The sequence below is a fragment of the Mauremys reevesii genome, linkage group 10 (genome assembly GCF_016161935.1).
Source record: "Mauremys reevesii isolate NIE-2019 linkage group 10, ASM1616193v1, whole genome shotgun sequence".
In the NCBI taxonomy this organism is placed as follows: Eukaryota; Metazoa; Chordata; order Testudines; family Geoemydidae; genus Mauremys; species Mauremys reevesii.
In genome coordinates this window covers 38,026,942-38,299,297 of record NC_052632.1, presented here as the reverse complement: position 1 = coordinate 38,299,297, position 272,356 = coordinate 38,026,942, and the positions used below count along the sequence as shown (strand labels likewise).

The 272,356-nt window shown below is 48.0% G+C and overlaps 7 protein-coding genes across 42 annotated transcripts; 3 read left to right on the top strand and 4 right to left on the bottom strand.

Moving 5' to 3' along the window:
- Positions 1 to 2,114: 2,114 nt before the first annotated feature.
- Positions 2,115 to 28,956, bottom strand: SCAMP2 (secretory carrier membrane protein 2). Of its 2 annotated transcripts, XM_039491098.1 has the most exons (10): positions 28,714 to 28,956; positions 19,718 to 19,798; positions 18,209 to 18,298; positions 17,629 to 17,763; positions 15,233 to 15,350; positions 10,621 to 10,749; positions 9,445 to 9,604; positions 8,624 to 8,725; positions 4,467 to 4,584; positions 2,115 to 2,502 (listed from the first exon to the last, which is right to left on the bottom strand). In XM_039491098.1, the coding sequence occupies exons 1-10, from the start codon at positions 28,768 to 28,770 to the stop codon at positions 2,356 to 2,358; spliced, it is 1,137 nt and encodes a 378-aa protein (XP_039347032.1). In that variant the 5' UTR covers positions 28,771 to 28,956; the 3' UTR covers positions 2,115 to 2,355. The 2 variants fall into 2 exon arrangements, with proteins under 2 accessions (XP_039347032.1, XP_039347033.1); XM_039491099.1 differs by lacking the exon at positions 17,629 to 17,763 and having other exon boundaries at positions 28,714 to 28,949.
- A 1,007-nt stretch (positions 28,957 to 29,963) lies between these two features.
- MPI (mannose phosphate isomerase) lies at positions 29,964 to 48,125 on the top strand. The gene is made up of 8 exons (XM_039491096.1): positions 29,964 to 30,233; positions 33,047 to 33,174; positions 33,899 to 34,099; positions 36,081 to 36,222; positions 37,087 to 37,269; positions 40,589 to 40,762; positions 42,893 to 43,101; positions 44,696 to 48,125. Exons 1-8 carry the CDS (start codon positions 29,996 to 29,998, stop codon positions 44,912 to 44,914), a joined length of 1,494 nt encoding a protein of 497 aa, XP_039347030.1. The 5' UTR covers positions 29,964 to 29,995; the 3' UTR covers positions 44,915 to 48,125.
- A 2,731-nt stretch (positions 48,126 to 50,856) lies between these two features.
- Positions 50,857 to 61,235, bottom strand: FAM219B (family with sequence similarity 219 member B). 2 transcript variants are annotated; one of them, XM_039493180.1, is made up of 6 exons: positions 61,104 to 61,235; positions 57,876 to 57,975; positions 55,908 to 55,998; positions 54,254 to 54,331; positions 53,529 to 53,577; positions 50,857 to 52,613 (listed from the first exon to the last, which is right to left on the bottom strand). In XM_039493180.1, the coding sequence occupies exons 1-6, from the start codon at positions 61,173 to 61,175 to the stop codon at positions 52,455 to 52,457; spliced, it is 549 nt and encodes a 182-aa protein (XP_039349114.1). In that variant the 5' UTR covers positions 61,176 to 61,235; the 3' UTR covers positions 50,857 to 52,454. The 2 variants fall into 2 exon arrangements, with proteins under 2 accessions (XP_039349114.1, XP_039349115.1); XM_039493181.1 differs by having other exon boundaries at positions 50,857 to 52,610.
- A 10,844-nt stretch (positions 61,236 to 72,079) lies between these two features.
- Positions 72,080 to 85,317, bottom strand: LOC120374085 (cytochrome c oxidase subunit 5A, mitochondrial). Its single transcript, XM_039493294.1, has 5 exons — positions 85,064 to 85,317; positions 78,086 to 78,202; positions 75,943 to 76,064; positions 74,253 to 74,375; positions 72,080 to 72,245 (listed from the first exon to the last, which is right to left on the bottom strand). Exons 1-4 carry the CDS (start codon positions 85,155 to 85,157, stop codon positions 74,262 to 74,264), a joined length of 447 nt encoding a protein of 148 aa, XP_039349228.1. The 5' UTR covers positions 85,158 to 85,317; the 3' UTR covers positions 72,080 to 72,245; positions 74,253 to 74,261.
- Positions 85,318 to 117,983: 32,666 nt separating this feature from the next.
- On the bottom strand, positions 117,984 to 148,089 carry RPP25 (ribonuclease P and MRP subunit p25). Of its 11 annotated transcripts, XM_039490312.1 has the most exons (6): positions 147,952 to 148,080; positions 141,107 to 141,239; positions 140,131 to 140,215; positions 135,978 to 136,128; positions 134,097 to 134,797; positions 117,984 to 119,038 (listed from the first exon to the last, which is right to left on the bottom strand). In XM_039490312.1, the coding sequence occupies exon 6, from the start codon at positions 119,024 to 119,026 to the stop codon at positions 118,367 to 118,369; it is 660 nt and encodes a 219-aa protein (XP_039346246.1). In that variant the 5' UTR covers positions 119,027 to 119,038; positions 134,097 to 134,797; positions 135,978 to 136,128; positions 140,131 to 140,215; positions 141,107 to 141,239; positions 147,952 to 148,080; the 3' UTR covers positions 117,984 to 118,366. The 11 variants fall into 11 exon arrangements, 9 of the variants coding, with proteins under 9 accessions (XP_039346246.1, XP_039346247.1, XP_039346250.1 ...); XM_039490313.1 differs by lacking the exons at positions 140,131 to 140,215; positions 141,107 to 141,239; positions 147,952 to 148,080 and adding an exon at positions 138,379 to 138,702; XM_039490316.1 differs by lacking the exons at positions 135,978 to 136,128; positions 140,131 to 140,215; positions 141,107 to 141,239 and having other exon boundaries at positions 134,097 to 134,301; positions 147,952 to 148,023.
- A 506-nt stretch (positions 148,090 to 148,595) lies between these two features.
- SCAMP5 (secretory carrier membrane protein 5) lies at positions 148,596 to 170,912 on the top strand. Its single transcript, XM_039490778.1, has 7 exons — positions 148,596 to 148,712; positions 158,692 to 158,758; positions 159,200 to 159,328; positions 163,168 to 163,324; positions 166,186 to 166,287; positions 166,978 to 167,095; positions 168,640 to 170,912. Exons 2-7 carry the CDS (start codon positions 158,752 to 158,754, stop codon positions 168,832 to 168,834), a joined length of 708 nt encoding a protein of 235 aa, XP_039346712.1. The 5' UTR covers positions 148,596 to 148,712; positions 158,692 to 158,751; the 3' UTR covers positions 168,835 to 170,912.
- An 11,398-nt stretch (positions 170,913 to 182,310) lies between these two features.
- Positions 182,311 to 230,910, top strand: PPCDC (phosphopantothenoylcysteine decarboxylase). Of its 24 annotated transcripts, none has more exons than XM_039490784.1 (10): positions 182,797 to 183,129; positions 183,989 to 184,046; positions 188,689 to 188,789; positions 192,548 to 192,593; positions 195,281 to 195,457; positions 209,500 to 209,595; positions 219,166 to 219,294; positions 223,755 to 223,923; positions 229,210 to 229,304; positions 230,354 to 230,910. In XM_039490784.1, exons 5-9 carry the CDS (start codon positions 195,305 to 195,307, stop codon positions 229,293 to 229,295), a joined length of 633 nt encoding a protein of 210 aa, XP_039346718.1. In that variant the 5' UTR covers positions 182,797 to 183,129; positions 183,989 to 184,046; positions 188,689 to 188,789; positions 192,548 to 192,593; positions 195,281 to 195,304; the 3' UTR covers positions 229,296 to 229,304; positions 230,354 to 230,910. The 24 variants fall into 24 exon arrangements, with proteins under 24 accessions (XP_039346730.1, XP_039346716.1, XP_039346736.1 ...); XM_039490787.1 differs by having other exon boundaries at positions 192,489 to 192,593; XM_039490786.1 differs by lacking the exons at positions 182,797 to 183,129; positions 183,989 to 184,046 and adding an exon at positions 182,628 to 182,699.
- Positions 230,911 to 272,356: the final 41,446 nt, after the last annotated feature.

Sequence of the window (272,356 nt, the reverse complement as noted above, 5' to 3'; positions counted from 1 at the left end):
CACAAAAGTGTGACTTGACATATACATTTTTACACGAAAAGATTAAAGAGGGAAATACATCAGAAAGTGGGGATTTTAAAGTCTAATTTTTCCATCATCATGTACATTCAAAAGAGTGAGAGGCTAGAGGGAACCTCACCAGGTGCACTGGATCAGCTCAAACAGACCTGGTCTGCCGTTACGCTGGAAGGGGGGTGGTTAACGACAACCCAGTCTCTATTTCCATATCTCACACACCATAGAAACTAACCCCTCCTTTGTTTACATGAAGGTATCAAGCACTTTGCTCCTCCCAGTTTTTCCCCTGCCCTTCATCTTCCTCAGAGCCCACAACCCAAACGGACTTGGCCCTGATCTAATAGAGATTAATTAACTATGTTTTGATTGGTTAACCAGATCAAATATGGATGTAAGCAAACCCCCAAGGGTCCCAATTCCACAGTAGACTCCCCCACTCTGCCCCAACTCCACTCAATCCCTCTGCAGAAAGGGCAAAATTCTCAACAGACCGGGTGCCACGGGCGCCAATGACAGCGACAGAAGGGAGCAAACATCTCAGGGTGCTGGAGGCTGGCGTTTTTCTCCTTTCTAGACGGACTGAATAATGACTTCGAACACACTTCAGACTAGGAGCTGCCAGCTGCACTCAGCAAGCCCTGAAGAGTTTCTGTAGCCTCTGAAGAGAGCAGCATCAAGGCTGAGTCTGGGGAGGAGTTTCCGCATTGCATAGCCACACCGATGCTGCGATCGGTTATAAGCAATTTGCACATGATCACACCATCATCATCACACGTTTACTCCCTTTCCCAGAGATCCTGGATTTCTTCAGTGCACAGGAGCGCTCCTGCTTTCTCTCCCCTAATCCCTTTTCAACCTGCTGGTGGAGAAGTGACTCTCCCCACACTTTTTCCGGTTAGAAAAGGGGCTTGTGAGACCAGGATACTAAAGATTCAACACCCAACAAGATGCGGGGAAGAGAGAAAGCAGCTGGTGAAGAGTGGGTACTTTTTTCACTGCAAAAGTCACAAATCTAAAGAAAGTGCAGATTCTCCGCGCCCCGTCTCAAGGGCTCTCAGGAGTGCACCTCAGGAACTAACCAGTTGCTCAAGTTCAAACACAGGAAATTCTGTCACCAAAAACCAGACAAATGGACTCAAAATCCAGCAACACACGATCCCCAGCAAAACAGATGTGTGATCTTAAGGGAGGCAGAGTAGGGGGGTGGTTATCTCCTGAGCAGAGGCATGCAATCCAGATAAGGGGGTGTTGCTGGACGCACGTGCCACCGAGAGGGTTTTGCGCAGATACGGCTTTCAAAAAGGAACATGCTGCAACCAAGACTCCTCTCTCTTGAGAAACCTATGAATTCCCCCTGGAATCCCAAAGCTCCGTGGGACGATCCTCTCAAATGTGGCGAGCAAGCTGGCAGGGAAGAGGAAGGGCCAGCTGCAGGTATATGTAGTGTTCTGAACCTGGCACCCACTCACCAGGGGCTGAACAAGCTGTATAAAGTCTAGAGCGCTTCCTCTCAAATCTGGTTTGCTGGCTCAATTACACCCCCCGCCCCACGTCCTAAACCCCATGGGACACACACCCAACCCTGCGAAGTCCCCCAAGAAGCCGCTGCTCTCTCAAATGTTGCTACAGTGGCTGGTGAGGTACAGAGATTATCCCCTCCCCCGCCCCCCAAGATTTAAGGCTATGGTGAAGGCTGCACTCCATTAATTAACCCTCCATGCATCTCCTACAGGAATAAGATTCCATAATACAATCTTGGGTAGGACCCTCACCCCAAGGTGAGAAATAACAGAAGTGGGCGAGAGATTTGCACCATGATGGGATGGCAAAGAGCAGTTTCCCAACAGTACCCTTTATGCCAAATGTTAACCAGACCCCACGGGAGCCAGGCAGCAAGAGGTCAAGAACTAATTAGCACAGATGTTTCAAACAAAGGGCAGCTTCCGCCCTTATTATTAACACCCACCTCATGTAAGTTACAAAATAAATCCTTCAGAGCAAAGCCCAATGGAAGAGTTGCTAAAAAGTGATGAGATTCCTCTCTCTATCACAGGAGCACGGGCAAGCAGGAGAAGTAGTAAAAAACATCGAACCTGTCCTGGATAAGGAGAGCTATATTTGATTTAAGAGAATATTTCCCTAGCCCCCCACCCCAAAGCAAGGAAAGAAGAACTAGTCGCCAGAAAGGCAGACAAGCTGAAGCTACAGAGACCTCTTCTCATCTTCGCAGCCAGCGTCATGGAGTTAGCACGGTGACCGTGGAAAGTGCATCTTAAGATCAGGTTGTGATGAAAAAGGAAGGGGAAGGGGGCACAGTGGTGGCACCCTTGGGAAGGGCTAGTTTCCCCGGAAAGCACCCTGTGCAGCTGAAGAAGCGGCCCCTGCCGCTGCGTTCTGGAAGTTCCTGTTGGTGAGGATGCCTTGGGAGAACTCTTCCTGAGCCCTTTGGAAACTGGCTCCTGTCCGGCGATACAGAGAGTGCACCTGAGAAAGGAGAGAGAGAATCTGTCAGCCAAAAGACTCTCCCTTTCACCCCACCACCACCTCTCTACGGGATTCTCCAGGACCTCCGGCCGCTGACAGAACCTCAGGACAGCACACAGGAAGCTAGCAAATCCCTCTCCCGCTAGTTCCATAGCTAGCTAGCTTCGCAGGCACGAAGGGATGCCACCAGCAAAAACAGAGGCTGGCAGCTAAATCAATCCAGCATGAGCTGTGGAAGATTGAGGAGGAGAAGCTCCTCACACGTTACAAGTTAGAGCCCTCAACTCAGCAGAGGATGAATAACCAGGGACCACCATGCAACTGAAGGATGGCGTGTAAGCCTGACCCCTGAACACTGTCACACAAGAGACCTGGGTATGATGGTACTTGGTGTCACAGAGGCGGACATCATCCCAGGAGTCATTTAGGACTCAAGGAGGAGGCGACTATGGAATTCACTCGCCCCTTCCACCCCCCACCCCCAAGATTCCCCAGTTGCCTTTGATATCTGGCAAACATTCATCCAGATACTGCAGGAGGAAGGCAGGTGAGGCATGTTTGGAGCAAAGTTGGAACAGCAGGAGGTATATGTGTTTCCCAGACAGCAGGCTGTAGGAGGGAACTGGCTCGTGGCTGCAGGGGGCAGACCATGGTATAGTTTAAATGGGCACCATGTGGTGGTGATGGTTTTGAAGTATTTGGCAGAAGAACGTAAGAATTATTTTCCCAGGTCAGCCCAGTGTCCTGTCTCCAAAACTGGCCAGGACCAGATGCTTCGGGGGAAGGTCCAAGAAGCTTCTTGATGGATAATTATGGAATAACATGCCCATAACTGACGGGCTAGGAAGAAGCTAACAAGTGGCGCATTCCCCGAAGTGGGAAGATTCACAGCCCTTATATATTTTAGTGTAACTGTGGCTGTTTTCACAATCCATGTAAGCGTTTGATCTTTTCAGAAATTCTACTTAGCTCTTGGCCTCATTGAGCTCTTGGGACAGTGAACAGGTCAATTATGCACTGGATAAAAATGTGATCAGAGAGAGAGGAGATTTCTGTTCTCTAGCCCATTCATTGTTTTGTCTATCTACCACATATCCCCTCTTTAGACTAACCAGTCCCTATCTTTTCACTGACTCTGGGTATGGAAGTCTCTTGCATAGCTGTCATCTTTTCCACTCCCCTCCCACTTCGCTGTACAGAGCCAAGCACAGTACCTGCAGGCCAGGCTGGACCATCTACCTCATTCACAGAGTGGCAGGATCCTGCCGATGTTCTTTTCTGCCCTATGCTTTATGCATCAGGGCATCGTTTGCTTTTTTGACTGAGTTCAGGCCTTCAGTGACCCATCCCCAATGAAGACCAAGCTTTCCCAAGTGGTTACAATTAATCTAGAACCCAACAATGTCTAAGACCAATTCACGCGATTCCTGGCAGTTTCACTTCCCTGCATTTGTCAATGCTGAATTTTATCTGCCCTCATCCTGCCCAGTCTCCTACTGTGTCTGGGTCCCTTTGAACTTCCTGACAATCTGTTCTAGTCTCAACCTAAATCGCATCTGCAAATCTTGCCATCTCACTGCTTTCCCCTGCTTTTCTAGATATTAAATGCTGGTCTTGTGGGGGCCCCCCCTCCCTGGTAACCTTTTGCCGTATAGAAAACAGACCACCTAGTCTGTTTTCAGTCTCTTATCTAGTTTCCCATCCACGTGATTACTTATGTTTCCATCACCGCTTCTTGTAAGGGACTTTGTACAAATCCAGGAGGAGGAACAAGAAAACATGCTTTCCAAAAGCTTTTGACGAACTTGCTACTTTCATCCTTCCTTCGACACTAAGCTGGTTATTAACCACAAAACTCTAGAAGAGACTATGATTCAATACCTGGAAATCCTTTGCTACTGGTGGTGAACTGCCCTAGGATGCAGGATTTAAGTTGGAGCTGCTCTTGTCTTTCAGTAACTTACCCGCTTTAGGAGGAAGAGTGAGAGGACAGCAGACAGCGTGAAGAATGCGGCCACCACCATCATGATTATCGACACAGCCCAGTTTTTTTGTGTCTGCTCCAGAGCTGCAATCCAACCACTGTAAGAAAGAGGGCTCATCACATGAAGAGTACCAGGTATACACAGGGACAAGAGAATAGACAAGACTCTGGGAGAGCCCTAGGTTACTCAGGTTATTTGATGACAAGAGGACTAAGGGACCACAGAGGACATGCAGCCAACTGGAGCTGCTACAGGAATATCAGACCACAGGAAAAGTTCCTTACAGAATTTAGTCTCATGCAGGAAGTTACCCATTCTAGATGCTAGGCTAGCTTTGAAAAGGATCACTGAGGTGCCTTCCCATTCCCTTGTACAGTTCCCTCCTCACAGTGCAGTATGGGTATGTCTATACAGCAATGTAAGCCTCGGGTTAGTAGGACTTGAGTCAGCTGACCCGTGTCAGGGAACCCTGGGCTTCAGTGTCTACACTGCATTTTCACCCTAGGTTAAGGATTTTCAGACCCGTGCTCAAACCTAGGGCTCTGGCATCCACACTGCAGTGCATGGACCCGAGTCACAGTAACCCTATCTCAGGGTGCCTAGCCCCCACCCCCTATGTCGACATTCTAGCCCTAGGAAGGTGGTGCATTGTGGGAAAACTCTACTGCCCACCCTGTTTCCTAATTGTGGTGTTGCTATTGATGGGACTCAGTTGCCCATAAGGAGCACAAGTACATCAGCTCATAATTAGCTCCTCTCAGTAGAACGACTGCAGTGTGAGAAGGGTTTATACTGAACTACCATTGAATCTGAGAAGTGGGCTCAAGGCTGAGTCACAGAGGTGGGAAAATCCCCAGGTGCCCCTGTTCTGAGGATAATTAGGACATCAGGCTCCAGGGCTGTCAAACTATTAAACTGAAACTTTGCAATTCTTAACTTTTAAAATGGGCTGTTCAATGAAGGTGTCGTTGATTGGTTTTGTTTTGAAGTTTGAAATAAAATGTAGATTTCAGAGGAAAAACTTGCCTCCCTCGCCCCGCCTGGCGGCTGCTGGCTCTAAAGCAATGAAGTGCATCTCTAGGGCTTGGAATGCAATGTGCTCCAGCAGCCCTGGGGATCCCTTATCCCTGTCCCCGCTGTGCCCAGGAGGCAGGGATAAGGGATCCCTGGGGGGAAGTTTGGGGGCTGGCTCCCACTCACTGCATTCAGTGCATGCAGCCCCTGCACACAGCCCCAGGGAGGGCGGAGCGGCCTGGGAGCAAGGGACAGAGAGCGCAGTGGGACCAAGCAGCTGCCTGCACAGAGGGGAGCGGCAGAGCTCCTGGCTCAGCATGGCTGCGGGGGATGACTCCCAACATCCTGGCAGCTAGGAGCTGCCACCCACTTGTCAGCTTTGCTCCCTGCTCCTGGCAATCTCTGTGCACCAGTGAGGAGCCATAGCAGAATCAAGGAGCACACTCAGCCAGGCAGTAATGGGGCTTCTGATCGCTGCACTGGCTGCCTGCACTGCCACTCCTCTACCGCCGGGAACTCTGGGATATGTCTGGAGGACTTCTGGGACCCAAGTCAAGATGGGGCTGCGTGCACACAGGAAAGCAATAGGGCTCAGACCCTAGGTCCCAGGTTAACATGGGCTCGGACCCACCAGCCCTGCAGGGTCCTGAGACCCTAGGTCCAAGCCCTAAATTAGCACAATTGGTGTGTGGACGCAAAGGGGGTTAGGCTTGAGCCTGGGTTTCCACTGCTGTGTAGACATACCCTAAAAGTAAATGCAATGTAGAACACACACAAATGGTTGCTAGCTGGAGAGGAATGGGCAAAAGCACCATGGACTTGGGAAAGGAGTAGATTTCTAGCCTGGGCTAGTATTTTCATGAGAGTCTTGCAAGGCTGGGAAAATATTTGTGAGGAGTGGAAGAAACAAAGAAAATAGGATGAAGAAGCACAGCGCAAGAGCTGGATAAAAAGCTCCTTAGTAGATGCCAGTTCCTGAGATTAACCCCTAGAGTTCCTTATGGCCATATCCCTGATAAAGTGCAAAGGGCTAGGACTACCAAGACACCTAGCTAGAATCCAGAGTTACCTATTTGGACAAAGGTCCTCCTCTCAGCATTTAATTTCAACTGCTATATAAACTGGATTATCTTTTGCCAAAGGAGACTGAGCAGCAACTGGCGAGAAGGAAATATCTGACGTGTTTCATTAGCGGTGTATTTTCCACTGTGTTTAACTAGCATTAAACACAAATCACACTATTTAGCCACTGATGAAAATACTGTCTGCTTGGGAGCGGCCTTCTCTACAGATCAGTGTGTTCTTGGGAACCAGAGTGCTCGCCCAAGTCAGACTGAAAATGGAGCTCTGACTGTGACTCAAAAGGCAGTGACAGGGTCAAAGAACCAGGAGAGGGAGGGATGACTTTCCCCAGGAGCCATTCTCCAGGCTGTGGGCAAAAACAGACTGTGGCTTCACTGCAGCTATTACCTGAAGGTGCCAACACAACTAAACTCCCAGCTCTGACTTTTTCACATGCATAATGTGAAGAATAGAGTGTGTGTGTGTGTGTGTGTAAAAGAGAGAGAAAAAAAAAAGCTGGAATTAAAAAAACCCACTTCTGTCTCAGTTGAATTTGCAGCCAACACACTAAGAATCATAGAATATCAGGGTTGGAAGGGACCTCAGGAGGTCATCTAGTCCAACCCCCTGCTCAAAGCAGGACCAGTCCCCAACTAAATCATCCCAGCCAGGGCTTTGTCAAGCCTGACCTTAAAAACCTCTAAGGAAGGAGATTCCACCACCTCCCTAGGTAACCCATTCCAGTGCTTCACCACCCTACTAGTGAAAAAGTTTTTCCTAATATCCAACCTAAACCTCCCCCACTGCAACTTGAGACCATTACTCCTTGTTCTGTCATCTTCTACCACTGAGAATAGTCTACATCCATCCTCTTTGGAACCCCCTTTCAGGTAGTTGAAAGCAGCTATAAAATCCCCCCTCATTCTTCTCTTCTCCAGACTAAACAATCCCAGTTCCCTCAGCCTCTCCTCATAAATCATGTGCTCCAGTCCTTCTAATCATTTTTGTTGCTCTCCACTGGACTCTTTCCAATTTTTCCACATCCTTCTTGTAGCGTGGGGCCCAAAAGTGGACACAGTACTTCAGATGTGGCCTCACCAATGTTGAACAGAGGGGAACGATCATGTGCCTCCATCTGCTGGCAATGCCCCTACTTATACAGCTCAAAATGCCGTTAGCCTTCTTGGCAACAAGGGCACACTGTCAACTCATATCCAGCTTTTCATCCATTGTAACCCCTAGGTCTTTTTCTGCAGAACTGCTGCCTAGCCATTAGGTCCCTAGTCTGTAGCAGTGCATGGAATTCTTCCGTCCTAAATGCAGGACTCTGCACTTGTCCTTGTTGAACCTCATCAGATTTCTTTTGACCCAATCTTCTAATTTCTCTAGGTTCCTCTGTATCCTATCCCTACCCTCCAGTGATTCTACCACTCCTCCCAGCTTAGTGTTGTCTGAAAATCTGCTGAGGGTGCAGTCCACACAATCCTCCAGATCATTAATGAAGATACTGAACAAAACTGGCCCCAGGACTGGCCTGTAGTTCCCTCAATCCTCCTTCTTCCCTTTTTTAAAGATGGGCACTACATTAGCCCTTCTCTCATTTTACAGGGGATCAAACCCGCAAACAGATGGATTCTGGTAGCCAGTCTTTAGATTATTCGCACATACGGATCTGTAGAACATCGCCTCCACCAGAGCAGGCTACGTGGCTTTTTAGAGAGTAGCCAGACAAGATCTTCATTGAAGATGTGGCACCAAATAGACACAGAAAGACATTTAGAAATAAAGAGAACAGGAGACAGCACAGTAAGGAGTGGTTGGGAACTGTCAGGCTATATCAGCAGAGGAGATACATGCCTTTGACACGACTAGAATAGGGAGTGTGGCGGAGAAAGCCACCCAGCTGAACTCTGCAGAAGCCGTGTACCAGAACAGAAATGGAAGAGGACAGACAGCTTTAAGAACAAAAAGCACAAAACAGAAACTCTTCAAACAATTGCAGTCCTGTTGAGAAGGTGCCAGTTCAGGGCTGCATTGCACATGCAGTAAGTCATGCTTACCTGTCCCCCCAGCCAGGAATGCCGACTGCCTGGATGATGTAGATTGCAATTTGGCAGAAAAAGACTAAGAAGAACACAAAGAAGCTGAAGGAGCTGTCAGACCTGCAAGGTGAGAGACGGGGTGAGTGAAATCCAGGAATCCCCAGGACAGACGCACGATACAAATCACAAAAGCATTTTGTAAATAAACAGGCAACAATTGCAATGAACCCTTCTCAGGCTGAAGATTGCATGAGGGGTAGGGACTGCGGAACCAAGAGGAAGCCATGCAGCAAGAGAATTATCAAACCCAGTGGCTGCAATATGCACTCACTCATTCCGTATGGTATGTCTGATGGTAAAGCCCCCTTCCTCAATACTTGTTATACAACCAGGCTGCTTTACTGGGCTACTACTGTCAAGAATTCTCTTAACATGAACATAACTAGGACCAAATAATCAGCTGGGGTTTGGACACTGGATAGATGTTCATTGACAGGCATTTCCCAGTTACATTAGAGGTTTCTACTGTATCTAATATGGCACATTTAGCCGCAGTCAGATGATCTTTCACTACATCCATCTCGACAGGTTGTAGATTTTAAGGTGAGAAGGGACCATTAAGATTATCCAGTCTAAGCTCAGAGTGAGCACAAGAAGATCAATCTCTCTTCCACACCACCAGCACATACCCCCAACATCCAGTCTGTAAGGTAGGTTTTGGTCTATCTAATGTACTGAAGACTTGGAAAATCCCCCAAGCGAACACATTATGATCAGATTAAACAGCACTTCCTCCCAGTAATGGCTGTATCCCTATTAAACTGAAAAATGGTACTTGCCTGAAAGCCTTGTAGATGGGTCGATACCAACAGAGGAAAGCACAAGGGGTGAACAAAATAAACCACAGAATTGAGAGACCAAAGTCTACTCCTCTTTGTGGAGTGTCGGTGAACCATGCCAGGCAAGCAAGCAGGTTTAGAAGCAGGGTAACTGAGTGAACTGTTCAGGATGGGAGAAAGAAAGGAAACAGATTAGCAATCTCTAGGAAAACCCACAAAGTGCCAAAGCATCACTGCCCTCTCATGGACCACAGTGCACAACATCGTCGATAGAAACTAGGTAGCACGTGAGCCATAGTTTCAGCATTTCCCTTCCCCGTCGAGGGCCATCTGCATGGAAAGGTGGATCTTACTGTAAGGGTCCATCTGATACTGCTCCTTATCGCTCTAGCCCAGGGGTCGGCAACCTTTCAGAAGTTGTGTGCCGAGTCTTCATTTATTCACTCTGATTTAAGGTTTCGCGTGCCGGTAATGCATTTTAACGTTTTTAGAAGGTCTCTTTCTATAAGTCTATAATATGTAACTAAACTATTGTTGTATGTAAAGTAAATAAGGCTTTTAAAATGTTTAAGAAGCTTCATTTAAAAATTAAATTAAAATGCAGAGCCCCCCGGACCCATGGCCAGGACCCGGGCAGTGTGAGTGCCACTGAAAATCAGCTTGCGTGCCGCTTTCGGCACCTGTGCCATAGGTTGCCTACTCCTGCTCTAGCCTAAAGTCTTAATTCTTCTTAACTGGCTGCTGGGGATGCAATTACAACATCCCACAGGACGACTACTTTAGGTGGACAGGCTGATAAACACCAAGTGGGGAGCACAGCTTGGGTTCCCTGATGCATTAAAGTTAAACACATCCACCATCCTTTCAGATTCATAGATTTTATAGTCCAGAAGGGACCATGATGATTGTATAGTCCTACATAACACAGGCCATAGAATTTCATCTAGAAATACCTGTATTAAGCCCAATAACTTGGGGTTGAACTAGAGACTTTTTTAGCTCTGTCTTTAAAAAACAGAGGACCAGGAGTTTACAGCCACAAAGGATACCTACAGATGACTTCAGCATCAATAGCTACTATGGAAAAGTCAGCATTTGATAGAAAGCCTCCTGAGAAAGAACCATTCCAAATTTTCCTTCCAGCCCAACACTATTTCCCCAGCTGTGCTTACTCACACATCCACAAGTAATACAGCATCTTGCATATTCGCTGGTAATCAGCTGGGATGTCTGCAGAGAAGTCCTGATAGAAACACGGCTTGATTGGACACTTCTTGGGAAAAGGTGGCCAATTGTTCTGTCTCGCTATAAAAGGAAACAAGGAGAGATCCCTCAAGAGAGTTCCCTGGTTCGACAGACTCACTAAAGCACGCTAATTCACAAGCAAGCAGACTAATAGTCAGTATCTATTAAGACTTGACCCTTGGAAGATGATGTAGCAACCAGACCATGGCAAGAAATTTGATTTGAATAGTCTGAGACTTAGAAGTAACTGCATCAGGTGCTTCACTCATGGATGTATAAGCACTGCTAGGAACCAGTGAAATGGGTCAGGTGTTGTTTTAGAGGCCTCTGATACAATGGGGGTTGGGCCGAGACTGTGGAACAAACCCCCCCAGGGACAAAGGACCATCACAAACCTCACCATCTTCCGCTCCAAGTGCGGAGCACACTTCTTGAAACTGCCTTCTTCAACACACATAGCAGGGAGTACACACAACCCCCCCCCCCACTAGAATCTAAACACTACTATACACTACACACACAATTCTTGTCCTTAGCCACACGTGACAGATGTCACCCACTTTGCTTAGTGTGCTACTGGAAGGTACCCAGGTGAGACTATATCAAATTATATTAAAAAACTCCAATAAAAGAACATTAAGGCTGCAAAGTCAAACGTCCGAGTTAGGAATTGTCAGGATTAAGGTTACTTGTTCAACTTTAATTTGGCATTCTTGTGTGTATGCATTACAATAGTCTTTAATTACATGATCGCATACTATTTTTCCCCCTGCCTTGTTCAGTGAATGGGTATTTAATGTTACTTTGTATTGTCCTCATTCAATGTGTGGCTGTCACATTAATTTATCTGCACAACACCCCTGCGAGAAAAGGTGGTGGCATTATTTCCATTTTACAGTATTGAAAATGAGGCAGACAGATTAAGGCCAAAGTTGTCAAAAGTGTCCAATAATTTAAAGCACCTAATGTGAGACACCTAGGGCCTGATTTCCCAGAGTACTTAGCATTAGGGGCGTCATGCGATTAAAAAAAGATTAATCGCACTGTTAAACAATAAGAGAATATCGTTTATTTAAATATTTTTGGATGTTTTCTACATTTTCAAATACATTGATTTCAATTACAACACAATACAAAGTGTACAGTGCTCACTTTATATTTATTTTTAATTACAAATATTTGCACTGTTTAAAAAAATATTTTTCAATTCACCTAATCTAAGTACTGTAGTGCAATCTCTTGATCATGAAAGTTGAGCTTACAAATGTAGAATTATGTACAATAACTACATTAAAAAATTAAAAAATGTAAAACTTTAGAATCTACAAGTCCACTCAGTCCTACTTCAGCCAATCGCTCAGACAAACAAGTTTGGTTTATTTGCAGGAGATAATGCTGCTCGCGTCTTGTTCACAATGTCACCTGAAAGTGAGAACAGGCATTCGCATGGCACTGTTGTAGCTGGCATCGCAACATAATTATGTGCCAGATGCACTAAAGATTCATATGTCCCTTCATGCTTCAACCATTTTTCCAGAATATGTGAGTCCATGCTGATGATGGGTTCTACTCGATAACGATCCAAAGCAGAGCGGACTGATGTATGATCATTTTCATCATCTGAGTCAGATGCCACCAGGAGAAGGTTGATTTTCTTTTTTTTTGTGGTTTGGGTTCTGTAGTTTTCACATCGGAGTGTTGCGCTTTTAAGACATCTGAAAGCATTCTTCACACCTCACCCCCCTCAGATTTTGGAAGGCACTTCAGATTCTTAAACCTTGGGTCGAGTGCTGTATCTATCCTTAGAAATCTCACATTGGTACCTTCTTTAAGTTTTGTCAAATCTGCTGTGAAAGTGTTCTTAAAATGAACACGTGCTGGGTCATCATCTGAGATTGCAATAACATGAAATATATGGCAGAATGCAGGTAAAATAGAACAGGAGACATACAATTCTCCCCCAAGGAGTTCAGTCACAAATTTAATTAACACATTTTTTTTTGACGAGCATCATCAGCAGGGAAGCATGTCCTCTGGAATGGTGGCCAAAGCATGAAGGGGCATATGAATGTTTAGTATATCTGGCACGTAAATACCTTGCAACACCAGTTACAAAAGTGTCATGTGAACACCTGTTCTTACTTTCAGGTGACATTGTAAATAAGAAGCAGTCAGTAGTATCTCCCATAAAAGTAAACAAACTTGTTTGTCTTAGCAATTGGCTGAACAAGAAGTAGGACTGAGTGGACTTGTAGGCTCTAAAGTTTTACATAACTGCACTCAAAAACAAACAAACAAAAAAAATCTACATTTGAAAGTTGCACTTTCACGATAAAGAGTACTACAGTACTTGTATGAGGTGAATTGAAAAGTACTATTTCTTTTATCATTTTTACAGTCCAAATATTTGTAATAAAAAAATAATATAAAGTAAGCACTGTACACTTTGTATTCTGTTCCAGGTTTCTTCTTCAGGGTTTTTTTTTTTTTTTTTGACCAAAACTATTCACTGAATTTGCAAATAGTTTTGGTGCCCTGAAAACTGCAGTTTTCAAGGAATTGACTGCTCACCACAAAAATGTCACCTAGCTCTAAAGTGTCCCCAAAGCACAATTCCAGCTGGTTTCAGTTGCAGTTGTGAATGCTCAACACTTCTGTAAATCTGGCTCTAGGTGTCATGTTGTGCATCCAGAAAGTTGAGGAACACACAATTAGTGGCCAACTGTGAAAAGCTTTTTTTAAGTGACTTGACTAGCATCACACAGGAAATCTGTGGCAGGGGCAGGGATACAATCCATTTCTCCATGGTGGTATTCTATTTCCTTATCAATAGGATCACCTCTCTTCTCCTGTAATCCTCTGCCTCATTCACTATATGTACACAGTGTAGTTGTAGTCGTGTTGGTCCCAGGATATGAGAGAGACGGGGGGGCGGGGGGGGGAGGTGAGGTAGTATGTTTTACTGGACCAACTTCTGTTGGTGAGAGAGAGCTCTGTAGCTCAAAAGCTTGTCTATCTCACCAACAGAAGTTGGTCCAATAAAAGATATTACCTCACCCACCTTGCCTCTATCATTCACTAAACACGTTCCAACTTCTACAACAAATAAGGCAAGTGTCCCACAGACAACGGTCTCCTTCATTACACACAACCCTGCTGCATTCCCAGGGCACCATCCATCCTATACAGTGAAAGGGGCAGAGGTCCCATGGAAAAACTAGTATGTGATTATGTAACTAAAGACTATCAGTGCCTATGCACAAGGGGGCTGAAATATGGTTACACAGGCAACCTTAATTTTGGCATTTCCTAACCTGAGTGCTTGACTCTGCATTTAAAAAAAAACAAAAAAAAAACCTGTTAAAAGATTAAGGCTACAATCTCCTAATTTAAAAAAAACCCGAAAAAAATCCCATTATGCGGAACCATACTGACCACCATCTTGAGTCATCAGCTGGCTTCAGACCTTTAGATCTGCAGAAGGGACCTCTACCACTTGAGCTAACAGTGTAACTGGAAGTAGTAGTAGGCTGTTATCCTCTGTGCGGACCAGCTACCAGAAGGGAATGAGACAGACACTTTGCCAGTGAGTTCTGCAGTTCTTTGTTGACAGCACAGGAACAGAAACTCAGAGCTCCTGGATGTGAAGTCTAGTGGTTATAGACCCTTCTTTCCTTGTGCCCTCTGGCTGCCCTCCTCCTACGCCCTCTCTCTCTCTGGGCTGCAGTATGCTAGGTACAGACAGACTCTTCTGAGGATTTTGCTGCCAAACTAACAAGGGTCTATTGAACACGTGCTGACAGTTTTTTTAGAGGCTGAAAATTGGCCAAATTTCAGTGAATTTTAACGATCCTGCTAAAGCATGGAGCAACAGAGCTTCGTAACAAGACTGCTGCAATAATATTTTAACATGGGTAAAACAAGGAATTTTTCCTGAACCTCATTCTCAGAAATCACTGAATCATTTTAACTAAAACTTTCAAAAAATTTTTAGCCTGAGGCACACACCCAGCACGGACAATTTTAGCCTGAACAGTAAAAGTTTGGCAAAGTTATAAGCAACTGAAAACAGGATCTTATAATGCAAAGTGTCGGGCAACCTTAACTATGGATGGTACCACAAACTCCACCTAGAATAAAACAGCCACCTATAGATGAGTGCCTGAGAACATCGGCATGTGTATGAGACAAATGGGTAAGAGGTGTCACGTGGTCTAATGGAGATAGGTAGCAGTGTCCCCCCACCACCACCATTATAGGAAAAATGAAGCAAGGTCCAATTGGCTGGAGGTTACACACGGCTGGTCTCAAAAATCCCAGCTTTTATTACTCTCCCCCTTGTGGGATGCCTCAGAATTACATTAAAACGGTGTGTGCAAGTTTCCATTGCTGTGACACTCAGATGATTCTCATGCCCCAGCACAACATAATGGGGTCCGACACCCTGCAGAATGCACCAGACAGGGGAACTCTTGTACACTCGGGCTTAGACAGGTGTGACGCACAGAATGGATTCTTAGACAGGGAAAGAAACACTACTCACGGTTAAAGGCTGCTGCATTATTCTGCAACTCTCGCTCCTTCCTCTCCAGCTCCGCTGCTTTCCTCTCCAGCTCCTCCTGCTGCTGAAGGAGTCCAGCCTGGGCTGCTGAGGCTACAGCCTGCATGGAGAGTCACCGAAAAGCAATCAGAACCAAAGAGCCATTCAGTGGGGAGAAGGTCCCTTCCTAAGGGAAGAGGGGATGCACACACACTAATGAACGTTCCAGCAACATTCAGAAGGTTGAGGACATCTCAGAAGCAGAACATTCATGGTTGGTCTGAGATCTCCTTCAGCTTTCTGCCTGCATCGTGGTAGGATGTTAGTAATAGATTTCTACAGAATCCACCAGCAGCTCCCTTCTCATTGCCCAACTCTTCCGTGAGGGTGACTCTGACAAAGAGGGAATCTTCTGGAATATTTGTATGAAGCCTGTGTGCGCCTCAGTTTCCCTCTCTACTTTGCATGGCTACCCAATGAGGGCAAAAGGGTTAACAATGCTGCTGGAACTGCATAGAGGAGACAGGTGTATGTGCCACCTCGCTTCTCTGGGAGGAACAGAGTTGGTAAGGAACTGTTTGAAACCGACTCAGATTAACAAGGGGTCCAGAGAGACAGTTCAAGCTTCAATGACTCATGCATGGCCCTGCCTGAAGAACAAAGACTGGGAGGTGACCAGCAAGGAATACAGCATAGGCTTCTGGTTCTGGCTGCTCTCCTGGGACTGACTATGGAGGTCAGGGAGAGAGAGAGCATCTGAAATGTCGCTCACTACAGCTTGGCTGTGAATCGTACTGGCTTGGCCAGAATGGTTTCAGCTTTAACCTTCATTTCTCTATGCTAACCTAGGGACTTCCAGTGCTGGGTTCCAGCTGACTGAAAAATCCTACTCTGTTCTGAAAATGCTGCTTGGATGTCACTGCAAATACTGGCTTGGGCGCATTAGTCCCTGAAGAGTGGACAAGTCTATACGCGGTCTACTTCAGTTGGACTCGCTGGGCAGAGCTCATGGTGTGAAACAGGAGGGCTGGAGCCCAGACACTCAGTCTAGGAGATGGTGAGGCTGCATGACCAAGCCTCAAGGAAGGAGTGAGATCCTTTGGGGTTCTGCCACGCTAAAGGGGCTGCTCCAAGAGACAGTTTAAAAGCTGGGCACAGAGCAGATCCTGTAGCTCTGAGACTGCACAGCTTCTCTGGCAAGTTATTCTACTTTTCCTCTTCATTTGAGGCCATTACTTTTTGCTGTCCTCACATTAACTACTGAAAATCCCAGCATGCCCAGAGGCTTGTGTGTTCAGGGGCGGCAGATTTGTAGAAATTTTGGTGGTGCCCAGAGCCCGCTCCCCCCAAACTCCACCCCCACCTGCCTAAGGCCCTGGGAGGGTGTTTGGGGGGGGGGGGGGAGAAGGTCTGGGTGCAGGCTCTGGGATGGAGTTTGGTTGCAGGCTCTGGGATGGAGTTTGGTTGCAGGCTCTGGGAAGGAGTTTGGGGGCGGGAGGAGGTGTGTGGGAAAGGCGGACACGCGGAAGGGAGCACCCAGGGGCGGAAGGCGGGGCCGAGGGAGAGACCCGGCCTCAAACATTGTTGAAGCCGGGCCCCGGATCAGGAATATTCCTGGTGCCCAAGCATCACAGGCCCATAGAACTCGCCACCAATGTGTGTGTTAATACACTGGCAGGAGCTTCAGGCCAATACCCTTTTGCAGCTCTAGTTTAGCTGTTCTGCTTTCTTCCTGGGTCTCCTAGAGGCTTTCAGCTCCAGGTTTTGGGTTTAAATTCAGCCCAGCCCAGCTATGACTGAGTCACTTTCCCCTGAAATGCATTCTGTGGTCTCTGAAATGTGCTGCTTGTCAACGAGGGACTGAAGGGAGACAAGCACCCACACCATGACCCCCTTCCCCAGTTGACACTCAGCGGAGAGGGCAAAGGCTGAATGAACCATGAAGACAGTCTCCCCCTTAAAAGGGCATATTGGTGGGGAAAGCTTGCACTGCTGCCCCCTCGCCCCATACACACACCCTATGGATAACTAGAGGGCTTCAGAACTGCTAATCTGGGACTTTTCATCAGCACTAAGATAATTTAAACAAAACCAAACAAGATAAAAACTCCCTCTCCCCAAGAGTCTCTCTCGTTACTCATTTTGGATCCTTTCCAAATTAGCACCAATTTGTTTCAAGAGCAAGGAGCCGCAGTCTGCTCAGGCGGTGAGGGGTAAAGGCAAAGCTAAGAGGTCCTGACAATGAAGGGAAATAGACAGTGGGCTCCTGGGGTTTACGGAGTATGGTGATAACCACTCAGAGTCTAAAGAGCGGGAACCTCCCAAGCTGGGACAGGAGATTTTGGAGGTCCCAGAAAAAAAGGCAGTGAAGCCCCCTCTCTTCTCTGTACTTTGCCTACCTTCCCCTGGATCTCTTTCACCTTGTTGCTATTCTGAGAACTGAAATCTTCTCCTAGCAGCCTCTGTCTCTCTGAATTCTTGCTCGCTGAGATGAACCTGGACGGCTGGTACTTGCTGGCCTGCCTAAGCAGCAGCTGCAACACACAACTGCACTGTGTCCACACTCACAGAGCAGAGTGTGGCTGTTCAGTCCCTGAAACTAAGCTAACACTGTTAACAAGTTATAGGCAGCATTGTGCGAGAAGGCCAAGCAGAACGGGACAAAAAACAGAGTCAGTTTCAGTAGCAGAGGGAAAGACACCGGGGCTTTACATTGTCTACTTCTCGGAATTATTTGCAAGGCTATTAAATATTCCCCATTGCAATGCCAATCAATGTAATAAACACAAATGAGGGCAGCGTTGGTCAGCTGCAGCCTCCCATACCCCACCCAAATGAATCCAATCCCTATAGAAAAGTCTTGTTGAAGGCCTGTAAGACGCATAGAGGCTCATTTGTATTCCAACAGTTTTGCTTAGCGGAAGCCACGGTGTGAGCTCTCCAGACATTCAGCAGAAAGGTGGTGGCTGGGTATATTACCTGTGGAGTGGGTTCCACAGATGGCTGTAGGACAGCGGGTTGTGAAGGGCCAGCAGGCTGCGTCGCTGGAACGGTCTGAGCTCCATTTGTCTAGACAAAGAGTGACACAGCAAATGAGCATTACACACATTGCTTCAATTAGCTCTGGGAACCGCTGAACGCCAAGTGCCTTCAAGTAGGTGTGTGCCAAATTGGAAGGCAGGCCTGGAGTCCCAGGAACACCAGGCACCATCCTGCATAAGCATCTTTATTGTATGTTTCTGAACCATCTGTTAGAACCTCTTTCAAAAGTTTACAACTGAACATTGACTTAATGCAACTTTGAAACTTTACTATGCAGAAGAAAAACGTTGCTTTCCCCCTTTTTTTAGTAGTTTACTTTTACCACAGCACTGTACTGTATTTGCTTTTTTGTGTCTGCTGCTGCCTGATTGCGTACTTCCAGTTCCAAATGAGGTGTGTGGTGCACTGCTCAGTTTGTAACTCTGGTGTTCATAACTCTGAGGTTTTACTGTATGGAGACTGATGCCTCCCAGTTATTATGGGTAACATCACATGCCAGAAAAGAGACCAATGGCGCTTTGATCTACTGTTTAAATAGTGATTATTGGTCTTCTCCAGCTTCCCTGCTTGTCACTCCATACCCCGTACCCACAGCAGTATTGGAGCTGGTCACTGCTGCTCCGAACCACCCAGCTGGCACGGATATCACAGCAGTAATCCCTCTCCCAACAGAGAATCTGATCTTGACTCTCATGTCTAGGGCCCTACCAAATTCATGGCTGTGAAAAATGCATCACGGACTGTGAAATCTGATCTCCCTGTGAAATCTGGCTAGTGTAGAGGAGGGGCAGGGCTGGGGGCTCTTACTGTGCCCTGGATACTAGTCCCAGCCAAGCTGGGGAAGGATGGGACTTCCTCTTCCCCTACAGGGGTCGCTCCCAGGCCAGGTCAGACCTATCTCCGGGAACCTCCCCCAGCTGCAGGTAGCTCTGCAGCTGCTGGCTAGGAGCCCAGCTCTGAAGGCAGAGCCGCCGCCAGCAGCAGCGCAGAAGTAAGGGTGGCAATACCACGACCCCCCTACAATAGTCTTGCAGCACCTTCCTTAGCCCCCTTTTGGGTCAGGATCCCCACAGATACAACACCATGAAGTTTCAGACTTAAACATCTGAAACCATGAAATTTACAATTTAAAAAATCCCATGATCATGAAATTGACCAACATGGACTGTGAATTTGGTATGGCCCTAATTATATCCCTTGGCATGAGACTTTTGTTCTGTTTCACACTTTGGGATTGCTTTGGCCGTGAGAATTCCTGCAGGCAGATCACTGGTGCTCTGCTCTTGGGGTCTCATGATAAGTGCATTGTGCATGTAACACAGTCACTGTCCGGTAGGGACAGATCTATGAATGCCTCATTCATCTTATAGTCCCCTCTATAAAGGGACCCAGCTGTCTGATACAACAGGTATGTAGCTATTTGGTGCAATCACATGAGACACATACCAGCCGGGAGTTCTCAGAGAAGGGATTGAATTCATCCAAGCCGCCTTGGTTAGCATGTGTCAGCTGTGTCACTGAGGGATCCTGAAAGAGAAAGGGGAAAAGGGATTAAGACAAAGGTAGGCGTTAAAGGGAAAAAAAGGCACAGCCTCTAGACAACCAGTTCCACATGTTCCTTACGTTTGTCAAGCTAAACAAAACCAGTGACTGATCAAAGCTTCCGAAAACAATACCATGTCGCAAACACTTAGTGCATCTGGCCACGGGCGCCCCTTCTGCGCCGCGGCGCGGGAAGTGCGCGCATTCCAGTTTTCGCCAGAGGCTCAGCTCCCGCTGCCTTGCGCCTCGTGCCCGCCGGTGTCATGCTCGCGGCGGCGCCGCAGGCCGCCGCGCCGCGAGCCGCGGGAGGGAGGGGGGCGCGGGACCGCGGCCGGCGGCGGGCCCCGGTCCGCTTCCCGCCCGCCCGTGTCCCGCGGCGGCGCGCGCGGCGCCGCGCCGCCCGCCCCGGACCTGCCGCTGCCATGCCGCCGAGCAGCCGAGGGAGCCGCCGCCGGAAGACGGGACCCGGCCGCGTCATGCCTGCGCTGCAGGTTCGCGCCGCCCGGCACACCTCTTGTGTGTGGTGTGGGGGGCCTTTTTTTTTTTATATTTGGCCCTCCCCCAAAAAACTTTGGACACCCCTGACTTAGTGCTTTTTACCTAGTTTACAAATAGTGAAATTGAGGCAGAGAGAGATTAATTTGTCCAAGATCAGTCTTCAGCACAGTTGCAACTAGGACCCAGATTTTCTCTCATCTCTGAACTTTACCCACTAGACCAGTGGTCTCCAAACTTTTTTGATTGTGCACCCCATCAGTAAAAAAATTTTGAGCATGCCCCCTCCCGCTCCCGGCCGAACTGCTGGGGGCAGGGGCGGGGAGAAGCGGCGCTGCTCCGGCGGCGCTCCTCCTGCGGCTCACCCCGAAGGATCCTCGTTTGCGCACCCCACTTTGGAGACCACTGCACTAGACAACTGCTGCCCTGAAGGCTTTTGTAAAGCTGAAGAAACTGACAGTCCATGTTGAGATGACACTGCAGTCTGCCTTCACGTAAGGCTCCAGTGTCCTCAGGATGACAGAGTCTCAATCAAGTGCAGCTGAACAGGTTTTCAGGTAGAAAGGTAAGCTAGGTGACAGACATCAGCTACCACAAACTGCTTTCATGCAGCCCTCTTCTGGACTATCGAACTATCTCCCAAAGCAGCCATTCTGACAAGACAAAAAAGCTATGAAGAATAAGGCTACGGTTTCAGGTTAACTGAACACACTATCATACTTGTAGGTTTAAACCCAGATTTTGGTTGGAGCGTCAGTTTCTCCTTCCTCCACTCAGTGCCAGTCTCCTTTTGGTCCCTTCCCATAATCTTACTGCTATGCAAAACCTGAAGACAACTTTCTTCCTCCCTCTGTTGCACATTATTTAACCCAAGTCTCGTGTGTTGCAGTTTGTATGAAAGCAGGTATATAAAGCCAAGCTGGGCTTTGCTAAAGGTTCTCCCTTTAATAGCCAGACACTGACTGCGGCTGACCCTGAAGCGTTCTTTCTCCCAAAGGTAGAATGAGGTACAGTTGCTTCTCTGTAGAAGCCTTCCCCCCACATGGAACAGCCATGTAATTTTATCTCTGGAGTTCTGCTTAAGCAAGGTGCTTTCTCCTCTCTAGAAACCAGCCTATCAGCACAAGCCATTTTATTTTTGTTGTTAACGGGGTAAAAAGAAATTGCGAGGCTGGGCAGGGGAGGAGGAAGAGCGAATTCACATAGGTAAAGGTTGGTCAAGTTTCCTGTTGGGTAAGCTCCATAACATAGAAGCTGTAAACCCTGGGAAAGCCAGCTGACTTGTCTCAAACATACTGTAGATCGGTCTCTTGCCTTCCAGTACAGCTTTCTGATCAAATGTGTATAAAAAGCTCCGTTTAATGAGTAACTTTAGACATCCCCAGAGATCAGACACTCCCTGCCTAACTGGTTACACAAGTTTATGAATCACTCCAGGATGAAGTCTCAGAAACAGGTACTTAGGCCATGGCTACACTTGCAAATTTGCAGCACTGCAGCAGGGTGTGAAAACACACCCTCTCCAGCGCTGCAAATTGCGGCGCTGCAAAGCGCCAGTGTGGTCAAAGCCCCAGCGCTGGGAGCGCGGCTCCCAGCGCTGTACGTTATTCCCCACAGGGAGGTGGAGTACGGACAGCGCTGGGAGAGCTCTCTCCCAGCGCTGGCGCTTTGACTACACTTAGCGCTTCAAAGTGCAAGTGTAGCCATAGCCTTAGATGCTGAATTGCATTCACCAGGCAGAATAGGGTTGCAGAAACATTCCAGGGAACCTATACCTGTCAGCAATTCTGCAGGCAGGGGATTCCCAGAACCAGGGGCGGCTCTAGGTATTTTGCCGCCCCAAGCACGGCAGGCAGGCTGCCTTCGGCAGCTTGCCTGCGGGAGGTCCCCGGTCCCATGGATTCGGCGGCACACCTGCGGGAGGTCCGCCGAAGCCGCGGGACCAGCAGACCCTCCACAGGAATGCCGCCGAGGGAAACCTGCCTGCCGCCCTCGCGGCGACCGGCAGAGCACCCCCTGCGGCTTGCCGCCCCAAGCACGTCCTTGGCGTGCTGAGGCCTGGAGCCGCCCCTGCCCAGAACAAAGGATGCATGTTCTAGTCATGATCCATAAGGTGAAGCACATGGGGAAGAAAAGCACCAGTTTAATCAAGTGTACTTACAATCTACCTCTAGATTTAACCACAAATGCCCTGGGAGCTGGAGGTGTTGGAGGAAGGAGGGGCCTAAGCCATCAATTTCTGCAGCATTTAGCCTTTTTTAAAATCAAGTTTCAATTCCTCTTCGTTTGTAATCCTATGAAAACCTTCCACACATGAACTCTGACAGTGCTGTCTTCCTGAGTGCATGGACAGGTAGTCCTACCCTCTCTGCCTCTGTTTATGACTTTCCCAAGTAGCAAAGTGAAACTAACGAGCTTTTCACAGTTGCCCATTAATTGTGTGTTCCTCAACTTTCTGGATGCACAACATGAAACACCTAGAGTCAGATTTACTTTAACTTGACCAGTTTTACACACCTTGAAGGCAGTATGCCTTGTCTACACTAGACTTTTTACACTAGACTTTTAAAATGTGTTAGTTAGAACATGGCAGCTACCATGTGCTAACAGCTAACACAAACTAACTATAAGGTCCAACAGATGGCTACCACATCAGGAACAAAGTTTTTAGGAGCGTAGGAAGGTAAGACCGTTCAAAGAACCCGAGCTATCCAGCTGGAAAAAACTTCCTATACCTCAGAATCCCTATCTGGGCAGTAAAAAGTGTTGGGTTTCCTGTCACCCACCCAAGGCTGGAAGGGCTGTAGTGCTGCAAAGAGAACTGAGTTGCCTCAGGATAGATTCAGAGTTGCAGTAAAAAGCTACAGTTCTGATCACTTGCTGCTGCAAAACAGTTTGATTCGATTTTGAGAGAGAGATGACCTTTAATATTATTTTATAGCCTTTAAAAAGTGAATACTTAGTTGTGGTTCCCAGGGCCAGGCAGTTTAATTTGCAGATCAGAGTTGTTTAACAACTATAGATGTGAAGACTTGGCTGATTTAAAATAAATTGCAATGTGTTCGGGTTTTAGGGGAAAAAAAGCTATCAGGCAGAGGATACCACTGAGGGCTCTGGCTCCTATAAGCCTAAAGCACATGGCAGAGTGGAGCATTGTTAAAACCTGTTAAAAGTATGAGATATTTACACCAGGGGTTCCCAAACTGTGGTATCTGAGTTTGATGTTCCATCAATTCACCTGGCAATTTTTTAAGGTGGTATGTGAACCAATAAAGTTTGAGAGCTGCTGATTTAGCAAACACTTTCTAGAAGTCATTGTAAGCTATCCCTAGGTTTCACATCCGAAAGGTGGAATGCTTGGTAGTTCCCAGAAAGTACAAGAAGAATTTGATAATGTCAGTCCATTGAAGCGAGAGTAAGATCTTTTCATTTCCCACATGCTGCTCACGGGAAACGCATGGAAGCAAATGGTCTCACTTTGTTCACAAGAAGCATATTACTAGATTGCTCTGTGAGATGCACTGAGGAGACTCACAGATTTACTTGTTTAGCTTTCCACATATAGTCAATAAAAAAAGGATTTTAGTTCTTTACATTATGCTGCAGTTTGCAAGCCCCAAATGGCCCTGATCTTGAACCAAACTCTTCTAACACAGATTAAAAAGCTTTTAGAGACTAAGTTGCAAAGACTGTGTATTTGTTTTACAGGCAAGCCTCACAAATACATACAAAAAGCTAGTTTTATTACTGTGCTAGCTGATGGATCCAAAAACTTCTGTGGCTGAGCAAGAATTGGAGCACAGCAGGTTTGTGCAGGATGGGAAACTTGTACTCTCTTCTGGTAAGACCTGGAATCTCGGTCAGCTGATTTATTACCTTTGTGATTCTGACAGCTTTAGAAGTTGTGGAGATCAAGGTGGAAGAGCTCACATCTCAACTGGCTGGCTTGAATGTAGAAGTGTTCATGTAGACAGTGCGTAAGTTCAAGTAAAGGCAAAATCCTCATGCTGTTATTGACCATAGCATCAGTCACAATCTTGCACTTGCTATTCTGTATCTCAAAAGATTATCCCACCCTCTTAAGAAATTTCAATTTATTTTGACTATAATTTAAAATGTTATTTTTTATGTCCCGAAGGATGCTGGAGACTTAAAGCTCTTATCTACACCTTTGAGGCAAACATGCGCTACTCTGGAGCTATCTGTCATGTATACTGGGTTGCCAGAACAATTAGCAAAAGTCATTTGGCTGTCATTTTTGTGGAATATACCACAGAAACAGATTTCAGGAGATCAAAACAGGCACATCTGTGAGCGTACAGTGCATTTCATGACTGACCTTCTCAGTACTATGAATTAAATCTCCTACTTATCAAGGAAAAGATACCTTGTTGTTTGAGGGTTTGCAAGAGCTCGGAAGTGCTGTGTGGGAACCAGAGCAATAGACAGTCCTGAACCTGACTCCTGAAGCCCAAAAATGTATCCTTTGGCATGACAAACCCAAAGGGTAAATACACTGCTAGGGCTTCTGGGGCAAAGCTGCAGAAAATTCTGGACTACATGTCCAAAGCTGCTATCGGGCAACCACCACCATCGTATACCTGGTTTCACTTATTTGAATCCACATACTGGCTAGGAGATTAAAAGTATGATAAAGAATTGCCCCATTAACGCAATATATTAATTGTCAAAATGCCAAACTGGACTAGTGCTATTCTGCATAACCATGATCTAGATTTCAAATCAGATGGACAACATCTATAGCTATTGGCAGAGTTGTGGTAGCAGCATTGGCCTCAGGACATTAGACAAATAAGGTGAGTGAGGTAATAACTTCCACTGCACCAACTTCTATTGGATGAAAGAGACAAGCTTTCAGGTTACACAGAACTCTCTTTAGGTCTGAACTCTCTGTAAGAACTCTGGGTAGCTCCAAAGCTTGTCTCTTTCACCAACAGAAGTTGATGCAATACAAGATATTACCTCACCCACCTTGTCTCTCTAATGTCTATAGAAGTTATTTAGCCATTAGAGTTTTCACTTGAAATTGAAATAAATTACATAGGCTCTCATGAGTCCATCAGACTGCTGGTGGCTGGCATTTTCATCTATACTAATGCAACACAAAACTGAACATAAACCCAAGTGAGAAACACTCCCTTTAGAAAACAGAGAACATGAATGAGAAACCCTGACCCAACAGTCCAAAACAGAACATGCAGAATGCAAAGAAATGTCCTTAGACAATGGCAGCAACAACTGTGAAGATATCTGTACCCTTGCTTTAAATCTGTAACAGGAAATCAGGGTGGATGTGGGCTGGGGAAAGTTGTAGGCAGAAGCTACAGACAAGCTTAAGTGATAATGCTATTTTTCTAATTTCAATAAAGCTCTTTGTTCAGTGTTAGAAAAAAGTGACTTAATTCTTTGCTACAGTCACACTACAATATTTTGTTTTAGCTTACTTAATGATACGAGACTTAAAATTAGGATGAGCACATTTTCTTGTCAGACAACCAAATGTGATGCCTCAGCCACCCGTGGACAAGTGATCAGAATCTTTTCCCCCAGCTTGCTCACTACATTAGACACAGCATGTCCAGAAAAGTTTATATATACTAGTCACATGAGACAGAAACCCCCCCCCCACCCACCCTCAAAGAAGCCTCCTAGTGGATGAATAAGAACCCCATTGGAAAAACAGACAATTGAAGCTAATTTTGACTGCAGAGAGAGAGAAGGAATGTAAGAAACTGAAGTTATTCAGCAGGAATGGAAAGCATTCCTCTGGCAGACACCCAGCACACATACACACCTCTGACTTCCTCTCTCACCTGCTTTATGTGGATTATTAAAAAAAAAAAAAAGTAGAAGACTGCCATCCTAGAGTCACCTGGCTCTAGATTACATCTATCTTATTGTTTGAACAATAGGCTAAACTCAAGCACAGCCTGGTTTGGTCAATGATTCTGTGGCAGCATGATGATGCACAAACCAGAATATTTACACGCCCTCAGTATGCAAATGGACAATATCCATATTTCCAAGCCACCAAATTTGCCCAATAAAGGTGATAAAAAAATCACGAGCCACTTCTAGTTCTCAAACATACCCCAGCAAATATTTCTGTTTTCACTTGGGTATACCCAAGATTATTTCTGCTTCCTACTCCCCTTGGCTTTATAATGAAATCAAAATCTTTTGTTATTAAGATTTTAATTACTGCTGGCTCACCAGATTTCAATACCACAAAAGCTGTTCACGAAATAAGAGGATATGCACCAAGATACAGCTTCCTGTTATGCCCTGACACTTTTCTGTCATGTCATAAAGGTAAAGAACTTTATATAGATTTTCTGAAATGTGAAGTGTTAACATTCATCTTCACACCTACAGCCATGTTACTCAGGGTCAACAGACTGTTTTTGGAGCCCTCCACCAACTCCCTAGGTAAATAAATGCAGGTTGCAAAACAGCACACACAGACATCAACTCAGCATAGAAAGATTCCAGGCAACATCCAGCGTGTGTGCAGGGCCCCAAATCACCTCAGAAAGAAGTCCTTTCTCTTAGGCTGCGAAGGCTAAACCTCTGTTAGAGTATGCATTTAACTCTGTATGCTGAGCAGTATTGCCAGAGGAGAAGGACCCCTAGAGCATATGGACATAACCTTGCACAAGTCAACACAGAATGTGAAAAACCACCAGTTGTTATGCCACAGTACAGCAATGCAACTATCTGAGTGGAATATTTAACACATCTACAACTCTGTCCAGACACTTGCAATCCAGTGTTGCTAGAGCTTCCTGTACCACTGTATCACAGTAACTGACACCATGTCATGTACATCCAGAGAGATTTTAATGTCTCATTCACTTGTTAGAATGAGTTCTGCAGAAAGAAAGCGTGCGCCCTTTGAACCAAGAGCATGGTACGCACATTTACCACAAAAATATGCACGTAGACCAGGCAATGCTGGTACATTATGAGCCTCAATACTATGTCTTAATACTGTCCCACGACCGACTCCCATTCACTTGCACACTCATTCAATGGGCCTGATTCTCCTCTCACTCACACTGCTGTGTACGCCCCAACATAGAACTGGTTACACTAAGTGAACAACATGGCACAAGGTATCTACGACAGAGCTTGGCCAGTTACAAACCTTATTTTCACCATATGGTGGGTGACTGCCAGCATAACTGAATGGGAGACAGCAGGCACTGGCTGATACAGCCAACATATTAACCTAATAAGTGGAAATAGCTGCTCAAAAAGATTGGGAACCACAAGCCCTTGCAATACAATGGGACAGTGATCTTTCCTAAAAGGGGCCACAGGACACAGCTGCACTTGAAATACAGTGTCTGTTCTTAATAAAGACTATTTCCCAAGATAAGCTTCAAGAAGGTAAAAGAGGAAGGGCAATCTTGTGGTTAATACATAGGACCTGAGTTCAGTTCTTCCCACAGACTTCCTGCATAACCCTGGGCAAGTTGCTTAACTCTCTGTAAAACAGGAGTAATATTACTACTTTTCTCCCACACTTTGTCTGTCTGGTTTATTTAGATTGTAAACTCTTTGGAACAGAGAACATCTCTTACGTGTATGTAATACCAGAAAGCACAATGGAGGCTCTCCTCTCAGCAGGGGCTAATACAAATAATGCGTTCTCAGATTAATTTAGATCAGTGGTTCTCAAACGTTTTGCCCAGCTGTACTTGTGTATGACGACTAAGGCCTAATCCTGCCATGGTTACAACACCCAGAAAAGCCAATGGGAGCTGCACCTGGAACCACTGGCAAAACAAGGAGCCTGTCAGTGTCCCAGCCAGTGCCTACTTCTCCCAACCCACCGGCCATGCCCTAACCCAGGACTGCGACTTGGAGCAGTGTCCTGCTGGGTTAGGGCTGCAGGAAGGGGGGCTCTGAGTTGCATGGCAGGTGAGGTGCATGGCCCTGCTGGGTGGGTGGGTGAACTAGGCCCCGCAGAGTGTACAGACCGGCGAGGGGAGCGCACAAGCAGCACGCACCAGGCAGATTGTGGGGCTAGGGGAGGGTGGAGCACGGGCTAAGGGGCTCCCGAGGGGGGAGTGGGAGGAATGGAGAGCAGATGGGGCAGATCCGGGACACTGGGGGGCGGAGGCAGAGCAGCTTTGTGCCCCCCTCCCGGACTTGCTGCTGGGTCCCGCCTCCCCCGATACGCGTCGCAGACCTGGGGCTCCCAACGGGCTGGCACAGCCCCACAGGATCGAGCCCCCATCAGTCCCGCCCTCTCGCCCCTGATTGGGCGGCGCGGGTCAAAGCGGCCCCACCATTGGCAGGCGGCCCCTCACTCAGCGCCAGGTCCCGGCCGTGGGGCAGGGGGCGGGGAGCCGCGCGGCTCGGAGGCGCTCTCCTACCTGGAAGGGGTTCACGTCCACCGGGTCGGCGAACGGATTGGTGTCGTAGGCCGACATGGCAGGGTGCAACTCCGTGCCTGCGCCGCCCTCCCCGCTTCCTGCTCCCTGGGAACGGGACACTTCCGGGAGCGAGACTGCGCGTGCGCCCGGCTCACAGTCCGGGACGGGCGTCGACTAGTTTCTGCCAGGTGACAAACAGAGTTTGTGACGTCACGGGCTGGATTAATCCCGGCGCATGCGCCGCGAGGAGGAACAAACGCGACTAGGGTCGCGCTCGCGGGCGGGGCCAGTTGTAACGTTTGTCTGACGCCGCGTCGGAGTGTGCGCGTGCAGTGCCTGAGGGAGGCACGCGGACGGCTAGGGGCGGAGTCTGGCGTTAAATGACAGGCGGGTGTGGTACGGCGGGAGGTTGCTATGGGAAGGGGGTGACACGCCTGCGTGGTTGTGTATACCTGGGGAAGGAGGTTACACACGGGAGGCTGCACACACAATAGGATCCTCCGGTGGAGCGGACTGTGCACAAAGGGGTTTGCACACAGCATCCATAGAGTGGGGAAAGGGCTGCACACGTATTGGGGGGTAGACATGTGCTGGTGTATATAGTGGAGAAGGGGACTGCACGCGAGGGGATTGCACATGTGGGACGGGGTCTGTACACAAGGGGTTGCACACATGCTGGTGTATATGGGGGCCCGTGCACACGGGATTGCATACATGGGGTTGTGTATAGTGGGGGATTGCATATGTGGGGAGAGGGGATGTGCACAGAGCGGGTTGCCCCATACTTGTATATATAGTGGGGAAGGGGTGTGTACATACCGGTTGTTCACATAGAGGTGTATATAATGGGGAGGGGGCTGTGCACACGGGATTGCACACATGGGGGTGTATATAGTGAGGAAGCGTATTGCATATGTGAGGAGAGTGGCTGTGCGCAGAGGGGGTTGCACACGGGGGAGGAGTATAGTAAGGAAGGGGATTGCATACGTGGAGAGAGGGGCTGCGCATACAGGGGGTTGCACACGGGGGAGGGGTATAGTAAGGAAGGGGATTGCATACGTGGAGAGAGGGGCTGCGCATACAGGGGGTTGCACACGGGTGAAGGAACAGTAAAGAAGGGGGTTGCATACGTGGAGAGGGGACTGCGCATACAGGGGGTTGCCCCATGCTAGGGCAGGACGTGTCTGGGGGAAGAGTTGCCCCCCCCCATAGGAATCCGCATGCACAGAGCAGGGACTTCCCCCCACGTACTCACGCGGACCCTGCCCACGCTGGGTGAACAATGGGTCCTGGCGCCACGCCCCCAACTCGAACCCTGACTGGGGGGCCGCGTGAGCCGACGACACCGGGCTCCGCCCCATCCTGCTGCTGGGCTTCAGGCCGGGAACTACCTCTCCCAGCGTGCCCGGGCCGGGAGGGGGCGTGCCCGCCGCTCCATCCCGGATCCCCCCTCTCTCGGCTGGCGGGGCGGTGCAGGCTGGGGAAGAGGGCACCAGGCGGAGCTATGGCGGAGCTGAGAGGTGAGCGGCGGCCGGGGCCGAGCCGGCTCGGGCGGGGATGCCGGGAGGGTGGGTCCCATGGCGTTGGGGAAGGGGCTGCAGGGGTTGTTGGGCTAGAACCGGCCCCCGCTGCTCAGACACCCCCCGCCCCGGGGATGCGCCTTCCTCGCGGCAGTGTCTGGGGTCAGCGGCCGGCTCCCCGCAGAGCGAGGCACATGGCACCTCCTGCTCCGGCAGGGAATCCGCCAGCACAGGCTGCTCCTCGCGGCACAGCCAGGCGTCCCTGGGGCTGGGGCCGGGGCAGGACCGCCCTGAGTTCTGTGGGGGCGGGGCTGGGGCAGGACGCCTGGGTTCTATTCCTGGGTCTCGCATGGAAGGTTTATTGATGGGGGGAAGGGCTGAGAGGCAGGACTCCTGGATTCTCTTGGTGAGTGGGAAGGGAAGGTAGAGGGACTCCTGGGTTCTATGCCTGTCCCTGGAAAGGGAGTGGGGTCTGTTGGTTTGTGGGGAGGGGCTGAGGGTCTGGACTCTTGGGTTCTGTTCTTGAGTGCTGCTGATTTCCACATGTGGTGTTGGTCCAGCATCTCAGTACTTCCGTTTGTGTGTGGAAAATGGGTATAATGGTCCTTGCCCACACCTCCACCAGCCACAAAACTGCCAAGCAAGAGACAAACTGTATGTAGCTTGCTGGTTCAGGCACCCCACTGGAAGGTGGGAGGTCCTGGGTTCAGGCCCCCTGCTCCAATCACTCTTTAATTATTTACCCACAGTGGAACAGCTTGAACAGGAGAGACTGAGGGAGCCCCACAATATATATATGGGGTATATCAGAATAACCCATAGCTCAGTGCTCATAGTGCCGACAGGTGGGAGATGCCTGTTCACATCATTTCTTGTCAGCATCTCCCATTGATAGTTGTAGGCGGCCCCTCGCCTAGCATGCCGACTTTTGTGGATTGCATTCTAAGGCACCTACTTCCACTCATTGTATAGGGGCCCAGTGTCTAAGTTCCTTTGTCGCTCCCACCCTCTTTGTCTATCCAGGCTCTCATGTGGTCCCCATCATTGTAGCATGTGAGAGGTAAAGAAATGTTTGGTTGATTTTTTTTTTTTTGATGAAAGCTTAAGTTCTGCAGGAATCAATGGCTTTGCTTACTCCACCCTCCTCTTCCTTGTCCCTTTCCACTTGTTAGGGAAGTTTCCTGCTTAGCACTGGCAAGTAGAGTTTTCAAGGCCTACCAGGGATGCCATGTCCTGCGTGAGCACTTGATAAGTCCAAGAATGCAGGTTCAGCCAAGCCTGCAAAGTCTGCTTAGGACCCTGAAGATTAAAGATTGTGCCATCAGCAACATGGTGCATGAGGTGGAGTGGAAGCCAGCTCACTTTCCCACAGCTGTATGGGCTGTGCGAATGACAGTAAACACACATTTTTGTCTGGCTCAGCAGGCGTGACTCAAAGATGAGCAGGGGGCAGATCTGGGGTGTGAGGATGCCGTATTTAGCCAGTCACACGTTAAACCACATTGGGGAGGAGGTTTGGCCAGTTTTGGAGCTGGAGGCTCTTGGAGTAGTTGAATGTCTTACGCTGGGGCACAGATTTTTCACCGTCATTTGTTGTTCTAAACTGAAATTGTCTTGTAGTGAAACATACTGGACTTTAGGTAGTGGACATGTGTGGAACTGGACTGTGTGGTGCAAAACCAGAGCATGTAGGTTTGGACTGGATGGTATTGAGGTAACTAAGGCTCTAAAATCATGAATGGTGTGGAGAAAATGAATAGGGAAGTGTTATTTACCACGAACCAGAGGTCAGCCAGTAAAATTAATAGGCAGCAGGTTTAAAACAAACAGAGGGAAACTTCTTCACACAACACACAGTCACCTTGTAGAACTCATTGCCAAGGGATGTTATGAAGGCCAAAAGTATAACTGGGTTAAAAAAAGAATTAGATAAGTTTATGGAGGATTGGTCCACCCATAGTTATTAGCCAAGATGGGCAGGGATGCAACTCCATGCTCTGGCATCCCTAAACCTCTGACTGCCAGAAGCTGGTAATGGGTGACAGTGGGTGGATTGCTCTGTATAACTGTTCTGTTCATTCATTCTCTCTAAAGCATCTGCTACTGGCCGCTTTCGGAAGACAGGATACTGGGCTAGATGGATCAGTACGGCCGTTCTTGTGGTCTTATGATCTGACTTGGAGGAGCTGTAGAACCATGCCATTAGCATGTGCTCGATGATGTGCAAAATGCATCATCACTGCTCCAAGGATTGTGTGCTCTAAATTAGAGACGCAGGACCATTCAGACATATGACAATGAGCCTAGGGGCTACTGTAATACAACTAATTCTGATAATCCATCATTTTCTCTGGTGGATGTTGTTTAAAAGTCTTAATGGAAGAAGTGAGTTTTCAGGAGGGGCAATGGTTGGGTGTATGGGAGAGGAAGATTGTTCTGAGTGTGAGGAAGAGCATAGGAGGAAGCACGAGGATGAGCATGGGAGAAGGATACAGAGAGCAGTTAGGGGTCAGGATAAGTTGTGCAGAGACCTAGAGATGATGAGCTTGAATTTGATGGAGGTGCTGAAAGAGGAATGGGGATGGGATGGTGCATTTATCTGAGCAGCAGCATTTTGGAGGGGGTAGCTTCCCAGAGGAGAGAAGGTTGCAGCAGTGGAGGCAAGTGGTGGGGGGCGGTGTCAAAATATGGGCAGGAATTTTAGCAGGGGGAGCTGAGTGGCCGGGAGTTGGCATTGTCAGGCCATTTTGTGAGCCGGTGATTTTTGCCTGTTGTGTCCTTGGATAACCCTTTGTTTTTGTATGTTCACTTAGTGTTTCCCCTCTCCTGCGTTGTGCAGAAATATGCCTGGGGGAAGATTGGCCTGGACAGCGAAGTGGCCAAGCTGCTGGCTAGCAGTGATCCACTGGCACAGATTGATCCAGACAAGCCATATGCTGAGGTAAGCCCCCAGCTCCCTCCGTCTGCCAGTCTTCTGTGGCACAGGTTTTGCTGAGTTCCCAGAGTCAGGCACTTTCCCTCTCCTATCTCAACCCTCATGACTGAGGCCAAAAGTTGGCTTCTTCCTTTGGAACACTGAAGCTATTACGCGCATGATTAGCATCTACAGTGGCAATGGCAAGTATGCTTTTGATCCTCATGCTTCAGGGCATAAGCAGATCGCCAGCTGGGGTCAGGCAGGAATTTGAATCCCTTTTCCTTTCTCTTCACTGCAATGACTGACAGAATCTGCGAAGGGGTGGGTGGGGATGGGGGACTTTGGCTTTGTTTGAAGCATTGCATATCTGGATTGAGCAGTGATCTGCACCACTATGGCAATTCTTGTGTTTCAAAAGGTACTGAGGAGAAGATCAAGATCAAGCCTGGCAGATCAGACCTCTGTATGCTTTGACCTAGGAGATTAGATTTCCTGGGAGATTAGGAAATAATTATAGGTGGGTGGATGGGAGAGACGCACTTAGAAGCTAAGGGGGATGCTGATATTCAATCTGAACTGTAGCAGGAAGCCAGAGCTGAGAACTCAAGTACAGACAATCCTACCTCCTTTCCCCCTCTCCTTGAACCTGCCTATTTGGCCTGTCTTTTAAGCCGGTTGAGAGCCATGCTGGAGATGCTAATGGCTTTGTCCTGTCCCTTTTTTTCCACCCCACAAATGCCTGTTCCAGCTCTGGATGGGAACCCACCCTAGAGGCGACGCTGTTATTCTGGATAATCGAATTCCCCAGAAGACCTTAGGACAATGGATAGCAGATAATCCTGGATGCCTGGGATCCAAGGTCAAGGAGACCTTCCAGGGCCAGTTGCCTTTCCTATTCAAAGTGCTGTCGGTTAACACAGCCCTGTCCATCCAGGCCCATCCTAACAAGGTAAGAAGCTGTTCTGAACCCCCTCTGAGTGCACTGCTGGGTCCTTGTAGGCAGTCTCTCTGCAGATGTCACTGATGTAAGCTGTGCTGCTGAGTTGGGCCTGCTCTTGTGGCATGACACTCAGGAGTGTACCACGTTCATGGTCCCCTACCCACTGAGTTCTGGAATGGTTGCCATGGTCCTCTACCCACTGAGTTCTGGAATGGTTGCCATGGTCCCCTACCCATTGAGTTCTGGAATGGATGCAGATGCTGCCAGCACCTGGCTGTTGCACTCCATGCCCAGAGGCTGCTAAGTACCTGCCAGAGCATAGCTAAAGACAGACCTTGCTCCAAAGCCAGTGCAGATACAAAAACAAAACCCCCTTTAATTTGCACTCATCCAACCCCCCTGGGATGAGACGCACCTTGTGTCTTACCCAGATGGGTGCCACAAATATGCTGTGGTGGCTGGAGGGGAAGAACACGGCACGACCTTTAGGTCTTGGCAACACGGCAGGGCCCCTTCTCATCAGATCATATTGTATTTTGACCCCAGTGATCTCAATGGCTGTGACTGAGCATGGAGCACATGGCAGAGTAGCTCTGTGTTAGAACAGGTCATTCAGTAAAACGCTTTCACTGCTTCTCCCGAGTTGCCTCCCTCGGTATAGGGACACGCACAGTGTTATGCACAGAAATAAAAATAATGGGAACGTTATTGTCCTCTGCCCCGTCCAGAGTCTACACAACAGGCTGCAGTTGAAGTAGCGCCCATTCAGGTGTAATGGAAGGCCTAGGTGTCTACTTCAGCATCAGTCTTCTTTGAGCTTTTGCCTGTTACAACTGGCCCAGTCAGGCCACCTGAGCAGTTAGTGCCGGTCTGGCATGTAGCACAGTAAGCGTGATCTGGCTCTGGCAGCGCCCCGTGTACGCTGCTGCTTTGTACGACTATGAATTGTAATAGCTTAATGCAGATCAGCCAATGCCTTATGTTTAAAGCCCCTCGTACACAACATGCAACAGTTCTGTTGGTCATAAACTTTTGTTAAAAGCTCTTTGTACAAAACCTAAATGTTGGGCTTGAATCAGCCACTGGGTGTTGTGGCCAGGTCTGATTGCTCGGTTGAGGAGCTGGTTTATTGCTCCATAACAAGAAGAGGGCATTAGGGCAATGAAACGTTCCTTTTTGCGTCATAAGGCTCAGCCCTCAGATGTTTGTTCTCCACCCATTTCTTGGGGAGGAAATAACTCTGAATGAAGCACAGGAGAACTACTACGCTCGTCTTGGGTAGAGCATGGGGCTGGAGCTCTCACTGAGGGGTGTTAAGTGCTCTGATCTCAGCAACTGGTTCCCATCTGATACCAAAAAGCAGCTTTAAATTAGAAACGCAGAAAGAATCATTTGACAGGAAGCCCTCAGCTCAGCAGCAAGTGCCACTGCCTACTGCTGAGACCCCTCTGTTCAGCCTGGTAAGACGTGCACAGTGGAATAAACCCAGGGGACATAAGCCCAGCCCTTGCTACCATGTGCTTGTATCCCAGATCTCCCTGGTGCTGCAGCGTTGCCGTGTCTGCTGGCTGCGCTTGCATTTCCTCAGTGTCCTGTGTTTTTAAATGTGCAGTTGCTGTGCTGAAGTGCCCTGGTGGGGGCCGCAGCAGTGGGCAGAGAAGGGAGGTAGATGGGGGGGAGGGGTTTTAGCTAGTTGAGCATTCGGGCTGAAGCCTAGCCCATAGCTAGCCGTAGCCCCTCTCGGGGAAGCCAGGAGGATGGTGCAGTGAGGGAGCCCAGGGAACGAGAATTCTGACAGGGGTGAGTCACTCTGACTCCTTGGGCAGGACTGACTCTCCTCATTGAATCCATTTGCTGGCGTACCCGCAGCCGGGTGGGATCTCTCCCCCAGGATGCAGCCTGCCAGCGCGTGAGCTGGCGCCGAGGGACCTGGCTGTCGAGGAGGGATCGCCCGGACTCTTGACTTTTTGTCCTCGTCTCCCCTCTCTAGGAGCTGGCGGGGAAGCTTCACGCCCAGTTTCCCGAGCACTATCCAGATGCCAATCACAAGCCAGAGATGGCCATTGCACTGACCCCCTTCCAGGGCATGTGCGGCTTCCGGCCCGTGGAGGAAATTGTGGCCTTTCTCCAGAGTAAGCACCAGGTGGCGCTGCTGGCTGGGGATGTGCTGGGCAGGGCAGGACTGGGGGGCTAAAGAGATCCCAAGTGTGGGGCTGCCGGCTTGAGTGACAACATCCGAGTTGGAGGAAAGAGGAAGGGTCAGATGCTGTGGGGCCGGGGCAGTGGGAGGCTGAGCACTTGTAAGGGTTAATAAGATCCCCTTCAATGTATCCCTGCAGCTGGGCTGGGCATATCATCCTCCAGCCCCTGGCGGTGTCGCTCCAAGCAGAGCCCTGCAGGAAGGAGAAATGCCAACGCATAAGGCCTGGTGCAGTGGTCCCAGAAGCCAAGCTCGAGGCTGCGAGGAGCCCCAGGCTTGCACTCCCCTCTCGCTGGGGCTGCCTGCAGGGGACTGATCACTCTGACCAGTCATGAATATGGGGGCTGCTCCATTGCTGAGTCCCTCGCCCCCAGGGGAAGCTGCCCTCTGCCAGATGTAATGAGCAGCTCATTTGCTGCCCTAGCTTCGTAATGCAGAACATCACCTGGGAAAGGCTCAGCAGAGCAGCTCGGAGACACTAAGCCGGACAGGACCTGGGGCTAGCACCTTCGTGTTGGCAGTTACTTGATCCCTTCTCAGGTGCCTAAAACAGAGACTGAAATGCCTAAGTGGCACCAGAGTGCAAAGATGGGCCCAGGGAACGCAGTGATGGGGCAGGGGCTCTTGGCTTCTATGGCCTGCTCTGCCGCTGCCATGCTCCGTGACCATAAGCCAAATGCTTTGTAGAAGGGGACGTGGTGTTAGCAGCCCATCCCTGTGGGGTAGCTGAGTGGGTGGGTTTGCCCCTGCTATCGTACCCCAGCCCAGGCTCCTGACAGGCGTCTGCTCTTTGCAGAGGTCCCCGAGTTCCGGGCGCTGATTGGCAACGTGGCAGCGGAGCAGCTGGAGCGCAGTGTGTGCAATGACCCCCGAGGCGTGTCTGCCGCGCTGCGGATCTGCTTCACCAGGATGATGAAGAGTGAAAAGAAGGTCTTTGTGGACCAGCTGAATATGCTGGTGAAGAGGATTTCCCAGGAAGGTTTGTTCTGCGTCTGTCTGTGACGTGAAGAGCCCCTCTGGTTGGGTCACTCTGAGTTCAGTCCCCTTCTGGGGTAACAAAGGTCCAAACAAAGTTCTTTCACCTCACTTGGGCTCCTCCTCAGCCCGCCTCCTGGGCTCCCTTTATCCCCCAGTACAGAGACCCAAAGTGCTGACTCCTGGTGTCCTTCCAGCCCTATGCCAGGACTTGCTCCCTAGAGTTCCTTCACCAAACTCAATTCTCTGCCCCTTTGGGAGGCCCGGGTGTTTACCAGGCTGCCACCTGACCTCCAGTGTCCTGCCCTCTAAGGCTGGGAGGCAGCTAACTGTGGCCTAGGCAGGGCTGATTGAACAGGGCTGGCCAGCGCCTGGCCTTTAAAGGGACAGGCCACCCTGGAACAGGAGCTATATGAGATAGAGCCCCTGAGCCTGACCATTTTCCCCACCATACAACCCCTGAGAGGGCGGATCAGCTGAGCGCACCATGGGGGTTGTGGTCCCTGATTGCTTGGGGGCGTTAAAGATCCTAAGTCACTTGTGAGAAGCATGTGTAGCCCTGGCGTCCTGGCTGCTATCAGTCTTGGGTAACTATGCTCTGCCCTGTGATTTTTAGCTGGGTCTGACACCTCTTAACTCCCTGCCCTGGAAAGCTTTGCTGGTGTTCACACACCTGAAGTGGCTGCAGTTCAGCCCCTCCCTCTGTATTTGAACAGGCACCGTGTAAGTTGCCCTGGAGCGATACCACCTGGAAAGGCCTCTGTGAGTTCAGCACTGAACACGATTAACGTTATGGCCTGGGGACAAAGCCAGGGGCTTCAGATCCTGCCCTGTGTATAGTTTATCCAGTAAAAATAAACCGAGTGGAGCAGCCATATGGGCCTGGAAGGCGCATGTGTATTTATACCAAAGAGTAACAAGCGTGGAGAGGATTTTGCCTCCTACCGTCCCTGCACCAGCAGGGCAAAGCTCTGAGCACTCTTGGCTGGAGCTTGTTATATCCCAGCGTGGTCTTTGCCGTCAAGACTGATCTGCTCCTCGAACCAACCCAGCGAGTGTTTGCCCGACAAGCGGTAGGAGAGGAGCGTCAGTCTGTCTGACCTGGCCCACGACTGGGAGCGAGGGCAGACTGTCAAGAAGCAGGGCACAAATCCCGAATTAGCTGCGAGTTCTATACCTAGATTTCACCAACCACCTCACAAGTGGGAACTCGTAAAGCCCTAGAACAGCCTTAACATGGAGTTTCAGACAGTCCCCCGGGGCACTCTGGGTTATCTTGCAAGCCTGCCTTATGCCAAAATTCCCAACAGTATCCAGGTTACTCCCCGTCCTAAAGGACCAGTCACTTGTCCCAGGTCAATTGTACCTTAAATCTCTTACCAGAGGCAATGCTTGTAGCCGTCCTGTGATAAACTAACCAAAGATTTATTAACTAGGGAAAATAAATGAGTTATTTACAAGGTTAAAGCAGGTAAACATACACACACACACACACACACGAGTTACAGTTTTAGGTTTCAAATGGTAACAGATGCGTGCGGTCATATGCAAGCTCTGTATATCCTCTAGGGGTAACCCAAGCCAAGCATAGCTTGCTTATGCTTAGAAATATTGCCCTCTCTGAATTCCAGGCACCATAGTGATGATTCCTCCTCGGCAGGGATTTTTGTGCTCTTCCCCCAGGTTTGAAGCTGTGATGGGATGAGGGCTTGTGCACATCCCCTCTTCACGGGCGTGGGGAGAGCAATCAACAAAACCTTTTGTCGACTGATGTTGCACAGTGGCTTGTCTGGTGTCTAGAGGCCAGGCTGGGGAGAGATGACACCTCTTGTGGTAAACTAGCACTTCACACTTGGTGATGCATCTCTCCTGACTGGGTTTTTTTTACACTTACTTACCCATTACCTTATACGGGGGGTACAGATACTACAAGTAGGATTAATGCAGGCAGCAGCCTACAAGCATTCCATACAATCTAAACACTAACCTCATTCTAGAACTCTAGTATCTGTTTTAACTGTCGTAACCCACAGGGGAGCCAGACTGGTTTCCAGCTCTGCATTTGTCAGTGTGCAATGAGGCCTGGGCCTTGGCATGAGTTGGCCCCCAAGCTTATGCCAGATCTTCATCAGTCTCTTTCCTCCGGGTTGCTGGGGCTCTGTCGGGGAGGCTCCCAGAGCGGAAATACAAAGGAGCCCTTTTATTCCAATGGAAGGGAAGCGTGAGCCAAGCCAAAGAGGCCTCCTTTCTAACGAAGGCGTTTCAGGTCAAGTGAGGCTACCCCAGCCTCTGCTCCAGCAGGAGGGGGGAGGAGGATCATCAGCTCCAAAAGGATACCCCCCCACACACCCCTCAAACAGCCATTCTTGGGTGGGGGAGAATGCCCGTCCTGACCGACTCCCCACTGGAAGAGGAGGGAGGGGTTGAAGTGGAAAATGGGGGGTGGGATATGGAGATGAGTATCTGTCCCTGGAAGCCCACCTTCCTCCTCTCCTTCCCTGGGAGGACTGGGACATGGGAAGGAAAGGATGGACCCGCTGGATGCTGGGGAGAGTGCCTGGGGAGAGCTGGGCGTAAGGCAGGGAGAGGGGTGAGGGTGGCGTGTGTGTGAAATGGGCATATGGGCGGAGGGTTTTGGAAGTGGAGTGAAGGGGTGGGTCCAGGTGGGTGGTGATGTATCATAGCTAGCAGGGTTTGTGTCTGGGGGGGTGGGGAGTAAGCATTTCTTCTATCCAGGAGATGCCCCTGTGGGAGAGAACAGGCCACTGGCAGTCTCTCTCCACTGCCATCGATTGTTGGGTTTAGTGAGACAGGGTGGGGTGGGTGGCCTGTGATCTACTGGAGGTCAGGCTAGGTGATCAGTTCCTTCTGGCCTTATACTCTGACTGTATGATCCTGCTGTCCCCAGGCAGTGGCATGGGAAAAACGCGCCAGCCCACCCATCCCTACCCTAGAGCAGAGCCTGGGAACATTAGACCCTGTGTCTCTGGAAGTGGATGGATCTGGGTGAGGCTCATGTGGCTAATGAGGTCTGACTCGTAATCACACCCAGGCAGGTTGGATCCCTCATTGGCCACCTGTCCTTGCTCGTCCCATCTCTGGGGATCTAGAGGGACTCGGACACGCAGCTGGAACTGCCTAGTCCTGCTCTGGCCTCCTGATGAGGAGGGTTTGGGGGAACCCCAAAGCCGCTGGCACCTGACCCCTGGGCTGGCAGCAGTGGGCTGACCCCACTGGAGGGCTGTAAGCAAAGCAGTGGCTCTCGACGAAGGGACTAAGTTGTGGGGCTGCTGCTAACCTGTCTTTGCTCTTGTCCCCCACAGTTGCTGCGGGGAAGGACACCTCGGGGAGCAGCGGGAAGCTGCTGCTGCAGCTCCACTCACAGTTCCCGGGAGACATCGGCTGCTTTGCCATTTACTTCCTGAACCTGGTGATGCTGCAGCCAGGGGAGTCTATGTTCCTGGGAGCCAACGAGCCTCATGCCTATCTCTATGGAGGTGAGATTGAGTGGCGGCTGGGCAGGTGGGGCGGCGTCTGTGTTCCTGTGCTAAGCCAATGCCATTGAGACGGTTCTGAATAATAGCATTTGTGGTTCTCCTAATTGGTGAATATTGACTCCTATAATGGGTTGGGCACTTTGTAACCCTGGCTACAGTAAAACTGCCACTGCCAATCATCATGATCCATGACTTATGTTGATCTCCAGGTTACACCTTATCTAAAGCACCCTGCCTTGGCCATTGCGGGATATCAAACTAGGTGGCTTGTTGGCTTTTCTGAGCGTGGTCGCCACTAAGTGTCTCCATGGAGGATGGAGTGAAAGGCTGCCGCTCGTATCGATGCATTGTGGAGGGAGGTGTTTCAGGCTTAAGATTGCCACCTGCTCCCTTACCCTGTAGGTGCCCAGCCTGGTGTTGACAGCAGCTGTTTGTGGGGAGGAAGTGTTAGCCGTGTTAGTCTGTATCAGCAAAAACAATGAGGAGTCCTTGTGACATCTTAGAGACTAACATTTATTTGGGCATAAGCTTTCATGGGCTAGAACCCACTGCATCAGGTGCATGGAGTGGAAAATACAGGAGCAGCTATAAATACAGGAAAGGATGGGGGTTGCTTTACCAAGTGTGAGGTCAGTCTAATGAGATAAATCAGTTAACAGTTGGATACCAAGGGAGGAAAAATAACTTTTGAAGTGGTAAGAGAGTGGCCCATTACAGACAGTTGACAAGAAGGTGTGAGTAATAGTAGGGGGAAATTAGTATTGGGGAAATTAAGTTTAGGTTTTGTAATGACCCAACCACTCCCAGTCTTTATTCAGACCTAATCTCATGGTATCCAGTTTGCAAATTAATTCCAGTTCTGCAGCTTCACACTGGAATCTGTTTTTGAAGTTTTTTTGTTGAAGAACTGCCACTTTTAGATCTGTTACTGAGTGACCAGAGAGACTGAAGTGTTCTCCTACTGGGTTTTGAATGTTATGATTCCTGATGTCAGATTTGTGTGAATAGATATGTGGACAGAGTTGGCACCGGGGTTTGTAGCAGGGTTTGGTTCCTGGGTTTGTGTTTTTGTTGTGTGGTGTGTAGTTGCTGGCCAGTCCTTGCCTACAGACAGCCCCCCAACCTGAAGCAAATACTCATCAGCAACCACACACCACACAACAAAAACACCAACCCAGGAACCAAACCCTGCTACAAACCCCGGTGCCAACTCTGTCCACACAGCTATTCAAGGGACACCATCATAGGACCTACCACATCAGCCATGTTCACCTGCACATTGGGCTCATTCACCTGCACATCTGCCAATGTGATATATGCCATCATGTGCCAGCAATGCCCCTCTGCCATGTACATTGGCCAAACCAGACAGTCTCTACGCAAAAGAATAAATGGACACAAATCTGACATCAGGTATCATAACATTCAAAAAACAGTAGGAGAACACTTCAATCTCTCTGGTCACTCAACAACAGACCTAAAAGTGGCAATTCTTCAACAACAAAACTTCAAAAACAGATTCCAGTGTGAAGCTGCAGAACTGGAATTAATTTGCAAACTGGATACCATGAGATTAGGCCTGAATAAAGACTGGGAGTGGTTGGGTCATTACAAAACCTAAACTTAATTTCCCCAATACTGATTTCCCCCCTACTGTTACTCACACCTTCTTGTCAACTGTATGTAATGGGTCACTCTTACCACTTCAAAAGTTATTTTTCCTTCCTTGGTATCCTGCTGTTAATTGATTATCTTGTTAGACTGACCTCACACTTGGTAAAGTAACCCCCATCCTTTCATGTATTTATACCTGCTCCTGTATTTTTTACTTCATGCATCTGATGAAGTGGGTTCTAGCCCACAAAAGCTTATGCTCAAATAAATGTTGGTCTCTAAGGTGCCACAAGGACTCCTCATTGTTTTTTCTCTTACTCAGTGTCTCTGACATGATGGGATGGCACATTTCCCTGAGCCAAGCATCCCTAGTCTTTCCCTCAGTGAAGGACGGAGGCTTTTCCTCCTGCCTGGAGCCTGCTGGAGCTGAAGTCAGATACCTGGCTTCCCCAGAGATGCTCTCTGATCGGGAGGGTCCCACCTTCTTGCACTGACACTGAGCTCCTTGCTCCCCAGACTGCATCGAATGCATGGCATGCTCCGACAACACTGTGCGAGCAGGCCTGACGCCCAAATTCATTGACGTGCTCACCCTGTGTGAAATGCTGAACTACACCCCAGCACCCAGCAGCTCCAAGGTCTTTGCCCCCACGCAGAGCCGCTTGGATCCCTGTGTCTACCTCTACGACCCGCCTGTGCCAGACTTCACTGTCATGAAAATAGAGGTGAGTGGGGACCCCTGGATCAGCAGATTAACGGGGAGGGGAGCCTAGTAGCAGCATCAGACATCTCCTCCAATGGCAGCGAGCAGAGACAGCATCCTTGCCTTTGGCTCTCTAGCAACTTCTCCATTCCCGTCAACGAGCAGCAGTAAGTGGTTTTGCAAAGAACTAGAGCTAAAGCTAAGCCTCCCTTGCCAAAGGCCATGTCACCGTGACATGGGGTGGGAGGGAAGAGACTTCCCAGTCAAGGAGGGGAAAAAAGCACATACGTCAGTTGGGCTGCCCATTAACATCCGACACTTATCCCCTTCCCCCCAGTGCTGTGACCTGGGATGAGATCACTGCATCCCCCTTCCCTCCCACCCCCTGTACTAGAGGTAGCATCACAGGGTCAGCTGAGCTGGGACAAGCCACACTGTGACTCTGAGCCCATAAGGCAATGGGATTAGGGGAGCAATGATACTCAGACCTCAGTGGTTCAGGCCCATTAGCGACCAACATTACCCAAAAGAGCCATAGTAGTAGCTGGCTATAATACTCTATAGTCCTATTTAAACAGTACGATGGGAAATGTTTAGGTTTGTTTTTTTTCCCCGAGAGAGAGAATTATTCTCACAGCAAATAAGTTAATAATTTAATGCAAGTTGATAACTTAATTGGTTAATAACATAGTAAAAGCATCCTGATTGGTTGTTAACTTAGACTGGCTAATAATTAAATCAGTGTTTTAATATCAAGCCCTGCAAAGAGCCCCAGGAGACATGTGAAAGAGCCACTTGCGGCTCCTGAGTATCACTGGCCTGAGCTAGCTGGCTCTGGGACAGGTGATGGAGTGTGTCTGCCCAGCCTGCCCCCTGAAGCCAGAGTATCCCATGTCCTCCAGTGAGCTTTGCTTTCTGTGCCTCTGGGTCCTGCTCCGTTTCACCCTCCCCCGTCCTGCTGCTGCGGCTGGTGTTGGCACGTTTCGTTTCGCTTTGAATGCAGAGTTCGGGGAGATATGCCCACCTCTTTCCTGGGTCACATGTTATCAGCTCTTCTTCCTGGGCCTGAAAGCTGCAGCCAGAGGGGGAAGCCAAGCCCCAGTCTGAGCAGCGCTAGGATGTACTAAACAAAGCAAGCATCTCTCTTTGCTCAGTGCTCGGCATGGTGTCAGAGCTAGAATACCACGCAGAGCTGAGACCTGGGGGTGTTTAGCCAGGCCTCATGCTTGCAGTTGAGGGAGGTGATGATAGGCAGCACTGCTGTTGGGTTTTCCCTCTTCCTGCTGTGTTCTACCATTCACTTGTCTCCCTCCCTCTCCTGGTGCTGTCTCAGCTGCACAGGCATCGTTGGCTGCTCACCTCTCAACAGGGTGGTGGTGAAGGAGCTAGAGACTGACTCCAACACCTGGAGCGGCCATTCTGAGTTATGCTGTGATCTCCGAGGTCTCATGGGGCTTGGGCTGCTGTGAGCAGAGGCAGGCTCCAGAGTTAAGTCACTGTGCCATGGGTCGTCTGAGATACAAGTGCAAGTGCTTCCTGTGTCCTTGAGGAGGCAGAAACTTGGATAGGAATTTGAGCCAGACTTTGTTTCCATGGCAAATGTGTTTCCATTGCAGATTCCCTCCTCTATTAAGCTGTACCTCATCTCAGCCATCGACTCTGCCAGTATCCTGCTGGTGATCCAAGGCACGGCCGTGGGCACCTCCACCGCTGCCATTTCTGAAATGACCCTGCGCCGGGGCTCAGTGCTCTTCATCTCTGCCAACGAGAGTGTCTCCCTGCACCTGTCCTCCCTGGATGGAATGCTGCTCTTCCGAGCCTGCTGCCTCCTCTAGCCTGGGACACTTGGCACCTACCCTGCTGTGACTCCACTTAGAATAGATAGAAACTGGCCTGTGCAAACTAGACTTGCACATGATGGGTTAGCCTGAAACTTGCCCACATACCACTGTGTCCAAACCTAAAGCAGCAGGGTCCCAATCTGTAGAAGCAGCAACTCCAACTCCCATCCCCTGCCTTGCCTCTCTTCAACTCCCAGCATTAAATGAAGTGCTGGGAGGAAGAGTCCATTACCTTCCCCCCTCCCATTATGTAACACTGTAGAGGCAGCTGCTCTCATGTCTGCTCCAAGTGGATACGGAGAGTAGTAGGTGAGTTTCTCTGACATAGTGCATCCTGTAGTGCCAGCAGAGCATTACCTGCACTGTGACATCTGGTCCTTTTTGGTCTCAAGTGGGCCATGGAGTTGTAGCTGGAAGGGGGTGGGGGGACGTGGCTGGGATTTGTATGATGGTAAGATGCATGTATACTATTAAAATAGCTCCGAAAGGGACTCCTCCCACAACGGGAAAGCACAGTACTGCAAGGGAATGCTGGTGAGTTCCTGCTCAACGGATGCTGTGCCCACCTGTCCGGGGGGAAGCTATAGAATAAGATTGTTCTGTTGTTGCAGGAAGCTCTGAGTGCTTTTTCTCCTAGCTCGTCAATTTCCATCCCTAGTGATGCAGTTTCAAGCCCCGTGAACGGTTAGCAGTGGAGCCCTTACCCTATTAGATGGGAGTAGGATATTCCCCAGCCATAAGCAGATCCCTGTGCTGTGCAGGGGAGAGATGCTCAAATGAACTCCGTTGAAAGGTTCCATCTCAAGTGGCCTTGATCATCTTGCTGTCTCTTATGGACACGTATTTGAAATAGGTGCTAGGTGTAATGGAGAACTCATGTGGCTCTCACCCCAATCTGTCCAAAGCATTTCCTGCAGCAGCTAGGCTGACAATTGGGATTGAATCTGTGGCTTGTCAAAGTCTCCTCTGTGCCTGCCACATGCTAGCATTATTGACTCATTTTCATGAACAGCAAGTGCAGCCATAAACCCATCAGCTAGCAAACCCTCTCTCCCTTATGCCCACTTTACTGAGCCCCCTGATCTTTGGCCTAAAGTCCTAGTTTGGAGATGGGTATTAGACACTCTGTAGCTACTCTTCCAAAGGCTACAGCACCTGCCCCATCCAGTTGTTTCTGGGGATGATAGTTATTCCATTGTGTGTATGTGCAAATTAGACATTTCTCCTATGGGTAGAGTGTGGAGGAGAGTCAGGGGTGGAGTAAGGCTGATAGAGGGCCGGACGTGACCAAATGTGTTTTTGGCAATTAGAGAAGGGGTTGGGGGGGTGCAATTCTGAGCTGTACTGGATCAGCCAGACTCTTCATTTGTGCCTTTCTCCACCACTGACAACAGAATTGCCTTGGGCTTAAACTTCCTATCTTCATAACAACAAAAGGAGAGGGGGCTGGGAGACTCCTCCCCTCCAAATTCTGCCCCAGCAAGGCAAATTCCTTAAAGCAAGACAGCAGAGGGGGTGAACTGTGCAGACTGATAAGGGCCTATCCTGCTCTGAAGCAGGCATCTCAGACTAGTTGGATGCAGAGGCTGTGGGGGCTAGGAATTAAGAGCAATGGTCAGCATCAGAACTCCTGAGTTTTATTCCTGCTTCTGCCTCGCTGTAGGATTGTCAGCAAGTCATTTAACTTCTGTACCTCCATCCCCTACCCTGTAAAATGAGACTAACTGATCTACCTCACCAGGGTGTTGAGGCTGCACGGATGAATGTTTGAAGTGCTTGGAGCTCCTTGGCTGGAACGTGCTATATGAGTAAAGTATTATCCTTGCCCGTCACGGGGAAACAGTCTTAGCTGTCCCCCCTCCTCTCAGCCAGACTAATCCCCACTAGCTCTGCTGCACTGGAACTGTGTTTAGATTGCTGGAGCTAGTGCTGAAGGGGGAAGCTTGAAGGGTGGTTAGTTCAGTTTGCTGAACCCAACAGGTTGCTCTTGTTAGATTTCATTCAGTTGGTTAGCCATGACTCCCATGTTCACAGGCTAGTGCTATCAGTTATATAGGGCCAGGCTTTCTACAGCCCATTACTCTGTCCCAGCAAGACTGTGACACTACCTAAGCCTGGTGCTATTTCACTGTGCCTACAGCTATAGATATTGACTGTGTGTTATAGTCTAACAGGAGAGGTCATCCCTACAGGGGCAGTTGTTTGCTATGGTGTGGTTGGCTTAAGCTTGCAGGTGACAGTTGCTGGCATTTTTGGTGGGAAGCAATGTGGTTGCATCATTCCACAAGAGAAGAGATGTGCACCTACTCTTGGTGCTAATGTTAAGGGTAGCTTAGGCTTGATTTGTTCACATTTTAATGGCAGTCCTAATGTGTAGCCTTTGGACTGTCTTTGCCCCCAGTGTGGTGACTAGGTCAGGCAGCAGCATAGTGACATCAGTATTAAAGAATTCACTTTAGTTTTCCAACCCCAGAATGATCTGCTGGGAACACACAGGCTGCAGCAGCCAGGCTCGTGGGGTAATAAACTTCCACGGGTGGAGTTAATCCTTGTTCTTTCACCTGCCTGTTGCTCATTTCAGTCTTTTAACCATGGAGACTTAGCCAGGGCTCTGTCCCTCTTCAGTTCCTTATTCTGGTGAGGAGTGGGGGGTTCATCTGTCACTGAACCTAGATTAATCTGATAAGTACTTCCTCAGGACTTAGTCAGAATTACACAGTATCAAACTCCACTCCAGTGGAATAATTCCCTCTTTGTTTGGCTTTAAAGAAAACCCCCTAATTTGATGTAATATTTTAGGCAATTCCTGTGTTGAGAGGGGAGCACAGTGTTTGTTGTACAATGAACCTGAGCTCTTCATTAACTGGATTCATTCTGGAGCCCCAAGGGTTAAATAGGCGCTGCAGGGGTGGGGAAGGAAAGCTGCAGCAAGACCTGAACCCAAGGAGGAGCCACCTGTAGGCATATAACCTGTATATGAACCAGTTATGAGTGAGACTTTTCTTCCCACACACCTGGCTGTGCTGGTTTGACTTGTGCACCACATGCTGCTCTACCCAGAGCTATAAATCCATTTAGCAGGGTGGCACGGGTGGGGCAGCAGTGACAAAGAACCTTGCAGCATGGTATGTCAACAGCTAGGGTATATTCATGGACTGGAATGTTGTAACAAAGAGGAATAAATAAAGAGTCACTGCAGAAGACAGCCCTAGGCACTGTCTGCACTTTATTTCAAAATGGGTATTAGGAAGATAAATGTGCCTGTGACCCCTGGGGGGAGGAGGGTCCCTCACCCAGGATCAAAGCTCTGAGCACTCCCCCACCCCCTCCTTGCTTCTAGTACTTCATGCAAGTCACAAATAGAATCATAGAATATCAGAGTTGGGAAGGGACCTCAGGAGGTCATCTAGTCCTGCCCCCTGCTCAAAGCAGGACCAATTCCCAACTAAATCATCCCAGCCAGGGATTGGTCAAGCCTGACCTTAAAAACCTCTAAGGAAGGAAATTCCACCACCTCCCTAGGTAACCCATTCCAGTGCTTCACCACCCTCCTAGTAAAAAAGTTTTTTCCTAATATCCAACCTAAACCTCCTGAACTGCAACTTGAGACCATGAGGAGACCTAAGCCTGGCTGAATTCTGCCAGTTCTCTATTAAAAGTCAACCAGCAACTCTTTCAGTTGCACCAAGAAGTGTGGGCAATTGCTCCCAACTACAGCAAAACACACCGCTTGTGTAACACAAGATCAAGTTTATTATAAACAAACACTTCCCTTGACCAGGAATATATAAAACTTTGTCATAGTTCTCTGTAGCAATACTTAAGACGTTAGATTTCTTTAGACGCTGGTTGTCCTCTGCATATCACAGCAGGACTGATTTAAGGCAGCTTTTTAACTTCATGTCAGATAGATCCCCCCCTGTCTTCTGTCCTTGCCCCAAACCCACACACATAATGATCTGCTCACTACTTAACCTAGAGGTTCTGGACTTAAAAACTACATAGCCACAAGTCTCTTGTATTGTCTTGGTAGTTGAACAAGCACCATTAAAGAATGTTAGGCTAGAACAGAGATTAACTTTTAGCTAAAACAGCTCCCTGCAATTGACTGGGGGAGTATTTTCCACAGTAACAGGATCTGTAACAAAGGCCCTGAGATTTAGCAGGAAAGGGCACAGCATCATATTCCAACTCCCTGTTTTAACAAGTGAAAGGCAAGTAGGAAGTTAAGCACAGAACCAAGCAGCCAAACCTTTCAGGCCACTACTAATATGAGTGCACCTGTGCTGATGGGGAAGTAAACCCGCCATATCCTTTTCACTGCTATCTACCAGACATGGACGCAACATATAGCCCTAAGTAAGGCAGCACACTTGGTGTGGCCCACAGCTTTAGAGGTGCGGTGAAATCCAAGCTCATTTATTCAACTGCTGGAATCAGGAAAGTGCCACTAAAAGCAGCCAGAGTCAGCCAACTTCTAGGCCCAGCCCATACAGGTACTTACAGAATAACCCTCTCCTCAAGGAGGAGATGTCAACAGAATGGGTTCAAGTGCACTGGTCTGGGACCATCCAGCTGAAAAAAGGTCACAAGGGGAGGGAACTCAACACACTTCATATATAAATGTAATCAGCTTCAGCCAGCAGAGAGAGGAGCCTCAACAACAGCTGGTGACATGTGCCATCCCAGATTTTAGCATCAAGACATCCAGGGGCGGCTCTAGCAATTGCGCCGCCCCAAGCAGGGCGGCACGCCACGGGGGGGCGCTCTGGCGGTCGCCAGTCCCGCGGCTCCAGTGGACCTCCTGCAGACATGCCTGCGGAGGGTCCGCTGGTCCCGCGGCTCCAGTGGAGCATCTGCAGGCATGCCTGCGGGAGGTCCACCCGAGCCGCAGGACCAGCGGACCCTCCGCAGGCATGCCTGCGGCAGGTCCACCAGAACCGCCAGACGACCGGACCCTCCGCAGGCATGCCTGCGGGAGGTCCACCGGAGCCGCCTGCCGCCCTCCCGGCGGCACGCCGCCCCAAGCATGCGCTTGGCGCGCTGGGGTCTAGAGCCGGCCCTGCAGACATCCTGTCCTTGAGGCCCCTATAACATCCAGGAGTCATTTTGGCACCCAAGCCAGCATCCCCTCTAGGCTGCAGCATTAGTGTCAGACTATGCTCAGTCCCCAAGATCTACATAATGATCAAAAGGCAACAGTAACTTGGAAATTGCTCCCTCCTCTGGCCATGACACCACATTCTGGACAAGAATGCTCAATCACTGCACACAGCTGAATACTAATGAAGACACAGTGTAAAGGACAGGGCTAGGACAGCGGTGGTACAGAGACTACACTCCAGAGCTCAAAGCCTCGCTGCCAGTCAGTGAACGTCTGACTAGCAGAAAAAAATAAATAACATTTAAATATCAACCAAACAGCCCTTCAAGTGCTCCCATAGCATCATAATCTCTACATAAAAAAAATCTACTACTAAGAATTACTGTTCGTGTGCACAGTAAGCCAATGGCAGGGAAGTCACAGTTTTGGCTGCTATTCCTGTTCTGGAGGGCAAAGAATTAACAATGGAATTGAAACTAATGCTGAGCATTGTGGGAGGAGGCTCAGAATCCTCAAGCTATTTTGATGCAGATTGTTTTTTTTTTAAAGAATTAAACTTCCTTCATTTTTAGGGTAAGGACCAAATCTATCTTTATGAATTTTGTCCTTTTAGAGGAAGTCAGTTCATTGTATCATAATGCTCTAGGAGATCACACCAGCACAATGGATATTTCAGAACTGTTTCAACAGACCACCATATTTGGGATTGGCTCACCAAAAAACAAATAAAAACCCCCCACAAAACATGAAGGGAAGCAATCCTGACTGTATGCCATGATGCAGAGATTCATAGTCGACAGCATGAGTAAGAGCAGCACAAGACTCTGTCCTGATCTTGTATTTTTGTAACTTAAAAGTTATCAGTCAAGTTCACACTAAAACTTCTCACTCCTAAGTTCAGACCTTCTATGGCAGAGTAAACCCAGAGTAAAACTACTATGATCTAGTCAGAAGCCCCTAAAACCCACTAATAAACAGAAATTGACATGTCCTACAAGAGTGTTAGCGGGGTTTCTATATAATATGGTGTGCCACTGGTTCAGTCAGACAGAAGCCAGTCACCTGATTAATCACATCAGATGCATGTAATGTAGAGTGCTCAGTAGACAACATGGCAATCTTTAGCAGACAGCCTCTCAAATAAAGCAGCTCAAGACCCTGCCTACACCTGCCTTGACCCTCATCACCTCACCCAGTCACTTCATGGTGCCTGCCCTGGTACTCAAAAGGAGCAGCAAGCTTTGGTTTTGATCACTATGTATAGATTTAGTTCAAAGCAAACCCAGAGCAATTATAGATGCCATTACATCCATTAATCTAACGAGACACTTTTATCAGGCAGCCCTCCTCCTCCATTCACCTCTGCTGTTTCCCAGAGGAATTCCATCTCAGCTGGCCTACCTCAACCTCAGACTTCAAGCCAGGACTCATGAATACACCAAAGAAAATAAATAAATAAATGCAGACAGTTTGTTAGGTCACTTCTACAGAAGTGGGGATTAAAGGCCAGGGCCTGAAGTTGCTTACGAGATACACTCAGAAACTGTAGTGCTGCGGCAGTAATGGTACCATCCAGGATCTCACAGCAGCTCTAACCACCTTGAAAGCCCCATGACAAAGGTTTTGTTGTGGTGGTGGGTTTTTTTAAAAATAAAGGACAGCTAATGCTTTAGTCACTGAATAAAAACAACCAGTTAATGAGATGAACCCCAAAGAATGAAAGCAAATCATTTGAAATCCCACAGGATTAACAAAACGTGTGAGCAAACTGGATCAGAGTATTCAAGAGCCTTTCAAGTAGCTTGTTTTAACATTGGGGAAATAGAAGTTCCTTCCTTCTCTGCTTACCTGCTAGATCCTGAGTTCAGACATGGCAACCACCTGTAAGGACATGGCAACCACCCAAGGCAGCACCAGATCCCGAACCCCAGCCTTGGCAGATGAGGAAAAGGAATGACTGTTTGCAGACTCAAGTGCCTTCATTTGCATTTCTCCAGCTTGTTAGGTTACTGACTTGGGACCTTTGCTGTTCCCCTTTACAAACAGCTTTGGAGTTCTCCTTTAAGAGTGAGAGTACGCACATGTTCTCTCTTCTCCCTCCTCCCCCCGCCAGCATGAAGCATCTTTCCATGCTCCAACACTTTCCACGTTCAGGCAACCTGAACAGCTACACATAATAGCTATATATTATATCACTATATGTAACAAAAAGTAGCTTTGGGATAATCAACTGTTGCTGCTCAACTTGAGCAGATGCCAATAACTGCAGCAGTGGCAGCATCCAGTTCTTCAGTCACTGAGCCCATTTCAGTTTCTGCCAGTGTTCAATGCTGAATGTAGTTGCCTCTATCAGGCATACTAATGTACTAAGAAACACGGTAGAAAGTGCTGGCCCTTGACTTGTAGTGTGCAGCCCCGGTTGAACAGTGCCTACTGGATTGTGCAGGAGAGAGACTCCCCGAAGCAACAGAGACAAGGTGACGAGGCAACAGGTTTTGGGGGAATGAGATCTAGGTCCTCATCGTCCGGGATCTCATCTAGGTGGTACCCGTCCTGCAGAAGCTGACGGCTTAGATCCTGGTTCACCTGCTGAGTGGGCGACAGAAGAGATAAGAACTCCTGAAGAATGTCAGTCAGTTGGGAACACTGAAGCCCTCCACTGCTCCACCTCCAATGAAAAGATGTTCCCTGTACTATGTGATGTCTATCATACCCTCTCCTGGTTGGGGTTGTCATTTGCAAGTTAATTTCACTTGCATTTTTATTACACGCACACCCCCTCAGGAGCCAAGCAATCAAGGTGGTCTGGTTAGAGGGCTGAGAGGGTTGATCTAAACTGAAAGGAACTTTTAAAACTAAGATCAAGTCTTAGCAATAAAAAAAAATACTGATTTAAACTCGAAGAGTCCCAAGTTTCCTGCATTGCCCCTGATCCCCAGCTCTCAGCCAGCAGCTTTCCACAGAGGAAGCAACACCAGCTGAGCAGAGAAGGTGCACACTGGAGGAAAGAGCTTTAATTCTTGGACTGCAGACACTGATGAACACGACACAGATCAGTGTTAGGGTTGCCACTCAAAGTCCTTTACAAAGTTAAGCCTGGGACAAACTGCTTCAGGGTCTGGAAAGAGACAGGGTTTACATATCCGAATAGGAAATGGATAGGAATTTTTAGCAGTATCAAATAAAACTGTGGTTGATTTGTTTTGGGGTTGGGGGAGGAGAATTAAGCATCCCCTTGCAGCTTTGGACACCAGAACAGCATTATGCTATGGCAGTAAAATGGAAAATTTGAAACTGGCCAGTCTAGTTAATTGTCCAAGCTCAGTGAAGTCCACAAACAGCTTTAAGGAGTAAAGTAAATTACACTCCACATACTGAACTCTTTGCCATCAAGTACATGGCAACTGGACAAAGGGGATCGTTGGGTGGGGGCAGAATGAGACTGGATCCATGTGAAATATACAAGGGTGTGAGATACAATAAAACAAAACATTCTGGACTTGCCTCTGCAGAGGAGTAACCGGAGGAACATCTTGACTCCAGCTCCCCATCACTAAGAGAAGAATGCAACAGTCAGGTAAGCAAGAGAATGTGTGAAGCGCATCAACTGCTGCATCAGCTCTCAGTCAGTGGGGTGTGCATGGAGTCTGGTAGAGCATATGACCTCCTCCCCTGCCCAGCAAGCAGATAAGGGTATCTTTGAAGTGAAGGAGTGGAGAATGGCTCTTTACATTTGCACTGCAAATCAGTGTTTCAGCAGGGACCTCAGTGTCCGCATAGTCCTGCTGAAACACTCATTAGCAGTGCAAATATAAAGAGGGTCCTGCATCACCCTCTCCAACAGGTGCCCACATGAGCCTAGATTACGGGTCAGCAAGGCATCAGTCCCACAAAGATAGGAATATAATTTGCAACTCAGGTTGTTAACATGTCCAACTCCCTCGGGGCTGTACTGCTGGCGGCAAGCAGATCAGTCACAAAGGTGGGAAGTCAGCCACTTCCCTTTACTTTACAGCCCCAGGTCAGCTCCCTTAATGTAAGTGGACGTCTCTCCCTTCAAAAAGGAATCTCCATATAAATAGAGGCTGGCATAGCTTAGTCAGTTAGTAACTTGTGTCTTGAACAAAGTGTTGCTATGCAGGGGCTCAGATCCACCAAGCGGGCATCACTCAGTACCAAAGTACACCTACCTCAAAGCACCAAGCCACTGACACACACAAAGCTCTCACCTGTCTGAATCAAGGGACACCAGGTTCTCATCCGCTGTCTGGCTGAGAGCAGCATAGCCCTTGTTAAACTTCACTGACCTGGAGAGAGGTGCACAAATGAGCCTGCAACAGACATCTAGATGGGGAAGTGTGATCACAGATCTGACTGTCTGCCAGGCTAAGAACACAGGACAGGAGGTACACTAGAGTGGACACTAGAGATGTCCTCTCTCACTTTACTGCCTAGGTCAGGGGTAGTCAATAGGTGGATCACAGGCCAAATCTGGACCACCAGATGCTTTTGAACAGACCCCGAAATATTTTTATTTACTTATCATCATTATTATTTTCTCTGGAGTCTAGACCTTGACCAAGAAATTTGGCCCTTGACAAAAAATAATTGACTAACCCTGGCCTAAGTATAGCTAATCTCAAGAAGAAAGACTCTCACAGCCACTATGGGCCATAGCAGCTAGAAATTAACTCCCTCTCCAACTTCAGGTGCTGCAATAAATTTAGCTGATTAATTCCTCAAAGCCAGACTATCACCGAGACCAAGAGGAGAAATACGTATCTTGTTAAAAGGATTTAATGTTTGTGAATGTGCTGGATTGACAGCTCTATGGCAGCATTTCCCAACTGTTGGCAACTCCTCATTCAAAGTCAATAATTTTCATGGCCTGCTTTTTCACTCTTCCTTTTAAAATACATGTATCAATGCTAACAATTATAAGCCTATATAATTTGTGTGTTGTTTTTTAAGAGGCTAACAGAAAGAATAAGGGTGTGCAGGGAGTGGGGGAAGTGACATTTTCTTTGCCTAAGATTGTAATCAACATTTCAATACTTTGTGACCCCTCTGATTTTTGTGATCCCATGAGGGTTGCAACCCAGCAGTTGAGTTGTTCTAGAGAGTGATGTCCTCTGTTTAACCACAGAACAGCTACACCAGGGGTCAGCAACCTTTCAGAAGTGCTGTGCCGAGTCTTCAGGTATTCACTCTAATTTAAGGTTTTGCATGCCAGTAATACATTTTAATGTTTTTAGAAGGTCTCTTTCTATAAGTCTATAATATATAACTAAACTCTTGTTGTATGTAAAGTGAATAAGGTTTTTAAAATGTTTAAGAAGCTTCATTTAGAATTAAATTAAAATGCAGAGCCCCCCGGACTGGTGGCCAGGGCCCAGGCAGTGTGAGTGCCACTGAAAATCAGCTCGTGTGCCGCGTTCGGCGCCCGGGACATAGGTTGCCTACCCGAGTTACACCATAGGCAGCAGCATCACAAGCTTCCTTATGCTGCCCCTTGCCAATGAGCCTCATGCCTGACCAGGAGGGACCACCTCTAGGAGCAAGACGACAGTTCAGGCAGTCATTTGCCTCTTAGCTGAGGCTGTCAACAAGGGGGTGGGGAGAGGAAGGGATGGGCAGCACACAATTAGTGTGAACGGTGATCACTGGTTTGTGATGTGAACTCACACACTGGGAACTGACCAGAGACACTAACTCATTTCACATATACTGCTGACTACACACTACACACCTGAGCTGAATTAGAACAAGTGACCTAGAGGTCAAAGGCCCCATATCCTGCTCCTAATCCTCTGAGCTACCCAGTCTCTCAAATACATGTTTGAAAATACAGCTTGTCAACAGTGAAAAGAAATGGGCTCAAACCTCTTTGCTGCTGGCTTTGGTTGCTGTTGAACGGTTGCCCCCAGGATGCCTTTCCTCCGCAGCACCGCCTTCGCCATTTCTCGATGCTTCTCTGAAACCCAAACAAGGATGCTTACAACCCTGAACCCAACTGACCCATTCTCCTGGGGCAAGTTGTCATAAGTCATCGCTAACAAGAGCGCAGCTGCTTTACAATGCCTTTCACATGCAGTATATGGTACAGAAACTCAATTCTAACATGTCAATTCCTATCACTTTGATTGAAAGAGGCAGTTGATTTTGTTATCCATGTGGTCAGACGCACACTGCGGTGTCTTCCATTTGTTTAATTTAAAAGCCCCCTTGCCCCTGCCAGTCACATATGCTTCAGTGCCGAACAATATTAAACACATGACTTGCTGACTAATGCCAACATTAGACACATCAACTGCCATTAATCTACATGTTTCCCTCAAAAAGATCCCCCACCTCTACAAAAGCCTGTGGAAACAGATTTGCCTTCAGGGCTTAATAGAAGGCCTGAGAAAACATCAGACCGTGGTGGGTGAGTGGTAGTGAAGCAAGATCCAGAGTCAAGAGCCCTCCACCAAGCATTGCCCATCTCCAGTCCCCACATGTTCAAATCTAGGGATGTCAGCAAAAGCACCTCAGCTGACTTCTGTTGCCTGGGCAGTAGACAGGCTCAGCTAGCCAGGACCCAACCTGTGTAAGGTTTTGGCAATCAAAGACAATACCTTGAACTGCAGCCAAAAAAGCAAGCAAACAAGGAGAAGAGTCTAGAGAATTAGTGCAATGAGCTCCCTGCAACTCAAGCTGCCCAGCAATCAGGCATTTACATTCTCCACCATCTACAACTCCTCGGTGCACATGGCAGTTACCTAGCTTGGAAGATACAAAGGACAACCCTAGCAAGATCCACATCAGAAAAATGGTGGCAGTCACTTAGCCAGATGGACACGAAAGGCACTTTTGGCCACAGATGTTTCTGAATTTTTAGATAGCAATTGGGTTCAAAGCCCCGAGATTTGAAAGCCTTACGGACAAACTCAGTAATGGGGCCTAGGCAATCACCATAAGAGTTTCAAAATGCTTCCCCTATATTAAGGGCAGTGTGCTTTGATTTTAGCTTATGTGGATGTCTTGAGTTATTCTGTCCCATTCAAATTATGATCCCTTCCTTAGTAATCCAATGGCAATATTCTATAGGCAGTCATGACAGAATTATGCAATACTACCTGCCTAGAGCAATCCAAGTTGATCATGATAAAAGATAGAAGTTCTCTTTGTTTTAATACAAATGGTTTAATTTGACCAAAACTTCTGGCACTAAACAGAAGATCTAGTTGACCAGTTATTCTAATTAAAGGGAAAGATCTAGGCTTTAACTTCTGATTTAAGGAGAACATTCCTTAGATGGAAAAAATTATTACCAAGCAGTGCAATGCATAACTTGAACTCCCTCAGTGCAAGGTTTACAATGTGAGGGACCCATCAGTCTCTGCAGTGGGCTACTCATTTGCTTCTCTTGTGAGCCATATTTTGAGTTTGGGACTGGGACAGAACCAGACTGAAAGGCCTGGAGACAGAAGGCTTTATTCACAAAACAGGCATGGGACAGGCAGTGCTAGCTTCTGCCATGCAGTCCACCAATGGACTGTCACCCATCCCTAGCACAACCACCTCAAAGGGAGGAAGGCTCCATGACCCATTCAGTCCCTGGCCTCTCTGCTGAAACTGTCAATAACCATAGCAACTGCAGTGATAGAAAACCACAAAATGTTTACTAAACCTGGCTTAATTTTCAGTTCAACTCATTTCACATAGACGGTACAAGTTACAGTCACTACTGACCTGGCCTGAGTTGAACCATTAACCTGGAGGTGAAATGCTTCATTACCCTCCCCTGACCCTCAGATGGGAACTTGCTAGGGAGATGGGGACTCTGTGGCAGCCCAGGCCATTACTTACGCAGCTTGGCATGAATGGAGGAAGCTTTGGTCATGATGTATGGGCCCCTTTTTTCCACTGCATCACTCTCCCTGTTTGTCCTCTTGTTCTCCATCTGGGCCTGCCGGAGAGAAAACAAGCAAGGGCAGAGCAGGTCAGCCAGCATCACTAAGATACAAGGACAGACAGATGCTGTTCAAGGTGTCTGCAGTTACTTTCAGTATTTCGAGGGAACCCATAGCTATAATAACATACTCAACGACAACAGCAACCTCTCGCCACAGCAATTCAAGAGAGCTGAAAGGGGGAAACCTTACTCTCTTCCAGGCCCTGTGCCTGCTGTGAAACTGGAAAGATGGGAGAAGTGTGGGAACAGAGAGAAAGATGGTCCATCCATAAATGAGATTTTTGGGAGAGAACTGGAGATGTTAAATTAAAGACAACTCGTATGGCTGTGATAATAAGCTTCCTTGTAAATCTGTCTTCAACAAAAAATATAGAAAAAGGGATTTCACAATTGCACTGTAGCCAAACCAACCATTCAAAAATCATGAGATTTTTTAAATCTAATGATTTTTAAAGCCAATTTGGGGTTTGGGTTTTTTTAGTCTTTTCAAGCTTATCCCCACCCTGATAAGAAAGCTAAGCTCGTAGATCATTTAAAAAGCAAAAGTAAGATTCTCATGTAATCATATAAGTCCAAGACCAGGGCCTTAAGGAAAAACGCCAAATATTGTGAGATTTTGACAAAAATTGTAAGAGTTCGCAACAAAAAGAAAACTTTGCAAAATAACATATTAAAGGACCCAGTAGGGCCATTCTTATGAATTGACTAATGCAGGGGTTCTCAACCTTTTTCTCTTTGAAGTCCCCCTCGACAGAAACTCCAGGGTCCAGTGCAGGCAGAGGGGCCTCAGGGCAGGGGGCTTGGGCATAGGTGTAGTTTGACTTATATTACGGGTTAGCGGGGGCCAGAAAGGATCAAGCCACCACCACATGGTGGGGTCCAGGGAGGTAGCACCACCTCCACCCCCTGACTCACCTCAGCAGGCCACCCAGCCTGTCTAGGTTTGGGGATGGGGGAAGCACACAACCCAAAAATTACAACTCAAAAGTGGAGGGCTTAGCTCAAAAAGTTTGAAAACAGATTAAGGTGCAGGGAGGACCAATGCCCAGACAGATTTTTGCCCCAGATCCCTAAATGGCCCCCTCAAGGATTGAGCTCACAACCATGGGTTTAGCAGGCCAATGCTCAAACCACTGAGCTATCCCACAGCTAGGGGCTGTGTGCAGATAAGGGGTAGCTCAAGGTGCAGGGAGGGAGTCGCTGGGGCTGTGTGAACACAGAGGGTGGCTGTGGGTGCAGGGAGGCAGGTGGCTAGGGGCTGTTTGCGGGCAGGAGGGTCGCTCAGGGGGCAGGGAGGTGGGTGGCTAGGGGCTGTGTGCGGGCAGGAGGGTCGCTCAGGGTGCAGGGAGGCGGGTGGCTAGGGGCTGTGTGCGGGCATGGGGGTAGCACAAGGTGCAGGGAGGGGGGTGGCTAGGGGCTGCGTGCGGGCAGGGGATAGTTCATGGTGCAGGGAATGTGTAGGTCAGGGTGTATGGAGAGGGGTATTAGGGGCTACATACTGGGAGGACTCCCCGGTGGTCCCTGTTCCCGGAGGGGTCTGCCAGCCACAGAGTCGGGTCTCTTACTGGTTGCCTCTGTGGGAGTAAAGGGGGCTGGGAGCTGAGAAGCAGCTTCAAACCAGGCACCAGCAGGAGAGCAGGGAATGCTCCCACTGCCTGCTCCATGGCATCATCTAGAGAAGCAGCTGCCCCGCACTGCCTGGCTCCGGCTTCCCACCTCCTACTTGACCAAGAGAGAAGATAGTGGGGAGGTGTGGAGCTGCTTCCAGGACTGCCATGCTCATGCGCTGTAGATCTTTTTTGGGGGAAATGCCCTCCATGTCCCCAACTCTGCCCATGGGCTCTGGGCTTTTGCCCCACAGGGAGCACCAGGGCTCGGGGCTCTGGGATTCAGCCCCGCACCTCCTTGCTTCAGCCCCATGAAAGGTGCTGGGAATTGGGGCTTCACCTCTACACCTCCCAGATTCAGCCCCGTGGGGGCACCAGGAATCAGGGCTTCAGCCTCACAGGGGGGGCGCCAGGAATTGAGGCATTAGCTCCACACCTCCCAGCTTCAGCCTGCAGGGGATGCTGTGAATCAGGGCTTCAGCCCATGGGGGTCGCCGGTAATCGGGGCTTCAGCCCCATGCCTCCCAGCTTCAGCCCTGCAAGGGGCACCAGGGATCAGAGCTTCAGCCTGGGGCCCCACAGCCCCTTGAAAGGGCTCACAGATCCCCAGGGAGCCACAGACCCCAGGTTGAGAACCGCTGGACTAATGAATAAAAACATACAGTAACTATGAGTTGTGGCAGGGAGACAACCCTAATTCTTGATGTAACCGTGGTTTTTGATGCTAGCTCCTCAAAACACACACGTGAATATCTTTATGTATGTGAACAGGCTTGGGAGAAACTGATTTTTTAAAATAAATTTTGATGGATAATATTGAGTTATTTTAAAGCATTCCCCTCCCCCAATTTTCCATCTGTTTAAATTTTCACCATTGTTGGAAATCACTGGGGGGAGGTCACACAATTGACAGTAGAGAAAGAGATTAAAAAATTAAAGCTTTATAACAAAAAACATACAACGCAAATATTCTTAAACCAAGCTCGTGTTCTCGAGCAGTGTTTTCCCTACTTTGCCTATGGGTAAGTTTTGTTATTATTGACTGAAATATTTGTAAGTGAATTTGACGTTTACGGGCAAAAGTCTAATCTCTGTAGGCCTAGGCAGAGCCAGACCCCGCTGAGTTGATGGCACTAGCGACCCTGCAAAGAGCCAGTCTCTCCATTAGCGCCCAGCAGCCACGTTCGATCGGGAGAAGCCGAATACCCCGGGGCGCGCAGACACCCCGACGCGGGGACTCGGCGGGATCAGACGCGCTGGCCGAGCCGGACGGACCCCGCCCAAGGGGAGACGCGAGCCCGTGACGCCCACAAGGGACCCACGCGGCTGCCTGTGCGCGGGCCCGGCTCTGCTCGCAGCCGCGGCGCCTCGGGTCAGCGGGGGGAGGAAAGCGGAGCCCCCGCGCGCGGCCACCGGGGAGGGGCCGCCCCGTGGGGTCGGTAAGGGCGGTGGCGGGGGAGCCCGCCGGGCGGACACTTCCCTCAGACCCCCGCGCCCAGGGCCGCGGCTCCTCACCATCCCGGCGCTGGCTCCGGGCTGGGTCCCGGGAGCCCGGCTCGCGCTACCGCCGCCATCCCCCGTCGCCATGGTGGTCGCTGGCGGAGCCCCACCCCCTCATTTGCATACATACGGGTCATGAATAATTAACCAGCCTCCGTCTCACCTGATCGTCCTTGACGTACGGAACCGAAAGCGAGGCTGCCCATTCAATTGCATGGCGTAGTCCCGCCCCCGCCCCTCAAACCAATGTCTATTGGCTGCTGTGGGACAAACAAGCCAATCCCAGATGACCAACCTCTTTCACCCGGAAATAGAGAGGCAACGTCCTCATCACCCCTTCTGGAAGTGGGGGAGGGAAGAGTTCCAGACCATCTTCCTGGTGCTGCTGTCTCTGGTGCGTCTCCCATGCCTGTCCCGGGCTGCGACATGTGCGTTCCTCCGACGAGGCAGCAGGTGGCGCTGCAGGCCCTGGCTGTGGCTGGCTCCCCCCCGCCCCCGCCTCGGGGCTGCACGTGGGGGAGGTGAGGAGGGGCCAGGTAGTTCGCACACGGGGGCGCTACAGGTTGGCTCCTGGCTGCTGCTTGAGGAGCCCCTAACGCAGCCAGGGACTGTTGAGGGCGGGCCACCAGTGGGGTGCCCACCTGTGTGTGTGTAGGGGGCATTCCGCGCGAGGAGCTGCCTGACCCCTTACTGTGTAGGGGGGGTGAACAGGGCGTCAGGGTTCAAGTGGTGGAGGCACCGCAGAGACGGACCAGCAGCCGGTGAACTGCCAGGCTCCTCGCCTCTCAGCTTTTCCTGCCCTGTGCTGCTCTTCACTCCTTATCCAGCTGCCAGTGAGGGCGGGCTGGGACTTGAATTTCTAATGTAAACCACATGCAGAAAAGGTTCTCTATATATGATAAAGTAGCACCAAAAAAAGAAGGGAGGGATCTTTTCATGGTTTCAGAGCCCCATTACACTGCTCCATCCATCTCTACTGGGACCACACTCTCCTGGAGTATAGATACAATTCATCCTTTTTTTGCTCCCTTCTAGCCTTCTCTCAGAACCCCTCAACACTTACATAGAGTAGAAAGCACTGTATCCATTCTGCCCTGCTCTCAGCATAGTACAAATTCTGAACTAGATAGCCTGCTGTCCTGAAGAAATGGGCTTCTTTAAAGAATATAGAAATATATTATGATTCCTGCTGGCTGCCCAAGTTTCCAGAAAGGTGGGGGAAGGAGAGAGGATGTTTGGTTGACTAGAAAAGAGCAGAACTGCAGAAAGCCTACTGAAATCTCAGAGTAGCATAGAAAACAAACCATCATGCCCAAAAGGATTATTACTGCCCCATTGGATAGCAATATTGCATAAATATTTACACAGAGGGCAATTAAGGTCCAGCTACTTAAGGAAGCAACAGATGCTTCAACCCATGAATGTATCATAAAAAGTTTGAGCTGTATTTGAAGAAAGAGACATTATTGGCTAAACAGGCTGGATAAAGATGTCAAGGGATCATGTGACCTCAGTTGTCTTCTCTAGGAAACCTTCTGGTTAAACAGGATTGTGAGAAGTTGTTAGCTGACAATGCTGATTTTGACCAGAGGGGGTCTCCCCCGCTCCTTCATGTCATGCTGGTAGTTCATTAGATTTCTGCAGTAATAAAAGGAAATGGTAATATAAGCATTTTCATATTTTCTTTCCTATGAAAACTGCCATAAACAGACTGAAATGCATTTGTGCCTGGCTGCTAAAAGGGTGGATTTTTATTTAACTAGCCCATGGCTCTGTTTCACAAAAAGTGGTGCTGAATGTTTGGATTATCCAGAGGGCTTCGGATGGTTAAACTTCATAGCAGCAAGCAGATTTACCCATGGTGCAATTTCCAAAGTAAATGCTAACAGAAGTTACACACTCCTATAACCTTAGTCCCAACTATGATACATTTTAAATTAACCTACCAAGATGGACAATCCACAGTGCAGACAATTTTAATCTTAATCCTTTGAGGAAGGCTAGGGATTAGGTGATTTGAAAGAGGGCTGCTAAATTGAAGGGAAGTCAATAGGTGCAACATACAAACCATTGTACACCTGAGAGATCCTGAGACAGGCTAGGGTAGGATCTGTTTGTATATTATTACTTTGTATTTTTTTAACATCCTCTGCAACAAATGCTTTCCCAGAACATAAATTACATCTTACTTTTAGTCCTGTTACTGTGTATCCCATTCCTCCCAGGCCCCACAATTTCTGATTTATAAAGCATTAATAAATGCCACACTTGTAAAACTGTGTCTTACACATAAGGATTTAATCTCTCTGAGAATCTGTGTATTACAGACAGAACTTCTAGATCCCATTAGCTGGACTGACAGGAGAGTGTTTGAAATAGCTCCTATACATACTTAATCCCTTATCTCACTGCAAGACCGGCCAGGAAGCTTGTGCCATGGTTATAGTCTCAGCTTTTAAAAGCCACTCAACACTGAACAGTTGTGGTTTTGAGGGGTCTGGGGCACATATTTTCTGATTTTTCAGCTTGGTCACTTCCCAAATAACAACAGGCCTAGTTGTCTTAGCCCACCTTCCTCTTGCTTTTTTGCAACCTTCTGTGGAAAAGAAAATAAAGGGTTCCTTACCCTACTGTAACTGTGGTTCTTTGAGTCAGTGTAGATCCTAGTGTAGGATGGGATGCACACGAGATCAGATTTTTTTAATAAACCTTGCTTGTCAGGGCTGTGCATTTTCATTGTGGCTGAAAAGAAAAGTGGCCACAACCCTTCCCATGTTCCCTCACCATTCAAAGACCATGGCAGGTAAGGACTCCAAGGATGGGGGCAGGTCATGGGATCCACATTGACCATCTTGAACTAGTTACCACGGGATAAGTAACTGTTCTCTCTTAGAGCTTGTCAGTGTGGATCCTAGTGTAGGTAACTGACAAGCAGTATCCCCTCAGGGTGGTGGGAATGAGGCATTCCAGCTGCATCAGTTTAACAGTGATTGTAGTATTGGTCTCCCAAACTTGCCTTCTGACATAGCCACTAATTTAAAGGTACAGCATTTGGCATAGGTTACTCTACGCCATCGCTGATCAGATCTCCCATACTGGTGCTTTTCTGGAGCAGGAAGATGTTGCTTGTGACCCGGTGGAGTAACCCTTGATGTTCTGTAGGAGAGGTGCATCAGCCAGCTGGTAGCACAATGAGATACATTTGTGACATGTCACTCCATATTCTTTATGAAAATATGCTTATGATATGAATATGACATAACTGAGATATACTTTATGCAAGATGGCTCATGTGAGATATTGGAAAGGTTATGATTTACTGAATGTGATTAACAATTTGTATGCCTGTATCATTTCTGTATCTGAAGTTAGGAATATTGACTATGTATCTATTTCAACTATGCTACTTTGGGTGGCACCCACTGCCAACACTTTCAGTACAACAGTGGAAAAGCCAGACAGGACGGATGGCCCATCAACAAGGACAATGGACTGTAAAAGAGCTTAGTCTTCCTGTGAACTTGTGGATCAACCTGTGAAGAATGGCTACAAGGGCCCTAAAGAGTCAGGTGGCCTTGTCACCTGATACTAAAACATTACCTGGGACTTCTTGTAACTTTCCACTGTAAGGGAAGGGGAGTCAAACTAGGAAACAAAGGACTCCCGCCTTATACAAATCCTATTTAAGGGAGGGGAGTGAGGTAATCCTAGTCTTGAGTTCTCCCCTGTTACCCCACCCAAGATGACTGCTGGAAACAACTAAGTTTGAACGGGGAAAAGAACTGGACCCAGGCTGGAAGGACATCTGGCCTGTGAAGATGATTATCAGAACCACATTTAGGATGAGAACGCACATGTAACCAGTTTCTTTGATGTATTAAGCTTAGTTTGCATGCTCTGCTTTATTTTCTTAGTAATCTACCTTGTTCTGTCTGCTACCTCCTTAACTACTTAAAATACACCTGTTATAGTTAAGAAATGTATTTCTGGTTTATAATATAGCCCAGTTTATTTGATTTCTAACTAGGGGTTGGAGGGCAGAAATTGTGCATATCCTCTTCCACATTGAGGGAAGAGGTGAATATAATATATCTTTGGGTCTGTACTCCAAGGGAGGTGGACATCTGAGTGCTGGAGAAAGTCCCTTAAGCTGAGTCTTCCCAGAGCTGATCTGCAGCTGGGAGTATGGCCCTGCCTGTGTGTATGTTAGAGGAAGTTTAAAAGCCTGGCTCAGCAAGACAGGTTAAAGGGGGCCCATGCTGGCAGAACAGGTAGAGTCAGTGGTATCTCAGCACAGCAGGTGACTTCCAAAGGGGTCCAACCCATCACAACAGTGTTATCCATCGTGACTTTCCTTGTGAAGAGAGCGCTTGACCTTTAGAACACCCAGCTCTGGTTATGGACAGGGCCATAGCCTGAACGGCTTGGTCCTGACAATATAATAAAGCAAAATCCTGACTACATCTAGCACATGTAATTTCTTTTCACCCAGGAGTGTCTGTGGCTTTGGGAAGAAAACATTAGGTTGACTGGTGTATATGAAAATCTGAGACCAACTTAGGAATGAACTTTGGGTAATATCTTTGTAGCATCTTGTCCCTATGGAATGTCACATGGGGGTTTAGCCAGAAGAGCCTGCAGCTTACTCACCCTTCTGGCTGAAGTGACAGCTACCAGAAACAGATTGTAGAGTGAGGTGGGGTAAGGGACATTCTGACAGAAGATCCATGAGCCTCAAGAGGTCCCAGGTTTGTAATAGCCCCCTGAAAAACCTCAGTACCATGGGGTAAGAGATGACCAAACAACTGTACAGGCAGATGGCAAGCTAAGACTGCTGCGGGGTGGACATTAATACTGCTGAATGAAAGGCCGGCCTGTGTTGACTGTAGTAGGTAGTTGAGGATCTTTAGTATCAAGACCTGGGCTGGGTCCAAACCACATTGGGCTGCCAATATCAAGAAGCTCTTCTATTTAGATGAATACATTCTCCTAGTAGATGTTTTCCTGCTCTGTGTCAGGATTTCCTGGATCTGTAGGGAGCAGTTCCTGTCCGTAGTACTTAACCATCCTGCAGCTATGCCATGAGGTGCTGTAACTTTGGTCTGGATATAGCATGTGGCCATGGTTCTGTGAGATCAGGTCTCGGTGGTCTGGGAGCTGCATTAGAGGTTGAATGGACATATATTGCACATCTGTCAGCCAAAACTGTCTCAGCCAGTATGGACCTATAAGAATGATTGTGGCTTTCCCTTTTGATCTTGGAGAGTACCCTGGGAATCAATGGAAAGGCATAAACAGGTTTCTGCTCCACTGCAGGAGGAAGGCATCTAGTAGTAACCCTCGACCCAGACCTCCTCTGGAGCAAAAGTTGTGACACTTGGCATTGTCTTTGTGCAAATGAGTCTATTACAGGGAATCAGCAACAATGGAATATCAGTCCTGTGATTAATCTATGCAAGGATCATTTGTGATTGGTCAGAGATCACCTACTCAGGAAGTCTGCTAAGCTGTTGCTGACTCAGGAGACGAAAGGGCATCAGGGTTGCCCCATTCTGATGGGGCCAAGTCCAGAATGTAATGATCTCCAGGCAGAAGGGCAAGAAGTGGGCAACCCTCTCCCCCAACCCTGTTTGTTCAGGCAGAGAATAGCTGTCATGTTGTCTGTGAAGATTTGCACTACTCAGTTCTGGAGAACAAGTAGGATCATCATACAGGACAGTCGGATGGCTCTGAGCTCTAGAATGTTCATGTGTAACCCCATGTCATCCAGGGAACAACTTCCTTGAATTTGCAGGTGGCCCAAATAAGCTCCCCAACTTGTCCCTGAGGTATCCATGATCAGTGTCTCTTTTGGGGAGGGGACTAAAAAGGGTAACCCTTTCCATGCACTTGTAGGATCTGACCACACCAGTTCTGCAATGACTTAATGTGGCACTGAAACCTTCCTATTTGATGTCTCACTGGAAAATAGACCACTCTGAACCAGAGCTGAAAGGGTCACAGGTAAAGTCTAATGGAATATTTCCTGGAGTATCATGATCATTTCCATGATGGGTACTCTGGCTGATTGGTTACTGGTATGTTCACATTTCCCAACGATATAGAGCTTTTCATTATTCTCTCAATCAAAAACAGAAATGATTGAACTCTGACTTGCATTTCAGGTATGTTGCTTCAAGCTAGTCACATTACAAGCCTTCTACAGTTCATACTATTTTTTACAGAGAGAAGAAAAATCTCTGGTTTTCCTCCCAGTCAGTTGCAGAATACATAATGTGACCTCTCTTTAGGACTTTATAGATGTAGTAAAAGGTATAGATAAGTAATCATGATTGGTTACTGGCATAGAAGACAGTGGAGATCATTTGCGTGAACAGTGCAATTTGAGAGAGCTAAGACAGGGGATGGATGTAGTCCTAGCTTTTTCTTAACCCAATGAGATTGTCTTGTCATTAATAAGGTAGTATTCCCACTCTGAAGGATTGTTTGTCTTGAAGTGTTTTTGATGTGATTGACTCAGATAGAACTGGCCCTCCAAGGGGACCTCAAGTGGCCAGCCACATGAACTCTGCCAATCCAGGAACTCAATCTCAGTAAAGCTAGCTTATAACCATTCAAGCTGTTAACAGTAAAGCTGGTCACACACACCTCTGCTTATTCATTGTTCAGGACTCACAGAACAGAAATGTGGTTTGGTGCTTTAAGAAAAAGACACCTGAATTTAATGTTCATAAGAAATGAGACGCAGTATCATCTAGCGACAGACAGGATGAGTATGTTGTTTCAGACAGCATCACAGTTTTAGGCTCTTCCTAAATGAGGCTACAGCCCATAATGGTAAGTTTTATTGTGAACAAACTTTCATTAGAGAACTCCCTGAAATTATCAAAAATGATTTTTCATCATGACATCTGAACTGCTTCTAGCAGTGGAAACTTGTGTATTAAGCTATTTCCCCTCCCCTGCCCCCCTACTAATAATTCCAAAAAGGTGGAGTTGGAGGTCAATAGTGAGAATAGAAATAGGTACTAGTAAGAAACTTGAGACCCCAGTAATGTCAAAGAGGATTAATTTTCATTGTCTTCCTTTGAGTCCCATTCCTTTTACAGTTAAGAGCCTTAATGGGGGGTTAGGTTTGCCATTCCCAGAAAGCAGCCACCCCTACTCTCCCAAATTCACTGAGCACTGAATTCATTGGGCAAAGCTTATGCATATAGAACAGGGTGGGCAAACTATGGCCCGTGGGATTGCCCCCTGTGGCGCCGCAGGCCCCTTGCTGCTCTCAGAAGTGGCTGGCAGCACTTCCCTGCAGCCCTCAGGTGTGGGGGGCACAGAGGGCTCCATGCATTGCCCTTGCCTCCAGGCACACCCCCCCCCCCCGGCCAATGGGAGCTGTGAACAGGGAACCGCGGACAATAGGAGCTTCGGGGGAGGTACCTGGTGTTGTCAGAGTGCTAGTGGTATGGTGCTCTGCTTTCTCCAATGTTGATATCACTCGGCTGCGTGCGTGTGTTCCCTCTGTGTGCTGCCCCAGCTCTGCGCAGATAGCTGACACAGCAGACCCGACGAGAACCCCCAATAACCACAGAGTCTAGTAAGATGCAAAGTCACGTCGACTAGGTTTATTGCGACCTTGGACACAATTGCAGTTCCCTGTAGGTTTCTTAGCCTAACTCAGGGCATACTACGAGAAAGTGCCTCTTGGCAATGGACCTGGCTCAGTCAGTGGCAGGACTTTCCACTGCCCCCTCGGCCGGACAAAGACACCGCCCCAGGGATGCATTCTTATACACAGGTACAAACAAGTTACACATCACACCTGATGTATTGAGGTGCAACCCCTCTACGCAACAAGGTACAACCCCTTTACGTAGTAAGGTGCCGCCTCTCACCTTGTACATGTTGGTTCGAACAAAACAACTCTATCCATCATATTACCCTTTTGGCCCTGTCATTGGGATGGGTCAGCCTGTTCCTTGTTATCTGTGGAATGTTCCAGTATAGTGTGTTCTGGTAGCGTGTTTATATTATACCACACTAGGTGAATATATGTTTATGCAACATCAGCCCTTTCCTTGCCAGCTTCTGTGAGCGGGGCCGGCTTCCAGCTCACAGCTTGACTTTTGCTTTTAGCTAAGGCTTGACCATACTTTAGTTTAGGCCTCAGGCCTCAACTGGGCCTTTATCAGGGCCTGCACTTACTACACCTGGAGGCATGGCAAGGGCAGTGCATGCAGAGCCCTCCACCCTCTCCCCCAGGAGTCACAGCACTTCCTGAAGCAGCACAGCATGGGGCCAGGGCAGGCATGCAGGGAGCCGCTTTAGGTAAGCAGCACTGGGCCAGAGCCCAAACCCCACCCACCCCCTGCACCCCCAACTCCCTGCCCTAAGCCCCCTCATACACCCGAGCCTCTGCCACACACCTGCCCTGAGCCCCTTCCTGCACACTGCACCCCCCTCCCACACCCCAACCCCCTGACTTGCATACAATTTCCCCACCCAGATGTGGCCCTCGGCCCAAAAAGTTTGCCCACCCCGATACAAGCCTTTGGAAACAAGGGAGCAGACTTTCAAAGGCGCAAACAGTTAAGCACTTGTCAGTTGTGCCTGTGAAAATCACCCCAAAGGTCCCTTACACTCCAAACAGCGTACAAAGACTTGGATATAATGAAAAGCAAGGCATCCAAGCTGAGAAATCTAGGTGTTTTGTTAGAAAAATCTGAGCAGATTGTGGCACTAACATTGATTAGTTAGCACTCCATTAGTGGCTGGCATGGGTTTGGTTTGATAAACTAAACTTCTTTGCAAAGGTCTAGGGGCTTATTGTCACTGAAGCGCTAGAGTGGTGCAGCTTTCTCCCTTTGTGTTCGAGTTTGGAAGAGGGGCTATTTCTCCATCTACACATCCAAGAGTATCTGAGCATGGGGGCAGCTGGTGAAACACCTAGGTGCACCTCACCTACTGCTATACATCTTTAGACCGCTACTATTGCTGTTGGCTCTCTTCAGGAAGCTTCTGCTGCCCTCTTGACAGACAACAATTCAGCAGAGGATGGACTTCCAGGTGAAGAGTGGACAGTGACCTCCTGAGTCTTATTTTTAAATGGTGACCAAGACAGATAGTGACTACTAGACCATTTTTCTACAGTGAGAGGGTCAACAGAAAGAGTCCAAAATAAAATACTACAGATTTAATCAGATGAGTTTAACATTTAGTTCGTTCCCTCATGAAGATTTCCCTCTGGACACAAGTCTTCTGGCAAAGACTACACTGATTTGGTCAAGTAGTTCCCAAGTGTGCGTGAAATGCTTTGGACAAGCCTACACTTTGGTTAGCCTAGTCTTGTTCATTTTTTTTTTTAAGCTGTAAAAGCCTGGGGCTCAAAGATCATAGAATATCAAGGTTGGAAGGGACCTCAGGAGGTCATCTAGTCCAACCCTCTGCTCAAAGCAGGACCAATTCCCAACTAAATCATCCCAGCCAGGGCTTTGTCAAGCCTGACCTCAAAAACCTCTAAGGAAGGAGATTCCACCACCTCCCTAGGTAACCCATTCCAGTGCTTCACCACCCTCCGAGTGAAAAGGTTTTTCCTAATATCCAACCTAAACCTTCCCCACTGCAACTTGAGACCATTACTCCTTGTTCTGTCATCTGCCACCACTGAGAACAGTGTAGATCCATCCTCTTCAGAACCCCCTTTCAGGTAGTTGATTCATGAAAGGATAAATTCCTTCTATTAATATCTTCAGACCTCCAAATACAGAGGAAATACCTTCTCAGCTGTAACAACTGCTCTTCTCGCCTACACTCCTGAAGTCAGTGTTATCTCAGCACTGTTTGAAAAGAAAAACTGTTTGAACTGGCGTGGCTCATTCCCAGAGTCCAGCAATAAATATAAGGTGTGGTATTAAATATTCTTGCTGTTTAGTTTCCCTTATCAGTCTATTTTTGCTACCCAACTCTAATCTGGCTAGGATTGCCTGTAAGCAGCTGTTGGCTACAGTTACTCACTCCTTCATGTGGAAGGGGCTAGCACCCCTGTGCAGAGGCAGAGAGTATGATTGAGGAAGTGATCGTATTATACAGAGGAAGATGCCCCAGTCTCCCCAGTGACCAGTTCTAGAATGTATGCACACTCCTTTTTCATATTAGACACCTTTTGCTGTTTGGACTGTATTCCAAGTCAGATTCAAGATGCACAAGTCATTGCTTCAGGCCCTCTGAAAGATTCCATGCTTGGCAGAGCAGCAGGTGAGGTCACTAGGGAACAGTTTTATATTGATTGTTTTTTGGGAGATGGGGAGGGAAAGGGAAATAAAGTTTCCTAAAGAGAGGAAAAACAGGTAAGTGGCACTATCTGTATTGCCATATCACCTCAAAGTCCTGGTCAGGATCGGGACCTCTACTTTGTACAACACCTAGCAAACGGAAAGATGGGATTCCTGCCCTGAAGAGCTTACAATTAGCAGTTTGTTAAAAATAAAACTCAGCAAGTTAAAATTGATGTCCCTAAAAATACTTAATGCCATGTATGTCCTCTATAGGAAAAAAGAGGCCCTGATTTACTGAAGTTCAAGCATTAGTGTGTAAGCATAAGCCACACACAACAGACTTGGATCAGCCAGTGGTCAAGAAAGCACACAACTGATTGCTTAAATTACATCCCATTCCAGGGTACAGCAAAACCAAGCAAATGCTTCCCATGCCCCATTGCATTAATCTACACTGCTAGGTACTGCAGAGAGGCCAATTGACAATACTTATCTTTAGAATTCTAGTAAACTTCACATTGTGAATATAATGTCCCATCTAGGAACTCTGCAGCTGGCCTTGGAAACCAGCACTGTTGCTGGATGGATTCAGAGTGGGTTATACAGTTAATAGCAAGCTGGCTCTATCCAAAGTGTATTTTCACTACTCACTTTGCTCTTGGGAAATTTCATTTTTTCGTTTACCTCTCCAATATCACCACAGAGGCAACAAGGACCAAGTTCAGTTCAAACCCATTTCTCCTTTATTAGTTCCAACTTCACATTACATACATTGGGACCCAATAAAGAAAGAAGTTATTTCAAATAAGGTAATATTTTAACATCTGTGTCTCCAGGCGACTGTGTACAATCAGGGAGCATTAATAAAAATGCATGTGCAGCCCATCTGGAAGAGAACAGATAAGGGATTAGTTTAAAAAAATTACTTTAAGCAGGCCGATACTTCCACACCATTTTAGGCAGTCTCAGGGAATTTCAAATCATATGGTGTTCTTCCTATCACTCAAAGCAACACATTGCCAGGTATAACAAACAGTCTAATTTTTCAGGCCCAGAAGAACAGTACCAGCACCAGTGACCCAGCATTACCACCCCGGGGGGGGGGGGGAAGGAATGTTAGAAACTCAGTTTTTAACCCCTTTAAAACAGGCCAATTTGTTGAAGTTGTTAAAACGGGTGAAAATGCAAAGTTTGAGATGCTTGTAGGTTATATATTTATCTTAAAAACTCAGCCATCTTCTGTACAACCCACTATTTTCTGAGAGTGAAGCCCATTTCTAATAAACAAATTGATATGCATCAGTTGCATCATCACTGAAAGTTGTGTTGTGCTTCACTCTGGTCTACATAATAACCAACAATTACATTCAGTGGCTGGAGCTTATTTGCCAATGTGATACCCACTGGCCAGCTGACAGCCTTTTGGCACCAAGCTGTCAGCCAGTGATGCAGCAACATAAGCATTAGCTAATGTAAGACAATGGTAAACTTATTACTTTAAAACAGGATTTAGAGACCATTCAAGTTTTATTTGAATTTGAGGACAGATACCAGCTATCAAGCTTAACCCTAAAAACAGATCCATCACCTTTAAAGCACTGAAAATACCTACCCCGCCACCCCACCAAGAATTTCAAGCCTTAATAAGTAGGACCTAATCCTGCAAGCACTACACTTGAAACTACTGAAGCCAACAGGAGTTTTTCCCACAGAGCACTTAAGCCCTAGCTACACTATGAAAATGACCTGTCCACTATGTTGTAAGCAAATGGTCCCCCGTGCCAGTGCTGTGCTTTTTAAACAGCTGAAGGGGACAGTGCTATTTTCAGCACTGGGTGGAGCCATATCACACTTTGTGAAAGGTGCAGAAGATTATCCCTTCTACATTAGCAGCTTCAATATGGCGGACAGCTGTTGCCAGCAATGGGACCACTTCCCAACACAGAACAGGACACTAGTGCTTCCCTATCTTCTGTTTAAAAGGGTTAGATAGACTGAGATGTTAAAGTAAAGATTAGCACAGTTTCACATGGGATGATCCTTCCATAGGGAGGGAAAGAGCTTCTTGCAAAGACTGCTGGGAAGCAAAAGTCTTATATACTTCTGAGCAAGTATGGTAACAGCTTATTGTCAAGGCAACACACTCAAAGCTGCAACACTGAAAGTAAATGAGGATTCTTTAAAGACCAGTAATTGTGCCAATCAAGCAAACATCTAGAACACTGAATATTGCCTCTTCCCCTCACCGCCCACCCCACAAGCAGCAGAAACACATTGTTAGATTTTAGTAGTACTACAGCTAGGTGATCAAAATTATCAATACATGAAAATGTCTCTCTCCACATATCTTCTGTCTTGCTGTATTTGGACAAATGCATTTGCTAGACCCTCTTACTTTTAATAAAGGCACCATCTAAAGTTTTCCATTTAGGATTTAAAAAAAAAAGACATCTGTCTCAATGTTAACCTCCTTTCATTTTCAGGATGCATTAGAGACTCTGGGGCAAATATTTCAGTAACTGAATGTTACAATGATTTCTGTTACAAAAGCCTCTCCCCACTTACTTAACCATGCTCAGATTAGTCTGCCACACCAGTCTCTCACCCACAGCCCCTTTGGTTTCTTTTCACATAACACATTACAATTAGGAATTGGACTTTAGACACCCTCATTCTGTATATATAACTAATGAGAGAACTCTGAACTCTTCACTGAATTGTTTTCCATTGCCAGGTAGTGAAAGTACCAAAAGTCTTACCCATGAAACATGCATTCCATCACCTTCTCTTTAGGAGTTCCTTATATCCAAGGAATACTACTATATACCCTTAAAAGGAGTTTTAGGCTGCGTAGTCCCATCTCAGGGTTCTAGGAAGATACGGTCCCCCTTACCAATTATGTTTATGCTTTGTCCAGGCCCAGTTCCTCTGGAGTGGAGATTCCCAATTCATTCAAAGTTGGTCTAAGTTCCTGGATAACATAAGGGTAGATTTCCTTGTGAGGGCCTGCCTTGTCCTAATCAGAAGAGGAAAAAATTAATTCAATAGCAAAGAGATGGCCAAGAAAAATCAATACTGCACTGTATGCCAGACTATGTCTGCCTGTGTCTGAGAATCATGTACTCACAACAGGATCTACAGCTTGATCCACTTATTGCTAGTGATAAAATAGTTTATCCCCAATAAGATTGAAAGGTAACATTGTAGCACTGCTTAAGAACAGTAAATCAGATGAACCTTCCATAGAATATCTACACTGAAGTCTGCTAATCACAGCCTGTACTTATTTGGCTGGAGTCAAGTACAAAGAGGTAGTAGTAAATTCATTCATTTACTGCAGTGTTTTTCTAGTGTTCATAATGTGGACTTCTTCCAACCTAACCACAGTTATGTGGACTACCCTCCCCCATTCACTATCATGCAGGCCACCTCACTGCCTATTAACAAACCACAGCAGTTGCTTACATGGAAAATAAATGGGTGGGGTGAGATTTTGCGCACCACAGAACTCCCACTAACTTCAATGGAAGCAGAGGTAGGCCAAAGCTGAGTGTTTCAGAAACCCCCTCCCCAGTCTATCTGTAATGAAACATACAAACTGAAAACAAGGAAAAACAGCACTAGGTGAACAGCTGGCTCTGAAGACTAGTTTGAGGGCTGCCTGTTGATTGCTTTGGCAAAAGAGCAAGAGATATTAGTGTATCTAAACAAGTCCAAAGAAAGGGTCAGTTTATAAAACATGAAACTTTAGTTTCATGTCTCTTAGGGGGTTAAGGAGAAGTCACCCTCATAAAAGCCTTTCAAACAGGGTTTTAGGGAAGAGAAGAGAAGTTTGGGAGGGGGATTATAAACCAATCTGATCCCTTACATTTCCCCCAAAGGAAATATTTTCAAGAATCATTGCAGTGGCCAGTCATTCTGGCATAGAGGGAAGATGAGGAGAGCAAAAAAGTCCGGGTGCAGAGAAAAGAGACAATAAGTTTAGCATGTGGTCATCTTTGTTAAATTCCCTGGGGAAAAAAATGCTACAGTTGTACAAAGCTGTTTGACTTTCACAGCCATGCTATTTATATTCATATGTATGTTTCAGATGATTTGGTGATAGGCAAGGTCTCAGTTTGGTCTCCTTTACAAGATATGTCCAGTATAGACACTTTTGAAAGTCAGGCCCCATTAGCACATGATTCTCCTACAAGTTTGCCCGGTGAAGAAAAGGGGACAACATATTCCTTTTCTCATATTCTACAGTGTGGGCGGCAGAGGTTCACCTCTTTATTCTGTTCTCCTCTAAAGAGGAGGGTCAATAGAGGGGAAGGAAGAAGTACAGCTGTATCCAGTGCATTGACACCTGTGATCCTGTACAGAAGGGATTTTCTGTTGGTACTTAAACAGCAATCAATTAAAACTGATTTTGACCATGCAATCTTAGTCAAACTACTAGTTCCAGTACCATCAGGAAACTGGGAGTTTCCCCCGCTTAGGTGGGTGAAAATACAACATGAGAAGCTAGGAGACTCATCTCCATTTTAAAACCCTTTCAGCAGCAGCATTTCCAACATACCCCAAGTCACCACTATACGGACCTTTACAACTTCTAGGATGCGGACCGCAGTAGCAAAGTCATTTAACCGTCTGCATGCTCTCAAAGCAGCATCGATGATTTTTGGTTCTGGCACCAGATCGTAGCCCACCAATGTGTTCATGCCTATCAGAAGAAGATAAGAATGACAGCTTGAGAAACCCCTATTATTGAAGTAGTAAAAGGAGGGTTAGAACCTGTTGTGAGAGAGTTTTTCAAAGTTCAGCCTAGGGGTCTCTCTCATCATCCACTTTCCTTCCATCTCCATGATATTTCTAAGATGATTATCAAGGTGATAACAAGCACCATCAAAATCAATTTCAATCTTATCTCTCTCACATTCCAGAACTATTTCCCCCATCTGTTCCTTTCACTCTTCTCTTGCCATTGCAGTACAATGCTAGTCATGTCATCTCATTATCTACAAAAGCTTTAACAAAAAAGACTGGGCAGCCCCTGGGCCAGCAGCAGCAGTTTGGGTGTGTGGGAGGGGGCTCAGGGCTAAGGGCAAGGAGTTGGGGAGGGTGCTGGGGAGAGCAGAGGTGCTTACCTTGGGGTAGTGGCTCCCCTGCTCCTACTGGCATGACCTCCCTGCAGCTCCTAGGCAGTGGAGGGGCGGGAAATCTCCACACCACACACTGCCCCCACAGGCCCTATCCCCGTGGTTCCCAGCCAATGAGAGCTGCGGCAGCCAGTGCTTATTGCGGGAGCAGCGGAGCCCCTGCCCTGACCCCTGCCTCCACTGAATAGGAGCTGCAGGGATGCAGAGACAGTAGGAAGGCCCTGCCAGCCACAACCCCGCCCCCAGCATCCACGGCCCCTGCTCAAGTTTTAGTTAGGGCAGGTATTTTTAGTAAAAGTTATGGACAGGTCACGGGTCCGTGACTTTTTGTTCACAGCCATAACCAAAACACAGCCTTAGCTATAAGAAGTGAACTCCAGGTCTACTACATCAGTGTTTTTCAAATTTGGGTCATGACTCAGTGTCAGGTTGCGGCATGTAAGGCACTGGGTCGCCTTGCTCAGCACCCAGGGACCCTAGCGGCTCTGGTGAACACTGCTGAGTGGGATGTTAAGAGTCCCGTTGGCAGGGCTGTCCAGCTAAGGCGGGCTAGTGCCTACCTGTTCTGATGGCGCACTGCGCCCCAGAAGCGGCCAGCAGCGGGTCCGGCTTCTAGGCAGCAGGGCCACAGGGCTCCACGCACTGCCCCTGCCTCATGCACCGGCTCTGCACTCCCATTGACCTGAAGCTGGGGGGCGGTGCCTGCGGGCGAGAGCTGCACAGAGTTGCTTGCATGCCTCTCCCTAGGAGCCAGACCTGCTGCTGGTCACTTCCGGGCGCAGCATGATCTGCGGTGCCAGGACAGGCAGCCTGTCTCTGCACCCCAGCTGCGCCGCTGATCGGGAGCCGCCAGAGGCAAGTCCGTGCCCAACCCCTTCCTGCACCCCAATCCGCTCATCCCCGGCCCCATCCCAGAGCCTGCACCTCCAGCCCAGATCCCTGACCCCCTCCCCACACCCCAACCCAGAGCCCCCTCCCACATCCTGAACCCCTCATCCCCAGCTCCACTGGGTCACGGGCATCAACAATTTTCTTCAACTGGGTCCCCAGAAAAAAAGTTTGAAAGCCATTCTACTACATCACTGACCATCTTTACAGTGCTGATACAAAGCAATCACAATGAAGCAGCAAGTCACACGGATTGCACTTGGACTACACAAGTAACCCCACTCTCTAATCTCAGGTGTCTACCTTCTAGAAAAGGCAAGACCCCATCACCCTTATGCCCTTGGTTAGCACTGAGTAAGTTAGGAAGAAGACTACACTGGAGGTTCCTGGGTTCTTTTAACTCTTTCACAAATGTCTAATATTACAGAGTAAGTGTAGTTGTTTATGTCATTCAAGATAGTTTAGAAAATGTACACAGACCATACAGTTCAGTATTATGGAAGTGCATTTTAGGAGAATTTCTGAGCTCCCTGCCTATAGCACAGCATATCTGCCCCGCTATAGCATAAGCTTTTACTTTCTGACATAGCTGTAACGTTCAGTGGTCATAATATTTCAAAGCAGTTTAGGTTTCCCCATATCACCATAGCCATGAGTATTTCAATATCAGACATTCCTTCCTTCCCTTTTAACACACCTTTCCTTAGCTCCCAGGCATCGATATCTGGTTTGTTGAAATATGTCACCCAGCGAGCATCAAATTCTTCATCTGACTCTTGTGTCCCATGAGAGTAGCAACGAGCAGGCAACACAGCTGTGTGAGGAACAAATAGGAAAGGGTTGAAGTGAAAACAGAGGAAATTTAGTTAATAAACTTAGGCCAAGAGACTGCAGCTATGACATGATTATGTCTCCACAGCAACTAGATACCCCCAGTTAGCCCATGCAAGCTGACTTGAGCTCGCAGGGCTGTGTAGACTTCTAGGCTTGGGCTCTAAGACTGTGGGGTGGGAGGATCTCAGAGCTCGGGCTCCAACCTACACAACAACGGAACAGCCCCGCAGATTGAGTCAACTGGCATGGGTCAGCCATGGGTTTTTCTTTGCTGTGTAGACATAACTTTAGTTAGGATGCAGCAAGTACATAATAGTTCTGAGTCACTAATTCAGTACATTTAAAATCCCAGTGATGTGCTCTGTGGTAAGATGGTCCAAGTAAAGGCCTTTCAAGGAAGTGTTTGCTCTCCCTTTGAAAGAGCAAATCTACAGAATGTTTACAAACTGGATTAAAAAAATGTAGTTACCAGCTAGTTTATGCTTAATAAAAGTGATCACCTTGAAATTGTTAGAATCTGTTGAACAATTAATTTTAAAAAAGGCTTCCAGGTCCCCAGTACTTTTACTCCCTTGCTGCAGAGCAAACCAGCCAAAAACATAAATAGAGCTTCCTTAACGCTGACTTCCAGTATCTAGTTGGCAACACTGTCATCATTTAGGACTTCACAAGGATATTTGCCAGCTAACATGTCAATTTTTGCTCCAAATTAAATGGTGGGAAAGGAGAAAGTGAATTCCACTGTTCCTGCTTCCTAAGGGCTTGTCTACATGTGGAAATTGACCAGAATAGCTATTCCACAATAGCTCCTTATATAGACACTTACTTCAGAATAAGGGCATCCACCCAGGGAGTTGTTGCAAAATAGCTATTGTGTTTCAAGTTTACACCCTACTTTATTCTAGAATGATTTCCCCATGTAAGCCCTACAATTGCTAAATAGTGGGTTTTGTAATCTAAGGGAGGAAATGTTTTCTAGTTTCTAAATCCTATTTCTAACAGTAAGAAACACTGAGAGGGTAGAACAATTGGATGACTCAGAGGGAGAAGTGGCAGGATACACACAAGTCTAGGTAACCAGGTTCAATAGTGGATGAAAGCTAACTTTCAATTAATGGCCTGTGTAAAGTGACTTGGTGGCATTTGTATAGTGCCTTTGTGTACAAAAGTCCAGTCCCCAAAAAACACCTTTAGGGTCTCTAGGGGCATCCTGGAGGCAGAACTACTCTTACCTCAAGAAGAGAATAGTGAAGCCTTGTGGGGGAAACTTACATTATCACTACTACAGCTACTCAATGAGTCTGCACAGAACTTCAATCTTTGGGGTTGTCATCCAGCATTAAGTTTCCATTGAAACTTGAGTATCTGACTGTTTCTTTAAAACATTCATTTAAATTTAATAAAATAAAAGTGGGCTAGATTTTAAGATGCATTCAATTAACATGGTTGTAATCTAGTTTCCTCTCCTAATACTGTTCTTTATCACAAGGAGCTTTCTGAACACTAAACAAGGGATGAACAGGTAGCCTTTGCTAACAGCAACGGGACTAGCTGCTGCGCAAACAGGCAGTTACATCCGTACTCTCAAGAGTAAGTGCTTCCTCAGCTGCTCCACCCACAGAAGATAAAGATGACTAGGACCCATCAATTTCACTCTATGATTGGTACTGTTGAAAGAGTAATTGCACTCAGGAGCATGGCACTAATTGCCAACCATGTCTTTAGGGTACGCTAGAGTCTAGGAGAAAGGGGAAAGAAGTTAAGCCTCGTTCCTTTTTAACTTAGATGCAACACATTATTTTGTTCACATTGACCAAAATTTTATTAAGATCTCTGGGGTGGGGGCATGTCTTATTCTATGTTTTGTAAAGTGCTATCTGCATCTACAGCACTATATAAATGTTTAATGTGAATTAAGGACTACTGTGCTATACTTTGCTTTGTTCATGCTGATTAGCCTTTTTTTTCCTAGCTTGAAGTGACACTAGGAAATTTAATTTACCATTAAGCACGAAGCAAATATAATTTTCCTAAAAACACAATGTGACTTAAGACAATGGATCCTAATTACAAAAAAAATGCAAAATACAAAGGAATGTTCTTCTAAACATCATTCTCTCCAATACATATATACGCTGAGTCAGACTAAAGTTATGTTTAACAGAATGACTTGAGTGCAACAGATTCTTGCCAGACATTGATTCAGTACATCATTTGAAGAAAGCTTTCACAATGTATTCAATGTTCCCCAAAATGTAACAGATTATTGCATCACTCAAAATGGAGATTACGAATTATTGATTTAGAAATCAAATAGAGTTATCTTAAAAAGATACAGTTCTCCACAGTATTACAATGCCTTCCTAATAGAATGGACAATGAACACCCTCAGGTATACCACTCAATTGTAGCTAACTGGAAGTCAATTGAAACTCATTAAATTTGACTGGAATGACTGACAACCCTTCACCTTCCAGGTATCCAAGTATTCCAGGTATCTGGGAGAAAAGAGAAATGGAGTATTCTGAACTACTTCACAATAATCAGACCTTCACTTGACATATTCTTGATTTTTAATGCTTTAAATGTAGTACACCTCTATAATGATGGCTACTTAAGTTAAAAGGATGCTGTCAACTTAATCAGATTTCAAACAATATTCTTTGTGTGGGGGCATACTAAATTTAAGATCAAAACTGTAAATTTTAAAAAACAATTTGCTTTTCCTCTCCCTCTTTCTCTCCCCCAAAATCTCAAGTTGGAAAATGCAAGTATTAGAGAGTTTTATCAGGCATCAACCTAAGACTGTAGAATGAGCTTTCAGAGGAACTAAGGACCATCACAAGAGCGGCCATACTGGGTCAGACTAAAGATCCATTTATCCCAGTATCTTCTGACAGTGGCCAATGCCAGGTGCCTCAGGGGGAATGAACAGAACATGAAATCATCAAGTGATCTATGCCCTATCGTCCATTCCCAGCTTCTGGCAAACAGAGGCTAGGGACACCATCATAATCTTCACCACCTTCCACTATAAGCAAAAGGCACATTTCTTTGACTTTGCTTTTTCTGACATATATAGCAACATATGTATTATAAAAAATTCCAACATGATAGTCTACTACACACACACCTCCAAGAGAAAAGATGACAGTACAAATACAACAAACAGCCGTATAGCTTAATGCATTACTAGAAGTTGCTCAAGTATTACGGTGATGAGCATGGTATTACAACCTATATAAAAGTCAATTAAGTCATTTTCACTTTCAGATTCTTACTGCTTGTGTTTTGAGTTGCAATTACTGAAGATTAAACTAAGTTTTTAAAGATGTGTCATGAAAATATGTTCACTGGTTTTCGTTTTTATAACTGCATGTTTACAAAATTATATGTTACGGGCCAACTAAATTAACAACATCCTTTTAGAAATAGATACTTGTGCACTTGAATATTAAGAGCCAGGAGCTAGAACTCAAAGTTTCCAGGATATATTCCTAACTCTATCACTGACTTGCTTCGTGACCTTGGGCAAATTACAGCTTCCAAACACCTTGTCTACTCATAGCTAAAAGTAGATTATACTTACTAGCTGCCTTTTATAGGAGATATTCCAAAATTTTGACATTTATAAAATATTTAGATCCAGCTGGAATGTGATATAAAATGCTAAAATAATACTGTGATGAAGAGCTGTCAACATACCCACATTTAGAAGGGGACAACCTCAAATTCACTGTTACCCCTCACTATCCAACATACTCATCTCTATTTGGTGGTCAAGCTAGACTTGCACTCAGCTGCCTCCTGAGGAAGATGGGGACACAACAAAAGCAAAAGTAAAACAGACTGGTAGAAGAAAGACAAGGTCAGAAGAGTGCTGGGGGAGGGGGAGAGGAAGTGGAGGTGTATATATATATATATATATATATATATATATATATATATATATAAAAGGACCATTTAAGGAGATTAATTTAAAAAGATAAGTTTGAGTGAAGACAGGCCATTGTACACCATGCTCAAGTGTGCTAGGCATTTCACACAAAAGAGAGAGAGACAGGTCTCTGTGCCAGAGAACTTACAATCTAGTGATGCACTTGACAAAATTATACAGGAATGAAGCACACATCAGAAAGTGGGAGAAGGGAAATACAAGTTTACAGATACTCATACACCACTGGTTCTCAAACTTTTGTACTGGTGACCCCTTTCAAACAGCAAGCCTCTGCGTGCGACCCTCCCTTATAAATTAAAAAACACTTTTTATATATTTAACACCATTATAAATGCTGGAGACAAAGCGGGGTTTGGGGTGGGAGCTGACAGCTTGTGACCCCCCCCACGTAATAATCTTGTGACCCCCGAGGGTCCCGATCCCCAGTTTGAGAACCCCTGTCTTATACTATTACTCAGTTTAGACAAATGCTTTTTAAAAAAATTATATCCCCAAGATGCATGAAACATTTTTGTGGAGGTGATGCTGCAAAAGTGGGTCTTAGGAGCGATTTGAATGAGGTAAGGATGGAGACTTGGAAACATGAAAGGACATTCCAAGCACATAGGGTAGCAGAGAGGGCAGCACACAGACTTTTGTGAAAGGGTGTAAGAAGGTTAGCATTGATGGAATACAAAAGAAAGAACCAGAAGAGGTGTATGAGAAGGGAGACTAGGGACTTGTTTGTACTTAAGATACTACACTGGCACAGCTGTGTCTCAGCTGCACTTGCATAGACACTACCTATCCCAATGGGAGGGATTCTCCTGTCTGCATAGGTAATTCACCTCCTCAAGAGGCAGCAGCTAGACAGATGGAATAATTCTGTCATTGACCTAGTGCTTTCTACATAGGGACTTAGGTTGTTTTAGCTACACCACTTGAAGGGGTGTGGATTCCGCCCCCCCCCTGACCTACATAGTTATGCCAACCTAATTTTCTAGTGTAGACCAGGCCTAGGTCAGAGATTTAAACACAGGCACTTGAAAGCAATCAGAGAGCTTAACCTTGATGAGCAATTCAACAGAGTGCACATCAAGATACAGAATTGAAGACCAGGAAGAAAAGGAGGAAGATACAGCAACAAATTTTACATAAGCATTCTTTTCAAACTTATGATTTAATGGTAGCCTGGCTGCTTGCAGGAAACCGCTTGAACACTTCAGAATATAAACAGAGATGCAGCAATATCAACTTCCTCAGTCTACCTTCATTTTCTTTTTGAAAAAGCCAAGATACAATATATCCCAGGAATGACTCCTGATTTAAGTTTACTGTAGACACAGATTTGAGTTTGCAAGTGGTACATTTTTTAAACCAATAGCCTTAGAGGCCTAGTAAAAATTTCACACAAGAGCATAGTATGCTCTTTAGCAGATCTCACTGTACCTGTACAGCAGTGGCTCTCAACCTTTACAAATTACTGTACCCCTTTCAGGAGTCTGATTTGTCCTGTGTACCCCCAAGTTTCACCTCACTTAAAAAACAATTTACTTACAAAATCAGACAGAAATACAAAAGTGCCACAGCACACTATTACTGAAAAATTGCTTACTTTTTCATTTTTTACCATATTATAAATCAACTGAAATATAAATATTATACTTACATTTCAGCATATAGTATATGGAGCCATATAAACACGTAATTGTATGAAATTTTAGTTTGTACTAACTTTGCTAGTGCATTTTACGTAGCCTGTTGTAAAACTAGGCAAATAGCTAGATGAGTTGATGTGCCCCCTGCAAGACCTCTGTGAACCCCTGGTTGAGAACCACTGCTGTACAGACGGTTCTGTCATTGTCCTACTAATCTGAGTGTTAGCAAACCTTTACACTTATTCTTGTACTCAAGATTTGTTTTCCCTTTGGTTGCAAGGCATGTGAAATTAACCAGAACATATATTTTTCATAAAGCTGGGAGAACAAGGAGAGTCTACTAGGCTGGTTTACACAAATCAAGATTTGCATGCCACAGACAGGTTAGCTTTGTTATAGAAAGGCCCATATCGGCTGCATGTAGTGCCAACTATCTTCAAATCAGAGTCACTGCAGAAATGCTAGACGGCGAGTGGGAAGAGACACAAGCATGAAAGAGGAAGCGAAACGGGTAACAGAGACAGAGGTAGCGGCATTGCGAAATAGGCCAGCTGGCCTAGCCGCAGCTAACCTGGCCCCCTTTGCTGCCCTTCCCTAAGAAGAGACCTGCTCCCCATCAGGGAGGTGGGGGCCGGAACCAGGGCCGACACTACCGCCTCTCCCTTGCAGGGAGACCAGCACAGGTGCCCGTGCTGGCTTCACCTCCCTCTCCCCTTCAGCCAGCTCAATGTCACCTTCCCGTGGCGGCCGCAGCCATCCCAGCGCTCCTTGGCGGGCGGGCGCGGCTCCCGCTTCAGCACGCGGGGGACCCCGGCGCAGGCACCGGAGGCTCGACCTGAAGGCGATAACCTTGACGAGGCAGGGCGGTGTCCTAGCCCGGGCCCCCCACCCCCCTCATGCCCCGGGGCGGCGCGAGGGCTTCGGGCGAGCCGCGGGGGGGGGACGAGGCTGCCACAGCCGCGGCGGGGCGGCGCGCACTAGGCCGCAGGTGCAGCCAGTCCTGGAGTGACACCGCAGGTCACCGCAAGGACACGGCGCTGCCGGGCCGGCGCAGCCCCCCGGGGCCCCGCCGCTGGGCGCTCCCGGAACTGGGCGCCCCCGCGCTCCCCCCCGCCCGAGACCGCGGAGCCGAGGGGACCGGGGCAGGGCCGGGAGGAGGCGCCAGAGCGGCCGGGCTCCAGCGGCCCGGGGCCAGCGCCGAGCGGCGGGAACAAGGCGCCGCTCGCTCGCTCGCTCATTCACTCACCGGCGGTGGCGGCGGGCGGCTGCCGGGCCCGCCGGGCCAGGCCACGGAGACCGGCCGCGGTGCAGCGACGACGGAGCAGGGCGGCGCCCAACATAGCGGCGCGGGCTGGGGAGCGGGACGGGACAACCGGGGCGCGAGGCTTCCTCTCGCCGGCTGCGCTCAGAGGCCACCACCACGCGCCTAGACCGAGGGCAAGGGGCGGGGCAGCGGCTACGGCGTCGCCGGGCGGACAAACGGTCCCCGCCACGTGACGGGGGGAGCCGCAAGGGGGCGGGGCCTTGCGGAGCGGAGGGGAGGAGGGGCGCGGGCGGCCATTTTGAAGTGGGGGGAGCGGTCGCTGATGATAGCAGAGGGGAGGGATTGGGGGCGGGGGTGGTGAATAGGACAGGCTGCCCCCCCCTTTGCCCCCGAATCCGGCCTCAAATGGGGGCAGATCGGAACAGGAGGGAGACTTGAAGTTGCGCCCCCAGGCCAGGCGAGAGGCGCTGCTCCCCCAAGCCAAGGAAAGGGGGGCACTGGGCTTCTCCCTTGGGGTGTGTCCACCCCAGAAAGAATCCCAGGCCCTGCCACGTGGGGACTAGTAGGTGGTAACTAAGGCCACAACGGTATTTAGGCTTCTAACTCCCATTAAGTTTAGTGGGTGGTAGGTGTGATGGGTCAAACCCCACTTCTGGGGTGCACATGATGTACTGGGATTTAACTGAACCTGCCTTGCTCCGGTAACTTGGGCTCCCTCTCCCTCTTTTGCTGAATTAGGCTCTCTGGCCTTTGGCAACACATACAGCTCAGGTCACAGCAGCTGTAGAATCACACAGAGTCTGTCAAGCTCTCTATGAGAAGACTCAGCTAGGAAATCGCCCAGCACTCAAGTACAGTGCCCTTCTGGAGAGTACACCCAAGATATCATCTTGCGCTGTATAGAAAGTTCTGCACAGCACAAGCTCATAAAAATTCACCCTTTCCCTCAATGTGGAGAGAGAGATGCACAACTTCTCCCCCTACCCACCCCCAGTTATAAATTGCACAAACTGGGTTTAATAATAAAAACAAGCTTATTAACTATAAAAGGTAGATTTTAAGTGATTATAAGGGATAGCAAACAGAACAATGCAGATTACCAAGCAACTAAAACAAAACACACATACAAAGCTTAAGATCTTAAAGAGACTGGTTTCAAGAAATAATTTATCACCCTAAATGTTGCTTTAGGCAAGTTGTAAAGTTTCTGCAGCTTAGAGTTCTAGATATTTCTCTTTACAGACTAGACTCCTGCCTTGTCTACACTGCCACTTTACAGCGCTGCAACTTTCTCACTGTGAGAAACACACCCCCTGAGCGCTGCAAGTTTCAGCGCTGTAAAGTGGCAGCGTAGACACTGCACATCAGCACTGGGAGCTACTCCCCTCGTGGGGGTGCGTTTTTTACAGCATGCTGGTGCCGCGACTACACAACCACAGCGCTTTAACATTGCTAGTGAAGACATACCCTTAGTTTGGACTCAGCCCTTGCTTCTCCCACAGTTCAGTTCCTTTGTCCCTTCAGGTACTGTCAGCAGTTTTTCTTCTTGGGCAGGAAGACAATGGAGAAGAGTCCTGTTTGCCTTCCTCCCCAGCCTTAAATAAGATGTACATAAGGTGGGGATCTTTTGTTCCCCAGTCTTGACCTCCCCTTCCTTTTAGTGGAAAATTACTAGACGTCCAAGATAGTGTTTAGTACCAGGTGACAGGACCACCTGACCTAGTAGTGTCACAGCTATGTCCCAGGACACCTCTCAGGAAGGGGAGAGATTAGTATCTTGGAAGTTTTATTGTTTCTTCCTAATGGCCCATCAAAGCTGATGACCTGTTGTCTGGTGAGTGTCTCCCAAATACACACATAGTTGTAACTGTTACATAGTCAATATTCCTAATTTTAGATACAGAAATGATACATGCATACAGATTGGATATTCACATTCAGTAAATTACAACCTTTCCAATGAAAACTGACATCAGCCATCTTGCATGAAATATATCTTAATTATGCCAAGACCTCCGCCCAGTGATGATGCCAAAATATTAACAACCGGTTCCCTCCTCCTCACGTCACGAGGGGGTCGTGCCCCCCCGGGGGGGTCGTGCCCCATCCAACCCCCCATGTTTTTTGATACCCCCCGGGACCCATGACCCATCCCCCCTCTTCCCTGTCCCCTAACTGCCCTTTGCAGCCCCATCCAACCCCTCCTCTCATTCTTGATGGCCCCCCGGGACCCCTGCCCCATCCAACCACCCCTTCTCTCTGTCCCTGAGTGGCCCCACCACCTCATCCAACCCCTGCTCCTTCCTGACTGCCCCCGGGATCCTTGCCCCCATTCAATCCCCCTGTTCCCTGCCCTCTGACTGCCCTGACCCCTATCCACCCTTCCACAACCCACCGAACACCCCCTCCCTGCTCCCTGCCCCCTTACCACACTGCCTGGGTCCGGGACCGGGTCCGCTCCGCCGGGACCTCAACTGGCGCCGCGGGTCCCGACTCCCCGGGCTGGGCCGATGCCGGAGCTGCAGCCGGGGCCCGACTTCCGGGCCGGGCCGGAGCCGCAGCCGCTGGGCCCGACTCGCTGGGCCGGGCCGGGCTGGCACCGCACCGGAGCTGGAGCCGCAGCTGCGGGCCCGACTCCCGGGGCAGGCCGGCCCGGCGCCAGGGCTGGAGCCGCAGGGCCCGACTCCCCGGGCCGGGCCGGGCCGGCACCGGGGCCGCAGCCGCAGCCACGGGGCCCGATTTCCCGGGCCGGCGCCGGGGCTGGAGCCGCGGGGCCCGAATCCCCAGGCCGGGCCAGTCCGGAGCCGCTCGGCCGGCGCCAGAGCCGTGGGTTTCGAGCTGGGCCGGGTCCGAGCCGCGCAGGCGGGACCAGCCCGAGCCGGGGGTGCTTGGCTGGGACCGGGCTGGGGCGCTCAGCTGGGGCCAGGGGGAGCTTACCTGCCTGCTGCTTTTTTCAGGCTTCCCGCGAACATTTGATTCGCAGGAAGCAGGGGAAGGTGAGGAGAAGGAGGGCGGAGCATTCAGGGGAGAGGGGGAGGTGAGCTGTGGCCGGGGGCCGGGTGGACAGCTGCCCGAGCCTTTGTTAAATTTAAAAGCTTTTTAGAACCGGTTGTCCTGGAACAACCGGTTGTAAAAAGGCTTCTAAATTTAACAACCGGTTCTTGCGAACCGGAGCGAACCGTCTGGAGCTCACCACTGCCTCCGCCTCAAACCACTGATAATTGAAGTCTCTGATTCTATAAAGATTTATGCATATGCGTAACTTTAAGATTGTGAGATCTTTGTGGCACTGCTCATGTGCTTTGTGTATGTATAAGTTTTTGCTGGATCGGGGTAGGGTGACCAGACAGCAAGTGTGAAAAATCAGGACGGGGGTGGGGGGTAATAGGAGCCTATATAAGAAAAAGACCCCAAAATCGGGACAGCCCCTATAAAATTAGGACATCTGGTCACCCTAGATCGGGGCCTAAACAGACACCCTGCAGAAAGCAAAATGGGAACAAACAATGAGATTGAATAGGGAGGTTAAGTGCACATCTTGCTAATTTCATGACTTTTGTATGATTTTTTTGGTAATATCAAACTATTCAGGTTTGCATACTGCACTCATCATCCTGGTGTCTGATTCCCTTGCAGAGGTGATGTACTACATATTTGCTGGAGTAATAAAGAGGATTTGGTTCCCACATGTTTGTATGAATAGTATTAATTTTGAAACTGTTTCTTCTGAAAATAGATTGGGTTTGAAAATAGGGTTAAAATGGAAGTAGAATTGTAACCTCAAATACAGCAAAAAAGTGCTAACATACACTAGGAGACAGGATGGCCGATGGAATTGCTAAACGGAGATGGAGTTTTTCACCTCTAGGTCACCACTTTGAAGCCACCTTGCATGTTGTGACAGAAAACAGTTACCACTTGATTTATATCTTTCAGGGAAACCACTTGACAGCTTTACTTCACTTCCTAGCAAGCAGGTGTCCAAGCCACAAGAACAAAATTGTTATGAACAATAATTGGCCTCTGTCAGCAGTCTCTGCAGAGCTCAAGGGTTCAGCAGTGATTGAAAATGAGCTATCCTCTCCCCCAGTATGGCCCATCTAGGTCTGAGTTAAAGCATGTTGGTGGGGAAAGGTTGCACTGCCACTGTTCCTTAGATAGAGGATTTCAATTTCCAAAGCTATCAGTTTCAGACAAGACTCTCAAAACGTATGGAAAAAGAAAGAAACCACCCATCTGATATTGGCCCCTGTGGGAGACAGGATATTGGAGTAGGTGGGATCACTGCTCTGATTCTTATCTTTGCAAGGATAGAGCTGAGCTTGTTAAAAAACAGATCTTTGGATAGTGTGAGTATAAGGCTCAGAGTAGCTCCATTAAACTCAACAGAACTATAATACAATCTGAGTTACAAACAGGAGTTACAAACTGACCAGTCAACTACACACCTCATTTGGAACCGGAAGTACACAATCAGACAGCAGCAGAGACAAAAAGAAGCTAATACAACACAGCACTGTGTTAAATGTAAACTACTAAAAAAAGGGGGGAACGTTTAAAAAAAAAGGTTTGACATGCTAAAGTAACTGCTTCTGTGCTTGTTTCATTTAAATTAAAATGGTTAAAAGCAGCATTTTTCTTCTGTGTAGTAAATTTCAAAGCTGCATTAAGTCAATGTTCCGCTGTAAACTTTGAAAAGAACAACCAAAATGTTTTGTTCAAGAGTTACGAACATTTCAGAGTTATGAACAACCTCCATTCCCAAAGTGTTCGGAACTCTGAGCTTCTACTGTGTGCTGATTTACGCTACCTGAAGATCTGGGCCCTAAGTTTTGGGAGCTGAATCAGGCCCTGTATCTCATTACAAAGCTCCTGAGCCTCTCAGACTTCACCTAAATAAATCACGTGTAAATACACACTTTGAGATGAACCTTTTTTAAAAGAACTTATACAGTGGTCCCCAACCTTTTTGTGGCCAGTAGCACATTCATGTTTTCAGAAGAGTGTGGCGGGCGCCAACAATTTTTCAAGACTAATTTTGTATTTGTACATTAAATAATACAAAAAACATCATATTTAATATTACATAATATATGAATCCATAAGATAAAAAGGGTAATTTTACATGTAAAAGGTATTAATTAAATTATTCAGCAATTACTCTTTCACCTTACTATGTCAATTTGCTCTTTTTTATCTACCTGTAAGAACAATTAAGGAGTTTTTACAAAATAAATATCATAAACAGTTTTAATCTTATTTATTTTTAAAAAGTAAAACATTGTTGAATTGCTGGTCCAAATATATTATTATTCTTACTTTAACATAGAATGAAACCTGCAGCCCCGGAGTTCTCTGTCCCTGGCAGGTGCAGGGCCATGGTTTCTCTCCGGCTTAAGCCGTGGCCCTGCGCCTGCCAGGGACCGAGAACACAGGTGCCCACAGACTGCAGCCCCAGAGAAGCCGGAGAGAAGCCGCAGCCCCGAATCTGCCGGGGACAGAGAACTCCGGCGCCTGCAGCCTGTGGGCCCCGGAGTTCTCTGTCCCCAACAGGCGCGGGGCCGTGGCTTCTCTCCCCTGCTGGGCACTAGGTGGGCGCACATAAATGCCCCGGCGGGCGCCATGGCGCCCGTGGGCACCATGTTGGGGACCACTGACTTATCAGAATGAATGGGTTTATGACATTGGTGTGGTAGTGACTATGGGCCAGATCCAAAGCGGAGTGGCCACAAAGGCTCATGCTGACTTCAGTGGGTTTTGAATATGGCCCTAGGAGAGGCCGTGTAACCTTAGGAGAGAAAAAGTGATTTAAATTCTTGAGTTCTCATCCTAACCATGCTACTGAATCACTGTAACTTTGGGTCAGCCTCAGGGTGTCAGTTTCCCCATCTACGGTAAATTGATGATAATGCCTACCTCAAGTGACTGGTGTTTACGTGCTTTGGAACTAGAGGGCTCAATACACAGGTGCACTGGAGCAACACTTGGTACACCTGAGCGTGGGTTAAGGGAAGAGAGAGCTTTATGCCACCTTTCTGGCCCCCCGGGGCTCCTGGGACTGGCTGAGAGCCAGTCTGGCTCTGGGTGAAATTTACTGCAGCCCCAAGGCTACTCTAAGTTACACCAGCCTGTAACGAAGCCCCTAGGAGCTGTTATGTTGGTTTACAACTGTCAGAGCATGCTCTCACCCCGCCCCTTCCCGCAGCTAACAAGTCTCCTATGCTGGGGACAATGTAAAGGAGCTGATGTAGATCTAGCTCCCTTGGAGAGCTGTAAGGCTGGTGCAGAGGGACTATATGGGCCAGGATCTAGCCAAGAAAATACTACATAAGGAACCGCCGCTATACGCTGCTCTGCATAAACACAGGGGGTCTGCCTTGCATAGAGCAGTTTGCAGGATCAAGGTGCTAACTGTTATTATTAGCAGTAGCTTCAAGTGTTAAGGTGACCATAATACATGACCTTGTGCAGTAGGGTGACCAGATAACAAGTATGAAAAATCAGGACGGGGATGGGAGGGTGAATAAAAGGTGCATAAGACAAAGCCCCGAATATCGGCACTGTCCCTGTAAAATCAGGATATCTGGTCACCCTACTGTGCAGCCAGATGCCTGCAGGCTATTTTGAATTGCTTTTTATTTTTGGTTATAGTATCTAAAAACAAACAAACAATTTCCTAATGCAGGGAATCCTTGGTACGGAGCCAATATAGTGAAGGATTTGAAATCCCCAGGCTCCAGTGTTGGAAACTGCCTGCATATAAAATTAATTAAAAATCAATTAAAACATTAAGCAAGTATTGAGGAGAAATGACTTTGAGGATGTTTTCTTTCTTGTTTTCCTGCTTGCCAGGAGCTTGCCAGATATAAGACAAGATCCTTAACGTAGGCATTCAGCATCTGTGGCGGTGAACACGGGACAGATGGCTAAGCAGATCTTTGGAATCTGGGTTTGGCAATCTGAGAGGTCTTGACACAGCAGGGAGAGTGAGAAAACAAAGGCCTAATGCTGCTATCAGATATTTGGACACAAGTCCCATTGATTTCAGTATTTGTGCCCATGTACCTGAGGGCAGAATTAGGCCCCAAGAGCCTATCCAAAACCAGTGGGGAAATGGGCAGAAGAGTCTCTATGGGGGTTGGAGAAAGTAGAGCAAGATGTATAGGAAAGGCCTGATTTTTTTTAAATCTGAGATTCTGGTTGATCTGGGCCCTGTTTAATCATAGCCCCTGCTGCCCTCTCCTCCAAACACCTCCAAATAATTTGGCATGGCTGAGAATTCCTGATTGGGAAAGACTTAAGCCAGGCTAGACTTATGGAGGCACAACTGTGCATTAGTGGCATTGCCTCTCCAAGCCTCATGGCAAAATGAAGTGTCATGTCTGAGGCCTGGTCTACACTACGGGGCGGGGGGGTGTCGAACTAAGGTACGCGACTTCAGCTACGCGAATAGCTGAAGCTGAAGTCGAACTACCTTAGTTCAAATTTCCTACCTGTCCAGACGCCGCGGGATCGAACTCCGCGGCTCCTGCGTCCGCCATTCACGGTGGTGGAGATCCGGAGTCGATGGGAGCACGTTCGGAGTTCGAACTATCGCGTCTAGATTAGAGAAGTCGAACTCTCCGCGTCGACCCGGCGGGTAAGTATGGACCTACCCTGAGAGGGCAAGGAATAAGCATAAGCCAAATAGCTTGCGCAGTGCCAGAGAATGTCTAAGTGCTCAGCCTGGATGGGCTTGGGCCTCCTTCTCCCAGAATCAATAGCCACTGGGAGCAGGTTCAGAGAAGTGGTGGAACTGATGGCTATTGGGTTCCTCTGTCTGCTGCGGGCGTTCCTAGTGGGAGAGCTCCACAACAAGTTGCTTATACTCACAGGTGATGAGCATAGCCCATAGAAGGGCCAGAGATTTCCCCCACCTCAGCCCCTATTGGCCCATGTGCTGATACAAGGGCACTGCAGTGGGCAGAGGGGGATAGCAGTTATGGGAGGACACCTTAGCACTTCCCCAGGTAGGTGCAACCTCACCTTCTTCCAGAACATGCTCGTCACTTGCAAGCATTGCCATGCCAGGGGTGGTGCTGGACAGAGGCTGCTACCTTGCATCAACAGCGAGCTCTGCAGGCAGGAGGACTCCGAGGTTGTTAGGCTGAGGTGTGCGCTAGAAGAGAAGTGCAAGTGTCTCTGGGACCATGGGAGCATCGCATGAGGTTGAGAAAAGGAAGCATTCTTCAGTCCTGGGAGAGAGCACAAAACACTGTGAGCAGGAAAGGTAATTGATTGATCTGAGCCGGGGGCTCAGGGTATTGGGGAAGGAGCTAATTGAACTGGAGGAGTTTGCAGGCAGAGGGACTGGTATCCCTGTCCTGCCATAATTCTCACACCGCCTCTACAAATATATCAGACCAGCTCTAAAATGTCAAAGGGAGCCTGAGATGCACTGGCAGAGCTGGGGTGAGGAGTGTGCTCAGCAACAGTCCTGCACAGATTGCTCCTTGCTCTTACCAGTGCTAATCACTGCATTGTGAAAGCCTGAGCAGTAGCAGGTAGGGGTGGGGTTGTTCATCTGGCGACAATCTCTCCTCTAGCTTCTGACTTGTGATTTCACTGGCCTACTCCTCACCTGTTGTTTTTTCTTCTTACATGCTTGTCATTGTTACACCAATCCACTCCTTTTTTGCACCGTGTTTTCCTTCTTTCCCTCTCTCCCCCTTCACTTCTCCTTGAGTATCTAGACTGAATTTCACTCAGCGTGTCTTCCCAATTGCCCCAACTTTGCCGACAGACTCCACTTGCCAGTGGTAAAGCATCCGTCATTTCTCTCGTTGGTGTCAGAACAGCACCATACAGCACAAATTAAACCCATCAATCAGTTCAGCTCCATCTTCCTGGTAGTTCAACAGAGAGTAATGAATAGCAGGGAGGGGTTTGGGGATCCTAGAGTTTCTGTCACTTTCTGGGGAGGAAGAATGAGGATTTTGTATAATTATTTGTGGTGGGAAATGGTAGGCAGAGTGGGGAGGTGGGTTATTATATGTTAATGAACTGACCTTTATCAATGGAACCAGAACTGCTCAGACATCTGTGTATCATAGGCCCTGTACTGCTAACACCTAAGTGGGTTTCTCCTGTTGCTCAAGTAGAAGGGTCTGTAATTTCAGAGCAGGAAGGTCTCAGCAGTAATTTCCACTGCTTCTGTATACCTCTGAATGGTCGTGATGTTCACATAGTGATAGCCATGAGGTTCCTATATGGCCATGAATATGTTCCAGTATACTGATGTATCTGAACTCTCTCAAGCATGTTGCTTTGTGCAGAAGAAGCTAGGTTGAACCCTGAGGCAGAAATCTTTCACCCAAATTCAAAGCCCTGGAGCTGACATTAATAGCTCATTAAGAATTGTAATCTTTCTTTATTTCTTTAAACACATATGGGGCTGACTCATTTACATTTATGCCCCTTTACACCACTCTGGCAATGGAAAGTGGCCTTAGACTGGATATAAGTTATTATTAAGAACCAACACCCTCCTGCTCGGAAATTGTAGACCCCTTTCCTTTGAGCAAAAGGAGAATCTCCCATGGGTATTAGCAACACAGGGTCTATGATACACAGTCAAGCAGTTTTGGTTTCCTCCAATAAAGGTCAGTGATGCGCATGCGCCTGCCAGTACTTTAAGTCCCATGACATTGCCAGAGTGGTATAAATGAGAATCAGAATTATGTGCCTAATGGTTAAGATCGGGGATTGAGAGTCAAGAACAACAGGGTTCTGTCCCCAGCTCTCCTACAGACTTGTGGTTCATCTTCAGTAAATCATATGACCTCGTTTTACAGATGGACAAATGGTTGCAGTTGCACAGAGAGGTTGATACCTACCCTCTGTCATTTTCAGTCTCTTGCAAAGCACTAGTTTAGTGCTTGTGATTATGTCTCCCTCTAGTGGCTGAACCCAGAGACTCCACAACCTGCTACTTGCTTGCAAACCAGGGAACTTCTTTCGCAGAAGTGAGAGCAGCTTGTGCTTTTATTGAAGAAGTTCCAGGATTCAATCCTCACCGGCAACTGTGTCTTTTCATGTAAGTGGCCACAATTTATTCCGCTTGCATGCATGGTGCTATGGAAGTGCCAAGTATCACTAGTATCATTATCTTTGGATTTAATCTGCTGAACTCCAACAGGACTGGCTCAAGCAGGTGCTGATTTTTTGTCTGAACAGTTTGTCAAGAACTAACTGAAAATCGTTCTTCTAGGAGCTCAAGGAGGACAAGCTGGTGAGATGATTTAGCAGCTCAGCTCATGCTGCTGCCTGTCGCAGAGCAGATAAAACTTCAGGACTCTTGCTCATGGAGTTAGAACTCTCACTATGGCAAGGTGTGAGTAGCAAGCATCTGCAAAGCAAGGGGCTTGGTGTAACAAAGGGGAATTAGAAAGTAACTACCCTGAAGTCAATGGAGCTTCAGCTGTGTGAAATTGGTGTGAAAGGAGAGTTAGGCCCCAAGTATCTCCTGCTAGCTGATCCATGGAATAGCACTGGTGTCGTCCTTAGAAATGTCACCCTCCAGGCTGGAGTGGGAGCCCAGAATTGGTGATGGCCGAAGAGATTACAATAGAGGGGGCGAAGTGGTGGTGGTGGTTCACTAGAATGGAACCAGGGGAGAGCCTCTTGAGCCTGCCAGAACCGGTTGTGAATACAGAGAGACATCTCCTTCCTATAGCTGAGGTACGTACCATAACTGACAAAAGAACAACCCCAAATGCCTGTCTCCCAGGGACAGGTGGCACTGAGTGCTCTCCTACAAGGAACGCCAAGAGAGGAACTGATGAGGTTACAGAGTAGCAGCCGTGTTAGTCTGTATCCGCAAAAAGAACAGGAGTACTTGTGGCACCTTAGAGACTAACGAATTTATTTCAGCATGAGCTTTCGTGAGCTACAGCTCACTTCTTCGGATGCATAGAATGGAACACACAGACAGGAGATATTTATACATACAGAGAACATGAAAAGGTGGAAGTATGCATACCAACAGGAAAAGTCTACTTCCACCTTTTCATGTTCTCTGTATGTATAAATATCTCCTGTCTGTGTGTTCCATTCTATGCATCCGAAGAAGTGAGCTGTAGCTCACGAAAGCTCATGCTGAAATAAATTCGTTAGTCTCTAAGGTGCCACAAGTACTCCTGTTCTTGATGAGGTTAGAATCCCTCTGCAGAGCTATGAGAATTTGGACCAAACTCAATGAGGAAGGAATAGAAACTTTACAATGTAGCCCTGGATGGGTGTTGCTGGGTTCAAGGTCCACTCTGTCTCCTGCAATGAACGCAGAGTGATATTGGTCAGAGGATCAAAGCCAAGCCACTTCTGATTTTATGATTGCTGCATAATATGCCCCAGCCAAGATGATACACCAGTCAAAGGAAAGCAGGGGCAGAGCCTGGCTCATGGGATTGGAAATGGACTGAAGAGCCTTTGAACTCTAGGTTACCAAACTCAGCGTGGAAGTAACCAAAAGTCTTTCCTAGCTAGCCATAGTCTATGTGAAAGGAGGTGGTGGTGTCACTTCTGTTCCTAATGGATGAGTGTCCATATCACAAAAGCCATTATTCCTATTGCAGAGTTCATGCGCACGTTAGCAGACGTAAGAACATCAGAACTACTATACTGGATCAGACCAATGGACCAATTAGTGCTGGATAATGCCAGATGCTTCAGAGGAAGGTGTAAATCCCTGCAGTACACATCACTATAAACCTCTATAATCATTCCACCAAGGGGGCAATTGCTTCCCGAGCCCATCTGCTGATGCCCTGAAGCAGGAGGTTTAACTGTTGTCCCAGCTCATATAGCTACAGCTGCTGTTTGCTCTCAGCAGAGACTCTAAAGATTGAATGGGTTGTGGACACTGGACTGAGCTCTCAGTCCCTGTGGATGCTCCCTCCAGGTCAGGATGCACAGTGGGGAAGGTTGGCCTGCTACTGCCCCTTCTGTATCTGGATTGTGCACTGAGGATTTCAGTCACCAGGACTGAAAATCCAGCATCTAAAGTCATTGATGTATAAAGAGACAGGAGAGCATCAATCCAGCAACTGAAGTAATATTAGACTCTTATTCAAACTGGAAATAAGGCACAACCTTTTAAATGGGGGTGGGGTGGGGGGGGGAGAGGGTGATTAACCACTGGAACAGACTGCCAAGGGGAATGGTGGGTTCTCCAGCTCTTGATGTCTCCAACCAGAATGGATGCCTTGTTAGAAGATCTGCTTTAGCCAAACCCAAGTTCCTAGGCTCAGTACAGGAGTAGCTAGATGAAGTGTAATGATCTGTGATATACAGGAGGTCAAACTAGTTTGATCTAACGGTCCCTTCAGGCTTTAAACTCTACAAAGCTATGAAACCATATGAGGGATTAGTTCAACTCCCCCTGCAAAGAATCATCTCCAGTCTGCATTATTGGCCTGATCCCCAACAAACTCATTACATCCATAGCTGCTTTTCAATTGCAAAGCATTCTGTCCCATCTAGACCGGGCATGTTCATCCCTGTGTCCTCATCTATTTCCCCACCCCCCATCCCAACTCCTCTTCCTCCCCACAGCCTGGAATATGACAAAAGGGCCAAGAGAAGAGCAAATAATAACAATCAAAAATTAATATTCAATTACACAGGCGTCCGATAAGTGAAATGAATCAATCTGTGCTACAGGCAGATAAGCGACTGCCTCTGGCCCTGAGAAGCAGCTGTCTGCTAAGAGATAAGGAGGTCATCCTAAAACAAAACAATTTCCTGCATCCTCCCTCTGGTACATCCCCTCGTCTCTCTCGCTCCCTGTTTCTCTTCCTTTTCCTTCCACAGTCATTTCATCTCCTCCATTACAGCAGCCGAGATTCAAAGTGAGCCCTGCAGAACCAGAGCGAGACAAAGGGAGAGCTGAAAAGAAAAGGTTTCCTTCCTTCTGTGCAATGTGACTGTTGCCTCTGTGTACCCCCTTCCAGATCTCTGACATCTTTTCCTAGCAGCAACTGCGCTGCAGAACATAGCTGGACTGGAAGCCAGGGGAGAGACAGAGAGATAACGGAGAGATACAGAGACAGCGAGGCAGAGCTGAAGGGATTTCTCTCTTGCTGCAGGCTCAGGGCTTACAGAGAGAGTTAATACATTTGGCTGCCTGCAGACACTGATAGGAGAAAGCCATTCAGGGCTGGCAGCAGAGGGGAGAGGATGGGAGTGAAAAGACTGAGAGCTTGCGGCATCTTTGACTCCCTTTTGTATTCAGCCCTTGTGAGCTGCCCTGTAATCCTGCAAGACAGAGATCGGTGGCTACTGTAACTGCAGCAAGCGCGCGAGTGCTGATGGAGGAGTGAGCGGAGGTTCATCCCCCCAATCTCTGTACATCAGGCTGAAAAACAGCAACTGAGAGCTGTCTGAACAGCTAAGTCTCAGTTGTGGCCGACATCGCCTGTGCATCACAATGAGCCAGGGCGGAAAACAAACCCAATATCCATTGACACCTCTGAGGGCCTCTCCTTGTTCTAATATGTTTGGCAGAGAGCGTGTGGCTGAATCCAAGAGCAGCAAATGCATTTTCTCTCCACCGTACCGTGCTCCTTCATCATCTATCCATCCATCACCGGTTATTAGGGCTGGCCTGCAGTGTCAGCTCCAATAGGCCCTGTTCCGGACGAGAGACCAATTGAAGGCTTATTTAAATATTTCCTGACAGCTGCCTTTTGGGTGAGACGGCAAAGCCTAAGTTCTGCTCCTGTGCAGCTCTGAGAGGGCACATATTGCAAGGGTAGGGCTCACCACCCCAGTGTCCTGGCCAAATTCCAGCTCGGTTCATTGCACTGTGCCAGTCTCACATTCCTCTGCTGGGTCAGCTGAATGCAGTGGCCAAGATTTCAGAAGTGGCTAGTGCTTGGGGTGCCTAGGGTTGTGGGACTTCCAATCAGAGACACTTTAGAGGGGCCTAGTTTCAGAAGGTGCTGAGCACTCACCCTCTGAATATCAGGCCCTTGTAAGGCACCTCAAGCTGGGCCCCCCAATATTGAGGTACCCCCCGTCACTAAAGTTTTGTCCACTATTCTGAAGGCTGGTTTCAGTCAGTTTTGGGTCCTCAGCAAAGCTGTTAAATTGAGCCCCCACTGTTGCCACACCCAAGATTCAATGGATGACCTTCCCCACTCCACACACCTCCCCATCATTGCTCCTTTGGCTTGCCAGCTAGGGGGAAATTCAGTGCCAAGTGGGGGACGGGAAGGCCAGTAGGGAATGTGTCCACAACTGGTGCAAGTAAGGGAGCTAGGAGCACAGCAAATTGAGGCCTTCTGTCCAGACACTCCAGTTTCCCCAAGCAGAGCTCTTGGGCAATTTGTGTGCCACACCATGTGCCAGTTGGCCAAGAGCGCTGACTATTAAAATACTAGTATTTCAACATGGCCTATGTAGGACTCAGGAGATCCTGTGCCCCACCACAGACTGCATGTGACTTGGGCAAGTTACTTAGTCCCAGAACCACAAAGCTATTTAGGCTCCAAACTTCCACTGATTCCTAAGTCTCTTAGGCCCAGATCCTCAAAGCTCCTCAACTTCCACTGATTTCAGGGTATGCAGTGTAGTTGTAGTTAGTCCTTCTGCTCTAAAGAAGAGCTCTGTGTGTCTCAGAAGCTTGTCTCTCTCACCAACAGAAGTTGGTCTAATAAAAGATATTACCTCCCCACCTTGCCCTCCGTTGGTTTCAATGACTAAATACCTTTGTGAATCTGTGCCTCAGTTCCAAAATGGGGAACAGCTCTTCCCTGCTTCTTAGGGGCGTTGTGAGAATGAATACATTAAAGATTGGGAGGTGCTCAGATACTAGGGTCATGGGGTCCCTGTGAGTGCCTAAAGTAGGATCAGGGCCCCTCTACATGGCAGGGAAGTGTCTCTGTGATCTGAGCTCCTGCTGTGGCTGTTGGTTTGACAGCTCTCTTTGCCTTCTTCCCTTCCTCTCCTAAGCTTTTGTGTAGTGCTGCTGCAGCTGTGTCGCGTTATGTGTTGTTGCTGTGGTTCAGCTCCAGAGGTGCGTGCATCAGTTTGTTATGCTCTTTGGAATGCTGTGTAAGCGTAGGACCATGAGCGGAGGCTGACTGGTTAGAGGATTGTTTATTGGGGACATGGAGCTGCTGGCTCAAAGCCAGACCAGGTGGGGCGTGACCAAAATTCGTTACTATCTGATGACTTTTTGATGTGAAATGAGATTGATGGTCCCAGTTCAATTGCTCATGGGCAAGTACACAGTGCTGGTCTCTCCAGTGAAGGGGCTCGGGAGAATGAACTCCCTCTCCAGAGCAGGGTGAAGTACATGGGTGGGGCAGTATGAGGGAAGCTAGCACTCCTGGGATCCATGCTGTACCCCACTCTCTAGGGTTGTTGATCCAGCATTGTTTGCCAGCACTAAATTGCCTTCAGACAGAAAAAAAAATAGTAATTCCTAAATTATTTGCATGGATTTACGACTTCATGCCTCTTTTAAAGGATCTTCCCCACACGGTGGCATTGGGAACATGAACAGTAACGCTTGCTCGCCAGGGTTAGAACACATCCCCGACTCTTCAGAGAACAGGTCCCCAAGTCTTCACAAGAGAGCCTGATCTGAAAGGCCCAGGCTCAAAATCACAGCTAGTTCGTTTTAAGCTTTTTTTCCCTTTGAGATTGCATCAAGGTCCATGCATGGTTTTCTGTTGCCTTCAATGAAAGCAAAACCAGGCCCTTACTCCTCATGGATGTCATAATCATTCCAGATGATTTTTCCATTTCCCTGGAGAGAATGCAGTGCTTGGATCTCTTTGAGTTCACTCACTGCCATCAGTTGGACAATTTCAAGACATGCAGCACTGAACATGGGTCAGCCTGGGATTCAAAAAGATTGGACATTTCATCTAGGGCACTGCTATCCCCTAGTGGCAAGCTGGAAAAGTGACGTCTCCGTGCTGCTTTAAACCAGGAAATGATATAGAGAGGGTGCAGACTGAATGGCTATGAGTTATTTACCCCTTACACACACACATTTTATATATATATTCTGTCCCTCACATGACTTCAGATGATCTTGGACATAGAGGGCAGTCTGGATTATTGAAAAGAGAGGCAGATGGCTATGTAAAAAAGAATTTTTTAGTTTACCATCAGAGAGTCTTTGTAGCTTTTAGAATATGGGGTGGGTGGAGGCTGAATGCCTGGGTGGATATGATCTCCTCCTTGTCTGTTAGAACCTGGATGTTATACCATAAATCATCAGAATCAGATTTTCTCTAGGTCTACAAGAATTTCTCATACTTGACCTTGATGCACAGAGAACGCTAGATAGGCAATTCTTATAGATAGAAATAAGGCCCATCTTGACAAATTTAATTGGTGTTGTTTCTGCTTTGAGCAGAGGGTTGAACTAGATGACCTCCTGAGGTCTCTTCCAACCCTAATCTTCTATGATTCTATGATAAAGAGAATTAACGATCTCTGTACAGTCAGAGATGAGATGACCACCGTTTTTTTCTTTTGTTGGAGAGTGGCTAGAATTATATTAATTTGAGTTTACTAGGATAATGGGGAAAATTTGGAAAAGCATATAAGTGACTTGGGAGCCTAGAGCTCCTTCATTTTTTCAATGGTACATGGGCTCCTAAATCCCTAATGTGCATTTGAAAATTTGGATCAATGACAATAATGTTATTTATCAAGCCTCCTGCCAAAGGGGTTGGCTGGTGTATATTAATTATTGCTTTAATTTTTACTACAGTAGCACCCACAGGCTTGTCAGGGTTTCCTCCCCACTCTGAACTCTGGGGTACAGATGTGGGGTCTGGCATGAAAGCCCCCCTAAGCTTATTCCTATCAGCTTAGGTTAAAACTTCCCCAAGGCACAAATCCCTTGTCTTTGGATGGTCTGCTGCCACCACCAAGTGATTTAACAAACATTCAGAGAGGGCCACTTGGAGCCCTCTCTTACCCAAAAATATCCCCCCAAGCCCTTACACCCCCTTTCCTGGGAAGGCTTGAGAATAATATCCTAACCAAAGTGAGCACAGACCTCAAACCCCTGGGTCTTTAGGATACTGAAAATCAATCAGATTATTAAAAAAAAGAATTTTATTTAAAGAAAAGATAAAATAATCACCTCTGTGAAATCAGGATGGAAGATAACCTTACAGGGTAACAAAAGATTAAAAAACACAGAGGATTTCCCCTCTAGGCAGAAACTTTAAAGTTACAAAAACAGGGATAAACCTCCCCCTTAGCACAGGGAAAATTCACAAGCTAAACCAAAAGATAATCTAACACATTTCTTTGCTATTACTTACTATTTCTGTAATATTAGATGCTTAGTTCAGATATGGCTTAGGGAGATGTATTTTCCCTGCCCTGGTTCCTTGCTGACCCGGAGAGAACCAAGGAACACAAAACAAAAACCTTCCCCCACAGATTTGAAAGTATCTTCTCCCCTTATTGGTCCTTTTGGTCAGGTGCGAACTAGGTTATTTGAGCTTCTTAACCCTTTACAGGGTAAGGAGGGATTTTATGCTACCCTTAGCTGTATGTTTATGACAGGGCTCAAGTGAGATAATGATCCCATTGTGCTAAGTACTGTACAGATGCATGAGAGAGTCAGTGACCCAAAGAGTTTACAATGTAATTAAATGCCCATTAAAATAGACTCTTCCTATTGACTTCTGTTTTAATTGAATCTGGCCCTAAACAGACAAGACAAAAAAGAGATTTTAAAATATAATTAAATACAGAGAACAAACAGAGATGCGACTGGCATAGGGCAAAAAGGGGAGGAGCCAAGTGTAGGCGACTATCCCTGTACGGGGGCACCAGATGGGGCTCAGAGGTGGTTTGCACACTGCCTTTCAGAGGCACATGCTTCTGAGTAGCTCTGCAACTGGGTCTGATCAGACAAGAACCCCTCAGAACCATCGCTCTGAGGGTATGTCTACACTACAAGAGTAGTTCGATTTAACTTAGGTCGAATTTGTGGATTCGACCTTATGAATTCGAATTTGTGTATCCACACTAAGGACACTAATTCGACTTTGTGAGTCCACACTAACGGGGCAAGCGTCGACTTTGGAAGCGTTGCATTCTGGGCAGCTATCCCACAGTTCCCGCAGTCCCCGCTGCCCATTGGAATGCTGGGTAGAGCCCCCAATGCCTGCTGGGGGAAAAATGTGTCGAGGGTAGTTTTGGGTAACTGTTGTCATTCAACCGTCACTCCCGCCCTCTCTCCCTGAAAGCGCCGGCGGGAAATCTGTTACCGCACTTTTCTGGTCAGTGACAGCGCGGACGCCACAACACTGCAAGCATGGAGCCCGCTGCGATCATCGCTGCACTTATGGCCGTTGTCAACTCCTCGCACCTTATCGTCCACCTCTTCCACGGTCAGCTGTGAGAAATCGGGCGAGGAGGCTCCGGCAGCGCGGTGAGGACATGAAGTGTCAGAGTGGCACAGACCTCTCACAAAGCACGGGATCCCGCGCCGCGGAGATCATGGTGGCAATGGGTCATGTTCATGCTATGGGATGGCGATTCTGGGCCCGGGAAACAAGCACGGACTGGTGGGACCGCATAGTGCTGCAGGTCTGGGATGAATCACAGTGGCTGCGAAACTTCAGGATGCGTAAGGGCACTTTCCTTGAACTCTGTGACTTGCTGGCCCCTGCCCTGAAGCGCCAGGACACCCGGATGCGAGCAGCCCTGACTGTGCAGAAGCGAGTGGCCATAGCCCTCTGGAAACTTGCCATGCCAGACAGCTACCGGTCAGTAGCGAACCACTTTGGCGTGGGCAAATCTACCGTGGGGGTTGCTGTGATGCAAGTAGCCCACGCAATCGTTGACCTACTGCTCTCAAAGGTAGTGACCCTGGGAAACGTCCAGGTCGTCATAGATGGCTTCGCCGCGATGGGATTCCCAAACTGCGGTGGGGCTATAGATGGCACTCACATCCCTATCCTGGGACCGGCCCACCAGGCCAGCCAGTATATTAACCGAAAGGGCTACTTTTCAATGGTGCTGCAAGCACTGGTGGACCATAGGGGACGTTTTACATCTACGTCGGGTGGCCGGGCAAGGTTCATGACGCGCGTGTTTTCAGGAACTCTGGTCTGTTTAGACGCCTGCAGGAAGGTAGTTTCTTCCCGGACCACAAAATAACTGTTGGGGATGTGGAGATGCCTACAGTGATCCTCGGGGACCCAGCCTACCCGCTAATGCCCTGGCTCATGAAGCCCTATACAGGCGCCCTGGACAGGGACATTGTTATTGCAGCTTGCTGTGTGCTCCACAATCTCTGTGAGAGCAAAGGGGAGACCTTTATGGCGGGATGGGAGGTTGAGGCAAATCGCCTGGCTGCTGATTACGCTCAGCCAGACACCCGTGCCATTAGAAGAGCCCAGCAGGAAGCGCTGTGCATCCGGGAGGCTTTGAAAGCTAGGTTCCTCAGAGAGCAGGGTAACCTATGACTGTCCAGTCTCTTTACAGAGAAGCTGAACCTGCCCCTGTTTCACTTACTATTCACTTTTTTCAGCGGTTACATACCCCGTTCCCCAGGTTTCCCCACTTCCAACAGACGTTTAAAAATAAATTTATTGGAACATTTTTAATTCACAAAGTTTTCTTTACTAACGAATTCGCGTTAAAGGGTTCAAACAGGGACGCAGACTGTGGTGGGTACGGTGTGCAGTGATGTACAGACCGCTTCTACACTCGAGGACTGACAGGCTCCTGCTCCTACAGCGGTCTCTGGGCGGAGGACGGTTACAGGAGGGTGTGCAGGAAGGGGTGGGTTTGCAGGAAGGGGTGAGGGGTGTGTGGGAAGGGTGAGTAGGTGTAGGGGGATGATGGCTCTGGCTGGGGCTCAGGGCATCGGAGAGGTTCATGGCTAGGGTGGAAGGGCATGGTACGGGCAGCCTGCCTTGCCATTTGTGGATGCCAGGGGCTCGGACCCTGGGGCAGCATACACCTCCCAGACTGACCTGGGGCAGCAGACACCTCCCACAGTGACCCGGGTGCCTAGTGACTGCACTCTGTGTGTGACCTGCTGTTGATCCTGCCCCCATGTCTGTACCCTGTTAATGGTGGCTGTCCTATGTAATTAACAAACCCTCCCCCCCCTTCACACAAAGTCTTCTGCAAAGAAACATGACGGAAACAGTAATGAACAGCAAACTATTTTTAATACTCAACTACACAGTTGGAGGATGAAACTGGGATTTGGGATCGGGTGAGCCAGGAAGGGAAGCAATTCTCATACTGTAGGGAATGAGAGCTGTTTGGTACATGAGCGCTCTGCTGGGGTGGAGTGACAGTTTTCACGGCCCCTAGCGCCCCTCCTTCTTGTGATTTTGGGTGAGAGGGGGACAGGACTTTGTGGCGGGGGAGGGCGGTTGCAGATACAGTTCAGGGGGGCTCTCTGCTCCTGCCTGTGGTCCTGCAGAACATCCACAAGGCGCCGGAGCGTGTCCGTTTGCTCCCTCATTAGTCCAAGCAGCATTTGAGTCGCCTGCTGGTCTTCCTGCCGCCACCTGTCCTCCCATTCGCTGTGTGAGCGCTGCTGCTGAGAGAGGGTCTCCCTCCACTGGCTCTGCTGGGCCGCCTTGGCTCTGGAGCAGGCCATCAGTTCAGCGAACATCTCGTCCCGAGTCTTTTTCTTTCGCCGCCTAATCTGCGCCAGCCTCTGTGAGGGGGATGCCGGGGCAGTTCGGGAAAGAGCCGCAGCTGTGTGATGGGAAAAAGGAAGTGATTTCCTTGAAAAGATACATGTTTGCGAACACTGAACACAGTCTACTCAGTTTCTGTGAACAAGACCATACAGGGCACCTAATCTCATGTGCTCTCAGGACAAGTTCGAATTTTCGGCATTCGCTTTCATTGCCTGGGGTCTTGCACTGGAGATCGGACAAGCGGGGCAGGACAGCAGAATCCGTGTAGCAGCCAGGCCTGGTAAGCCGTAAACTTTAGGCTGCTTAACAGTTAATGGATAGCAGTGCCCTCCTGCTGCAGGCAATCTGGAAAGCATAAAGTCTGACCCTGTTCCAAACCCTCGCGGCTGTCCCCGGGAAAGATCCCTGTATGCTTTTCCTCTGCAGCCTCCAACACGTGGCTGTTAAACGACGGTCATTGTTATGCAAAGGAAAAGTCAAGCATTCACAATAGTAACATTAAAGTAATTCCCCTAATTAGATGCAGCAGTCACCGAGCGAGATCACCCTGAGGCGGGTCAGCAGGAGAAACAGAGAGCGCATGCTGCGTGAATCCCTGCACAGACCAGGGCCCTATGCTGCCATGCTGGTCGAGGCAATGCTCCCACTATACCTCAGGATGGCCTGGCGCGGAAGAGTGTGCTTCCACGGAGCACCCAATAAGGCACCTCTCCCCAGGAACCTCCTGCGGAGGCTTTTCGAGTACCTCTCCGAGAGCTTCGTGGAACTGTCCCAAGAGGATTTCTGTTCGATCCCTATATGCATTGACCTTCTTTTCATATAGTTTTTATTCCTGTTTTGTTAAAAAATAAATGTTTACATGTTTATAGCACTTACCGACTGATCCTTCCCCTGATTCAGAGTCCAGGTTAACGGCTGGGGAGGGTTGGTAGGGGATCTCTGTGAGGGTGATGAAGAGATCCTGGCTGTCGGGGAAAGCAGTATTGTAAGCGCTGTCGCCTGCCTCGTCCTCCACAAACCCTTCCTCATCTTCCCCATCGGCGAACATCGCCGAGGAACTGCCCGTCGACACTATCCCATCCTCAGAGTCCACAGTCACTGGTGGGGCAGTGGTGGCAGACCCACCGAGAATGGCATGCAGTGCCTCGTAGAAGCGGCATGTCTGGGGCTGGGCTCCGGAGCGTCCGTTTGCCGCTTTGATTTTTTGGTAGCCTTGTCTCAGGTCCTTGATTTTCACGCAGCGCTGCAGTGCATCCCGGCTGTATCCTCTGAGTGCCATGGCTTTGGAGACCTTCTCGTAGGTCTTTGCATTCCGTTTTTTGGAGCGCAGCTCCGAAAGCACAGACTCATCGCCCCACACAGCGATCAGATCCAAGACTTCCCGGTCAGTCCATGCTGGGGCCCTCTTTCTACTCTGAGATTGCATGGACTCCTCTGCTGGAGAGCTCTGCCAGTGCTGCTGAGCTCGCCACGACGTCCACACAGGAAATGAGATTCAAACTGGCCAGACAGGAAAAGGAATTCAAATTTTCCCGGGGCTTTTCCTGTATGGCTGATCAGAACATCTGAGCTCGGACTGCTGTCCAGAGCGTCAACAGAGTGGTGCAGTGTGGGATAGCTCCCGGAGCTACTAAGTTCGATTTGCATACACACCTAGCCTAATTCGACATAGCCATGTCGAATTTAGCGCTACTCCCCTCGTCGGGGTGGAGTACCAAATTCGAACTAAAGAGCCCTCTAGGTCGAATTAAATGGCTTCCTGGTGTGGACGGGTGCGCGGTTAATTCGAATTAACGCTGCTAAATTCGAATTAAAGTCCTAGTGTAGACCAGGCCTGAGAGTCTGAACTGAGTTTTGATTAGTGGGTGTCCCCGCCCCCCAGCTACTCTAGTTTCTAGCTGGGTGGAGGCCACGTGAGAAAGCCTCTTCCCATGAGATCCCCAGGAAGGAGAGGTTTTGAGAGGCTTGGGCTGAACATTCTGTCCCTTCCAGCAGGTATATGGGATCTTGGGGAGCAATTACCACACTGGCGGGGTGCAAAATAAACTTTGTTAAGAAAATACAAAAACAGGGAAAATTCAATAGTGAGGGGTATGGGGTTGTTAAGGTAGACAATTGGGGAGGGGTTTCTTTTTGGTGAACAGTAAGGGGGTTTCAATAGTGGGGTACAACACAGTAGGATAAAATACAGTGGGTAATCAGTTAACACTGAGGTATAAATGTAACAGGTAGCTAGCGATTTCTATGTAAAAAGGTGTGTCACAGCAGCATATAACCAACTAACAGTTATGGATAAAATGTGTTAAATAACCAACAATTTTAGGTAAAAATGTGTCACAGTGGTGTAAATGTAGAATGTGAGGGGTATCAGAGAGGAAGGAAGTAACCAATGGGGTTTTATTCTAGAGATTTAAACTTAGTGAGACAGAACAAACAGGCTGCAAGCTTAAGCAGCAGAGAGAGTGTAACAAGGTGGGGGGGGGGTTGCAGTCAGGGCTGCCCAGAGGGGGGGGGCAAGAGGGGCAATTTGCCCCAGGCCCCGAGCCCCACAGGGGCCCCCACCAGAGTTTTTCGGGGAACCCTGGAGCGGGGTCCTTCACTCGCTCCGGGGGCCCCGGAAAACTCTTGCGGGGCCGGGTGCAGGAGCTTCTTCTGCTCCCGGTCTTCGCCGGCAGCGGGTCCTTCCGCTCTGGGGCGGAAGGACCCCCCCCCGGCGAATTACCGCCGAAGACGGAGCGGGACCCGCTGCCGAGTTCAGCTCGGTCTTCGGCGGTAATTCGGCGGCGGGGGGGCCTTCCGTTCCGGGACCCGCCGCCGAAGTGCCCCGAAGACCCGCGGCGGGGGCCCCCCTCCGCCGAATTACCGCCGAAGACCGGGCTGCACTTCGGCGGCAGGTCCCGCTTCGGCGGTAATTCGGCGGGGGGGGGGGGCCGCCGCGGGTCTTCGGGGCACTTTGGCGGCGGGTCCCGGAACAGAAGGGCCCCCCGCTGCCGAAGACCCCGGGCCCCCGGAATCCTCTGGGCGGCCCTGGTTGCAGTGGGAAGACAGACAATTACAATTATACAGAACACAGCAAAATCTTATCTATGATCTAACTTAACCAAGACTACACATATTAAAACACAAATTAAAACACAATGCAACAATTCTCTAAGCCTAACTTACAAAGTATAATGCTAAACTTAACGTAATGGGTGCACCTTATGCTAAGGGTAGTTTCAGAGGGCTGAGTGGTGTGTGTCCAGGACACAGCTCCAAAGGGGGGGGGGTGACTGCAGCAGTGGGGTGGCTGCAAGCAGGCTTATTTCTAGCAGCAAAGGCACTGCAGAACTAGAAACAGATTACAGATACAGACCAAGGAGTTAGCTTGGGTCTGTCTGTTGGGGAAACAGAACCAGCACCCAGGACAAGGGGGTGGGGGGGTAAAGAGAGGTTTTAAGACACAGACCAAGGTTTAGCTTGAGTCTGTGTGCTGGGGAGACAGAGCCAGCAGCTAAAATAATAAAATAATAAAATAAAAGTATAGAAAGTTTCACAGAGGGATTCTTACCATCCCCCAAGGCAGCAACAGAGGCAGAAGCAGCAAGAACATCAGAAGGCTCGGTACAGTCTTGATAATCAGGAGATCTCTCAGGCAGCAATTCGTTCTTCGTGGAGGGGGGGGGTCAAAAACAGGGGTACGCTCAAAAATAAAACGAGAGCGGAGAAAGGACCCCCAGAACCCCTGGTTGATCAGACCAGGCAGCAATGCAAGAACCTTTCTGAAGTCTGTTCAAAAAATGTCTGTTTTTAAAGGCAAACCCTGGCAGCTTCCCGCCAGTAACTCTGATTGGCTCCCCCTCTTACAGGGAGGAGAGAAGGCAGGGAAGAGGCTGCAGGCAGCCACAGAGGCATGTTTGGACTAGCCCTGAGCCCAGAGGTATGACTCATGCCCAGGATCTTAAAAACACAATAGGTCTTGCAGCTCCGGACATTGCCCACCCTACACCAAGCCCAGGTTTTAACAAGGTGATAACAGGACTAACCCTTTGAACAGGGCAGTGGTCCCACTTAGCACAAGTGGCCATCCCTTTGAGAAGGGCAATGGCTCTGGTTAAACAACTTAAGGAGCCCTCCCTTTGAGAAGGGCAGAGGCCCTGGTAAACAACTTAACAGCCAGGGAGGGGCGGCCACAGGAGGAAAACAAGAACAAAATGGAGTAAGGGGACAGCTGTAAGAACAAAATGGAGCTGTAACAGACACATTCAACCAGTTGAGCACATACCAAAGCACTGATCCTCATGAGCTACACCCAGCCTGAGTGATGCCGTGGCTTTGGCCCCTTTCCCCGCCAGGCCCTGACAGCTGATGTCCCAGCTGCCACTGCTTTCCCTGTCTTGAGGGAGAGATTCGAGGTCCACCAATGAAACATAAAGCAAAAGCTGCTGGAGCGGCAGTTCCAACCGACAAGCTGAAAAGGGAGGGAAAGCGGGAGGCAGGCTGGCATCTGAGAGATTGCTTTTTTTAACTCTGAAGAGAAATTGGCCAAGCAGCACATGTGCCCTGAAGCGGTTTTGCTGCTTCAAGCTCATTTGCAGATGAAGGTTCCATTCTTTCAATCATCCATCTCCTGTTCCATACAAGTCCTGGTTTCCCTGGAAGTTTTGGTTCTGTTGAGTACCACAAGCCCCTTCATTTCTCCTTTTCCAATTGGCACCTTGGATTTTTACTGTTAAAAACTGTAGGTTTTGAGCCCCTTCCCGGCCTCATTTCAGACTGGGGGAGCAATTGGAAAAGTTGGGGCACTGTCGTATTTGCCTTACTGGGGAGCAAGAGCAGCCTGGAATTGAAACAGGAAGTTGATCCATTTCTGTATCGCTTGCACCTCTCCCTCTGAGTGATCCTGCCATACCCAGAGATGATTTGTGTCCTACTGAACTCATACACCTACCTGCTCTGCACCATCTCTGACCCTGGACTGCCCAACAATGAATTGAGTCCTACTGCATCCTCTCTCTAACCTTGCCTGCCAAATAAATGTTCATGCCCTATTGCACTTTGGCACCAGCCTGGCACTGCTGTACCTCAGTATTTCTGGCCTGAAGCCGCAGAGTTAGGTTCCACCTGGGCACTTGGCAAGATGTAAGAGCAGCTCACAGGAGACATCTGAATTTGATATCATCTCCTTTGCTCTGAACCCCAGTGAAGAACGAGAGGCCGAGCAGCTCAGTAATACAGAACAAGTGACAGTCTGATTTGTTCTGATGTTAGTGAGAAGCTTCTTGGACTGCGTAACAACACGTCCAGCAGCTCTCCAAACAGGCAGCATCCATACAAGCCTGGGCATTAGGAGCCCCTGAGTTCTAATCCTGCCTCTGTCACTAACTCAGTGTATAGCCTTGGCCACATCACTTAGTACCTCAGTTTCCCATTTGTTAAATGGAATAATTATCTATATGTTCCTCATTGGTAGAGTCTGGATCCCCCTCAAAGTATAATGTGATTGGGACCCAGGCTTGGAAGAGGGAAGGATGGAAAGAGTTACATTGCTCTCTGATCACAATCTAATTTAAAGTTGCAGTAGCGCTATCTTCTTTAGAGTTAGCCAATGACCTATGAGGGAGGGAGGATCAGTGACTTGCCTGAAGTCACCCAGGAAATTTGTGGCTGAGTCAGGAACTGAACCACGTTTCCTGAGTCCAGAGCCTTAATCACAAGACTGTCCTGACTTATTCAGTGGGATGCTGAGATGGTATTTACCTCACACTGATCAACACACTGAGGGCCAGATCCTCAGCTGATGTAAATCGGTGCTGCTCTGCTGAAGTCAGTGGAGCTATGCTGATTTACATCAGCTGAGGATCTGGCCCTGAAAGTGCCAAAAGAAATAGCTGCCCCTGAACAGGTCTGAGCATATGTCCTGATGCACCTGTGCTATGCAACTTGCGGAGAGGTGTCGCCTGTTAGGGATTATTCACATTCATTATTACTTGGCAGAGACAACAGTCAGGTACTGGAGCAGAGGGCGCCATGTGTTTGCTTAGAAATGCCCTAAGTTTTGGCTGCCTGCCGGTAAGAGATACCTCATGTTACACACAGCCGCCTTTTAACACATTAAGCAAACAGAAAACACTCCACATACAAACCCCACATGACAAACTCACAAAACGAACACACAGACAGGAATGAAAAATCGTGAACCCCAAGCAAAGGGGAACACTCAACAGTTAAAATACACAGACCAGATTTTCCCTTTACAATAAAAATGTGAGCAGGGCAAAAGAGGAGCAAAGCTAGAAAAGAGGAAATTGCATCCTGTCATCCCACTAAGAATTTCAAATAGGGCAAGGCAGATGTTTCATAGAAGGAAAAGGTGACATTTATTCAAATGCAGTAAAAGCAGCCTCATTTATGACTCCTGGAGACCCAGCATGCAGCTGTTTGCCTATAACATAGCAATCATCTCAAACGGGAGATCCCTCTTGCTAAGTCAAGGGAGCGGCCATGGGAGCCAGCAGGTGTTTCAGCAGGAGCATTCACACAAGCAATATGGGAGTGGGACTGTGGTGCTGAATCCTGGCAGAGAGGATAACTTGTGAGAAAGATCAGTCTGAAGGGGACAAGAAGAGCGAGTGCTGTACACTCTGTGCAGTAAGGGCCTGATATTTGGACGTGCTGAGCAGCCACATCTCAAATTGAAGTCCCTGGGTGCTGAGGATATTTGTCCCCTCTGAAAATCAAGCCCTGCGTGTAGAGAGAGTGCTGCATTCTTTATCTAATAGCACTTCCCATCTCAATCCGGCCATAGTCACACATACCTATTAGCTCCAGAACAGCGGTCTCACAGATGCTGAAGTTGGAAAACAGTGGATTGTTTTGTACAATCAGTAATGTCTGCTGCAGAGTTAAGCTAACAAGGCTCATCTCCCTCACAAGCACCCAGCCCGTTCAAAGTCAATCAGCTGGAAACCCCTCCATTCAATAACGTTAAACTGAACACCAAAGAGCTTACAACCTAATGCGGAGGGGTTCAAGCAGGACCATATTGCGAACAGATTGTAAGCTTCATGGGGCAGAGGCTGTTTCTTCCTATGTGTTGAACAATGTCTAGCACAACAGGGTCTTGATCCAGATTAGAAATAAGTCAATATATATATATTATATCTCTAGAATGGACTATTTTCAATTTGGCATCAGCCTATTCAGCAAATACATTGTCCCCCAAAGAGCAATAACCTCCCATTAGCAGTAGTATTAGATACAAAGAGGGGCAAAAGGAGAAATTTATATCTGTTCTAGGCAAATACAGGGAACATGTCAAGTACGGGATGTAGCCCTGGCCACACCTGTTGGGAAAGCCACATACACTTTTCCATACCAAAAGTGAACTAGCCACTTGTAACTTTTGGTGTAACTTGCACCAGCTGAATTCACAGCACAGCCAGACAACACGTGGAAATGTGCCACACCACATACCCACCAGTGCATACAGAGCACAGCGCCAAGCAAGGCCAGGTCTACACTGGAATCTTTTGCTGGTATAATCGCATCAGTTAGGGGTGTTTTTTTTTTCTAATGACATTTCAATACTTGCAAAAGCCCTAATATTGATGCAGTTATACCGGCTAAAGAGTGATTTTGCTGCTATAGCTTATTTCACTTGCCAAACCAGGATAAGCTATGCTGACAAAAGCATTTTTTGCCAGTATATGTTGCATCTACACTAGATGGTTCTGCAAAATAGCTATATGGGCAAATCGTCTCTAGTGCAGACTTGGACCAAGACATGTGGGAAGCACCATGGACTGCCTGGTGCTGCTGGAGCAGAGATTGTGTGGTGTGGCTGGTGGTGGCCATCTCACCCCATACCCCAGAGACAGCAGGACCAGTGAGGGGAGAGAAAGCTTAGGTATTGGGGACTGTGCCTTTCAGGGATGAGCTTCCTAGACAGAAACACCTGAGGTCACTCTCCCTCCATGAAAAACCTCTTTCAACCCAAATTGAGAGATCAATCCCCCTCAACAGGAAAGACTCTCCTCTATTTTCAAGCCCCCACATCCATACTTTAAGACTGTCACTAAAGATGACCAGAAAAAATAGGTTTTTTTAAATTATTTCCTTTTTTTTCACCTCAGAAATATCAGGAATGTCAAGCCCCCTCTTCCTTGGTTTTGTGGCAGGACTTCTTGAGAGATTCATATGTGCTTACAAGCACTCAGCAGCTTAGCTTAGTGGTTCTCAACCAGAGGTATGTGTACCACTTGGGGTAAGCAGGGTCTTCCAGGGGGTACATCAACTCATCTAGATATTTGCCTAGTTTTACAACAGGCTAAAGAAAAGAACTAGTTAAGTCAGTACCAGGGGCGGCTCCAGGCACCAGCACGCCAAGTGCGTGCCTGGGACGGCAAGCCATGGGGGGCACTCAGCCGGTCGCTGTGAGGGTGGCAGGCAGGTTGCCTTCAGTGGCATGCCTGCGGAGGGTCCGCTGGTCCCGCGGTCTCGGTGAACCTCCCGGAGGCAAGCCACCGAAGGCAGCCTGCCTGCCGTGCTTGGGGCAGCAAAATACCTAGAGCCGCCCCTGGTCAGTACAAACTAAAATTTCATGCAGACAATGACTTGTTTATCCTGCTCTACATATTATACACTGAAATGTAAGTACATTTATATTCCAGTTGATTTATTTTATAATTATATGGTACAAATTAGAAAGTAAGCAATTTTTCAGTGATAATGTGCTATGAAACTTTTGTATTTTTATGTCTGATTTTGTAAGCAAGTAGTTTTTAACTGAGGTGAAACTTGGGGGTATGCAAGACAAATCAGACTCCAGTAATCTGGAAAGGCTGAGAGCCACTGGTTTAGCTGAAGAGTGTTAACAAAGATGTACTTTCTCCAAAGAGTTCATTGGGCATTGAAATTAGATTAATAAAACAGAACAGTCTGACAAAAAATCCTTCCCCATCCCAATTGCTCAGTCTCCTGTGATGTCATAGTTTCACTAATTCTTCAGAAACTTCCAAGGTAGATAAGACCTGATTTTCTAAAATAAAAACAGATTTTTTTTTTTTGGGTGAAAAAATTTTTCAGAACTTCTAACCGAAAAGACAGAAGCCCAATCTTTGTTTCTTTTGCAGGTTAAATTTAAGATATGAAAGGGACAGGACTGGATCACCCAGTGGATTTACTAACTCTCTAACAAGCCCAGATGTCACAGTGATGATCGTTAGACAGATAGATGAGTTAGATGTGCTCGCTAACCTATCTAAGACCGAACCAGAGAGCTCTCCTCAGTTTTCCAGGCTGTAGGATCATTTCCCCCCAGTTTGGAGGCTGAGCCATACTGCTGTCAGGAATTATTTGTGTTTATGTCAATGGGCCCAGTGCTACTCTCATTTATAACAGCATAAATCAGGAGTGAGCCCACAGCAGCCAATAGAATTACACAGGTGTAAAGTCAGTGTGAGAGCAGAATCAGCTCCAGGGTAGTTAGTATGAATAAGAACAAAGGGAAAAGTTCTCTGCTGGTATAAATGGGTAAAACTCCATTGAAGTCAGGAGAGCTGCAACCATTAACAACAGCAGAGAACTTGGACCAAGATTTTGATGACAGACTCTCACAGGCTCGATTCTCTCTGTAAATAGTTTCTCTGGATAAGTGTAAAAAACACTGAGCGCAGAATCAGACCCTTTATAATCATTAGTATTGCTGTACTCGAGGCCCTGACCAAGACTCCATAGCAGTAGGTGCCATACAAACACATAGCAAGAGACAGACAGAGGGTGGGAGGGGAAAATGAGGCAAAGACAGGGGAAGTGACTTGCCCAAGGTCACAGGCAGAGCCAGGAACAGCACCCAGGTCTCCAGAGCCTTAGCCTAGGGCCCCGGCCATTACGTCACACTGCTTGGCTCAACCACAATTCCATCACATACAACCATAGCATTCACCCACATTGGATCAATGGGAGGGTTTGAACCATAGACCTTCAGATCAGCCCTGTATTACTTAAGCCATCTTCCTTTCCTTCTTGCTCAAGGTGGAATCAGTACCTTTCTTGAACAGCTGAAAGATCTTCAGAACATAAAAATCATGATAATACGTAGCCCTTGTATACTAGCTATTGTGTGAGGTTCCCAAGAAAGGAATGCATAGGGTAGCTCGGCTTCAGCTACTTCAGAGCAAAGTCCAAAACCATACAGCACAAAATAAAACAATTACTGAAAAATACACACTAGAGAGGAAAAAGACACAGTGGTTTCAGATGCATCAATGCCCTGTGGCTCACAGCTTATGGAAAATGGAGAGCTTGGTACTCAATAAATGGTGAGAGGAGAAAACAACCCATCTGCTTGTTTGTGTGTTTTATTCAAAATGAATCACAGAGCCATGAGATGCTGAGCCCTCCATTAATAACCCTGACAGCTCCTCTCTGTCTGTAATTGAAGCAGCTCCGATAATGAAGGTGTTACTCCAACAAGCTTCAAGCAAACCATCTTTCCTGATGTCTCATGGTGGATCTGACAACCCCCAGACACTGTGCATGAAGGAGTCGTGACTAGCAGCTTTTGTATTCCCTACAACACCCACTGCAGATGGTTTGATTCTTTCCTGTATCGTTAGGTGCAGAACCTCCATATAGTCCCACATACCCCCTGACGCTGGACTCTGAAGAACATTCTCTCCCAGGGCAGGAACTGTCTCCACATCCATATTTTCCTGTGCTTCCTCACACTGCTCCTCACCTTCCCCAGCTTGGGAGCCGTTTAGTCAATGTTAGGTGTCCACAATGCTCTACCAATGGACTCCACCCTGGCTATGGAAGGACCACATCTCCTGATGTTAGGGACCAATCGTGCAAGGTACCGAATGGCCTCGACTACTGTTCACTTCCCAGGGTCAGGGAAAACCTGAGTTACATGTTTATTCATTGCAGGTCTTTAGCCACAGTACTCCAGAAATGGACCCAAAGCCTATTATGGAGGAAATCCCCCTCAGCTCGAGTGAGAGAAGAGTCTGGTCTTCATATTAAGTCCCCGCAATTTCAGTTTGCTGTTTGGGCCACTACCTGGAACTACCTGCACATCTCAGTTGTGAGCTTTGTCACCAATTAGTCAGGGCACTGAGATTCAAACAAGTCATTCCACTTGTGGTTAGAAACAGACCAGTTACTCCTATTTCCTTTCCTGAGGGTTTTCTTTGTCCCACTGACAAGAGCAAGGGGTCTGTTAGACACACATTCTCAATCATCTGAGACACATGAGCTCCCCAAGCCTGGAGTTGAGTTCCTGCCTATGGATTGAGACACACCCTGTAGCTAAAGAAGAAACTGCTGCATTCCACAGCAGCTGGACACTTATAGATATAAGCAATCACACTCAGAATCAACTAATGCTTCCTTACCTCCATCCTCTGTGCTCCCAAAAGGAATATAAACATCCACTGAAGGAACAGAGTGGGCCTTGTGTTATGAACAGTGTCTGATAAACACCATCTCAGTGTCACGGAAAGAGAGAATTGCTCACTTTACACACACAAGGGAGGAGAAAGAAGCAGAACACTTTAGCAGAGGCAGGAACTCTCAGGGCTGGGGAGAGGGAATTATTTAGTGTGGAAGAGCTGGGCCGGGGAGGGGGATGGGAAGAGGTTGAGGAATGGTTTAAAAACCTCTCAAAATTCCTGCACACGCAAAAGCACAGGTGCAGCATCAAGAGATCCCAGCCTAGGTGAGGGAGAAAAACTTTTGGCACTGTGGATTTTCCTGGATCTTGAGTATTACATACCCAATTCGAATGAGCAGTTATTGAAACGGAGAAGCCTTTGAGGGAAATTGCAAGCTGTGCTACTGACAGTCAGTTAGAGCCTCAGAGCTCCCCCAGATCAAATTGCACCTTTATGGCCTGTAGGGATATTAGATTAAAATTATTACATGTCCATTTCTCTGGAGAAGGATCAGGAAATGGATGTACGGATGGATACACACACACAGCCTGAGGTCAGCAGCCCCAGCAGGACCCTTCTCTCACCTCAGCATCAGCTAATATGATCATTGGGCTTTAACCCTTTCCAGCCTCAGTGGCCACACACTGCCACACCCTGGAGCATACTCTGTCAGACCCTGCCCTCTCCTGCCTTTCAGTTTGCAAGTTTCTCTGGGCAGGGAACCTGTTCTTTACCTGGCACCCAGGACCATATGCAAAGCCTCGTGCCCATCCAATTATATGACAACCACCCCCATTCTTCCACACGCAAATGAGCTGCTCCTGGTGCATTACTGCCCCCTCCACTGGATTGATCTCTCTCATCACGTTTTTTCTAATTAGCCAGCTCCCTGCAGCTTGAGAACAGAGCTGATCACTGCCCCCACCCCAAGAGCAGCAAAGGTTGAGGGGATGGGGAAGTGGAGGGGAGCAGTGGTGTCTATGAATCAGAGTCTTTGTGGGGAAAGCTACGCAATACGCGAGATCACCAGGACTCATGACCAAGCAAGGCACTGGCTTAATCATCCCTTTATTGATTACAAAGCGTCTAAAAATCTAGAGTGTCTTCAATATATAATCTCTTTTCTATGTACACTACGTATGGCTTAGGTTATTTCTCTGGGGGGTGGGGGTGAGTCAGTGATGATAGTCCAGCATGTAGTCCATAGTCCCCAAGCCCTTTTGACTCTCTGGTACCTGTACCTGCATTTTCTTGTTAGCCAGCTCCCCATGCGGAAGTGCCAAAGGTCTCTTCACCCCTTGTGGGAGTGAACTGAGTCTATCTTCCTCTGTTCCCCCATCTTCAGCCCACAGCCCATCCCTGGACTCCGGAGGCTGGTAGCCCATCTCATTGGTATCCAGGGGGTCCTTGGACAATAGGATACAGATGGAGGGCACATTCTTGTGGACGGTCAGGTTCTCCACTTGGCCATCAGGCTGAGGGTCCTTGTTCTCCCAAACCTCCAGCAGGGTCTTGTAACGCACCTTGGTGACCTGGTGGAGGCCCCCCAGCTTCCTCTTCATGATCTCCACACAGGTGATGGTTTTGGTGACTGCCCGACCACAGCCACTGAAGACTATCTGCCGGGTGCCCTTCAGCTCCATCCTGGCCATGGCAAAGCCCATCAAATTCCTGATCTTGCTGCCCTCCTTCACTTTCATCTCCACCACGCCAGGGGGCAGGTCAGGGAAGGGCAGTGGGCTATCCTGCTCCGACGTCTTGACCTTCCTGAAGTTCTCCATCCTGGACTGGGCTACGGGGGGCATGGGTGTGGATTCCACCCCTTTGGCAGCCATTGCTTTCCTTTCCTGGAGGGAAAATGAGTCAGATCAGATGTCTAAATGCCAGCATCCATCCCAGAGACTATTCTTGGCTCCAAACTCCCTTTGCTCCAGGTCAGCAGAAAAAGGGGGCAAATTTAGTGCTGCTCTTCCATGATTCTGCCTCTTCTAACTGGCTACTCAGCGCTCTCCCTCCCCTGGTGAAGGACTTTCTGTCAAGCCTAGATAGTTCCCTCCTGGCTGTGCCGGAGAATCAGTCCCCAGAAGGAATGGAGCTGCAGAATTCTCCCCGGGGTGGGAATCCCTGCCGGTGCCTCCTCTGCTCCTACTGCAGCACTCGCTTCTGCTGCTCTTTGCTTCATTCTGGACTTCAGCAGCCCCCAGAGCTGTTTTGTGTAATTAGCAGATCCTCCCCCTCCTCCTCCTCCTCCTCCCCCACGCTCTCCTCCTCCCTCTCCCCACACTCCTGATCAGCCTCCCAGCCCAGCCCGGAGCCCTCTGCTTCATCCCCCAGCTGCACTTCCCTCAGTCTCTGGCAAAAGGAGAGTCTGACTTTTCCCCAGTCCAGGAGCAGCTTGGGGAGGGAGAGGGAAAGCTACTCTTTCTCTTCATGATGCTTCCGGAGTCCTGCCCCCTTAAAGAGAAACTGGCCCCTTCTCATGGGTGATTTCTCCAGCTCAAGGACATTAACTGCTAACTGCAAATGTCAGCAAAGTACAGGCAGCTGCTGCTGCTCGTGCCTCTCTCTGTCTGTCTGGATCAGCTCCCACACCATGCATCCCCACAAGGGACACAGATCTCAGTGGCCCTTCCTTAAAATGTCTTGGTGACTGCACTTTCCATTGTCTTCTCAGATTCTCCATTGAAATGGGGTCGCCCTCAGCCAGTCCTTTTTAATGACCCATCCTGACTCAGACAACCAGGTGGCATTCATAACTATGCCTCTTACCGTGCCCTGAGGGCAAACAGTTCTTTTGCACCCACAGGGTAACAATGCAGCATATGGGGAAACTGAGGTACAACCAGGATTCAAAAAAAATATTACAGGAAATTTCCAGTTTGTCACAAGGAGTCTCCTGTGAGGAGTGCAGGGAGCCCTGTCCCTCAATCCCTGACCTCAGGTCAATGGGGAATCTCTTGAGAGATGTTCAGGAAGCCCCGTCCGTTCCTCAGACCCCGCCCACAGATCAGCATAGGACATTTCATCCTCATGTAGGTTATAAGGCTTTTAGCATGATTCAATCTCCCTCTTCAGCCGCCAGAGCAGAGTATTCGGGGATAACTCAGCCCAGACCGCCTAGTCTCATTTGTCCCTTTCCTAGAAACCTGGGGATGAACGCTAGGGCTGAGCTGGGCCCTGGCTGGAGCAACGTGGAGAGAAGATGAGCAAACATGGAAACAGTGCTCCTGCCATCGAGGGAGTCTGAAAGGGGCTAGAGGGATGGGATACCGAGGGTACAGAGTTAGAGCAGTGAGTCAACGCCCACAGTGCCCCAGAGTCCTGCTGAGGTTCAGTGCTGCAGTTAAATGAACTCTGGACTGACTGAACATGGAGTTCCAGCCATGCCCCTCTAGGAGGAGATAGACTCATAGACTCTAAGGTCAGAAGGGACCATTATGATCATCTAGTCTGACCTCCTGCACAATGCAGGCCACAGAATATCACCCACCCACTCCTGTAACAAACCCCTAACCTATGTCTGAGTTATTGAAGTCCTCAAATCATGGTTTAAAGACCTCAAGATGCAGAGATGGGTCAGGATAAATGTCTCATTGGTGATTCAGAGCAGCATAGTGCATGACCACAGAGACTGAATCCTCTGCTCACTCCAGGAGATGTGTGGCCCGTCCCTGCCTAGGGTCTCTTGAGAGGAAGTGAGCTCAGGTGAGCGGGCTGCCTAGGTCAGTGTCTGAGTCCAGCAGTGGGGCAGTGCATATGAGCCCTGAAATAAATGAGCATGAGGACCATATTAGCCTCGATCTCTTCCCAGGAGGGAATGGCCCCTCTGTGCCAGGGCCCACTTTCCCTTTGACAGGAATGCTTTCCCACTGAGTAGTGATGAGGGATGGAGAGCCTGCTATTTGGTGATGTCCTCATTCCACTGCCTAAAAGAGGGAGTGAATGAATGCAATAAAAGAGATATCAAGAAGGAAGAAAAGCAGCCTCGCCGGGAAGGCAAGGATCAATATCCAGTGGGAGGTGGCGTGAGGCTCCTAGCACTCTGCAAGCAGAATTTGCATTGCTGCGTCCATATGCATGGGCGGTGGGTAAACCCCTGGCTTGAGGAGGCCCCGCCCCTTCCATGCCCACCGGATCCCAGCCCCCACTGTGACCACTGGCCTCTGCCCCAGGCTAGCGCCTCTAGTCCCTCCTGGCCCCAGAGCGCTGGGCAGCATGGCCCCAGCCTCCCCAGGCTGCATCGCCCGGCCCAACCCCCAGCCAGCATGCCTCAGTAGCCCTGGGCCACACCACTTGGCCTGACCCCCGGTGGGACACCCGGCCCCTGAAGGCACCTCCCCTGGCCGAGCTGCCAGACCTAGCCTCAGCACCAGGGCTGCTCCAGGTTTTTTGCCACCCCAAGCAAAAAAAACCCCAAAACAAACAAACCGGAGTGCCGCCCCTTGAAAAGAGCTGCCCCAAGCACATGCTTGGAACGTTAGTGCCTAGAGCCGGCCCTGCTCAGCACTGGGATGGTGGCATGGCCAGAGCGGCCCCAGCACCAATGCTGGCCCAACCCCAGAGCCGGTACCCCAAGCCAGAGCCCTCACTCACTCCCCCTCCCGCACCCCAACCCTCCATTTTGTGAGCATTCATGGCCCGCCATACATTTTCCAATTTCCAGCTCCAGCACTGGGCAGATGGAACAGCCAGACCACTCCCAGCCCCAGCACTGGGCAGGCATAAGTTAGAGCAGTTATGAGGTTGCTCTAACTTACATCTGAAGGATGAGGGGACAACCCAGCCTGCTCTGGCACTATGGAGAGCACAAAGGTAGCTTTTGCCTACTTCCCTCTATCCCTGTGCTAAATGCAAGAGAGAACGGAGCTCCAGTCTTTGCTGACGGTGACAGAGGAGCCCAGATCTGCCTGGGAGTCATCAGGCTACTCCCCTCCTCCTGACCATACGGTATGGAAAGGGAGGGACAATCCCCAAGGTGAATCTTCCCTGCCCTTTAGAGGAGAGAGGGAAAGCCTTTGGTGGGGAGGGCTCAGACACATGGGTCCTCAGGAGAGAGAAGGAGGAAAGAGCCCCCACGGACTGCTACCTCCTCTGCCCAGGCATGGGGGAGGAGAGCAGTGAGCTCCCTGGCCCACCAGCTCCTTTCCCAACACTTCACAACAGAAAGGAGTGAAGATCCAGCTGGTGATCCCTGCTGACTCCCAGGGGATGTGGGATGGCTCCTGGAAGGTCAGTGCCAGGGATGAGGCAGGCAGTTATTTGGGATCATGTGCATTAAGGGTTCTCATTGTCTCCCCAAGCAACAGGGCCCATGAATATCAATGCCACCCTTGCCATGGGTACCCTACATGAAGAGTGAGGGCCTGATCCAGTGAGGGGCTGAGCTCTTATTGGAGCCAAGCAAGAAACAAGTTGTAAATGAGCTCTCAAATCAATCACAATTATCTCCCTTTGAGAGCAGCACAAGTGGGCCTGGGCACCCAATTAAGCAAGTAATTACCCTGTCTGTGCAGCCAGGTGCTTAGCTAGCCAGCTATGCCTCAGGACCTCCCAGCTGTCTCACTATGCTCAGCCAAGAGCAGGAAGACTCACCTTTATGCTGTGATTAACCCCCCCAGTGATGGAGGCCGCAATGCATGTGAGTGTCCCATGGCAAAGCCACTGGGTCATTTCCTATTCAAACACATGTGCAGCACCAGTTCGTTTGCTATTAGGAAATCCAGCCCAATGCCAGGGCTCAGTAAAGGACCATCCTCAACCACCAAGTGGCACTGACTGCCTAGAAGGTAGGAGGAGATTCCCCTGCAGCTTACACCAGCTGATATCAGCTCTTAGCGGTCTGTGTGCAAAATCTCATGGACAGGTGCCCCCAGCACAGATCTAATGCTAAGGGACAAATATTCAGCTGGTTTCCTTACCTAGCCCAGCAATCTTTGCAAACACTTAGCCATGGATTTGCAAAGAAGCCATGGGAGTTCAGTTCCGAAGGTCCATGGAATTTGAGTGGGAATTATGAGCCTAACTCCTGTAGGGTTTTTTTTTGAAAGTCCCAGCTGTAGATTTTGCATGCACACTGGGTGACTAATTGCCTTGCTGCATGAGCACATAGATGAGAGCACATGTAAGTCTCAGCAGGATCTCCAAGACCCAAATAGGCACTGGGGACTGGATTCCCCTCAGACCCAGTTCCAGCCTCTCCAGGTCTGTGCAGAAGCATGCACTGATGCTGCCTGTGTTGTACCATGCCATGGCTAAAGAGAGACTTCAGCCTCCAAAGCTGGCATCTTTCCCCACACTAAATTCACTTCCACCTATGGAATAATCCCTAATTCATGTGCGGTCCTCTCCACTGCATCGCAGAGATGTGAGTTGGAAAGACATCCTGAGTATTGACTTGCACTTGAGTTTGCTCTGCCTCTCGAGACCCATGGATTATTTTCATCTGAACTAAAAATCTACTTGATCTCATGTCAGCAGGAGGCTGGATGAAACCCAGCTGTGCAGTTACAAGTGGTGTTCAGATCCAATCTACCCCAAACAGTCCACATTCAGTGAGTGTCTGGGAAACCTGGACCGACACTTTGACCTGTTATAATATTATGGCCAAAGCCTGGAACCTGTGCCTGAGGACATGGGCTTCCCACAGTGCTGCAGGGGGAGGGAATTTTTCCCCACAAGAGTGTGGAGTGAGAACAGAATTGCTTGGTGGCTGCTCTCCATGGAGGTGGGAGAAGTGAGGGGCACCTTCCCAGTGACGCTGTGTGATCTGGAGGACAGTGCACTTGCATGGGAATCAGAGAGCTGTACTCCACTTTCCTACTGACCTGTTGTATGACTGTGGCTAATTCTCTATCTCACTAATTCCCCATCTGTAAAATGGAGTTAATGATAACTAGTAAATGGCTTTGAGATCTACAGATGACATGTGCTAGCTAAGAGATGGCTGGTGGATCGGTACAGTTGTAGATGCACCACATCCTGTCATGTTCTCTCCTGCCCAGTGAGCTCCATCCTGCTGAGTAGAATTGGGCTAGTCCCATTGTCTTAAAGATTGGCCCTTAATGATGTTATTTGTATAAAGGTAGCACCTAGGTGCCCCAGCTGAGATCAGAGCCCCATTGTGCTATGGGTTGCATATACACTCAGTATATGCATCTCTCAGTCTAAGTAGGCAAGACAGACAGAGGACAAATTGTCCCCATTGTACAGGTGGGGAATTGAGGCACAGAGAGACTGACTGACTTGGCCAAGGTCACGCAGGCAGTATGTAGCAGAGCTGGGAACGGAACTAGATGTCTTATGTCCCTGTCCAATGCCTTGCTGTAGTGATCATGCACAGTAGCTACTTTTAAAACATGAATTCCTCATTCATATGATGAAAAACAATGTTGTTTTTCTCCCTTATGTCTGATGAATGTTTGTGAAATTCTCAAGTAAGGCACAGAGCGGCTCCGCTCCTTTCTCAGTCAGGCTGGGATGAATTAAGCTTCTCACACAAATTGCTTCTTTTAAAAAGATGCATCTTCAGGCTAAAAGCCTAGGATAACAAATGGGAAGGAATTTGGCAACTGTTCATGGAAGGTATTGACATAGAATAAAGGGCCGGGAAGGCAGAGGCAGCTCTCATTAACTCAATGCATAAACTTTATGGCGGGCACAGAAAATGACAAATCTTGATAAGACATTAAACAGCTCCAGAAATGCATATTGCTTCAGCACAATGCTGCACATCTCTCAAGAGTCTTGAGAATCAAGCTGTGCCCTGGTTGATACAGGATCAGGAGCAGAGATACTGCCTGCTGTAGAGATTTTCTCATGGGTTTATATGTGCTGAAGTCTAGGGGGCTTCACTCATTTACCCTAGCTGAGGATCTGGTCCCACATATGTATTGGGACCAGATTATCTCTCTCTACCCATCCCACCGTTCCTGCACTTGAACTGGGAACAATGGCAATTCATGGTGCTTGGGGGGAGGGCTGGACTGATCTGATACAAATAATAAATCCAACCCTTCTGAATCAGCCAGTGGAACTGGCTGAGTGCAGGGGGGAGTGGATGTTACCCCTTCTCCAAAGGTGGCGTAGCATGCATGTTCTTCCTGAGTTCTGAATGGCATCATGCACAATGCCTCAGAGTGGCATAGGGCTATAGCTATATGTCCCAATCCAGTCCATGCCATATGGACCAGATCCCAAGGGATGCTATAGGCTGACTCCCCACTTTTGAAATTGATGGCAGTTGTGGGTGCTCAGCATTTGTCTCCAAATTCACATTTATGCTTGCTAATGCCTGACATGATGCTAAGCAAAGCAGCCAGTCAAGGGCTTGATGGTCCAGTGCAGAATTCTGTACCTCTTCTCCAGTGGTTGGATGCATCCTGAAATCTCAGCATGTTTCTATGGAGCCTGCCTCCACAGTGCTGCACTGATTGGGTATTTAAATCCAAGGCAACATTATTGTCTAATTGCTGCTTAACAAACTCTGCTTATTACAGCCTCCTAAATGGGGAAGATGAGGTGCAATCATGTTAAACAGTTTACGCATCACTAAAATTGATTGGTCGGGAGCTCCCCCTAAGGCAAGGGATGTCAGGGGGTGTTAATGACAGGGTCCTACTTCCCCCCCCTCTCTCTGTGTGTGCAGTGCTTAAAATGTAAATGAATTTCATTATTAGCAACTCCATCACTAATTACCATCCAAAGCCATTCATTACCCTGTCAGCTTATTTGTTGGAGGACAACAGAGTGGATCGTTTAGCCCATATGAAGGAATAGCTGAAATTAGCTCATGCATAAAGAACAGAGTGGGAGATGGGATGCAGATGAGTTGGAGAAGAGGATGGGGGCTGCGGGTGGATGGGGAGGAGACAGGGAAAGACAGACTGACACTGGAGGGAAGAAAATCAGAGACAGATTAATTAGAAATACTTTGGGAAAAGAAGAGAGGTGAGATGAAAGGAGAGAGAATGGAGAAAGAGTAATAAATAATGGAGAAGTATGAGAGAGTGAGTGAGTAAGAGAAGGTTGGAGGAAACAATGAGGCAGAGTAATTAAAAACAATACTTTGATCTGTCTGTCATAGGTTTTTCCATAGTGCCCATCACTGTAGTATCCAAGCACCTTTTCTCTTCATGAAGATCTCAAAGCACTTTCTGAACTCCCGTTGCTTATCATTACTGTTGAGTGGAGGTACTCAGCTCCACGCAGGGCATGGAAGAGCTTACCACTGAATAGAAAAGCAACAGACAACCATGCAGATACAGAAAGGTCTGGCTGAGCAGAAGGTGGATTCATTGAATAGCAAGGCAGTGGGATTTTTTAATACAGATACATAAGATGACTCCCTGGGCAGTGGATTGACACTGATACTTCTTCTATGAAGCCTATGTTCAGAGGAGAGACTTGAAAGAGGGGAAGGAAGGATGCTGCAACACCAGGAGACATGTTCTCCTGCCATAGGAGATAAGTGACTGTCTGTGGGAGATCAGAGCCCATTAGTGGGAGGGAATTCCAGCTGAAAAGGGCAGCGTGGAAGAAAAGGGACAGGAATGCAAAGGGGATGGTTAGGTGAGAGATGTGGGCAGAGCAAGCAGGGGATTAGCAGGGGTGGGGAATTGAGATGTAGGTCACAGCCCAGTAGTATAGAAGGTGGTGAGGATCAGGAGCTTGAACTTGGTGTGGGCTGTGAGAGGGAGCTAGCAAAGGGGATCAAGGAGGGAGATGTAATGGATGAGGGAGATGGTTTCCATACACCATCATAGTGGGGGGATTGGAGGGGAGGGTAGTTGGATTCAGGCAGGCTGCAGTAGTGATGTCAAGAGCTGACCAAGGGGAATCAGCTGTGTCAAAGATGAGGGTAAAAACAAGAAGGATGAGACTGGAAAAGAGGGTAAGTCCAGAGCTGGTGGTTGGTGAGCAACCTTGGGAAGGGCAGTGTCAGTGGGGAAAGGAAGACAGTGGCAGGGGATCAGAGGCAAAATGAGAGAGACAATGGAGACAGTGAGAGCAGAGGCACATTCTAGAAGTCTGGAGGAAAGAAGGAAGGAAGGAGATGGGCCAGTAACTGGAGGGGCGGTTGGGGCTAAGGAGAAGTTTTTGAGGCTAAGGGGAGCCACAGTCTGTTGATGACTGAAGGCAAGGAACACTAGGTGAGGGAGGGAGCAGGGCCATCAGGCCCCAGGAGATGTGGTCAAGGGGGCAGGGTAAAAGAAGGAGAGGCCCCTCAGAGTGGAGATTTGAGCAAAGGAAGAGGGGTTGCTGGGTGGGAGAGAGTGAAAGTTCCTGATAATGGTGCTGATTTCCAAACTGGTGATATTCTTGGGGAGAGAAGGATTTGCTGAGAGAGTCAAAGGTGGGGAAGAGATATTCAGAAATGTAGGCACAGGAATCAATTTGGGGGAGAAGCAGAGCTGCGTAGTGCAGAAGATGGATGAAGAGAATGAGGTGGGGATGGCAGAAGTTGAGGTGGTGCCTGGATTTTCTCCAGAGAGTCGCAGCATTTCAGGAACAGGAGCAGAGGAATCAGGGTGATAAAACAGGGCTAGGGATTGGTGGGATGGCCAGAATGGAGCAACTGGGGAAAGGAGGCAAACCCGGAAAAGAGGCTTGAGTTGAAGGTGGAAGCAAAGGAGTGGAGGGATGTTACAGAGGGAGCTCTGTCAGGGATATAAATGGGTAGGAGGGGCGAGAAGGATTGTGGGCTCGGACCAGGGCAGGTGGGAGTGAATTTGGTAAACAAGGTGAGGTGGTGATTACAGGAAGGGAGCTCTGTGAGAGGGATGAGAAAGAATGGGAGAGCGAGAAGAACCAGAGAAGTGAGTGGTGCCATCAAATCTAGAGCTGTACCACAAATGAGGAGGTCAGGGAAAGGAAGTGAGAGGCAGCAGAGCAGCGGGATGAAGTAATTGAGGAAGAAGATGTGGGACTTGGATGAACTAAAGGGTAAAGGAGCTGAGGATGCAGTTGAAGCTGGACAAGGAATAAAGGGGACAGTCAATAAAACCCATTAAGTAAATCTCATGATACCTTGGTGAGGGGTCATCTTGGGGTGACTCCCCCACCCGTAGCCAGGAAGGCAGCAGTTGCTTGACAGCACTCAACACCACGAGGTAAGAGCTTCAGGAGAAGAAGTGTATCCAGATGAAACTGTGGAATGCGAGCTCCTTATAAAGCATTTGCTCAGGGCACTGAGGCCAACCTCTCTACAACACACACACACACATATATAATATATATAATAACTATACGTAAGCCTATACTCTTACAAACAGTGCCATGCCCTGCCTCGTGATGACAAGAGGTCAGAACCTTGGGGAGCACATCCAACCCAAGCCTGCCTGACAAAATACTCCTTGACACCACATTGGTTCATTGGCTCAGAGAACAGAGTGCCACCTGCTGATTCACTAACACCATTCCCTGCAGCCCCTGAATGCTCCTTATGCTCTGTCATCCAAATACTGATCTGGCCCAATTCTGCTTAGTCTCTGAGCACTGACAGTCCCACACAAGGTGGCATGGCTACAGGAAAACACACTGGTTAAAATAAGGAGGACCAGGAAGAGAGAGGGGACAGGGAAGAGGAACCATATTAATAACGGAGAGCTGGAGTGGAGAGAAAGTAAGGAGTGCAGAGTAACTTGAGATTTTGTCTGCCACATGCAGTCTATTTTCTTTCATCCGAGGTGACCTTGTTCTGGAGTAATTCGGAAAGTCAATGCATACGATACAACAAGGTCACTCCCTCTGCCTCTCTCAATCTCTGTGTCACATCATCCCTTCTCGGGTCTCAGCCAGTCATCACATTGCAGTCTGGGCATGGGTTATCAAGCTGAACCATATGAGGCTTGATTCCTGCTGCATGAGCCACATGCTCCTTGTGTGAGGACATATGCCACATCCAATCCTGTTAGGTTGTATCTGTAATGTTCTGGGGAAATCTACTTCACAATCCTAACCAGGATTTTGGGCCAACTATCTATGAAAGCAGACCCCCAAAAATCCAAGCGAGGTCTTATACTGAGAGTTCAATGCGGCAGGGAACAGGATTTTGAGAGCTTTGTCAGTGCTGGGTGGGTCCCTATGCGGGGTGGGCATGATCAATAAAGCTGGTGGTTGTGTAGCTCAAAATAAAGCCTCAGCGCTTTGATTCAAGGAGTGCCTGGTATTTCTCATGACATGCACTTCAGGTATAATTTCAAAGTATATAGAATCATGTATTCACATGGACTCAGAAGAGACTTTCTTTGGTCCTATGACGTTTGTAATCAAATCTCATTCTCCAGAGCATCAGCCGATCAGAGGTCAGGAATGAATCCTTCCACCCATTTATAGTGCCACACGACTTGCTAGATGCATTACTAGGGACATTTTGCCTTACTCAGAATCATCAGGCTTCGGACAGTGCTGGAAACAGGATGCTGCAATGGATGGACATTGGTGTGATCCAGTGTGGTAAACCTTATGGGCCTGATCCTGAAAGGTGCACAGTGCCCCATGAGGTGCTAAATAAGTGTCCTTGACTCCTATTGACTCCAGCAGGAATTGACAACATGCTGATTTTTTCAAGTGGCACTCAGCACTTTGCTGGATCAGCCCTGTGCTCCTAAATGCATCTGCCCTGCTGGCAACAGAGAGGTGATGCTCAAGTGACTGAATATTTGATAGTCTCATGTGTGGCAGCGATCCAGTGTTTAGAGGTATCAGGGCTTGTCCAGACTAGTTGGAGTCCTCATCTGCTGGGAAGCACTTCAAGGCGAGTAAATAAACGTATGTGTTCTTCTCTCTGAGGAAAGAAACTCCATGTGATAATAATACACTCGTTAATCTTGCATGAAATTAAACTGCCTAATGCATGCAGAGGATATGAGCAGCGAAAGGGTTGTTAGGAAACCATCTGAGACAAGGGAGTTGCCTCTGGGACCATACTGCTGTGGGGGCTCAGGCGCACTTCATCTCCAATTGGCTGCTATAAACCCAGGAAAAGAATCAATTTGTTTCAGGTTCAATTAAAACAGCTGCTTCCCTGACCTTGCTCTTCTGATCTCCTCTGGAAAAGCTAGGGGGAGGCAGAAGGGATGATAATACAGGGGCTCCCATGCAATCATCCTTCCAACTGGAAATGCCCAAGGAATGCCCTTCCCTGGTGCTTTACAATCAGTCTTCTTCACCCTCTTCCATTTCACATGGCATAATGGATACAGTCAATGCAGGAGGGGACACAGGGTGGCTATGGGGTCCCCAGGCAACGAATCCATCCAGAAGTGTTCAAGAGATTTTGGAATAGTCCCCTTTGCCCTGCTAATAAAAAGAAAATTTAAACAGAGATGCCAGCAGTCAAAGTTACTAACACACAGGCATCTAGAGCTCTATTCTGTAATAAGCAACACTAATGGCAATCTTGCTGTAATGACTGCTTCATTGATGATAAGTGATGCTACAAGCAGGTCTAGGTATAGGAAAGAGTTCTTTATTAACTCGTGTTCTGAGTCTCAGAATCTCTTTCAATGTGCAGAGTTGGCCTCAGGATAATTCTCAGTTCTTGGGCTCTCCAGCAAGCTTGACATCTTGACAGACTCATGTTCGGTACTTTCTGACTCTCCATTGAATCTGTTGGCTCATAGATGCCTCCTATGGGTTCATCAGAGCATTTGTCTCTCCTGGGTGGTCCCCTCACATGACCTGGGAGCCAATGCACTATTCATGACTCCTTTAGTTTTTTCTTTCCTGTGTCTTTCCCAAGGCTGGATCCACATTGGAGAGCCCTACTCCAGGGCCAGTAGATCTCTGGATGAGCAGTTGTAATAACTCATTTGCTTCTACCAGGTCCACAGCTGGGCTAAACTCCTGTCTGTGTGACATGGTTCACTGTGCGAGTCACAGGTGCTGAATTTTGTTTTTCCGGTGGGTGTGTCTCTTTGCCCCCTGGGACCACAAAAGATTAATCTGGTCCTGCGGGTGCTGAGCACCCCATTATTTTTTTTGGTGGGTGCTTGAGCCCTGGAGCACCCATGGAGTCGGTGCCTATTGTGCAAGTTGCTGGGCTCCAGAACTTCTAACAGACTTATCACTGTTGCCAGGTTTCATTAGCAATAAGTGATGCAGCAGGCAGAGCTGTAGGAAAGCGATCTTGTGCTCCCTATCTGTCTGTCTATCTCCACCTATTGTCTCTTAGCTTGTAAGCTCTTTGGGACAGGGGCCTTTTTTTGTTCTGTATTTGTACACAACCTAGCAGAATGTGGTGCTGGCCCATGACTGTGGCTCCTAGGCCCTACTGCATTACAAACAAAACAATAATACTTAATAAATAATTAATAATTAACAAACAGGTTGAGACACAGTTTGAGGTGGCAGCCTTGCTCTGGTTTGCATTCCTCAGCCCCAGGTGTTATGCCAAACCAGAACCCTCCTGAGATCTCACCCTCCTTCAGTTTTACTCATCATACTGTAATGTCTGCGACCTTCCCATCTGATCCTCCCTGCCTCTCCCCCTCACTTTTAAAGTAATCTTTCCTCTCCCCTTCTCCTGCTGCAGTCAATGAGAGTTAAGCATGTGTTTAAACTCAAGTATGTGCTTAAGTGCCTTGCTGAATGAGGGCCATGGAAAGTCCACTAGCCCATACTGATTTATACTACATTTGAAATATAAAATAATAATTGTTAATTATAAGCCACATAAAACAACTCAAGACTTCCTAATTCTCAGCCCCATTCGCTAGGTTACCCCTCTCTCTGCCCAGTGATGAATACAGAACTAATAATTCTGGAGGGATTTTCAAAGGCACCAATGGGAGTTAGGCACCCAATTGCCATTGACTTTCAGTGGCATTTAGACCCCTAACTGCCTTTTGGTCTTCCTCCATTTTGAGTTTCTTTAATATCTTTCATCTGAAGATCTCAAAGCACATCAGAGAGATAAATTAAGGCTTATGACTCTCCTGTGATGTAGTCCCAATTTTTACATTGCAAGTTGGGAAACTGAGGCACACAGAAAGAGGAAGTAGCTTGGCCAAGTCCATGGCAAAGCCAGGAGCAGAACCAGTCCTGTACAATGTTTCTGCCTAAAGCACCCTGGAATCTTCACCAATAATTCTGACATGCATGGTTCACTACATTTGTATTTGTATAGCCCTTTTAAACAGACCCTTGATTCCCAGTAGTCCGATAATTGCAAGTAATACCACTGAGCATGACTGCTCATTGTGCAATGGAAGCAGGTTACTTCAGTTGTATGGGCTTATGTTTCAATTAGCCTGTTCATCTATGCCAGGCCATCTCCAGCATGAGTGGAAAATAGCAGAGCTCAAGATAATCCTTATTTAGAGAGTGTGTGTGAGACAGAGAGAAAGAAAGAGAGAGAGAGAGGGCAATTCTTCTTTACACTATCCCCTTTACACTATTCCAACAGTGTAAAAGGACTTGACAGTAGAGCTGGTCAGAACATTTTTATCAAAACAGTATTCCATCGGAAAATGCCCTGTAGTAAAAATTGACATTTTTCACAAAATTGTATCAATTTTGGCAAAAATATTTTAAAAAATTGAAAAAAGTTTTGAAAATGCTGAAATGACCTTTGACATTTTAGGAATGAAGTTTCAATTTTTCATTTCAAAACAACTTTTCATTTCAAAAAGTATTTTATAATAAAATAAGTAAAAAGGGTTGAAACTGAAACTAAACATTTCAAATTCACAGAAGAGAAACATTTTGATTGGCCCAAAACTAATTTTTTTCAGATTTTTGTTTCACAAAATAATTCAAAATTTTGCCTTTTCATCCTGAATTAGGAGGAATGTTTTCTGAATTCTCAATTATTTTAGCAGGACCTAAAAATCCATTTTTCAATCAACTGTACTTTACTGTAAATCTAACTTATATTTACACCCTGTGCACTGCCAGAAGTGGTGTACATGAGAGTTGGGTCCACCAGAGTCTTTTTTTGCACCCTGCCTACACGGGCTACATCACTGGTATAAGAAATTAGTTGATGCGTATTACGTGGGTAAAATGGGACATGAACTGGGAAACTGAAATGTCTCTGTTAGTTCACAATTGAAAGCCACCAGTTGTTGCATGATGGTGAATTTATTAGAACGCTTTTCCCCAAGCATCGAGGTTTAGTTAAAACAAAACAAACAAAAACAATCAGGGTCTGAAGAAGCAAAGCTAGTTCAGAATAGTTAGTAGTTGGCGAAATAATAAAAGTAAAACTTTGTCTTGATCTGGATCAACGAGTCACCAAAGGGAATCTCACTCAGTGAAGAACACAACCACAAGAGAACTACATGAGTAAAGCCAGGGGTCTGATTCTTCGTTGCCCTGCACCTTGTGTACTTATTTATCCTAGTGCAAAGTGCACATGAAAAGTTACCATTCTGATGAGGTAGCATTTTCCACCCAGTTTGTCCAGGTGTTTAAAGTCTGTTTATTTTCAGTTTAGCGCCAAATACACATTTTTCCCCATTGAGCAAGCATTTTTGTAGATAGACAAATATTGTGCTTTGGCATTCTGCTATTTCCACTGCTTCTGGGGACAATAGTCTCCCCCTACACAATAGTCAGGAACAGTGTGTGCATAGCCAGTTTATAAGGTACACTGTATTAGATGGAAGAGGTACATGACGCTATGAATTGTGGAGCCCCAAACCATAAGTATAAAAATCAATGATTAACTAGTAACAATTTTAGGAAAAATGCTTATTAAATTCTTCTTTTTGCAGCTTGCATTTTGAATCCCACTAGCATTGTGGGGAAGGGGGTGGGGAGTACTAGGCAAATTGCTTGAGTTCCACCCTGAATGGCAGCATATAAAAATCCTGGCTTGTATAAATAAGTTAATAGGCTCATAAGCCAGAAATTCCTCCCATCCATATATTAATAACAATAAACATGGCAGCAGAAACTTACCAGGATCTGGCTCCTGCTCTGGTGCTAGTTCTGATGCCGGTTCCTCAGCAGGCTGCACCCCATGGCCATCCCCAGATAGGTCCTCCAAGTACAGACTCAGGATATGAGGTAGCTGCTCTAGTGGCATAACCTCTTCAGTTACTGGCCTCAACTCCAGAGTCACTTCTTGCCCTTCATCTAGTGGCTGTCTCTCCTCCAGTGGTGCCTGTGATTGGGGGAGGGGAGTGTTAATAAGGTCACCATCCCTGCTCAGGAGACTCTTATGCACCACTGTGGGTTCAGTGCCTGCTACAGTTCCAAGTAACCAATTGTATTTCTCATAAAAGAGATATGCATATGGAGAGTTCTCAGTGGTGCTGTTGGCATCCTTGACTTTGTGGTACTCTGTCTTCAGCTGCTTGATGCATTATCTGTGTTGTTTGGTTATCCAGCCAATCCCCAATGCTGCCAGCTTCTTGGATATAGTTTTGTAGACACGATCATTTCTCGAACTGTTGCTAACGTCATATGTCTTGCTTGCCTTGCACCAGAGATTAACCAGAATTTGGCTGTGTTTCTCTGGCCAGTTAGAACTTTATCGTACTGCTGTCCATAGCTAATACATGTCAGCATTGATTGTGTTTCCAGTTGAGCAGCCCACATGGAAATGAAGGGTTAAATGCTGAGCAGCTACATTTGAATCAGGAGGTTGCTTCTGGTTCCTGGGAAGTGAGTGGCAAATTTTGTAATTCAAGGGCTGGGAAGCAAAGCCCCAGGGGCTTGTGGGATACTTCTGGCAGACTCTCCACACCTGATTTTGGGGACATGGGCTTGAGCCGTGACCACACTGCAAAATGCCTGGGCTTTGACTCATGTTACAGAGAGACTTGGGCTCTGACCTATCCCTAGCAGGGTCTGTGGTCCTGAGTAGAGGGGCTACTGGCCTAAGTCAAACTAATTTCTGTCTGGATAGAAGGGAGGTTTAGGCTTAGACCTGAGTCAGATCCCAGGGTTAGTGTGCTGTTTAGACATACCCTGAGAGGCTGGGCTGGATGTGACAGGCTTCCACAAAGGAAGGGATCCTCCCATCACTGGCCGTACAGCTGCTCCTGCACCCACTGCTGAAGCTACAGCTCCCACATTATGGGAAACAATGATTTGTGGATCTGTGTAAGAGTGGATCCACCACTTCTTTTCTGATCCACCTTCTGTGTCTCCCTACCCCGTATCCTACTGCATGACAGCACAGAGAGAACCCAGGGATCTGGGCTCCACAGAGCCCAGGGGATGCTGCACACCCTGTGCAGGATCTCCAAATCCTGCCTCTCACCCAAGTTTTATGTTTCCATTGGGCATAGGGAAGGGAATGGAATTGACCCCTTTATTAATCACTGCAAATATTACAAACTGATGGGAAAGTACCCAACGGGACAAAGAGCATTTATAGAATTAGGGGAGCTGCCAGAGTTACAATGGGCAAGGCCCCTGTATCAAGTTGGGGTCCCAGATAGAGAGGGCGCACCCCCATACACCATCCTGTGGTTACATACAGAGCAGCACTGGGGAGAACACAGCCTACAGCTTAAGACCCTACACCGATGGAACAGAGAGAGCACTCAAGCACTTCCTTTTAGTATCCATCACTTTGCCTATATGTCATACATCATCAGTCTACAATATTTTTCTTCTAGACTAAGGATTCCATCAATGTATTGATCTGTGAGTGTGAATTCCATATTGTCAGCCTTTCAGCCTTTGATCAGACCTATGCCTTTGCTTCTCTGAGAGGGGTTAGCATTTTAACAACTTTTCCAACACCCCGGTAGACAACTTTTCATGTGTGTGTGTTCTCCTGACCTGATCCTCCTTGCTTATTACTAGGGTGTGACAGGGTTCACTCACCTTGAGAGGTGCCTTCTTGTGGCCGTCTCTGGGGATTAGCTCCACTCAGGTCTGATGCCCCCTTCCTTGCACCGTGACCCATCTCTCTCCAGGACTCAGGGTGCTCCTTCTTCATGACTCAGCCCTCTGGCCATGTCACTATAGTCCTCCCCTTCCAAAGTAACAAGACCAGCTGTCTGGTTGGCATCTCCAGTGCTCCTGGGCCACTTCCCAGTGGCTGGTATGGGAACCCAGGTCCACCCTCTACTCTCGGGTGCCTATACAAGCAGCTAATGTCTGCACAGACCTATCCCTTACTGCTGTTTCCCTGGGCTTCTTCCTACCTAGCCTTCTCAGGATTCCTTTCCCCACAATTTCTCTGGGGTTGACCTTTCTTCTAGGGCTAGAACCCCGGGCTCATTCTCCCTCCTGGGATTTCACCTCCCGCTGCTCTCGGCTCCCAGAGAGTGACTGCAGACTCTCCCTGCAGACTCTTTCTATGCAAACTTCCTGGCTTTACAATCCAGCCTATTCCAGCCCATCAGACTTCTTATTCAGTTAAATCTGGCTCTCCCTCCAAGTGCAGCCAGGTATCTAATTGGTGCCACAGGCCCACATTAACCCTTTCAGGCCCTGTGTGGGGTACACACCTTATCACATGTCTACATCCATACAGGGCCGCCCAGAGGATTCCGGGGGCCCGGGGTCTTCGGCGGCAGGGGGCCCTTCTGTTCCGGGACCCGCCGCCGAAGTGGCCCGAAGACCCGCGGCGGGAGCCCCCCGCCGCCGAATTACCGCCGAAGCGGGACCCGCCGCCGAAGCGCAGCCCGGTCTTCGGCGGTAATTCGGTGGCGGGGGGGGGCCTTCGGGGCACTTCGGCGGCGGGTCCCGGAACAGAAGGGGCCCCCCACCGCCGAAGACCGGGCTGCGCTTTGGCGGCGGGTCCCGCTTCCCGCCCCGCCCCCTTACCCGAGCGCGTCTCCGGCGGGGCCTGAGCTCTGTACCGCTCAGAGCCGCGTGGTGAGGGGGTGGGGCTGGGAACTCAGCCCGGAGCTCGCAGCCCCGCCCCCTCCCTACGCCGCTCTGAGCGGGGCGGGGCTCAGCCGGAGACTCGGCGCTCGATGCACCGAGGCTCCAGGAGAGGGGCGGAGGCGGGAGCTTCCGCTCTTCTCTTGGGGGCCCCTGCGGAGCCCAGGGACCGGGGCAAATTGCCCCCTTTGCCCCCCCCTCTGGGCGGCCCTGCATCCATATGACGAAATGGGTATTCACCCATGAAAGCTTATGCTCCGCTACGTCTGTTAATCTATAAAGTGCCATAGGAGTCTTTGTCACCTTATCACATACAACTTCTGTTTTGCAGGGATGCCCAGAGTGGGGGCAAGTGGGGCAATTTGCCCCAGGCCCCGCAGGGGCCCCGCGAGCCCTGGCCCGGCAGCGGTCTGGGTCTTCGGTGGCATTTCAGCGGCAGGGGGGCCCTTCAGTGCTGCTGAAGATGCGGAGCAACTGAAGGGTCTCCTGCCCCCGAAGACCCAGACTGCCACCGGGTGAGTACAAGCACCGCAACTCCCCTGCTTTGCCCCAGGCCCCCTGAATCCTCTGGGCAGCCCTGCTGTTTTGAGGGGTTTATTAATGTAATTGTTCAGGATTTATTTTGAACATTTTAAAAATTCTATATAGATGTCCAAAAATTGGGGGTTTAGGGGGCTCTCTCTTTGTATATAGCACTGCATTAAAGCAAACTAGGGAATCTTTAGTGTGCACAAGGAGGGTCTACACAGACCAATTAATGCACAACACATTAGTGCAGTTTAGAAATCACACCCCCTATGATGCTCATTACTGCTCCATGTAAACAAGCCCCTAGGTACAAAGCAGGGAGCAGGGACATTACCTACATAAACAAACTGCACTGGAAAGAGGTGACGTTAACATGAACTGACTAAACATTTCTGGTGTTTATTGGATAAACACTGATTTCATTTTTCTGTATCTGGTGGGGTATTTATTGGTGTTTGTTGGTTAAAACCTACAGTCAGAAGCCCTACTTATTGTATATAGGCTTGGTAGGATTCTATATTATATTGTCCTTAAAAGTAAAATTCTCCATACACACAGAAATAAACTAAATAAAACATCCATCAATTGTAATCAAACAGGTCAAAGACACTGTGAGGATGGGAGTGGTCTCTGCTCTGCCCGGTTAGTGCGGCCTTCCCCTAGGGATCTGGTATTCCAAGGCCCCTCTGATGGGTAGGGAGCCCCCTGCAGCCCCACTGTGAAACTGAAAATTTAAATAGATAAACATTTTAAAAAATGCTTAAAAATCAACATTGATATTATCCATCAAATTTACAAAAAAATAAAAATGTAATTCTGCCAAGCCTAATTCTATACTAATACTAATAATAATTTACAGTAGTACCTCTTGTCTGCTGGGAGCATTCTAAACACTCAGGAAGGAAAGTCCTGGAGGCACTCACACAATTTAAAGACAAACAGACAGAAATTAGGGGAAAATGGAACAGGAACAACAATAGGCAAATTATATAGAATTTATATATATGCCAACTTGATTCACTATAGGCAGCATAGCAGAAGTGAGTCTTTAAAAGGTGATTACGTGCGAACAGGGTACTGCCTTGAGGGTGAACTTGTGGGGAAGTTGAACTGTGCTTGGGGGACATATGGAGGAAGATGCAGAGGTAACTATGAGAAGCTGATAAATAGGCAGGCAAGGCTGAGGCACTGGCAAGCAGAAGTGGTGAGGGCCAACTCTAAGGGTATGGCTAAACTTGCAGCTGTACAGCGCCGCCGCAGGAGCGCTCCCGCAGGAGCGCTTTGAAGTGCGAGCGTGGTCGCGGCGCCAGCGCTGGGAGAGAGCTCTTACAGACACGCTCTCAGCGCTGGGGCACTGTTTACACTGGCGCTTTACAGCACTGTAACTTGCTGCACTCGGGGGGTGTTTTTTCACACCCCTGAGCCAGAAAGTTGCAGCACTGTAAAGCGCCAGTGTAGCCAAGGCCTTAGGCCAGGTCTACACTACAGACCTTTATTGGTATAACTACGTCACCCAGGGGTGTGAATAGTCCACACCCCTGAGCAACATAGTTATACTGACTTAACCCCTTGTATAGACAGTGCTATGTCAATAGGAGAGCTTCTCCCACTGACATAGCTACTGCCTCTTGGGGAGGTGGATTAACTACGCCGATGGGAGAAGCTCTCCTGTTGGCATAGTAGCATCTTCACTAAAGCGCTACAGTGGTGCAGCTGCAGTGCTGTATGTGTAGACAAGCCCTTAGGCCATGTCTACACTAGACAGCTTATAGCAGCACAGCTGCACCGATGCAGCTGCATCACTGTAAGATTGCTTGTGTAGCCGGTCTATGCCGATGGAAGAGAACTCTCCTGTTGGCATAATAAAACTACCTCTATGAGCAGTGGTAGCTATTTCTGTGGGAGAAGCTCATCAGTTCTTCTGTTGGTGTAACTTATGTCACTCAGGGGTATGTTTTTTCACATCCCTGAGTGACATAAGTTATACCGACAAAAGTGGTAATGTAGACATGGCCTTAGAGATTTGTCAATAGTGATGGCAGGAAAAGGAAAGGATGGATCTTGAAGATGCTAAGAAGGAAGAAGTGGCAGGATTGGGATATGGTCTGGCTGTGTGGGACAAGATAAAGTGGGGGAGTCATAAACAACTCCAAGATTGAGGGTTTGAGTGATGGAGTGAATGATGGTGTTGTCAACAGAGGAAGAGAAGGGGAAAAGAGGAGAAGGTTTGGGAGAGAAGAAAAAGAGTTCCATTTTAGCCATGTTCAATTTAAGATGATGACAAAGCATCCAAGAGGCACATAGGAATGGATGGAAGCAGACAGTTTAGTGGTGGAATGCAAGATTTTCAAATCATCAACATAGAGATGATTTTTAATATCACTCTGCTGTGAAGTGCTGGATTGAAACCCCAGGACAAGCTCTATGGCAAGCTTCCCATGTGGCCATAGCAATGTATCTCAACTTCCAAGAGGCCAGTTTTGATGCATATTAACAAGGCAATGTGAAAGAAGCATGCACTCCTGCTGCCCACAGTGTACCAGAGCTGAAGTTTTCAAGGCTGACAGTTCAGTGCCAGAACTAAATTCACTCCAGGTAGATAAGGAAAGGAATTTACCTAAAATGGAAAAGAACATCATCCCTTGGCCCAGCTGTTGTGAGCTAATGTCCATCTGCTTTCAGAACATCTTTTTCTGTAAAACCTGTCAACAGATGGAAATTTGGGGGAAATAGCTTTACAGAAATGGCTATATTAAAACTCTAGATGGAGGACCTGAGAAAAGATCAGTGTGTCAGGCAGAAACAGATGGACAGAAGTGGGGAGAGAAAGGGATGGAGGCAGAGAGACAGGTAGAAAAAGAATAAGTAGCAAAGAAAACAGAGAGGAAAACACAGGAAGAGACGGGGAAGGAGCTGTTTCCTAGGTATGTGAACTAACAAATAGATCTTTAAGATAATACTCTGTGTGATCAGGTAAAATCAACAGATGAGTTTGTTATACACTTATGATGGTTAACTCCCTTCCAGAAGATGGAAACATCCAGTCATTTGTGTATGCCACAAGGCCTTACTCTATTGTGTGAGTCCAGTATCACTGTGTTTCATTTTACCAGGATGTCAAAGAATGTGAGGATTTTTCATGTTTGCAAATGCTTTTCATTTTAAACAGAGTATATATAGATATTCTAACTTGTATTCACAGGAGAGAATATTGAGTACTGTATGGTGTGCAGAAAGTGTCAGAGCACCCTCTTGAGGTCCGAGTAAGACATTACATTAACTAGAGAGAAAAGTAAGTGATAAATTGGACCAACTTCTGTTGTTTCTCTCACCACCAAGAAAAGATATTACCTCACCCACCTTGTCTCTCTAATATCCTGGGACCAAAATGGCAATAACACTTCATATTGCATTAACAAGTCAGTAAGCTAGAGTCCTCATGCAAAGTTATCATAGTTTTCAATAGATGATTTAAAATAATATGTTCTTGGTTTTTTAAAAAAATGTTTCTGTCTCTCTCTAATTTTTCTGCATGTGGAACCTGATTCAAAATGATTAGACTTCCATTGACTTTAATGGGCATTGGACCAGACCTTTAGAACTTGAGTTGTTAAAGCTAAAGGCAGTGTGTCCAGTGGTTAGATGACTGGGTCCTCTGCTTTGCCACTGAGTCACTATATGACTTTGGGCAGTTCATTTATTCTCTCTGTTCCTCAGCTTCCCCATCTGTGAAACAAAAATAACAATCCTTTACCCACCTTGACTAAAAAATAATGATTTTTGTCCCAGGTTGGGATCCTGGGATGAAAGGAACTATGCAAATACAACATATTAATTAATTAATGTTTTCTCAAACTGTGAATTAACAACCAGACTGATTTTCCCATATTGTTAAATGGGAGGGGCTCTCAGGGTATTCCCAATGGGAAAAGGGGGTTGTGGTATCACAAAGGATGAGAAGCACTGAAGTTAATTAACATCAAACAACAATATTAATAGTTATTATTTAGTGCTGTTTGCATATTATCATTGACTGACATTTATGGGGAACATTAAAACAGACATTTTGCTACATTACACCCTTCCTTGTCTCTGTGTGCAATATTTTGAGAGGTGGATCCATCTGTCTCTCTCCTGATTATATTCTGGTCTTGGCAGACATACATTTCTGACTCTCTTGAGCAGTTACATTTGATCTACTGAAAAACACTCTGTTTCTTTAGTGAACAGGGCTGGAGGCTGAAGGTCTCTGTTTAGATTGTCAGCTCTTTGAGGCAGGGAGCATCTTTTTTTTTCTATGTTCATATAGCATCTGGCACAATAGGATCCTAGACCGTAACTGGGGCTTCTATGTGCTACCTCAATACAAATAATAAATAATAATAATATATACAGAATGGCTATACCATTGTCAGTGTCAGTGCAAGCTTCTCCCTCCATTCATGTATGCACATACCCCTGAAGGGTTCATCTCCAGGGCTGAGAGGAGAGCTCAGCCGCCATGCCCCAGAGAATCCTTGACTACATTGCTGAGACTGCAAAAATGGACCCCAAGCTGTACCAGTTGTGCTGGTGGTTTTGTGATGTGCCTACTTGTCCACTAGGAACCATGATGAGACCGCCAAACTCAAGTCACATTACAGAGCCTGTATTATGGAGGAGCTTTCACATATGACCTGTTGCATGGGCATGGTTTGCCCTTTTGAGGCCATCTTGTAGCTGTTGCCCAAGAATCCCAGCACTTTTGGGAGACACTGTCAGTAGTGCACAAGCTGTCTGTCCTTTCTTTTCCATCTCTGCTAATAAAACCCTGGGCTTCTTTTGCATCAACTGCTGCAATCTTCTTCCTGGTCTCTCTGCATTTCACCTCTCCAAACTCCAATCAATCCAAAACACTGATGCTAAAGTTATCATTTTTCCTGCAGCTTCAATCAAGGCAAACTCTTCTCCCCTCTCCCTCAAATCCCTTCATTGGCTTTCCACTCTTTTTTCTGCATCACATTCAAGTTCCTCCTCGTCACCATCAAGTCTGCAAAACTTGACTCCTATCTTGACTCATGAGTCTGTGGCCTGTTTGTATGATTTGATGATCTGGTAGCACTCATACCACAGACATTGGTGTATAATAAACACTAGATAGATTACATGGATACATCTCTATTCTAATGCCATGCTATATCCCATTTATTTCTGAATTCACCTTTATGCTCTTTGCACCCTCTCCAACTCCTACTTCATACCTCTGGAATGAATGATCATAATTTGGCCCTAAGCATTTAAGAAAAATATACAGCATGAGATTAAAGGCACCAAAAGTGGGTGGACTACTGCAGTTAATCCTGACCCTAGTTTACAGTATCATTCATGTCTATTACAACATACTTATAAATAGATTGGATGGAATTCAAACTTTTATTTGGCTGCTCAAGTATCTTGAATCCCAGATTTGAACGGAGAGGAATCAATAATTGAAAAGATTCCTTCTATATCTAGTTAAACAAGCTGTGAGAGCTAAGCAACTGGAAATTCAATGGAGGGAAAGCTCATGGGAAAGAAACCAAGCTAAACTGATTGGGATATTTCTTGAAATGAACAAAGTGCTTTCTTCCCAGACTCAGACCTAGTTATTCTGCGAAGGATGCTGCCCAGATGTAAAGCTGTCACTGGGATAAGCATTTTAATGATTTCTTGTTGCCTTATTTTTTGTAGTTTGAAAATATTTCCACCATGAATTTAATTTATTTTGCTTTTGAGAACTTGACCTTGTAACGGGTTGGACTCACCCCCGCGGCGCCTCCTGCTGGTGACTCTGGGAATTAGCTCTTTTCCAGCGCTGGAGCGCCCTCTGCAGGCTGGTGATCCTCCGGTCCTCTGGCCCCCGTGTCCCTCCCTGGACCCGGTGCCCTTTTACATGGGGTGCTGCCCCCTAGCAGTAACCCCTATTCTCTCAGGGTTTCCCCTGCCTCGGGAACCCCCCACCCTACTATCCCCACTTCGCCTCAGTAGTGGCTACTGCCCAGTCTCTATCTAGCCCCCATTCGCTGGGGCCAACTGCAGTATCCAGTACTCATCATCGGCAAAGGGGTTTTGGACCTGCTGCCTTTGCTTACCCCTTGCAACCCCCAGTACCTTTAGCCCTCTGCTAGGCCGCAGCCTGGGGTTTTCTAGGCTGGAGCTTCTCCAGCCTTTCCCCAGCCCTGCTTCACCCTAGGTACCTTGTTTGGCTACTAAGCAGCCAGGCCCATCTCTCTCTGAAGGCAGAGAGAGACTGTCTGGGCTTCTAGCTTCCCTGGCCTTCTTATAAGGCCCTTGGCTCAGTCTGGGGCATGGCCTCACCTGCAGCCACTCCCTCAATCAGCCCAGCTTTTAGAGCAGCAGCTCTCAAGCCCTGCCAGGCCACTTTTAAACCCCTCACAGCAGGAGCAGGGTCCACCCTGCTACAGACCTGTTAAAAGGACAAATATGAGCCAAATCGTCCTCTCAAGCTCATCACCAGACCAACCCTGTAATAGACCAAATAGTTCCAACAAGACACAAGTGAAATTCTACCTCCACCGAAGTCAGTGGTAAAAATCCCATTGATTTCAATAGGCAGGATTTCATCCACTGATGACTGCTATACCCCCTATCCTACAATTATCAGAACACAAAAGCAGAGCCTCCAGAACTCTCAGAAGCAGGGCAGTCCACCAAACTATTCCTGCCCTTTCATAGGGGTTGTCATCTGCAATGCAAAATCTCATATATTACATAGAATCATAGAATCTCAGGGTTGGAAGGGACCTCAGGAGGTCATCTAGTCCAACCCCCTGCGAATCAGCGAATCAGGTTCTGGTCTCACTGAAAATTAACCCAAGTTAGAAGCCTGCTGAAATATTCATATCTAATCAGGTTGTGATGATGGCCACATTGCTGGATAGACGGATAGATGCCATCAAGGAGGTTTTTCCCCATCTAGAAGCAATTTGGGATTTACATGCTCATAGAGGCAGGTCTATCCATTCTGTTTTTTATGCACACTCTTTATCCTCTGTGTGATCTCTTAATTCCAGCATACATTCATCTTGTCTTCTAATTTGGCAACAGATCCCAGTTGTCTCCTTTGGTTCTTAGATGGAGGGGTAATCCTGCCAATGCACAAAGAGCTCCATTGATTTCCACCTGTGACTTGCTCACTCCTTAACCTGTTCTTTTGCTATTATTTAGAAAAGCTGGATGTGCATAAGTCCATGGGTCCAGATCTAATGCATCCAAGGGTGCTGAGGGAGTTGGCTGATGTGATTGCAGAGCCATTGGCCATTATCTTTGAAAACTCGTGGCGATCCGAGGAGGCCCCGGATGATTGAAAAAAGGCAAATATAGTGCCCATATTTAAAAAAGGGAAGAAAGAGAACCTGGGGAACTACAGACTGGTCAGCCTCACTTCAGTCCCTGGCAAAATCATGGAGCAGGTACTCAAGGAATCCATTTTGAAGCACTTGGAGGAGAGGAAGGTGATCAGGAACAGTCAACATGGATTCATCAAGGGCAAGTCATGCCTGACCAACCTGATTGCCTTCTATGATGAGATAACTGGCTCTGTGGATATGGGGAAAGTGGTGGATGTGATATATCTTGACTTTAGCAAAGCTTTTGATATGGTCTCCCACAGTATTCTTGCCAGCAAGTTAAAAAAGTATGGATTGGATGAATGGACTATAAGGTGGATAGAAAGCTGGCTAGATTGTCGGGCTCAATGGGTAGTGATCAACGGCTTGATGTCTAGTTGGTAGCTGGTATCAAGCGGAGTGCCCAAGGGGTTGGTCCTGGGACTGGTTTTGTTCAACATCTTTATTAATGATCTAGATGATGGGATTAATTGCACCCTCAGCAAGTTTGCAGATGACACTAAAATGGGGGGAGCAGTAGATACGGAGGATACTAAACTACTCAAGATAGTTAAGACCAAAGCAGATTGTGAAGAACTTCAAAAAGATCTCACAAAACTAAGTGATTGTGCAACAAAATGGCAAATGAAATTTAATGTGGATAAATGTAAAGTAATGCACATTGGAAAAAATAACCCCAACTATACATACAACATGATGGGGGCTAATTTAGCTACAACAAGTCAGGAAAAAGATCTTGGAGTTATCGTGGATAGTTCTCTGAAGATGTCCACGCAGTGTGCAGAGGCGGTCAAAAAAGCAAACAGGATGTTAGGAATCATTAAAAAGGGGATAGAGAATAAGACTGAGAATATATTATTGCCCTTATATAAATCCATGGTACGCCCACATCTCGAATACTGTGTACAGATGTGGTCTCCTCACCTCAAAAAAGATATTCTAGCACTAGAAAGGGTTCAGAAAAGAGCAACTAAAATGTTTAGGGGTTTAGAGAGGGTCCCATATGAGGAAAGATTAAAGAGGCTAGGACTCTTCAGTTTGGAAAAGAGGAGACTAAGGGGGGACATGATAGAGGTATATAAAATCATGAGTGATGTTGAGAAAGTGGATAAGGAAAAGTTATTTACTTATTCCCATAATACAAGAACTAGGGGTCACCAAATGAAATTAATAGGCAGCAGGTTTAAAACAAATAAAAGGAAGTTCTTCTTCACGCAGCGCACAGTCAACTTGTGGAACTCCTTACCTGAGGAGGTTGTGAAGGCTAGGACTATAACAATGTTTAAAAGGGGACTGGATAGATTCATGGTAGCTAAGTCCATAAATGGCTATTAGCCAGGATGGGTAAGAATGGTGTCCCTAGCCTCTGTTCGTCAGAGGATGGAGATGGATGGCAGGAGAGAGATCACTTGATCATTGCCTGTTAGGTTCACTCCCTCAGGGGCACCTGGCATTGGCCACTGTCGGTAGACAGATACTGGGCTAGATGGACCTTTGGTCTGACCCGGTACGGCCTTTCTTATGTTCTTATGTTCTTATAGGGATAGGGTCCAGAGTGACCTAGACAAATTGGAGGATTGGGCCAAAAGAAATCTGATGAGGCTCAAAAAGGACAAGTGCAGAGTCCTACACTTAGGAAGGAAGAATCCCATGCACCACTACAGGCTGGGGAACGACTGGCTAAGCAGCAGTTCTGCAGAAAAGGATCTGGGGATTACAGTGGATGAGAAGCTGGATATGAGTCAGCAGTGTGCCCTCTTTGCCAAGAAGGCCAACAGCATATTGGGCTCTATTAGTAGGAGCATTGCCAGCAGAGCGAGGGAAGTGATTATTCCCCTCTATTCGACACTGGTGAGGCCACACCTGGAGTATTGCGTCCAGTTTTGGTCCCCCCACTACAGAAGGGATGTGGACAAATTGGAGAGAGTCCAGTGGAGGGCAACAAAAATGATTAGGGGGCTGGGGCACATGACTTACAAGGAGAGGCTGAGGGAACTGGGGTTATTTAGTCTGCAGAAGAGAAGAGTGATAGGGGATTTGATAGCAGCCTTCAACTACCTGAAGGGGGGTTCCAAAGAGGATGGAGCTAGGCTGTTCTCAGTGGTGGCAGATGACAGAACAAGAAGCAATGGTCTGAAGTTGCAGTGGGGGAATCTGGCCAGGACAGAGATTAACACTGGATTTGCAAAAAGTGCAATGGGATCTTTAATGATCACAAATGGTCAGGTCTTCACTTCTATATTTCATGTGAAAGGAAGAAAGTCAACAGCACTGTGGCTCATAACACCAGGCTAGGGTATTATTTTGGTACTGATTCAGAAGGAAGAGCACCATGTCCTGAATCACCAGCACAACTTCTTGTGGCATCCTGGTTTTTCTTTAACAGTTTCTCACTAAACTGATCTCTCTTGACCTATCTTGAGCAAAATGGTAGGCAGTATGCACCATTGCCTGTACTGGTGTGGTGGAGATGTGTCTCCCATGGTGTGCTATTATCCAATTGTAAAGTCCTTGTTGACTATGTCTATTTCTTCAGTAGGTTATCTTCACTGTGTCCTGCTAATAAAACAAGCAATAAGAAGGCAGGAATGATCTGTGCAGATTGTCACAATGACTACTTTGTGTGTCATGCCTACTATTTTTATCTCTGCCTAGGAATTGCACTGCTGTCAGAAGATGTGAGTTAAACTATTATGCTGCTGCATACTTCCAATGGAAGCACTCCATAAAGTAAATCAATATGTGTGTATGTGGGTTGTGATAGTCTCTATTGTCTGAGCAGTTTCTCTCTGTTTGATTAAACACCAAATAACAATTAAAAAGAAAAGCAACAGCAATCAACATGAATGGTGCAAACACTACATGTTACATTGGTATTGCTGTAGTGTTTAAGGACTCCAAATACAATACATATTGCAAAAATTTTGATAGTTCTTGAATTATTAATAATAATACATTGATATCTATGGTACCTTTCATCTGAAAATCTTAAAAACCATTTATAAATGTGATGGAATTAAGCTTCACAATCCCCGTGAATGTACTTATACCTTATAATCAAGTAATCTCTCGGTCTTCTTTTTGATAAACTGAACAGACTGAAAGATACTGTAGAATCCTGTAGTGGTATAATTCTGGGGCCTCCAGCCTGCCTTCCCATCTCAAAGCCTGCCACCTCCAGACCAGTGGGCCCTTCTGTGCTCCCTGCCCCCCTTAGGGCCAGCCCCACCTGCTCCACTCACAGCTTGGCCCTCCTGCCCCCCTCTCCCCCGGGGCACCCCACCCCCCTCAGAGCCTGGAACCCCCTCCCCCCGGGGCACCCCACCCCCCTCAGAGCCTGGAACCCCCTCCCCCCGGGGCACCCCACCCCCCTCAGAGCCTGCTACCCCTCCCCCCTGGAGCCTGGGGCACCACACCCCCCTTACAGACCCTCCTGCCCCCGTCAGAGCCCGGTACCCCCCTGTGTCCCTAGCGCCGGGGGCCCCTCCCGCCTCAGAGATTAGAGCCTGGTCCCCCTGTGTCCCCTCCCCCTCGCGCTGGGCCCCGCCGGAACCAGCCGGGCTGTGGGGCTCGCACCCCGCGCGCGCCGGCGGGCCCAGCACTTTGGACAGCGACCGCTAGGCTGCTCCGGCTCTCGCGAGAGTTGCGGGCGCCGCCCGTGGCGGGGAGGGGGACAGTGAGGGGGCGGAGCTAGGCACGAGCCGCGGTCGCTGCGGCAGGAGGCGGGGGCTGTGGGGCGCGGAACCGGAGCTGCCTGCCCGGGACGGGCTGCGGGGCCTGACGCTCTGCGCTGCTCGGGCGCTGCAGGGAGGTGAGTCCCGCGGGCCCTGTCAGCCTCGCAGTGACGGCAGCCGGGCCCCCGCGGCTCCAGCCCCCTGAGCGAGCAGTGCGGGGCTCGGCCGGGCTGGGGGCTGCCCCGTCCCGCTGCCAGTGTGCGCGTGCCAAGGGGCCCTGCACCCCCCGTGTGCGCGCCCGTGCCAAGGCGCCCCACCCGTGGGTGCGCGCCCGTGCCCAGACGGGCCGGGGCCTTGCTTCCCCCCCCCACCCGTGGGTGCGCGCCCGTGCCCAGACGGGCCTTGCGCCCCCCCCACCCGTGGGTGCGCGCCCTTGCCCAGAAGAGACCTTCCCCCCCACGCGTGGGTGTGCATGTGCCCTGAGGGGGCCTTGCACTCCCCAACCCGTGGATGTGCACGTGCCAAAGGGCCTTGCACCTCTCTGCCCAAGTGTGTGCATGTGCCCAGAGGGGGCCTTGCACCCCCCAGTCCGTGTGCATGCTCCTGCCTGGGGGGGCCTTGCACCTCCCCCATCTGTGTGCATGCTCCTGCCCAGGGGGGCCTTGCACCCCCCCAATCCGTGTGCGAACTCTTGCACAGAAGGGGCTTTGCATCCCCGTAGCCCATGTGCATTCAGGCACCCAGAAGGGACTGTGCAGCCCCCAGTCCGTGCGGGTGTGTGACTGCCAATATGCCCCCCACCATTCCTCTTGTGCAAGTGGTCTTTTCACTAACCTTAAATGACAAAAATACCCTTGCAGGTGTGTGTATGCAAAGGGGCCTTCTGTCCCACTCTGTGGGTGTGTTTGCGTGTGCAAAGGGGTCTTCCACCACCTACTGTCTCTCTCACTGAGTGTGCAGGGATTTTTTTTGGAAGACCTGATTGCCTTCTGCATGGTGACATAATCAGTGGAATGCACAACTGGCTTGTTTATTAACATGCAGTGAGTAACTGTCATGTGTATTGCAATGAAAGATGGGCCCAAGCTGAAGAAACCTACTTCCCTGATATTGTGGGGTGTTTTGAAGTTGGAACTTGGATTTGAATTTTGTCGGGGCCCCCATCTTTATAACGTGCTGAACCAAAACCCTAGATCTGAATGCCTTAGCATACTGGGGAATTGGCTAACTGGATGCAAGTCTTGGGTCTTGATCTCAGCTCCAATTACAATGCAAGAGAAAATTCCTAAAGTGGTAGGCGGGTGAATTAATGCTGCCCAGTTGAAATACACTGGGGCCCTGTGCCTACTGCGTGTGGGAGGTGGGTTAATAACCCAGTGACTCTCACCACAGACCTTCCTATTACAGGAGAGAGAGGAGTTGAGTATTCCAGTGAAATCCCCACCACAGTCCCCATCTGAAGATGAGTTGCAGGGTTGTGGGAGAAGATATTGTACCTGCCTATTTTTATGGTCCTTTTTCTCACTTGTGTGTTTTTCTCTATCAAGGGGAAAGTGTGAATTAGTGTAAACCCTATTACCACTCAGTATGTCACATTTTAGGGAGCTGGAGTGTTAGTCATTTCAGAAAAATGTTAAGAAAGATTCAGAGAGTGCTTTTCTATGTATAGCATTGGCTATACAGACAATCCGGGCCCCGATGTTGGAAATGTGGAGCCCGCATGCAGCTAATCTGCAGGCAGTAGTGGGAATTTCACTGCATAAAGAGAAAATGTCCATTACTTTTTTTTATGAAGGCCAAATGGTGGTCCAATTAAAGTCAATGGTAAAATGTCCATTGTCTGCAGTAGGGCTAGGATTTGGTCCCAAATATGTGTTGTGTATTTGTTTTACTTTTCGTCACTCGTAGTTAACCTATTGGACCTTGTCTGTGCAAATGATTTTCTTACTGGAGGGCTAGATAGGCCTTGTAGGTAAAAGTGACTCTCTCTGGTCTGCACTTGCACTTCTACCACAAGTAATAACAGAGGGACTGGAATATTCAGCAAACTGACTGTCTGAGCATGAACTTAATAGCTGGACTAGATGTGCAGGTGAGGGGGACAGTAGGCTGGGTTCGGACGGTTGTGTTGGGTGACTTTGTTTGTGTGAAAGTGACTTTGCGTCAGTTTAAGCCCCATACGTGGGTTTGATCACTAAAGGGGCTTTACGGATTTATGTGCTGGATTTTTGTAAATGTTTTTGCTAATTTTCTGTGCATCCATGATTGGGCACTTAACTTGAGCACCCTTGGGACACAACCTTGGAGCTGATCCTTTGGAATTGCTGAGCAGCGCCAACTCCCATTGTTTGCAAGTGGAGCTATGTGTGCTCAACTCTCCTGTTTGGGCACATGCTGTCAGAGGCCTCAGCTGCTCATCTTGGCAGAAATGCCATGCCAGTGTGTGTTATCCCCAATGCCAGACCTTCTTCTGCATCCTCCTGGGTGCCAAAAGCACCAGCTATCAGGACCTCACTTTCCCCTGGCACATTCTGTGATGCTGTTCTCTGTTTTCTATGCAAAAATCTCATAATCACTCCCATAACCGCATTGATCATTGGGGCACCTTCATTGATGAGCAATCAACCAATTGTCTCCACCACTGACGATTGTGTGTCAGTGCTTGAGACTCCGTGAAGTCCATTCCTGTCCACTTTTTTATGTTGTCAGTCCATCTCTTCTTCTGTCTACCTCTTTTTCTCTTCTTGTAGATGCAAAAATCGACAGCACGGTAAAAATTGAAAACCTGGAGATGGTATCCAATTGAGCTTCTTATCCAAATAATACAGGAGCTGCAGTAGTGACTTGTTTATTTCCATACTTAATTCAATGAAACTTCACTTAATGAAGCTGCCTTGCTGCAAAATTTAGGTCCAGCTTGCCATTGGTACAGGGACTTAATAATAAGGTGCTATTTGTACATATCTATTTATGGGTTTTTTTATAGTATCTAAGCACTATCACTTTAAAGCTCACCAAGGAGATACACTGGGAGAGCTTCAGACAGAGACCTACAAGATGAACATATGCCCCCTCATGGTTAGTAAAATCAAACAGGTATTAGGTCTGTTATTGAGAATAATGCCTCCCTGTGAGAGGGCAAGGTGTCAGTTTAACTGGAGTGGTGGTTAGGCCTCTGCTACAATTAAGAATCTCGCTAGTGCAGCTTTGGTATCACCTGGAGTCCCTTAGATTTGATCCTGCTAAATCTTGCTTTTGTTTTGGGTAGTGACATGCAGTTGACACTACTGTAGCCTAGTTGGTGAGCAAACTCTGCCTAGTGATGGACAAAAGGTAGGTGTTTATCCTGCTTCTTTTAGATCTATCAGCAGCCTTTGGGACCATCATCTATGAGGTTTTGTTTAGCCTGAAAGCCATGATTTTGTTGATGGTACCGCTCTTGAGTGCTTCTGGTTTTCCTCTCTGGAAGGATCCCAGAAAGTGTTTTGAAGCAATGGTTTACCTGTCTTGTGGATTCGTGCATGGTCTTAAGTGGGGTTCTATTCACGAGTATGTACACACCCATTTCTTCTCAGTGTACATATGAGGACGTTGTGGGAACTAGGCCATTTGAGCTGTGATGCTGTTAGTTCAGAGCTCTACAGCTTCAGCAGACACATGCTCCATGTGGCTACTAAACTATTTGGCAACCTTGGTGCATATATTAAACCAAAGTTCTGACAAATGCTCTTCCTTCTGGGTGCAATTCATGGTGCTGATACTGATTTCTAATACCCTATGTGTGCCCCTAGCCCTATCAATCAAAAAATCCCTGGAGCTTAATTTCCTGAGAGACACTCTCCTTCCCTATGCACAGCAGTAGTATCTGAGGTCACTATGGGTCCCTAAGCAGTCAGCCTATACCTTTAAATGCCTGGGGACATGGTGTTCTAAGTGGATGGCCTTTGACTCTAGAATTCTCATTCCTTCTCTTCCTTCCCCTCCTACTCCCTCAGTTGATCTAACCAAGCCCAAGTCTGCTGACCTTCGGGACCTAGTGTAAGGCATTTGAGATTATTTATTCATTTAAACTCTGCATGTGCCCAGAACTGATCTGTACTTGGTGCACTTTATAAATTAAAAATGTTCACAAGCACTTTAATTTCTGAATTCAAGTAAGTTGTAAATCGAGGTCTCAAACACGCGGGCTGTATGCAGCCCATGGAGTTATTTTCTGTGGCCCGCCATAGGGGCCAACTCCACCGGCAGCCAAGCTCCCCTCCACCGGCTGCCAAGCTCTCCTCGCCCCCCCACCCTACCCCCCAAGCACGCTGCATCCCTTCTCCTCCGCCTAACTCCCAGCGCTTCCCAACGCCAAACAGCTGTTTGGCAGCACTTAGAACTTCCCAGGAGGGAGGAGTGGGGATGTCGACACAGTGCAGTGTAGCCACCGCAGTAAGTGGATCTAACAACATTGACTTCAGTTATGTTAGTCACGTAACTGAAGTTGCATAAGTTAGATCGATTTACCGCGGGAGTGTAGACCAGGCCTAAGCCTCTCCCTGCCCCACATTACTGAATCTTCTTTTACTCTTCTGGCTGCAGCCAGCACTTTAGTTGGAACACATGTTTTAGGCCTTTGTAGCCAGTGGCCTACTCTAATGGCTTTCCCGGGGTGGACAATAGATCTGGGTATATGTATAAATACTGTAGAGACGTGTGTCTAATATATGTAAAAGCTCCTTCATTTTCAGTTTAACCTGTCTTTACCCAAAATAATCCTGGGTTTTACAAAAAGTATTATGTTTTTTTTCCGATTTTTCATCCTACTTTTGTATCATTCAAATATACAAAAAAACTTGTTTTATTAGGAAAACATGAGATATATGTATTACGATAATGCATTAGTCTGTGTGTATATGCAAAGCTGCCTGTTGAAGCAAGGCTATGTATTAGTCTAGCAGATAAACACAATAAACAAACAGGTATGCACACAAGCTCTGAAATGGGTGCGCATCTGACCGTACAGATGAATCTCACGCCCACCACGTGCACATTTCAAGCTGTTAGCAGATAACAGTTTAAAGATCTGACACACTAAAATGGGGAAAAAAACTAAAATCTATATTAGAATACGTTTCAGAACACAAGGAAATATTCGAACGTTTAAAAAAAAACAAAAACCGGAGAAAAGGATGCAGTTGGGTGTGTGCACTGCAAATGGTGTGGCCCAATTATTAAATGTAAATAGTTATAGGCTAATAGTTCTAAGTCTGCAACAGTCAACTGTTTATTCAAGTGAAAAGTGTTATTTGGGGGTTAGAGATGTATTGTTTTCTTAAACTCAGAGGTGGCATTGTGTTTTGAGTTCTGTTTTAGTGCTGCAGCAAACCACATTGAATTATGTTAATCAAAGCATTAATCTACTGAATACTTCCCCCCAGTTCTTCCATCAACCAAAATAAACCCCAATATTTACCCAGAAAAATTAATATTTTTACACCAATTTCCACCTGTTTTTGCTGTTGTAATAATAAACACTGATAAATTCTCAGGAAAAATAAAATAAAATAAAACCCGAAAACAAAGGGCTATATATATATATATCATAAACAATGGAAAGGAGTGATTTGCCGTACCAGGGGTGATTTTCATGCTGATTGAAGGTAGCTGGGATCGTTCTGTCTGAGGATCATCCCATGGAATGTTGCAGTGAAGCCAGCTATTTTTTGTTTTGTTTTTTTGGGGGGTGGGGGGGTTGGGGTTGTTGTTTTTTGCAGGAGGGGAGGAGGAGGCAGGAAGGGATTCAATTTACTCCCTTACAGTATGTCTACCCTACGAAATTACTCCGATTTTACAGAAGTCGATCTTTGGGAACAGATTGTATAAAGTCGAGTGCATGCATCCACACTAAGCACATTAATTCAGCGGTGTGCGTCCATAGTACCATGGCAAGTGTCGACTTTCGGAGCGGTGCACTGTGGTAGCTATCCCACAGTTCCTGCAGTCCCTGCTGCCCATTGGAATTCTGGGTTGAGCTCCCAATGCCTGATGGGGCCAAAAATTTGTCGCAGGTGGTTATGGGTAAATGTTGTCAGTCAACCCCGCCTCCGTGAAAGCAACAGCAGACAATCATTTAGTGCCCTTTTCCCTGGATTGCCCAAGCAGACACCATAGCACGGCAAGCATGGAGCCCGTTCAGCCTTATTTCACTGTCACTGTATGTCTACTGGATGCTGCTGACAGACGTGGTGCTCCAGTGCTACACAGCAGCAGCTCCTTGCCTTTGCAAGTTAGCAAAGACGGTTACCAGTCATACTGTACCGTCTGCTGCTGTCATGGGTGCTCCTGGCTGGCCTCGGTGAGGTCGGTTGGGGGCGCCTGGACAAAAATGGGAATGACTCCCCAGGTCATTCTCTTCTTTAAGTTTTGTCTAATGGAGAGTCGGTGCTGCCTAGAATATCAGGCAAGCCTGCTAAAGAACCACAGATGCAAACGGCCACTCTGGTCTCGCAGAAATGATGAGCTGCATGCCATTCTAGGGGTGCCCGTACAACAACCCCACCCGTTGCTTCCCTCCTCCCCCACCCCTCCCGGGCTACCTTGGCAGTTATCCCCCCATTTGTGTGATGAAGTAAAAAAGAATGCATGTATTTGAAACAACACTGACTTTATTGCCTCTGCAAGCAGAGATCAAAAGGGGATGGGGAGGGGAGGGCAGTTGGCTTACAGGGAAGTAGAGTGAACCACCATTCTGCACTTGCTCAGCCTATAGGTGGACTGCTCCTTACTACTGTCCAGGGTTCATGAGCCATGGGAGCAAGGGGTGGGCTGGGGTAGGTGCGACCACGCGGTGCTGCCGACTGGGAGAGCAGCTTGAGGCAGAAGCCTCCAGCTGGCATGATATTCCAGGCAGGACTGAATCTCCATTACACAAAACTTAAAGAGAGTATGACCCAAAGTCATTCCCATTTTTTTCCAGGCGCCCCTGACCGACCTCACCGAGGCCGGCCAGGAGCACCCATGTCTGCCCAGGTGCCCCTGACTGACCTCACTGAGGCCAGCCAGGAGCACCCACGGGATGACAATGATGGATACCAGTCATGCTGCACCGTCTGCCATCCGCAAGGCAAGGCAAGGGGATGCTGCTGTGTAGTGCTGCAGTACCGCATCTGCCAGCAGCACCCAGTAGACGTGAGATGACAGTGAAAAAAGGCGAGAAACGATTTTTTCCTATTGCTTTCACAGAGGGGGGTGGGAGGGCTGATGACATGTACCCAGGACCACCCGTTACAATGTTTTTGCCACATCAGGCATTGAAAGCTCAACCCAGAATTCAAATGGTTGGCGGAGACTGCGGGAACTGTGGGATAGCTACAGTTGTCATCGCCCTTCCCTCCATGAGAGCAACTGCAGACAATCATTTCGCGCCTTTTTTCCGCGCAGACGCCATAGCACGGCAAGCATGGAGCCCATTCAGCTCACCGCAGCAGTTATGAACACTGTAAACACCTCATGCATTATCGTGCAGTTTATGCAGAACCAGAAGCTGAAAAACCAGGCGAGGAGGTGACGGCAGCGCGGTGACGAGAGTGATGAAGACATGGACACAGACTTCTCTCAAACCGCGGGCCCCGGCAATGTGGACATCATAGTGTTAATGAGGCAGGTTCATGCCGTGGAACGCCGATTCTGGGCCCGGGAAACAAGCACAGACTGGTGGGATCGCAAAGTGTTGCAGGTCTGGGATGATTCCCAGTGGCTCCGAAGCTTTCACATGCATAAGGGCACTTTCATGGAACTTTGTGACATGCTTTCCCCTGCCCTGAACTGCAAGAATACCAAGATGAGAGCAGCCCTCACAGTTCACAAGTGAGTGGCAATAGCCCTCTGGAAGCTTGCAACGCCAGACAGCTACCGGTCAGTCTGGAATCAATTTGGAGTGGGCAAATCTACTGTGGGGGTTGCTGTCATGCAAGTAGCCAACGCAATCACTGAGCTGCTGCTATCAAAGGTAGTGACTCTGGGAAATGTGCAGGTCATAGTGGGTGGCTTTGCTACAACGGGGTTCCCTAACTGTGGTGGGGCGATAGACGGAACACATATCCCTATCTTGGGACTGGACCACCTTGGAAGCCAGTACATAAACCACAAGGGGTACTTTTCAATGGTGCTGCAAGGGACGTTTCACCGACATCAACGTGGGATGGCTGTGAAAGGTTCATGACACTCGTGTCTTCAGGAACTCTGGTTTGTTTAAACGGCTACAGGAAGGGATTTACTTCCCAGACCATAAAATAACTGTTGGGGATGTTGAAATGCCTGTAGTTATCCTTGGGGACCCAGCCTACCCCTTAATGCCCTGGCTCATGAAGCCATACACAGGCAGCCTGGACAGTAGTAAGGAGCTGTTCAACTATAGCCTGTAACCCTCCCCCCACCTCACCACGTGGCTGATATCAGGGAAGATCCCTGCTAACCAAACGCAAACAGCTCAGCGCCAATGCCCCCCCACCCCCACCGCTTGGCTAACTGCGGAGAGGATTTCTTTTCAGCCACAGGCAAACAGCCCAATAGGAACGGCCACCTGTGAACGTCCCCTAAATTAAATTCCCGTATTTCAACCGGGTTACCATGAACGATATCACTCTCCTGAGGATAACACAGCGAGATAAAAAACGGATATTGCTTGAATGCCAGCAAACACTGGGACCATACGCTGCCAGGCTTTGTCATGCAGTGATACCAGATTACTTGCTACTAGCACTAGTAAAGTGTCCTACCATGGAGGACGGAATAAGGCTGCTCTCCCCAGAAACCTTCTGCAAAGGCTTTTAGAGTACCTCCAGGAGAGCTTCATGGAGATGTCTCTGGAGGACTTCTGCTCCATCCTCAGACATGTTAACAGACTTTTCCATTAGCTGTACTGGCCACAAATGCATCCCAAGTCCTCAGGGCAAATTAATCATTAAAAAACACTTGCTGTTAAACCATGTTTTATATTTACAAAGGTACACTCACCAGAGGTCCCTTCTATGGTTTCATGGTCCGGGATACCACCTTGGGAGGGTTAGGAGGGTATTTCAGTCAGGGTGAGGAAAAGATACTGGCTGTCGGGGAGAACGGTGTGCTGTGTGATCTCATCAACCTCATCGTCGTCCTCCTCCATCTTCCCCATCCACAAAATCCTCAGGCATGGCGACTGAGAGTACCCCATCATCCGAGTCCACAGACAGGGATGGGATAGTGGTGGCGGCCCCCCTTAGAATTGCCTGTAGCTCAGCGTAGAAACGGCATGTCTGCGACTCTGTCCCGGAGCATCCATTTGATTCATTGGCTTTCTGGTACGCTTGTCTCAGCTCCCTAAGTTTCACGCGGCACTGTGTTGAGTCCCTGTTGTGGCCTCTGTCCATTATGGCCTTGGAGATTTTTTCAAATGTTTTGGCATTCCATCTTTTGGAATGGGGTTCTGATAGCACGGGTTCGTCTCCCCAGACAGCGATCAGATCCAGTACCTCCTGTATGGTCCATGCTGGAGCTCTTTTTCGATTCTGGGACTGCATGGTCACCTGTGCTGATCAGCTCTCCACGCTGGGCAAACAGGAAATGAAATTCAAAAGTTCGCAGGGCTTTTCCTGTCTACCTGGCCAGTGCATCTGAGTTCAGATTGCAGTTCAGAGCGGTTACAATGGTGCACTGTGGGAGGCCAATACCATCGAATTGCGTCCACACTAACACTAATTCGAACTGGCAATGTCGATTTCAGCGCTACTCCCCTCATCGGGGAGGAGTACAGAAATCAATTTTAAGAGCCCTTTATGTCGACAAAAATGGCTTTGTTGCGTGGACGGGTGCAGGGTTAATTCAATTTAACACTGCTAAATTTGACCTAAACTCGTAGTGTAGACCAGGCCTTAATTTTGGAAGGATATACATTGGAGAAATGCCAAGAGACTACATGGATTTCCCCAGGCTTGAATCAGTGGGGTGGTGGGGAGGGATTATAGTGTTAGGATATTTGCACTTCCGGTAACAGAGTAAATCCTGGGAAGTGGTTGAATGTAGAGGAAACATTATTTCCTGTTGTTCTCAATGTCTGTTTCCTTAGTGTCATTATTGTCTCTTGATTTCTTCCAGTTTTGGCAGAGGTGCGAGCTGTTCTCTAACGTAGCTGCGGAGTAGAGACAGACAGACACCATGGCAGGTAAGGAAAAATCTCTGCTGGATCTTGTAGAACTGGTTTTTCTATTGAAGGGCTCAGTGCTTTAATGAAGGTATCATATTGGCCTTTGCAACTAAGTTTACGTTCAGTGGGGTCATATGTGTCACAAAGGGTATAATTTGGCCTGCACAATCTTTATTCCTGGTGATTGTGTGTGGAAAGAAAGAGCTAAGCTGGACTGTCGGAGCCCAAGCTGAGTTGCAGGGCTGGCAATGAGGGGAAATCATCTTTTTTTACTTATAAACTGAGCAAATCTGAGCTGGTAATCAGTGGGACAGAAACATGTAAACCCACTAGGCTACTTTCAAAGTCACTGCTCAGGTTAGATCAGCGTTTTAACCAATCAGCAACATCAGATCAGTTTGGAGGAACAGACTTGCGTTGGGCTCTGTTCAGTGATACATATTTTATCTCTTGTCACAGAAAAGGTGAACAATTTTCCTCCACTCCCAAGATTCATCCCCTTGAAGCCATGTTTCTACCAGGATTTTGATGATGACATTCCACCACAGCATCGCACCTTGGCCAAGCGCCTTTACTACCTCTGGATGTGTAAGTCATCCCTGGGGCAGGCACCCTGTGTCTGCAGGAGAGGAAGGGATCAGATGGGTCAAGAGAGAAATGCTCATGCCTGCTTCTCTGAATGCTCTTCTCTAGAAGTGTTAGTGTAAAGAACAAAGTGGCACTAAGGGAAACATCATCCTGCCCCAGAGTCTAGGGACTTTTTGTCTCTTGCATATTTCTGAAGAGGTTTAAACTAGTGATGGGATCTGGGTCCTGACATTCAGCTCCAAATCTCAGCTTCTCCATATTTGGGGAGTGGGGTTCTGGGTTGGGCCATTATAAAGAGGCCCCAGTCACAGAGTTTGGGTTCCAGTTGGGATCTGATTTTCTGGAAGGTTGAGCTCCTCTCTAGCTTTAACTCTGCTGGAGCCAGTCCTAGAACTCGTCTCAGGGTGTCCTCCCACAGCCTCTAGGTGATCACATGCACTTCACAAACTAGAGACCAATCATGAACTCTGCTCCCTCACAGAGCCTGCCCTGAGGTGGAACAGATCAGCCAATGAGTTTCTCTTTGCTGAAGGATTTACTGCTCTGATTTTCTCCCTGTCAGATTCCCTCAGCCAGAGGACTCGTCACTTGGGAAATGTAGGCCTACTAGCACACTTCCAAGTATTTAATTGCAGCGATATCTGTGCTTGGGCTCTCCGTTCCCTGCCAAAAAACCCATGCAAGGTTTTTGCAGATCCTGCCAGGCCCTTCTGAGCCAGGAATCTGAGCCAGATTGAGGTGGAAGACATGGAGCTGTCCTCCAGCCCTGTGTTTTAGGTCACTACTCCCCCATTTCCCAGTTTGCAGATTCCACATCCAGCCCAAAGCCACATGGCTGCCTCTGAAGCTGAAATGCCACTTTAAATTACTGAGTACATGGCCTCTGATGCAGTGAGCAGTCGCTTTTGCCCAGCCAAAAAGTGTAACCTCTGCATTACCCTGCTCCCCAGGGTGCAGGCGCTTGAGGCTTTCCTCAGAGTCAAACCTCACCTGCCCCTTCTGCAGCTGCTGTGTGATGTGCTCTCCTCCAAGCTGTGGTCCCTTGGGTAGTTCCTAATGCCACTGATGCAACAAACTGGCAGCTGGAATTGATTTCCTTTGCATAGGGACCATCTACTAATTTGACCTGTGGGCAAGTAAAGCAGGCAGAGTGGCAGGCTTCCCTATGAGGGAAGAGGATAGGTTTTACACCCCCTTTGGGCTGCCCTTCCTTCAGGTGTATTTTTCCCCCTTCTGAAGCCTGGTGTGGAGCTTGCCATCTCTTTGCTCTGGGTATCCTGACCCCAAGGGCATTCAGTGTAGTCAGAGTGCACAGTTTGTGTAACTTTACTAAACAGAGTGCAGCTAAGTGAGTAAATTTCCCCAGGAGATACACTTGCTTAGGAAACCCAGCCAGTGCTGAGAGTCAGTGTCACAACTGCCCGAGCAAATTGGGGTATGCGGGGAATGTTTAATCAGAAGTTCACTTCTGAGAAACCACCACTGCATTTGGCATGATTTGGCCCCTTTACTGGCTGGCCCGGTGGAGGACCAAGGATTGAATGGCCCTTGGAAACTAAACTTGTTCCCAGAGGAGATCCCTCCAGGTTGAGGTTACAGCATTCCTGGTGGAGAAGCTTGCATAGCTACTCCATCTGCCCTGTGCCTAAATTGAGGACTTCTGTGTAGCAGTGATAGTCCTAGTGACTGAAGTCACTACCCTTTTTTTAAACGAGATGGAAGATTGTTCCACCCGTGTCCAGGGCCGTCCCTACTCATACACAAAGTATGCAGCTGTGTGGGGCACCAGGATATTCGGGGTACCAAATTTCCTGGTGCCCTGTGCTGTGGTGTGCTGCTCCAGCCCCTGCCTCACCTCTTCCCCATGGCCTCCGCCCCAGCCCCGCCTCTTCCCACCCCTGCTCTGCCCCAGCCCCATCCCCTCTCCTTTGAGGACTGAAGCAGGGCCAGGCCTGCACTCACTGGCAGAGGGAAGTGCAGCAACCTAGCCCCAGCTGTGCCGCCAGTGACTGCTGGGGGATGGTTCCCCCTGCCCCCCAAACCAGGGCATAGGGCCCCAGAATAGCTAGGGACGGCCCTGCCTGTTTCCCTCCCCTCCCCACATTCTATTTCTGAAGCTTTACTGGTGAGTTTGCTGCTATGTAAACCAGGACAGTGCAGATGTTTTTTTTAGGTAGAAGTTCTGAGATGGGGTGGGATGGAAGCAGGGAGAGGAGGAGCTGTTAATGAATATTTCCATCCTCCTTCTTTGGAGGGGGGGAATGCTGCTGGGTGATTGGATGGCACATACAGGGTCTGTGGGAGCCAGGTGCTGGGCACCCTCTGCCTTTAAGATGACCTCTGTTCCTTATCAGATGTTCTCTCTGAACATTGAAAGCAAAATGGAGTGTTGCATTGAAGCAACCTTCCTTGGGGAGTGGTGTGTGCTCCAAGTGCAGGTTAGAAGGAGCTGAATCAGCACCAAAGGGACTGGGTGTTTATGCTTTTAACTCATGCATCTGTCTCCTCCAATGGACTTCCCACCCTGCGGACTTGCCCAGTTTTCAGCATTGGTTCTGTGTCCTGCTAGGAGTCTGGAGCTGCGCTAGCTTTCCCCTTCCTCATTCAGGGAGGCTGTTGTAGTGACACTGACAAATTATTCTGTTAAATGTATTTTGCTGGGTGCCGGGAGGGAGGTGTACAATCACTTTGACGCCCCATTCCTGATTTGGCTGCACTCATTACACTTGTATTTAATAGGCCCCTTTTTGTTCTTTGAGCCTTGAAAAGCAAAAGCACAAACACCACATCACTGTTGAACTCGCTGAGATTGTTTCTATTAACTTGCTGTCCAGGGAGACCCTTTAGGTGAGCCTGTCCCCTAGGGAGAAGACACGTCAGAAAGGAGTTCAAAATGTCCCCTGGGGGAAAAAAAAGCCGGAGTGGGGGGGAGGGCTCAGACAGTGATGGGACATCCTTGAGTGCTGCATGATGTAATGCACATGTGGATGCTCTGCCCATCAGATCACTGGGTTGACTGAATATTTCCATCTCGTACTGCGAAGCATCCCAGCTGGCTGCTCCATTACATTGCTTGGTGGGCATTAATTCTGATTGGAACAGAGATTCATCCTGAAGTTCTGAGGCACAGAAATGACAGATTCTCCTCTGCATTGTCTAGTCTCTGGTAGGCTTCCCGTCATTGTAGTAGGCCTGTATCACTTAGCCTGCTAGTATCTTATTGGAGAAATATTTTTCCTGTTGAACTGATCTGGACGTGCCATAGACCAGTTAGGAACTTGTGACTTCAGTTCTCAGAATCGATCAGTTGGTGGCTCAAGCAGATTTGTCCTTGGAAAGGCAGCTTGGCTACTTGGTCCAGCTCGCCTGGGAACGCACTCCCTTTAGTGAAGCCATCGTTGGTGGCAAGTGAGAAGCTTCCTTTAGCTCTCTCATTTCCATCCTTTGGTGGCAAGAGAGAAATGAATTGTGTTTCAGTTACTCTAACTCATAGATGATTGTACCTTTCTGCCGCCCCCAAACTCTCACCTCCTGTAATGGGTGACGTATGCAGAGGAGCCACAATTGGGCCATGATTCATTGATGCCAGTCTGCTCTGGCTAGCTTGGAACTATTGCCCCAGGGAGCCTGGTGGGCATGGAAAGACTAATTGTGAGAATTATAGAGGGGAGAAGGATGATAAAAACTGAAGACAAAACCCCACCTTTGGATAAACCTGCCTGAACATTTCTGAACCCCATGGACGTAGCCACCTGAAGGGTCCCTCCAGTCACAGCTTACTTTCTTGCAGTGTGCTACTTTGCTCCCTCTGTGTGTCTTGTGTGTATATATGTTTGCAGTGAACAGCATCACCTTGGCAGTGAATCTGATTGGCTGCCTCGCATGGCTGATTGGAGGCGGTGGAGCTGTTAATTTTGGACTGGCAATTCTCTGGCTCCTTCTCTTTACACCCTGCTCCTATGTCTGCTGGTTTAGACCTATTTACAAAGCCTTCAAGTAAGTGGTCACAGCTGGGCACAGCTTCTCATTGTCTTTCCCCTTTCTTCTCATGACTAACCAATGCTTAGACTGGGTCACCTCTATCTGGGAATCCCTTCCTTCCCTTCCTACCTTTAACTGTACTTTCCTACCTTGAAATCTTGGATGTTCAGGATTAAGAGCTCTGCTCTCCATAAAGACTAATATTTCAAATATATATTTTCCCTCTGAGTGGGGTTCTTGACTGTGAGTCATGGGAGATTGGGAAGTGTATGTGAACAGAAAACTTTGAATGCTGTGTTCTATCACATGGTAACTTGGACCAGAGTCCACAGGTACAGTGCATAATGAATGGCTACATTCCAGCTCTGCTCCTGTCCAAGTTAACAGACTTTGTGCTTTTGCTGCAGAATGTAGAGGCTCCTGAAGAGAGATTCCTTGAGGATCAGAGAAACTCTGACAGCCCTTCTCTGATACTAGAACCGGAGATGGGAAAATAGGTCAATATTTAGATGAGTTGCAAGTGCTTCTTCCTAACATCACAGCCCCCTCGTTCCAGCTAAGAACTATAGGGTGCCAGCAATCTTAGTTTTTAGAGCACGCTTCTCTGACTCTAGAATCCTCTGCATTGAGTCAATAACCAAAGGGTTCTAAAGTCCCGAGAGACAGAGAAGGGAGAGCAGCTAAACAGCTCCTCCTCTGGCTCTGATTTAGCAATGTACTTAAGCACCCGCTTAATTTTAAGCATATGATTTGTCCCGGTGAAGTCAACAGAATGTAGGAACATGCTTGTGTATCTTGCTGAATCAGGGCCTTTAATTCTAAGGTTCATGCTTTGACTTTCAAGTCTCATTGGGCCATGACGCAAAAGTGTGAGAAGAGGTATTGGAAATTGAGGTTCTTACAAATTCCTTTCTCCTGACACTAGAAGCTCAGATTCATTCTCAGGAAACCCGAAGACAGATCCTCAGCTGGTGTAAAGCTGCAAAGTTCCAATGGAACGATGGGAGTTTACATTAGTTGTTGGGTATCCAACTATCCCATTACCGCAAGAAATGTGGCTCCTAGACAACACACTAGCTCCAGAAACTCAGTTCTCTGCAGCCCCAGCTTGTGGGGGAGATCTGATTTTTATTTTTGGGGGTGAATATTTTCTTCCTACTAGAGAATCCTTTTACAAACTTTTTGGGGGTGGATAGCATGTATTTGTATTGGTTATGTGTGCAAATTAGAGCAGTCCATGCATCACCAAATGTAAAGTACACCATTCTACCAGTCCCCTGCAGCTTGCTAAATGCTTCATTAGTTCCCTACTTGAGAGCAGGGTGGACTGATTTAAATCAAGGCTATTTTAAATCACCAAGTGAAATGCCTTGAGTTAAATACTCGATTTTAATCAACTTTTCCATTTGCACTTCAGTCATTTTCTAAAGAGGTGCATTCTCATTGGTTGGTATAACCATTAAAGTATGTTCACTTACAACTAAATAGAGCCTTTACATTAGTTTTGGTACATCTTTTTGGCTACCTAGGAGGGTACGCTATAACTATATATGTGTATTTAAGCAGTTACGTAGCTTAATATTTTCAGATTTATTCATTGTCTATTTTAGTATCTTAGAAACTGGTGAACAGTATATTGTATATTTGCCAGATAATTTACTTTTTGCATATGATTTGTGTCAAGCTGCATTGTGATGGTAACTGGAATTGAATGTAACACTCGGCACAGCATATAAAATTAATTTTTATTAGACAAAACAAGCCCTTAATACAGTACATGACCTTTGTGCCATATTTATAAAGCTTGACCTCAGAAGCTATATGTTTTCCCCCTGATTCTTTCTTAATACAGAAAAACAGCCTTTAACTAAGTTTTTGATACAGGTTTATGGATTTAGCTTAGTTTTTTTTTTATTTACATGTTTTAAGAGATTATAATAATTTTAGGCCTTAACCGATTTCATTTTAAACAGGTTAATTGTTAATTTAAATAATAAAATTAAAAAATTAAATTAAAAAAATTGTTTTTTTTTGTCCACCCTGCTTGCAAGGAGGAAGAGTGGTTCAGTGGATAGGGACATGGACTCAGGAGAGCTGGGTTCAATTCCCCAGTCAGACACAGATTGGTGTGACTTTGTCCATTTCCTAGCTGCAAATTGGGGATAATACTTCACTGCTTCACAGGGGTGTTGAGGATAAAATCTGCCATCTATGAAGTGCTCTAATAATATAGTAATTAGGACTATGTAAGTAGCTAAATAGGGTATGTCTACACAGGGATAAAAGACCTGCAGCAGGCCCAGGTCAACTGATTCAGGCTCATGGAGTTCAGGCTGTGGGGTTAAAAATCGCTGTGTGGATGTTAGGGTTCTAGCTGGAGCCCCAGCTCTGGGACTGTCTACCCCTCGCAGGGTCCCAGAGCTCTGGCTTCAGCCTGAACCCAAATGCCTACCAGCAGATTTTTCAGCCCAGGAGCCCTGCAAGCCCGAGTCAGGCCAATCGCGGGTTTTTTATCCCTGTGTAAACATAGCCATAGAGCCTTGGAGAAGCTCTGCTCTCTGATGCCCATTTGCCCAGCTTGAGCCCCTCATTTTCCTTTCTCCTTCTTTATGCTGTGATGTCACTATCCTGACTATTCTTTGAGGGCAACTCTTGTTCACACTGGACCATCCGTTCCTATTCTCATCCACCGCATCATGGCAAAAAAAAAATCTCTGCTGGAATAAAAGGGATTGTTTAGCTGAGCTGGTGGCAGAGATACTGGGTGTTCAGGGTGACGAGAGCTTCCTTGCTGCCATTCGGAGTGCAGCTTGAGTACCGATTGAGACACGGGTAGCAGTGAGGAGGATGAGGATGATAAGTTGTTTCTCTTGTAGGACAGACAGTTCTTTCAGCTTCATGGCTTTCTTCTTCACCTTCATGGCCCAGCTGGTGATCAGCATTATCCAGGCGGTGGGGATCCCTGGCTGGGGAGTCTGGTAAGGAAGACAGGAACCTGTCACGTTCAACCTTTCTTCTCTTCAGGGGCTTGGCACAGCTGACTCCTGTTAGGATGGAGGAAGAAAAAAATTCCAGAGTCCCCTGTTCTGGACATCGAGTGGGTGGAAGTGGGAGTATGGAAGGAGCGCATTAGTGGAGTGGGAGGAGAAGGGGGATGAAGGATGTGATGTGGTGGAGAAAGGAGGTAGAACATAAGAACGACCATACTGGATCAGACCAAAGGTCCATCTAGCCCAGTATCCTGTCTTCTGACAGTGGCCAATGCCAGGTGCCCCAGAGGGAATTAACAGAACAGGTAACATCAAGTGATCTGTTTCTTGTCGCCCATTCCCAGCTTCTAACAAACAGAGGCTAGGAACACCATCCCTGCCCATCCTGGCTAATAGCCATTGATGGACCTATCCTCCGTGAACTTATCTAGTTCTTTTAGGAGGCATTGGGGAGGCCCTTAGGGTGCTTGTTGGTTTCAGGAATGGCTTAGTATTATCTTCTGTCAGCCAGGGAAAGGGTCATCCAAGATACTGAAGGGTTTGGGAGAAGAATCATTTTAGAGTGAGGTTTGCCACTTGCAGCATACAAAGCCAATGGGGAAAAAAACATAGCTACTGGATATGCATGGCTGCAACAATGCCGTTGTTTAACCAGAACCCTTTTTCATCTCCCTGCAGTGGCTGGATTGCAGCAATATCCTTCTTTGGGACCAACGTAGGTGCAGCTGTGGTGATGCTTATCCCCACCATCATGTTTACAGTCGTGGCAGTCTTCTCCTTCATTGCCCTCAGTATGGTATGAGTGCTGGATTAGAGACCAGAAATTGTGACATTTTCTGGGTGGTCTTCTGAGGAGGAGATCCAAGCCAGGATGTTTATTGCTTCATGGTGTTTCTAGAGAGAGCTCCACTGGGTACTTTCCATCCTTTGTTCTGTTAGGAGCAACCCTTTGTTCACAATTTCCGTTGCCACTGTTGCATTTAGGGCTGAAACAACTGTTTTTGTCAGACTTAGAACCTTTCCAAATCTAGTGCTGTCAGATCTAGGACAGGACTTGACCCTTGATGTTTGAGTTCCCTTAGGCTCTGGCAAGATGCAGATTGTGGGCTGCTGAATTAAAAAAAAAAAAAAAAAAAAAAAAAAAAGAGACGTACTCTTATTGCTCAGCTCATCCTAGAAGCTGAGCAAGAATGACTTAAATAAGAATGTTGATTGCTTGCATAGCTTGGGCTCCCTTGAGAAATTCTTGGATACGGTAAGAAATGTTTAGAATTTTTAAAAAGTGTAGCAAGTATCTAAAATAAATCAAATTCAAGTCTTCACTAAGGCCCCAAACTTTCCATTTCTCCTGTTCCTGGACTTCGTTCTCACTTACAGAGGTCCGCTGCCCTGTGATTGGTTCCTTGATGGTGATCTTTATGGTTTAGAGCTAGGAACGAGCTCTTTAAAATCTTCACCTTATTTTTTTCCTGTCTTTGATGTGTGGGTTGCTCAGTCTTATTTACGACTTCTCTAATCCCCCAAAGCACAGACATGCATTCTCTGAGGTTAGCAAGACGGGTGGGGGCTCTTGAGGTTAGAAAATGAGGTAGGTGTTTATGAAAGGTATCTGATGAAATGCAACTTTCCTTCTATCCTGTTTCCTGCCTTAGGAATATGGATATAGAGGGGACTGAATCAGGGCTTTGGAGCTGTGCTCTGGCTCCGCTCCAGCTCCAGGCAAAATCCTGCAGCTCCACTGCTCCGGAGCTGCTCTGCGCTCCAGCTCCGGGCTCCGCTCCAAAGCCCTGGACTGAATGACTCTGGGGAAGACTTGTAATAGGGTAGGTTGTCTGTTCCAATCTATAGTGACCAATCGGTGATTGATCGGTGACATGTGTGTGTTGAGCTGATTGTCTCACTACTGTTTTCAGTGAACAGTTGCCCACATCATGAACTACCATCCCAACAGGTCAGTTTGCTTCTCTTGTTGGCAGTCTAGGTAGAGCACAAAAACTAAATGGAGATGGAGGATGAACTGCTTTCACCCATCAGAGCAGGTCCCATTAGGTCAGGGTTGAGCCTCTTTGGTCAGAATTGTTGCACTGCCAGGGTTGTTGCATGGAGCAGCCCAGACTTGAGGGCTGTCATTCCGACATCTGTCAGTTTCGGTCCTGATTTGAGAGGTTGAGCACCTGTAACTGCCTATTAAGTCAATGGGAGCTGCAAGTGCTCAGCACCTCTCGGGATTGGACACTTTGTGTTAGGTTCTGTCAGGCTAGCCAGATAATTAAAAAAATAGTTGGGGGCTCGCCTCTGTGAATCAGTGATCTCTTTTCTCTCTACCTCTGCTCCACACAGGTGCATAAATTTTACCGGGGCAGCGGAGGGAGTTTCAGCAAAGCGCAAGAAGAGTGGACCACGGGAGCTTGGAAGAACCCGCATGTACAACAGGCAGCGCACAACGCGGCAGTCGGTGCTGCTCAAGGGGCCACGATGCAGCATGAAACACAGTATTCTGCCACCCCTAACTACACCTATTCCAATGAGATGTGAGCAGAAGACTCTGTCCTGAGGTTGGGGGGGGGGAGGAAAGGGAGAATACTGCTGAGCCAAGTCTGTGTAAGCATTTCAACAAGGGAAGTGTAAGATACTTGATTTTTCCCTCTACTCTAGAACAGGGTATTTTTTGTTTGTTTTTTTTCTGATTCTCTTTTCTCATTTTGAAGAAGCTGTGAGTTGACCTGCAGGACACTTGTGCTGTGCAGTAGTAACTGTGTGCTTGTGTTCCCCCGTGAAGTAGTGTACGGTGGTGATTTTTAAATTACTGTGGTGATAGGTGTATGTTTATAACATCAGCAAAAAAAAACCCCAACAAGCTCACTAAAATGTCAAGAGCAAAACTGGAGATCCCTGACAAATTGGGAGTTCCAGTGGCTAATACTTCCAGTTGCTAATGTGTGGTTAGTAGTGGCTGCCTCTAGCGAGGACTGGTACCAGTTTATCCAATCCCGGGAATTCTCCTTTTTCTTGTAGCAGGTTACTAGCTGATTTAGTACTTAAATTCTCTGAAGCCAGTCCATATCCTCCCTCCTAGGTTCAGAGACAACAGGTTCTCCTAACACATGGTGTTGTAATTTATTCTTCGATGTATTGTGAGGAAGACAGTATTGGTGTGTAACTGTAGAGCAAGGGCTTCAAGGCAGTGTTGGGAATTTGCCCTGTTGAATTGTAGCAGACCTTCCCATTAGTATGAAACTTTGGTACATTCCAGAAGCTCCGGACTGAGTTCCATGCTCTGAGCCATATATTTTTAAGGTGTTCAGGTGGGGAAAAGTGATGGTAAAATTGGTGCAGTGTTTTTCAACAGATCTACTCTTGGGCATAGTAAGGGCCAAATCTTGTTACTAGACACATTGCTTCAGTGGTATTGCTTATGTATAGGGTGACCAGATGTCCCAATTTTTATAGGGATAGTCCCGATTTTTGGGTCGTCTTCTTATATAGGCTCCTATTACCCCCCCCCCCCCCCGTCCCTTTTATTCACATTTGCTGTCTGGTCACCCTACTTATGTAAGTGGTGTGAACAGAATTTGGCCCTACAAATTATCATCTGCTGGTTTTAGGCTCCTTTGAAAACCAGAGCCTAAGGGAGTGAAGTGCCCAACTTCCCTTGAAATTCAGTGGGCTCAGGCTTGCTTGCAGATCCCAACCTTAATGTCCAAGAAGTGTTTACTCCTGTTGGCCCTGAAAACCCCATACAGCTAGGGGAGAGCGAGTTGGATTCAGACGTCATGCACGTTGTCAGTGCAGTGGTCAACTAAACTTGCACTGCCACATTTGCTGATACAAAATGCAGAAGAAAACAACAACTTCAATTTCAGATCCTGGCTGGAATTTACAGCCCTGGCAGTTAAAAGAAAATGGATGTTACTGGGAAGGAATAGGGGTGAAATATGCTTATTTTTAGAGAGAGACATTTTAGACTTTGAATGCACTTTAAGTAGGGAGGCCAAATTTTCTCCAAACCATAATCAGAAATTAGTTCAAATTTAATCTAATCTGGCCCCTTTGATTAAGTATCTCCTTTCTTCCCTGATCAATATTCCCCGAAGTCTTAAACCTGTAGCAGGCAAATGGTGGTCCTGTAATTTAGTAACCCAACATTCCACAGCTTATTAGTTTTCTAGTTGCGCTGCTTTTCAGTCCATCAAAACCCCATCTCTTAGCTGCCTAATAATGTCTGTATATGAAATATATATGCAAGAATTATGCCAATATGAATGATTTTTTTCCAGCAAAGCCAACCAAGAATAAAGAAGTTTCCTTTTTAAGGATGCAACTTAAGTAATTCTGCAGCAGCCAGTTGTCTTTTGACAAGGCTGTGAAATAAAGGTATGATAACAATGTATATATCTTATGGAGGAAGGGAAGCCTTCACTGAGCCTATTATATACTTAATCAGATTTTAAATATTGTGCAATTAATTATAGCTAGTCTAAAATGTATTCTACTAAACCTTGTGGTCTGTTAGTCCCCTGGTTGAGAATGTACAAATTAACAGTGATTAGTTTCACCTTCTGTATTTATCGTAAGAAAGACAAGCTATTAAAACAAGCAGTAACACAAACATACAGCTTTAGCCAACTCTCCTGTCTATTATATCCCCAAAATCTATGAATGTGACTGATCCTCAGTAAAATGACACTGAATGCATCAGCATGGCTTCCACCGATGAGAGAAGCTGTGCAGAATACGGTACCTTGATTTAATTATTATTTGTACTTAACCTGTGACTGCTAGCCGAGTGATGCCAAGAGTTTAGATACTCCTCTAACTCTGGAGTAACACCAGTGAAATCAAAGGATTTTCAGCAGATTCTCACCAGTATGAGATAATAATCTGCTGTGGCCCAATGATGGTATGTGCATTGGTGGAGTCAGCATTTCCAATGGCAAATCGGATGCCAATGTAGTTTTTTGGCTGGCAGGTAGGGTGAGTGGGGGTGTTGCTTCAAAACAACAACAGCTCATTGGCCATAAAGTATTCACACAGTTAAATTCCACATAAACCTGCATCCCCCATTTTCTATCTTTTTGTCTGGAGATTCCTCACTGTCTTTAGTTTTATGTTCTACATGTGTCCAGCCAATTCCGAAAGGCAGGGCCATGAAGATATGATTATGTCACAGTGATCATCACTGGCACAGAACCATGAATTTTGCCATTTATATGGACCTTGCTGCCTCGGATTAACAGTTCATTAGCTTTGATCTAGACCTGTTTCAAAGAGCACTATATCAAAGCAAGCAGCAGGGTCCACAAAGTTGCTATGACCATAGTGTGAAATGATCTGTTTTTACTGTGATTGTGGTGTGAATTATGCATAATTTTACTGTGACAAAATCTTAAGCCATAGTGATGCATCATAGGCCCAACTTCCATTCTGAGAGGCACAGGCATTTTGTTATCTTGCAAACAGTGGCATTTAGAGTCCTTGACCACACAATTGGGAGTGTTTCATGCCTATTAAAAATATGAATATTGTTAAGGAAATCACACAATGTTCTTTCCAACTGTATCTACTAAATGGAAAAACAAAACATTAGAATCTGTTTGCACTGTCTATTTGTCTATGCCTCATGAGTGCGTTGTGTCCAACCTTATTATGCACTAAGTTATGTATGCTAAGATTTTAACTCTAGTATAAAGCCCCTAGTACTTAATATAGGTCTTTCCAGAGACCTATCATTGCTCTAAAGACTGTATTATATAGAAAATATTTCACTCTTTGCTTTCCAATGTTTGTCCCTCAGCTAATCTCCACTATCTGCTCATTGGCTACCTGGAGTAATCCTCTCGCCTCTTGTGTAGATCTAATAAAAACTGGTTAATCCTGCATGGATTAGACTGCAGTGTAGATTGGTGCTTTGAAAGCTCACTGATGCCTGGTGCTCTGCTCTTATCTTCTCACAGCTCTATTTCTTTCCTCTTTCTCTTATTTCCCCCCCTCCCAGCAGCAAATTTCTTGCTGGCCTGAAAGTCATATTAAAACACAACAATACATGGAATCCTTGTTAGAATAAATAGAATAATTTTCTGTGGACTTGAAAACCTACTTCAGCAAACTGCACAAGTTCTTTAAATGGTGAGTTGTGCTCATTAATATTTCTGGTCCTCTTCATCCTCATGACCTGGAAACAACTTTCAGAAGCCAACACACTTAAGTGCACAGATATGCGCTGTGGCACTATAAAAAATATTTCACTGAATTGAGACATTCACAAGCTAACTTATTATAGCTATTTCCTCACTTTGCTAAAATGGAGCTTTATTCCTAATTCTGGCTGGAAAGAATTTGCTAAACTAGTTTGGAGTTTCAGCTGATCAGAATTAAGGACCTGCTGCTGTATTGAAGCAGGTATTCTAAGATTAACTACACTAAAGCACCATGGTTATGCCATCCCCATTTACGGAACTGACTCAGGCCCACCTTTGTAACACAAAAATAAAATAATAAACCTCACAGCCTGGGAGTAAAGTGCCAGGCATAGAATGAGAAAAGGGACATGGGACTCCATAACGGCATGAGAACAAATCTCTTCAAATCCTTAGAGAAAGCCCTTTGGGTTCTGGATAAGAATCTGGCTCTGTGTTCGAACTAGAGATGAGCTGAGGAGGGTCAGTGCTTGGATCTGAGTCAGGTGAAGGTTGAAGGCTGAAATCCAGCAATCTCCTCTCAGAAGAATTCCATAATTTTTTGGATTACACCAAGCCAAACAAGATCCAGGAGAATAAAAGGTCCCTTTGCTCTTTGGATTCAACCCAGATCCAGAATTAGAGAGGTGGGTGTAGAGCTGTGGATTCAAATCCAACCGATTCCAGCTCAGTCCTGACTCTAGTTGGAACATTGCATACCACATGTAACTTTTAATTTGTTGGTGGAGGCAAATGATGGTTGTGAGTGTAGCCTACTCTGTGACATAATTAGTCCTAACGTGAAGTGGTCTGGGATCTAATAATGTGCTTTCTGAGAAGGAAAGAGAAGGTTCTGTGGGAAATTTGCACTGAATCATGGTGGGTTCTGCTTCTGTAACAAACAGTAGAGAATGCTCCGGCGTGACAGGTTCTACGGAGCTCAGCTGGACAGTATAGAAGGAAAGAACCTCTGTGACCAGTGTGTGTTTCAGCATAGTTCAGGGTAGTGATGGTGCCATATTATCCTTTCAATGTATCAACAGTCAGAGGATTTTTTTTAAATGTAAAACAAATGGATGGATGGTTTTATTAAATATTTGGACCATTTGTGACTATTCAGAAAGCTGCTGTTTCCTTGAGTCATTCCGTGTCTGTCCCTGATAAATCAGTGTCACTCTGGAGAATAACAATAAAAAATTCTCTAAAGCAAGGTGTGAAAATGTCGTTTGTTGCTCTTTATAAGTGAGTTTTGTGCAGGTAAAAGGCGCGGCTTGACATTCCTTAAGACTGAAGTCTCCTCTTTATCCAGAGGACAGTTATGGCACAGGAAGCATCAGTGCAAGCTTTCCTACACTTAGTTTGGAGAGGCCAACCTGATGATGTTCACTGTCTGTTAATAGCAGTCCAACAGCCTGCCAGATATGGGGTTGACATGTAAAGGGGGTACCTATACATTAGGAGCTGGAAGGAGACCACAAAGATCTTTTGCAATGACAAAAATGATCCATCTGCAGGTGATGACATTTGGTTACTGCCAGTGTAATTCCAGTTGAGACCAGTGACCCAGCACTCAAAGGCTCTGTATCACATCACCGTTGCCCCATGAACATTTTGCTTTTAAATTTGCAATGGAGATGCATAAAGTTGTGGAGTGTCAAGAGCTAAGGAGAGATTAAATCTCATGCTTAAAGCAATCTCTAACTGTTGGAGCTCGCCTGCCCCATATATGCCTACTAACAAATGGATATAAACTGGCTGTCAACAAGTTTAGGCTTGAAACTAGATGAAGGTTTCTAACCATCAAAGGAGCGAAGTTCTGGAACAGCCTCCCAAGAGGAGCAGTGGGGGCAAAAAACCTAGCTGGCTTCAAGACTGAGTTTGATACTTTATGGAGCAGATGGTATGATGAGATTGCCTACAATGGCATGTAGCTGATCTGCTATGGCTAGCAGCAAATATGTCCAGTGGCTGGGGATGGGACACTAGATGGGGAGGGCTCTGAGTTACTACATAGAATTCTTTCCCAGGGGTCTGGCTGCTGGGCCTTGCCCACATGCTCAGGGTGTAACCAGTTGCCATAATTGGGGTTGAGAAGAACTTTCCCCCAGGACAGATTGACGAGACCCTGGGGGGTTTTTGCCTTCCTCTGCAGCATGGGACACTGGTCACTTGCAGGTTTAAACTAGTGTAAATGGTGGATTCTCGGTAACTTGAAAGTCTTCAAAACATGATTAGAGGACTTCAGTAACTCAGCCAGAGGTTAGGGGTCTATTACAGGAGTGGGTGGGTGAGGTTCTGTGGCCTGCAATGTGCAGGAGGTCAGACTAGATGATCATTATGGTCCTTCTGGCCTTAAAGCCTATGATTCTTATGCCATCATCTGGCTCTGGCCAGTGTTGGAGATAGGATATCAGACTAGATGGACCACTGGTCTGATCCAGTATGGCAATCCCTATGTTCCAGTTTTCAAATGGCTCACAATTTGAGCAACCCACTCATCTTGCTCCTGCTTTTTCCTATGTAATATTGTCTCTGGGTTTTGAAGACCAGCTGTAACTTCAGCTAGCTGAGAGTTTTATACATTGATTGTGGCATAGAGAATATATAATACAACAACTCACTCTGAATTTTGCCGTCTTCCACTTGTACTTACTGCCTCTGTTACTCATGCAGTTAAAGCAGCGTTGGTTCCCTAACAACATCACTGGCAGCTAGGACAAAAAATGTCCTCCATTGGCTTCATGTTAGTGGCTGCTGCCCACCCAATACCATTCACTTCCTCACAGCAATCCCACATCACTGTCTGCTGGGCTTAGTGCTAGCTCCTTTTCTACTGAGTGCACAGCCTGTGTCTGCTATGACTGCAGAAGCAGGAGGTTTAGCCTCACTCTGCCAAACTGGGTTCCTGCAATACTCAGATAGGAGTTAAGTCCTGAGTTTTATGATTTTTTTAGGGATGTCAGATACTGCAGCTCCTATTCTCAGTGCCCCGTAATGGATCCTGCTTCCAACTCTCTCATGCATCCATCCCACAGTAAACAAACAAACAAAAAACACTGGGAAAGAGACAGGATCTCCCTCCACCCCATGAGGCCCCAGTGTCAGTATGTAGGCATCTGTATTCTCATCACCACCTGCATAAGAACTGTGGTCATCATAAAGCATCCACCTATAACAAATAATATGTCTGTGAAAAGCTATGCTGAGTCTGGAACAGTCAACAGTGCCTGGCAATTGCTAGCATGTTAGAGGTGACTTCAGGAATGCATAGGCTTTTACCAGGATTTCTGCATCCCTCAGGATATCCCACTTTACTCTCTAATGCTGATCACCATGGAGTACTCATTTTGTATCTACCATCTTTCTGGCTGAGAGGGACTGGATGGGGCTCCTACTACTCTTCAATACCCATCCTTTCTGGTTCTCTTGACAGCCAGTCCCTTTGCCTCCACCACTCGTTAAACATGCTGTCTTATAGCTCTCACACTGCCTAAGCAATGGGATTAGGTCTTGCAGTGATAAGGGCTAACCCGCTTGCAGGGCAGGGGGGGCTCTAACCCCCTCTGAGTCATACCTGAGGTCTGCTCACAGCGCACACCCTAGCACTAGACGGAGCTTTTAACCGCAACATATCTTGAATGTGATACGTGATGAGTTCTGTGCTGCTCCCAACTTCCGCTTTTGGGGCAGGGAGTTTGTTTATAAACAGAGGGAGGGTGATTAAGATAACAAAAGGCTTGTCATTAAAGTAAATTTAGGATTGTTAGATGATTCTGAAAGCATTGCCAGGCACTCAAGTTAAAAGAAAACAAAGGGTAGAAATAAATGGTGAGAATGGAGAGAGGTAAATAGTGGTGTCACCCAGCTGTCTGTACTGGGATCAATGCTTCTCAACATTCATAAATGATCTGGAAAAACAGGTACACAGTGAGGTGGCAAAATTTGCAGATGATAAAAAATTACTCAAGATAGTTAAGTCCAAAGCAGATTGCGAAGAATTACAAAGAGATCGTACAAAACTGGATGACTGGGCAACAAAATGACAGATGAAATTCAATGTTGATTGATAAATGCAAAGTAATGCACATGGCAAAATATAATCCCAACTACACATACAAAATGATGGGGTCTAAATTAGCTGTTACCCGTCAAAGGAGAGATATTGGAGTCACGGCTAGTTCTTTGAAAACATCCGCTCAATGTGCAGTGGCAGCCAAAAAAGCTAACAGAATATTGGGAATCATTAGGAAAAGGATAGATAATACAACAGAAAATATATTGCCTCTATATACGGTAAATCCATGGCATGCCAACATATTGAATACTGCGTGCAGATTTGCCCATCTCAAAAAAGATATATTGGATTTGGAAAAGGTACAGAGAAGGGCATCATAAATGATTAGGGGTATGGAATGCCTTACATGTGAGGAGAGATTAAAAAGACTGGGACTTTTCAGCTTGGAAAAGAGATGACTAAGGGGGATATGATAGAGGTCTATAAAATCACGAATTGTGTGGAAAGATTGAATAAGGAAATGTTATTTACTCCTTCACCTAATATAAGAACTAGAGGTCACCTAATGAAATTAGTAAACAGCAGATTTAAAACAAACAAAAGAAAGTATTTCTTCACGGTCAATCTGTGAAGCTCTTTGGCAGGGGATGTTGTGAAGGCCAAAACTATAATAGGGTTCCATTAAGAACTAGATAAGTTCATGGAGGATAGGTCCATCAATAGCTATTAGCCAGGATGGTCAGGGATCCAACACCATGTTCTGTGTGTCCCTAGCATCTGTTTGGCAGAAGCTGGGAGTGGGCAACGGGATGAATCACTTGACAAATACCTGCTCTGTTCATTCCCTCTGAAACACCTGGTATTGCTCACTGTTGGAAGATAGGATACTCGGCTAGATGGTCTTATCCAGTGTGGCCATTCTGACATTCTTATATAGAACTCAGATATATCTGCCCGCCCTCCTTCTCCCCGCTGTAACCCATTAGACCTCACTCCCCTCCCAGAGATGAGATAGAACCCAGGAGTCCTGATGGGGTCTCTCTCACCACAGAGTTAATAACAAAGTAAGAATTAAATAAAAAAATTAAATCTAACCATTTACCTAGCCACTTATATGACTTGCCACAAGATGTCAGAACATGTTAGTATTAGAGCTGAGTGGGTCTAATATTTATTTAGTTTTCTTTCTTTTATATAGGAATTAGATACAGTGATCCTGACAGCTAATTGCTAAGTTATCTGCCAAAAAACTAGAGTTTTCAAGTGCCCAAGTAGCCCCTGGAATCAGGGTTAATGTTGCCCCTCACCCCTAAAATCTGAAATGGTGCTCCTGCTTATTGATGGAAGAATAGTAAAGAAAAATACCCCAAGTCACCACTGTCCCACAAAAATTTTGGTACAGACTTTAGTTTTACCACTTCTGGTCATAACACTCTTGAGACCTACAGCCCCCAACTCACTCCAGCATGTTCTGTTAAAAATTAATTGTCCCTGATTCATCAGACCATGGGACCCTTTACAGATTTTAAGCATCAAAAGAGAAATTATCATTGCCCAAGGGCACACAACACGGTGTCTGACCTCAATGATCGTCTTCGGCTTTAAATTATTGTTGAAATTGGGTTTGCCAGGAACCACTGTCTCTGTTATGAATGGTTAGTTCTTGATGGCCAAGAGCCATCTGCCAGCTCCCTGCAATTTATCTTATGACAGTTGCTCTTGCTCTATTAAAGTCTACGGGCACATTGTGGCCTGAGTGCATGTGGCTGGATGGAGTGTAAGACAGGAGAAATTGGACCTGTGTCTTCAAGTAGGCTTCTGATTCTTGAAGACCTGCCTTGTGGTTTACTGTGTCCCAGCCCACATATTATAAACTGCTGTATAGTAATTGTAAGAAGAATCCCATTGCCCTTTTCAATCAAACTCCAAGACCACCAAGCTCAGAATTTGGGGGCAGATAGTTGAGATGCATAGGCTAATACGTTAAACAAGAGATCTGAAAGTAATTTGGCTTCTGAGTGTAGGAAATATCACATGGTTGCCCTCATCCTGAACTTTGTGGGATGATCCCAGTTGGAAATGGCCCACTCTGGAGCACTGTTGAAGTAGCTGGAAAATTTTTGAGGACATTTGACTATTATATCATAATGTGATAATGTTATGATTAGTGTGATGCTGATAATGCCAGCGTGTTGGTTTGATCCCCTTATGGGCCCCACCATCATATTACATTATGGTGACATTGCTTTGAAGATACTCTAGTTCTGTAAAACATATAATTCTTTACTGGCTCCAAACATCACAATAACTATTATAAACTGTAACATTTTGGACCGAGATAAATTCTGCCCTCAGCACAGTACAGTGATTCCCACTCAAGTTGTGCAAAGATGATTATTAATAATTTGATCTCATAGAGGCTTCAGCTGAGATCCAGGCCTCAGTTGCACCAGCCTTATGTGGCTCCCATATAGGGTTGCAACCAGATCTGCTCCCTGCTCTGCCTATTCCTGGTCCCTCTCAGCATTGCTGCCTCCAGAGCCTCCTCACATGGGGTGGGGACGGTGTGTCTCCAGGGAGGTGCCCCAGAGTGGCCAAGCAAAAAAACCCCAAACTAAAAAAATGGCTGACTGACTACCACCCTGACTGACCATCCCTAAAACTGGCCCTGCACGGAGCCTCTGAGGGCATCCTAATCCCAAGGGCAGGGCAAGAGCCAGCTGGGAGGTAGTGGGGGGCTGCAGGAGCTGTGCCAGATCCACTGCTGTAGAATGGGATGGCCACCCCCAAAAGGTGCTGAGGGCTTGGGGGAGAAGTGGCTTACCTCTTGCCTGAACCTCATTGTAGAAGCAGAATTGGGGGGTGGGCCCAGCACAAACTCCTGAGGAGCACGGAGAGGAGCTGACTGCTCCTCCCAGGATGGTGGAGGGGTGGTGACAGATGACTCACACTTACAGTCCTGGGAGAGGTGGAGTAAAGGCTCTCAGGTCTCCCTCCCTGAAATCGTCGTCACAGGCTGGATCACTGGCCCCTCAGACTGGGACCCGGCCCCTAGCAGAGCCACGCATGCCCAGGTGAGGTGGAGCTCATGATGCACCTATGAGAAGTGGGGTGGATCACTTTAGACCCTAGTCATGATCAACTGATCCCCTTAAGAATATGGGACCATCTCCTCTCGGGAGATGAGATTTACTGGGGAGAGAGATTTTCCTGTCCCTTTGAAGCCAATGTGCAAGCCCCTAATTGGGAGATGAGAGGTCCAGAGCCCCAGAAGATAGAGTCTTGATTTGGCTTTCTATCTTCCTCAGTCCTGCTAAGAGCCCCCCATGGCCCATGGCCCCATCCCCACACAGGAACACAGAGCCTTGACACCTCCAGGACAGAGACTACCTGCAAGGCTGCCCTGATTTCTATTAATAGTCCATAGGATTCAAGTCTGTGTTTTATTATTATTAGCATTCACTATTTATTTTTATTATGAGCATTAATATTAGAATTGACTATTTACTATTATCATTCAATATTCATTATTATTATTATTATTATTAGCATTTACCATGGATTGTAATTAACATTTGCTCTTTATTCTTAGCCTTAACTGCTTATTAGTTATTTTTAATTACATTATTCCTTTCAGGGTATTCTGAGCCCTATTTTTATCTGTTTATTATAAATTATTTATTATATTACTTTTAGAGTGAGCTGGATGCAGTTGGGGTGATTGGGAAGCAGAGAATGAGGGGCTACTGTGTTATTACTAATGTTCTTTCTGAATTTTTCCAACTTCAGAGCAGGTGGGTCACTTTTTCCGCTGTGTGTCAGCTCCAGGACAAAGGAACAGCTTCCTGGAGGAGCAGACACTGAGGACCATGTCTGTTGGTGTGGGAGATGAATGTCCAGCAATGACACAGTGAACCTGGGCATGGGATTGCTGCTCACAGACGGGCCTCTCATATGTGGTAGTTCACTGTGGGCTTGAAAGTGTGAACTGAACCTTTCATATCATGGTAACAGTTCCTGTATGTATTCAAAGTGGGAATATTTCCATTCTTTGAATTGTGTTAGTACCCACAGGTCTGTCAGGATCAGGCCCCAGGATTGCACTGGGCACTGCTCAAACGCAGATAATTACACAGTCCTTGTGAAGAAGAGGTGGCAGGAATCTGGCTGTGCCCATGTTGCACCTGGGGAAGCTAATGACGCTTGTTTCTTGTGTCTAATCCTGAAAAGATGTCAGTAACATTGGAATAACTGTAGGCTGCTTTGTAATATGTTGTGAAATGCACAGTTGGATCTCATTCTTGCCCTGTGCACTGGGGACTGCATAGGGACTATTACTTTTGTTGTGGCCAGGGTGATTTCCCCCCCATCCATTGCAGGGGGAAGTGGAGACGTTTGGCACTAGATCCAAAGTTTAAGGATGCTCAGGTCCAGGACTTTGGTTGGGGACCACTTCTACCCAACACCCCATCTCTTATGAGGAAGCCTCTTTCACCAAATATTCCTCTTGGCAAAGAGGGGCCAGACTGATGCCCTGCTCATCAATAGATTGAGTTTGGAGGAAGCACTCGTTTCCCAGTACCCTCTGGTGAGACACCTTGCCTACTGCCTCCCTGCCCAGTCCTCCTGGGCACTGCTAGCTAGCTCTGTACTTGTCACCCTTCAACCACCTGTCCCCCTTGCCTCCAAGCCTGCTGGAGCAGAGGGAGCCCTTAGCAGCAGGGCTCTATGGGGAAGGACTCTTGCAGGCCAAGCTCAGGTCTGTGGCACAAACTGAAGCTGCCATAGCAGCAGAGCACTCAACACTGCTCCATTGGGTAATTCCCTCTTTAGGAAAAAGAGGGGCTCAAGCCCTACCACTTTCAGGTGGGATGAAATCCTGCAGGGTTAATGGGGACCCTATTGTTGGTGTCACTAGGCATAACCCTGGATAACTCGGAAGGATGAAAGACCCCAAGTGTCAATAAAGCCCTCCTGCTCTAGGCCTGAGTGAACCAAAGTCCCTCCATATTGTAAACTGTAACCAACCTAAAATGCTAACAGTCAAAAAGCAGAATTTGTAACCGTCAGCTATTTAGCTAGCAGCTGCAGAACAGCTTGAACCGGTCAAAAGCGGTAGTGATAGGGGTGGGGGGGGAAGGTCTACATGCGTCTGTGTCGTGAAGGCCGAAGATAAAAATGCAGAAGGGAAAGATTTCTAACAAGCTACAATTTATTGCCTAATGTATTTGCTGCAAGGGGCGGGAGGGAGGGGGAGAAAGGGAAAAACAAAAGCTTAAACATAGAACTGGGATATAAAAAGGGGAAATTGCTTGTATCAGCGCGCTTGATTTGAGACACTGTGGTCTCCTAGTGCCTTTTTCGAGATCTCAAATAAACTTGGTTTGCTTCTCCACCCTGGTGTGTTAATTAGTGCGATGCACACCGGGCAACGAACACCGCTGTTGCCCCCTCGGGCCCTCTGTGCTGGCAACACTATGGTGCTTCCATGCATCACGCTGCTGCAATCTGCCCCCACTGCCAGCCGCACCCCCGTTGTTAATTTCGGTTGGCCATATTCCTGGTGCTTTTAATCACATGAGAGAATCTTTAATTCCTGAGCCTCCCGGCCGATCCTGGACCGTTGGCCACCCGAATTCTCTGCCGCAGGGTTTGGGGCAGCGCTGAGCCCCCCTCCTAAGGAGCATTTCGCGGCACCCTCCCCCCGAGCTGGGGAAGCGGCCCAGGGCCCATCGGGCTGCGACCGGCGGAGGAGCAGGGATGCGGGCAGGGAAGAGCGATGCCGGCATGGGACCGGCTGGCTCCCTTACGTCACAGCCACCGCGCGTGCACACAGCGGGAGCCCAGAGCCGGGCGCTCCTGCGCGAGGCCAGAGGGCGGGGCAGAGCCGAGGGTGCAGAGTGGAGGTAGGGGGGCAAGAGCCACTATGGTTTCCTCGTCGTGTCACCCTGGTGATGTCAAGCGGGACCCCGTGACGTCACTGCTTTGGGGGCGGAAAGGCCTCCCGCGTGGCATGCGGCCCCGGCCCTCCGCGGTAGGACCTGGCTACTTGGGGGCTGGGGCTGCCTGTCAGGGGCTCAGGGCGGGAAGAGGAGGTGGGACGCCTCGGGCTGAGGAGAGAACTACATCTCCCATCATGCTCTGCTCGCGCGGCCGCTTCCGGTGCAGGCAGCACTTCCGGCCGTGCGGGGCCGAGCGCAGCCGCAGGGGTGAGCGCAGCGGGGTGCGGGGCTGTCCGCGGTCCCAGCTATCTACCCCGCTATCAGGGGTGTGTCTGGCTGAGGGGGGCAGGCCGGACCGGCAGTGCCCCAGTAACTCGGGGGCGGGCTGGTGTCGCGCTGCCGCGGTTACAGGAGGGTGTGGGGGAGGGGCATTCGGCGCGTCTGCCGTGTCAAAGCGGGAGCAGCGACGGGTCCGCTTCCACGCGCGCGCAGCGCCCTGCGGGGTGACAGCCCCTCCCCCCGACTTCTGCCGTGATCTAGGTGATATCAAAGCAACCGTCCTTAGCGCGGGGCCACGTGCGCACCCAACACACTCCCTGGAGAGGTGCTAGGTGCAGGGCTAAAAGCGGAGCCCTCTGCTTTACTGCTGTTGCCCACTGGTGTTCTACCAGCTTGGGGGTTTCTTCACTGTATACAGGTATTTTCTGGTGTCTTCAAGGTGTGATAGTTTCTGGTGTCTTTGCTCTGTGGGATGCAACTTAAACAACTTTTGTTAATTAACACAGTGTAGTTTTTTGTTTGTTTCTGTTTTCAGTAATCCAAACTTAATACAAAGTTTAACTTAGTTTGTTTACAGTGTAATAGGGACAATGTAATAGTGTTAGCCAAAAGGGCTCGTTTCCCCCCGGAGCTTACCTAATTACACCAAGGAGGCACGGAAGACCAGGAAGACGAGTACCATTAGCTTTATTGATCGATCAGCTGAGCGGGTGTTCTCGTCCCGGCTAATGCCCGAGAGAGACACACCTTACATGGCCAGGTGGGCTTACCTTTATACCCCGAAACAAACAACTTTGTTGACGTCTTATTTACGTTACTTGGCTGACCTTATGGGTCCTGTAAATGCATCTATAGGGAATATTGGAGTACATAGAATACATATATCAATCAAAAAGGAACAAGATATGCATAACTGTCACGGATACATCCATCATGATAAGGGTGCAGCTGTGCGGATACATTTATCATTGTAAGGAAGACATAAGATATCCCCTTTGACCTACTATACTAACATACTAACTACTTTTGGCTTCACGCATGAGAAGGTGACCCATTAAGCGAACTACTCTTGGCCATGAGCATGAGAAGACAGCTGCATGTATGTTATGCCAAGCATAGGCTAACTGATAAGCATGAACTAACACAGATCAAGCATAAACTGATAATAGCTGACACAGGCTTTTCTCTCTACTTGCATTTTAAGGCCTTAATTCTACTTATGCTAAGGGCCTAGTCTGGCTCACAGGCTTGTATTTGGCTTATTTTTCTAACAATAGGAACCAAGTCTTCAGAACCTAACCCCCACGTAAGATGACTTCAGAACCTAACCCCCACGTAAGATGACTTCAGAACCTAACCCCCACGTAAGATGCGACTCCCCTGTACTGTCGCTCTTTGGCAATGTACACTGGTAAATTCTGGCTCCTTCTCAGGCTGAGGTTGGCCACCCCTGGTTTAGAAGCACAAACTTTAACAACCACTGCTTTCCATTAACATAACATAACAACAAAAGAAAAGCGTATAAAATTAAACCAAAATAAATTTTAAATACAGGTCCATGCAAATACTTTGAGGGTATTAAACTTTCAGGATGCTTTGTTGTGTTTGGGATCCAAAGGTGGAAACCTGTTGAAATTGTTTGATTAACTTTATGGATAAATTGTTATTTTTAAACATTTTTGCTATCACATTATTATAACTATATTTAAAAGTGCAAACAAGTTTATAAAAACCCAACCAAGAAATTGACATTTTGTTAATGTTATCTTTACCTTAATGTTGAGGTTTCCCCTTATATTTTTTCTTTCAATAACAAGTAAAAAAACCTTAAAAAACAAAACTAAACCGTGATTAATATAAGAGAATTTTTTGTTTGCAATTGCATTATTTGTTGAGACAGAAATATATGTACATATATTTGTAACTGAAACCTTTTTGAACTTTGTACAAAAAAATTGGTGTTAATAATACTATGATTCTACCCCAACCAGGATCTTAAAATAGTGTGGTACCACGTATACATATATTTTTTAAAAGTATAAAATTGACTTTTGTTGCAACAAAATAAAAATAAAAAATAGTCACGCGACGCAACAACATACAACACAGGACAACACACAGGACATACACGACAAACTTAAAATTAAAAACAAATGGCACCAGAATTCTATTCATAACTATACAAAATAAGACAAACAAAAATAAAAAGGGTTAAACATTTGAATAAACAAGTTATTACCTTATTTAAAACTTTTAACAAAAATTGATAGAAATGTGTTAATATTTGCCAAATTTATTGTATTAATTTGGTAACAAGGAATTTTGCATTACTTATATTTAACATTATTTTAAAACTCTGCTATATGGAAATAAGAAAAGCCCGTATTTCAAATATCAGTGAGTGGTTAAGATTAGAAGCAGTGTGCGCGTTTCTGTAGCTTGGCAACCATATCTTCAAGAAAGTTAGGAATAATTCTAGCTGTTGCATTCCTGAAGGGTTAAAATAATTAATTTACTGGATTTATTTAAAGTAAAGTTTTTTACCTTGTTTTCTTTTTGTTTCTTGCTTTGTTCTGTTTTCAATTGCTTTATCTTTTGGAGGTTTCTGTAAAAACTATAACTTTTATCACAGAGAAAGAGTCGAAGTGAGGAGAGGTAGGGAAAAAGAGGTGTGTGTGAAGAGCTACCTAGTAAGGTAGTGAAACATGAGCCAAGAGAGATTAACTCTTAAGGTACAGGCAGCAGCAGCAAGTTTAGCAAACTGATAAAGGATATAAAAGAAAACATACTGGTATGTAAAAATATTTGAGAAAGAAGGTTATATTTTTAGCGGAGTGTGGTTCCGTGGGTAAAAGCAGTTGGGAAACCGCGCCCTGGGTTTTTATTCTGGGTCTGAGATGATAGTGGGGGTAATTATCTGCTCTTGTAAAACCTGAATTTATTCCCCCAGTGTCTGTTTTTGTCTGCATGCCAAACAGATTGCAGGAGTGCCCTTTTTTCCTGCAGTTAACTGTTTTTGGGCAACTCCATATGTTCATGTTTCAATTTAGGTGTTAACCTGCTCAATTTTAGTTTGACTTTGAAATTCCTTTTTATTCACTCCCCTGCGATTGAGTCACAGCTCCTGTCTTGTAATGTGTTCTGTGAACCGTTGCATTTTTTCTTCACTTGATTTACCAATTCAGTGAAATTATTGTGTGCTACTTTTTCCATCTGTGCACTTACTTGTCCCATTTTGACAGGCACTAGTCTAGGTCTTGGTTTAGGTTGTACCAGAACGTGGCTTTTATCATAAGGTAGTGGTTGCACTGCAGTGGACCCTGTTTCATCTTTTAATTTTGCTAGGGCCACCTCTTTCCATTTCTGTCCCCATTCTTCAGGCACAGGGTAGCTACCTGAAGCCTGCTGTTTACCACCAATATTTATAATGGGATGGCACATGTTTTTTTTGTAGGTTCCATGCAGCTGTTTCCAGTGTTTTATTCTGTTCTTGTGCTGGTTGTCTCTGGGCTGCTTGCCACCCTGCAAGGGGGGTGGGAGCATTCCAGGAATGCTGTGTAGCTTCTTTTGATTCTTTTAACTCTTTAGTTGTTACTGTTTCTTGTCCCACCAATTTTGTGATGTGCTGTTTTAACCATTTAACAGCTATGGTTATAGTTTGCAATATTTTAAATTTTAAGGCTACAGTCTCTGCCCTAGCCTTAAAGATTACATTACGTGTTTCTTCCCCATTATATTTTTTAAACTCTGTGGGGAGTTGCAGGGAGGGGTTAAGGGGGTTCCGTAGCTCGTGGTTCTCTGTCATGTTAGATAGCGATTCCTACAGCGGACAGCTTGCTTACTCATCAGATCAGCCATCGGGGTCACCGGTGTCATCAGATGCCACCGGTGTGGTGCTCTGCTCTGTTCAATGATGATAACAGTTGACTGCATGCACGTGTTCCCTTTGTGTGCTGCCCCGGCTCTGCAGATCGCTGACACAGCAGGCCCGAGAGAACCCCCAATGACCACAGGCTCTGATAAGGTACGAAGGCACCCGGCCAGGTTTATTGCCAAACGAAGAGCAGTTATAGTTTCCACAGACTCTACAGGACATATTACGAATATGTGCCCCCTGAATACTACATTCCTTAGTCATGGTCCCAGGCCTAACATTCCCAGGCCCACTATAAGGGACTACAGTCAATTGGAAAATAAAATCTGTTCAGTCGTACGAGGGAATGTGCAGACTAAAGACAGGTGGGGCATGAGTGTATGAATGGCAAAATAAGGTAACCACATAACAGTGTTTAGCCTACTGAGTTATCTTTAGTCCATGCATTATGCTTTTCCTGGTTGATGGGTAAACATCCACCCCATAAAAAGACAAAAAGTGGGGGAATGTAGTAAGATGAGGTCCTGAAACATAAATCCTTGGTATCAGAGGCCTGGTATGAGGCCTGAACTAAAGTAATGGTCAAGAGTTTACTAACATAAAGCAAAGTTAAGCTGTGAGCTAGAGGCAGGCCCTGCTCACAGAAGTTGGCAAGAAGAAGGCTGCTAATTGCACGTATACACATATCTAAAAGGTATCAAGTACTAATAGGATGAACATGTGCCAGGATGGCACCGGAACATTCTGGTACAAACACATTCCACAGAGATAATGGGGAACAGGCTGACCCATCCTAAAGACAGGGTCAAAAGAATAATATGATGGATAGACTTGTTTGTTCGAACCAACATGTACCAGGAGAGAGGCAGCACCCTAATGCGTAGAGAGGTTGTACCTCAATGGGTCAGGAGTGAAGTGTTACTTGTTTGTACCTGTGTATAAGAATGCATCCCTGAGTGAATATCTTTGGCCTAGGGGGCAGTGGAGAATCCACCACTGACTGAGCCGGTCCATTGTCAGGGGGCACATATTCATAGTATGTCTTGTAGAGTCTGTGGGAAACTCTTACTATGCTTCATTTGGCAATAAACCTGGCCGGGTGCCTTCATACCTTATCGGAGTCTGTGGTCATTGGGGGTTCTCTCGGGGCCTGCTGTGTCAGCGATCTGCAGAGCCGGGGCAGCACACAATGGGAACACATGCATGCAGCTGACTGTTATCATCATTGAACAGAGCAGAGCACCACACCGGTGGCATCTGACGACATCAATATTGTTGGATTGCATTCTTGTCTGTGGAGCTGAGAGGTCTAATGGTTACAGAAAGCACAGCCAAGCACATAGATTGGCACATTTACTCTGAAAGTAACATGGCCAACTGAATGAGGAGTACTTGTGGCACCTTAGAGACTAACAAATTTATTTGAGCATAAGCTTAGCCCACGAAAGCTTATGCTGAAATAAATTTGTTAGTCTCTAAGGTGCTACAAGTATTCTTCATTCTTTTTGCTGATACAGACTAACACGACTACCACTCTGAAACCTGTCACCATGGTTACCTGAGATGTTGGTCAGATGTTAGAGACACATGGTACTGACTGTAATGTGTCTCTAAAATGCACCTCCAAATGGGAGTTAGGCGCCTAAATAATTTTGAGGGATCTGGACAAGGGTTTTATTCCCAGCTCTTCCTGAAGTGGCCTTGTGCAACCTCTCATTTTCCCCATCTGTAAAATGTGGGGAGTTATACTTCTCTTCCTTCTAAATTAGGGGAATGAGGCCTTGCTCAATAATAAGGGCTGTGAAGAACATGGAATTATCAACACTAATTGATGGAAGAGCTGAGACAAGAACTCATGGACCCTTCTGGCTCTCAGTTTAGCATGCCTTTCCATAGGCCAAAGGGACAGAAGCTTTTGCTTTTGCAGTGTTCTGTTGAGAACTCAAGGTCTGTGAGGCTAGGGAGCAGGCTAAATGCAGATGAAATCTTCAGAGATTTTAGCAGCAAGCCTCTCTAAGCTGTGCTGAGTATATGTAAAACTCTGACCTTATTCTGAAGAACGGGTTTTTATTTTTTATTATTATTATTTTTTTATTTAAACAGAAATCATCCTGAGGCAAAGACCAAGCATTCCAGTCCAAATGATTGAAGTCTGGCAAGGTTATAAAGACTTGAAAACAGTGGACTAAAGTGGAAGGGATATGGTAACCTTAACTACAGATGTCACTACCAACTCCACGTATAATAGGGGCTTAGTACTTTGAGCATTTGGAAAATAATATATAATTCAAACATTTGGATTAAATAAACCAAACACATCCAGCAAATCTTGTATATAATTGTAACCAAAGCTTTGCAATCTTCTCCATTTCCAAACCACATGCATAAAGGGCCTTATCTAGAGTCAATGGAAAGACTCCCATTGACTTCAGTTGACTTTGGATCAGAACCAGAAATCCCTAACATTTTACATTTAGTCTGGGAAGTTGTATATCACATTGTCCCCCAGCTTCCACCACTAGCTTTATATATTTATTTAAAAGCATTACAGACATGGTGTTTAGTGTGATATAAATACCTAGATTATAGGTATTCATTTGTTTGAGTGTTATATATGTCTTGAAAATTAAATAACATCCTGTGTGACCTACACGTTTGTTTATACCTTAGTCTTCCCCAAATTAGTTTAGTTAATTAATTGTAGTTAATTCTATATTTCACCTCTCTAGCAGTTTTTCAAAAGTATCCCTGTGATTATGAGTCCTTTAGATCTTGCTTGCATTTTAATAATTTTACTTTCCAAAATATTCAATTAATGCTCTTCCAGCTAATTTCCCAAAGCTCCAGTTAAATAAAGAATCAGAAGAAATAACTAGCTGGAATATCATACTTTTAATTTTGTTCATTAATCTTTCGAAATGATATTCATTAACCTAATTATGTCATTTTCTTTTGCAAAGTTTAGGACAGGGTTAGGTTGGTGATTTAGAGTTATTACAGTCTAACCCATTTATCTCGACCTCGGTTAACTTGCCAATCCTATTAAGTCGACGTTTTAGAAGTGGAACCGCCAAACTCCCTCTTTGTCTTATCGGTTTCTCATCGGTTATGTCGATTCTTTAATCTCGCCGAACCCTAATATCTCGAGCACAGAAGAGCGCCGAATTTGCCACTAACCGAGGTCGAGATAAATGGGTTCGACTGTAACTCCGGCGGTGGCCCTGCCCGGCTCCTGCCGCATCCCTCCCCGGCCACGCGACTCCTGCCCTAGCCCCGGCTCCCCAGCCGCGCGGTTCCCCAGCCGCCCAGCTCCCCGCGTCCCCGACCCACCGTGTCCCCAGCCGCCCGCTCCCCGGCTCCCCAGCCGCGCTGTTCCCCAGACGCCCGGCTCCCCGCGTCCCTGGCCGCCCGGCTCCCCACGTCCCCGGCCGCCCGCTCCCCGGCTCCCCGGCCCCGCGTCCCCAGCCCCGCGGTTCCCCGCGTACCCACCCGCCCGGCCCTGCTTCCCGGTCCCGCCGCGCCCGCCCGGCCCGCTTCCCGGTGCCCGCCCGCCTGCCCGCTTACCGGTCCCGCCGCCTGCCGCCCGCCCGCCCGGCCCCGCTTACCCGGTCCCGCCGCCTGCCGCCCGCCCGCCCGCCCGGCCCGCTTCCCGGTCCCGCCGGCCCGCTTCCCGGTCCCCGCCCGGCCCGCTTCCCGGTCCCGCCCGGCCCGCTTCCCGGTCCCGCCTGCCGCCCGGCCCGCTTCCCGGTCCCGCCGCCTGCCCGCTTCCCGGTCCCGCCCGGCCCGCTTCCCGGTCCCCGCATACCCGGTCCCGCTTGCCTGCCGCCCGCCCGCCCGGCCCGCTTCCCCGGTCCCGCCGCCTGCCGCCCGCCTGCCCCGCTTCCCGGTCCCGCCCGGCCCGCTTCCCGGTCCCGCCCGGCCCGCTTCCCGGTCCCGCCGGCCCGCTTCCCGGTCCCGCCCGGCCCGCTTCCCCGGTCCCGCCCGGCCCCTTCCCGGTCCCGCCCGGCCCGCTTCCCGGTCCCGCCCGGCCCGCTTCCCGGTCCCGCCCGGCCCGCTTCCCGGTCCCGCCCGGCCCGCTTCCCGGTCCCGCCGCCTGCCGCCCGGCCCCGCTTACCGTGTCCCGCTGCTTTGGCTGCCCGGCGCCGGGGCCCCGTCCACGGCCGCCCGGCCCGCTTCCCGTCCGCCGCCGGATCCTGCCACGTGCAGGCACCGCGGTAAGGGGGCAGGGAGGGGGTGTTGGAGAGAGGGCAGGGGAGTTCAGGGGTGGGGGGGTGGATAGGGGTTTATCTCGATCATCGGTTATCTCGATGCTTTTTGGCAAACCCCTAGGCCAGCGACATAACAGGGTTCAACTGTATTTAATAGTCATGTGGGGCTTATGCCAAAAAACCCCAACACTGTTCTGACTGAATCATTTGTGATGGCCTTAATTTCATTTAAATTGAATATAGATAAAACATGATATAAATTATAAGAAGTTACAGTATCCTGAGTTACCTTAGCCAATACGTAAGTCCAATGTCCCTGTCCCCAAAACAAAAGAAACTGAACCTTTTAGCAATATTTAGGAGGGTGGGTTGCCTATATATCCCTGTATTCTGAGACAGCTTTAACAAAGTTAGGCCCTGATCCTTCAACTGATGATGTGTGGGTGGACCACTGCGATCTGAGCAGATTCCCATTGACTTCAAAGTCATTTTAATATAATGGCCATAATGAAAATTAGTTTTAATTTTTTAATGTGTTAAAACTTAATGCCAAAGATAAAAATCTGTTATGATGAGTGGTTCATGTGTGATGGCCCTAGTTTCTTTGCAAAGGCAACTGCAGGATCAGGGGTTAAATTTGCCCTAAGTGATTTTGTTTTTCATTAAATTATAAATAATCTATCAAGTATTTTGGAAAAATGTCATAAATTCATAGGCAAACAATGGAAAATGTATAAAAATTTCAGGAGCGTATTCATTTTTAGCATATTAGATCTTTCTATAAACACAAATGTTCCCTTTGTTTTTGTGAGTAATTTATTCAAAGTACTTGCTATCATATCTTTCTTATTGTTAGAGATCCATTACCCATATGCCCAAATTTATCTGAAGTTCATTTTAAAGAAAGGTGTTTTAAGTAATCTTTATTATTTAATGGATGTCTCCCAAGTGATTCAGAATCCTGAAAAAGGCATTATTATTACTATTTGTATTACAATATTGCCTAGAAGATCCAGCAGAGATCACAGTCCTATTGTGTTAAACATTGTACAAACACTATTGAGAGAGAGGATATGTCTACACCAGGGGTAGGCAACCTATGGCACATGCGCCAAAGGTGACACACGAGCTGATTTTCAGTGGCACTCACACTGCCTGAGTCCTGGCTGCCGGTCTGGGGGGCTCTGCATTTTAATGTAATTTTAAATGAAGCTTCTTAAACATTTTAAAAACCTTATTTACTTTACATACAACAATAGTTTAGTTATATATTATAGACTTATACAAAGAGATCTTCTAAAAACATTAAAATGTATTATTGGCACGCGAAACCTTAAATTAGAGTGAATAAATGGAGACTTGGCATATCACTTCTGAAAGGTCGCCGACCCCTGGTCTACAGTATAGTGGCATTGCTATGGCTCTGTGGCTATGACATCATAACCCTGTAATGTAAACACAACTTATGCTAACAGAACGGTTTTTTTCATCGGACAAGGAACACCACCTCTTCAAGTGATGGTAGCTATGTTGATGGACGCATTCTTCTGTTGGCTTAGCTGAACCTGTGTGGGGGTTAGGTTGGCATAGTTTCACATTCCTCAGTAATGTGGCTATGTTAACCTAAAATTTTAAGTGTAGACCAAGCCAGACAAAGGGCGGGAGAAAGGAAATATTATTCTCCCCATTTTATAGATCAGAAGTACAGGGAGTCTAATTGTCTTGCCCAACATCACACAAGTTGTCTGTTGCAGAACTGGGCGTTGACTCAGACCTGAATCCCAGTCTTGTGCCTTAAACGTAAGTTCATACATCAGTTATTTCAGGAAGTGTAATTGCTTGTGGTAACTCCAATCTGCTTCTGCTATGATGCACAAGATATTAACACTCTTGGCTGGCATTGGTTAGGCAAAGAGCAAGATGTGACTTCTGCTTTTCTGCTAAATTGTGTTCGCTTCATAGCTATTTCATCCTCCACTTTGTTGGTCTGTTTTGCCCACCTATTACATCAGGGGGCCTAATCCCCGACTGGGTTCTTGGTACTCCTATGAAGCAAATGATGATGATGATGATAACAACTCTTGTAGGAGAGCCAAGGTGCATACATGTGATTGATGTATTAAAAAACAACAACATGCATTCATTTCTCCTATTAGAGACGGAAGGTATGCAACTCGAATGAGTCACGTGCCTTTTCCATATTAAGTGGGAACAGCAGACTCTAAATCCTGTACCAATTTGGACAAATGAAGTAGTCTCTTTACATTTATTTCTGTTGACCTTCCAGAACAAAGCCTGACGAGTCCTGAACCCAGTAGCGTAGCTAGTGGGGTGCAGGGAAAGCAGCCGCTTCCCCTCAGCACACTTTCCAAAAGTAGCGTGCCTTAGTTAGGGGTTACCATGGCGCCAACTCCGCTCTGAAGCTTGGCCTGCCGGCCGGCGCTGTACTCCTACACACAAGGGAGGGGCAGGGGCTGGTCCCTGCGGTGGGGCGGGGCGGTGCCGGGCACAGGAAGCGGAAAGCAGCGGGGCTGGTTACTGGTACCGGGGGCAGCATGGAGCAGCCATGAGAGGTGGGTGCAGGCGGCCCAGCTCCCCCTGCCTGGGGCTCCCCTCACCCGCCGTGGGGAGCGGGCTCCTCCTCTGCAGCACTGCCCGCCGTGGGGCTGGGGCTCTGCCCTACACGCGCCCAGCACCCCTGGGGCTGCTCTGCCTCCCCGGGCTGGCCCCAGATCCCCTCCCCTGGGGGGGCTGGGGTCCTGCTGCAGCTTGTGCCCCTCTGCCTCCTTTGCGGCGCAGGCAGCTCCAGGGGGTTGAGGCCGTGCCACCCCTTCCCCAGCTTCCCCCTCCAGCAGCCCCCACATCGCCCTGCTGGGTCTGTTCAGCTCAGCCTCACCGGGTCCTGCCCTGCCTCATGAAACCCGCCCCTACCGTGGGGCGGCCCATCCTGGGGGCACTGGGGGAGCCGCAGCAAAGCCCCGCCCAGAGCTGGTGCAGGAGATGAGCCTGGCTCTCAGCCCAGGCTCCGGCATCAGCCCGCAGCGGGGAGCGGAGCCACCCCCCGCTGGCTTGGCTCAGCCCAGCCCCTCTCTTAAAGGGACATGGACTCTACTGCGGCTTGGCCTAGCCCGGGGCACGTCACTTCACCCCCTGCCTGGGGGGCCTGACGAGGGGGGTGCTCGGCACTGTAGCAGTGCAGAGGGGAGGCCAGCGCAGAGTGGACTCCATGAGGGCGGGAGCGGGGCGCGGAGCGGACGGAGGAGGAGCCAAAGGGGCGTGTCCAGAGGAGGACCCATGGGAGGATGCCTTTTTTTATGTTTGCTCCCCCACCCGCTCTTAGAACCTGGCTACGCCACTGCCTGAACCATGAATCTAGGCTGTCTATTTTCAAGTCGCAAAGAGTCCTGTGGCACCTTATAGACTAACAGACGTATTGGGACATGAGCTTTCGTGGGTGAATACCCACTTCGTATTTTCAAGTCTTTTAGCAAAAACCTATTGTGATTTAATGGTGAAGATTCTGCACGATACTGAGTATACTGACCCCAAGCTGTGGGGACCACAGACTACTCATGTACTTAAAGTTAAGCAAGTGGTTAAAGGTTTTTCTGGATCAGGGTCAGATTGCTCATCACCTCGCAGAATTGAGCCTAAAACTGGGTGACCTGATTTAGGATCTACTAGGATCCTTCCACTTTTTAGAAATGCTGATAATTTTGCTTCCCTTAATAACACTGGAAGGGATCCTTTCCATTGTGCCTCTCTGTTAATTGACAATAATATGGGATTCCGCTAAAGATTTTGAAATGTTACCTCAAGACCACCTGTTTTACCTCCTGGTATCCTGTAAGTACTTTTGCTAGCTCACTTTCATCAGTTGGGCTATTCCGGATGTGGAAAGGATCCCATTTACTTCAGTGAGAGGTGTATCAGAGTTCCCAACTCTGAGGATTTGCATGTTGCAAATGTACTCCACTGGTGAGTGTGTGTTACATGTTTCCCTCCATGCCCAGTCCACAGAGCATGTGAGTCTGTTACATCCTCACACTACAGAACCTGACTCTTTAGCTTGTGCTGTAGCAACATATCCATTTAGCTCTGGATCAATTTCTGGTGTCATCCAAAATGGCAGCCATCATTCATATAACCCTTGATCACAAGCAGTCCCTTCTGGTGAAAGCACATTGAGTGCTTTGTGCCATTATACCCAATATTTTTTAAATTAAGTTAATTTCACAGTTAACCCTGATGTGATCTTTAGAATAATAGGTAACTGCTGAGGAGCAGAATGTTATGGTGACCCTCCCACCTTATTACTGAAAGAAGTGTAACACTTCTTGGATCAGTTTATATTGTTCTGAACTGAAGAGTGTTTTGAGGCCACTTACTGATATTCTGTATAGGGAGGCAAATCAGCAATTTCTCTGCATGTCTATCATTGGGTAAATCCAGCTCAGAGTTTGAAGACTGTTTCTCCTTGTTTGTAGATTTGATTGTCGCCAAGGTGCATAATGGAGCCCTTAACCCTTTCAGAGCCACAGCCTTCCCCACAAAACAGCTTGCTCACACCACAAAAGAGGTACCATGTGCTGGTGGGTGTTACTGGAAGTGTGGCTGCCCTGAAGTTGCCTATTCTTGTCTCAGAATTGCTGGAGATTCCTGGGGTGAGTAACTTATGCTCCAGTGAGTTAGAAGAGAAACTGTAAATATGATATCTTTATGTTTCCTTTTTATCCTCTCTTAGTCGAGATCAGATTGGGTCAGTTAGAATTTTAAAGCTGATTCTAGATGCTGATCCTGGGGTCTGAAAATCAGGCTGAGCATTTTTCTGTCTCTTTCCCCGTGATCAGTAATAACTCACAAATTCTCACAGTAAGAGTTTACCTGACCGTTTTGTTGATATCACACAATACATGATGGAAACCAGCTTTGTCTCTCATCACTATGTGGGCTTTACAGGGCTCACCGATGTAAAAACATAGATGTCAGTAAAGTCACCAAACCTGAATTTATGAGATACATATAGTAAAAAGTACCATATGCTCTTTGAAACTCCAAATTTGTAGTTCAGATCGTGCAATATAAGTAGTCTCAGTAGTTGAGACATAGAACTTAAAAGTTGGATGCTAGTGTAAAATGGAAGAGGACAAACTATAAAAATATAGGAGTACTTGTGGCACCTTAGAGACTAACAAATTTATTGTAGCATAAGCTTTCGTGGGCTACAGCCCACTTCTTCGGATGCATAGAATGGAACACACAGACAGGAGATATTTATACATACAGAGAACATGGCATAGCTACTTCCACCTTTTCAACTGTAAGAGGCCAATCAACTGAGATGAGCTAACATCAGCAGGAGAAAAAAACCCTTTGAAGTGATAATTGAGATGACCCATAGAAGGTGTGAGGAGAACTTAACATGGGGAAATAGATTCAATTAGTGTAATGACACAACCATTCCCAGTCTCTGTTCAAACCTAAGTTAATTGTATCTAATTTGCATATTAATTCAAGTTCAGCTGTCTCTCTTTGGAGTCTGTTTTTGAAGGTTTTTTTGTTACAAAATTGCCACCTTCAAGTCTGTCACTGAGTGGTTAGAGAGGTTGAAGTGTTCTCCCACTGGTTTTTTAATGTTATGATTCCTGATGTCAGATTTGTGTCCATTTATTCTTTTGCATAGAGATTGTCCGGTTTGGCCAATGTACATGGCAGAGGGGCATTGCTGGCACATGATGGCATATATCACGTTGGTAGATGTGCAGGTGAACGAGCCCCTGATGGCGTGTCTGATGTGATTAGGTCCTATGATGGTGTCACTTGAATAGATATGTGGACAGAGCTGGCAACGGGCTATGTTGCAAGGATAGGTTCCTGGGTTAGTGTTTCTGTTGTATGGTGTGCGGTTGCAGGTGAGTATTTGCTTCAGGTTGGGAGGCTGTCTGTAAGTGAGGACTGGCCTGTCTCCCAAGATCTGTGAGAGTGAGGGATCATCTTTCAGGATAGGTTGTAGATCTTTGATGATGTGCTGGAAAGGTTTTAGTTGGGGGCTGAAGGTGATGGCTAGTGGTGTTCTGTTATTTTCTTTGTTGGGCCTGTCCTGTAGTAGGTGACTTCTGGGTACTCTTCTGGCTCTGTCAATCTGTTTTTTCACTTCAGAGGTGGATATTGTAGTTTTAAGAATGCTTGATAGAGATCTTGTAGGTGTTTATCTCTGTCTGAGGGATTGGAGCAAATGTGGTTGTATTAGAGCTTGGCTGTAGACAATGGATCATGTGGTGTGTCCTGGATGGAAGCTGGAGGCATGTAGATAAGTATAGCGGTCAGTGGGTTTCCGGTATAGGGTGGTGTTTATGTGACCATCGCTTATTAGCACAGTAGTGTCTAGGAAATGGACTGCTTGTGTGGATTGGTCTAGGCTGAGGTTGATGGTGGGATGGAAATTGTTAAAATCATGGGCTGTAGCCCACGAAAGCTTATGCTCAAATAAATTTGTTAGTCTCTAAGGTGCCACAAGTACTCCTGTTCTTTTTGCGGATACAGACTAACACGGCTGCTACTCTGAAACCTATAAAAATATAGAAGCATCTGTATGCACATTTAAAAAAAAAATTATTTCCTAGAGCAAGGGTAGGCAACCTATGGCACGCGTTCCAAAGGCGGCACATGAGCTGATTTTCAGTGGCACTCACAGTGCCCAGGTCCTGGCCACTGGTCCGGGGGGGCTCTGCATTTTAATTTAATTTTAAATGAAGCTTCTTAAACATTTTAAAAACCTTATTTACTTTACATACAACAATAGTTTAGTTATATATTATAGACTTATAGAAAGAGACCTTCTAAAAATGTTAAAATATATGACTGGCACGCGAAACCTTAAATTAAAGTGAATAAATGAAGTCTCGGCACACCACTTCTGAAAGGTTGCTGACCCCTGTCCTAGAGTAACCAATTTGTCCAGGAGATGGCAGTATTAGTCAGGAGTAAATAGACTTACTTTCCCAAAACAAAGGGAACTATAATAGCTTTTGCTTTAAAGTAAAAGGAAAATTCAGAATGCTCTCACATTTTGGAACCAACCCAATTATCGTGGTTCATTGAAAAGAGAGAGAGAATTTGTGGCACCATCTTTCTTAAACATAGGCCAAATACATAATGAATTTATATTGCTTGGGTAGCTGCTAGATGGCCTGGTTTAATACCCTTTGGATGAGTCATATATTTGGGATTCCTTCACTCCAGAGCTCAAGGTACCCCATGAGATTTGGACACAGGAGATATTTTGGAAATGTAATTGTGAAACTGATTGGTGGTGGCAGTAGCAAATCTGGAAAGGCTGTTGAAGGTACACAGAGCTGTCAGGGTAGCAGTGCTGTACCTTGTCAGCTGTTGGAAAGAAAATTCAGCTGGCATGTTGGGGGCGGGGGCGGGGGGGTGGGGGGGCTTAGTTAAGCTTTTCAGTTCCAGTAACTGAAAGAGGCTTAAGATTCCAGACCAGATTGGGAGGGGGATGGAGGTGGGAATGGACAGCAGAAAGTGATGCAGAGACAGGAAGAGGTCATGTCAGAACCTCAGGTCATGTGTTGCTATCTGTATGAAATGTAGGTTATGCAGGGATTGTCCATTTCCCCCAGCCCTCATCCCCAGCTTTCTGGTTTTCCATCTTAGCAACAGGAGATGCCTGAATCATAGAGCCCGCAGCATACTATCTCTCTCCCGTCACCCCCATCCTGTACTGGTATCCGAAAGACCTCCCTCCACTCTGTAGGTGACAGGAAGAGAGAAAACTACCCATTCTGTAGGAGTCTAGATCAAAGCACATCCCTTCTCTGTGAATATTTTGATCATAAACAAACTTTGCAGCAAGCTAGATCCAAATTTGGTAGCAAGTCTCCTGGATTCTGTGATACTCCTGTGCAGGAGTGTGCAGATTTTGTGGCAGCTTCATTTAAATTTAAAAATAGAGGTTTTCACTGAATGAAATACAAAGAATCCATTCAGTCTAGGAGCCCTAGTTATTTATTTTGGCAATAAATTCAATTGATTTTCTACTGTCTGTACAATTTCAGGGCCTGAGCCAAAGCCAAATAAAGTCAATAGGAGTCTTTCCAGTTACTTTGAATCAGGCCCTCAGTTTTAACTTGCTGCAGATTTTTGTGCTGACAACAGAGAACTGTCTTATGAAAGTTCTCAGAGGAACTTGGGTAGAAAACAGCTGAAGTTTTTGGATCATTAGGAGATGTGCTGAGAGGTTTAGTGTTGTAGGATAAGCATGTTAGATAGAAGTTTCTGCTAAAATGTTCAGCAGTGAAATAGTTGACAATTTAAATATCAATGTTGTAATCATTAGGTTTCAGATTCAACCACTCATTGAGATGAATGAGGTAGTTAATAAATCTCATAGCCATCAGGTTAGACTCTCTGCAGACTCAGGAAGTTAACAGTGCATCAGTTAACATTTTAAAGGTTTTCTTCATAACCATGGCTGTTGAAGCAGAAAAAAGTCTTGTTTTATCCAGGCCAGTGGAAAATTCTGATGGTCACTTATGTATTTGCTCAGAGTTACTAATATAAGTGAAATCACTGCTTTCTTGACTCTTTAAAATGGCACTCACGTAAACGTGGGCAAAAAATCAGGCTGGCAGAGCATTGGCTAGTGATCTCTGTGTAGAGACAGCAAAGCAGGAGATCCAAGCTTAGCCCTGGATGAAGTCTGCCACTCCACTAGCCTCTCCTCATGTAAAAAACACAACTTGTGACTCTAGCACACTTCTTTGACCAGGTGACGTGTACATCAGCTTGTATCAGCAGTTAAACAGAGGAGTCACATGCTCATTTTCTATTTTAGCTATTATAGAGGCAAACGGAGGCTGTTACTGGTATATAGAAAGGAAAGAATACTGATCTCTTTCCAACTTAGGTGGAGGGACATGAAAGTCCCACTAAGGGTATGTCTGCACTATGGGATTACTCTGATTTTACAGAAATCGATTTTTGGAAACAGATTGTATAAAGTCGAGTGCAGCCACACTAAGCACATTAATTCGGCGGTGTGCGTCCATAGTACCGAGGCTAGCATCGACTTCCGGAGCGTTGCACTGTGGGTAGCTATTCCATAGCTATCCCATAGTTCCTGCAGTCTCCCCCGCCCATTGGAATTCTGGGTTGAGCTCCCAGTGCCTGATGGGGCAAAAAACATTGTTGCGGGTGGTTCTGGGTACATGTCGTCAGGCCCCCCTCCCTCTGTGAAAGCAACGGCAGACAACTGTTTCACGCCTTTTTTCCTGGGTTACCTGTGCGGATGCCATACCACGGCAAGCATGGAGCCCGCTCAGCTCAACGCAGCAGCCATGAACATTGTAAACACCTTGCGCATGATCGTGCAGTTTATGCTGAACCAGAACCTGCAAAACCAGGCGAGGAGGAGGCGGCAGCGCGGCGACGAGAGTGATGAGAACATGGACACAGAATTCTCTCAAACCGAAGGCCCAGCACTTTGGAGATCATGCTGTTAATGGGGCAGGTTCATGCTGTGGAATGTCGATTCTGGGCCCGGGAAACAAGCACAGACTGGTGGGACCGCATAGTGTTGCAGGTGTGGGATGATTCCAGGTGGATGCGAAACTTTCATATGCGTAGGGCCACTTTCATGGAACTTTGTGACTTGCTTTCCCCTGCTCTGAAGTGCAAAGACACCACAGTGAGAGCAGCCCTCACAGTTGAGAAGCGAGTGGCAATAGCCCTGTGGAAGCTTGCAACGCCAGACAGCTACCAATCAGTTGGGAATCAATTTGGAGTGGGCAAATCTACTGTGGGAGCTGCTGTGATGCAAGTAGCCAAAGCAATCACTGATCTGCTGCTACCAAAAGTAGTGATTCTGGGACTTGTGCAGGTCATATTGGATGGCTTTGCTGCAGTGGGGTTTCCTAACTGGGTGGGGCAATAGATGGAATCCATATCCCTATCTTGGCACTGGAGCACCAGGGCAGCCAGTACATAAACCGCAAGGGGTACTTTTCAATGGTGCTGCAAGCACTGGTGGATCACAAGGGACGTTTCACCAACATCAACGTGGGATGGCCAGGAAGGGTTCATGACACTCGTGTCTTCAGGAACTCTGGTCTGTTTAAACGGCTGCAGGAAGGGATTTACTTCCCAGACCAGAAAATAACCGTTGGGGATGTTGAAACGCATATAGTTATCCTCGAGGACCCAGCCTACCCCTTAGTGCCATGGCTCATGAAGCTGTACAAAGGCAGCCTGGACAGTAGTCAGGAGCTGTTCAACTATAGGCTGCGCAAGTGCAGAAGGGTGGTAGAATGTGCATTTGGATGTTTAAAGGGTCGCTGGTGCACTTTACTAACTCGCTCAGACCTCAGCCAAACCAGTATTCCCATTGTTATTGCTGCTTGCTCTGTGCTCCACAATCTCTGTGAGAGTAAGGAGGAGACCTTTATGGCGGGGTTGGAGGTTGAGGCAAATCGCTTGGCTGCTGATTATGTGCAGCCAGACACCAGGGCGATTAGAAGAGCACACCAGGAAGCGCTGCACATCAGAGAAGCTTTGAAAACCAGTTTCAGGACTGGCCAGGCTACGGTGTGAGAGTTCTGTTTGTTTCTCCTTAATGAAAACCTGACTCATTCCCTGTAAGCCACCCACCCTCCCCCCTCGATCACAGCTTGCTTTCAAAGGAAATAAAGTCACTATCATTTCAAAACCATGTATTCTTTATTAATTGATTATAAAAACAGGGAGAGAACTGACAAGGTAGCCCCGGTGGGGTAGGGGAGGAGGGAAGGAAGGAAAAGGCCACATCAAAACTTGTTGAATGACAGCCTTTTGCTTGGGCTTTCCACTGGGGTGGAGTGGCAGGGTGCATGGATCCTCCTCCCCCCCCCCCGCGTTATTGGACATCTGGGCGAGGAGGCTATGGAACATAGGGAGGAGGGACGGCTGTTATACAGGGGCTGCAGCGGCACTCTGTGATCCTGCTGCCGTTCCTGAAGCTCCACCAGACACCAGAGCATGTCCGTTTGATCCCGCAGTAGCTGCAGCGTTGCATCCTGCCTCCTCTGATCTTCCTTCTGCCACCTCTCATCTCAAGCGTTCGTCGCATCCACGTCTGTCCTCGCGTTCGTCCCATCTGTCCTCACGTTCATTGGCTGCTTTCCTGTACTGTGATACTGTGTCCTTCCACTCATTCAAATGAGCTCTTTCACTACGGGTCAATTGCATGATTTCAGAGAACATTTAATCTCGCGTGCGTTTTTTTCGCTGCCTTATCTGAGATAGCCTTTGGGACGAAGGAGGGAGGCTTGAAAAATTTGCAGCTGCGGGAGGGGAAAAAAGGGAGAGAAGTATTTAAAAAGATACGTTTTGCAGAACGTGTGTACTCTTTCACGGTGAACAACACTATTCACATTACACAGCACATGTGATTTTGGTACAAGGTTGCATTTTGCATCTTAATATTGAGTGCCTGCGGCTTTGGTGTTAGAGATCACAGACCCAGGGCCAGGCAACAGAATTCAGCTTGCATGTGGCCATGGTAAGCCATTGCCTTTCAGCTTCTGCAACCTTCATAAAAGCAGCGCCCTCCTTTTCCATACCTACGGTTTTCATGTTAATGTGCAGCAGCAGAAACCAAACTAACCCTGCCCCCCTTCCAATTCTCTGGGATGATTACTTTACCCCTCCCCCCACCGCGAGGCTGGTATCAGGGAAGATCCCTGCTAGCCAAACCCAAACATCTCAGCATCAATGCGCCCCTCCCCCTCCCCCCCCCCCCTCCGGCTAACTGCAGGGAAGGATTTCTTTTCAGCCACAGGCAAACAGCCCCATAGGAACAGCCACCTCTGTCCCCTTAATTAAAATTCCCGTATTGCAACCAGGTTACCATGAACGATATCATTGTCCTGAGGATAACACAGAGAGATAAAGAATGGATGTTGCTTGAATGCCAGCAAACACCGGGACTATACGCTGCCATGCTTTGTCATGCAGTGATACCAAATTACTTGCTACTAGCATGGCATGGTAAAGTGTCCTACTGTGGAGGACGGAATAAGGCTGCACTGCCCTGAAACCTTCTGCAAAGGCTTTTGGAGTAACCTCCAGGAGAGCTTCATGGAGATGTCCCTGGAGGATTTCCGCTCCATCCCCAGACACGTTAACAGACTTTTCCAGTAGCTGTACTGGCTGCGAATGCATATCAAGTCTTCAGGGCAAATTAATCATTTAAAAAGTTTGCTTTTAAACCATGTGTAATATTTACAAAGGTACACGCACCAGAGGTCCCTTCCATGGCTTCATGGTCCAGGATACTGCCTTGGGAGGGTTGGGAGGCTACTTCAGTCAGGCTGAGAAAAAGATCCTGGCTGTTGGGGAGAACGGTGTGCTATGTGCTCTCCACAAGCTCGTCGTCGTCCTCATCTTCCCCGTCTGCAAAATCCTCAGGCATGGCTGAGAGTACCCCCTCCTCGCAATCCATAGTCAGGGGTGGGGTAGTGGTGGCGGCCCCCCCCTAGAATTGCATGCAGCTCAGCGTAGAAGCAGCATGTCTGCGGCTCTGCACCGGACCGTCCATTTGCTGCTTTGGTTTTCTGGTATGCTTGCCTGAGCTCCTTAACTTTCACGCAACACTGTAGTGAGTCCCTATGGTGTCCTCTCTCCAACATGCCCTTGGAGACTTTTTCAAATGTTTTGGCATTATGTTTTTTGGAACATAGTTCTGCTAGCACGGAATCCTCTCCTCATATAGCGAGCAGATCAAGTATCTCCTGTACAATCCATGCTGTAGCTTTTTCGATTCTCGGACTGCATGGTTACCTGTGCTGATGAGCTCTGCATGATCACCTGTGCTGATCAGCTCTCCACGCTGGGCAAACAGGAAATGAAATTCAAAAGTTCGTGGGGCTTTTCCTGTCTACCTGGCCAGTGCATCCGAGTTCAGACTGCAGTCCAGAGCGGTCACAATGGTGCACTGTGGGATAGCTCCCGGAGACCAATACCGTCAAATTGCATCCACACTACCCCTAATTTGAAGTGGCAGTGTCGATTTTTAGCGCTACTCCCCTTGTCGGGGAGGAGTACAGAAATCGATTTTAAGAGCCCTTTATGCCGAAGTAAATGGCTTCGTTGTGTGGACCGGTGCAGGCTTAATTCGATTTAGCGCGGCTAAATTTGACCTAAACGCATAGTGTAGACCAGGCCTAATTAGGATGAGTAAGCAAGGAGCCCATCCCTGCAGAAAAGAATTTAACAGTGGGAATAATTAATCATTGGAATGTGTTAAATTCTCTATCACTTGGAGTTTTTAAAGCATGACTGAATGTCTTTTGTAGCCCATAGGGCTAGCCTGCTTGCTTGCTTGCTTATATCCTTTCTTATGGGTTTGTTGATAATAGCTTTATAGCTTTGTATTAGAGTATTTTTTTTGCAGTAACGGAAGAAACCTACAGGCCACATCCTGTATGATGAGCTAAAGTAAGTTAGCGTACACATGTTTGTGACCTTTGGCATAGAGAAGTTGCCAAGCGATTGTGCGCTATAAAGTTAACAGGTACACCACAAAGAACATGGAAATAACCACCAAACTGATTCAGGCCAGAAATAACAGATGTGAGAATGAGCACCCCGATTTGATGTGGGTGAAGAAATTGGACGTGGAAGGTTGGGCACATAAGAGGGCAAACCACCATGATTAGGGTTAGGTTAGTTTTTTCTTGGGTCTTTTTTGGCTTAGTTTCCTGGCTTTCTAGCTCTCTAGCTTCCCCTAAATTTTTCACCTTCCACTCGAGCATTGAGGAACCTGGACCATCGGACTCTTTTTGGCATGCTGGAAATGAGGCTGGTCCTTTGTCTCTTACCATCAGGTTCTCAAGGAAGGATGAGTGTGTGTTAATCTAGGAAGTTTTATGGTAAAGGATACCACATGTACCTCCAAAAACAGTACTATTTCCTTTTTGATTCTGGTTGATTACTTTCCATTTGATTACTTGTCCACTTATGTCAGTAAAAGTTTCTACGGCTGTATTGTGTTCTCAGCATAAGTGTCCTTGTCATACATCCTGAGGGGTTCTTGCAAGACTCTGTGTAGCCTGATTTTGGGACAAGAACCATATCTTCTGATCAGATCAACTGGCAAGCCTTTTAACTTATATAAATAATAATATTAATCCCCTAAAATCAAGCAACACAACTGTTATAAAGGCAAACAGAGGCTGTTACAGATATATGGAAAGGAGGGAATACTGATCTCTTTCCAACTTAGGTAGAGGGACATGAAAGTCCCACTTAGGATGAGTAAGCAATGAGCCCATCCCTGCAGAAAATAATTTAACAGTGGGAATAGTTAATCATTGGAACAGCTTACCCAGGAATGTGTTACAATTCTCCATCACTTGGAGTTTTAAAATCATGATTGAATGTCTTTTGAAAAGATGCACCCTAGCTTAACTATAAATATTGGGTTAAATGCACGAATCACTGGGTGCACTTCTCTGGCCTCTGCTATACAGGAGGTCAAACTAGATGATCAGAATGGTCCCTTTTGGCCTTAAAATCTGTGAAAGAAATGGCAGAAAGAGAGTGGTTTAAAAGTGCCTTGGCTGCAGGTATGTGTTTGTTTCGAAGGGCTTGTCTACACCATAAAGGTTTGCTGCCTTACCTGTACCGGTACAGTTAAAGCAGCAAAAAAACTCTGGTTGTGTACACAATTATATCACTATAAAATTCTTATATCACTATATAGCTTATTTTGGTTCAGGAACTGAAATAAACTATATTGCTATAAGGCACCTTTATATTGGTATAACTGCATATACACTAGAGCTTTTACTGGTATAACTACATTGGCAATACTAATAATAATTAGTGTAGGCTTTGTGTACACTAGAAAGTTTAGTTATAGCTATACCAGCAAACCCTCTAAGGCAATGTCTACACTGTGCACCTTAGAGTGACAGGTGTGTTGCTACAGCCGTGCCGCTGTAAGGTGTGCAGTGTAGCCGCTCTTCATTAGCCAGGAAAAAAAGCTCTCCTGCCGACAAAATAAAACCACCTCCAACGAGGGGCGGTAGCTTTGTCGTTGGGAGAGCGTCTCCTGCTGATAAAGTGCCGTCCACACCGATGCTTTTTGTCCGTAAAATTTTTGTCGGTCAGGAGTGGGTTTTTTGTTGTTTTTTTTCACACCCCGACTGACAAAAGTTTTACTGCTGAAAGTGCGTTGTAGACATAGCCTTAGTGTAGTTGCAGCTTATAGCAGCAAAACAGTGCTTTTGCTGGTCTAGTCTATACCAGTTACTGAACAAGGAGAAGTGCACCCAGTGATTCCTGCATTGAACCCAATATTTTATGGTTAAGCCAAGGCTTTTAATAATATAGAAATGTCATTAAAAATCTCATCCAATATTAGTATTCTGGCTAAAGTGTATAGTATAGCTCTGGCCACAGTTATGCTAGCTCGCTCCAGAAGATTCCTAGTGCATGTTAACATTGGGACTACATCAACACATGCTAAGTACCTTTTAGGGTTTGGCTACACTTGCAGCTGTACAGCGCTGGGAGTTAAAGCTGTCTTTGTACAGCTGTGTAGGGAAAGCGCTGCAGTGTGGCCACACTGACAGCTACCAGCACTGCAGTGTGGCCACATTGCAGCATTTGCAGCGGTGTTGGGAATGGTGCATTATGGGCAGCTATCCCAGCGTTCAAGTGGCTGCAACGTGCTTTTCAAAAGAGGGGGGTGGGGTGGAATGTGACAGGGAGCGTGGGGGAGAGAGAGAGAGAGTGGATTTTTGGAGCTGACACTGTGTCAGCTCCCTGCCTTGCAAGTTCCGACCCCTTCCCACCCCTCTCTCATTCACTAAATGCAAATAGCCTTCTTTATTTTTTTCCTCACAGAGCAGATAAGCAGCTGCTCCAAAACGGACCCCTCCCTTCCCGCCCGCTGGGCTGCTTCTCTCCTCAAGCAAACACTAGCTGTGGACATTCCAAAGGGATCCCCCTGCCTGCCTCGGCTCAAGCAAACAGTAGCTGTGTTTGTTTTTTAGATAAGCAGCTCCGGGAGCCCCGAGTTCACAACAAAACAAAGAGAGGCATCACAGCAAAACAGAATGTTATCTTTACTTAAAAGCATTATGGGAAGGTTCTGGAGGTCAGTTACAGCGTAGTAAGATTAATCACTGTTTACACTGGCACCCCAGTGCTGCAAGAGCAGCCCTGTTCTCTTTATTCCTCTCATCGAGGTGGAGTACAACCAGCGCTGTAGCCAGGGAGATACTGCGCTGTATGTGCCTTGCCAGTGTGGACGGGGAGTGAGTTACAGCCACCACCGGCGCTGTAACTCTCAAGTGTAGCCAAGCCCTTAGAGTGTGTCAGCCAGGTCTACATGGGTCAGTTTCAGCACAACATTTTAGAATGCTCTACAATTTACACCCCTCCGGTGCACATTGACACACCTTATAGACAAGCCTAAAGAATGCAGTTACTGTATAAAATCAAAAAGAATAGGAGTACTTGTGGCACCTTAGAGATTAACAAATTTATTGTAGCATAAGCTTTCGTGGGCTACAGCTCACTTCATTGGATGCATGTAGTGGAAAATACAGACGGAAGATATATATATATAAAATCAGCATTTAAATAGGCTGTGTAGGCTCTGAGGTAAACACCTCATTGAGGCAAATAGGGTAGCAGATAGTGCAGTTAGCACCTTTGCTGCCGCTGTTTGGCTGGAAACAGTTTTGTGCAAAGTGAGGTTAATGGGGAAACTGTGGTTGTTGCTCTGAAAATGATTTTGACACTGGAAAGGGCCAGAAATGTGTGTGATTTCAAATGAAAGCTGTGGAAAATGAGCAAACATTGCAGAAAGAGCATAACGTCCCAGAGTATGATGCAGAATAACTGGATAGTGCCCTGCTATGAAGAACAAGCAACCACAGAACCCAGCCTGGAGGAGGAAGAGCTGAAAGACATGCACTCAGATAGCGCTGGCTGACTCCAGCTAGCTGCTTGCTTGTTAGATTGCAGTTCATAGGTACGTGCCCCAACTATGCTTTGACATTGCCACTTTCAAAGCAACATAAACTAAACTGGAAAAAATCACTTTTATTCCAGAATAAGACTGTCAATCCAGTATGATGTACTGCTACACCTGTATCAGTATAAATATACCTGCATAGTATATACATGTAAATTTCTATATGTAGAGCAGCCCTCCTTAGATTCTGAAATAAACAGCAAAAGTGATCAAAGACCCTGAAGTTTGGGAGCTGGAATTTTCCACTGCCCCAGGTCATCCTAGGTAACAAGGGTGGAGGAAGATGAGCCTAGAATTGTCATTGCTAGGAAGATAAAACAGACTATAAAACAGTCACTGTTGGGGAGATAGGTTAACCTGTTCCCAAGCCTCAACTGCTGCTGTTGGAGATGGTCAGCAGCTTTTGGTGACAACAGAGGTGTATAGCAGCTAGCATGATGAGTACACTTAGCCCATAATCAAGTATATTACTATGGATGTGCCTACACAGAGGTTTTCTTCAAATTCTTCCACCACTGGTGGACACAATGGCAGGAAATGGTAGCATATACTGACCATCATCAGTAAAGAACAAAGTGTTTTGTCCTCTTCAGTGTTCCACTCTAGTCCATCTGCTGTTGATGGGCCTTCCTTGTTGGCCACTTTCTATTGGAGATAATCACTTTACACTAGTTAATGTCTCTCTCCCATCTGGTGATTTACACAGAGGGTTACAGTGAAAACACTCAAATATTACCTTGTGATATGGGATACAGATATGATAAGTGAGATTAATGCTTGCAGCAACTTACAAGCATTTCATAAAATCTAAACACTAAATGCATTCTTATTCTAGTACTTATTTTAACAATACTAACACACAGGTGAGCCTGACTGATTTCAACCATGTATTTGTAAGTATTCAGTTGAGGCATGGGGATCTTGGCATGAGCTGGCACCTGGTATGCCAGCATCACACTCCATAATAGGTAGTAAGTGTGCATCCTCACTGGTTGTAGGACAACAGCCAGAGAATTTGAGAAAAGCCTCCTTGTAGTTAAAACCATTGAGTTACACCCATAATTTCGCATGGGTGACAGACTGTTTGCATGCAGTTTGATTGCAAATGCAGCAGGTGTAGTTAGACATAGACTGATGAACAAAAATCCTGCCAGACAGAAATAGCCCTAGGAAACAAAAAGTTTTCTTATGGTGTCTTCTTGTCCACGGCCATGAGGTGCCCTGGTTAATAGGGCCTTCCAGAGCCAGGCACTTTCACACCCTCTTTCCATACACATCTCTTGATCAGACAAGGCTCTTGTATGGAGCTTTGTTTTTCCTGGCAGCCCTCTTTTCTAAACCACGCCTCTCTTTTGTCTGTTTCGGTCATCTTCACTGGCCCAACTGCTGGTTGGTTATTTGCATATGCTAGGAACCAAATGACTAAGGCCCAGCCTGCTCATGTGAAGAAGAGAAATGAGTATCTGGCTTGCATTGCACCTGTTGGTGCCTGACCTTTCAGCAGTGACTGGAAGTGGTTATGCAAATATGAGTAGTAGGGTGAAGTTTTGGTGTGAGGGCTTGATATAAAACTCTTTGCCACCCAAGTCCTCCTTCCCTTGCCTGGCTCAGGCCTTTTATGTTATGAAAGGTAATTGTTTGTCTCTCCTCCTCCTTTTCTCTCGTTAGCTGAAAGTGCGTGTGGTAACAACCGAGAGGGCAAAACATTTCTACAACCCCCAGGAGATTCCTGTAACCCTCTACAGTGACACTGAGGAATGGCAGGTCAGTATCCCTCTTCTACCCCATCTGATCCATTCTCTATGGTTGCTGGGGACAACTAATTCCCATGCCAGCTTCACTTTTTATATAGGATTTGTTTGTTCATTCAGTTGACCTAGTCTTCCAGAAATGGCCAATAGTGGATACTTCAGAGCAAGGCAAAACCCTCTCCCTCCATAATGCACTTGGTCAGTTGTGCAGATGCTGGATTTGGTGTAGTCAAAGAATTCCTTCCTGGTCCCCTCCAAGTGATCAGTTTTTCAGCATGAGGCTGATGGACTGATTTCATTCACTTTTACAGAGCCTTTGAATCCAAGTACGGAGTATTAAAAACATGCAAATAATATGATGTTGCCCTCTCTGGATGGTGGTGATGGTGGTATTTATTATTATTACAGTAGTGTTAAGTGGTCTCAACCAATATCATAGCCTCATTGTGGTAGGCACTGTACAAACACATAATAGACAGGCACTGTCCTAGAGCTTACAGCCTAAATAAACAGGAACGACTAAGTGTGGAAGAAAGGAAAGATTGTTAATGGGTAGAGCCACAACCTGGCCCAGTTCCCCTCTCTGGACAGACACCAGTATGTTGTGAGAAGACCCAACCACTGGATCCCATGTGCTTCTAAGACTGCTGGGTCTAGGTAAGGACTGGTCACTTCCTGTATCTGGGTCTATCGGTCACACTCCCTCTACACTATAGGTCGACCAGTGCAATTTTCCGGCTTGGTTAGGGAACATCTGTATGTTGTCACATTTTTCGTTTGTGATGACCTAGGACTGTAGCACAGTTCCCAAATTACATGGTCTCAACTACACTAGAAACCAAATATTAAAACAAAGGTTGCCCTCACTATGCCAGAGAACCACATGACACCCAGATGGACGAGGGAGGGAGTGTAGGGTAAGAGGTGGTCTCTGACCACTCAGGACTTAAGAGCTATCCCAATCTCCCTGAATAGCAGCTGGAAGTGGGTAGGAAACCACTGAAGAGCAGTGGGTGCAGATGTTATGCAATCATTATGCCTTGCCCAACTTAGAGGGCAGCAGCTTGATTACCCCCATCATTATCTTAGCCTGCAAATCTACAGACATTATTAATAGTCATAAAATTATCCAGCCCTGTTTAAAATCTACCTTCAGCATATGACTCAATAACCTCCAGCACCACTGAATTTCCCAGGCTTATTATACATCATATGGAGTGTAATAGAAGTTCTAGATTCCCAGCCTCAGATCCGATGCCTGGGCACCAGGAGAAAAAGTTCATCTATGCCCAGTTTCATTGCAGAGTTCTATCTCATTCACAACTTTAGTATTTTGCTGTTTTGGATGGGTCCCTCCCATTCTTTTTCCTCTTGTAATTTAATACTAGTTAGGATTTCTGATTGGAGACTATGGCACTGAACAGCCTTTCTTCTTGGTCCTGGATCATAACATGAAATCCAGCCAATCAAAACAGATGGCTTGTGTGGTGAAAAATAGTTCCAAATTGTATTTTTGGCAGCCGGAGGCAGCAGTTTGTGCTGCATGAGTGAGTTGCTCTGTCCTATTCTTTATCATCTTATGATCAGGGCTGCGAGACTGAGATCTGGGTTCTATTCCTGGCTCTGCCACTGACTCATTCTTGTGACCTTGGGTGAGTCACTTTACCTCTCTGTGCCTGTAGTGGTTTAGTGGCGGGGGCTCCTCCCCATCCGGGTCCGTGGGAGGCCACTCCGCCTCATTACGTGTCTGTTTGTCTCCTACCGTGGGGCATTAATGGGGTGACAACAGTCTATCGCTCAAGTCTATAGCTCAGGCCTGTGGTAAGGGCCAGCAACAAAACATAGGTAGGGAGGCCAGGCCCTTAGTCATAAGAATGCAAGAATGGCCATACTGGGTCAGACCAAAGGTTCATCAAGCCCAGTATCCTGTCCTCTGACAGTGGCCAATGGCAGGTGCCCCAAAGGGAATGAACAGACAGGTTATCATCAAGTGATCCATGCCCTGTCACCCAATCCCAGCTTCTGGCAAACAGGGGCTAGGGACACCATTTCTGCCCATTCTGGCTAATAGCCATAGCTAAGATCTTGCATGAATCTATCTAGCTCCCTTTTGAACCCCGTTATGGTATTGGCCTTCATAACACCCTCTGGAAAGGAGTTCCAGAGGTTGACAGTATGTTGCGTGGAAAAAATACTTTCTTGTGTTTGTTTTAAAACTGTTACACCTCTACCCCAATATAACGCAACCCAATATAACACGAATTCAGATATAACACGGTAAAGCAGCACTCTGGGGGGTGGGGCTGCGTACTCTGGTGGATCATTTTGTTGCCCAGTCACCCAGTTTTGTGAGAACTTTTTGTAGCTCTTTGCTGTCTGCCTGGAATTTAACTATCTTGAGTAGTTTTGTATCGTTTGCAAATTTTGCCACCTCACTGTTTGCCCCTTTTTCCAGATCTTTTATGAATATGTTAAATAGGACTGGGCCCAATACAGACCCTGGGGGACACCACTATTTACCTGTCTCCATTCTGAAAACTGACCATTTATTCCTACCCTTTGTTTCCTATCTTTTAACCAGTTACCAATCTGTGAGAGAACCTTCCCTCTTATCCCATGACTGCTTATTTTGCTTAAAAGCCTTTAGTGAGGCACCTTTTCAAAGGCTTTCTGAAATTCTAAATACACTATATCCACTGGATCTCCTTTGTCCGCATACTTTTTGACCCCCTCAAAGAATTATAATAGATTGGTGAGGCATGATTTCCTTTACAAAAACCATGTTAACTATTTCCCAACAAATTATGTTCATCTGTGTCTGACAATTTTGTTCTTTATAATAGTTTCAACCAATTTGCCTGGTACTGAAGTGAGGCTTACTGGCCTGTAGTTGCCAGAGTCACCTCTGGAGCCCTTTTTAAAAATTGGCGTCACATTAGCTATCCTCCAGTCATTTGGTACAGAAGCTGATTTAAATGATAGGTTACAGATGACAGTTAGTAGTCCTGCAATTTCACATTTGAGTTCCTTCAGAACTCTTGGGTGAATACCATCAAGTCCTGGAGACTTATTACTGTTTAGTTTATCAATTTGTTCTAAAACCTCCTCTAATGACACCTCAATTTGGGATAGTTCCTCAGATCTGTCACCCAAAAAGAATGGCTCGGGTTTGGCTCACTCAGGGCGGGGCATTGAGAGTCTATAGCTTTGGCTTGTGTTCAGGGGTTCGGGCATCCTAGCTCTGGCGGATGCCTGACAAGCACTGGCCTCTTAGCCTAGAGAGGAGGAGACCACCACCCCAGGGGCTGGGATGGCAGGGGGAACGTAGGCCCACCCACTCCACTGCATCCTGGCCCAGGGCCCTAACAGCGGCAGAGGGGTCTGCCACTGGGTCAGTGGGGATCCTGACTGCAACATGCTGACTGAGTCTACGGCAACAACGAACCGCACTAGGGTTAGCTGTCCCTGGGCCACTTCCTAACTCCTCCTCGGGGTGTACTTGGGTCTGTAGAGGATTGTCCAGATCGTCAGGGTAGAAGGCCTGCAATAGTCCCGACAACTCCTCTGTGGTGTGGTCTGGTCAGTATGTGGCTCTGGCCAGTTCTCAGCTCCCCAGGGGCCTGCAGCAGTCTCCCAGCTTGGGAGCAAGCAAGAGGCATCTGGCTCCTCTGGTGGCTACAGCCCAACTAAGTGCCCAGACCCACCTTTTATACTTCCTGTCCCTCCCGCTGACTTCTAGCGGGAGGGGTGAGCATGCCCTGGTTCCGCCCACCAGGGCTCAGTGAGGGGCTCCTCCCCCTCCGGGTCCGTGGGAGGAAACTCCACCTCATTACAGTGCCTCAGTTTCTCCTTCTGTAAAATGCTTTCCTATAACCCACAGGCAATTGTCTACACTGAGGTTGTTTGTACTGGTGTAGCCATACCAATGTTGTTGGACTGGTGCAAACCTTAGTGATGTAGGTGTCTTGCACCAATCTAAAAGGCGGCTTGCACTAGCATAAACTGAACTGGTGCGTGTCACTTTTGACACCAGTGCACCGTGTCTACATTGGGTGTTTGTTGTGATAGCGGTGCAAAACTTTCCAGTATAGACAGGTCCTTAGTTCATTAACGTTTGCAAGGTGCTCTGAGACATCTTCAGATAGAAGCTGCTAGAGAAGGGTAAAGTCATATAATGAAGGATTTAGGGAAGGGTCAAGTCAGATAATGTGGACAGAAGTCCCATTTCAGGACCTGGACTCTTCTGAGGTGTCTACAATGCAGCTGGGAGTGAGCTTTCCAGCCCGGATAAACAGACTCATGCTAGTGGGGCTCAAGGTGGCACCCTAATAATAGTGTGTGGATGTTGCAGCTCCTGCAGAGGCTTGGGCTAGCCACCCAAGCTCAAGTCTAGGGGTTGGGTGGGTTTGAGCTGGAGTGTCTAGCCTGAGTCTCTGCCAGAGCCGCAAGATCCACGCAGCTATTCTTAGCATGCTAGCTCAAGTCTTGCTAGTGTGAGTCTATTGTCTACCCATGCTGGGAAGCTTGCACCCAGCTGCGGTGTAGAATAACCGTAGTGAGTTAGTGCAGCACTGTGGGAGAGGGCTGTTTTATCAAAGGTACAGTACTTTAGAGGAGATGTTAAACCAAGGCCTTGTCTACACTGGCAAGTTTCTGCGCAGTAAAGCAGCTTTCTGTGGTGTAACTCCCGAGGTGTACATGCTGCCAAGCCACTTAGCATGCAGAAACTGCGCAGTTGCAGCGCTTAAAAAAACCTACCCCAACGAGAGGCATACAGCTTTCTGCGCCGGGGCTACAGCACCATGGTGCCAGTGTAGACACTCTGGTCGATTACAGCACTGCGATTGGCCTTTGGGGGGTGTCCCACAATGCCTGTTCTCACCTCTCTGGTCATCAGTTTGAGCTCTACTGCCTTGCCCCACCCCTTAAACTCCTTGGGAATTTTGAAAGTCCCCTTCCTGTTTGCTCTGTGATGTGTGCAGTGGTCTTAGCGCATCTTTCCAGGTGACCATGCCTGCTCCACGCACCAGGTGATCCCCTGCTTGGAGCAGTGCTGAGCTGCTGGACCTCATCAGCATTTGGGGAGAGGAGGCTGTCCAGTCCCAGCTGCGCTCCAGCCGTAGGAATTATGATACTTATGGACAGTGTGACAGGGTCAGGCCAGATGGATGCAGGAGAGTGTTAGAAGGCAGATATATTAGTCCCAGATTAAGTAGATCCCTTTTCCCTGGGGAAGGTAACAGGAACAGTTCCAGAACAAGCAGGAACTTTCTGGAACCAATTAAGGCAGGCAGGCTAATTAGGACACCTGGAGTCAATTAAGAAGAAACTGCTAGAATCAATTAGAATAGGCTGGCTAGTCAGGGCACCTGAGTTTAAAAAGGACCTCACTTCAGTTTGTAGCATGCATGCGAGCAGCTGGGATCAAGAGGCACTAGGAGCGGGAAGGCATATTGCTGGAGGACTGAGGAGTACAAGCGTTATCAGACACCAGGAGAAAGGTCCTGTGGTGAGGATAAAGAAGGTGTTTGGAGGAGGCCATTGGGAAGTAGCCCAGGGAGTTGTAGCTGTTGTGCAGCTGTTCCAGGAGGCACTCTAGACAGCTGCAGTCCACAGGGCCCTGGGCTGGAACCTGGAGTAGAGGGCGGGCCCGGGTTCCCCCCAAACCTCCCAACTCCTGATCAGACACAGGAGGAATAGACCTGGACTGTGGATTCTACTAGAGGGGAAGGTCTCTGGGCTGTTCCCTGACCCACATGGTGAATCTCCTGAGGCAAACAAATCTGCCAATAAGCGCAGGACCCACCAAGATAGAGGAGGAATGTTGTCACAACAGATTTCACGATGCATGATAGAAAGGGGCCATGACTGGGACACATTGCAGTGCAGGGGCAAAATGAAGGAGCTGCGGAATGCCTACCACAAGGCGCGGGAGGCAAACCGCTGCTCCGGTGCTGTGCCCATGAGCTGCCGGTTCTACAAAGAGCTGGATGCAATACTCGGTGGCAATCTCACCTCCACTGTGAAGTCCATTATGGATACTTCGATGGCTTGCATGCCAGTTGAGAGTGGAATGAGCCAGGAGGAGGAAATCTTGGATGCGGATGTGGAGTGGGGGGACCTAGAGGTGGATGACGACTCGGAGGTCAGAGATGCATGCAGCCAGGAGCTCTTCTCTACCCCGGAGGAGGCAAGCCAGTCACAGCTGTTGGAGCTTGGACGACTGACGACATGTACCCAAAACCACCCGCGACAATGTTTTTGCCCCATCAGGCAGTGGGAGCTCAACCCAGAATTCCAATGGGTGGCGGAGACTGCGGGAACTGTGGGATTGCTACCCACAGTGCAGTGCTCCAAAAGTCGACGCTAGCCTCGGTACTGTGGACGCACTCTGCCGACTTCATGCGCTTAGTGGGGACACACACAATCGTCTGTATAAAACTGCTTCCTAAAAAATTGACTTCTATAAATTCAACCTAATTTTGTAGTGTAGACATACCGTGAGTGAGTACAAGAAGGACCTGCTCATCACCATGTGAGCAGTCCTCTGTTTTTGCACCCACAAGCATATGTTACTTTCCTTCATAGAAAGGCATGTTAGTGGGAATGAACAGAAAGCTTTCCAGTCATTTCAGAGATCATTGCGGTGCATTGGCAGAGCTCTGTTGGGGCCCAGGTCTGGAATAGCAGAGGGGCTGCTGGTCAGAATTGAGGTGCATTGGGTGTGCCGCAGGGCCGGTGCTACCATTAAGGCAAACTGGGCGGTTGCCTGGGGTGCCAAAAAGCGGTGCTCCCAAATTATTATTTTATTTTATTTTTTTTACACCGTTCCTGGGCTGAGCTGCCAGTGATGCACTGACACATGCGGCTCAGACTCCCTCTCCCAGCGCAGCGGCCGCTCCATGCAATTATTGTCATTGCCGGTGGGGGTGCTGGCGGCTGGGCAGAGCTCTGCTTAGTGCTCACGTGGCACAAGCCCGGCGACAGGCGTGACAGCAGGGTTTCGGCTCAGCCTCCACCAGAGATGAAAGTAAGGCGGTAAGGTCCGGTACGGCGTACCGGCAAGAGCCAGTACACCGTGCCGGACTGCACCGGCTTCCGTGGCCGGGATTTAAAGGGCTTGGAGCTCCCCCCAGCCGCAGGAGCTCCGAGCCCTTTAAATCCTGGCCCCAGCCCCCGAGCCCTTTAAATCCCAGCTGGAGCTGCAATGGGGATTTAAAGGGCCTGGAGCTCTGCAGCGGTCCCTGCCCCGGGCCCTTTAATTTGCCCGTGAGCCCTGGGGGCTCCCAGCCACCTCTGCAGCTGGGAGCCCCGTGTTGATTTAAATGTATAATCTATGTGATTTATTGGGGGGAGGGGGGGCGCAAGGTGGAAGTTTCGCCTAGGTCACAAAATATCCTTGCACCGGCCCTGCTGTGCCGTATGGGCTTGCAGTACTGAAATACCAGGGAATGCTGCAGATCAGGATTAAGATACATTGGCAGAGCTGGGCAAGGGATGTTGCAGGTCAGGATTGAGGTGCATTGACAGAGCTGTGTGAGAGGAGCCTGCATAGCTTCTGCTTGCATTATATCTGGCTCCAGAAGAGTTAAATACAAAAAGTCATTTTAAAAAGAAGGCGAGACTCTTTAATGTACTTAAAAACTAAAAAGAGAGTGAAAAGCCCTACTTTGGGAAGGGTGGGGAGCACTAGTTATTCCGGATGCTGCCTCTCTGTTGTGGTTGTGTGTGACTCATAGAGTGAGCAGTTTGTGGCCCTGATGCACACCTCTCACTGGCCTGTGGTCGTGTCTGGCCTCTGGAGGTAAGACACCTCATCTCATTTGCTGCTTCTCTTGACATTTTACCAGCTCAGATGCTCCATCGAGGTCAGAGTGTGACAGATATAGCAATTTCCTGCAAAATCCAGGACAAACCTGATTGGATTAAGTTAAACCTTTTAAGTATGTTTACAGTCTATTGTATTTAAAATGTGAAGTTTATGTGTTATTGTGAGATTATATGTAAGTTTTTCTGAGGGAGACGTGGCCAGTGTAAACCTTGGGAAGTGTTATGAGCTTCAGAGAAATATTTTAAGCAATGTGCCAGACAAACAAATATAAGTGGGGTTCTAGAAAATACCTGCAGATGGGTAAATGCAAATGACCACTTCCAGCTGTACAGAGACCCAGCCTTTTGAAGCTTTATCCTGAGGAGGGGACCACTGTCTGGATACTTAGGTATTTACGGTCTCTGCAGATCAAAGACCCAAACTGTGTAAAGTGGTGACAATCAGATTCAGGGTGTGCTTGTTCTGAGCTAACAGTTGATATGAACTTGTGACCACAGAAAACCCCCGTGGTGGAGTTTGAAGGACCAACCATGTGTCAGAGCCCTTGTTGGAATTGAGGTGATCTCCGGTAAGCTGATTAGTATGCCGCATATGTGTAGTTTCTTTTACTTTTTAAATACGTTTTCTCTGTAGTGCTTTCACCTTAAGAATAAATGTGCTTGCTGAGGACACGCTGTTTTGTAATTTATACCTATCGGCAATTACACTGTTTATTGCCTCTGAGGCAAAGGCAAAGCAAGCTAGCGTAGGCAGTCTGACTTGCTGGGGAACTCAAAGTGTAGGCAGAGAGCTGTGCAGTCTGGAAAAACCCCGGTCAGGAGGGAGAGAGATGTGTGTCTCCATCCAAGAGATGTGGTGGCTGGAGATCTGGAAGCCTGACAGTGGATTTCCTTTGCTCGATCATAAAGGAGGAATACAGGAGCAGTTGCACTGAACTGTGACCTATACACTTCCCCCCAGATACTTCCTAGGAACCCCACTTAACTTTGTTTAAAATAGTCCTTTGAAGTTCACAACACTTCCCAAGGTTTACAAGTCTTCACCCTAGTGAATCCCACATTTTGCGTTTTTAATACAGTGGGCTCCAAAGATACTTAAACTTAATTCAATAAGGTTTAACTTAATTCAGCAAGGTTTGCCCAGGATATTGCAGGAAATCACCATGTCTGTCTCACAGAGAATTTCCAGAGCAGCCTTCTGGGTAAACCAGAATGATCAGAGTTACAAAGGTTGGAGCGAGAAAGGCCTAGCTGGCCTCATCTAGTCTATTCTATGGGACTTTGGCCGGGGTTGTTCAATGCAGCAGTCACCAGGGTAAAATTTTCAGGAAGCTTTTCTAACACAGATGCCCTGTGGTGAATGGGATGGGGAAGCCTGAACTGGCATGCAGGGTTATGTAGATGTCTGACATGTAGACTGAGTGCTCTCTGAAGCAGAGTCTGTTTCCTTGATGTTTGTCTGTACAGCAACTAGCACAATCGGGCTCTGATCTTTGATTGGAGTTTCTAGGTGCTACCACAATATAAATAGTAACTATAGGAAGAGCGAAGCAAGAGAAGGGTTAAATATGAAGCAGCAGCAGCACTGCTGTCTCAGAGGCCCATTGTGATTGGGCCTTGCTCCGTGTGGATGTTACTCTTTCCCCCTGATTTGACATGGCATTTATGCATGTGGGATTGGTACAGTGCCAAGCGCTCTGTGTACGAGTGTCTCAGGAGAGTTCAGTGATCCAGCCTCTTCTGTTGTCTGCAGCTGTGGAAAGGGCGTACGGACCCAGTCCTCCACATCGACCTGAGGCGCTGGGCCGACCTGATGCTAGTGGCTCCTCTTGATGCAAATACACTGGCAAAAATAGCAAATGGCATCTGTGACAACTTACTGGTGAGTTACTGTCTGCATCTGGGCCATTAGTTGCCCTGAATACTGGCTGAGGACTTCTTTCATGCTCTTTTTCCTTATCCCTCTGTTGCTTCCACTGTAACTCTATTCTGTTTTCCTTTTCATGCAAGCTCTTTGGGGCAGGGGCCATGTTGTTCTGTGTTTGTATAGCGCCTAGTGAAATGGAACCTCAATCCATGACTAGGGTGTGACAGGTTAGATCACAGAACTCCTCTTGGGAGCTGCCACTCAATATGCTAAGACTACCTCTGCTCCTGTTTTCCCTGCCAGCTCAGGACTCCAGCACCCTGTCTTGCTGAGCCAGACGCTTCTGTCTGCTCCAGCGAAGACCCAGGGTCTGAATTACTTGCCCCAAAGCTGCAGGTTTACCTGAAAACAGCTCACAGAAGTGTGCTTGTCTTTAGCACTCAGATGCCCAACTCCCTATGGGGTCTAAACCCAAATAAATCCGTTTTACCCTGTATAAAGCTTATGCAGGGTAAACCCATAAATTGTTCGCCCTTTATAACACTGATAGAGATGCATGGTTGTTTGCTCCCCCAGGTATTAATACATACTCTGAGTTAATTAATAAGTAAAAAGTGATTTTATTAAATACAGAAAGTAGGATTTAAGTGGTTCTAAGTAGTAACAGACAGAACAAAGTCAGTCACCAAGTAAAATAAAATAAAATGCACAAATCTATGTCTAATCAAACTGAATACAGATAATCTCACCCTCAGAGATGCTTCAGTAAGTTTTTTCCTCAGACTGGACACCTTCCAGGCCTGGGCACAGTTCTTTCCCCTGGTACAGCTCTTGTTCTGGCTCAGGTGGTAGCTAGGGGATTCTTCATGATGGCTTCTCTCTCTTGTTGTTCTCTTCCACCCCTTTATATATCTTTTGCATAAGGTGGGAATCCTTTTGTCCCTCTCTGAGTTCCCAACCCCTCCTTCTCAATGGAAAGACACCAGGTTAAAGATGGATTCCAGTTCAGGTGACATGATCACGTCACTGCAAGACTTCATTGCCCACTTGCCAGCACACACGTATACATGAAGACTTACAGGTAAAACACAACCATCTGCAGTCAATAGTCCTAGTTAATGGGAGTCATCAAGATTCCAAACCACCATTAATCGCCCACACTTTACATAATTACAGTAGGCCGTCAGAGTTATATTTCATATTTCTAATTTCAGATACAAGAGTGGTACATTTATACAAATAGGATGATCACACTCAGTAGATTATAAGCTTTGTAATGATACCTTATAAGAGACTTTTTGCATGAAACATATCTCAGTTATGTTATATTCACTTATTAAAATTTGTAAAACCATATAGACTGCACAACGTCACATAGGGCTTCTAGGCATTAAAATAATACTACTAATAATAATTAATAATGCCTGCTCTTTTTCCTGGCTCCCTCCTTATACCTCTCTCTCTCTCTCCCTCCCTCCCCCTCCTCCTTCACATCCTTCTTCATCTCCCTGGCTCTTCTCTCATGGTGTTCACTCGCCATCCCTTTCCCTATATTTCCTCCTCCTTTTCCTGATGCATGATTCTTCTTCCTCTCCTGCAGCTTATGGCCTCTCCATCTCTCTGTCTCTCTGTCTCTCTCTCTCTTACAGACACACTTTCTCACTCTTCAGTTCCTCTTCCTTTCTGTGTTTTAGATGTAGTCTGGAAAGACACCTGTGAGATCAGATAAGTTTGTTTTCTTCCTGCTAGTCCTCACTCCCTCACCTAAAAGCATAACATGGACATCCACCCACCCACACTCACACATTTATCTTCCAGTTTCAGCCACAGGTCTTTTTTGGGGCCATGCTGTTTTCTGGTACCTCAAGTAGCTTTGGGTGGGTGGAAGAAGGGAGGCAGCTCCTGCATTTGGGTAAGACAGACTACCCAAGAGCCCCCTGTACACCCAAGCACTTTGGGACCAGAGATAGGTGCTCATTAGATAGGGAAGGTCATAGAATTTTAGACACCTAAGGAATCTTCAAAGAGAATGCAAATCTGCACATGCAACGCTGGTATAACCAGTTCAGTGCCCCTCAAAAATGAGTGGAGGGTGGGTGGAGCTAGGGATGTAGGCACACAAAATCTCAAAAGGAAATTTGTGTGGACAGGTGCCATACAGGTCAAGAAACTCTGAATGGCTGAACCCTAGTGCTAAGGAAAACCACAGTGCCTGTAAATGAGTAAAATACAGCTGGACTTACAGGCTTCATCTACGTGAGTGTCTAGAATGTCTCTGGAGGTGTTGGCTTAGCAGGAGGAGCATTATATGGCCCAGGAGACAGATCCCATCGGTCAGTGACACACAAGATTACAACTCTATGACTGCTAGCTTTTTTGGGAGGGAAATAAAATAACAGATGTATGAAACAGGCCATTTAGGGTTTCATTTGGAAGCTTGGAGGGGATAAGACCTAACTAAGGTGACCAGATGTCCTGATAAAATTGGGACCATCACGATATTTAGGTGTTTGTCCCGCGTCCCGACCAATCTTTGGTCGGGATGCAATTTGTCCCGATATTTCACTCCGCCAGCAGCACTCGCCCCCCCCCCCCCTTTTTTTTCTTGCTCCGCCGGCAGCACTTGGCTTTTTTTTTTTCTCTTGCTGCTCCTCTGGTGGACTCTCCCCTCCCACCCCCCATGTGTCCCGATATTTTCTCCCTCTCATCTGGTCACCCTAGACCTAACAGAATTAAATTTTGCCTGTACTGGAGAAAGTTCACATTATACAGTACAAAATAACAGGTAAAAGGTTTACTGAACACAAGATGACTACAGCTGAGATACTATTCCAAGGACAAATGCAAGTTGTTCTTCGAGTAGTGTTCCTATGAGTGCTCCACTGTAGGTGTATCTGCGCCCCTGTGCCTCAAATCGGCAATTTTAGGTAGCAGTGTCTATTCAGCCCATACATGCATTCTCTCTCCCTCGTGGTTTGCCATAAGCCTGTCTAACACTGCGCAAGCGAACCCCCCTCAGTTCCTTCTCAACCGTCTTTGGCCTTGAACGAAGCGAGCAGTTGTCCCTTCCTTATCTGCATTATTAGTATTGACTCAAAGACTATCCAAATGGGTCAAGAGTTGTATTAATTACTGTTATCAAGGGTGCACCCTGTTGCCTGCATCCTTAATCCATACGCATTCTGCGAGGTCAATTTCTACCGTGGTCGTATTCCTTAAGGATGTCCCTATCTTGGAGATCTGCAGAGCAGCGACTTGGGTCTCTACCCACACTTTTGCAGAATATTATACTATCACTGGAGATTTGGCCTCTGATGCCATCTTTGACTCCACAGTACTCTCTGTAGTAACAGACACCACTCCGAAGCCTTGGCCTTCCATGGGGGATACTGCTGTAAAGTCACCTGCAGTGGAGCACCCAAGGGGCACTACTTGAAGAAGAAGAGGTAGTTACTCACTTTGTGCAGTAAGAATGGTTCTTTGAGATGTGTCCCCCTATTGGTGCTCCACAACCCACCCTCCTTCCCTCTAGTGTTCTCCATAAGGGGTTTTGCGGTAGAGAAGGACCTGAGGGGATTTCGCCTGCACAGTACTAGGTAGCCTCTAGGCAGACCACGAGGGAGGGAGAACGCATGTGTGGGTTGAATGGACACTGCTAACTAAAATCTCTGATTAGAGGAGTAGGGGCGCAGATACACCTATAGTGGAGCAACCTTGGGGGACACATCTGGAAGAACCATTGTTACTGCACAAGGTGAGTAACTTCCTCTTGTCCTTTTGTCTTTAGGATGCTATAGCAAACCCTATCTGCCTATCCGACAAGATAATATCTTGCTGGTTCAAGAAGCCAGACAGAGAACTGACTGCGCTCTCTATTAATGATCTGCAAACTCTGTCACTGTAGATTCTGATGTAATACGTAGGAGTTGTTTGATGGCTGTGAAGCTGAGGTGTTTTGCATGTTTTGAAATAGACCAGACATGTTTCTTCTACTTGATGCTAATTACATCCATGGAAGATGGGATGTTTCTTTTCATTGCAAAAGCGACATATGCAGTCGACATGGCACTTAGGCAAAATGACTGTACACCAGGCTTCCCTCAAACATGGTCTAGAGAGTTCTACAGTATGGTTTGTGGCCATCATTAGCTTGGGAAGTGCAGCCCAAGGAGATTGTCGGCTGGATCTGAGTGGGCTGTTCACTTGACTCAAGAAAAGCTGAAGCATGTTGTTCTGGGACTTGCCTCCTTTTCCCTATTAGAAATGAGGCTGCTGCAATCTTATGCCATTTAGTGCTAATTCGTTGCAGCCAGGAAGCTGCTGACAAGTTTCCAACGTGGCTGGGCAAAGTTTGGGTACCCCAGCCCTAATGGTCTTCGGCTTGGCAAAGGGCTTCTGCAGCAGTGTGATAGGAGATGCAAATAGGAAAGGCAACAAACACGCTAGGGTTGGATCTCTTGTTGTCTTTCTTACAGACCTGTGTTATCCGTGCGTGGGATATGACTAAACCCCTGCTGTTCTGCCCTGCTATGAACACAGCCATGTGGGAGCATCCTATTACAGCTCAGCAGGTGGAGCAACTAAAGGACTTTGGCTACACAGAGATCCCTTGTGTGGTGAAGAGGCTGGTGTGTGGGGATGAAGGTCAGTCTTTAGCATGGCCTCTGGCTACTTTCCTGTGTGCTTTCTCCCATGAAGATCATGGAAATGTTATACTGATGGTGAGACAATCTTCTCACCCTGTGAACTTCAGTGTGCTGGGCTGAGGTGAACAAGTACAGTTTGTGCTGTAACCCTCCATTGCCAAAATTTACAGAAATGTGTTGAAATTGGGTCTCAGGCCAGCCTTGAAGAAAATATTTCTTTTCTTGCCAATTTTCAAAATCCATGCAGACACTGTGAGCTGCTAGGAATCCAAAGCAGAATCAGGAGTTGGAATTTGGGGTTAGGGGCTTAACTTAGCTTCAATAACTCAAATCAACCTAAGATTTGTAAAGTAAATATTGCCAACTAGTAATCCATGATATGTGCACGAGAGAGAGGAAGGATGGGCCAGTGATTAGCATGCTATTCTGGGACTTGTGACACACAGATTCAATTCTCTGCTCTGCCACAGATTTTCTATTTGACCTTGGTCTAGTCTCTCTGTGCCCCAGTGGGGATAATAGAGGAGAATAGCACTTCCCTGTCTCACTGGGGAGTTGTGAAGGGATAGATACATTAAAAAATGGAGGCACTCAGATACTATATAGTAATGAGTACCATATATGGATAGAGAAGGAAATTGTTTCTTTGGCATGTTTTACGAATGTGTAATCCAGTTATTCATAAAAACAGATGAGCTGTAGCACCTGTATAGAATCATGTTTGAACAAGCACATCTATGTTAATATTTGAATAACTCTGCTGTATTGTTTGATACCAAGCTCTATGGTGTGCATTGACACAGTGCATAGGAATCTGTCTGGAAAATAAGACACATTTAAAAATAGTCTTTGTGGTTGCTGAGTAGGGGTTGGCTTTCACACCTCCTGATCTCTCAAGTAAATAATGTGCATCTCTGAAAGAGAGGCTTTTTGGAACTGAATACCAATATACATTTATGGCTGGATAAACACATTTAAATCAGTAAAAACACACTTGGCCCTAACTGTTCTTCTAGGGTTTTTATAGCTCGTCATCAAATTTCTCCCATGTCCATGATTACTATAAATGGAAACACCCAAATGAGGTCAAACCACACAATAGACTTTGGCAAAATGGAAAAAGCCATCTGGATCAACATGCCTTCCCTTTTTTGTCTTTTCCTTTATTTATTTACCTAAGATCCTCCATTACCATGAAATCTGAGCACCTCACAATCTTTTATGTATTTATCCTCACACATCCCTGTGAGGTAGGACAGTGCTATTATCCATAATGTACCAGTGGGGAACTGAGGCACAGAGAGGATCCGTGACTTACCCAAGGTCACACAGGAAGTCTGTGGCAGAGCAGGGATTTGAAGCCAGGTCACCCAAGTGAGCATCCTAGCCACTGGACCATCCTTCCTGTATATCCCTCACCATTGATATCTTACATCCGTCAATCATCTCCATCCCCAGAAACAGTCGTGATTTTTAGGTCTTGTCCATACTGAAGTTTGCTCTGATCCCACTGGTTGATGCCAGCAAGGTTCAAACCCATAGAGTAGCAAAAGAAAGCTGCAATTTGCACCAGTCAGTGTTTTGCCTGTCTATTCTACAGGTTTGTGTTCATGCAGGTACTCTGACAGGCCACTGATGGCTGGAATCGGTGCAAAACCTCAATATTAGCAAGGGCATCAACACACAGTCTTTGCTTGAATTACTTTCCCTTGCAATTTCTCTCCCCTAGTAGACCCAAGAAGTCTCTAACCTTGTCTACACCCAAATTTTTGGATCTGTAATTCCCAACAGATTGTGCTCCCTCAATGAATGCTGTAATATAAACAAAACTCAGCTGAGCTGAAGTGTTTTTATCACTGTATTGCTTAATCTTTCTGGGACAGTAAGACAGATTGGCCTGCAACAGCTGGCTCAGGCAAAGCACTTCTTAATGCTTACGCTTTTCATCCTGCTTAACCAGTATTCTGTGTCATGAGCAGGGCCGGCTCCAGACCCCAGCGCGCCAAGCACGTGCTTGGGACGGCATGCCGCGGGGGGCGCTCTGCCTGTCACCGGGAGGGCGGCAGGTGGCTCCAGTGGACCTCCCACAGGCATGCCTGCGGATGCTCCACCGGAGCCGCGGGACCAGCGGACCCTCCGCAGGCATGTCTGCAGAGGTCTACCGGAGCCGTGGGACCGGCGACTGCCAGAGCGCCCCCCTGCAGCATGCCGCTGTGCTTGGGGCGGCGAAATAGCTAGAGCCACCCCTGGTCATGAGCTATCAGTAGAGCCTACCTAGCTAAGCTTTTCATAGTGGTTAACCTGAAGAGTGTTCCTCTTCTGTTTCTTGATTATTTTATTTGTTTTCTTATTTTGTTTGTGATTATCTCTCATAGGTGCGTAGGTTTTGTGTTGGGTGGATTTCACCCTGTATGAATAATTTGTGGGTTCAGGACACACTGCTTACCAAGATTTTGCACAGCTAAAAAGTCCGGATGTGACTTGCCGAAGGTAAAATGGAAGTAGCTGGGAAAACACAGGCAGGTCTTGGAAATGTTATTTATGGATCATTAAGATGAATGGCTCTGTATGCAGAACTGTAACGAGCAGAGGTGACACATAACTATTGGTAGTGGAAGGCACAATTTAAAGGTTTTGGGGGGACCTGACGGTCCCATGTGTAGGCTCTGCTGCCCACCCATCACCCCTTTGCATGCTCTCGTCCTTCTGCCTCCTCCTGCAGCTCTCCCTCTTGCTATCCCCATCCCTAGCCCCGCTGCTCCTCCATAAATTGCCGGCGGGAGCACTAAGAACACCTGCAGCCTGCCTGGCAGACTCCTTCCTTCCCGTCTGCCTCTGACCAGGACAACACCCCAGGAAAGCCCAAGACCATCACGCACAGGGCATGGCCCAGGAGGAGACGAGCCCTGCATGTGCCAAAGCTGTCCTGAAACCTGTGCAATGTTGGCATGGGGGAGCCTCTCTGCCCCTCAGATAAGCACTGGAGTGGGGGCTGGGGAGTGATATCCAGCCTGTTCCCACCCTGGACTTGCAGGCTCCCCAGCAGTCCCATGGGCAGGGGCTTAGAGCCCTTTTTTCCCCTCCATCATCCCGCTTGGCCCAGGCCCTGGCCCTGGCCCCAGCCCCAGAGAGCATGGGACTGCTCTGTCCAATATGCTTTGTGCCCAAAGCAGCAGCCACATGTGGTGCTGCTCCTCCTGCAGGGGGCATCCTCCCTCGCTGAGCCACCTCTGGCTGGGCTTCGTGGCTGCTGAAGCCCCTGCAGCACCCGGCACCTGCAGCTGGTTCAGGGAAGGTGGGTATGGATCTGCTGGTTCCCCCCTAGCCCAGCTTCCTGCTGCCAGGCACCAGCAACAGCCCTGCCCTGCCTGCTGCCACCACCTGCTCCAGTGGCTTTGCCTAGTCCCAGTGTGCTGCCCAGCTGGATGGTCCCTCCATGGAGAGCCCCAGGACTCAGATGCTCCTGCTGAGCCCTCTGAACTGCGTTGGCTCCTCCCTGCAAGCCCCCCAGTGCTGGTCAATGCCTGGCTGGAAATGGAAGGCAGAAATCTGGGGGGGCATGTGATCCCGTATGCCCTCCTCCCACACGTTGCCTCTGGTAAGGAGGCAGTCCAAGAGGATGTCTCTTGTCCATATCTGTTGGGTGCTGTTCCACCTGTTCAGGGTTAGACAGTATGGAGATTAACACACAAGCCTGCCTATTCCTTATCTATAATGCAATCCACCAGTTGGAGTTCACCTGTTCGGAATTATGGGTCTGAAATATCCTAGTGTAGAATGAATGTTCTTTCTGCTTTTTAGGAAAATAGTTCCTTTATTCTTTCAAAACCATCATTCACCAACAGTTGCTGACAATTATGGGGCCTTCCTAAAACAAGTTTAAGGGCAGGTCTACACTAAGGGCGGGGGTCGAACTAGGGTACGCAAGTTCAGCTACGTGAATAGCGTAGCTGAATTCGAAGTACCCTAGTTCGAACTACTCACCCGTCCAGACGCCGTGGAATCGAAGTCCGCGGCTCCAAGGTCGACTCTGCCACCGCCGTTTGCAGTGGTGGAGTACCGGAGTCGACCGCGGCGCTTCCGGAGTTCGAACTATCGCGTCCAGATTAGACGCGATAGTTCGAACTCCGAGAAGTCGAACTCACCGCGTCGACCCGGCTGGTAAGTGTAGACTAGCCCTAAGGTAACTAATTTCTAATTAGGAACTAGGTAACTAACTAGCAATTAGGTAATTAAATTTTAAATTAGAAATAAGGCACACTTTTTGACAGTGAAAGTGATTAACCTTTGGAACAAATTACTAAGGAAAGTGATGGATTCTATACCTTTGAAGACTTCACATGAAGACTGAATGCCTTTCTGAAATATATGCTTTCATCAAACACAAGTTATTGCTTTAAATTCCGGAGTAGCTGGATGAAATTCTATGACCCGTGTTTAACAGGAGGTCAGACTAGATTATCTAATGATCCCTTCAGGCCTGAAAACTTATGAAATTTATGAATCTATGAAAAAGGACTTCAGGAGTGAAAGCAACATCTCCACTGAAAGACTGAGTGCACATCTGGCAAGTAACCAATCCCAAAGGAAGAGTTTTTACATTTTGTTCTTGTTGTTACATTTCCAAGAATTAGTTCAGGATGCAAGCCAAAGCAAAGTCAGGGCAATTTTCGCTTGAAAATCATCTTAATTTAATTGTATATTGAAAGTGTACAAAAAAACAAAGTGTTCATGGTTTTGACGTAGAAAAAAATGGCTATTTTGCATAAATTTCACACAAAAATAAAGTTTCAAAATGAGAAGTGAAATGAAAAAAATTATCTCACATTGAGTGGTCATTTCCACTCAATTTTTGTAATCAACCAATTGGCATTTAACCGGGACGCATAATTGACATAGACCCTGGAGAACTGATGAGGCTCTGTGGCTAGTTCATGGGTATTTTTCACCTGCCCATATGGAACACAGTTGCTTTCTGATATTCAGGCCACTATGGGAATCACAAGGGCTACTCATGAGGACCCATAGTTTGTGGCAGTGTCTGGCCCCTTGGATTTTGGCAGTCGGAGCTGGTCTTCACACTAGGCTTGTTCTGTCCTGCCAGCATTTCTGGTGTAACTCGCTGCAATGCACTGCTTAGAAAATGCATGGGCACATTGCACTGCTGAGTGTATGGGAAGGAACAAGGCCAAATTTCAGCAGGACTTGTGGTATGTCAATGCTCAGCAGTTGTGCAGGCTCCTTGGGACCTGAGTTTTACTGTGTGTGTGACCTTGCTCTCCAGGTCGAGGTGCCATGGCAGAAGTATGGACCATTGTGGAGAAGGTGAAGGCGATCCTTTCAGAGCGGGACTTGCTGACACAGAGCTGATTCCTTGATGTAAATCACATTTTCCCTCCTTCTTGACAGTTTTTCAGTGTAAGGATGAAAGCAATGGGAGCTGAGATGGCATGTGCCTCCAAGAACACTGCCATAAGCTGAAAGAATAAGATGTTTGGGTTCCAGTGCCATCAACTGCTCTGACATTAAAACCTCTTGCATCATTAGAGACCTTCGAGAACTGAAGTCAAGTTTCTGTATATGATTATTTGGGGGCCCTCTGCCGTACCTTAAACACAGTTCACATACAAACATCTCTATAGAGAGGGACTTATCATACTAGGCCTCTTGATCCTGAGTATTTTATATGGAATAGTTTTTGAAACATTGAAAAGAGAATTTCTAAGGTCCAGCATCAAGAGGAGTCAGAGAAGAGAATGGTGTAAAACAGTGGTGGGCAACCTGTGGCCCGTGGGCTGCACACGGCCCGTCAGGGTAATCTGCTGGCGGACTGTGAGATGGTTTGTTTACATCAACTGTCTGCAGGCATGGCCCTCCGCAGTTCCCAGTGGCCACGGTTTGCTGTTCCTGGCCAATAGGAGCTGTGGGAAGCAGTGGCCAGTCCTTGCCGTTTCTTGCAGCTCCCATTGGCCAGGAACGGCGAACCGCACCGGCCACCACTTCCCGCAGCTTCCATTGGCTGTGAATGGCGAACTGCGGCCACTGGGAGCTGCGGGCGGCCGTGCCTGCGGATGGTCGATGTAAACAAACTGTCTCGCGGTCCACCAGCGGATTACCCTGACAGGCCGCAGGTTGCCTACCACTGGTGTAAAATCATTTGTTATGGGAATGCTCCCAGCCTCTCCCACTAAAAGTCACTGTAATGAATGTTGTAAGAGCACTGGTTTTGGAAAGCTCCTACAGAAGCTGCTCTAGTCTTCACCTTTCCAGCAGGAGGCCCTATATTATCGATATTTCCCCAAGGAACTATAGTGAGAAAAGGCTGCAGTTCTACATTTGAAGGTGGTTTGACTCAGTCTTTGCATGTTTTTGGTGCCTGATGTGCAGTTTCTAAATTACTTGAATGTTGTTGTTTTTTAACATCACAGGAGAAGAGAATACATTGAAAGAGAGCACACAAGGCCTTGTATTGACCTTTGCCCTTTTGTATCCATTGATGTGTGGAGATGCAGACGTCAAACATAAACCAAAATGAACTTTTGGCTCTGCCCGGCAGTATGCTGCAGGTCTTAGAATCAACACGTTTGGCCACTCTGGAAAGCCTGGGGCAGCTGTTCCCAAGAGACTTTAATGCTCCTTTTGAAATTGAAAATTAACTGTGTGATGTGAGAAAGTTGGGAAATCCTGACCATGGACACCAGCCGTTAGACCTGCGAGGGCCCCACAGTTCATCCTCCTCCTTTGAAATGCGATCCTTCCACTGAAGGGGATGGGAGTGGACTGGGGAGGGTGCAGCAGTCAGCAGACCACGAGGTTTGTTTACAGATACTAGAGTTTTATTTTTAACTAGTCACAATCAAATATAAGGCCTTCTGTACAGAACCTACATATTAGGCAACCTTTGAGCTCCTTAGCATGAAAGGTTATCATGGAGTGTTTAGTTTCCTTATCGATGCTACACAAATAAAAAGGCTTCTGAACTTTCCCACTTTGGCTTCTTTACTGATGTAGAGCAGGCCCCATGGGGGCCCAGATTTGCTGGGGATAAGGACAGAAGAGAGTCTAGTGTCACAGCCGTAAGAGTAGCAGAGATGTTCGTCTGGGTGATACTGTTCCACAGTAGCAGTTAGAATCCTCGTTTTATAGTGGTGGCCCGGTGGCTTCTGCCTCTAGCAGTGCCACATTGTGAGGGTGACTGACTTGTGGGGTTTCCCCATGTTTGTGGGAAAAGTCTCTTATTATTAGTCTATTAGAAAAGCTTTGTGATGCTGACACAGGGCCTGATCCAAAGCCCATTGACATCATTAGAAAAGACTTCCATTGACTTTACTGTTTGGATAAGGCCCTCGCTGAGTGACTACAGAACCTTTGAAGAGAGAATGTGTTCTGCTGGTGGTTATAATGGAATGAGAATTGGGACTCTTGGGTTCTATTCCTGGTTGTGCGACTGATTTGCTCTGTGGGATTGGAAAAATCACTTACCCTCTATGTGCTGCAGTTTCCTCATCTGCAAAAAAAAAAAAAAAAGAAAGAAAAAAAGGCTAAACTGGAAATAACACAAAACTATCTTGTGAGGCTAATATAATTGTAAAGCACTTGCAGATCATTGAATAAAAGGAATTTTACAATTTCAGAGCCAAAAGAGAGAGTCCAGTGGAGATTATGCCAATGAAGTTGTATAGATATATGTTAAAGTAGAACTTGATCCATAGCATGAGGAAATATGAGCAGACAGTGAGATGACCACTTAAGAAAGTAAAAGAGAACTGCCTGAAAAATAAAGGATGGAGCTTTTTCTTAAAGGACCCCGCTCTGTTTTACCTGTGGTACAATATCAGACATTAGTGTGCCATTATGTGATCTTTTGCATGATCACTGCTTGGAAATCTGAGTTGACACTTCTTAGAGTAGCTTCTTATTGGATATGGGTCATGGTGTCAGCATGGCACCAGTGGGTGTAATAGCTACTTTTCATTTGAGATAAATGTAAGAGACAGTTCAGCTACTTTATGGAACCACGTAGCTGAAACAATAGCAGCCTCCATCCAAAACACAGGAACATGTGACTGCCCTGAACATGGTGGCAGAGGGGTTTTGCTGGGTATTGTTTTGTGAACTTTTGTCTGTGGAAGAGAGGTTGAAAGACCAGAGAAGGCAACAAGGAAGCATCAGATACAACAACAGGAGCATCAGAAGTATAGAGTGGGGAGGGATAGCTCAGTGGTTTGAGCATTGGCCTGCTAAACCCAGGGTTGTGAGTTTAATCCTTGAAGGGGCTACTTAGAGATCTGGGGCAAAAATCAGTACTTGGTCCTGCTAGTGAAGGCAGGGGGCTGGACTTGATGATCTTTCAGTTCTAGGAGATGGGTATATCTCCAATTATTTAATTTAGATCTGAGGAAAAAACTAAGAGTGCTTTTGGGCTGAGTTCTGGCTAGAAAGGGGCTTGAAGCAGTGATCAGAGAAACTGTATCCTGCTGTTTGATTCTTGCTGTGCTCAAACAAACAGGACTTCGTATGTACTTTGTAAATAAACAGAGTTGCATCAAAGACACCTGCTCTATCATCAATATCCCCCCCCACACACACACACACTAACTGAAACAGCCTGCAGGACCCTGCATTTTGGCTAACCACTTGGGTGTAAAAGGGGTAACAGTATGTTAGGCATCAAATGAGGGATATCTCATAAAGATGATCTTTGAAACAGAGAAGAAGGAAAACTGGACTTTTGCCCTTTTTTTGCTGCTTTCGGATGTATAGCGGACCTGAAATGTTTGGGGGGAGGGGGGTTGTTTTTTTGTTTTGACATTATAAATTCTGGCCTTATCTGCCCTATATTTCTTGAAAATCTCCATGGATGACTGGAGGATTAGTATGATTGTGACATCACAGACGGCATGCAAGTGGAACCCAATTAACTGACAGTGTTGTTTGTTCACATTTTGTTTAGAATTCTTTTTTGGGGAGGAGGAGAGAGGGGGGAGCGGCACGTGTTTAACTCCAATGTGTGAATAAGTAATTAGAACTAAAGCTCTTTTTGTTAAAGACTCAGTGCACATACCTCCTGCTTTTAAGGGCTGAGAAAACTCAGGATCCATATCTAAGGCCTTTATCTAGAGTAGGATTTGGAAGGCTAGCTAACATATCTGAACAGACTAGTGCAAACAAGGCAGCGTGCCTTTAACACATTAGTTCTACTGGCTGAGTTAAAGCCTAGAAACTCATCCAGTTTAATTCATGGTAAAGGGTGTGTCTTCACTGCAGGGTTAACTCAAGTTATCTACACTCGAGTTACTTCTCTAGAGTTAGCCTAGTTTGAGTGAGGCAATGGGCTTGTCTACACTTGAAATGCTACAGCAGCACAGCTGCAGTGTTTCAGTATGGACACTACTCCACTGACGGGAAGGGTTCTCCTGTTGGCATAGGTAGTCCACCCCCCTGAGAGGCGGTAGCTAGCTAGGTCTACATAAGGACTTAGGTCAGCTTAACTACATTGCTCAGGGATGTGGAATTTTCACACCCCTGAGCAACATAGCTTGGTCAACCTTACTTTTTAGTGTTGACCTGGCCTAAGAGTGACCTGATTACACAGTGAAATAACACTTGAGTTGTTGCATCCACACTGGGGCTACAGTCACTTGTATGGGGTATTAAGATTTCTGGGTGCACATTTCATGGTTCTGCACTAAGCTGTGTCTGCTGCTCTGCAAGTTCTTTCCTAGTACATTGTGGGAGAACTTTTCTGTTCTTTCTGGGCACATGGAAGAAATTATGGGAATGCTTTGGAGGCAATCAAATGGAGCTAGCTTGTGTCCACACTACCGAGTGTTGATGTTAGGAGCCTACTGTGACGCTGTACCCCATAATGCTTTATGGGAATATGACATAACTGGAATATGTTTTGTGCTGCCTGTGCCATGTAACATATCTCTGTAAAGGCTATGGTCTACTATATCTATTCATCCTATTTGTACACACATATCATTTTGTACTTGAGGTTAAGAATATTGGCTTATACTTGCTTGATTTCTAAGTAAGCTTTGTGAGGCATTTGGTCAGCTTCTTTAGGAAGGAATTCACAAGGTTAAGTACCCAATCAGGAAGCACTTGGGGAACAATGCATCTTGGAATGCTCCAATCCACATAAGAAGTCATCCTAGAGACATACAAGATACCATGTGGACAATGGCTTCTGCCTGTAAAGACTGTGAGTCATGCATGGACATGTCACTTGCCCAGGTGACTCCAGAACTCCATCTTGGAGCTGGACTTTGCATAGGAGTGAGGAGGGTGTCTCCACCCACAAGAAAAAATCTATTTAAACCCCTGGGAGACCCCTCCATTTTGTCTTCAGCTGGCTAAAGAGGGAGCCTCTCCTTCCCACAGGCTACCTGGGAAGAAACTGGAACAAAGGGGTGTGAGTGATTTCTGGACCCAGGCTAGAAGGAGATTAGTCTGTAAAAGGGAGCATTCTGGAACTGGTGAAGATCTTATCTGTATTCAGTTTGATTAGACATAGATTTGCACATTTTATTTTATTTTATTTTGCTTGGTGACTGACTGTTCTGTCTGTTACTACTTGGAGCCACTTAAATCCTACTTTCTGTGTTTAATAAAATCACTTTTTACTTATTAATTAACTTGGAGTAGGTATTAATACCTGGGGGAGAAAACAACTGTGTATATCTCTCTATCAGTCTTATAGAGGGCGAACAATTTATGAGTTTACCCTGTATAAGCTTTATACAGAGTAAAATGGATTTATTTGGGTTTAGACCCCATTGGGAGTTGGACATCTGGGTGCTAAAGACAAGCACACTTCTGTGAGCTGCTTTAATAATTGGAGATATGCCAATCTCCTAGAACTGGAAGGGACCTTGAAAGGTCATCAAGTCCAGCCCCCTGCCTTCACTAGCAGGACCAATTTTTGTCCCAGATCCCTAAGTGGCCCCCTCAAGGATTGAACTCACAACCCTGGGTTTAGCAGGCCAATGCTCAAACCACTGAGCTATCCCTCCCCCCATGGGGAGGAGGTTACCATGCAGGTAAACCTGCAAGCTTTGAGGCAAGTAATTCAGACTCTGGGTCTTTGCTGGAGCAGACAGAAGCATCTGGCTCAGCAAGACAGGGTGTTGGAGTCCTGAGCTGGCAGGGAAAGCAGGGGTAGAAGTAGTCTTGGCACATCAGGTGGCAGCTCCCAAGAGGGTTTCTGTGATCCTATCACACCTACAAATTGTGCCATCTCAGGCTCTAGCCTTCTTCAGGTCAGCCCACTCCAGATACAAGTATCATCATGAGGGAATGAAGGGTTTTCATGTGTGGACTGGACACAAGCTAGGGACAACACTGAAGTTATAACTTGAGGTAACTTTCCACTGAAAACAAGCGCACAGGCACAGTACTTTGTCTACATGAGGCTGTTAGCACATTTTAGCAAATGCCTTCTAAAGCCTGCTCTAGCAAGGCCTAAAACCTTCAAAGACACCTCCAGCAAACCTCAGGGAACACACAATGTGATATTTCTGATATTACTAAAGTGAAAAAACAAGCAAGTCAAAAATAAATCTCCCATATTCACACTTCCTTTTATTACAACATGAACAATTAAAAAAAAAAAAAAGCACAAACCCAATTCAAAGAATTGGGTTTGTGCTTTTTTTTCCCTAATATATATATATAATAAGGATTGATCTGCCTGCCCATCCATCACCATGGTATCTGGTAGAGTTACCAGGTACGAATATGATCCTAAATATTTTTCCTCTGCTATCTTTTATAGGTATATATGGGGTGCCTGTCACCATAGTAAATACTGTGAAATATCTTTTTTAAGAGCCCTGATTCCAGATGTTTATGTGCACGGGCTCTGGGGTTGACTCCTGTTTCAGGTGGGTGGTGGCGTTCACACTTTTGCAGCTGTTAAGCTGGAGACGCCTTTCTGCAAGCCAGGGAAGTGGTGTGGCTTACATCTTCGAAAGCTCTTTGCAACAGGAAGTGAGGTGCTTTTCTTTTTGAAGAGAGCAGATTTTGCAGAGTTCAGCAGCAGGAACCTCAGCAAGAAGCAGAGAGATCTCAACATCACAGGGGATGCACAGAGGCTTCCCCCTGCAGCTCCGAGTGGGCTGTGACTTTATGAAGAAGCACTGATGGTGTTAGATTATTGGTGATTATTAAGAATAACACCTGTCCATAGACATATAGTCTTTAACTGTAACATATCTGACAAAGGCAAAGCTGAATATAATTAACCAGCAATTAACCTGCACTGAATTTTGAGAAATGGGAACATCCAACTCTTATGGCCAGATGTAACATCCCAAAGGACTGTGTTATATTACAATGCAGCCACACATGGAAGTAAGAGTCCTTTTGCTTACTGCTTCTTCTTGGCCATTGTTTATTTTACAATGACCCATCATTGTGGTAGAGTGGCAAAAAACAAAACACTCCTCCTATAGAATGGTTTAGATAGAGGATTCAAGAACAGTGTCCCAATGTAGCCCTATAATGACATAGGATCATTGAAATCAAAGGGTGGTAATGCTGGCACTGAGATCTTAAACAATATTTTATAAAGGAGATTGTAACAAGGGAGTCTGCCCCCGTAAGGGCCAGGAGGCCTTGTGCCAGTCAGCCATTTTCAGCTAGCCAGGCTTTTTCTTTGGCCCAGCGGCGCGTGGGGCGCGGGCGCGGGAGAGCAGCGGAGCAGCGGACGCGGCGGGCATGACTGCAGGTCTGGTCGGTCGTGCTGGGCGGGGCGCTGGACCTGCGGGCGCGGGGCGGACGCGGACCCTGCGGCGCTGCGCGGTCGCGCGCGCCCAGCCGCAGCCGAGCCGCAAGCGCGCGCTCCCTCCGCAGTCATGCGCGCGGCAGGTCCGTCCCGGGGCTCCGGGTGTGTCTCCCGCAGGCATGCTGGCAGCGGCCGCCGGCGCAGCCTGCCGCCCCCTAGATTTGGCCGCCCTAGGCACCAGCTTGTTTTGCTGGTGCCTAGAGCCGCCCCTGCAGCTAGCCCTCCCCCACTACACCTGGACTGCACGTTGGATTTAAAAGGAGGAAAGACAAGCAGTTGGAGGCTGGCTGTAGATGAGAGCAGTTAAGCTGAATTGGGGAGAACTACAGGAGTGGAGCTAGCTCCTTTGGTGGGCCCTGAACCAAGGGCGAGGCTCCAGGCAGGCAGTCCTATGGACTGCTGTTGCTGAAGAGCGATGGAGAGTTGTAGAGGAGCCTGAGAAGGGCGAGACGCTCAAGCCCAGAGAGGGGCAGAAGATGCTTCAGTGATACTTGATTTTGTCTGTAGTTTTAATTGTTCTGAGGGGCCCCCAGGACAAGAGAAACCTTCAGGTCTGCTACCCTGAAAAGAAGACTGTGACTCCATTGAGTTTCTGTTTAATTTTTAAAGACTTTTCTGCCAGCTCAGATGAACCCAAAGCGAGGGCCTTTGAAAAGGCCAGCTGAGAAAAGCCAGCTTAGGGTCTGACCAGTTACTTAAATACACTGGAAGGGTTTAAATTTGTTTAGTGACTTGGCCAGAGGGAATGGGAGTGACCAACCCATGTGGGAAAAGCCAAGGAAACCACTCCAGAAGAGGGAACTGAGGGAAGGAGTGCCTCCATTGCTACAGTTGACCAAGAAGGGGTGCAGTGGGGCGACCATGGCTGTGACAAAGATGAAGAGTTATTTAAAGAAACAGTAGGACAGTACAGGGAAGATCACAGAGTGATAGCGACTTTATAGTGATGGGATTGTGTAAAGATGACCAAATGTAAGAGGTGATTCTCCTGTATTGGCAGACCCACAGGAAGTACCACAACAACAGAGGATACGATTTCTTTGAAGATGGTTTGCTGAAGGACATAGTGAAAAATAATTCAAGCTTGGTGATGGTGTTCACAGAGCAGCTGCAGATGGTGGAGCACTGCTTCTGGGCCCGCAAAATGAACATTGACTGGTGGGATCACATTATAATGCATCTTTGGCTGCAAAACTTTTGGATGTGAAAGCCCACGTGCCTGGATTTGTGGGCCGAGCTCCCTCCAGTGCATGGACACAAGAATGAGAGCTGCATTGACAGTGAAGAAGTGAGTGGCAATTTCACTCTGGAAGCTCACAATGTTGAATTGCTACTGGTCAGTGGGAAACCATTTTGGAGTTGGAAAATCTACAGTGGGGGCCATTGTCATGCAAGTGTGTGGGGCCATTAGCTGTCTTCTGCTACACAGGACTGTGACTCTTGGCAATGTGCAAGAAAAATAGTGGCTGAGTTTGCAGCAATGGGGTTCCCGGACTGCAGGGGAGGGAGGAAATCCCTTTTTTGGCATCAACCCTCCTTGCCCCAGAGCACTCAGTGGATAAGGTTACTTTTCTATGGTTATACAAGCATTGGTGGATCACTGTAATGCTTCACCAATATCAGTGTGGGCTGGTCAGGGAAGGTGCATGGCACTCACATCTTTAAGGACACTGGACTGTTCAGAAAGCTGCAAGCCGGGACATTCTTTCCCAACTGGCGGGTTCCCATTGGCAATATTGAAATGCAGCTTCCAATAGTGATTCTGGGGGACCCAGCCTACCCCTTGCTCTCCTGGCTCCATACACTGGCCACCTCTACAGCACCAAGGAAAGATTCAGCTACCATCTTAGCAGGTGCAGAATGACAGCTGAGTGTGCTTTTGGTAGGTTGAAGGGACACTGGCATTGTTTACTCACTACATTGGATCTCAGTGAGAAAAATGTCCCAATGGCTATAGCTGCCTGTTATGTCCTGCATAATATCTGTGAGGCAAAAGAGGAAAAGCTGCCTCCAGCGTGAAGGTTAGAGATGGAGTGGCTCTCTGCTGACCTTGAACACCTGGACACAAGGGCTATTACAGGACCCCAACGTGGCACTATGTGGTTGAGGGAGACTCTGAAAGAGCACTTTAACAGTCAGCCTCAGTAGTGTTTTCTGCTGGAGTTTTGGTTTCTGCTAAGGATTGGGTAGTGCTTGCTGTACATTTATAAATATAACTGGGTGTTTTCCAGAAGCAATAAATTCTGTGATGGTTGGTGTACGTTTACAAGTACTGTTTCCTTTAGACACCGTTCTGCAATATTTGTAGGAACTAATGAAGGTAATTTGATTCTCCAAAAATAGAACTTAAATTGGTAGGAAAAAATACTGCAGAAAATAATGTGCAAAAAAATCCACAGGCAATGTTATATGAATTTTTAACGTAACTTAATGAGGTGCAAATTTAAAATTAGGAAGGAAACATTTATGTCCATTTGAATGCACAAATGTAGTCCATTGTGGGTGTACATACACCGACTGTGGTTGTCACAGGTCAGTGTTATATGAAGCTGTGGTTTTTCTTGCTGTCTTCCAGTGTGGAATGGTATGGGTACTGGTGTGTCCCATTATGCCACATAGTATGTTCAGAGGGTTTAGGCATTCTCCAAGAACTGCAAAGAGTGGAGAGTCCTGGATTTTTGGACCTGTAAATCAACCAGGATCTGAAGCATTTGGGTTTGCTGTTCGAGAAGACCCATTATGTCCTGGTGCATTTCCTTCTCCTTTTCCTGATGGAACGCCTGGGCTTTTTTCCTATCTTCTGTGTCTTTCTACGTGCTGTTGGTCATATGGGCCCTCCAAATCTGTTGGTCATGGTCTGATGCTTGGCTTGTAGGACTGTGCAGAACACGTCCTCAGTCGTCCTCTTCTTTCTCCTTATCAGGATAGCCTTTCTGTGGGTGTGGAAGAGACACCCTGAAGGTGGCCACACCAGAAGCTCGTGATAAAAACAGACAGATACTGTGATTTACAGTCACAATGGAAAGGGAAAGAAAAGTTTCAAAACTCCCTCTCCTTATTCCCATCAACAATGTTAATACGACTTGCTTGTTGACACCAGCTTTGGAGCACCTCAGCACAGCACCACTCTTGACCCCAGCCATGATGAGTGATTTTCTGTTGCACGAAGCTATAAAATTTTCATCCCTATTCCATGGGTCTAAGCATAAACCAATGGCATGGACTGTTGGCACTAGTTTCAACAGGAGATGGTGATTTTAGCTGATATCTCACTACAAAGGATAACAAAGGTACAGAGAACACAGCTGCTGGCATCCTGAAGCTGCACGGGCCCATATGCCATTAGCCTGTTCACTGTAATGTCTCCAACCTAACTCATTGTGAAGTGGTGTGGGAAAGTGTCTTACCGGGGAGGAAGAAATAAGTCAGTCATAGAATCATAGAATACCAGGGTTGGAAAGGACCGCAGGAGGTCATCTAGTCCAACCCCCTGCTCAAAGCAGGACCAATCCCCATCCCTAGAAACTTTTGGGAGAGGATTGCACAGTATCTCCTTTCATGGCGATCTTTCAGGAGGATAAAAGGTATATTTTTATGCATATTAAAAGTGCTCCAGATGGACCCCACCCTGCCTAACCCAACAGGGGAAAGGAAAGCAGGTGCCAACTCTACCTGTCTTGGTTGTACCTCCACCTCTTCTTGTATAACTAAAACAATGAAAAGTTGATACCTTTTGTCTTGTTAACTTGGGGATGGGCCAGGCACCATCTTTAAATTAAAACACTCTAAGGAAAAATGTATGTGCACTCCCGAGTTCTCTTCTCCTTCATCAGGTTGATCTGTGCTCGTCTGGTGGGACTGGTTAGACTGTGGCAGAGACTCAAACAGATCCTGGCACACGGCATGGCTAGAGTCTGCTACAGTGTTTTCCCCCACTCCCCTCACTGTTCACAACAGGGGTCTCTATCTAAGGCTCCTCTGAAGTATCCCCAGTGGTCGGTGGGGTGTTGGTGGAGTCTCTGCCAAATATGGCATAAAGTTCCTTGTAGAAGCAGCAGGTCTGTGGCTCAGCACCAGATCTATTGTTGCGCTCCCCACCTTGTGGTATCCCTGGTGAAGTTCCTGGACTTTCACACGACACTGCTGCTCATACCTATCATATCTCTTTGCTTGTCTGCTGGTAGGTGTCCATATTTTCACAGCTGGGCTGTAGTTGTGCTTGTACAGCCTCTTCCTCCTCCAAGTCTAGGAGCTCCAATAGTTCCTGTTAACTCCAGGCAGGAGTGTGTCTAGTTGAGCTGGCATGGTTGCCATACCACAAGAGTGAGCTGCTAGGTGTGCCTGCCAAGGAGGGCAAGCAGGAAAAGGCATTTCAAAATGTGGGGAGAGGGTTGCTTCTGGCCTCTGACTCCTGGGCAGTGGAGTTTACAATTGTGATCAGAGCGGTCACTGTCATAGAGAATGGGGCATTGTGGGACAGCTGCTGGAGAATTGTGAGGGTTGACACAGGTAATGCATTGTCTATGCTTGCACTGTCAGATTGCAAGTTGACCTCAGTCTGTCAACCATGGCTACATCATTTGGGGAGGTTGTTGCATTGCCATAATGGGGCAGTTACATCAGCCTGAAACAAATTTGTGCATAGACACATGCACAAATAGATCAATGCAAAGTGACTTACATGGAACTAACTTTTTAGCGTAGACCAGACCCTAGAGTAAAAAGTGCCTCTGAAAAGATTTTAAAGTTCTCCAATCCCTTTTTCTCACTTGTTCTGCAGAGCAGGGCTGTTCTCTCACCCTGCCTTGGGGAATGTCTACACTTGCCATTTAAAGCGGAAAAAAGTCCCTTTTTTGCACAAAAACCATGGGAGCATCTATGCTTGCCAATGACTTTTTGCAGTGAAACTCAGAAGTTTCACCACAAAAAGAAAACCACCTCCACAAGGGGCATACAGCTCTTACCAGTGATGCTTTTGCGGTGATGTGCAAGTGAAGACACGTTCTTCCTGTTTACATAGCTTTTAGCATCCGGAGGTTATCCCACAGTGCCTACATGACCACTCTAGCCAGCAGCTCTGCTGCTCTGATGCCAGGTAAACAGACATCCACCCCTCCCCCTGTAAAGTCCCAGGAACTTTGAAACTCCCCTTCCTGTTTTCTTGGCAAGTGCCCACTTATCTGGCCAGGTGGCAATGCCTGCTCCACTGAGCAAATGATCCCCTGCTTGAAGCAATGCTGAGCTACTGGAGCTGATCAGTGTTTGGGGAGAAGAGGATGTACAGAGACCCAGGATGACCCGCAATCAACACCTCCATCCCACAAGACCCATTGTCAAACTGGAGAGAGCTGCACTGTGGGATAGCTGCCCTATAGCGCTGCTCTCATTCGCGATGGAAGTACTGCTAATGTAAACACTCTCCGATGCCTGAGGAATTAAGTAAGTACACAAACCGGTGCTTTACTTTCACCGGTTCCCTATCACCTGTGAAACGTACAGTGCAAAAACTCTGCAGGTGTAGACATACCCTTGGTTGGAAGGATTCTCTCTGTCCCTTCATCCTTAGAAGATGAGCACATGGCCCTTCAGACTGTTTTTACCAATGTTGTGTACAACACCTAGCACACAAATGGGGCTCTGTTCTGCATGGAGCCTTTGGCTGCTGCTACAATATAACTGGTAATATTGTTATGCTGAATGGTGTTAATAGCTGCCATCAGGTTTGAAACACAATCATAGACCTTGTTAAAACCTGTGTGTGTACCAAACACTCTTAGGGCATGGCTACACATGCAGATGTAGAGCGCTTTGACTTACACCAGCCTTCGGAGAGCGCAGTAGGGAAAGCGCTGCAGTCTGTTGATGCTGACAGCTGCAAGTGCACTAGCATGGCCACATTTGCGGCATTTGCAGCGGCATTGGGAGTATTGCATTTTGGGCAGCTATCCAACAGAGCACCTCTTCCCATTCTGGCGCTGTGGCTTGTGGGAAGGGGGTGCTTGATGCGGGGCATTCTGGGTCCTGTCCCAACACCCTGTAATGCATCGGTTTGCATCCCAGCAATCTCTCTGCTTCCGTCCACATTTGGTGCCATCTTTCAATGTTTTTTGTGCTGCGTGCTCTACCCTTTCGGTCTGCAGGAATGGAGCATGAACTGCTGAGGAATATGCTGACAAGTCTCGCCAGCATGTCATGTTTGGCAGTCGAGTTACTCCTTAAGATCCAAACTGACAGTGAGGACTCCAACGATGATATTGACTCGAGTAATGCATACAACACGAGATTGCTTGTGGCATTCATGGACATGCTCACCACCATGGAACGGCACTTTTGGGCTTGGGAAACCAGCACTGAGTGGTGGGATCACATCGTCGTGCAAGTCTGGGATGACGAGCAGTGGCTGCAGAACTTTCGGATAAGAAAAGCCACTTTCATGGGACTGTGTGATGAGTTCGCCCCCACTCTGCGGCGCAAGGATACGAGATTAAGAGCTGCCTTGACGGTGGAGAAGCGGCTGGCTATTGTAGTCTGGAAACTGGCAACTCCAGACAGCTACCGATCAGTCGCTAACCAGTTTGGAGTGGTAAAGTCTATCGTTGGAATTGTGTTGATGCAAGTTTGCAGGGCCATTAATCACATCCTGCTCAGAAGAACTGTGACTCTGGGTAATGTGCATGACATTGTGGCTGGCTTTGCACAAATGGGTTTCCCTAACTGTGGAGGGACAATATATGGGACGCATATTCAAATTCTGACACCAGCCCACTTAGCCTCCGAGTATGTTAATCAGAAAAGGTATTTCTCTATGGTTCTCCAGGAGCTTGTGGATCACCGTGGGCATTTCGTTGACATTAACGCAGGCTGGCCCGGAAAGGTGCATGACGCACGCATCTATAGGAACATTGGCCTGTTCAGGAAGCTGCGAGCTGAGACTTTTTTCCCAGACCTGAAGATCACCATAGGTGAAGTCAAAATGCCCATTGTGATTCTTGGAGACCCTACTTACCCTTTAATGCCATGGCTCATGAAACCCTGCACAGGGAGCCTTGACAGCAGCAAGGAGTAGTTCAACAACAGGCTGAGCCAGTGCAGAATGACTATGGAGTGTGCTTTTGGCCATTTAAAGGGCCCCTGACACTCTCTGTATGAGAAGCTGGGCCTGGCCTATGACAGCATCCCCATGGTTATATCCGTGTGCTGTACCCTCCATAACATTTGTGAAGGGAAGGGTGAAAGCTTCACTCGGGCATGGACCTCGGAGGTTCAACACCTGGAGGCTGAATTTGAACTGCTAGAGAGAGAGCAGGGCTATTAGAGAGGCCCAGCGTGGGGCTGCAAGGATTAGGGATGACTTGAGGGAGCAATTTGAGTCTGAAAGCCACCAGTAATGTCTGGTGCCCTGAATGGGAGTGAAGTGCAGTGGTTCCAATGTTAGTAGGAATCTGTGTTTGCTACGCTGACTTGCAGTGCTTGTTGCTTTCCTGGGCTAAGGTATCTTTTACTTTATGCAATAATAAAGAATGTTTTCAAAGCCAAAAAATCCATTTATTGAAAAGAAAAACAACTCCTTGGGAAACAGAAAGGGTAGGGGGGTGGGGTGGAGAATGGTACAATCACGGATTTGCGTATGTCCTGTCTAGAGTGCTGTGCAATGAGTGCTGCACTTCAGGATGGCTATACTGCATGGTAATGGGGGTTGAGTCCAGTGGGTAAGGGTTGTAGTTTTCAGGGCTGGGTGGTGAAGCTACAAGTGTTGGAGGCAGCTGGTGGCGATAAGAACCCAGATGTTGGGGAAAGTGGGTTTGAGGTGGCATGGGGGCACATGGGAAAGAGTTTTGGGACAAGGGCTGCGGAGAGGGGTGGGGGATGGTAGTGCTCCGCCTGCATGGGTATGAGCACCTGGATCGAGTCTGTTTGATGCTCCATGATGCTTATCAGCCAATCCATGTTTTGCTGCTGGAGCGCCGCACTTTTGTGCCAGCAATCTGCATTTCTGCTGGCGGATCCTCCTTTCACTCTCCCTCCACTCCTGCGCTTTTAGATTCTCATTAAGTGACTGCTGCATTACTTCATGCAGCATGTCTTCTTTGCTTCTACGTGGCCTCTTCCAGTCTCTCGGCCAGCGATAACACAGACAGCTGAGTTCTCAAAGTGCATCTGTAAAGGCAAAATGCAACACTTAACAGAGGTAGCATTGTTCACACCAGACAGAGCAATGATTCCTCTGGACTTAAGGAGGGCAAGCACAGTCTACACTATAGCATAATTTGCCCGTCCCAAAGCGAGCGCACATAACCTACGGGAGCCCCAAAATGATGAGTAAGCACAGGTTCAAGGGGGACTGATTGTTTCATGTCTGTACTGTCTTCTGGGTTTCTGTGCTTTGGGGAGAGCCAACATCTGCAGGGGGCCCCTATACTGAACACTGTCGCCACATTTTCCACAGGAGTTCGTCCTCGAAGATATCTCACTGCTGAGGGTGACCTGGGAAGCAATGCAGCTTCTGCCCTGGTCCATATGCAGCTTGCCTGTGTGCAGCAATGGTCCCCCCGCCCCTCACGGCACAGTGGCGCAGACATGTTAGCCTGACTGGGACAAGGACCACAATGGCTCTCCCAAGAAACCTGCGCAAGCGCATTGCCCAAGTTCTGGCTGAGACCTTTGAAGAGATCACTGAGGCCAATTATCACAATATGAAAGAGCACATCAACGCCATATTCTGCATCTAGGCATGCACGCAGCCCTAACCCTTCTCGCCCCAAGAGCCCACACCGAATAACTTCCTTCCCAAAATAAAAGCCGCTTACCAGGAACCTCCTCTGGTGTTTGTCTTTCCTGAAGCAATGGCCGCCACCACTGGCTACCTTCCTCTTGGCTTGAGAACAGCTCCTGGCTGCATGCATCTAGGGATTCTGGGGTGTCTTGCTCCGCCTTAGCACCCTCGCTCCTGCTTTGCTTCTCCTCCTCCTGCCTTGTTGAACTGGGCTCTGAAGTGTCCATGATGGTACTGAGAGTGGAGGTGGGGTCGCCCCCAAGTATCATGTCCAACTCTTCGTAGAAATGGCAGGTTGCCTCGCGGGCTTTGCGGTAGGCATTCCGCAGCTCCTTCACTTTAACCCTGCACTGCATTACGTCCCAGTCATGGCCCCTTTCCATTATGTCCCTTGATATCTGCCCGAAGGTATCATAATTCCTATGGCTGGAGCGCAGCTTGGACTGGACATTTCCTCCTCCCAAACACTGATGAGGTCCAGCACCTCGCCATTGCTCCATACTGGGGATCGCCTGGCGCGTGGAGGCATGGTCACCTGGAAAGATTAGCTGAGAGCACTCCACGTCTGGCTGAGCAAACAGGAAGGGGATTTTCAAAATTCCTAGAGAATTGAAAGGGCGAGTCTGACGGTTGGTCACCTGAGGGTTGGGCAGTAGAATTCAAACTGGTGACCAGAGTGGCTAGACCAGGCATTGTGGGACACTTCTGGAGGCCGATCAGAGCACATTTGTTATACCAATATAATAAAAACCAGCAGGAGCTTATTAAGAGGGATAAGGCAAAGATGCCACATTTATTGTAAATACCATAACAAACCAAAAGACAATGTTTTCCACTTATTTCTATTACTACTTATTACACACACACACACACACACACACACACACACACACACACACACAAACCCATTCATTCAGGTTCTGTATAGATGTTATAGTTACCAGCCTAGATGTTGCTCATGCCAAGTTACTGGCCAGGTATCTTGGTCATGAGGATGGAGCCGGGTCTGTGTCAGATGCATCTGATGCTCCTGGAGGCTGGCAGCAGAACCATAGACTCAAAGTCCTTATTCTTTACAGTCCAGTTTTATAGGGATTTTTCCCTATGTCAGTGCATGAGAGTTGCTTCATTCTGCTGTTGCTAAATCAATCAGCAGGTGGCTGGCTCCATGTTATTAGATGTTTTGTTTTTCCTTCCTTTGAGGTGTGGTGGGTGGATTCCAGTTTGCCCTCCAGGGGGTCATCTGGTTGATCCCACTTGACACCTTCTTCAGCCGACACTGAATTCTTCAGGCTGGTGACTCCCTAACCATTCATTCACATACATTCTCTATCTTAATCACATCTATTTCACTGTCTCTTTACTTTTTGGGGTGTTACCAATTTATGTGAGACTCCCTGTCTTTTAACAAGCAAAGGCAAAGCGCTGCGCGCGCGCGCGCGCAGCTGCAGCCTGCGCGCGCTAAGTGTAGTCAAGCGCCAGCGAGCAGCAGCGCGCTTCTCCCAAGCGCTGTCCCTCTCCCGCTCTGTGGGAGGGAATGGACGCAGCTGGGCGCGGCTCAGGCCGCTGGGGCTTGGCTGCTGGCACTACACTGGGCGCCCGCAATTTGCAGCGCTGCAGTGTGGTGTTTTCACCCTGCTGCAGCGCTGCAAATTTGTAAGTGTAGCCAAGCCCAAAGATAAAGTGAGATGAAAACTTACAGAGGGTGGGGGTCTCTATCTATACACTATAACAGCTACTGTTTTGGCTTACTTAGAGTTAATTAATGTTTAGCAAGTTTTATACAAAGTATTTCTTTGAGCTTAACAAGTTTTATACCAAGTATTTCTTTGAGCAGGCTTTACACAGACACAGCTGGTGGCTTGCAGGTTAGAGGCTAAATGCTGGGAATCACAAATTTACTTCTAACATAAATCTCAAGTTATAAAGTATTAATTAACAATAAATCATTTCTCATACAAACCATGTTTAATATAAACCTTCTTCTTCGAGTGATTGCTCCTATGCATTCCAGTCAGGTGTGTGCGCAGCGTGCGGCTCTTGAACATTTTACCCCTAGCAACTCCAGCGGGCGGCTGGCGCCCTGGAGTGGCGCCGCTATGGCGCCTGTTATATACCCCAGCCGGCCCGTCCGCTCCTCAGTTCCTTCTTACCGCCCGTGACGGCCAGTTGGAACTGTGGAGTGCTCCCTGTCCTCCACAACCCTAGCTCTTGCTACTTTTTCGTGTATATAGTTCGTTTAGTGATTAGTATAGATAGATAGCTTTTAGGATAAGGTTAAGGGGGGTTTCCCCTCCCTTTCCTCCCCCGGTGCGGGCTCATGCCCAAGGCACCGGGCTTTAAGCCCTGTGCATCTTGCCAGCGGCCTATGCCAGTAGGGGATCCGCATGACTCCTGCCTCCGTTGCCTCGGTGAGAGTCACAGGGCAGATAAGTGCCCTATCTGTTCCACTTTCAAACTCCGGACGCGTAAGGAGCGGGACATAAGATTAAAGCAGCTCCTCATGGAGGCTTCGCTCCAGCCCCCGGCACCGTCCGCGCCGGCGCCGAAGGCTTCATCGGTACGGAGCGCACCGCCGGCCCCGGGCCGTTCTGGCACCGAGACTCTGCGACCTCAGCCACCGGCACCGAAGGCCCGGCACCGCTCCCTGTCGCCATCAAGGAAGCGCAAGCCGGCGAAAGTGGGTGCCAAGTCCCACGCTGAGGGCCCAGCAGCCAAGACAATTGCGCCACCTGCGGTCCCCGCTGTGGCTGTGCACAGGACGTACACCGGGCCGTTGACTCCGGTGCTGCAAGGGCCGTCGAGTCCGGCACCGCCATGCTCCCCGGCACCGACCGCGGTTGAGCTCCGGCTGCCATCGACGCCAGAGACTTTCTCCATGGCGCGCGAGCTCATAGAGCTCACAGAGGCACCGAGCCTCCGGCCCCCGGCACCGCCGGTGCGGGCTGTCGTTTCGGCGGGAAAGCCGGCAATGATGATACGGCCCCCCTCTCCGGACAGACGGCACGGACGACGCTCCCGGTCCCGGTCACGTTCCCGGTCCCGCCGCAGGTCACCGTCCCATCGCTCGAGATCTCGGCACCGCTCGCCATCGCGGTACCGGTCGCCGTCCCGATGCCGGTCGCAGTCCCGGTACCGTTCGACATCACGGTACCGGTCGCACTCCCGGCGTCGCTCCAGGTCCCGATCGCCTTCGCGTCGGCACCGACGGAGGTCTGCTTCCCGGCACCGTTCCCGGCACCGCGACTCGCGTAGCCGCTCCCGGCGCCGCAGGTCCGGATCTCGGTTGAGCTCCCGGCACCGGTCGAGCTCCCGGCACCGCAGCAGACATTGGTCTCCGTCACCATCCTGGTACCGTGCAGACCGGCACCGATCCTCGGCACCGTCCGGGGACAGACTGCCTCATTCGACGGCGCAATCCGTCAGCGCCTCGGCACCTCCATGGCCATCCCGCCCCGCGTCGGTTGCTTCCGGGGCAGACAGTAATGGGCACCTGCCACCTACCCCACAAGGCCAACCTCAGGGGGCACAGCAGTGGGGCTTCTGGGTTCCCTGGGCCCAGTATGAGAGTCAGGGGGTGCCGTTCCCTCCAAGAGCCCCTGCCTCCGAGCACAGGGTGCCAGAGGCGACCGTCAGCCGACCGGCCCCTTCGCCACCGGGCACGGTTTCCATACCGCCTGACCCCCAGAGGCACACGCAGCCTGGCCCAGCCGACGAGCAGTCAGCAGGTCCATCGACGGAGGCTGTCGTCCAGGGCTTGTCCTCGTCATCCTCACCTGACGAGGCGGTGGCCGGAGCATCTGCCAAGGATCCTCCGCCGATAGACCTAAGGGCGCACCAAGACCTGCTTCGCCGTGTGGTGACGGCCATGGCTCTCCCCGTGGCGGAGGTCCAGGAGGACAAGGACCCCATAACAAATGTCATTGGAGCGGAGGCTCCAGTGCGCGTGCCATTACCGTTCGTTCGGACGATACAAAAGAACGCCACCACACTCTGGCAGACGCCTGCGTCCATCCCTCCTACGGCCCGTGGGGTTGAGCGCAAGTACTCAGTCCCCCCCACGGGCTACGAGTATCTGTATACTCACCCGACCCCAGACTCGTTGGTCGTTCAGTCGGTCAACGACAGGGAGAGGCATGGTCAACCTGCCCCTGCGCCAAAGTCAAAGGACGTGCGGCGAATGGACCTGTTAGGCCGCAAGGTCTACTCGGCTGGCGGCCTGCAACTTCGCATCGCCAACCAGCTGGTCCTCCTCGCCAGGTACGTGTATGACATCATGGCGTCCCTGGCGAAATTTACAGAGCTCCTACCAACAGACTCCCGCCAGGAGTTCTCCGCGTTGTTGGAGGAGGGGAAGAAATCGTCCAGGTCCTCCATCCAGGCCGCCCTTGACACTGCGGACTCGGGAGCTCGGACCTTGGCCTCAGGGGTGACGATGCGGCGCATCTCCTGGCTGCAGTCCTCCACCCTGCCACCGGAGGTGCAGTATACATTGCAGGACCTGCCCTTTGACACCCAGGGTCTTTTCTCCGAGAAAACTGATTCCCGGATCCAGACCCTGAAGGACGGTCGCATCGCCATCCGCACCCTCGGGATGCACACACCGGCTCCTCAGCGCAGGTCCTTCCGGCAACAACCCTCCCGGTCTTTCCCTCAACAACGGTACCGCCCGTACAACAGCAGGCGACCAGGCCCGAATCGCCGTTGACCATCCGGCAACAGGCGCAACCAGGCCCAGGCCCCTCAGGGGTCCAAGCAGGCCTTTTGATGGGACGCCCGAGGACGGCCCATCACTCTCCCTACCGGATCCTACCCTTCTCTTCTACAACCGCATTTCCTATTTCTTTTCGGCGTGGTCCCAAATAACAACGGACAACTGGGTGCTTCAAACAGTCCAGTCGGGATACCGCCTTCAATTTGTTTCGCCCCCACCTTCCCACCCACCCTCCCTGTCCCTCTTCAGGGACCCCTCTCACGAGCAATTCCTCTTACAAGAGATCCAGACTCTGTTGAGCGTGGGTGCCATAGAGGCAGTGCCTCAAGACAGGCGGGGCAGGGGATTCTATTCCCGTTATTTTCTCATCCCCAAAGCGAAAGGAGGGCTACGTCCTATCCTGGACCTTCGCGAGCTGAACAAATACCTGCTCAAGCCCAAGTTTCGCATGGTCACCCTGGGGACCATCATTCCCTCTCTGGATCCGGGAGACTGGTTTGCCGCCCTCGACATGAAGGACGCCTACTTCCATGTCGCAATCTATCCTCCTCGTCGACGTTACCTCCGTTTTGTGGTCAACAACGCCCACTACCAGTTCGCCGTGTTACCATTCGGGCTCTCCACCGCACCGAGGGTATTTACCAAATGCATGGCAGTGGTTGCCGCAGCCCTCCGCCGTCGTCACATACACGTTTACCCGTATCTCGACGACTGGCTAGTTCGCGGAAAGTCTCGGCGGCAGTTGACAGAAATCCTGTCCCTCTTTCAGCGACTCGGTCTTCTCATCAATGCCGAGAAGTCCACCTTGATTCCGTCGCAGCGAGTGGAGTTCATTGGAGCGGTCCTCGACTCCTCGTTGGCCCGCGCCTGCCTACCGCGATCTCGGCACCAGACGATGGTCTTCATCATCCGGGACCTCGTCACCTTCCCGACCACGACGGTGCGATCCTGCCTCCGCCTCCTGGGCCACATGGCGTCGTGTACGTATGTCACCGCGTACGCGCGGCTCCACCTTTGCCCGTTCCAGTCTTGGCTCGCGTCGGTGTACCGGCCGCATCGAGATCCCATCGACATGGTGGTCACGATCACCAAGCCGACCCTCGAATCCCTCCGCTGGTGGCTCGACCCGGAGGTTGTGTGTGCGGGAGTCCCGTTCCACCCGCCTCATCCATCCGCCACTCTGACCACGGATGCCTCAGCACTCGGTTGGGGAGCTCACCTGGGCGACCTTCACACCCAAGGCCTTTGGTCGCCCCAAGAGCTCGCTCTGCACATCAATATCCGCGAGCTGCGAGCGATCCGTTTGGCGTGTCACACCTTCCACACCCGCCTGCAAGGCCGCTGTGTGACAGTGTTCACGGACAACACCACGGCAATGTTCTACGTGAACAAGCAGGGCGGAACCCGCTCCTCCCTCCTCTGCAAAGAAGCGATGCTCCTGTGGGACTTCTGCGTAACCCACTCGATTCACCTGGAAGCGTCCTTTCTTCCGGGAGTGCAGAACACGCTGGCCGACCATCTCAGCAGGTCGTTCCTCTCCCACGAGTGGTCTCTCCGTCCCGACGTCGTGCACACAATCTTCCGGAGGTGGGGGTTTCCCCGGATAGACCTATTCGCCTCCAAGGCGAACAGGAAGTGCCACCTGTTTTGCTCGTTCCGGGGTCACTCGCCAGGCTCCCTGTCGGACGCCTTCCTGTATTCCTGGAAGGATCACCTCCTCTATGCCTTCCCTCCGTTCCCGCTCGTGCACCGAGTGCTACAGAAGCTTCGGAGGGACAGGGCCAGCGTCATACTCGTGGCTCCGGCCTGGCCGAGGCAACATTGGTACACCCTGCTGCTCGAGCTCTCCGTTCGGGATCCTATTCCCCTTCCGTTATGGCTGGACCTCATCACCCAGGACTTCGGCAGACTCCGCCATCTGAACCTGCAGTCCCTCCATCTTACAGCCTGGTACCTGCGTGATTGACCCACGCAGAGAGGGACTGTTCGGCGGCAGTGCAGCATGTCCTGCTAGAGAGCAGAAAGCCTTCCACTCGCTCCACCTTCCTTGCAAAATGGAAGCGATTCGCGCTCTGGTGTGACCAACGAGGACTCAATCCATTCGTAGTCCCTGTCCCTAAGGAGCAAGGTCTTGCGGTCTCCTCCTTGAGAATTCACCTGGCAGCAGTGTCCGCCTTTCGTCCATCTGTGGAAGGTCGGTCCATCTTCTCCAACCAGATGGTTTCCCGCTTCCTTAAAGGCCTGGACCGCTTGTACCCGCCGGTGCGGCATCCTGCCCCGACCTGGGATTTGAACCTCTTGCTGGCCAAGCTGATGGGTCCCCCCTTCGAGCCCTTGGCCACGTGCTCCCTGCTCTACCTCTCCTGGAAGACAGCCTTCCTAGTCGCCATTACATCAACGAGACGAGTCTCTGAGCTCCGTGCTCTAACGGTGGGTCCACCATACACCGTCTTCCACGGAGACAAGGTGCAGCTTCGACCACATCCGGCCTTCCTCCCTAAGGTGGTCTCGGCCTTCCACCTCAACCAGGAGATCTTCCTCCCGGTCTTCTTCCCGAAGCCGCATGCCTCGCCTCGGGAGCAACAGCTTCACACCCTCGACGTCCGCAGGGCGCTTGCTTTTTACATCGAGCAGACTAAGCCCTTCCGGCGTTCGCCCCAGCTGTTCGTAGTGGTTGCTGACCGCATGAAAGGCGAGCCGATCTCCTCCCAACGGATTTCCTCCTGGGTCACAGCATGTATCCGGACCTGCTACAAGCTTGCTCGCGTGCCACCATGCCGCCTCACCGCTCACTCCACGAGAGCACAAGCCTCGTCGGCCGCCTTCCTGGCCCATGTCCCCATCCAGGACATCTGTAGAGCGGCCACCTGGTCTTCGGTACACACCTTCGCTTCCCACTATGCGTTGGTGCAGCAGTCTCGAGACGACGCAGCCTTCGGCTCCGCGGTATTACACTCCGCCACGTCTCACTCCGACCCCACCGCCTAGGTAAGGCTTGGGAATCACCTGACTGGAATGCATAGGAGCAATCACTCGAAGAAGAAGAGACGGTTACTCACCGTAGTAACTGTTGTTCTTCGAGATGTGTTGCTCCTATCCATTCCAGACCCGCCCTCCTTCCCCACTGTCGGAGTAGCCGGCAAGAAGGAACTGAGGAGCGGACGGGCCGGCTGGGGTATATAACAGGCGCCATAGCGGCGCCACTCCAGGGGGCGCCAGCTGGCCCGCCGGAGTTGCTAGGGTAAAAATGCGGCAGCGCTTTGAAGCGCTAAGTATAGTCAAAGCGCCAGCGCTGGGAGAGAGCTCTCCCAGCGCTGTCCGTACTGCACCTCCCTGCATGGGCGCCAACTTATATGGGCTCGTGGAGCTAAAGCCCCAGGAATATTCACAATCAGGGGCTCTGCTTCACCAATATTTGGAGCTAGGTTTCGCCCCTTTAAATCCCAGCCGCAGCCAGGAATCAGAGGGCTCTGGGCTGCCGGCAGCAGCGGGGAGCCCAGAGCCTTTTAAATCCCAGCCGCGGCCGGGAATCAGAGGGCTCTGGGCTGCCGGCAGCAGCGGGGAGCCCAGAGCCTTTTAAATCCCAGCCGCGGCCGGGAATCAGAGGGTTTGGGGCTGCCTGCAACCACGGGGAGCCCAGAGCCCTTTAACTCCCAGCCGCGGCCGGGAATCAGAGGGCTCTGGGCTGCCCGCTGCGGCGGGGAGCCCAGAGTCCTTTAAATCCCAGCCGCGGCTGGGAATCAGAGGGCTCTGGGCTGCCGGCAGCAGCGGGGAGCCCAGAGCCTTTTAAATCCCACCCACGGCCGGGAATCAGAGGGCTCTGGGCTGCCTGGAACCGCGGGGAGCCCAGAGCCCTTTAAATCTCAGCCGCGGCTGGGAATCAGAGGGCTCTGGGCTGCCTGCAACCGCGGGGAGCCCAGAGCCCTTTAAATCCCAGACGCGGCTGGGAATCAGAGGGCTCCGGGCTGCCTGCAACCGCGGGGAGCCCCGAGCCCTTTAAATCCCAGCCGCGGCCGGGAATCAGAGGGCTCTGGGCTGCCCGCTGCGGCGGGGAGCCCAGAGTCCTTTAAATCCCAGCCGCGGCTGGGAATCAGAGGGCTCTGGGCTGCCCGCAGGGGCAGAGAGCCCAGAGCCCTTTGAATGCCAGCCGCGGCGGCTGGGATTTAAAGGGCTCAGGGCTCCCCGCGGCTGCCAGCAACTCAGAGCCATTGAATCCCAGCCCCTGGCCGCTGATTGCCCCCTCCCCAGACCTCTGCCCCAACTGCCTCCCAGGACCCCCACCCCCTATCTAAGCACCACTGGTCCTTGTGCCCCGATTACCCACTCCCGAGACAACTGCCCCTAACTGCCCCTTGGGACTCCAGCCCCTATCTAAGCCTCCCTTCTCCTTGTCCCCAACTGCCCCCTCCTGAGACCCCACCCAACTTCCCCCCAGGACTCCACCCCCTACCTGTCCCCTGACTGCCCCTCCAAACCTTTGCACCATCCAATCCCCCCTGCTCCTTGTCCCTTGACTGGCCCCTGGAACCTCCTACCCCTTCTCCAACCTTGTAATCTTGTGGCACTGACGCGTTGTAGCTTCATTTTATATCGGCTTACAGGGCGGGAGCGGGGGGGCACCACCATTTTGGGCCCCACCAAAAATTATACAAACCTGCCGCCTATGCCTCCCTGTGGGGAATAACGTACAGCGCTGGGAGCCGCGCTCCCAGCGCTGGGGCTTTGACCACACTGGCGCTTTGCAGCGCCGCAATTTGCAGCGCTGGAGAGGGTGTGTTTTCACACCCTGCTGCAGCGCTGCAAATTTGCAAGGGTAGCCAAGGCCTTAGAGCGCACTGAGCTGCTTTAATGCGCTCTAACTCGCAAGTCTAGCCATGCCCTTAAATGCTCAACAGAAGGAGCAAACAAGCTCCTTTGTATAGGAAACAAAGCAATGGCTGCATGGCTGGCCCTGAACTAACCCAGGTAGATTACGAGGGCAAATGCAGGGGCTAAAGGCCTGTCCTCACCTACAGGACAGTACAGCTGTGCTGCTGTGGTGCTTTAGTGAAGATGCTATGACACCGATGGGAGAACGTCTCCCATCAGGGTAGTTAATCAACCTCCCAAGCAGGGCTGGCTCCAGACACCAGCGAACGAAGCAGGTGCTTGGGGCGGCCAATGGCAAGGGGTGGCACATCTGGGTCTTCGGCAGCAATTTGGCGGTGGGTCCCTCAGTCCCTCTTGGAGTGAAAGACCCACCGCCGAATTGCAGCCGAGGAATGAAGCGGCGCGGTAGAGCTGCCGCCGAAGTGCCACTGATCGCGGCTTTTTCTTTTCTTTTCTTTTCCCCTTCGCTGCTTGAGGCGGTGAAAAAGCCTGAGCTGGCCTTGCTCCCAAGAGGCAGTAGCTATAGCACTGTCTGTTGGGGGGATGGGGCGGGTAATAACTAAGTCACTCAGGGGGATGGATTTTTCACACCCCTGAGTGATGTAGTCATACTGATATAGACCTGCATGGTAGACATGGTCTAAGATATCAGTTGTAAACTGTGTGTGTTGAAGAAAGCCAGGTAAAGTGTGACCACGCGAGGAAGCAGAGGGACATAGCTTCTTGGGCACAGACCTTGCTGGAGAGGCTAACTTGGGGATTTCCAAGCAGGGAAACTGCCTACGTTTGGTTATTTCTGCTGTGTTCAGGGAGACAGGCCTGTGGGTACCTTCTTTGTAAGTAAACAAGATTACACCAAGCATATACTGACTTGCATCCCCAGTTTCTCAGCCTAACGGAAACGATGCTGCTTGACTGACTGCCCGGACCACTTTGACTACAAGCTGCAGTCCACCTCCTGCCAAAGGAGGCTCTGTGCAGTTGCAAAGCTAGCTCCTCATTCCTGAAGACTCAGCAGAGACCTTTCTAGTGCCCAGGCCTTGTGGGTAGAAAACGTGAGTACAAAACTAGACTCAAGCTCCCACCATAGCTATAGTTTTAATTCCTGTAGTTCCCAGAAGCTGCAACCAAGATCAGGGCCCCATTGTGCTAGGCACTGTGCCAACACATAGTGAGAGTCAAACCCTGCCTCAGAGAGCTTAGAGCAGGGTTCTCAAACTGGGGGTCAGGACCCCTCAGGGGGTTGTGAGGTTATTACATGGGGGGTCGCAAGCTGTCGCCCTCCACCACAAACCCCGCTTGCCTCCAGCATTTATAATGATGTTAAATATATTTAAAAGTGTGTTTAATTTATTGGGGGGGTTGCACTCAGAGGTTTGCTGTGTGAAAGGGGTTGCCAGTAAAAAAGTTTGCGACCCACTGGCTTAGAATGTAGAGAAGACAAAGGGTGGAGGAAACTGAGGCACAGAGCGGGGACATGACTTGCCCAAGGTCTCCCAGTAGGGCAGTGGTAGAGCTGAGACAATAACTCAGGTGTCCTGAGTCCCACCCCTGTGCGCCCTTTAGTAGCACTTACCTCCTTCTTTGTTTTAGAAGTTGCTGGAATTGGAAACTGATCAGAGCAGTGTTCCCTGTCTGTTGGCCTGGGAAAGCCCAAGTAGTCCATCATGCTGTGAGGATTTTTCTTGACTCCTCTTGCTGATGCCATTTTACAGAGCCAGTAACACCAGCAGGAGGAGATTTGGTTAACTGTGAGTGAGCATGGTAGTGACTATCACAATGTCAAAAAAAAAAATCAATGAAAATTATTCGCCATCATGTTCTTGAAATGCCCCCAAATGTTCCCCATGTGTCCCATTCCCTTCTCCCTGCTGTGGTTTTCCGTTGACCCTAGTGATGGTCAGCTGTGAAGTCTCTGACACAGGTGAGGAGCCTGTCATACTATACATTCAATCATATCAAATTACAGTCAAATTGGAACACAGGATTAAGCAGATTTTCACTTGTTGCTTAAATTCAGCAGCTCAAATTAACTATTAGCCAAACTCTCAGCTGAGATTGTCAGACTCGTGCATAAAAGACTAGTTATACTTCTCCCCATCAGACGTTGCTTACAGGGACTTATTTGTCAGAGGTCCCACAGCAAGGGGGTACAGAGTGATACAAGGATCTGGGAGCAGAGTGGATCCTTTGAATCCTCCTTCCTTCTCAAGGGTCAGTGTTGTGTTCTATCCAGGTTAAAGCCCTGCATCTGTTGAAAGAACTTGTGCTTTTCAGGTTTGTTCATGTTTGTACTGGATTTTGTGTATGGTTTGCCTTCTCAGCTCACCAGAAAGTAGGGGAGTCTGAACTAGCTTATAGTCCACTTCCTCTTGGCACTGGACCCCTTACATTGGACAGTCACTAAAACTTTGGCTCAGAACTGCACCGTATTTAGGATTGGAAGGAGGGATTCAAGGTAAGAGATCTGGATGACTAGCTGAAGTCTCAGATACACTCTGACTTCCTTAACATAGGGTAGCGTGTTTAAACTAACAAAGTTAACAGCTGTGTTCCGTTGTGGTGGTTTCAGAGCTCATTCTATATAGATTTATACATGCATCCTCTTAAATTGTTCTTAATCTGGTCTATTCTGTACTCTATTCTGCACTTCAACTTCTGATCTGCAACTATGGTTCCTCTCAGTCATCTTTGTGGTATTACTTTCCAGCTGCAGCATCCTTTCACTCTCAGGTCATTTACAGGTCTTCCCCCAGTTATGTTATAGATAAAAAGGCAGCTTAGCTACAAAATTATTTGATAAGGGAAGTCCTTGGGGTCTTGAGACCAAAAAGCTTTGTACAGACTAGTCAGCACCAATTACAGCGATATCTCTGCTTTGAACCAGCTAACTCCCAATTAAAATATGCAGGTGCAATGATTGCCCACAAAAAAATATTTCCAGAAATAAGGAAGCTTAATTAGGAACATGAACTCCCTGGGGACATGCTCCTCCGTGTTAATATTCTGTATTGAGGCCTGGGTTTGATTTCCCAGTCGGGAGCCATCGTCAGTGGTGGCGGTGAACAGAGATGCTTGCCCCTGCCAGGGTTGTGCTCATTGATGGAAAAACCTAGGTCTGAATAAACATGCAGATTGAGGCCCTGATCCTGCAAAGATGAACTGAGGGTCTTATTTTAAGCCAAATGTTGTGGTGACATTCTCTGGAGGAGCATATAGGCAGGTTACAATACTGTCTGCTGTAGGTTTTGAGAAGAGGACAGTCCAGTGGATAAAGTGCTAGCCTGGGCCTCAGGAGACCTATTCTCAATGACCTGATCTTCCTGGATGACCTTGGGTAGATCACGTAGGGTCACTCCTCGGGGAGTGCAGGGCCTGGGACAGTTCAGCCCCTGCTGGTTTGGGGGCCTGCTCTGCATCGGCAGCTGGGCCGGTGAGATGGATCTGGCCTGGTGGTGGGCCGCCTGCTGCTACTGGCAGTTGCCGGTGCCTGCCACGGTGGCTCAGGGCTCCGGCCAGGGTGAGGCACTTGCTGCATCAAAATGTGGGCGCCCGAGCAGGGTGCTGTCTCTGCTAACTGTGAACAAGATGGCGGGTCCTGCGGAAGTGATGGATTCGTCTTCCGACAGTGGCGCTAGAACATTTTTAATAGGGGTGCTGAAAGCCAGCCCCCTTATTCCTGTCCTTCCCCTGCACCCCCCAAAGCTGAGGCCAGCAGCACATCCCCAGTCATGCGAGGCTGGGAGTCTGGGGGTTCTCCTGCACCCCTGTTCTAAGCTAGTCCCCGCGCCTATGTCTTAGGTGGGAACATGTCTTAGGTGGGAACTAGGGGCTGTTTGTAGGCGACGACTGGCCTGTCTCCCAAGGTCTGTGAGAGTGAGGGATTGTCCTTCAGGATAGGTTGTAGATCCTTGATGATGCACTGGAGAGGTTTTAGTTGGGGAGCTGCAGGTGGTTATATCTGCTCCGATCTCTCAGACAGAGACAAACACCTACAGAATCTCTATCAAGCGTTCTTAAAACTGCAATACCCATCTGGTGAAGTGAAGAAACAGATTGACAGCCAGAAGGGTACCGAGAAGTCACCTACTACAAGACAGGCCCAACAAAGAAAGTAACAGAAGGCCACTAGCTGTCACCTACAGCCCCCAGTCCTCGCCTACAGACAGCCCCTCAACCTGAAGCAAATACTCACCAGCAACTATACACCACACAACAAAAACACCAACCCAGGAACCAAACCCTGCTACAAACCCTGGTGCCAACTCTGTCCAAATAGCTATTCAAGGAGCACCATCATAGGACCTAACCACATCAGCCACACCATCCGAGGCTCGTTCATCTTTACATCTATCAATGTGATGTATGCCATTGTGTGCCAGCAATGCCCCTCTGCCATGTATGTTGGCCAAACCGGACAGTCTCTACGCAAAAGAATAAATGGACACAAATCTGACATCAGGTATAATAACATTCAAAAACCAGTAGGAGAACACTTCAATCTCTCTGTCACTCAATAACAGACCTAAAAGTGGCAATTCTTCAACAAAAAACCTTCAAAAACAGACTCCAATGTGAAGCTGCAGAACTGGAATTAATTTGCAAACTGGATACCATTAGATTAGGCCTGAATAAAGACTAGGAGTGGTTGGGTCATTACAAAACCTAAACTTAATTTCCCCAATACTAATTTCTCCCTACTATTACTCACACCTTCTTGTCAACTGTATGTAATGGGGTCACTCTCTTACTACTTCAAAAGTTATTTTTTCTCCCTTGGTATCCTGCTGTTAATTGATTTATCTCATTAGACTGACCTCACACTTGGTAAAGCAATCCCCATCCTTTCATGTATTTATACCTGCTCCTGTATTTTTCACTTCATCAGATGCATGAAGTGGGTTCTAGCCGACAAAAGCTTATGCCCAAATAAATGTATTGGTCTCTAAAGTGCCACAAGGACTCTTCGTTGTTTTATCCTTAAAAGGGAAACTCAGCATAGAGATGGAGAAATTAAGCAGCACCAGGATATCAAGTCCTTTCTTGATCTGACCTAGCCATTGCTCCTGCTTTATCTCTGTCCATGAAACTCTTAAGAGCTGCCCTGCATGAGTTAATCCAAAATAACTTCAGCTTGTTTGGACTCCAAGTTGTAACCATGTCTTTGAAAATATCAAAAATTACTGGTTTAGGGATGGCTTAATGTTTTAGGATGATTTGAGGACATGGTTAAAGTTCCATCTTAATGGAACCATGGTGTAACCTATTTGGTTTACACTGCACTGTAACTGGTTCCCCAACAGAGTTGCAGTATAGACAGAGCCTTTATAATGCTGTCACATTGGGTCACGTTACTGTAGCCCATGAAAGCTTATGCTCAAATAAATTTGTTAGTCTCTAAGGTGCCACAAGTACTCCTGTTCTTCTTGTTACAATCCTTAGACGTCTGAGCTGATTGTGGGTGCTATTCCTCTGACACTAGGGGATGTCTACACTTTGGGCTAGAGGAGGTGATTCTCAGCTCAAGGAGACATACCTGTGCTACCTCAGCTAAAAATAGAGTGTAGCTGTGTGGCATGAGCAGCAGGGGGAGCTAGCTGCCCCAAGTACAATCCCATCTATGACTGTAGGTACATACTTGGGGTGGCTAGCCCCTCTTGGTGCTCACACTGCCATGGCTACACTCTTATTTTTAGCACACTAGCTCAGTTAGAACTAACACAGGGGTGTCTACTCGAGCTGGAAATCACACCCTAGCTTGAAGTGTAGACGTTCTAATTCTAGGTGTATAAGTGTTGTAAAAGTTGGTGACACAGGTTAACTGTATTGTTATGGCAGGCGTCACCAGGTGGTGCTGTTACATACAGTCTTCCAAGTTCTTTTTCATAGCATGAGAGCAAATGTTCAGTCTTGGGAAGACATGATGTGTTGTTAGATTTTGTTATGCAAGGTTCTGTGTAGTGGCAGTGGTCTATTGTGCGGGAGCTGTGCAAGCAGCAGAAGTTTACTTTCTGCCTTGGTTTCTGATGAAAGTCAATTCCTGAGGCAGAGTTGCTTTATGGCAGTGTTTCTCCGCCTTTTCAGACTACTTACCCCTTTCAGGAGTCTTTGTCTTGCGTACCCCGAAGTTACACCTCACTTAAAAACTACTTGCTTACAAAATCAGACATAAAAATATAAGTGTCACAGCACACTATTACTGAAATTGCTTACTTTCTCATTTTTACTGTATAATTATAAAATAAATCAATTTAGAATATAAATATTATACCAATCTCCTAGAACTGGAAGGGACCTTGAAAGGTCATTGAGTCCAGCCCCCTGCCTTCACTAGCAGGACCAATTTTTGCCCCAGATCCCTAAGTGGCCTCCTCAAGGATTGAACTCACAACGCTGGGTTTAGCAGGCCAGTGCTCAAACCACTGAACTATCCCTCCCCCCAAATATTACATTTCTGTGTATAGAGCAGTATAAACAAGTCATTCTTCTTCGAGTGATTGCTCATATCCATTCCAGTTAGGTGTGTGCGCGCCGCATGCACGTTCGTCAGAAGATTTTTACCCTAGCAACCCCAGTGGGTCGGCTGAGCGCCCCCTGGAGTGGCGCCATAACGGCACCGCATATATACCTCAGCCGACCCACCCACTCCTCAGTTCCTTCTTACCGCCCGTGTCGGTCGTTGGAACAGTGGAATGCAGCTTGTCTGACCTCCGCTTCCCTAGCTTCCTCATACATTTTCTGTTAAAAATTGTATATAGTTGTTATCTTAGTTGTAGGTTTTCTTGTTTTAATAGTTAATCAGTTACTGTTAGATAGCTAGCGGGTTCGGGGATTAACCCCCTCCCGCGCCTGGGACCGGAGCGTATGCCCGGCTCCCCGGGTTTCAAGCCGTGTTCGGCCTGCCGCAGGCCTATGCCTACAGGAGATCCTCATAGCTCCTGCTTAAAGTGCCTGGGAGAGTCGCACTTATCTTCTAAGTGCTCAATTTGCAAGGCTTTCAAGCCTCGCACAAAGAGGGAAAGAGACATTCGGCTAAGACAACCCCTCCGGCCGCGGCACCGCCTGCTGTCCCTCTGGACTCTCGCAGCGCCGGCACGGTGCCGGGCTGCTCGGCCGTGCAGCCAAAAGTAACATCGGCACCGAAACCCGCCCAGAGGCGCTCTCTCTCGCTGAAGGCAAAGAAAGGGAAGGCCGCTGCTTCTTCAGCACCAACACCTGCGCCGAAGCAAAAGAGTGTGCCCTGCCCGGACCGCCCGGCACCGAAACCTGCCGCGGCACCGGTCCCTCTGCCGCAGATGCTTCTGCCGGCACCGGCGACTCCGGCCCCTCAGAGGCCGTCGAGCCCGGCACCTGTGGCCTCCCTGGCTCCGGCCGCGGTAGAGATGCCACTGCCGTCAACTCCGGAGACCTTCGAGGCGGTGCGGGACCTCATTGCTCTCACAGACCCGGCTGTGCCACCGCCTCCGGCACCGCCGGTGCGGGCGCCCCATTCCATGGGCAAGCCATCCATGCTCAAGCCTCCTGTCGGCACCAAGCCTGACCGGCACTGATCCCGTTCTCACTCTCACCAGTGCTCTCGCTCTCGACGCCGCTCTCCATCTAGGCGCCGATCGCAACGCCACTCGCAGTCCCGGCACCGCTCCACTACGCGGCACCGGTCAGACTCGCGGCACTGGTCATACTCCCGCTCTCCGACTCGTCATTCCCGGCACCGCTCAACATCTCGGCACCGATACAGCTGCTGCTATTCGCGAAGCCGCTCCCGGCACCGAACATGGAGATCCCAGTCGACCTCCCGGCACCGGGCCGGTCGCAGGTCCCGGTCTCGCTCCCGTTCTCGCTATCGAGATGCTTCACGGCACCGGTCACCGCAAAGGCGGGAACTACGATCCGTCGGCACTTCGGCGCAAGGGTTATCCGCTCCACCCTGGCCCTCCCGACACGCCTCGGCCTCTTCACACGCCGAGAGTTATTACGTCGACGAGTATGACCCTCAGGTCCCGGCAGGAGTTTTTCACCAGTCCCATCAAGCGGACCAGGACCCTCATCACTGGGGTTACTGGACCCCTTGGGCCTACCACCAAGCCCAAGGCGCTCCTCTGCCTACCGTGCGCACCGTGACAAACGAGGCACGCGCCCCGGAGGCTACAATAACCCATCCACCGGATGACACGGAGGTGCCATCGTGTGCGGAGGAAGGCAATCAACCAGCCCAAGAACCCCTGGAGCAGGAGCCTTCCCAGGCCCCAGACGCGGACCGGGACACCATCCTGCCCGGGATTTCTTCCTCCTCCTCTTCTCTGGACGAGGCGGTGGCGGGGTCGTCGTCCGCAGGTCCCCAACCTATTGATTTACGGGCACACCAAGAGCTCCTTCGCAGGGTAGCTCTGCGAATGGACTAACAGGCGGAGGAGGTATCGGAAGTGGACGATCCGATAGTAACCATCTTATCAGCGGATGCCCCTACCCGCATAGCCTTGCCCTTCATTAAGACTATCCAAGCCACTGCGGATACCCTATGGCAGACTCCGTCCTCTATTGCACCCATAGCGAGGGGCGTGGAGCACAAGTACATGGTCCCTTCCAAGGGATATGAATATTTGTATGTACATCCGACCCCATCGTCGTTGGTGTTGCAGTTGGTGAACGATAAGGAGCGTCACGGCCAGCAAGGCCCCGCTCCTAAATCAAAGGACGCTAGGTGAATGGACTTGCTTGGCCACAAGGTCTACTCCGCTGGTGCCCTGCAGATCCGAGTGGCTAACCAACAGGCCTTGCTAAGCCGCTACGCACATGACACTTGGGCTGAGGTGGAAAAGTACAAAGAGCTCCTACCTCAAGATTCCCGTCAGGAGTTTGCGGCCTTCGTAGAGGAGGGTAAAAAGGTTGTGCGCACCTCATTGCAAGCCTCCTTGGACGCAGCTGACTCGGGGGCGCGTTCTATAGCCTCGGGCGTTACCATGCACTGGATCTCTTGGCTGCAGAGTTCAACGCTCCCACCTGAAGTACAGTACACTATTCAGGACCTTCCCTTTGATTCCAAGGCCCTCTTCTCTGAAAAGACGGACTCCCGACTTCAAAACCTCAAAGACAACAGGGTCATCATCCGTACTCTGGGGATGCAAACCCCTGCTACCCAGAGGCGTCCGTTCCGCCCCCAGTTTAACCGGCCCTACTATATGCCTCGCTACAGGCAGGACTCTGGTAGGCGACGAGGTCGCGGTGGATGTAGGCGGCAGCCTGGCAACCAGTCGTCCCAGGGCAGAACCCCCTCTAAACCGCCAGGGCCTAAGCCATCCTTTTGAAGATGCGCCCAGGGACGGCATACCAGAGCTCTCTTCAGCTCCCTCCCTGCCCTTTTCCAACCGCCTTTCCTATTTCCTGGGTCCTACGCACCATGGAACGCGGTTACCAACTGCAGTTCGTTTCACCCCCTCCTTCCCACCCTCCTCCCCAGTCCCTCTTCAGGGACCCCTCTCACGAGCAACTCCTCTTCCAAGAGGTGCATTCGCTCCTAGCCATCGGAGCGGTCGAGAACGTTCCGGAGAGGGAGAGGGGCAAGGGGTTTTATTCCCGTTATTTTTTGATCCCCAAGTCCAAAGAGAGCCTCCGTCCCATCCTCGTCCTGCGAGACCTCAACTCATACATGCTGAAGTTGAAGTTCCGCATGGTATCCCTCGGGACCATTATCCCCACTCTGGAACAGGGAGACTGGTATGCCGCCCTCGATATGAAGGACGCTTATTTTCATATTGCCATCTTTCCACCGCACAGATGCTTCCTCCGATTTACAATCGCACACCTTCACTTCCAGTTTGCGGTCCTCCCCTTCGGCCTCTCTACGGCCCCAAGGGTGTTCACGAAGTGCATGGCCGTTGTCGCCGCCCACCTCTGTCGGCGCGGCATCTGCGTTTTTCCATACCTGGACGACTGGCTCATCAGAGGGGACTTGCAGGACACAGTCCAGCACCAGGTCACAGTAATCAAAGACTTATTCATGTGCCTGGGTCTAGTTCTCAACACAGAGAAATCCACCCTAGTACCAGCTCAGAGGTTGGACTTTATTGGCGCGACTCTGGACTGATCTTTAGCCAGAGCCTACCTTCCTCAGCTACAGTTCCAGGCCCTTACACAACTAGTCCGCGCCCTTCAGGTCTCTTGTATGGCCTCGGCCCGCGCTTGTCTCTGCCTCCTCGGTCACATGGCAGCTTGCACGCACGTAACTCCGTTCGCCAGGCTCCGCCCAGTGATGAGCTGCCAAAATATTAACAACCGGTTCCCTCCTCCCCCCCCGGGGGGGGGTCGTGCCCCATCCAACCCCTCATGTTCCTTGACACACACACTCCGGGACCCCTGACCCATCCCCCCCTTCCCTGTCCTCTGACTGCCCCTTGCCTCCCCACCCAACCCCTCCTCTCATTCTCGATGGCCCCCCAGGACCCCTACACCATCCAGGCTCTATCCAACACGCCCTCCCTGCTCCCCTTACCTTGCAGCCTGGAGATAGGGGCCCAGCTGGGCTGGGGCTGGGGCCCGGACGCCGGGGCAGGAGCCGAGCCCCCGCTGCGCCCCGCCCAGACCCCGGACCAGCAGGAGGCCCTGCCCCGCGCCTCCCAGACCCCGGACCAGCAGGAGGCCCCGCCGCGCGCCGCCGCCCTGCCCGGACCCCAGACCGGCAGGAGCCCCCGCCGCGCGCCACCCGGACCCGCACGGGCAGGAGGCCCGCGCGCCGCCCGGACCGGCAGGAGCCCCTGCCGCACACCGCCCGGACCCCGGGGCAGCAGGAGCCCCCGCCGTGGAGCCTGGGGCAGGAGCCGAGCCAGGCCATGCCGCGGAGCTGCACTTCCCCTCCCCAGCTTACCTGCTTGCCTGCCTGCCTGCTGCTTGTTCAGGCTTCCCGCTAACATCTGATTCGCGGGAAGCAGGGCAGGGGGAGGAGAAAGGGGGAGGAGCAGGAGAGCTTGGGCCGGAGCTTTTGTTAAATTTAGCAGCCCTTATAGAACTGGTTGTCCTGGAACAACCGGTTCTAAAATGGCTGCTATAATTTAACAACCGGATCGCGTGAACCGGCTCAAGCTCACCACTGGCTCCGCCTCCGCCTCCGCCCACTCCAGCTGTGGCTCCACTCCAGGTACCGTCCACACAGGGACCCTCTGGATACCCTACTCACCATTCCATCGGGTGTCCTTCAATCCCTGGATTGGTGGCTGACCCCTTCCCACATATGCGCGGGGGTCCCATTCCATGCTCCTCAACCGTCCCTTTCCCTGACGGCGGATGCTTCGTCCCTCGGATGGGGAGCCCATCTCGGCGATCTTCGTACTCAAGGCCTTTGGTCGGTACAGGAATTGAATATGCACATAAACGTCAGGGAGCTACGTGCAGTCCGCCTGGCATGCCAGACGTTCCAACCTCGCCTCCGCGGCTGTTGTGTCTCAGTCTTAACGGACAACACAACGGCCATGTACTATATCAACAAGCAAGGCGGGACCTGCTCTCTCCCCCTCTGCCACGAGGCGATGCTACAGTGGGAATTCTGCATAGCCCACTCGATACATCTAGTGGCGTCGTTCCTTCCCAGCATGCAGAACACCATCGCAGATCGCCTGAGCAGGTCTTTTCTCTGCCACGAGTGGTCGCTGAGAGCAGACATCGCTCATGCCATTTTCCAACAGTGGGGGTTTCCCCGTGTAGACCTCTTTGCGTCCCACTCGAACCGCAAATGCCAGGAGTTTTGCTCCTTCCAAGGCTTGTCACCGGGCTCTCTGTCGGATGTGTTTCTCCTTCCATGGACGTGTCATCTGTACTATGCCTTTCCCCCGCATACACAGAGTACTGCTGAAGCTCTGGCAGGACAAGGCACGGCTCATCTTAATTGCGCCAGCGTGGCCCAGGCAACACTGGTTCACCACGCTGCTCCGTCTGTCGGTAGCCAGCCCAAATCCTCTGCCGCTTCACCCGGATCTCATCACTCAAGATCACGGCACTCTCCGTCACCCAGACCTGACGTCCCTCCACCTCACGGCGTGGCTCCTGAGTGGCTAGACCAGTCGGAAGTGCGCTGTTCTGCTCCCATGCAACATGTTTTATTGAGCAGCAGAAAGCCTTCCACTCGATCTACCTACTTGGCCAAGTGGAAGCGTTTCACTTGCTGGGCCGAAGCGCGAGGCGCTATTTCGGCAGAGCTTCCGCTTCCAATGGTCCTTGACTACCTCTGGTCGCTGAAACAGCAAGGCCTGGCACTGTCCTCTATAAAAGTGCACTTAGCGGCTATCTCCGCTTTCCACCCGGGTGAGGGCGGGTATACACTGTTCTCTCACCCAATGCCTACTCGTTTCAGGAAGGGCCTTGATCGTCTCTTTCCCCAGGTGTGCCACCCAATTCCCACCTGGGACCTTAACCTCGTCCTCAACAGGCTCATGTTCCCACCCTTTGAGCCACTGGCCACCTGCTCCTTACTGTACTTGTCATGGAAAACGGTTTTTCTAGTGGCTATCACATCAGCCAGATGGGTCTCTGAGCTCAAGGCGCTCATGGTAGACCCACCTTACACCGTTTTTCATAAGGACAAGGTGCAACTACGTCCTCATCCGGCATTTCTCCCGAAGGTGGTGTCCGCATTCCACAATAACCAGGACATCTTCCTTCCAGTTTTCTTTCTGAAACCTCATGCTTCCTCGAGAGAGCAACGACTTCATTCCCTTGACGTCCGCAGGGCGTTGGCTTTCTATGTTGATTGGACAAGGCCGTTCCGCAAATCCCCGCAACTGTTTGTGGCAATTGCTGATCGGATGCGAGGTCTTCCTGTCTCATCGCAGCGAATCTTCTCATGGCTCACAGAGTGCATACGCACCTGCTATAACTTGGCTAATGTCCCTTTGGGCCATCTCACCGCCCACTCTACCAGAGCCCAGGCATCCTCCGCTGCCTTTCTGGCACAAGTACCAATCCAAGAGATATGCCGAGCGGCGACCTGGTCGTCGATTCATACTTTCACCTCTCACTATGCTCTGGTCCAACAGTTGAGAGATGACGCTGCCTTTGGCTCGGCGGTCCTGCATTCCGCCATGTCTCACTCCGACCCCACCGCCTAGGTAAGGCTTGGGAATCACTTAACTGGAATGGATATGAGCAATCACTCGAAGAAGAAAAAACGGTTACTTACCTTTGTAACTGTTGTTCTTCGAGATGTGTTGCTCATATCCATTCCATACCCACCCTCCTTCCCCACTGTCGGAGTAGCCGGCAAGAAGGAACTGAGGAGTGGGTGGGTCGGCTGAGGTATATATGCGGTGCCGTTATGGCGCCACTCCAGGGGGCGCTCAGCCGACCCACTGGGGTTGCTAGGGTAAAAATCTTCCGACGAACGTGCACGCGGCGCGCACACACCTAACTGGAATGGATATGAGCAACACATCTCGAAGAACAACAGTTACAAAGGTAAGTAACCGTTTTTTGTCTGTATGAAATTTTAGTTTGTACTGACTTCGCTAGTGCTTTTTATGTAGCCTGTTGTAAAACTAGGCAAATCTCTAGATGGTTTGATCCTGCATAGCCCCAGGGGTACACATACCCCTGGTTGAGAACCACTGATCTATGGCAACCAGATAGTGATGTTGGGCCTTTTAGTGCCTTTTAGTATTAAACCTTTTAGTCCTTTTTTTTGTATATTTGATTCATTTTTATATTAACTATGCTTTAGAATCTTTGTGATATTAACAAACAGTATATTTGAATTCTAAGGCCCCGAATATTGGTCCTTAACCTATAAGTAACCCTATTTGGGAATTCTATGCATTAGGCTATATCTAATAATCCTTGACATCTACATGTCTATTGAACACCAGATATTAATAAGAACCATCCTCTTAATATATATATAATCCTTATATAAGCATATATACCTATCTTATAGAACTGGAAGGGACCCCAAAAGGTCATAAAGTCCAGCCCCGTGCCTTCACTAGCAGGACCAAGTACTGATTTTGCCCCAGATCCCTAAGTGACCCCCTCAAGGACTGAAGAACTCACAACCCTGGGTTTAGCAGGCCAATGCTCAAATCACTGAGCTATCTCTCCCTGGGAGATTGATGAGGGCTGTTGTGGCAGATGTTTCTTATTGGGAATCAACAGGGAAGAATGATTATGTATGGAAGAAGGACCCACTGAAAGACTATCTTGAAGAACTGTTGGTCCTCTAAACTGCAAACAATTCTACCTTCACACATCAAACAGGTAAACTAAAAATGTAGAGATATTAAAGGAAATTCCATCAGAACATAAGAAATGGCATCAGAACATATGGTTCTGGGAAAATATTCTTTGCAAAGAGGGGTATCTTTGGCCTGGTCTACACTGCATGGTTAGGTCAACACAAGGCAACTTATGTTGACCTAGCTGTGGATGTATTTGCACTTAAATTTCACTCCTGCCGATGTAACTGGCCCACTATGCCAACTTCATAACACTACCTCCCCAAGCAATGTAGAGTCAAGGTCAATGTAGTTAGGTCAGCATGGTGTTAGTGTAAACACAGCATTACTTACATTGACTGTTGCTGGCCTTGAGGAGCTGTCCCACAATGCCCCACGGTGACTGCTCTTGTCACCCCATTGTGAACTCTGCTGGCCAGGTGGACAGGAAGCTGACCCTCTCCTTTACAGCCCTGTGAATATTTTAAATTCCTTTTCCTGGTTGCCTGGGTTGGCGAGCACACCTAGCAACTCTCCATTGTTGTGTGCAACTGCCCAGCTGACCATGCTGGCTACACACTGCGGATATGCTCCTGCCTGGAATACACAGGAGATGGTAGATCTCCTGGGTCTATGGGGAGAAGAGGCTGTGCAGGCGCAGTTCTGATCCAGACGTAGAAATGTTGATATCTATGAGCAGATCACTTGGGGCATTGAGGAAAAGGGCTACAAGAGGGACCAGCACCAGTGCCACATGAAAGCCAAGGAACTGAAGCAGGTGCACCAGAATGCCAGGGAGGCCAACAATCAATGTGGTGCAGAACTGCAGACCTGATGCTTTTACAAAGAGCTGCATGCCATCCTTGGCAAAGACCCCACCACCACCTCTAAGACCCCTGCGGATACTTCGGAGGAGCCCAAGTCACAGACTGTGAACAGCGAGGAGGAGGAGATGGATGAGGAAGAGGAGGAGTATGGGGGATAGGGGATCCAGCTGCACAGTGAGCCAGGACCTGTTTTTGACTCAAGCGCAGTCCAGCCAGTCCTGACAGTCAAGCATGGGCGAGCCTGATGCAGGGGAAGGAATGTCTGATAAGGATGCAGTTTGCTTTGAAATTACAGGCATGGAATCACCAAAGTAGTAGGATACATCTGTTGATTTACTCTCTTTTACTTGTGGTAGAAGAGGTACTGAAACAACCAAGAGAGATAGTGTTGCTATCTGCTTTCCATTCCTGTGAGTGTGCTCCACTCACCACTAGGATGGCGCCTCCTCCTGGTCACTCTGGGGAATAGCTCACAAGGTCAACACTCCTTCCCATGGTTGCACACCATCTCTCCACCTCTCTCTCTGGGTTTGCAGCCCATCTCTCACTCCATGAGCTGCTGCTGCCTCTTCATGGCTCAGTCCTCTGGCCAGGTCACTATACTCATGTTCCCCTTTGGGATATCAAAGTCTCACCAGCAAATCCTAGGCAGTCTTCCCATTTGCTGCCTTGTAGTGCCGCACTCTCAATGGCTGGCAGGGGAACGTGGACTCGCCCTCTATTCCAGGTTCTGGCTCAGAGACTCTTTAGCCAGCAGTCAAGGTCTGTTCCCTTCTAGACCTTACTGCTTTTCCCAGATCTCTCCTACCTTCCTGGCTTCCCCCCCTCTGGGTTTTGCAGCCTAAACACACCTCTCTTTTCCCAGGGTGTGATTGCAGACTTTCCCAGCAGCCCTCTTCTGCTGCCAATTTCCTGTCTTTATAGTCCCAGCCATCTGGTTCTTCCTCTGCTGGGCTCCCTCACTCTGTCAGGGGATTGCTTAGCCACCTGATTCCCCTTAGCTGTGGCTTGTTGGATTCATTAGCCCCCTTCTCACTTTGCATTAACCCTTTCTGGGCAAGTATGGGGTGAACACCCCATCACAACACCCCTTTAGAGTTGTGGGAGAGGGGAGGCAGGGAGAGCAATTTATGTGCACTGGGATGTTCCATGAATCCTCCGTAGAGATCTCAGGGAAACTTTCATGGAGGTACTCCGGGAAGGGCTGCCTTATTTCTTCTGCCGCAGTTGGACACTTTCCCACACCATTCAGCAATTACTTCAGTAGGCACACAGGCTACAGTACACAGGCTAGCAGCGTATGGGCTTGGGTGGCATTGGGACGCCAGCAGCAGCTACGCTCTCTCTGCCTTTGTTACCTTCAGGAGTGAGGTATGTGCTAAAATCACCCCTGCCTGTGGAAAACAGTCCCAGTATTTAGTCCCATTGCCCTGTACACATACACTCATGCCTGCGAGCTATCTCCCCCATCCCCGAGGGCCATACTCACCATGGTTGTGCTGCGACTGGTGTAGTTCTGTATCCATATCCATCCCCAGGAGAAGTGAGAATGTCGTGCTTACAACTTGTGGGGATCAAGTGGAGTGAGTTCAGTATCCTCAGTTTCTATTTCTGTCGTGAATATACTGACCATGGTACCTCTGTGTATTGTATCTGCAGCTGCTGGTATTGTGAAGCAGGGACCCTCAAGGCCATAGTCACAGAACACCTGAGCCCGATGAGGAGGACAAAACAGAGGACTCGGGATGACATGTTCCAGGAGAAGCTGCAAGTCTGTGCTGCATCAGAAAATGAGACCAGGGCCAGGAGGCTCACCCTTGCACACTACTTGGAGAAGGAGAAAGTGGAGAGGAAAGAGGCCTGGGAGTCCAAGAAGGAAAAGGAGAGGGAGATGCACCAGGACATAATGGGTCTTCTCAGGCAGCAGAGATGTGGCAGACTCTGGTGGACCTGCAGGTCCAAAAATTCCATGCTCTCCTCCCTTTGCAGCCGATAGTCAACTCAATATTGGGATCTTCCTACCTGCCCCACCCCCCAGCATTCTACCATGACATCAGGGGCCGCTGCACTACCCCTACCACTCCACCCCAGGGGACATTAAAGACAATCACAGCTGTACATACACTGATCTGTGAAAGCCACGGTTGGTGTAGGTGTACCTGAAGTGGAAATAACAGACAGAACAAAGTCAGTCACCAAGCAAAATAAAATAAAATGTGCAAATCTATGTCTAATCAAACTGAATACAGATAAGATCCTCACC

Coding starts and splice junctions, on each gene's coding strand:
- RPP25 (XM_039490311.1), bottom strand. CDS start 122,861: ATGACCCAGTGGCTTTGCCATGGGACACTCACATGCATTGCGGCCTCC. Junction 119,039..122,783: donor GGGTTAATCACAGCATAAAG/GTGAGTCTTCCT, acceptor TTTTCCCTCCAG/GAAAGGAAAGCAATGGCTGC.
- SCAMP2 (XM_039491098.1), bottom strand. CDS start 28,770: ATGTCGGCCTACGACACCAATCCGTTCGCCGACCCGGTGGACGTGAAC. Junction 19,799..28,713: donor TGGACGTGAACCCCTTCCAG/GTAGGAGAGCGC, acceptor TTTCTCTTTCAG/GATCCCTCAGTGACACAGCT. Junction 17,764..18,208: donor CTGTGGAACCCACTCCACAG/GTAATATACCCA, acceptor TGTGTGTTGCAG/CTGCTGCTTAGGCAGGCCAG.
- LOC120374085 (XM_039493294.1), bottom strand. CDS start 85,157: ATGTTGGGCGCCGCCCTGCTCCGTCGTCGCTGCACCGCGGCCGGTCTC. Junction 78,203..85,063: donor GCCGCCCGCCGCCACCGCCG/GTGAGTGAATGA, acceptor TTCCTCACACAG/CTGTGTTGCCTGCTCGTTGC. Junction 74,376..75,942: donor GCATCCTAGAAGTTGTAAAG/GTCCGTATAGTG, acceptor TCTTCTGATTAG/GACAAGGCAGGCCCTCACAA.
- SCAMP5 (XM_039490778.1), top strand. Junction 163,325..166,185: donor CCTATTTACAAAGCCTTCAA/GTAAGTGGTCAC, acceptor TTTCTCTTGTAG/GACAGACAGTTCTTTCAGCT. Junction 166,288..166,977: donor ATCCCTGGCTGGGGAGTCTG/GTAAGGAAGACA, acceptor ATCTCCCTGCAG/TGGCTGGATTGCAGCAATAT.
- PPCDC (XM_039490796.1), top strand. CDS start 195,305: ATGGAGCCCTTAACCCTTTCAGAGCCACAGCCTTCCCCACAAAACAGC. Junction 195,458..209,499: donor AATTGCTGGAGATTCCTGGG/GTGAGTAACTTA, acceptor TTCTCTCGTTAG/CTGAAAGTGCGTGTGGTAAC. Junction 219,295..223,754: donor GCATCTGTGACAACTTACTG/GTGAGTTACTGT, acceptor TCTTTCTTACAG/ACCTGTGTTATCCGTGCGTG.
- FAM219B (XM_039493180.1), bottom strand. CDS start 61,175: ATGGCGACGGGGGATGGCGGCGGTAGCGCGAGCCGGGCTCCCGGGACC. Junction 54,332..55,907: donor CCAAAGCCAGCAGCAAAGAG/GTTTGAGCCCAT, acceptor ACCTCTCTCCAG/GTCAGTGAAGTTTAACAAGG. Junction 52,614..53,528: donor CCGGTTACTCCTCTGCAGAG/GCAAGTCCAGAA, acceptor TCGCCCACTCAG/CAGGTGAACCAGGATCTAAG.
- MPI (XM_039491096.1), top strand. CDS start 29,996: ATGGGTCCTGGCGCCACGCCCCCAACTCGAACCCTGACTGGGGGGCCG. Junction 34,100..36,080: donor TCCAGGCCCATCCTAACAAG/GTAAGAAGCTGT, acceptor TCCCCTCTCTAG/GAGCTGGCGGGGAAGCTTCA. Junction 37,270..40,588: donor GAAGAGGATTTCCCAGGAAG/GTTTGTTCTGCG, acceptor TGTCCCCCACAG/TTGCTGCGGGGAAGGACACC.